Source organism: Poecilia mexicana, unplaced genomic scaffold, assembly GCF_051168715.1.
Source record: "Poecilia mexicana isolate PSO_F unplaced genomic scaffold, ASM5116871v1 scaffold_17, whole genome shotgun sequence".
Lineage (NCBI taxonomy): Eukaryota > Metazoa > Chordata > Actinopteri > Cyprinodontiformes > Poeciliidae > Poecilia > Poecilia mexicana.
In genome coordinates, this window is record NW_028263386.1 from 12020758 (window position 1) to 12281908 (window position 261151).

The 261151-nt window shown below is 36.8% G+C and overlaps 11 protein-coding genes and 1 long non-coding RNA gene across 15 annotated transcripts; 7 read left to right on the forward strand and 5 right to left on the reverse strand.

Moving 5' to 3' along the window:
• Window positions 1-24747: 24747 nt before the first annotated feature.
• crhr2 (corticotropin releasing hormone receptor 2) lies at window positions 24748-41103 on the forward strand. The gene is made up of 9 exons (XM_088014715.1): window positions 24748-25844; window positions 28050-28167; window positions 28316-28469; window positions 31651-31711; window positions 31851-31923; window positions 33769-33854; window positions 36642-36777; window positions 37199-37240; window positions 39770-41103. The coding sequence occupies exons 1-9, from the start codon at window positions 25717-25719 to the stop codon at window positions 39908-39910; spliced, it is 939 nt and encodes a 312-aa protein (XP_087870841.1). The 5' UTR covers window positions 24748-25716; the 3' UTR covers window positions 39911-41103.
• Window positions 41104-43958: 2855 nt separating this feature from the next.
• Window positions 43959-50612, reverse strand: myl13 (myosin, light chain 13). Its single transcript, XM_014980922.2, has 5 exons — window positions 50434-50612; window positions 48663-48690; window positions 48113-48262; window positions 46980-47153; window positions 43959-46894 (listed from the first exon to the last, which is right to left on the reverse strand). The coding sequence occupies exons 1-5, from the start codon at window positions 50539-50541 to the stop codon at window positions 46788-46790; spliced, it is 567 nt and encodes a 188-aa protein (XP_014836408.2). The 5' UTR covers window positions 50542-50612; the 3' UTR covers window positions 43959-46787.
• A 7944-nt stretch (window positions 50613-58556) lies between these two features.
• On the forward strand, window positions 58557-123635 carry pth1r (parathyroid hormone 1 receptor). Its single transcript, XM_088014479.1, has 13 exons — window positions 58557-59967; window positions 96541-96643; window positions 104237-104347; window positions 105078-105199; window positions 109525-109619; window positions 112500-112686; window positions 115518-115671; window positions 116486-116546; window positions 118382-118448; window positions 118606-118700; window positions 119286-119427; window positions 119795-119836; window positions 119925-123635. Exons 1-13 carry the CDS (start codon window positions 59863-59865, stop codon window positions 120276-120278), a joined length of 1638 nt encoding a protein of 545 aa, XP_087870605.1. The 5' UTR covers window positions 58557-59862; the 3' UTR covers window positions 120279-123635.
• Window positions 61666-66708, forward strand: LOC148154753 (uncharacterized). 2 transcript variants are annotated; one of them, XR_015765856.1, is made up of 5 exons: window positions 61666-63426; window positions 63585-63628; window positions 64416-64509; window positions 65074-65229; window positions 66011-66708. It is a non-coding gene; the product is annotated as an uncharacterized LOC148154753 (long non-coding RNA). The 2 variants fall into 2 exon arrangements; XR_015765857.1 differs by lacking the exon at window positions 63585-63628 and having other exon boundaries at window positions 61669-63426.
• A 118-nt stretch (window positions 123636-123753) lies between the features above and the next one.
• Window positions 123754-134269, reverse strand: tmie (transmembrane inner ear). The gene is made up of 4 exons (XM_014980926.2): window positions 132882-134269; window positions 130689-130806; window positions 129115-129264; window positions 123754-124116 (listed from the first exon to the last, which is right to left on the reverse strand). The coding sequence occupies exons 1-4, from the start codon at window positions 132990-132992 to the stop codon at window positions 123815-123817; spliced, it is 681 nt and encodes a 226-aa protein (XP_014836412.2). The 5' UTR covers window positions 132993-134269; the 3' UTR covers window positions 123754-123814.
• An 11018-nt stretch (window positions 134270-145287) lies between these two features.
• On the reverse strand, window positions 145288-153124 carry ccdc13 (coiled-coil domain containing 13). The gene is made up of 13 exons (XM_088014536.1): window positions 151488-153124; window positions 151214-151362; window positions 150991-151133; window positions 150826-150909; window positions 150617-150730; window positions 149853-149957; window positions 149289-149450; window positions 149019-149195; window positions 148756-148929; window positions 148554-148660; window positions 148230-148292; window positions 147984-148109; window positions 145288-147470 (listed from the first exon to the last, which is right to left on the reverse strand). Exons 1-13 carry the CDS (start codon window positions 151667-151669, stop codon window positions 147371-147373), a joined length of 1686 nt encoding a protein of 561 aa, XP_087870662.1. The 5' UTR covers window positions 151670-153124; the 3' UTR covers window positions 145288-147370.
• Window positions 153125-154583: 1459 nt separating this feature from the next.
• Window positions 154584-157797, reverse strand: higd1a (HIG1 hypoxia inducible domain family, member 1A). Its single transcript, XM_014980931.2, has 4 exons — window positions 157642-157797; window positions 157104-157181; window positions 156844-156978; window positions 154584-155895 (listed from the first exon to the last, which is right to left on the reverse strand). The coding sequence occupies exons 2-4, from the start codon at window positions 157174-157176 to the stop codon at window positions 155822-155824; spliced, it is 282 nt and encodes a 93-aa protein (XP_014836417.2). The 5' UTR covers window positions 157177-157181; window positions 157642-157797; the 3' UTR covers window positions 154584-155821.
• Window positions 157798-163254: 5457 nt separating this feature from the next.
• On the forward strand, window positions 163255-165634 carry LOC106914255 (7-alpha-hydroxycholest-4-en-3-one 12-alpha-hydroxylase). The gene has a single exon (XM_014980930.2). The coding sequence runs from the start codon at window positions 163291-163293 to the stop codon at window positions 164824-164826; it is 1536 nt and encodes a 511-aa protein (XP_014836416.1). The 5' UTR covers window positions 163255-163290; the 3' UTR covers window positions 164827-165634.
• A 14969-nt stretch (window positions 165635-180603) lies between these two features.
• Window positions 180604-183399, forward strand: gjc2 (gap junction protein gamma 2). Its single transcript, XM_088014784.1, has one exon. The coding sequence runs from the start codon at window positions 180628-180630 to the stop codon at window positions 181885-181887; it is 1260 nt and encodes a 419-aa protein (XP_087870910.1). The 5' UTR covers window positions 180604-180627; the 3' UTR covers window positions 181888-183399.
• Window positions 183400-187156: 3757 nt separating this feature from the next.
• iba57 (iron-sulfur cluster assembly factor IBA57) lies at window positions 187157-189943 on the forward strand. The gene is made up of 3 exons (XM_014980937.2): window positions 187157-187657; window positions 188844-189193; window positions 189307-189943. Exons 1-3 carry the CDS (start codon window positions 187299-187301, stop codon window positions 189696-189698), a joined length of 1101 nt encoding a protein of 366 aa, XP_014836423.2. The 5' UTR covers window positions 187157-187298; the 3' UTR covers window positions 189699-189943.
• Window positions 189942-194001, reverse strand: jmjd4 (jumonji domain containing 4). The gene is made up of 6 exons (XM_014980936.2): window positions 193292-194001; window positions 193033-193198; window positions 192453-192578; window positions 192084-192351; window positions 190505-190651; window positions 189942-190414 (listed from the first exon to the last, which is right to left on the reverse strand). The coding sequence occupies exons 1-6, from the start codon at window positions 193542-193544 to the stop codon at window positions 190079-190081; spliced, it is 1296 nt and encodes a 431-aa protein (XP_014836422.2). The 5' UTR covers window positions 193545-194001; the 3' UTR covers window positions 189942-190078.
• An 884-nt stretch (window positions 194002-194885) lies between these two features.
• Window positions 194886-203672, forward strand: snap47 (synaptosome associated protein 47). Of its 3 annotated transcripts, none has more exons than XM_088014509.1 (5): window positions 194886-194956; window positions 195260-195781; window positions 196901-197400; window positions 197694-197818; window positions 202404-203672. In XM_088014509.1, the coding sequence occupies exons 2-5, from the start codon at window positions 195285-195287 to the stop codon at window positions 202551-202553; spliced, it is 1272 nt and encodes a 423-aa protein (XP_087870635.1). In that variant the 5' UTR covers window positions 194886-194956; window positions 195260-195284; the 3' UTR covers window positions 202554-203672. The 3 variants fall into 3 exon arrangements, with proteins under 3 accessions (XP_087870635.1, XP_014836429.2, XP_087870636.1); XM_014980943.2 differs by lacking the exon at window positions 194886-194956 and adding an exon at window positions 194963-195136; XM_088014510.1 differs by lacking the exon at window positions 194886-194956 and adding an exon at window positions 194963-195136 and having other exon boundaries at window positions 202407-203672.
• The last annotated feature ends 57479 nt before the right edge of the window (window positions 203673-261151 follow it).

The window sequence follows — 261151 nt, forward strand, 5'->3', positions numbered from 1 at the left end:
AAAGTAAATATATGTTAATGAACAGGTCAGTGCCATTGGAATGACAAGTCCTTGTTACATTGCGTACAGTTAAGACAGTTAACTGTATTGTCAATATAACATTTCACAGTAGAATGATATGTTGATGCAAACTATGGCTTAGGTTTTGATGACACTTGTACATTCTAATTCTGGGAGACTAATTTGCAAGATTCATATTTATACTTTTACTATTTGTACTATAATTTGTTCACAGACTATGCCAGGGAATGTATAGAAATATTCCTCACATATTATGACAACTTCTTCTGCCATTTTATATGTAAAGGCTTATTTTGTGAACTTATGTTGTAGAGGTTGAGACGATTCAACACAGACCCATATAATACATTTTGATCAACATGACATAAGTAATTGAAAATATCGGAAAGAGCAGACAATTGGATGTAATCACTTGCATGGATGTACAAAAGCATTTGCAGATTGTTCAAAGAAATGGAAAACAGCTTTTTTGATGCTCACAAGTGACGCAAACTAACTGCAAAGATTAAAACGGGACATTTAGTAAATGTAAAGACATCTTTGTGTGTGTGCAAACAGCCATTATTACTAGACAGTCTCTCTCTGCAGCGAACAATGGGAACTCTTTTCAGGAGTGCTCCTTTCCCATGAAAACACCTCTTTTTCAACCGCCTGCAGTATTTATGCTGTCTCTGACCCCTGGCCTCAGTAAACATAGGTGCTCTCTCTTGACACGACCCATTTCTGGTCGTCATCTGTAACTTACTTTCGTAACAGTTTCATTTTTATGTGAGGCTTGACTGTTTGGCACACACACAAGCATGCATGCAGTCTGTGCTAAACAGGCAAATGAGGCAGGCACCCTACTGGAATTATAAATTCACAGTAAACTGCAGGTATCCCTGCGGTGTTTCACTGTTCAAATTGGGTTTAATTGATGGGCTCGGAACAGCTTCAACAATAAAAGATGAAATAACATTTTTTGGCACAAATTAAGCAGCGTTCTATTGCTAGAGAGGGGCTTCAAGGGTGAAGTTTTGCTCCTGACAGGTGGCATGAGTGCAGCTGTGGTTCGAATCGCCTCTTCACAGCCAGACAGTTCTCGTATTGACCCTGCTGGTTGGATTTGCCCTTTCTGTGTGCCGTTTGCATCACCAGAGTGTAATCCCCCCACAAGCTGAATGTCAATTTGGACAACATCCAGCCCTCTGGGACCCTCCACAGTGTACAGCTGTGGTATATAGAGCTTTATCTAAAAAAAAAAGAAAAAGAAAAACATCTTCACATTTTACAAATCATTTATTTGTAAAAAAAATTGCTTCCTATTGATTTGGGTTTGACATGTAGTTGGAAAAGTGAGTTTTGAACACATTAATGTTTTTATCCATACGTATATTTTTAATATGGATGCTGATGTGAAATTCACACCAGATGTTGGTAACAACCCAGGTAATCCACCCATGCAAAAAAAAAAAACCCAAAACAACAAAAGCAAATTAGTCCATTAATATTGCATAAGGTAGAATGGCACTAGGAGCTGGCATTAAACATTCTTCTGGAAAGGCTGTGATGGCACCATCAAGGCGACTCCTTTACGGGGAATCTAGTCACATTACACTCAAGTGTAATTTCTGCAAAAATTTTGAAGTTTCTGGTGCCCCCTTCCTTGCACTCTCAAGATTTTTTTTTTTTTTTTTTTTTTTTTTTTTAGATTTTCAGTTTGTTTCAAGATTGACTGGAGCATAGCAGTGTTATTGTTTTTTATTCACATAACCAGTATATGGATTCTGTCATTGTCTAGCATCCATTTTGCTCTCTACTGTTGTAGGTCGTTTATCTGCTCAAATAAACTGTGCTCTATAATAGGCACATTTCACAGCAGCTGATCTTCTTTCTACATATTTGAATAGTTTCATCAATATAAACACGCATCCATTTTTACCATCAAGATAGTCCAGATGGAGTTTACCAGGAGATTTTCTATTTCCTTTAAACTGCAGTTGCTCAGTCAAAAATCCACATTAATGCTCAAAAACCTAAAAACCTGTAAAGGATTGTTGGACAGACAGTTCAAAGCTTTAGATTTTCTGTACATTTTGTTCCATTTGCCGTCCATACATAACAACCACAGAAAAAAAAATCAGATCATAAAGCTTCCTGGGGCTAGCCCGATAGTTTTAAAGGCTGGAGATTGATCCTTCTGCTAACATCCTTTTGTGTAAAGCAAGCTCTGGGAGACAAGTACAAATTTCAAGAAAAGCGAGATGCATAGGCTTAAATTTCAACAGTTTTTGTGAATCTGAATATTTTTCTATGGTTGTATATTGTACGCCAATGCTGTCAGACATGGAGCAGAGTGACACCAAGTTAGACATGAACAACCATGAATAAATATATGCAGATGAACACAACTTCTTGTGTTTGTGGTTAACTGAATAAATTAAGGTTTTAATAGATGCTCACTTACTGTTAATGCACTACAATACAAGAGAAAGTGCCAGTTAAAAGATAACTTGATGTTGTGTAAACTCAAACTGAGTGCTTTTCTTTTCTCCTAGTTCATCTCTTTACAAACAATGTTGTTCAGATTAACATTCTCTTATGAACTTGCACAGATTGAAAGCAGAGCTGCTTTTTAATACTGGCATTTTTTGCCATTTTGTTAGGCTTTTTTTGTGCCTTTTACATCTTATCTGAAGCAATGACTCCATGGGTCATTCCACTCTATCACACATGTTTTTTTGTATCTTAGGTTGACTTGGGTTGTTATGACATTTGGTAAAATTATCTTGTCAATAGCTCCATTAAAATATTAATGAAGAAAATTATTCAAAAGTTCAGTGCTTCTTTTCCACTGTGGATGTTTAAGAAATGTAAAAACATAAAAATTATTTTAGCTCAGCTATGATTCGAGATCCAGAAAGAAAGCCCAGACATCCCTTTCCCCAGTGACTCTCTCCAGTTCCTTCTGGAGGATCCCAAGATCTTCCCAGGCCTGAAGGGATTTATAGTCCATCCAGCAAGTTCAAATGGAGGTGCCTAGGAGATATTCTGATCAGATGCTGAAACATCCACTAGCTCCATGCAATGTGGAAGAGCAGCGATTCTTCTGGATGATGGAGATCCTCATCCCATCTCTGAGAGTGAGCCCAGCCACTCTATGGAGGAAGCTCCTTCTTGCTGATTCTACACAGAATGTATTTTTTTTATTTTTTATTTTTCCCAATTTTGGGTCCTGGGGCTGCATAGTCCCCAGTTCAAAAAGGCCCCTTTCACATGGGGCCACCACCTGTAGGAAGGGACATTCAGGTCAGGTGCGATGGGTGTCGAGTAGAAGGCAAGGGCGGAGATCTGGGTGTGCAAATTGCCTCACAGTCTCACTCTTGTGAGATAAATTTTCAACTCGGTCTCAAAATCATTTTTGCTGCATTACAGTTCCTGACATGAAATATTCAGTGAATCATTATGAAGATTTCAGAAGTGAGAGAAATTAGGCAGATTTTAAATTTTTATGGACGAGGAAAAGGAAAATGAATCTTGGTGTTACTGTTGGAAATGCAAGTAGTGCAAAGCACTTGATTAATGGGAATTTGTTTGTGCCCAGCAGCAAAAACCTTTATAGAACTCCTAATTGCACAGCTGATGCCAATCTGCAGGGTGCTTCTAGGTTCTACAACAAAGTGACAGGACTCCAGAAACATTTAGATCCTGCTGGGTTGCAGTGAATCTCATTTGCTGCCAGAGAGAATGCAAAATGACAAAATAGGTCAGACTAAGAATAGAATTGGGACCTGACATCCCAAGAGCAGGTGTTAATTAACACAATGCTTTAAAACGTACCACATGCAAGCAAAGTCATTCTTATCAGACAGTTGAGTACATTGTTTTGCACAGTCCAAGGTTTGATGCATTTTGTTGTGTAGAGCTAGAATGGAACCAAGAACATATTCTCCTTCATTTACCTCCTGAGTCTCATAGGTGAACATTTAAGGTAAACGTTTGCGTGCACAAGAAAGTTGACCTACTCTCACATTTTCAGTACAATCCCTTGTGCTTTGCACTCCCAGTTGTTGAATTTTCAAATTATTCAGTGCAAAACCGTGGTGCTTCTGAATATAAGCAAAATGCATCAGTTCCTTCAGAAAAATTAGTGAGCTTACATATCTAACAGGCCTGTTCAGGTATGTGGTTATGAATTCTTTACCATTTCTGCAAGTTCATATTAATATTAATGTCAATGCAGAGTGTCTTAAGAGCTTTATGCATTTTTAAACCTCGGCGCTCTTGTTTTTTTGGAGGGTTGCATTTATGTAATTCTCTGGTCTACATAAAATGAACATTAGAGTGGGACTGGATTTTCACATGCGATTTCAGAACATTTGTTGTCTCTGCATTGCCACATTAATGTAATTTGCCTTCTGTCAAGCCCCAGGATAGATTACATGCTCAGAAGGCTGAAAATTATATCTATTTCAAAGCTTTAGTTTGGAAAATTAAAGCAATATTTTTGTGGACCGTCTGGCTTTTTTGTGCTTACTCAAACTGGCAAAAATACATTTTACTTAGGGAATTCACTTCTTTTAGGTCTATCACTTAAAAAAAAAATAAAAAAATACATGACACGTGTTGCATCTTGTCCACACATTATGTCCCATCCTTGTCAACATAACTCAGAGCTCAGATTGCTTTTTCTGCAATAGAAATGTATTGATTCTCTTATCAGGATTAATAAAGTCTGAGGCTTTTCAGGGCCGCTGTGCATCTCCGACTCCGAGAGGACAGTGAACCTTTATCTTTAATCGGAGAAGATGAGTGCATGCAACCCTGCTTCACTGTCAGGGGTAAAGATGGCACGGAAATGAGAGATGATTTAACTGAGATATCCATGATCGTTAAACCTAAAGGTAACAAAAAAACAAAAAATAGCACTGGCTTGAGAACATATGCAGAGCCTCGAAAAGGTATTTATGTAACACTTTAACATTTTCCAGTTTTATAGCTACATACTTTGATGGACATTTAATGTGGCACACTAACACAAAGCAGCACATAATTTTAAAGTGAAAAGACAATATTACATAGCTTTTGTGAACAAAAATATGTAAAATTTGCAAGCAAATCTATTCAATTCAAAGCCAAAAAACATGTGTAAGAAGCTTCTTTGAGCAGATAAGATCCAAATGGAGCTCTTATTTTGATTCAGAAGGACTGAATATAATGCACAATTGTTTGAAAGAAACTTTTTAAGGCCTGTATAATTTTCCTAGCATTTTACATTTATTTATTTCTTGTTTTGATAGCTCTAATTGTTTCCCATTAAAATGTGTTGAAGTTTTTGGTTAACATGTGATGAGATGTAAAAATAACAGTTCTAGGGGTAACTATACTTTTCTGAGATGCATAACTGGTGGTCTAAAGTCACCAGGATGTTCTGCTAAAAGAAATGAGCCAGTATTTTGACTAACATTTTGTGTCTTGAATAGAAAATTTGGCTTTTATTTCCATGGATCAACAGTTATGCCAAGGTTTTGTGACAGATCTGTCTGCCTATGTCTGCACTGCTGAATTATCCAGTCATGTCTGGCTGCCAGGGTTTGGTTCACACTGCTGTGTTGATATTGTGGGCCAGTTCAAGATGTAACACAAGACCATGCCCAAAAGATTGCTTCATCCTGATGTATTCCTTGAACAGCAGAGAAATTAAGAATGATACAATAAATCAAGGATATTTCCATTAGGTACATTGTTTAGACTGTTTGGTGCATGTGCTGATGTGAACTGTGACACTGGGTATTCTCTCATATGGAAACAACTCCCATCAAATGTATTTTGATGTGTAAACACACATCCCAAAGAAAAATGAGTGGAAATCTGAGCTTGTCATTATTCTCTCTGAAATTACCTTCAAAGACTTCTAGTCAGAAAAAAAGACTCTTTCTGTACTGTAACTGTAATTTTCTTGTTAAAATACATGGAGTTTTTGCCTTCAATAACCTTGTTCTGTTAATTCATGTGCCATATGGTCACCTCCCTAAGATAATAGTCCAAGTAATTTTTTGACAAAAGTGATTTTGGCAATAAAATCCTCATCTCTTTATTTCCAAAAGGTGCTTTAGACAAAAAAATAAATAAATAAAAAATAAAACAAACAAACAAACAAACAAAAAAAAACACTTGTGGCAAAAAATAACTGAAACTGTTATTTTAGGAAGGTGATGATGTACAACTTATTATTTTCCCTGAATACCATACAATAGCTACAAAATATGTGTCAATACATTTGGTTCCTTTTAACTTTTTCTTGTCATGTTGCAAAGCCCATTTTAATGTATTTAAATATATGTGTAAAGTATTTATGTCCAATCATGTGTAGTGTATTATCTCATATTTGACAGGGTGCACCCTGCAATTTTCATAAAGCAAGTCCATAGATGTGGGCCAAAACCTTCACCTTTGGACCAGGGAGCATTGTCACTTTTGAAGCAAAATGGGGGAGATTTGGAAACCTGAGAACCTGTCAAGGGTGACAAATTGATGTTTAGCTGCTCTGTGGGTACTTAGCTGGACTGCGTGACACCCGTGGGTAATTCTGCACGATAGAAGACCTTACCAATGGAAGAATTAGAAAAGAAATTCAAACTATTCAGACCTGATGTACTGATGCGCTCTGCCGCTGTAACCGACAGAGGAGAGTGACTGTCCCTTCAGGCACTGGCTCCTAACCCCTTTGCAAAGCCCCCCAAGCGCAGAGGAGGCACATTTTAATACAGGTCACATCTGTGTGCGCTCAACTGGGGAGCGAGTCATTTGCCTCCTAAAGTGAGGTACTTTGCATTGACCACTTAGGGTTGAATGTGGGTATGGCTAGGGCAGAACTGGAGGCAGAATCTGTATGCAAACCTTGAGGTGCAGCTGTAATTTATGGTGTGCGATGTTGTGTAAATCTGGATTTTTTTCGAGGGCGTACCTCATTTTCGGCTTTTGGACGTATGTGCAGTATTTTTATAGATCCTATGCAATGTTGTCTAAATAAGACCAATTCCTCTGCAGAGCTCAGTGACATGAGGGAATTTTACTATACAAATTTTTGGTCTCGGAGAAAACATACATCCAAATGATGCAGGATAACAGCTCGAGAAGACTGAAAGTAGGGACCCCCGGTGCTGGACTAACATTAGTTTTTCCCTGTGTATTTTAATAGGATTCAATGATAACTCTTAACTTGTTATCATTTGCCACTATATTTGGTCATGTGTGAGCAAAACCTACAGATTATTTAGGGGAATTGCATTTTTTCCGCTGAAAGATTAGGGAAAAATCTTTTAGGGGAATACTTGGCTTTGAACATTGTAATTATTAACTAGTGTTACAGAAACGCACATCTCTATTTTTCTCTCCAAGTTTCTTTGATTGGTTTAATTAACATAAGTTTAAATACCTGCACCCTTCGGAATGTGCTTACGTAATCTTAAATTTATAACCATTCAGTACACAATATAAGTTACTTTCGTCACACTCGAGCAATTTGCTGTTTGCAAAACAATGGGTCATTGGTATAAACATTTCCAAATGTTATATATTTGCACCTACACAGGCAGGCCTTCTGTTTGGGTTTCATGAAGAGATCAGTGGACCCATCTTTTCTGTGACTGCTCAGAATGAAGTAGCTGCGCCACAGCTGTGTGTGAAATACCTTTCCTGCTGTGAATTTACCCACTTGGAAACCTTTGATACACCCTTTCATGGATAGGCATGGCAAGAGGTTGGTCCTTCAGCAAATTCAGGTCAAACATGTAACAAAAATTTCACTAGTCACTGCACACAAAGTCCCCTATGGGGCCCAATCAGCACCAGCCTCCTCTGGCTCTGCTTACAACTGCCACAGCAGGCGGACATGACACAGTGCTCTACAGAGCGTGACATAAATTTCTAAATCATACAGACATTTAAGTAGACAGTTTTACCAAAAATAAAGTGTTCCCTTAGCCTTTGGTTTTTGTGTTGTCCTGTGAAATGCGATTGATAGATGTTGAAAGAAAGGTCTTGTCTACCTTCCTGAATCTGTTCATATGCAATATGGCCAAAGTGTTAATATCTTGTTGACTTTTTTCTTTACATTTTATCATGTTACAATATCAAATATCATTGTATTTTTTTTCTTCTTAAAAACCAACGTAGGGTAGCCCATGATTGTAAAGTGGAATGAAAAGGATATACATTTGTAAATTTTGTTAAGCATTTGCTGCTCCACTCTGTCAACACCAGAGTCATTTTAATGTGCATTTACACTCTTTTAGAGTACATCTCTTCCAGCTTTGCATGCCTAATAACAATGTTTGCCCATTCGTCCTTGTAAAATGGCTCAGGCTCTGTCAAATTTGGTAGAAAACATATAGCCATAAATGCTATAGCCTTCCTACAAATTATCAATTTGCTTTTTATCTTAACTGTCACTGGTTAATTATAATAAAATGCTTTCATTAGTGGTGGGACTCGACTAATTTCTTTTTATCGAGTTAATTGCAGGGTCTGTAATGAATTAATCATTAGTTGTCTACATGTCGTCAGAAAAAAGTATTTGCTGCTGCTTACATATACTCCAGTCAAAACTCAGGAAAGGGAATAAATGCGTCCAGAGGTATGTAGTAATATTTACTCAATTTCCATTTAACTCGGCAATGTTTTGAACAAAATGTACTTCTACAAGTATTTTTCCTCGACCATGCAGTCACTATCTCATTGATTCTGCTACGCATATAAAGGTGAAGTGAAAATAAAGTAAACAATGTTTTTTTCCGGAAGTGCTTTGCTTTACTCTGACATATATACACTACTTAATGATTTCAAAAGCTTTATATTGTTAAAAATAGATAAATAAATTAGTTTCTTCTGCCTACATTTTTTTTTTCACAATGCCACAATTTACACATTATTTTGTATTTTACCTCCATGATTATTTAGTTTTTTATAAATTAAATCAGATGTTATGGTCAAACACTTACTCAGTACATGTGTTTAAAAAAATCTTCTCTTACTGGAGTCACTATTTGCAAGACTGATTTTTGCTTCTGCTTCGTTAAAATTATGTCGAAGTGCTTGAGTTAAATTTTAGGTTACTCTGCTGAAATCTGTATATATATAAATGATGGTCATTGGCACTTGCATAATAGAAAAACAGTGTAGTATTCTGACTGTGATTTGGGAATGCAATCAAACAAACCTCAGAAATGTTTCACACAAATTCCACCCACAATCTCACATCCCAGCGAATGGAAGAAATACCAAAGGCAATGTTCTGCGATACCCTCCCACATCCCCTTTTAGGACCATCTGACCACATCGCTCTCTGCTTATACTGTCAGTTTATTTCCAGCTGTTGAAAAATGGATCACCACATTCTGATGAGATCCTTTTAGAACCCTATCCCCAGGCACATCAAACTAAACGCTCAGACCAGCCTCCATCCTGACCTGTTTGCATTCGAAGCCAACAAACCTACAGGGAGTTTCATATCCCCTGCCCTATATCCCATCATCACAAATCCTGGAAATAATGATTTTGACACAGGTTTTTAATATCTACCTCACGAAAGTCGTAGGACTATCTGTGCTGGATATTGAGCTTCCTCACAGAGAGATTGTAGGCTTGATGAGCAGAGACACTTCTCTCTGGTGTTCAGCACAGATCCGCCTGGCTATATTCCCCAGGGTTGTTTGCTCAGTCGCCCTCTGTTTAAAGTTTAATAAATGACACGTAGACAACTCAGTAATAAAATCTATCAACTCAGAAAGGGCACTGAGTATTCACACGGGGGGAAAGTAGTTAATTGAGCCCAATGCTCAAAGTCAACAAAACCAAGGATTTGATTGATGAGCTTTAGAAAATAAAAGACCAAAATACACAAGTGCGTCTACACAAATAGAGTAGAGGTGTAACTAGGTAACATATCGAGGTCTATGGGAACCTGTGAAAATTAGCACACACCTAATCTTTCATGTAGAAAACCTGGAAAGAACTTCACTTCTCAATTATTTCTTTGCCATCCACAGAGGAGCCATAGTAACATCACTTTTATGCTCCAAACCACCAGAGAGATAGAAAAGGGGAATCTGAAAGGCCATTCAAGGACTTGGACACCTGCAGTGTCTGATAGCACACAGTGGAGCTTCTTGCATGAATGGAGTCCAGAATAAGCCTGCTTCAAATTAATCAGTTATCTGATATTCTGGGGAGTCGATAGGCAAAATGCAGTGCAGTCCTTGAGAAACCTCCCTATTCTTAGCAGCAACCAGAGTCTTTGCAACTATGTGCAAGTGCCCCAAATGACTCATCTCAAAAACTGCAGCTGCAGGGTCCACCATTGATGACCAAGTATTTATGCAATGAATTTCAAGTAGTTTTGCATAGTGGTGGTTTGTTTTACTGAAAGTTATTTACAAAGGTTTTTCAGACTACAGAAATATGTTTCAGACAGATTGAATAGCAGAACTGCTGAGAGTACTGTAAATGTTCACTAATATCTCTCTGTTTTGTAAAAGTCCATACATTCTGCCCATTGCCAGTCAGTGTCTGTTATTAACAAGCATGAAATTAACAACATAAGGGACAGAAATTGAGCAGGAGTTGAGGACAATTTTGCATCTCGGGTTTCAGTCGCACTCGGTGTAAGAATTAGAGAAAGGCTGTGAAATAAGGGAGAACAAGAGTCCAACTTCAGAGTATAAAAAAGGGTATTTTACTGTATAATAAGGTGTGTTTTTTTTTTCTTTTTTGAGAGCTATGCTGAAAATGTGTTATGAAATTCTTAACGTGCTATATTTACTTTGCTCTGTTTAGAAAACTGTCCATAACAATAGTTTTAGATTTAAAGCAGTGTTTGCCATTTAGATGTGAAAGTATTAAATATTTTTTAACATCACTCAAAAACCTATAGTTTTTAAAAATAATTATAGCTAACATAGGTTAACATGTATTATATTTAGATTACAGAGAAAAAGAAATGTTTCTTTTATGTGAACACAAATTAATTTTTGCTTTATTTTAATCTAAACAATGGTCAGATGAAAAAATAAAAAAAAAAAGCTGTTGTATACTTTTAGGTTGGGTGAAGGTTTATGAAACGTGATGACATGCTGTTTTATTGTAGTCTCATCATCCAGACACGCAGTGTTCCACGATTAGCTTGCTAGTTTCACTGAAGGCCATACTTAGCACAAAGCCCGTTGCTCATATGTTCTCGTCAACTGTCTTCAGAATTGCTACAAGGGGCAAGTTTTTGACAGCAAGCAGGGAAGTAAGTGTTTGCCCTTGCAGTTTTACCTAACATGTCATGAGGCCATGCTGAGAAACAAGAAGCCTAAAGAGACACAGCTGTGACTAAAACATCTCTGCCTTAGGCTCCATTACTGCTTCAGTGGAGATAATGCAGCCCTTCTCAAGAGCAAATTAGTATTCTTTGCTAAATAGATGAAGCAGACTGAAAACTGTCCAATCTTTTCACACTAATTCATATGACGTGTGGAGATGGACATAGTTATCTGATTACTTGTTTTTTTTGACACTTGATACAGGCCAAATGTTTTTGTTACTTAGTCATTTAAAATTCCATTTTCTCAAACAATGGAAAAATAAAGGCAAAGTTACTCCATAGATGAAATAATTGTTGGTTAAAAACAATTGGATTCAAATGACACCTTTTCAAATATGCCCAAAAGGCTTTGTTATCAAAGTTATTTCTTATAGATAATCTAAAAGAAAAAGATAAGTTAGCAGTAACACATTTTAATTTTCCCTTCTGGAATTTGCATCTTAGTGAGAAAGTTTTATAAAATACTTTTTAGTAAGTTTACTGTTACTCAAACACATATAAAGCAAATTTGTTTCCATGAAATCCTTCCGATAATGTTGTTATGCTACTTAAGTTGATACGTTCTTCATATTGGTTTTATATGTTAGTACGTGATGGATATTTTTATTGCTTTTGTACATATTATAAAACCAACAACCATGTATGCATTTTTGTTTCTCTCTTTATCAACCATCTTGGACATCTCTAAATAGGCTTACTCAAAATCCATTCTTGTGTAATATAACAGTTGTGATTTTTGATAAATATACAAAAATTACAGTTTAAAAGCGAAGAAGAACATTTGTTGTTTACAGTAAAACAAACATAGTCCAATAAAATGTTTAAAAATAACATATAAGGATATTAGGTTTCAGTTTTATTACCCATCTTTTAGAGACAGCTTTTCCAATCATGTTCATTTATTTTAGTTTTCCAATTAAGCAGCACCAGTTCTATGTGCATATCAATATTTGAAGCACTATGAGCTTTGCACTTGTCTTGCTTGACATTTAATTTGAATTCAAGAATTTATTCTGCGTACCACATAAAAATAAAATCACAGCTGATTCATAATTCTCAGATGTTTACTTTTGTTTCAACGTTAAACCAATAGATATGTCTGTCATGAAGATAATCTTATGCTGTGCGAGATAAAATTTAAATTCTGGTTTTAAAACCATTTCAATTGGTTCACTTGGAATTAAAAAAAAAATGTAGTTTGAATGCACTGCCATCCCACACACGTGTCTCTAGTGTTTCCAGCCAATTGCCTCTGAAACCTGTGCAAACTGTTCCCTTTGACTGAGTTTATCTGGAATATCTACCTTCTTTTACTTTGGATTTTCATCTTTATGCATCTCCCTGCCAGACATTTACTAAGCTAATCTGGGAGAGCAGACCCACTGCAGGTACATAAATGTTTCACTAAAGGGTTATTGAGGTATACACATGTTTAGAAGATCTGTGGGGTGTGAAAATGCAAGAGAATTTTTGGCTTGCATGTTGTGCTCGTGGGTATTTTTTCCACCGATTACTTGAAGCTTCTGAAGTGGAATGAATAAAAGTGCCAATCATAGATCTTTCCTCCTTCTCTTCAGGGGTGTATGAAAGTTCTCACTCCTCTTGGACTGACAAAAAGAGAGGGACCTGGTATATACTGAAATATACCCTGAATGCACTGAAATTTGTGATTATGAATATGTTTACAGTTAAAACAAAACAATCCTTGTTTTCTTTTGCCTTTAAATTGTTGTTCAACATGTACCGTGGAAGTGGGTGAAGGCAGCACGTCTAAGTTAACTTACAAAAAATAGAGAAGAAAAACTGCAAACTCACACCATCTTGCTTTTATCTTTAATGAGAAAGGCATTAATGCACTCCTCAAATGATTTTACAGAGGTCATGGGTGTTTTGCAGCTTCAGCTTTGATCATCAGTAATGGTTGCGTGGTGCTACAATCAAACATATCCGTCATGGAGGCAATGAAGCCTAACCACCTCATCAGTAACTTCTGCAGCTCTGACACAAACAGCAACAAATCTGATCTCACAAATCTGATCTTCTTTGTGATCTTGATAATATTTCTATGCAAATAATTTTGCAAACACCAAAAGTTTTGATGGACAACAGATGACTGCATTCTATTTAGAATATGACAAGACTGTGTCTAAAATCATTTCCGGAGAGGATGGGCATAAAACCAAATCTCTAGATCTGCAAAACATAAAGGACACTCGTTCCAAAGGGCGATTTACAAAGGTTTAAAGATCACTTATAGTCTGAAGAACTTCCCTACTGTTAATTTAATGTCCTTTTCCTGAGACAAAAAGGAACATTACCTGAAAACTTTACTAAATAAATGAAAAGAACCAAGCATAGCCAAAAACCTGCTATTCCTCGCACTGTTAATTCACAATCCAGTAATATTATTGCACTACCAATTTTAATGAGGGTGTATTTGTATTATTTAAATTTGCCGTACATATACGGGTTCCTTGTTTCCATGAAAGTAACTGTTTGCAGAATAGCATCTATGGACACACCAAAAACACTTTCAGCGAAAAATGTTCCTGACCTGCATGTAAAATAAAGAGATCATATTGATCTCGCTGCTGCTTGGTTGAGCAACTTGCTGTCAGAGCCTTTACAATAACCCCATAGGACCAGACTCGAAATGCTCAGCAGAGGTTAGCCGGGGCTTTTGTTAGCAGACAGCCCCCTACCCGCCCAGCTGCTCTGGGTAGCAGCATCTCCAACTGAAATAATTGCCAGATGTAGGAGGAGGAGCATGTCACTGAGGCATACAATAGATCTATAAAAAATAAAGCTAAAATCAGGCTTCTTTCTTGATTTTGTCAAAACAGCAATCATGTTAAAGTGCCAGTTCCAAATCCTGTATGTCCCTTAAGTTAAAGCATATTTGAAAGTATCACAAGCGTCTACTGTAGAGGTGGATGACTAATTTTGGCAGCAGAAATATGCCAGCAACATTCCTGCACAGCCCTGTCTGCCTGTGTGTGGATGACACAGAAAAGGATGTGTCTTTCTTTAGAGTTGCTCCTTCCCTGGGGCTGTGCTCTTTATAGAAGCAATGAGTGTGCATTGATTTCACAGAGGAGTCTGATTACAGAACATCTGATTCGGTTTGGTAAATATCCGTCTGATTTTCACACTTCTAAACCTTAAAAAAATGTCAGAGATAAAAAGAAAAAAAAAATTCCAAATGCAATTTAAGGGAAGATGTATTGTTACACCTGAAATTATGTTTTACGCGTTATTTTTTATTTTATTTTTTTTTTTACAGAGACTTCGGTGATAATGATATTGTAAGAGGTTTTAAGGAAGGATAATACATTAGAAACTGTAAAAAAAACAAAAAAAACCCTCAGCATTAGAACAACAAGAAAGCTTTTCATTCAGTGATATTAAATAATTATTTTTGCATAAGTAATAATCCACAGAAACATAGCTTTCAATACAATTTTGAAATGTTTAATTTCTTGTAGGTGATCTAGTCAAAATCTGTGTTGATAATACCAAAGAGTCAAAGATCATCCCATCTGACACAGGGTCTTGTACAGCAAAGTGAATGTGACAAGAACGAGGTTGTGTTTTTCTTTTTTGTTAAGTTGTGTAGCTGCCAAGTTTTATCCGATCAAACGTGGGTTACTTGAGGACTTTAAAGGAGTTTTATGTCACATTGGAGTCATGTTGACATGTTCAGGTTATTTTATTAAAGATTAATATGTGAAAAAAAACAACCTTAATTTAAACAAAACAAAATTTAATCTTTTCTTTTTTAGGCAGCTTAGTGGAAATTCTTCTTTTGTCATATGCAGCATGAAAGTGTTTGGCCTTTGAGGAAAGCAAAGGAAATCACATCTTAAAGGAGCAGACGAGATGTGCTAGTCCAAAAATGGAACCATCATGACAGCGTGAAGTCAATGTAACACAATAACATGGTATTATAAAACGGCTTCATGCTGCTGTATAACCTATGACTAAAAATGATTTGCATTTTTTGAACTACAGTCATAAACATAACTTTCTGTTACATTTGCAACACCTAAAGTCACACCTGAAGTAACTATATGTTTAACAAATACCTAATTTATTATGCTAGGGTATAATTTTCCATTAAAGTGTTTCTTTAATTGGATTTAAATGTACTTATATGTACTTATATATCAGCTTTATTTAGGTTGTTCTTTCAAAGATAAACACACTTTATTTATCGTTGATAGTTATAGAGAAAAGCGACCCTGCTTTGTAATAAAATCAAAAGTTTGCATGTTCTCTCTGTGCATTTGTGGATTCTCTCTAGATCTCCCACAGCTTAAAGATATAACCGTCAGGGTAGATGGTCTCTGAACTGTCCTTAGGTGTGAGTGTGTGCTTGCATGGTTGTTTGTCCTGTGTCTCTGTGTTGCCCTGTGACGGACTGGTGACCTGTACAGGGTGTACCCAGTCTCTTGCCCAGTTTCTGTTGGAGATTCACACCAGCAACCCAAAGACAAGTGGGTAAAGACAATGGTTGGATGATTTAAGTGTAAGTGTAAAGAGGTTTTTTGGTCCCTGAGCAATTTCAGGGAAGTGGTTAGCTGACTAATTTGACTTTAATCTGAGGGTGAAAATAAGAGGATAAATTCAAAGTCAATGAATAGGGGTCGCACTTAATTGCAATCAATTGGTCCAGGAACATTCTGGGAACCAGCTTGCATTCCTGATATGGAGGCTCTAACACCTCCATCTCTCTGTCTTGTTTTCATGTCATGTCCCACTATAAGGCTGTATGTTCTGGTGTAGGTTATCGGTCGGTCATTCCGCATTTACAGACCTTTACTCGACACAGACAAATGTAACACAGCCTAAAATGAAAGCAACATTTATCTCAATTAAATCAGATGAGGGTGATTAGTGCAGGCTTTGATTCAACCAGGTAAGGCTTCTTTATGGCTTTTAATCTCTGGTTCTGCCTTTCTTTGCCTGAGTTGGTACTTTGGTTCTTTACTATGTGCGTTTCTGGAGCCAGGCATCATCATGGCTCAATGAGGCTGTTCTCGCATTCAAAGTTTAAAACATTCAATCCTTCTGCTAAGAAAAAAGACAGCTTCGTGGTCTAACAAATTTATTAAGGTTTGAACTTGTGACCACTCAAGGACCATTTTAAAACATTGTGAATTTCTAACTGAGCAAAATAAGATTATTCATTTGTAAAAGAAAGTTGGACATAGATTATTCATGCAAAGTGTTAAAACTTTAAGGTCACAAAAGGAATAATTTTGAATTCTGGACAGCACCTGTGTGGGATACAAGTTACTTACGAGTCTTACAGTGTAGCACTGGCATTTTCAAAGCAGCTGGAGAAAAATTGTGTGTATAGGTGAAAGGTGAAATCTGATGTTTGTGTACACTACATTAATTTTATTGCTGTTACTTTCTTTAGGTACCAGTCTCTACCATTTCTAGGCACTATTTCTTTAGTGTACCATTGTCCAATCACAACTGTTTTCGAATTCATCTTAACTTAATGCCATAGTATAGGAAACTTCCCCGAGTTCATCCACTTCTTAAACACATTTTAAATTTAATTAGCATGATTTTATTGACAATACATTACTGATGAAGCTGTGACCCAAACATGAAAAGAGGTTAATGTCACTCATGGTCTATTGACTAATAAAACGAGACTTTTAGGTTTTTTGTCTATGTTTTGCATGTATATTGCTTCTTGTTTTGCTTTCTATTATATTAGGTGATAACATTCTTCTTGTAGCTTTGTGCTGCTTTAGGTACATTTTACACCCTGAGTCTGAGTCTTATGTCTCTCATGTCAAGATTTATATGCGTTTCCTTCCTTTTCTGGACATTTTGTTTGTGACTTCTTGCCTAGCAGCGCCTTTTGTTTTGTTTAAGTAAATAAATTTATTTCTCTCTCTGCCAGCCTACATTTATGTCCTCCTCTACTGCACCTCATGACACTGTTCCAATTCATCCCAACATCCCTGCAGTTTAACAATATTAGTCATACGAGAAGCAGTTAAACAAAAAACATTGAATTCATGCACAGCCATCTTTCCTACACACTCTTCACCATTTTCAAACAAAGCACAAAAGACATGACTTCTCATTTTGTGATTTTTTTCTTTTAAATAGAGATGAAGAGTCATCTATATCAACCGTTTTCTTTGCAGCGTGACTCACTGGATGTCTTCTACTGTTTTAATAGCAGTAGGTCAGATTTTTCCTTCTTTCTTTACAATATGCTTTGTTGCCATTTAAAAGTCTCCAGAATGAATAAACTTTTTTTTTAATAGCAACCTGCTAATTTAAAATGATCTTTGTTAGTGATTTGAAGAATATTCAAAATATAATTGCAGCATTTGCATTTATATAATGTGTGAAAATCTTTTAACATTTTGCTCAAGCCATTGCATCATAGAAATCTGCTGTCTAAGACATGCCTGAGCCAGAGTTGTTTTTGTTTGCTTTTTTTGTTTTTTTGTTTTTTGTTTTACCTCGCATACTTGAAGTGATGACACTGGCAGTCAGATTATTCTGACACTAGTACTGGAAAAGCAATGCGGAAATTAGTCTTACCTTTTCAGATGAACTTTTTCAAACTCCCAATTCACATTTAGTTTTACTTAGTCAGTTTTTGATTTTATAACAAAGGATGATATTACCACAACTGCTTTACACCACAATAAATTGCAAGAGTAAGTCAAGCTTTTAACATTGACAATGATAATTACCAAAATGAATAAAAACAAAACTGTTTAAGTACAGCACTGCATAAAACTAAGGGCTAAAGGGCTAGCTAAGGGCTGCCAAACTTCACATTAATGAAAGTCTGGGGCATCTGCTGAAAGTATTTCACACCAAATTTGGCAGTGTGTTTAGAGTCAAACATGAATTAGTTCATGTTTAACTAAGTGTCTGAGTGAATGCTAACCTTTTATAAGTTGAAATAAATGGCATTGGCAAGATGTTTCTGTTTTTACAAGATGAAGTTAGCATATGATTTGTAGCTTCTGATCAACATGTTTCACTGTTTTTTTTCACGGGAAACAGCAGTGATCTGCATGGGAAGCCAATTCCTTGTGCTTTTTCAATTTTTTTTCCATTTTAATTTATTGTTTTTCATTTATCCTTTTATTTTCTTATGTATTTAATTTTGGCTGAAATGTCTGCCTCTAAAAATGGAAACACTGAATACTTGTTTTAAATTACTAGAAAGGATTATCCATTCAAAAATAACATTTTTATGTTCTCTCTTATCTGTTGTTAGTTTAAATATATTTTACAAAATAATTTGAGTGAATGATACATTCTTAGTGTAAAACATTTTTGCTGCTAGTCTCTGTTCAGAAAGTGGTTAAAAATTAAATTACTGGAGCAAACATGTTTTTATTGCTGGTGAAAAACAGAACTGCTGTTGGAACATCTCTGCTTTACATAATGCAGCTCAATCTTTGTTTCATGATGAGGATTTCACAAGATGTCTTGATTTTTTAAATTTTTTAAATCTTTTTTTTATTTTTTTGAAGTTTCGTATCCAAACATACTCATCTCTGGGAAACCAAACCTGTCTCCTTGTTCAATGGTATCATGGTTAGTCATTACTATGGCATTTATACTTGCATATAATTTTTTTGACAGTTGAATGGAGCTCCTTGAGGCATCTAGAAATTGTATCCAAAGATAAATCAGACTTGTGGAGGTTCACAATTCTCTTCCTGTTATCTTCCCTGGCATGTATTGATTTTCATGCAATTTCAAACTACTTCTGCACAGGTTGACTTTCTTTGCCAGTGGGTTCCTGATCCTGTGATCTCTGCCTTAATCACTTGAAATGCTTAAAAAAAAATCTAAATCAAGTCGGTGATTTGACCGACTAGGCAAAAGAAGAATAGAGGAAAATAAATAATGTTGTGAAAGTTACTATTCAAGCCCACTTTGTTGGCATTGATGCTGATATGCAATAGGCATCAGTAGCAAAAGGTTAATGAACAGTATTTTTCTACAATTTGCAGGCCTTTATAGTTTCTTACGAAAGATACGATTCAAGAAATAAAACCTGTGGACCCACTTCGAGATGTGAATGGGGATTAATCATTCTTAGTATAACTAGATGAACTGGATTTAGATTGCTGCCCCATGGCAGTTGAGTGGATATAGCACAGGAGATAGTTTAATAAAATGGGTGAATGTTTGTTAATATCCTCCCTATTAATATTTTAGTTTCTTGATATATTTTTTTTTTCTGTCTCTGTGTAGCCTGTGACATAGGTGTGTATCATACAGCAGATTTGCTCCACTTCCTGCTGTCTTAATAAAATGTCAAGCTGCAGTGAGCTGTGTGATTCCGATGCTTTTGCTATTCCCCAGTTTATTCAGTACCTAGCCTATGAAATTCAATTTCATTTGGCTTGAGAATATCACAGCAGTAACTGGCTCAGGTGTGGGCCGGTTACTGGGGCTTTCAGTCCTCAGTTTTGAGTTGATGATCTGTACTGCCACTTTAACCTCATCCAGTTTAAAGCTCCAATTTTACAGACTGTTCAGCAAACTCCAGAGAAGGAGTGTGTAATTTGTTGTGAGACAAGAGTGGTAGTTTGTGTTTTGAGGGAAAAATGTCACTATTCATTTCTCTTTTTTTTTATTATTTACTGCCTTAACATGTATAAACTTGCAATAATAATTAGTGATGAAAAATGAACAATAAAAACTGGGCAGACAAATTCAATGCATTATAAAATAGCCCATGCTCTGCTCTACTTAAGTGGATAAGTAAAATCCATCCAACATTAGATTGTTCCTCATTTCTGCAGCAGTTTGTAAATTCATTTCACATTTTGTAAATTATTCTGTAAGGTTTCAGATTCTCTAATTATTGCTCACGTTTTACGCATGAGCAAACAATCAAGTCCAAATCCACTTAACTGAAAATTCCTTTTGCTTTTGTTTGGATACTCAAATGTAGCTTGTTAGTGACAGCATATTTGTTCATGTATAAAAAGTGAGGCAGCTTGGCTTTCTTGGCAGATTCTGCATCAGCTGATGGTCACAAAGCTCTTCCTGCTATGCACTTTTGCACAATTAACATGTTGTTCTTTCTGGATTCTTAACTTAGATTAAAAAGAGAAAAACGGCCTCATCATAATTTATATCCACATTTTTATGTGGACATAAAAAAATGCAAATTGCATTTTTTATGTCCACGAGTAAATGAGTAAGTTGTCATCATTGATTCTTTATTTGTAAGAAATAAAACAAACAAACAAAAAACATCATTGCACAAATTTTGATTGAAATGGTTAGTGTTGGAGTTAATAATCAGACACAAAAATGTTTTGGAGGATTTTTTTGGTTTCTGACACTATTGCATGATTAAACACTCCACGGGTCAAACTGACCCAAGAACATTATTGGTGTATGTCAGAAATGAATATAACAGAAGGGTTAATGCACAATACACAGATGGTTTGTCAGAAGTGCATTGTTCCTGCACTCATGCTTTGAATTAGTCTTGCCTCAGTGGAATACACGCAAAAGCGAACATCACAACCTGCTTCTTAAACCCAGTGTGTGCACCATCGCTGCTTGTTTCACAAGAATGGCGTGATATTTCCTTTAAGTGCCAGAGAACTTATAGCTCACATGACATGGAGGTGCAAATCCCTTTTAACTTTGCAGATACCTACTAGCTACAAAATATGTGAGGGTCTGGAAAGAATGTTTTGATAAGTAAAAGGAGATTAAATCCTAGCATTGGCAGAGAACACCTGCTGTGTGACTTGCTGGGTTTTACCTTCGATGTTGCAGATGTTGATTATTATATGCCATGCAGGAATTAGGCTGTTTCTTACATTTACTTCCCCAAATGGCTGCAATGTTCTTTTTCATGACTGCAAAAAAACACAGGAGGATAGAGGATAGAGGATTGGATTATACCAACGTGATACTAAAAATGGAACAAAAATTTGGAAAAATTTGAGTACAACTCTTTTCAAGATGGATTATTTCAGTCACACTGAAATGGAACACTAAATAAAACAGCTGTGTTCCATGTCCCATCTTATTTATGTTGTCTTTTTTGAGGAACTAGTTACTTATACCACTTAATATTATTCACAAACATTTGAAATTTCAAAATTAATTGAGCAATTGTTGTAAAACTGGAGTTCTAAAGCACAAAATTTAAACTCTGATGCCATCTCTTTAGAAGTATTTTTGACTAATCAGGAACCAATTAAATGGGATTGTTAGGGCTTTAATTTTTTTTTTTTAAACAAAATGTAACAATGGTGGCTTAATCAATTTCTTCTAGTGCAAACCAAATGTGGCATCATCATCCACTTCCAGCACACTGCTCTGTGTATTGCTTATATTCTAAGACTATTCCTTATCCATTCAACATTGTGATTTAAAGTCCCAGCACTGAAAAGACTATCTTACCTCACTGTTTAGCTAACACATTTCTAACTGCTGTATTCACACTGTGCAAGAGCAGTTATGTTAGTAGTGTGTTTGTTTAGTGCAAATATAACAGGATTTAGATGCACATATTCAGGTTCTTGCAGAAATGTAATCGTTCCAAAACTTCTGCTTGTCCTATTTGACACGTGGATTGAAAACCACTTTCCTCTCTGAATTATCACCGGGGAGAGCCAGGGGAGGCATGCGCCCACGTGTTATTAGTGCTTCTGGCTGGAAACAGGAGCTCTGTGTGTGTGCAGAACAGGGACGTTTGACATGCCAGTTCCAGGCCCGTCTGTTGAATAAGTGTGTGGCTGAAAAGAGACTACAATTTGGGCACAAATGATTGAAGGATACATGGCACAAATGTATATATTAAAATGTTTTGGAAAAAGAAAATTCCAAATTGTTGTTTAGATGGGTAGAATCAAAAAGTTGCATGACAGTCAGTTTCACATCAGCTTCAGACAATGACAATTTGATGCAGGAAAAGAGTGCAGTCGACTTTATCTGAGAGACTGAAACATTATTTGTCTCGACTACGAATTGATTCCACCTCATGTTGCACTTCATCAGAAACATGTTTTCATACTTATTGTGTATTTAATCTGCCTCTTGGATTGTATCATTCCTTCAAGTTCCCTTGCCTGTCTCCTGTCTTTGACTTACCTTCATAACAGAGACACAAAATGGAGTGTGATCAAGGCAATATACTTTAAAAATAATTTGTTATTTTGTGAGATGGCTTCAAGTAGCCATCTCACCACTGCCCAATGACAAAATGTCACATAATGTAACACTAATTTCAATACAAAGGGTAATCCTCTGTTGCTGTTACTGCTTCAAAAGCTCCTAAAGGTGCTTGTGGTGGATCCTTCCTCCTGTTCCAGCATACCGCTTTGGTGTTAACAAGTCTCTGTAATTCAGGATAAGACTGTCTACACCTGGGTCAGATTTGTCTAAACTGAACTTATCCCACAGTGGGAAACACATGTAGAAAAGAGATTAAATTATTTATTCATCCCTTTATGTATTTTGCAGCAGTAATTCAGGAATTAATTTGCTCAAAGACATCATAAAATTTGTGATTTGCTTATATAAAAGTGTGATTCCTTTTAGTACTGACGGCATTAATCTTAAAATCACATATCAAAAAAGCTTCAGTGGGAAAGTAGACCATGTATCTTCAGTGGAAATATTGAAATACTCACTTGAGCTATCTAATGAGAATAAAAAGGGAGAAAATCACCTTTACATGCGTATTGCCGCTGTGTTTCAGAGCAACTCTGTTATTTAGTGTAAAGCAGATAAGAGGCTCACTGAATGTGCTCTGAGGAATTTCAAAATGAAATATTCAGTTCAAAGTTGATTACGAAAAGCAGGTTTTAAAAGATATGCAAGCAACTGACGGTAAGAAGCTTTGCATATCCTTGCCATGAATAAAAATTGTGCTGCTCAATTGGCATTCAGTGCCAGCATCACACAGATAGTATAACTCAACTTTGAACTGAGCTTTGAAGAAATTACTAAGATGTTTAGTGTACCTGTGAAGCACTTTTATAAACACTCCACGTGGAATAAGTATTTCATACCAGTTTGGCTCACTGTAGTGTTAAATGCCATGTTTACTGCTGATTATCTGTCATATTTATATACAAATGTAATGTACTGTGCTGTTTTTTTGGGTAATCTGAACTGAATGAGTCATTTTAAATTGTTGTCCAAACTGTAAATATTACCATTATTGCCATGCATCTGTAGTCAAAAATAAAGGTATTGTTAGTATTACCTGGTCTACATTGTATAGCTTTTTTTGAATGAAAGGGAGATGCGCTGTTTGAAAAAAGTATCCAACTCAACACTTGCAAACCTACTTTAATGCTCTTTAGATATGCACATCTGCATTCATATCAACATTTCATAGTAATACGGACAAACATGCATACGGCAGGATTAGGGGAGATGGGGAGTTTGATGCAGGAATGCAGTACATTCCTCTTTAGATCTTAACCCTGTAAACAAATTGGTTCATTGGGGGGGAGGCAGAGTTTTACCTATGGAATATGATGTATAGCCATGCATGTCATTTGCAGTGCTCATAGATTGTGTTATATAATCATAATGTTCTGTTGTCCTGCTTCGTAAACTTAACACATTGCTTTGACTGTTGTCAATTTTAAAGACCATTGACACAACTGCTCTTTTTGCAGCTCTACTGGGAGAACTGCAAATCACGCACCAGGAGGTCACATGATACAGACGGGAGACTTAAAAGAGTCTGTCTTGCTCTGTTGCCCTATTAAGTGTTATCCTCAATGATAACCGAGAGAGGGAAAAACATTAGTGATAGGATTGTTAAAGCCATTCAGGATGATATTGCCCCAGCAATAACCCTGATAACCCACAACCTACATTGCAATTTTAAATATGGGTCTTGCATAAAATGTCAACCCAGTTCCATTTCAGCTAACTGAGCTCACACACTGCTCAATTTGAGAATTCCAAAACAGCAATTTTATTCTAAAAAATTTCCCTTGTTTAAAGCCCATTTGTGACGGGCCCATTTGCTGAGGTCTGGAAAATGTAAACCAAAGATAGGAGTAATTGCTCGACAGCAAGTCAAGGATCAGTTGAAATCCTACCAAAGGTCTATTTTTTAAAAAAATAGACTGATTAAACATCCACTATTGCTGTTTCATCGTGTTTAAATGAGCAGTTTGCTAGGTTTTTCAGCAACAAATTAAAGTTGCTGATTCGATTTTTAGGATTTAGGCAATATTCTCCAGTTTATATTTTTTCAATAAAACAATTCAATATCACCTGGGGATTTCTCATTGAATGAATATTAGATAAAGCCAAAGTAAGGCTTATTATGAGTAAGATTTTCTTTCTTCAATAAATAAAGACGCACTGCAAAAAGGGCAAATTTGAAAGAGCTTCAGCTTTCTCCTTCCAAGATAAAGTAAATGAAGCATGAACTGGAACTTGGGTGATGTATGATAAAGCAGACATGCGGATGGAGATAGGAAGGGTCCAACCTTATATCAGCAGCATTTTCTTGGCAGTGATGGTGGTTGTGCTTTCAAGCACAGAAAAAGTGCTTGTGAGGGAGAATGCCATTTTTTTTTTTTTTTTTAATTCCTTCCCTCCAGGTAATTTCCATTCTACATTTAATGTCTCTTTAGATGTAAGCCACCATTTTTTTGGGGGAAAAAAAAAAAAATCACAAATTGTTCTTGTATGTAATGCATTTTTATTGACTCCCATTACTCTTGTTTTGCAGGAAGTGCTTACAGAGAATGCCTGGATAATGGTACATGGGCATTGAAGATCAATTACTCCAACTGCGAGCCCATTTTGGAGGAGAAGGTTAGTGTGGTGACATCAAAACAATTCCTCATTTTCTTATAAAAACACAGATTGCTATCACAGATGAATACTCAAAAATATTGTTGCCACTTATTAATGCTCATTGAAATGTGTTATTTTAATGATGCAGATGCCTCCCCGCCATCAGCCCTCAAAAAACAAACACAAATGCTGTCCTGCCTGTTTAAAAGATGGAGGATAAAGAGTGCTGTTCATTTGTGTTGTGCCTTGCTTGACCTGGTTACCTCTAATTTTCTCTCTAGACTCAGTATTTCTGGGTCTTGCTCTATTTCCTTTAATAATTTTAAGCCAAGACATCTGAAGTGTGTCATTGACATTTGCTTTTCAATTCACGTTATCTAGATCTAAGTGTATTATGTATTTCTTGCTGTTATTCATACGGCAAAGAAACGATCTGCAGTTGTAATCCTTAGTAATTGTTAATGATCTAACAAGGTCTGCATTTGAAAAACTTATTTATTTATTTATTTATTTTACATCTCGCTATATAATAACTAATGTGTGTGTTTCCTTTTCAGAGAAAATATCCTATGCATTACAAGATAGCTCTGATCATCAACTACCTAGGCCACTGTATTTCTGTGGGAGCTCTAATTGTGGCCTTTATTCTCTTCTTATGCTTAAGGCAAGTATAGAAATAATCTGAAATGGGGCTCCTGTGTGCAACAGCCCAGATAGAAGATAATCAGTGAAACTGATGTTGCATCCTAATGCTGCTTGTCATTAGCTTGCTCATGTCAGATAAACAAATCTCTGCAGCTCGACTCGGTAGCTGACTCTAGTCCCAGACCTGATGCATATTTTCTAACACATCTGTCCTGAAGGCAGCTGTGAGTGCTAGCTTAAATGCAAGCAGCCTCAGAAGCCTTTTTCTCACTGTTAAAGTTTAATTATTATGTAACTGCAGGAAAATTCTTATCTCTTGCTGAGCCAGTCTACTGTAACGCTTAATTAATGTTGATTGTATCATTCTATATAGGCTGTACTACTCTTTGACCTTTTTTCTTGAACACTGTGCTATATATAGCATGAAGGGGTTATGTGTTAAATCTTAAGTAGCTTTCAAGATAGAGTGACCTATATTTTAAGACCTAAAATCTAAGTTTGAATGAATATGCTTTTATCTCTGGAGGCATGACTGAGTGCAATCAAACACAAGGGCTTTGACTACATTTTAACAATAGATTGCATGTCAACACTTTGGGATGTCAAGTTTTAAAGTATAATTGCATGATGATGGTGTGGTGAAAAAATTAAACCTGCTATGCTCTCTGCTGCCTGCCAAATTCATGATTAATTTCTCTAACATGCATTCATTAAGTTCAGCCAGACTATAGCCCTCAGGCCCTCATATTTTCTGTCTCTTCAACTGTTTTAGCAACTGATTTGAGGGGCATAGAAAGACAATGGACTTCCACAGGGTATTTTGTGCAGATTTATACTATAGAAGGGACAGAGTACCGCAACTTTACTTTATATCAACACTCAAAATCAATTCAGCTCATACACAGCTGTGACTAGCACTTGGCAGACTATAAACTCTTCTTAGATACATGCATTTATTTAATTCCCTTGAGCCACAGATAGTGTGTAAAAACCTCTGTGAGAGAACTGCAGCATAAACTCTTGGTAATGCGACTGCAAGCCAAGCATCTGTTACTCTAGTCCCACTCACACCGTAATCCCTTCATCACATACCAGCTCCAGGCATGCCAGGCGTCATGTTGGTACTTTATGCTAAAGCAGGGGGTGGGCAATTATTTCTTCCAAAAAAACACACAAGTAGCAATGATTGTTGGAGAGTGGCTGATTATTGGCTAAATAATTTTTTTTTTCCATATATAAATGTGATAAACACATAGTCACATGACCAGACCTCTTTACGTCCTGCCTGTAGTGCTGGAGGTAAATGTCTGACACAAACCTGTACAAGAGGGAGTCAGTAAAATATTTAAATAAACAAATATAAATAAAATATGTTCTTTCAAGTGTCTTAAATTATTGTCAGACTAAACAAAACAATGAAACATGTTTCACTGTTTTGTTTAGTCTGACAATTATTTAAGAAGCAATCCCTGACAGCATTATTCTCCACAAACAGAGCTCCCTAAACCTTAAATTCAGTAAATAAGTTATGACATTATTCCCACCAACGTGTGGCTTACGGCATCTGTTACACGATCCCCTGAGAGAAATGTTGGGATCTACTTCAATGAGACTGCATCCAACCAGCTCAATATCTTATTTCCCTCAAAACATGTACTCATTGCAATCAGAAACAATTTCAATTCCAGTTTCAAAATTATTTCTGTGTCCACTGACATTGCAATGATGATATGTTGGTTAGGCATTATTAAATGGTGGCTGCTAATGTAGCTGCCCAAACATGAACTGAGTTTAATTTGTCTTGGAAGTCAGACCTTTGTGCTGGAGTTCATGTCATACCAAAGTTGTTAGCGTTTTAGTTTCAAGCCATTTCAGTAATATTAGTGTATTTTTTAAAGCCATTTTTATTTTGCATTAGTTTCAGTTCCCCCATTTTCTAAGAAGCACATAAAATAAATCTTGTTGAATTTGTCATATGTTGCTTTTTAAAAAGCAACAACTTCATGTTACACAAGGAAAAACAATCTGCCCGGGCTCCTGGCTAATTGAGATGAATGCCAAAGCAAAAAACAAAAAACAAAAAAAACAAAAAAAAAAAACAATTAAAATCTCAAAAGGGCCGTACACTGATAAATTTATACAAATTTCAAAGCCCATGCATGTTTTTGTAAGTTAGCTCTTCTGAGAAATAACAGTGAAAATCACCATGCTGCTTATGTTGTAGGAGCATACGGTGTCTTCGAAACATTATCCACTGGAATTTGATCACCACCTTCATATTGAGGAACGTTATGTGGTTCTTGCTTCAGTTGATTGACCACAATATCCATGACAAAAATGAGGTATAAACATTTTTTTTTACTAATAGTAATTACAATAGGAGAGAGAAATTACAAATGTTTATTGATGGCAGTAGTCTGTACAACATTAAATGGTTTCATAGTTATAATTTGATTACTTTTGGATAACTCTGTCTCTTTCTCTTTTCAGCCTTGGTGTCGATTAAGTACGACAATATACAACTACTTTGTTGTGACCAACTTCTTCTGGATGTTTGTTGAAGGATGCTATCTTCACACTGCTATTGTTATGACCTATTCCACTGATAAACTGAGAAAGTGGGTTTTTCTTTTCATTGGTTGGTGTAAGTATGCTCCTGGTTTTATGCCATAAAGCTGAGCAAGTTGGCTTTCAAATTATATTAGTGTACAATGTTCATTAAAAAAAATACAGGTTTAGAACGGAGACATGTCGAGACAATTGTTTAAAGATGAATTTTGGTATCAACATCTCCTCCATCCCACCAAACATCAAAAGCCATTTGTTCATAATACAGGGGACTTATTTTTAGTTATGAATACAGGAAACATCCTTTTTGTCTGAAATGTAAACTTGATTTGTGGACTATTCTATTCTATTCTATTCTATTCTATTATATTCTGGCGTGGAACTGCTGTAGTAGGACTTTCCAGAAGTTCTGTTCTTGAGGCTCCTGTGAAGTATTTTATACTGGCTAGAAAAAAACAACAACTTTGTTTTTGTTCTTTACCTCAAGTAAAAATAGACTTCTTTGATTGTGGAGCATGTATAGCTTTATATAAGCAATAAGTTCAATCTTGTTCTTCTTTAAAATCAGTTTAACTTTAAGCAATGTCGTCATTAGATGTTCTGGTGTCTGAAGCTAAAAGCAGTTGACATCAAAAGTCTACAGACACTTTTGTACATTTTTGGAAAACAGTCACAATTATCACAATTGCCAAAATAATAACTAGCCAACAAAAAGAGCTAGGAAAGTAAGTCAGCCAGTCAGTCTGAACTTGGGTTTTCATCATGTAGTAGACATGTCATCAAAGCTTATTTGCAACTACACAAAGTTGATGGATCTAACCATCCACAACCTGACAGAAATGCATAAATTAATGTAGTTTGAGTTAATGCAGCTGAAGCACACCTCCTGGTTTGACTGCTCAAGTGTAGGGAGCCGACTCTTATTTCTGCCTCAACACTCAAGCGAGTAGAGTTGTTCACACTTCAACTGCCTTAATTTACTCATTCTACCCTACATCTTACATGTCAAAAGGGAAATTTGGGAACCAAGACGGAAATACTCGTTTAGCCGTACTTGGCGGAAGGAGGGTAGATCTTAAGTTTCCAGATAATTTTTGATTTAATCTATTTCTACTTTTGAAACAGTTAATGTTCAACACAGATTAGATTATTAGAGTGCCTTACAGGAGCACTTAAATTCTTGGAATTATTTCACAGTTTGTCACATGCAACTACATATCTTGACAAAACTTTTAACAGTGAAGCAGATGATTTGTGTTTTTCAACATTTATAAAAAACAAAACAAAACAAAACAAAAAAACCACAATTGTGGTAATTAACTGTTCTCAACATACTAATAAACAATATCCAAGTCATCCAAATAAATTCTGGAGCTACCAACTGACTCAATTAGTAACTGAATAGAGATCCACATGTAAACTATAAATCAATCACTCCACAGATCTCACCTTTAAGGGATCACAAGCCATGTAAGGAACAAAGCAAAGAGTGGCAGTATAATGCTATAGGGATGCTTTCCAGGAACAGCACAGCTAATCAGAACTTTTGGGGAAAAAAATGTGTCAATACTTGAAGAAAACCTTTTAGCGTCCTCTGAAGACGCTTGAGATTTGAGCAAAGGTTCACCTTCCAGCAGGATACATGTACCCCAAGCGGGTACATCAACAGACATGCAAGAATGTCTCAAAGTCCTGACTCACACAATAGAGAATCTGTGGTAAGAGTCAACAGCTCATCTTCGCATGTTCTCCAATCACTCTGACTTAATTTGAGCTCTTTTCAAAGGAGAATGGGGAAACATGTAAAGCTGGTAGAGCCATTTCAATATTTTTTTCTCCATATCTCATCTATGTACAACTTTTTTATTCCGTAAAATCCCAATTATTACGACACTTTTTGAATTTGACACTTTTGAATCGAAACATATTGTCTAGTAAACAATAAATAAATCATTCAAACCAAATCCATGATTTATTTGAGTCCATTGTTAAATAAACAACTTTGTTGTAATGAAAAAAAACAAACTTTTTCATTACTTTTTCAAGAGGAAAAAAAATATAAATAACTGTTCAAGTTTAAGCTCAGTTGGAGAAACTTTGATGTGCCTGGCATAGAATAGTTGATGAACATTCAAAGTTTAATTCATGTGACACTTGACAGATTTGTTTAAATGTTTTATTTGTTTACCATTTCAAACGGATAGGAGTCAAACTTAATATTAGAAAGTTTAAAGCATATGACAGAAATCTTTCTTAGATATTTACTATGTCAAAGCATCCTCAGTGTTTTCCTTACACTTTGGATCCATCATCAGTTTGAGAAAATTAGTTTTGGTTCCCATGATGTGGTTTATGTCTGTCGAGTGTCTTTATCTGTAAAGTGCAGTTTTGGTGAAACCCTTTCAGAGAAGGACAACAGGTAGATGTTTTCGTCATGCTGGCTTTTCGTTAATATCACTGTGATGGAGACCAGGGGTTCCATCCCATGTTGATTATTGATATTATGTTGTTTTCAGTTCAAATGTGTTTTGTATTAGTTCTTTATTTCAGTTACATGGTGACATTTGGTGAACATTCTTTTTGGGTAGGGAGACTGGCCATCTTTCCTGTTCAATGTGGGGGAAAATGTCAGTTTGTTTTGATTTAGATTAGTTCAATTTGAGTTAATTGAGTATTTGCCTTTCTGGGTGTGTCTCAGCAAGGTGGAGCAGAGAGGGAGACGAATGCTCCTGGAGCATACCAGCTTCCATTAGCAGGGGGAATACTCTGAGGATTTATATTTAGTTATATTTACTTTTGATTGACTTTAGGTTAGTTTAATTTTAATAATTTGCATGCATGTAAATATTTGTTGGATCATTTATTGTTTGTTAGTTTTGTGTAAGTAGTGTTTGTCTTTTCTTTTTGATCACCCCTTTACCTGGTGTCAGTGTTGGAACTTGCCTCAGGTATAAATGTCAGCTTCTTTGTTTCACTAAAAAACAGGTGTTGGTGTAATGAAGACTTGGAGCTCCCAAATAAATCCACCTCAAAGACATTTGTTGCCTCATTTCCTTCTTTAACGCAGAGCCTCCGCCGGTCAAAGTGACAATCACCATTAACTGATTATTCTGACCTAGTTTTTTCACTGCTGCTGTTTGAGATTAATGGAGATCATTACTTCAAAAGTCAGAAGAGGACTTTTAAAATGAACAAGTGCAAACATACTGTTAAAACAAAATATGTAACTTAGATCACCTTTTCTGTCTGTATTCCAGGCATTCCATGTCCAATAATTGTGGCTTGGGCTATCGGAAAATTGTATTATGAAAATGAAAAGTAAGTATTTTTTGTTTGCATTAACATGACAAAAGAAAGGAAAGATTGATGCATTGTTTTCATCTAGATTTGTTTAAGATTGTTTAAATGTACATTTCTTCATTTCTTTTTGTATTTTTTATTTTTTTTCTTTCAACAGATGCTGGTTTGGTAAAGAGCCTGGGAAATATATGGACTACATTTATCAGGGACCAATTATTCTTGTGCTTCTGGTCAGTAGCTGCAAGAATCTTCAACATGTTGAAGATTTACGTTTTGCACTAGAAAAAAAAATTCAATACCATCAGCACTTTTTTTTTACACCTTCTTACTGTGAGTTTTGTTTGGGATGACTTACCAGAGTTTTACTTATTTTTTACACTGAAAGTTGCAAATTGTGTGGAGAAACAAACCCAAATCACTCGAGAACACAGCAGAAAATGTTGCAGTAGACTGATGACCTATGTTTGCAACATCAAACTCAGGCATCACTTCATATAATGCAATGTCCAACCAAAGAAGATAGTAATGAAAGAAGCTCTAACTAGAGTTCAAGTGATGATATATCAAAATAGGACAGCAACTCTGAAAAAATGTAAGTGATTATTATGGCACGTAGGATCTAACAAACAGGTGATTATTAAAGTGCTCTTTGAAGAGCAATGTCAACCTATATTCACCACAGTGACAAATGATTATTTGCGACAAAGTAATTATATGTGGTCAATCTAAAAGTGTGGAAATATTTCCACAGATACAATTTCTGCTGCAGTTCTGAACAGCTCTGTTATTCTAACATGCATAGACATTCATCTGTTATCCTACAAACGACTGTCACAAGAATATTTTATACTGAGCAGCAATGCTGTGATTTTTGTAAGCCTGCCTTTCTCCTCATATCAGTCAGCGTTTTACTCATGACAGTTTAATTGCACTAAGTAGTTGGTGACATGTTATTTTGAGGACACTGTTTTGCCACTTAAAATTTACAATTTGATCTGAAGTCAGGTTTCTCGTAGGATGTTGTTTGACCCTAAAAAGTCACATTAAGCCAACCGCACTCATGTGGTAGAAGGCTAAAATCCTCAGACAGGATCTGTGCTCAATCGTTTCCTTTCTTCACCGAGCTTATTTGGCTGCCACATGGAGAAAAACATTTTGCCCACAGCTAATTTATGCTAAATATTTAGGAGGAAAGTAGACAGAAGTCGTATCAAAAGTATTAACATAACAAAATAACAACAAACACCCAACCCAACAAACATTATGCTCACAAACAATGGTCTGACTGTATACTCACTTCATTTGTATGTGTCGTGTTGTTGCATAAACTGTGTTGTAGTCTTCTCACTCAGCTCCAGTTTGTTTATTGCTTGCATATACAGCAATTTTATAAATTCCTCTTAGAAAATTAATTTTGGTCAGAAAACAAACTGCTTTCTGTAGTCATAGAAAGCACAGACATGGTTCAGGACCATGCTCTTCAACACACTAAATCATATTCTTCTATGTGTGGTAGAGCCTTTTTATAGTAGAAGCCATGGCCCAAAAGTTTTTTTTTTTCTTTTTTTCTAAACCTGATAAGCACATCATACAATGTCTGCATTGAAAAACAACATTGTGACTTCTGTTTTATGGCTCATCCTTTTTTTTTTTTTTTTTGCCACTTGTTTAAACACAAATGTGAGATGCTTCAAAAATAGACCCATGAATAAAATTGTGAAACAAAAGCTATTCCTTTATGGCATCCAGATTTCGGATCTATAAAGTGAATCTTACTATTTCCGAAAAAAAGAAAAAAAAATACTTTTTGTTGGACAGTTTTATACCACCCCTTACAATCATGAATTATTATTGTAACTACCTTGGATGCTCTGATATATCGTGTTCCTCCCTGCTTTGCTTTGAGTTGTGCTTTGACTCGGGCTGCTCTGTGCTCTCACAGCTTACAGACAGCGCAGTAAGCTTACCGACAGCTCACTGAGCTGTCTGTTCTCACCAGATAATTGTCCTCTGTGTTCTTCACGCCAGGTCATTACCACTGAGCTCAACTATGTTTTGTTCTCCCTTTTTGCTAGATAAACTTTGTTTTCCTCTTCAACATAGTACGAATTCTCATGACCAAACTGAGAGCTTCAACCACATCAGAAACAATTCAGTACAGGTAAGGAGTTTTTATGTATGCTTGTGTCGATTGTCACGCTTTCTACTTCTTCAGCTTTATGTGAAATAAAAAAACAAACAAAAAACTGTTCATTTTGGTTCTGAAATACACTTTGTGGTATACATCATAAACATGCTTATGCTCAGACTGTACACTAAAACACATTATGGATTATTTATTTATAAACTGCAAGTGTTGACACCTGGGATTAAAACTCCAAATCATCAGATCCTAGTTATCTTCTCTACTTGCAAATTAATACATAAACACATCATAAACAGTGATAGCTGCACTGCAAATTTGCCTTCAGGTCTGCTGATGTTTCTGAAAAATCTGATGCCTATTCACATTGATCAGTAAGACAAATACACAAGAGAAAAGTCCTTAGTCAAACTGATTTGCTTTGGATTTATGTTTCATTTTGCCCCTAGCAAGTGTCACCCTGCCCATGTCAAAACCCTTCACTGTGTCCGATAATCAAAGGCCAAGGGATGCAGCCCAAAATTTTCCCCATACGCTTTCTTTGAAAATAAAAAAATATATATATTGTTATCTTACCATTTAAAAATTGCTGCAAGAAATTCTGTCACCAAATTAATCTGCCATAGTAATTGTTCCCACTTCATCTTCTTGCCTTCTGTGTTTGCAGCTGTGTTTTCATGGTTCAGTCACCTTACAAAGAACCAATGGCAGGCATCAGGTTTGGATTTAATGCTGTGAACACAGTAGAAAGGTTTTGGATTAGATGTGTCTGTCATGCTTAAGTCCCATATCAGAGTGAGGTTGGGGTAATTACAGTGCTTTTTGCAAAAAGGCTCTTTTATTTAGTCCCACCATTAACCACTAGAAAAAAGTGGAAAATCTCTCATGTGCCTGATTGCTAAAACAGCAAAGCTTGTTCTCAACAGCTGCTATCAGCGTACATTTTTTTTTTGACTTCCCATGGGAACATGTTGAAGAAAACAAAGTGTTCGTGGCATCACAGCTCAGACTATTTATATTCAAATTCAAGGTTTTGAGGCTGGCTGTGACAGGAGTTTGTTTTTGTGGGTTTTGAAGAGATAAGCAGATGGTATAGCAATATGTAAAGCATAATCTGCATAGCATGTTTTCTTTTAAATGTCATCTCCTAATTGTTTCCAATCTGAATTTACATTTGTTTCTAGTGTTTATCAGAAATAAACATTAGGATTGATATAAATGTCAATCCCCTGTTACTGACATTCATATCACTACATTTTTATTTTGTTTTGTTTAAAAAAGCTTACTTAAAAGCCCTCCTACAGTGGAGCGTTGTTCGTTTGGTGCTGAATGAGAGTTATATAATTGTGATATACCCTAAATTAATTTGCATTTTTAACTGCTGACCTTATTGATTTGTTTTCTACTAATAAGGAAAGAAATGCAGGACCATTTGTTCATTTTGTCTTGGTGCAATCACAACCTTCAATGTATTTTAAATGGATTTCATGTAATGGGTCAACACTAAGTAAGTCATGATTGTGAAGTGTAAGAAAAAGCACAAGTGGTTTTCAGAATTTAAAAATAAAACAAAACATAACTGAGGCAGAACACAGATAAACAACTGATCAAAATTCAACTACTAAAAAAGTCAAACAACCCAGGAGAGAGAAGCAGATGGTACAAGCAACATGAAGAGCCAGAATCAGGAGAGCTGACTCAAGTGAAAACTGACTCCCCTCTTTATTGCCTTTATCTGCTCAGCTCTCCCTCTCAGTGGTTCTGCTCTGCTTACAGCAGAACTCTGTTTTAATTGGTAACACGGTGGCCTTGTGGCCAATCATATGTGAGGATATAGGATCATACCATTATGTGAAAACAGGGAGGTGGACAGACGTGGGAGTCAAGTGGAGAATTTTTCTGTCACCTCAGTCAGTAGACAGTGGTGAGGAGGAAAGCTCATCAAAAAAAACCTCTTAAATATAACTGACACCCATAAACGAAGCAACATCTGGCACCAGTTTAATATAAATAAAATAGAAATTAATGATTATTAAGGTTCTGTTTGATAAGTTTGCCTGCAAAGTTAAACAACACAGGCTTGTTAATTTATTTTTGTGTTTGATGGCAATTAAACGTTTTATTAAAATGTTACACAAAAGTAATAATTGCTGCTTTAACATTTCAACAGAATAAATACATAAAGTTAGGCAAGTATGAGGCATCTCACAAAAACACTGAGTGCAACAAGATTTATTCAATTAAAAGAGCTGAACTTCTAATCACTGCATCCAATCTGTCTGTGTCTGAGGTATTATTATTAAAGGTACTTGGATACAAGTTTCAGTTTCCAGATTTGCAAAGCTGGTAGAGTTGTACCACAGAAACATTCTGGTGTAACACCAGCAAAAGGTGATATGGACTCGTGGGCAATGAATACAAATGGACTGCATACCTTTCAAATTTGTATTTGAAAAAACAAACAAACAAACAAAAAAAAAAACATTGTTCACCTTTAACTTTATTTTGCACTGGTGTCTCACCAAAACACTAATAAAATGCAATAAAGTTTGCCCTCATAACAAAATAAGGAATATTCAAAGAATCGCATAGTTTTGGAAGGAGCTGTTTAAAAGTCACTTATTGAAAAGTTGTTATTGGCTTTCAACAAAAACACAGACTCTGACTATCTTGTGAGTTGGTACTGTGATTTCTTTTTCTTTTCTGCACAATGTCTTATGATTCCCAGAGTAAGATATTTCTGTAAGTGGAAAAAAAAAGAAAGGAAAAAAAGCTGCTGTTCATGTTAATTCCTTGTCTTTGCAGAAAAGCTGTGAAAGCTACACTCGTCTTGTTACCTCTGCTGGGGATCACCTACATGCTGTTTTTTGTCAATCCGGGGGAGGACGACATCTCTCAAATTGTTTTCATCTATTTTAACTCCTTTTTACAGGCTTTCCAGGTGAGAATCATTTTCTTTCACACAGTACAACAGTGGGCAACCGCCGGTGTTTTTTTCTTTTTTTTGCCAGGGTTGCATCATTTATTTGAGCCGCTTTTGAGTTTTCTGGTGGGAAAATAATTTGAGCTAGCATTCTGGCTGTGCTTACACAGTCTACTTCCCTCCTGCCTTATGTTCTGTACTCTCACATGTCAAGATTAGCCAGCACATGTGGGCTAGTTTTCTACTCTGTAGCTATTCCTTTTATTGGTGTATTTTTATTTTTTTTTAATCTATGGATAAATGGAAGGAGGGCTGGTGACTCATATTTTTTCCGCAGTATAATGGTAATAACTTTTTTTTTTTTTACTTGTGTTTTATAGCATTTGAAAAGATATGGTCTTATATTTTACTTACGCTGATAATGTGTCTTATTCTACAGGGATTCTTTGTGTCAGTCTTTTACTGCTTTCTAAATGGAGAGGTAAGTCACTGATGTTCGACATTTAAAATAACATTAATCACTGTGGGTTTTGATTCATGGTCCTAATAAGTCCCATATACATCTCCTCAAATATTTTAATGTCTTTTTTTATCTAAATGTGCTAAAACTTAATCTGACGGAAGCAGCTTTAACCAAAATGTATGTTATGAAATAGTCTTCACATACATTGAAATTTTCACTCTGTAATGTTTCTCCTTTGACATGATAGAAAATTGCTTCAAGTGCTGCAATTATCATCTGATTAAAAATAAAGGCAAATTCACAGAATGCCAATAGCTGTCTGACAGTAATCAAAACCAGTTTTAATATAGAAAATTTGAGGATAATTAAAAAAAAAAAAATCCCTTCTCACCCTCCGCGGGTGGTCTTTCATCCTCTGAGTTACCTGAAACTAAAAGTTGATTATATTTATGACTTGCACATTGAAAAGCTTAGAAATATTAACATCTAATTTTGTACAACGTGAGAGTTCAAAGTCAGCTTGCTATTTTATTAATTTCTACCAAATTGTGGAGACTGAAATGAATCAGTTCTTCACTTTTAAAAAAGGTCTGGTCGTTTCCTTTTTCGTAAACAATAGCAATGTCACACTGTGAGGAAAATAACTATTTGATCCCCTGCTGTGTCTTTGCTCACAAACAAATGGACTGACTCTAAATTATAAGGTGGTTTCATTTTGGTGTCAAGCAGTATATATATATATATATATATATATATATATATATATATATATATATAATCAGCATTGTGTGAAATTAAAAAAAATGGTTTCTATGACATTGTGTGTTATTTAATTGCCTACAACACAACTAGTATGCTGACTCTCATGAGCAGTTATGAGTAGACATAAATATGTCTATTTATTGTTTACAGAAGTCCTTATCTCCACTTTTTACATGAATAAATCACACCTGTTCACAGAATTTATATCTGAATTTGCTGCAGAGCTGGATAGATCGCACTGTGAAAGAATGCCAGAGACAAGCCAGTAACTCTCAACAAGTCTGGAACGGGCTCCACGAAAATTAAGAAAACACGTGTAGTTTGGTCTTTTGGAGTGACTATTGAGAAATGAGAAAACTATTTAATAACCATGATTCTCCCTTGATCTGGAGTTCCATGCAAGGACTTGACTTGAGCAAAGTTTATAATTATAAAAGTGAAGGGTCAGTTCTGAGATACACACGAGGAACATTTCAATGATTTAAAGGCAGATGGGACCACAGGCACCAATGATGCTGCTGGGAACATACTTTGCTATGTCATGCATTGATATCTTAAATCCCATAAAGAAAGACCATTTACATCATGGTCTAAGGTTTTTCTGTTAAGATTAAAATTACTCAGGATAAGCTGGCGAGACATTATTGTGGGTCAGGCTTTGTCTATCACCGCGTGCATGCCTGCATCCTTTCTTTTGGAGTGGTATGGCTAGACTTCTCCTCTAGTGATGTAGATCATTCTCCCCACACGTCTAAACAATGCATGGAAGGATGAATCAATGAACAAAGAGCATAGTCTGACAAAAACTACTGTTTGGAGGCGTTATCGTAATTTAATCAAAAACTTGTTCAGACACCAGTTTGTTCTTTAAAAGTAAACCTTGTCTGATCCAGAAGTAAAATCAGACTTCAGTAAAGTTTATTAAATTTAAAGCCATGGGAGTTCATTAAACTTCCGACATCTAATGAAAGTTTGTTCTTCTGGTGCAGAAAGTCTTTTTTAATGTTAGAAAACTTAAGGACAAATATTCTACCAGAACTCTGAGAGCTGTGGATATGAAAGTTCAGCATAGCAGGTCACATGAAACAGACAAAGAGCAAAACAGTCGCTCCTCAAATGTAAAACTAATTGTAAATAGTGAGAAGGCTTAAGCTCAAAGCAAAAACCACAGATACAGTTTTTGAAAATGGAAAAATGGAAAAAGCTGAAAAATACAGCCTTTATTGTATTATATAAAACCATAGCATATTGTTTGTAATTTGGTATATCCAAAGAGTAGAAAAATGGCCTTGAATTTAGACTTCATATGTTTATTTACTTATTTAAAGATGTTTCATCCTATATCTGTAATGTCGGTAAGAATGTCGATAAACAGGCTAGCATGATGCCTCGGCTTTAGTTGTCTGCTTTTTTAAAACCTTCAACTTCAATCTTCACTTTTTACTTGTTTGTTCTACTTGAAAAGGAAATTGCTGCTTATGTAAATTCACAGCACATCTCATGTAAAGGCACTTTGCAATACAACAAGATGCAATTTTCATAGAAAAAAAAAAAAAAAAAAAAATATATATATATATATATAATCAATCCAATCCAATCCAATCTTACAGACAAATTCAATTTCACTTACAAATTCAACCTGAATTGCACATTCCAATTAGACCCTCATTGACAATGCAGTGAAGTTCAGTTGTGTTTCAGGTTCATAAGCCAGCGTTTTACATTTTATGCAAGGAAGATGTATATTCTATCCTTACAACCTGCTGTTTTTGCTCAACATTTCAGGTCCGTTCTGCAGTGAGGAAACGGTGGCACCGCTGGCAGGACAACCACGCTCTTCGAGTGCGAGTGGCACGAGCCATGTCCATCCCCACATCGCCGACCAGGATTAGTTTTCACAGCATCAAGCAGACCACAGCTTTGTGAGCGTGGGAATAAACTTTATCCCTTCTGACATGCTCATCCAGAGAACATCCTTCATGATTTTGGTCCAGCATTCTAAATTAGGCTGAGTACTTCACAGTAAACTGCTTAGTGTTGTGTGTCCAAATCAACAAGACACTCCTTTTTACTGCTGAAGTTTCAAATACTCATGAATTAGTTTGCTAGACGATGCATTGTTTTACGGAAATGTACAGTGTGTAAAGTACAAGATTTGAAATTCTTTGAAGAATGTTTTACAGCAAAGATTAATCACCATTCACCAACAAAGCAGGTCTTGCTTTGCTTTTTATTTCTGTCAAATAGCTGCTTAGTGGTTATTTATGGGAAGACAAGAATTTAGCAGGATCTGCAACTCATCCACTCATAGACATGATGCTGAAAGAGTGCAATCGATAAAACTTGAATTGTAATTGACCACAATGCAGCCACTTGTCTGCCAAAACAACCATTTGTCTTGAAAATGATCAGTAACTAAGAAAATCTAACTTTCTTAATAAAAACTGGAAACGGTTATTTTGGATGGAGGTGGTAAAAGGGAAAAGTTTTGTCTTATTCTGTCCTGCTTTACATGTTGTCGGGGCATTTCTTCACACAATTTTACTTTCACCTCTCCTCTGGCCATTTGTTCCCAGCACTGTTATTTCTCCCAAGTGCAAAAACAAAGAGGGAACTGATTGAAAGAAAAGTCTACTTCAGGACATGTTTGATGCCACTGGTTCCCCAATCCCAAGTTAAATCTCGAGTCCAGACAAGCAAATCTAAGATTATAGTTATTATTTTAAGAAGTGAAAATGATTCTTAGCCATTTATGCAATATTTGCATATAGAGCACAAAGTGTTGTGCACGAGTATATCGTGCATGTGAAGTGAAAGCAGATTAAATTCTTTTTGGCTTTATGAAATCCTCGTGGCTTTCTCATAATCAGTGTCACAACTAAGCTTTTGCTGCTGAAGAAGGGAAGCCTGATGGAGTGGGAACCAGTCACATCCCTAAAGACGCGCTTCGGTCAGGTCAGCGTATTCTCTCAATGTAATGCCAGCTTTTACGTCTCACAAGGCTTATCCCACAAAGTCATGGAAACAGCCATGTGTCTGCTTTGGTATTTGCCCAAAAAAACTTTTTGCTGAGGGATTAAAAGAGGATGAGAATTATTGATTTTTTTTTTTTTTTTTTTTTGGAAGAGATTACAAAAATAAAAAAGCATATTTATTGATGATCTAAAATGCTGCTGATGTTTAAGCCTGAGTCATCAGATCATCTGCATAATTATCTAGAGTTGTTGAAAATGTAGAAAATAGATTTTCAAAAATAAGTGTTTTAATTTTTGAATTTCTGTTAATACTCCAAGTAAACTCTTACTAGTTTTCTGTCATTTTGATTCCACACAGTGCGTCAGTTAAATAACTAAATGTATACATGTGTATCTCAGTACATTAGAATACCACACTTTTTCTTTCCAATAAACTTTCCATTAAAATACTTGAATAAATCACTTTGTGAAGAGCCTGTCTATTTAGCAAAGATCTTTTTTGCCCTCATTGAGGAAGATGTTAGTGACCCGTTACTGGACAACTGTCTTGTCAGCAGTCCTGACAATAACTATGAAGGCTTTAAGATGAATTCATATGAGCCATAAGATAATACTATATAATAACATGCTCTCAAATTATTTTTAATTAGCGGCGTCTAATACAATTTTTGGAGAAACTGGGCTTTCATTACCTATAAGGGATAAGTAAAAATTAACACTTGAAGTACATCTAAAGTGTGATCAAGCTGCATAGTTTTACCATTTTTTTTGTTAAATAAAATAACTTTTTGATAATGTTCTAATTTATTGAGAGATACCATACTTGCTGGAGTATACATTGTAGGCTTTGGTAAAAGTTTGACCAAAATTCTTTTTTCAAAAACTGTGTTTAAATGGCTTGTATAAAACATAAAATATGTAACCATCTGTTTATGTAAAAATGTGCTTTTCATTGCTGTCTTTGTAAACTTGTGTTAAACTAAAGAGATTTGTTATTGCTGTTCTGTTCTTACTACACTCATGGTGGTTAGTGTAGAAACTATCTACCCCAGACTGATTTGTTGTAAATATTATATCTGCTTCACTTCAGAGTCAAGGCATGAAGCTGTACTACAGCACATCTTTCCAGGATCTCTACAGGTTACATAAAGTTAAAAGGACTACATGATGCTACTATTGTAAAAATGTGAAATAATCTTATAAAAAACAACATTTATTTAAACTCACCAAAGAGACAACCTTTGTTTACTAACTTACAGTTTTTATTGTCTACATATTTATATTGTCGTCAGTGGACTATAGTTAATGAATCTGTTTTTAACATGATTTTTTACATCAATTTCTGAACATGAAGTGTAATCAACAAAGTCAGATGTCAGATCTGTAGATTTTAAGGAAGCCACCCATACTGCCTTACAAAACAACAAGAAATGTATTTTTGTGAAAAGGAAGCTGTCTCTATTGGTTAAAATAAAATTTTCTGTTATTGTGCCTTTTGATTTTTACTCATTTCTGAACAACATACACATTTAAACTGATTCATACCTTTCACAAAAAGCAACAGAAGACTATTTTTTGATATTACAACAAATCACTAGCTTTAAAGAGGGGGTTTCTGTGACATGTTACACACACATTCACACACACACACACCCCCACACACACACACACACACACACACACACACATATATATATATATATATATATAGCATGGTTACTTGATTGTACGAGTAATTTAGGACTTAAATCTATTTTATTTAATGGATCTTGGATTTTTAAAATTTCTTTGGAATTAATAATGTATTTTTAATTTAACTGAAATGAACCAAAATCCATGTAAATATATGTTTTAGATAATGTGATTTTGATATTTTAACACTAGTTGGAATAATTGTATCTTTTCTGATATGCAAAACCTCTTGGCTCATGTTATCCCTTTTTTGTTTTAAAAAATTGTGTAAAAATTGAAATACTGAAGCACCATGGGAATAATGTTATTCTTACACAAGGATACAGCTGAGCATCTCAGACAGCCCTATGCCCAATAATGCTAAGTAATCTGACATTTCCACAAATTGCACTGATATTTTTCATTTGCTTTTCCACAGGAATGAATTCAGTTATTTTTTTTATTTTTTTTCCCCACTGCTCATATACCAATTGTTCCTCTTCTGGCAGAGAGGAAAAATTCAACTTTGCATGTTGTATGATATGTAATCACTGTAAATAATTAGTCATTGAAATGTAATCATTTCAAACCAGTGATGGAATAAAGACGGTGTAGGAGAGAGCTCTTGCTTGGTGTAGTTTTATACATTTTAGTCTCGAGTGAAATGGAGCAGAAACTACAGCCTTTGCCAGCAACCCTCAGGACTCATCTAGCCATACATCCTCAGACAAAGAGATAAGACTCTAATATGCTGTAATGAATGCTTGTTGAATCAACTAATACTCTTGATAGTTGTCAGCATAATGAAAGAGGAACATTCGATGTCAGGCTTTCCTTTACAGTTAACTAACTAACCTAAATTACATCACATTTATGAAAATTGCATTTTAACAGTTATGACCTTATCCAATCATATTGCAGTTTGGGCTCTAAAATAGCAACCAAACTGAGGAGTGTGCATCGGATGAGGTTCAAAACTGACCAAAATTAATCAAAAGAAATCGTTGCTGTGTTTGTTTATTTACTGGGTGATAAACATAAATATAACATACATTTTTACTGGTTGGATCAGATTTCTCTTGAAAACTGATCTGACAGATAAGTGCATGTACTGAGTTTGAAGAAATGGTGGTAGGCTGTAAGTCACAGGCTACATTTTGACCACTGCATATTCTGAAATAATGAACGAGAGCGAAAGTCTAAATGAAAATTGGTTTTGGCACTCTTCCAGAATCTACATACACAGGATTTAGATTGGGGAGAATGAGTCTGTTTCCCTGGGGGAATCTAAAGACACTAAGGTCAGATATTGCTGCTGAAAACACCAGTCCACATCTTTCATGCCTTTTATTGTCCATCACAGTTTCATTTATGAGCCTTATGAGATATCTACACAGTATGTCTATCACAAAACAGTACAAAAATTCGATAACCAAGAAAAAAAAATCAAGTTCTGAGCTTTTTAGTTCAGAGTACAGAACTAAATCTGAGAGAGAATCTATGCGGTGACATCAAGACTACTGTGGAGAAGAGATGTCCTAACAATCTGTACTCTGACGACTAAGTGGACTAAAACTAGCAGTTGAGGTGATTGTGTTGGGAACATAACATGAAAGAAAGCTGAATACTAACATCTAAAAAAGCTGAATGCTAAAATTAAATCAAAAGGTAGTTTATGAAAGTGTCAGTTTAAGGTGTTTTGCAGTTATCTGTAAAATCTTAAATTGGTGTAAAAAATGTAACATCTTTTGTGTAAAATCTTAAATTTTACACATAAAATTTTTTATATTTTTAAAAAATGATTCAAGCCATTTTGTGTGAGATTTTGTGTGTTATGTCACACAAAATCTCACCTTTCAGCTAGGGACTGGCTGAAAGGTGGATTGTGGTGGTTAAAAACAACTTCTTTTAGTTTGTGTCTTTTTTCAGACTTTTATATCCACTATGTCATTCAAAAGAATCCAAAACTGTCTTTAAATAATAAAATAATTGAAACTGGCTGCAAGTTTGCAGCATCATAGCTGAAGAAAATTTTACTTTCCTCCTCTAGCAGTAGGTGGTCTTTCCTGTCTTGTTTCTTTTTCCGCTTTCCGTATTTGTTTATGACAGTGTCCCCTGGTCACCACTTCCTCTCTCTGTAGGTGGAGCTCTGGATTCGTGGGAGACTGACTCCACACAGCTGTGGATCATCTATGTACTCATCACCATGCAAGTCCATCTTCTCTGAACGTCCCTCCGCCTCATCAGTTCGTTGTCCCTCGCAGTCTGATTAGACCCTCAGTGTTCCGTTTTGGCTTTTACTTTGTCCTCTCACCTGCTTGTTAACATCATATACATATATATTTTTTTCCTGTTCTGTGTTTTTCTCTAGAATCTTGTTTCGGAATATTTCCCTTGTTTCACAGAGAAGACAGCTTATGCACAAGGAAAAGTGTGAAATGGGGTGAGAAATAGCAGATCAAAATAGGAGGCATGTAAAAAACACAACACTTTGCCGGTACAGGTGGAGTTTGGTGGTAAAAATAGTAACTAGTTTATGTATCTTTTTTTGCTTTGAACAATGTTAAGGAATCAGTCTGCTTTACTTAATATTATCTTGACAAAAAAGTGGGCAGAGAATTCAAGTCAGGAATCAAACACCAGCCAGAAACATTGAGGATTGCCAGCCTCAGTGTGACATGAGCCTGAGTGTTTGCAGTGATTTAATGGGAGCTAGCAGGTAGAAGTCAGCTGAAACATCTACATTTAGTCAAAATAAAAATATATATATATTTTTTTTTTCATTGTATTAATATTTAATGAATATGTCACAGTAAATTATCAAATATAACTGGTCTGTAATGGCAGACTACAAATTGTTTTTAAATGGAAAATGGATCATTTGCTTGACTAAAGGAAATACATCTGACAGCTGTCAGAGGTATTTCCTTTAGTCATTCCTAGGAATAAGAGTGTGTGTTTGCTTATTGGCAGTGCAGACAGAGGCTTCCCCAAAAATCCTATTGATAATTCTATAGACAAAAAACAGATGTACTGAAGTTAAACCCTCATGAATAAAACACAAACTAATTATCTTAGAAAAGCAAGACTTCATCTGTGCCCATTCACTGTTTCTACATTTTATACAACCACTGCTCAAGAAGAAAAACGTTGGAAGAAAGCTAAACGTTGGAAGATGCCTGTAAAGATGAATTGATCCAGTTTTTCTTGTCAAATTGGTGTATTAAAAATTCAGCAACTTTAGGTTTTAAATATGAATTGCTGATCATTTCTGCAAGTGAAAGGGATGTGAAACTAAACAAAGCTAGAATTTTGAAGGAGTTTAAGAAAAAGATTACACTATTATGTGAGAAGCTGTTAATGCTAAGCAACCTTAAAAAAAAGAAAAAAATCTTTAAAACTCTCTTAAGTTAAATAAAAAATTTGTACTAACCACATAGCCTCATTTTGATCTTCGATCAGGATAATTTTTTAAAAAATAGTTTTAAAAATATTTCTTCAAAATATATCAAAGTAATTGTGCTCCCTTATAAATAAATGTTGATCAACACCCCCCTCTGCTGGCTATAAATGGGAGTTCTCTACCTATTCTTTGGATAATTAATAAAACGTGGTGATGAAGATGATAATTTTTTATGTAACACCAGATTTTCTAAGAACATTTCTATTTGTAATTTTTAATTTGTTTACAGTCATTCATTAATTCACTAATTTTAGGATAATTAATTTCCCTGTGACACTTAAAAAATCCTAACATAATAGCTAATTTTTGGGTAATCTCTTAATATTTCTCATTTTTAAAAAAACAAAAACAAAAGACTGTCCTCTGACGAAACACTGCAAAAAGTTGCAATAGATTCCTCTGAAACACATAACACACGGAAACAAATGTATTTATGTACCATAATCTGAAAAATGTACAGAGAGGCATCAGCTTGAAGAGACTTAGAAAATGAGATGAAACATTTATGAATTTGCCTTTCATGACACATGCAAATGAAAACTGATAAAGGTGGATTTGACAGACATGTAGATTCCTTCTGTTTAATAGCTGACAAAATCCTTGCTTAACAGTGAAGAAAATGACTTTTTTTTCTAACTCCAATTGGCTTTTTGTGTCTCAGCACCAAAATCACATTAAGGCTCAAATGGCTATTTTATGATGCCATGATGTACTTTACGAAAGCTTCATAATTTATACAGCCATTAGCGTCTTCTTGGTTTTGCATCAGCTGCTCCACTTCATCCTCCCTCAACTTCTCACCTGAAAGCACCGACACTGTCAGCTCAGTGTGCATCATTATTACCACCGCCTTATGAAATCTGCTAACTGAGACAAATCCACTCACCAAGGGTTGCCAGAACGTGTCTGAGCTCTGCGCCCATCACTGTACCATTCCCCTCCTTGTCAAACACCCTCAAACCCTCAACAAAGTCTTCAAACGTTCCACGGTTCTTGGCTTTGCAGATGTGTTGGTAAATTGGGAGGAACTGTTCAAAGTCAAGCATCTTGGTCTGCATATCTGTTGAAAGTATTAAGAAAGAAAGTTACTTTTGATTGATGTTCTATGGTGATCTAACCTTTAATTTGAATCTTTCATGTACAGAGGTTTTCCTGCTAACTTTACAGTAGATGACCAGTTGAACCCAACAGTTGTTGCAATAAATGTTTGTTTTGCATTATATGCTGCTTTATTTTCCTGCACATCTGACATGTTCATCATCAGCTGGTAACTTTCTTTAACAGGTCACTGAGTTCTGAATCCAAAGTTAAAGATCCTAGATACCCTAAAAGCCGGTACCAGGAGAAGATGATCCCTCATCCCCTTTTTGCTGTTTTTATTTGAATTATGTAAAGCACTTTGAAATGCCTTGCTGTTGAAATGTGCTATACAAATTGATTTGATTGATTGATTGATTTTAGGAATGACCTCCAGGCAGACAGAACAACTGCTGGAGCATAAGAGACTCATTGTGTAGCCAGGAGAAACACTAAGGTGGGTAAGTGAGGGCTTCTCATGAAGTAAACAACTTAATTTCTCAGGAAGTAAACAACTTAATTTCACCCAGAATAGACAATATTTTATGATGTTTTATGGCCAATATTCTGGCACTTACAGATACTTGGTAATTGTAAGGGCTCAGGCCAGTTTAATTCTCATAGGAAAGAGCTCCCGATGAATTGTAACTCTCAATCAACAAGCATGATATACAGTACTATGAACTGTTTTCCTCAGTGTATTTTTTTAATTAGTTAACATCTAACTCTACAAATTTGACAGTAGAGTTAGATGTTGACTCTTTATTTCCATTTTTATCAACAAAATTGCAATCATTTTATTCAGTGGGAGGGTGTAATTAAAGCATTAAAGATTTAGAAAGTAGTTAATAGATGTAAGAAAAAAAATAGATGGCTGCCCTCAATGTGATGAAAAAACTGAAGAAAAAAAAAAAGAATGACTTAAATTGTCATACAACCAACCTTCGGCTTTAGGCTTCCCAAGGACATACATGATCTCTGCATTGGTGGGATTCTGGCCCAAAGCCCTGATCAGGTCACCGCACTGGGCGTAAGTTATTTTCATCTCACTGGTTGGTGTTCGGTCAAACAGCTGGAAAGCATCTTTGAAGTCTGTCAACAAAAAGAATAGCTAACATTCCTTCTGAATTTTTTTTTTTTTTTTTTTTTTTTGCTCATTTCTGTGTCATCTGAGAGCATGTGCAGATCTTTCTGAAGTAATTATCTATAATGGCATGCCTCAGATAAAAGGAAGCGCTGCAGCTTCCCTGAAGGGTTCCACTCTGCTTTGGCTGGCATGCACTTCACATGTTTCTGAGGACACAGACTTGAATAGGAAATAATTCTTTAAAAATAAAAATAGCATATGTTTGATCTGGCGAAACACCAGCTGTTGCAAAATGTTTCTCACTCACTGAGAACTATGCTGCGAGTGCAACCATTTATTCTCTCTATAAATAACCCCAAGCCCATGCAACACAAAGGAAAAAGCAGCAGCTCTCTAAAGCCTCACCCTCAAGTTGTTCTGGTGTAAATTCCAGCTGGGGAAAAGACAAACCAAACAGAACAATTAGAAGACCCTAATCATTCAGAGCGGCAAATAAAAAGTTCATTGAAAATAAAAAATACACAACCTTGGGGACAATTAAGCAGTCTGTTTTCTTTCTTCTATTTTGAAAAGCAGTTGAGGTCACCTTTCTTATAATCCAGTGGTTTTATGTGACCTTGGAACTACTTCCTCCATCCTTAACAAATTAACTCTGCACTATATACTGCTGGATTCATCACAGCTTATTTTAGATGCATTTGGTGAGTGTTTTCAATTGACTAAAATGTAAAAGAGATAAAATGACATAGCTAAAAAAGGAACACTTATTTCTGCTCAATGTTCCACATTTGTTTCCCCCCACATATTTTATTTCATAATTATTAATTATTTATTATTATTATTATTATTATTATTATTATTATTATTATTATTATTATTATTATTATTATTATTATTATTATTATTATTATTAATCTCTCTATATAATAGAGACAATTCAAATATAAGATCATGACAGCATAATAATTTGAAAAAAAAAGACCTTCCTGATATAAAACAATTAAATCAAATAAAAATAACATTAGAATATCAGACTTTATTAAAAAAACGGTTCTACATTTTTAATCTACATTAACCTTTAAGTGTCTAAACTAAATTGTTGTTTCTCAAAGTGTAAAAATCAATAGAGATATACAATAAAATTAAACTCTGTGGTTCAAAATGCAGAACGAGACAAACTTAAACGTTACCATCCTGTGAGACAGGAGGCATCCATTGTTTCAGCAGTTCATAGTTTACAAGTGACCTTGGATCAGCCCATTGTTACCACTTGGACTCTATACGCTACTGTGGACTTTGTTGAAGTTTATTTTTAGGTGCACTTTATTTTAATGAAGGAAAAGCGTTATATTTAAAATGCCAAAGTGAAAAAGAAATAACATGTTTTAGAAAAAGAAATAATTGAAACTATTCATTTTTTTTGTCTTTTTGTTATTTTCAGCTTGAGAATGGATTACAATTTCAATTAGATATTCATTTCTAAAAAGAGTGTTTGTACATGTTGATTCATCAAGCCTATGTTTAACGTCTGGATTTCTACAAAACCTCAAACCACAAAGTCTCTGAGAAGCTAAGAGAAAAAAAAAACATCCAAACCTTATCTAAGCATGTTTTAAGATAGATCAAGATGGCTATAATTATCTATATTTTTCTTTCTTACCAGTTTTCCACCCTTGTTTCCCTGTAACAAATAGTGTGGGTGGTCTACTATTCGCAGAAATAAGAAAAAAAAGTCATATTTTGTGGCTTTAACCGCACTCTATTGTAACATGGCGGCTCGCTCGACCTAAACCAACATTCGTTCTCTCAGAAAGGGGCCAAGTCAGCATAAAGTATATTTTCCATGATGTTTAAAGCACCAGTTAGTTTGCATCTGTACCTAATACTGAGACAGGCTTACAGCTTCCTTCAATAAAATATCCCATTTGGTTTTGTGTGCTTGTAATTTAGAAGACATTCTACAAAGCTGGGGAATGAGAGAACTAAGGATAATTAGCTGCAGTAAAATGTTGGGCTTGCAGTGCCAAGTTTAGATCACTTGGGGTCTCTGATGTTCGTCAAAAAAAATAAAATAAAAATTAAGTCAACCGAAAACATTATTATGTCTAAATAGAATAATGTGATTCTATGCTAAATCATCAAATCATTTTTGCATTTCCAATTTAAAATGTTTTACCGTTACTGTTGCTGGGTCAAATTCAGGAGTCTTTGGGCGCTCCGGTTCTGGGGGCTTAGGAGCCGCCGGTGCAGCAGGCTTTGGCTCTTCCTTCTTCTTGGGGGCCATTTCTAGAAGCACTTAGGACTGACTGTGCAACAAAATGCTGGACACTGCAGGCAGAGGTGGGTGATTAGGGCCTCCCTTTATGTTCTGGCCACAGGTGTCACCTCCACCACCCCCTCCGTGCCCAACCAGGCAGCGAACAACAGGCAGAGGACTATAAAAGGATATGGCTTTGTGCTTCTATTTAAGACAAACGTTTGTTGTTCTCCTAGTGTGTCTGTCTCTGTATGTGGGTGTGTGTGCATGTGTGTGTGTGTGTGAATGGAAAACTGCATTAGCTAAAATCCCAGGACAACAACCTTCTATTAAACAGGCTATTTTAATCAGCAGAAGTGAGACCTCATGCATATTCACCAATCTTCAACCGCTGACCTTGTTCAGTGAAGTGTGGCAGTTATTAGCGAGGAGGGGATGAAGAAAACGATAATTGTTGAACACAAGCGGAAGGTTTTTTTTTTTTTAAAGTTCCTTCACCCACAATGAAGCACGACGAATGGCAATTATTCTTGATTACCATTAAAACGTTCAAGTGAGAGAGGGTTATTCACAAGCCTTTATGATAATAGTCGTTTATCTCATATGATCAGAGGGATTTACAGGGCTCAGATTTAAATCCACCTCAAAATAGGGGTCAGAGAATGTTGTTTCTGTCTGATCTTGGCCTTTAGACTGTTAAATAAGTCACATTAGAGCTCAGTGTCAAAATAATTGAAGTTTACATTGTTGTTCTTGTGAAATTGTCATTACCACTCAAATAAAGATGAAGTGTCTGATGTTTCTGTGGTTCACACACATACAAGTAAAAGTAATTCAAGCAAGCATTTAATTAAAATGCTAATTTACTGGAGTGTTGAGTCATAAGGGTCAAGCTTCTTCTCCATGTTGTCTTCGTAGCTCTTGCGATTTCCAGACTTGACAAGTTCGGGTTAAGATGTTATTTTATGACGGCTACCAGCAACACTTGAAACTGTTCAGATGGACAAGAGCTGAATGCAGGACAGTCTTGGTAGAAAAACTTGCAAGGAGCTCCAAAAGTCCTGTGACTTGGACACAGGTTCACCTTTCAGCAGACCTGCAAACCTTAACCAGGCAACGATGCATTGGAAAGGTTCAGATCAAATTATTCTTGCGATGCAACTGCAAATGTCCACATGCAATTTGAGCTGAGGCCCTGTGACAAAACCTGAAACTGCTTTAGTCACAGAGGCTCTTCATTAAAGCTGATATCAGATAGAGCCATATAATTTTTTTTTTAATATAAATTCCTGAAGTATTCACAAACACGTTCATTTTCATTTTGATAACAGCAACTCATATATAGTTTGATCAGCATTAAATTACATGCTGTTTTTTACCAAGCGGAAAATCTGAAACTTTGTAAAACTCTTCAGCAAGCAAAAGTGTATATGTAGTGATTCATGTACTTTTGTCATATACATATCATCTGTAGGAATTAATCTCAATTTACATTCCCAACAACAGGTAAGGTAAACGTTCAAGATAATATGCTTATGGATCAAACCCTTCAGCAGGTGACTTCACAGTCGGAATCAGAATGAGAAAGGTTTATTAAATATAAAAATATATAAATATATTTGCACAGCATGCCGCGGTAGCCCTCCTTCTTCTAGGTTGGACATGTTATGTGTTCAGAAGTGGTGTTGTGCTTAATTTGGTTGCAACACATGATCATCTCATCTACTTTTGCCTTTTTATTATATTGAAGACATTTCTGTGTGCACAGTTGCTGCTCACCAAGAACTTTCTTGTGTAACTGACACTCAGACACAGATGGAAACCTTTCATGAGAATCTGAGCATAAAAAGGGGTTAAGCTTGCGTAGGTCACTATTAACTCCCTTTTACTGTAGAGAGGATCCACCACTGACAAGCAGAAGGAGGAATTTACAACACGACCAGCCGCATAATATCAAGATCCTAAAACATCTAAGACCTGTGCAGTTTGCTATTTTAGAGTTGGTCTGTTGTCTAGCTGGTATGTAGCTTGGAGGGCCTCCAACCTGTGGACAAAGCCAATTGTTACTCCGACACATTAGATGACCTTGAGTGCAGATGAAAGAAGAGTGGATAAATACATTGCTGTTAAATGACAACCTCAAAATAGCATAGGGGTTCTTCTAAAGTCTCTTCTGAAATGTAATAGTGTTGTCTTTGAGAGAAAATCTCAGTGTGAATATATATGACTTTTGAACAATAGCATCTGTAAATGTCTGAATCTGCTATAGGAGCAGCCGTGGGAAGAAAAACAATGGGCAGAGAAGAGGGGAGAAACTTCAGGCAGAAAAATTCAGTTGGAAAGTTTTAATGCAGGTTATGAATATTGATTCAAAACGTCAACATTCTCTCATATAAAAAAAAAAAAAAAAAAATGATCATGTGGATCCAGAGTGATACAGTTCCATAGAAACCCTTCACAAAAACTGAGGTTACAGGGTACCCATATCAGCCTTAACATTTGTGCAGTAGTTGAGGCACCTGATGAATTCCTGTTTGATGTGTTTAGCGTGTCGTCAGCTGCACAAGTTAGTAAGTGCGCCGTAGTGAGAGAGCATGTAATTAAACTGTCACCTATCCAACTTAGACTTATTGTAGGACGCAGTTTGCAAAGCTTAGGCAGAACCCATGCCAGTTTGAAAGGGCTTAAGTTTAACACAGACTTTGACGCAGTGTTTCTTGGCAGGAATTAATTTTGTAGAATTGATGTGCTTAAACAAATTTGGGGGTGGGCGGTGGGGGTGTGGGATGGCGGATAATATGAGCCTTGGAAGAAGATACTGTTGAAAGAAATTACAGATGGATGATCCTGAAGTCAGTGCTTATATTTCTGCAACGTTCGACTGTGCCCCTGCTTCAACACACCTGACCCTAAATATTAGGAAATTAGCAGAGCTACACAGATTACATACTGAGGAGGAAATTTACCTATTTGAGTCAGGTTTGTGGGACCAAGGACACATCCAAAAGTTGCAGGACACCAGCCCTTGATGAGTGGACTTCAAGACTTTTCCACTGAAAAGAATCTAAAGTATAGAACTATAAGCATTTCATCAACCATCAATAATTTACCTTGAGGCCCCTGATGACTGGAGTTTGAGTTCCTAGTTGAGAGTCTGATCTTTATTTGGTCATTTGTAGTTCCAAATCTTGCATATTAACATTGAACATGCCTCAAATTAAGTATTACTAATCAGGGATTCTCTATTTATGATTTATGAAATCATTTATCTATTTGTTCAAACACACACACACAAAAAAACTGCATTCTCTGTCTATCACAATTTATTATTATTTTTCCTGCAGAATGCCATCATTGGGGAAAGAGATGCCTGTTTGGATGTGGGGTGTCAGAAGGAGATGCTGACCATTCATGTAAGACCCGCCTCTGATGGTGAATGCAGTACCAGAAACATTTGCATGTTCTAGATACGGTTGTTCTGAGCAGCCTTCCGCAAACTTCCATCAAAAAGTGTATCTCCTGCGTTATTAAAACCTACACAGTTTTCCAGAGTCAAATATAGCATTCTAAGAAATAAAATGAAACAGGCTACATCAATACTTACTCAGGATACCAGCCTTCTGATCCTTGTTAAACCTTGTAAGCATCTGTGCTGTCTAGCAGCCGAAACAACAGCTGAGTCATGCTGCCCTCCCTTGGTCACAAATTAACTATGAACCCTGAGAACTGTCGTTCTGCCCAAGAGATCTAATTTAAGGTTGTTGTTTTTTTTCTCCCTAAATGTGAATACTGATTCAGCTTTGGACAAATTAATATGATTGGAAACCCTGTTGAATCACAATTTTTATAACATCTTCAAGACTGTACTAATGTTTAATATCAATCTAGTTTTCTTTTGTCCATAGGCCAACACTTGTTCTGATTTCTTTAAATTGACTGCAAGACAGAAGTGCAAATACAACACCTCGCAGTGACAGATCCTAGCTTATTTCAAATGTTGTTCAGTGCTAAGGCTAACACTGTGCAAAAGTAACATGGAAATAAGGGTAATGAAAACTTGGAAAAACCGATGTTTTCCTCTGTTGAGCAGTATTTCATAATGGATAGGTACTATCTAGGAAAGTTTCCTGAATAAAAAAATAAAAAAATAAATAAACTACTTGGAGCTTTCTGTGAACATCGCTCTCTGTTGTACTCTCAGCTCTGTCATATTTCAGTGCACAGTGCCTGGTGAATAAATGACATAACTTTGCAGATTGCTCAAAGTTGCTCCGTAGCTCTGTAGCTCATAGTGTTTGGAGAACACTAACAGTGTTTTATCATAACCGTATGTCTGCACACAGATGAGTTTGTTAAACGCTAAACAAATAATAATTAGACAAACCTTCAGGTTCATTCACTGTCTTTAAACAAAGAGATGGACCTTTGTTTAATTTTCAGCTATTGTTTGTCGATCTTCTCAGAAAATGTTATTCCATGCAACGTATAAAATGTTTGTCAATATTCCGGCACAAGCAACGAGAATGACCAAATTATCTCCAAGTTATTACTCAGCAGACGACTTAGGCAATCAAAAACGACCACTCCCGTTAATTATGAAAAAAGAATGGAGAAAATATTCACTTGCTACTTGAGGGAAATTCAAATAAAAGAATTCCCAAAATTTATTTTTGAGACATTCTAATGATTTAATTAAATAATAGCAATGGCATTAATGGTTGCATAGCATATGTACTAGAAAGCCACAGTTGAAGTTAGTTGATGATCTTTGTTCCTTTATTCTATTTCTGAAGCATCTGAGGTGATATGTCTAAACAACACAAGGTTTTTAAGAAGAATATGCGAGTTGACCTGAATCCAGCTGAAAATAGCTCCCCAGGAGGTTTAATTTGGAACTTGCTCTGAGACAAAGGACAGACATTGACCATAACGTTCATGACATTTCCACACTATAAATCAGAAAGAGAGTAAATGGAAAAGAAAAATGAGGAAGGAAGAAAAAAAATCATCTTAAATGAAATGACCTCATTTTGGCAGAGGGTAAAAGTTAGGACAGGCTAATCTGATGAGACAATGTCTCTAATAACACTGTAATTCATTTAGTTGTTTGGATTATAAGAAATATAAACCTGCTCAGATAAATAAAATGCAAATGTGAAAAATAAGCAAATTTTTAATAATTATATATATATAGATGCTGCCAAAATACAGGACAGTGAAAGTCATCTCAAAGTAGCAGAAATGGCAGCAGATGAAGAAGAGAAAAAAAATTCTCCAGTGTGTTCTAGCTGTCTTCACATGAACCTGGGTCGAACCTCCTGGAACATTGCCAATTATGCACATCCGGGGAATTGGTCCCAAATACACTGACAGCTGAATCGTATTATTCAGGTGAAATAAAAAAAAAATCTGCATGAAATTTAGTTTATGATAACAGCTTTTCAGACAATTTCTAGGAAAACCATCCTTACCTGATACAAATGGGTCAGGTAATAATCCCCTCGTTCACTAGTACATGTGTTTAAATGTGTCTCTTCGTAATAAGCTCTGATCTGGTTTGTTGCCTGTCACAGATATAAACTGCCAACCAGCTGAAACAGAACAATGATAAATGATATAAGAAAGATGACAAATAATAGTGTATAGGGGATGAGACAGATAGAGATATATAGACTGCTGTCAGTGCAGTGCATGGTTCCTTACAGTGAAGACAGTTTGGGGGGATGGATATTAATCATGCCAGATGGATGTCAAAGATCAGAAGCGTTTTGACTGTAAAAAAAAAAAAAACTGAGCTGCATGGAGCTGCAGTAATTAGCTTAAAGGCACATTTAACCATTTAGGAAAACCTTTCAAAAGCAAGACAAAAAAGAAGGCAGACCCCAATCCAAAAATAAATTAATAAATAGGTGATGTCATGAACACAGTTTCTCTCTGTTAATTATTTGAGTGCTATTTCAACTTTTTAACAGAGGAATTTTGGATCATGCATCTTCTGCATGGAACAGTCAATCACATCTTTGAACTATTTGCACAACATGCCAAGTACCTTATGAATAAAGCTCTCCAAATAAAATACCTGAGAATCAGTTCACACCCCTGAATGAGAAAAAGGTGATGAAACTGTCCACAGATGATATGAGGACATTGAACACACGAAACGCATGCAAAGATGTTGGACCCAAAGATATTTTGGGTCATACATTGAAATCTTCTTCTGCCGAGTAAGCAAAAGCTGCAAATATCTTTGCCATCTCTCACCAGCACAGTTTGTCCTGCTTTTTATAAGAAAGTGAGCTTAACAACTTGTCATGAGCCACATTAAGCTTGCCTAACACCTTCTCTGACCTTCTACTTTTGCATATCAGCACACAGTGTACTAAAACCGAGACACACAGCAACACAGTCAATCAAATTAAAACAGGCATCCCTCAGGGGTACTTAGTCTGTGCTCTCCAAATATGTTACTAAACTCAATGATTCAGTACAAAACATCTTTTAAAGTTTCTATTGACACAGTTGGGGCTCAGCTATAAACACTAAAACACATTTTAGAGGCTGGCAATTGGATTAAAGAGCCAAGAAAAGAAAAAGCATCTTGGGCACTTCAGGCAAAAAAAAAAAATATAAATCATCCTCACAATTTTCTTGTTGGACTGAGATTTCTGAGCTATTTAAGCCCCTCCAGAATAGTACTGTTTTTTTTTTCAGTCAGATTTCTCAGCTCCTCCTTGACATTAGTAAAATATTATGTGCATTTCTCATGAAACAATTCATACAAACAGTAAATCACAATGCATGACCTACAGAATCCTCAGTTCATCTCTCCAGAGTGAATACCTGTGTCAACGAACATGTCAGTGTCATTTGAACGACAAATCATTGTGTCATTGTGAACAGATAAGAGAGTCAATTTGCTTAGTCATGTTCTTAATATAACAGCGTACTCTGCAGGGATATTTTGATTAAATCTATGGCTAAAGTTTTGATGACAATCATGGCAAGTTGTGAGAGATTATGTAAAGGCAAGATTTATATTTACCCTTTTAACGTGTGCATTGTACTGTAAAAGACAGCAATGTAGAGCAATAAAGAATAAATAAATAATATGAATACAAGCGATTGGAAAATATGCCATTTATTGTTACTTTTTTTATTCAGTTATTTTCTGAACATAAAATCATTCTATTGTGGCTCTGTATGTCAAGTCGTCATCTGCCTCAGCTATATCTTTTACAGCTTTTGACTAATTTTTGATTTGATTTTTTGATTATTCATTTTTACCTCCATTTATCTTTCCATGACCTCTGACTGGTCTTCATTACAGAAAAGAATGCCCCCAGGATGATGCTGCCACTGCCATTGTGGGAATGGTGACAAGCGCACAGCATTAGTTCTCTTCTGACCAGAGCACCTCTATATAATCCTTTTTAAAAGCACACTCTGGTTTTTCAAATTATAATTTCTAGCCCAGAATCAAGCAGTTTACGAACCCATCAGTTTACGGCACTTTTGGTTCTACATGATGGAGGGCAGATCTAACAGCCATGTTCTCTCTCTGTTTTTGGACAATGGATCAAACAGTTCACGAACGTTCTCTGTCGCTCTTCTGTGGAGCATTTATACCCTTCCTATATTTGCTAAGAGTTTAAATACTACTGGCATTTAATAATTTGGTGTATTATAAATGAAGTAGGCTGTACTGGATTTTATTAAAGGGTATAAGAATGAAAGAAGGTGATTACATATTCCTAATACACTTTTTTTAGAATTGTATTTAACTTATGAAACAGACTTAATTAAGGTTAAGTTTGGGCAACTGAACTTTCCACAATTCCATTGTACTGTAACAAGCGATGAGTGACTTTAAAATATTAAAAGTAAATTAGTATTTTTTTTTTTATTTACTTCATAAACTTAAAATGTTGTTACAGTCCTTACACCCATTAGAATTCACCATCATATGGCGCTTCATCCGCTGCATTATGTTACTGTAACCCAATCCAACTGGATGCAACTTTTGAGAGACTGCAGGGGGAAAAAGCGGTTTGGCAACGGCCCTGCGATCTGTTGAATGTGGAGTTTGTTTTAGGAGTGAGAAAATATGTCATTTGGGGAGTCGTGGTTTATTCCAACGTAAGAGCGAGCGCACCAATAAGCGGCTTTCACGCTCCACCCTACCTGCCTCCTTCCAGCCCCCACCCTGCTTCCCCTTTTCCATCCACATACTCACTACTGAGCACGACCTGCCGCTTTGCCACATCTGGACTGGAGACGCTTCCCAACACGAGAAACTTCAACTTTTTTTTTTTTTTCTTTTGCTTTGACTCTGCGCAAAAAACCCCCCCCCCCCAAAAAAAAAAAAAACATAACAATCACTCAGGCGTTTTTGCGAATTATCAGTCCGTTAAGGTGATTTCTCTCTCGATAGTAAGTAAAGATTGTTGAGTCTAAGCTGGCGTTTCTGTCTCGTCTTAGGTAAACAGAGTCTCGTTTGGGAGTTTCATACATTCAGTTTTCTGTTAGATTGCCACGCTTTTATTTAGTGCGCTGCACGTTTTCAGCGAGTGACACATGATCTGCAGCGTTTTGGTGGGGAAGAAATGAAGGATAGCGAAACTCTGTCTATGAAGTCTAAACACGCAGATTAAACACATTTATATTAGCAGTTGTAAATTTCACTCTCCGCTCTTGTCATAATATTGTTAATGTTTACTTTTAAATGTGAAAAGTGGAGCCTGTCTGTGATCAGTGCGCTGAATGAATGCGTTGATGGTGACATGAGTCAAACGGAGTGAAGTTGTGAAATTCAGCAGACTCTGGTGATGGAGTGAGACAGTTTGAGGTTTTATCTTATTTTATTTTTTTTAAAGAATCATATTTATTTATTTATATTTGTGTCTGATCCGGGAAGGGAAACTGGAAGAAACCAGTAGGCACAGAGCTCCATACTGAAGTGTTTAAGTTAGTCTGCGGGGAAATTTAAAAAGACCTAAAAATACAGCGTTGGTTTCTTCCCTACAAAGAATCATTTGAACTTCCCACCGCAGAGAGAGAGAGCGACATAAATAGTTCTGACATGTGGATGTAATTTCAGAAGTAAAAAAATAAAAGAAAAGAAAAAAAAAGACAGATGCGCAGAAATAAAGCGAGCGGGCTGAACCGGACCGTATAGTAGATTATAGGAAATTAAATCGAGGGCAGAGCGGGCGATTAGAGTTATGATTTCACAAGCCGCCAGGAGCGTCGAAGGGCCAGATGGAGTGAAAAGACGCATCACGCTCCACTTTGAAGAGAGTTAAGTCGATTAAATAATTGCTTTCTGAGCTCCATCAGCTGTGTGTTTGAATGACTCTTGGAGGTAGAGTTGCCTCAGGGTCAGGGATGGGATCTTCTCTGCAACTCCATAATCTGGACTTTCTTCTCATCTCACTCCTCAGCAGCCTTTGCCTGGTAAGTCATTCATTTACTGTCTGCAGCGCAATTAGCGTCATTTCGCTGTGATCCCAGCCAGCATTCATAGGTGGGCCCCACTTGGGTTTGATGTGGGCTACATGGGTTATGAGTGGGCATGGGTTTTATCTGGGCTAACTGTATGGGACCGATATGGTAACCTAAAATGGGACCCACTTGGGCTGGCCCATTAGGGCTAAACATATGGGCCCCATTCAGCATTAATGTGGGCTAACTGTGAATGGGGCAGAAGTGGGCAACACTATGTGGGGCCCATGTAGTTTCAGTATCATGGGCCCAACATGGGAAGCCCATGTGGGCTGACCACATTGAACCCACATGAGATAAGTATGGGCTGACCGTACATGGGTTGGACCTGGGCATGCGTATGTAGGCCCCATACCTTTTTTATGTGGGCTAACTGGGGATGGGGCAGAAGTGGGCAACACTATGTGGGGCCCATGTAGTTTCAGTATCATGGGCCCAACATGGGAAACCCATGTGGGCTGACCATATTGAACCCACATGAGATAAGTATGGGCTGACCGTACATGGGTTGGACCTGGGCATGCGTATGTAGGCCCCATACCATTTTTATGTGGGCTAACTGGGGATGGGGCAGAAGTGGGCAACACTATGTGGGGCCCATGTAGTTCCAGTATCACGGGCCCAACATGGGAAGCCCATGTGGGCTGACCACATTGAACCCACATGAGATAAGTATGAGCTGACCGTACATGGGTTGGACCTGGGCATGCGTATGTAGGCCCCATTGCTTTTTTATGTGGGCTAACTGGGGATGGGGCAGAAGTGGGCAACACTATGTGGGGCCCATGTAGTTCCAGTATCATGGGCCCAACATGGGAAACCCATGTGGGCTGACCACATTGAACCCACATGAGATAAGTATGGGCTGACCGTACATGGGTTGGACCTGGGCATGCGTATGTAGGCCCCATTCCTTTTTCATGTGGGCTAAGTGGGGATGGGGCAGAAGTGGGCAACAATATGTGGGGCCCATGTAGTTTCAGTATCACGGGCCCAACATGGGAAGCCCATGTGGGCTGACCACATTGAACCCACATGAGATAAGTATGGGCTGACCGTACATGGGTTGGACCTGGGCATGCGTATGTAGGCCCCATTCCTTTTTTATGTGGGCTAACTGGGGATGGGGCAGAAGTGGGCAACAATATGTGGGGCCCATGTAGTTCCAGTATCATGGGCCCAACATGGGAAACCCATGTGGGCTGACCACATTGAACCCACATGTGATAAGTATGGGCTGACCGTACATGGGTTGGACCTGGGCATGCGTATGTAGGCCCCATTCCTTTTTTATGTGGGCTAACTGGGGATGGGGCAGAAGTGGGCAACACTATGTGGGGCCCATGTAGTTCCAGTATCATGGGCCCAACATGGGAAACCCATGTGGGCTGACCACATTGAACCCACATGTGATAAGTATGGGCTGACCGTACATGGGTTGGACCTGGGCATGCGTATGTAGGCCCCATTCCTTTTTTATGTGGGCTATCTGGGAATGGGGCAGAAGTGGGCAACACTATGTGGGGCCCATGTAGTTTCCGTATCATGGGCCCAACATGGGAAGTCTATGTTGGTTGACCGCATAGAACCCAGATAAGCATGGGCTGACCGTACATGGGTTGGACCTGGGCAGGAAAATGTAGACCCTAATCCTTTTTTTATGTGGGCTAACTGGGGATTGGGCAGAAATGGGCAACACTATGTGGGACCCACATGGGCTGACTGCATTGAACCCACATGACATAAGCACGGGCTGACTGTACATGGGTTGGGCCTGGGCATACATATGTAGGCCCCATTCCATTTTTATGTGGGCTAACTGGGGATGGGGCAAAAATGGGCAACACTATGTGGGGCCCATGTAGTTTCAGTATCATGGGCCCAACATGGGAAGCCCATGTGGGCTGACCACATTGAACCCACATGAGATAAGTATGGGCTGACCGTACATGGGTTGGACCTGGGCATGCGTATGTAGGCCCCATTGCTTTTTTATGTGGGCTAACTAGGGATGGGGCAGAAGTGGGCAACACTATGTGGGGCCCATGTAGTTCCAGTATCATGGGCCCAACATGGGAAACCCATGTGGGCTGACCACATTGAACCCACATGACACAAGCATGGGCTGACCATACATGGGTTAGACCTGGGTAGGAAAATGTAGACCTTAATCCTTTTTCATGTGGGGTAATGGGATTTTTTTTTTTTTATCTGATTAGACAATGTGGTTACCCTGTCACTTTTAAACTTTTCACTATATGTCAAAAGCAAAAGCTGCAAGAGCAAGATTATAAAAACTTTTAAAAAAATTATGAGATGTCAGATTGATGGCCTTTAGCTAAGGAAATTGTTACTCAGTTGGCCTGTATTGGAGCTGATAAAAGGTAAATTGTTGAAGCAATTGTATAAGCTTTCTACAAAATTAAAAGCTCTCCTTGGATGGTTACCTCATCTTGGAGGTCATAAAGAGGTATTGTATTTGAACCATGCTCACTACATGATTTCTTTGTCTGGCTCATTTACTAACACCGACATTACACTAGGCTTCCAGAAGACCAAAATATGTTTCAATGCTTTATTTTTTAAACCAGTTCAGTATTGTCCAAGCTACACTTTGAAGTCCTAGCATTTTTTTCTTTTTATTATTTTACACTAGAACAGTCCAGATGTCCTAACATTTTTGTGACATTATCTGTTTTAAATATGCATAATCTTCTGCTGCTCAGAGTGGTTCAGAGTGGACTTTTGTCCTTGCTTCTTTTTTTAAATGTAATTTAATTTTATTTTATTATCAATTGGATGTTCAGACCTCCAAGTGTTCATTGCAGCTTTTTCAAAGAAGGACTTAATTCTTATTTGGAGAAATAGTTCAGATCAGATCATCGTGAAAAATATTACAAAATGTTTAGAAAATGAATTCAAACAAAACTCAAGTGAGAAAGACAAGAGTAAAATTTTTAGCATCTGTTTTTTCATCTGTAAACATTTTCCAAGTTGTCAGCATAAATAAAATAAAAAAACTAAACATTTCTATTTATGATTATTTTTATATCTTTTAATCTTTTTTCAATAATCTTTTTAACCTTTTTGTTCATTTTTTCTCTGGCACCGTTGCCAATAAAGGTTGGTGAATTGAAGTAGACACTTTACACATCCACTAAAGAAAGTAGTTCCAAAACACATTTGAATAAGGACGACTATATTTATTTATTTTTATTGAGAAAATTTGTGAGTGCTACATCGGTTTTACATTTGTTAAACCGATGTATTACTCTCAAAATTAATCTCGTGTTTCTTGGAGAACGTACAATTGTTAACGGCGGATGGATATGCGGTTTCAAAATCAAACGTAGTCCCATCAGTCCGTTGGCGTGGAGTCTGCAGGTTCGCTGGCCTTCTACTAAAGAATCTGTAAGTACACTTCTGTCTGTTTTGTCTGTGTCAAATTTTAGGGAGAGATTTTAAATCGTTAGTTAAAACATTTGTTGCTCGTAATGGTTCGGATGACCGGAGTACCCCGAAAGACCTTATTAGTTGTTTCTTCTTTTTTTTGTTTGTTTTTCTTTTAGGTGATTTTTTTAACACACACAATAAGTCATCTGCCATTATTGAGGTAAGAATATTTGGATGCAGAGCGATTTCAAACTGTTCTGGGCCAGATCATTTTCAAATACGCTGCGGCGCCATTCACCGGTAAATTTGAGCGCCAACGCGGCAGAATAAAATCGGTTCACTAATGAATCTACGTTGCTAGCGGAGGTTGCTTTTAAAGTACCTTGACACGATAAAACCACTTACATTATTTATAAAGAGTAACTACTTCGCTTTCATTCTGTGTACATGGGTTTTTAACAATCTTTCTCGCAGCCAATTAAGCCAGCATGCATAGCTGGGATCCATTAATTGTGCATTTTTAATTATTATTATTTTTTTTTTTCATGAAACTGCATTGAATCGTGTCGTTGTGGACTAGATAGGTAATGATGAATGGGCATGGGTTTTGTCTGGGCTAACTACACGAGGCCCATATGTTTAACCTAAAATGGGACCCATATTGTCAGCCCATTTGGGCTAAATGTAGACTGTATTCAGCATTATTGTGGGCTAACTGAGAATGGGACAGAAATGGGCAACACGAAATGGGGCCCATGTGGTTTCAGTATATTTGGCATAAAAGCTTTTTTGTAAATAGAATGAAGGCATAGTAGTAAATATTTTAAAATCATGTTTGTTTTATTGTGTAAGTGACATTTTAAAGCGTTTTATTCTGTCATCGTTTGACTGCAAAAAACATGACAAGTGGGTGTTTAGGTCTCAACTAGCCATTTGTTTGGTCAATGCAAATGGGAGCTTTAGATTTACCAATGTTTTAATACTTTTTAAAAATTTATTTTCTACAGACTACTATGGAGAAGCGTGAAGAAGGCTTGCAAGGGCAGAAGTGACATCAGATCTTCAAACAGATAATGATATTCCAGAAAAGCGACGTAGAAGGTAACGTGGAACAGGGACTTCTGTAACACACAACTCTAGATCAGTGGTTCTTAACCTGGGTTCGATCGAACCCCAGGGGTTCGGCGGAGCCTCTGCCGCGGAGGGAAAAAACTTGTGTAAAGTCGTGATGCGCCGCTTTGCCATCATTTGCTGCGGAGGATCACGTTACATTGCTTAGCCAATCAGTGCTGCGGAGGAGCGCAGGGATGGGGCAAGGAGGGGGGAAGCGGGGTTCGGTGAATGCGCATATGAAACTGGGGGGTTCGGTACCTCAAAAAAGGTTAAGAACCACTGCTCTAGATCTTCTGTCTCCCTGGTTGTCATTTGAGCTGCTCTCAGTTCTTTTACCCATTTGGTTCTCCTTGCTTTACTTTTTCCTTCTAATCCTTCAAAATTTATTGACTTAAATTGATACAGACATTAACAATTGGCATTTTGTCCATGTATAAAAGTAAGCTTATAAGCTATATATGTGTGAAACAATAACAAATCAATTAATAAAAACTAAATGTATCATGCGTCCTGATTTTAAAATGTTGTCCTGTAATTGTCATTATACTTAAGGTTGTCATGGTTGCAGAAATTGGAGGAGGGTCCTTAGATGATGCAGTACAACAAGCTGTGCGATTCCTCATGTCCCCTGAATTGGCCCTCCAGTTCAACCTGTTTGGCCGACATAGGAAACAAGTTCCGGGACCTGCGTCTCTGATGTTTTGTATGGTAAAGATCAGTTTTTATATTCACTTTTTTTCTTGAACATTTGTTAATTTTGGTTGTCTTATGCCTTTTGTTCATTTTTAGTAATCTTTTTTTTTTTTTTAGATTAAAAACTGAGACTTCAATTTTTGGTTTAATTCACATAGTATTCTTTCACTGTGCTCTCAAGAACTTAAAGATTTGATTGCTGACAAAATTTGAAGGTAATATTGTTTGCATTTCAAACAGTATTAACAAAATATACAAGACCATGATAGAACCTTTATGTCAGTAGTTGATTTATATACATTAATATATTTTAAATTTACAATAAGAATATAGTGTGTGTACTAGGGATGCTCCGATCAGGTTTTTTGCTTCCAATTCTGATACCGATCACCCATGGGGCCCATCGCTGCCGATCGTCTGGATTGGCTGTTATTTTTTCACTTTAGGTATAAATGATAACATGTTATCTGGCAAAATTAAAAAGTGCGCAGTGTGACGGAAAGAGTAGATCAGCTGCACATGCAGGCTGCGAATGAGATACAGGTGATCTGCAACAAGAGGCCGTGATCAGCGATCACCAATCAAACACATTTTCACGGAAATTAACCGCTTATGATTGCTGATCGATCTGCACACCTCTATCTACATAATAATAATGACTCGAGAGTGCTTTGATTTTGGCAGATCCCTGCAAGCATTTCTGCCCCTTGAAGGGGAAGAGATGCACATTTCATTAATGTTACATTGTACTAAAAGTAAAACACTAATGCAATTTCTACCTTTGCTTGTTTTTTAGGTGCACTTAAAAGAAATGGATCCATCCACGGAATCACACAAAGATACGGAAAAGGCACTCGAAGTGGGTTACTGGAGCCCCGGACAGAGGTGGAAATAGAAAAGTTAGAGCGACTAGGGAGGCAGCCAGCTCAGACTCAGGTGGGCAGGTTCCAAGATGGACAGTTACAATGATGTATGAGAGCTTTCAAGTGTGGCATATAGGTTATTAAAAATATTTGACAAAAATGTAGTGTGAAAGAGCTATGTAAGTGTGTGTGTGTTGATATATATTTATATGTATTTATATATAGATGTACAGATCTATATAGTTGCATATCTAGATATAGATCTATATACATGTATGTATCTATACATATTTACATAACTAGATGCATAGTTATCTAGATAACGAGATGTAGACATATAACTATCTAGATATATAGATCTATATATATAGAGATAAATATATATTTACATAGCTAGAAATCTAGTTACATAGATAATTATATATCTACATATAGATCTATGTTTATACATTTGTTATATTAAACTAGTTTCTGTTATTTTCAAATCTGCAATATGAATAATTTTGTAGATTTCTTTTACCAGTGCATTTCTTGTGGCATCATTTGCTCTGTGTTAATAAAGCTCTTATAATTGACGAGTTAAAAAAAACTGACAATATTTAAAATTACCAAATAAAAACCTTGACCAAAAGACATTTTTCATCTCTTTTTTTAATGCAGGTTTTGTGCTAAAGCATTTTAATACTTTGGTTTGTTGATTAAGATTGTATATCTATTAATGTAATTCACTTTCAGGTTAGGTGAGACAGACCCCATTGTTCCTACAGGAATGAGGCATCTGGGCCCCACTGAAAACCCAGTCAGCACCCATTTAAATCTACCTGGGCAAAACCATATGGGGCCACCATGGAACCCGTGGACAAACCCACTTGGTACCCATATTCTAGCCCAGTTTAGCCCCAGTTGGGGCCCAGGTAAAAAATGAAAGCTCCCAAGTGGGGCCAAGATGGGCCTCATGTAAGGTACCCATCTGGGCCCCACTGAAAACCCAGTCAGCACCCATTTAAATCTACCTGGGTAAACCCATATGGGGCCACCATGGAACCCGTGGACAAACCCACTTGGTACCCATATTCTAGCCCAGTTTAGCCCCAGTTGGGGCCCAGGTAAAAATGAAAGCTGCCAAGTGGGGCCAAGATGGGCCTCATGTAAGGTACCCATCTGGGCCCCACTGAAAACCCAGTCAGCACCCATTTAAATCTACCTGGGCAAACCCATATGGGGCCACCATGGAACCCGTGGACAAACCCACTTGGTGCCCATATTCTAGCCCAGTTTAGCCCCAGTTGGGGCCCAGGTAAAAATGAAAGCTGCCAAGTGGGGCCAAGATGGGCCTCATGTAAGGTACCCATCTGGGCCCCACTGAAAACCCAGTCAGCACCCATTTAAATCTACCTGGGCAAACCCATATGGGGCCACCATGGAACCCGTGGACAAACCCACTTGGTGCCCATATTCTAGCCCAGTTTAGCCCCAGTTGGGGCCCAGGTAAAAATGAAAGCTGCCAAGTGGGGCCAAGATGGGCCTCATGTAAGGTACCCATCTGGGCCCCACTGAAAACCCAGTCAGCACCCATTTAAATCTACCTGGGCAAACCCATATGGGGCCACCATGGAACCCGTGGACAAACCCACTTGGTGCCCATATTCTAGCCCAGTTTAGACCCAGTTGGGGCCCAGGTAAAAATTCATGAAAGCTCCCAAGTGGGGCCCAGATGGGCCTCATGCAAGTTACCCATCTGGGCCCCACTCAAAACCCAGTCAGCAACCAATTAAATTACTTGGGCAAACCGTGTGGGGCCACCATGGAACACGCGGACAAACCCACTTGGTACCCATATTCTAGCCCAGTTTAGACCCAGTTGGGGCCCAGGTAAAAATTCATGAAAGCTCCCAAGTGGGGCCCAGATGGGCCTCATGTAAGTTACCCATGTGGGCCCCACTGAAAACCCAGTCAGCACCCATTTAAATCTACCTGGGCAAACCCATATGGGGCCACCATGGAACCCGTGGACAAACCCACTTGGTGCCCATATTCTAGCCCAGTTTAGACCCAGTTGGGGCCCAGGTAAAAATTCATGAAAGCTCCCAAGTGGGGCCCAGATGGGGCTCATGTAAGTTACCCATCTGGGTCCCACTGAAAACCCAGTCAGCACCCATTTAAATCTACCTGGGCAAACCCATGTGGGGCCACCATGGAACCCGCGGACAAACCCATTTGGGGCCCATATTGGCAGCCCTCTTTTTTCCCATATGGGGCCCACATGGGTATGCTGGCTGGGATGTTGCACATGTGAAGCGTGGAGGTCCAGATGTGCTTCCTCTGCGCAGTGACAGCTTGTCAAACACAGAGAAGGCAAAGTATCAGCAATTGCGATTCTCTCCGCATGTGTTTTGCATTGGGGATATTGAGGAGCATTTAACTAGATTTTAGGGAAGGGTTAATTAGGCAACCCCAAGCACTGCTGGTGTTGTCATTGGTCTTAATTTCTAATAAATCTTCCCATTATGAATAGGAGTCTAGTAAAAGTTTTTCCTCCAAAATTAGAAAAAAAGGAAATTGACTTTTTGCTCAAATGACTGCAGTGTCATTTACCAAGTCTGTGCTGCATGCCATTGTTGTTGACATATAAAAATATTCCTTCCAAACAATGGACATTTATTTCACATTTATATACATTTTTTTTACCAGTCTCCAGGTGTGGGTTTTAGTGACTGGGGACTTCTGAACTAAAACTGTATTATACAAATTTCTCTCACACATGCAAATTGCAGTAGAATAATAGGTTAGGGTGTATAGACCTTCTGCTTGTGAAAAACTATTTTTCCAGAGCACCTTTGAATTTGTATAAAGCATCACTTCGAAAAATATAGTCACCCATACAAAGCAACACACAAAATGTAAAGGTGTGCCAGCTATGGATGTCGCGATGTAACACAGACTGATAACTAAAGAAAGCACGGAGGAAATGGTTAAAACATGCTGTTGTTACGCTGTTTTATTTATTGTTTTTAGATAGATGCCTGTTGGTAATTTATATGAAAATCAAATACATTAAAACACAGTCCAATATGCAATAATGTGTTTTCTTTTCAAATAAAATGCAGAATGAAAATTTTTAATTATTGCACTTGCAAAGGTCCAGCCAAGCCACGTATGAGCTTATCTTCATTTTTTTTTTTAATACATTGTGGCAGTACTTGTTTGGGATATTCTGAAATTTCATGTGTAATTTAATTCAGTTGCATGTTTTGTTTTTGTTTTATTTTTTACTGAAAACTTACTACTACTCAACTCAACTTTTATTTTGTTTAAGCATTTTTCAAGCTCATGGCAACCCAAAAGGTTTTAATAGACGTGCAGTAAAACTGGACCGTTTTACACTTGCCAACTTTTTCTTGCTCTTCAACTTTGAGCACAAAATGTTCACTTACTGACTAATATTTCCCACCTACTAACAGTTGGGATGATGAGTAGATAATCCGAATTAGCCTCTTAACCCACACTGCTTTAAAACCACTGTGGGGAAGCTGCAAGCAGCATGTCTGTTAAGCAACTGGCTGCAGGCTAGCTATCTGACTAGATAGCCTGACTAATTAAACCAGCTAAGATTGTGGTATTTTGTGCTATTAGCACTACATCCACATTTAGGTTTAGTGGCTGTTTACATGCTTTGTTTTTGATGAAGCATTAGATTCAAAACAACATAAAGAAAAGAAAATATGGGTAAGGTTTTCTCATTTTTATGAGTATAATAAACACGTTGCATTATTTTAACAGGAGTTGGAAAAACATGATTTTTTGATTTGATTAAAGCAATTATATAATGTCATGTTCTTTTTTTTTCTTTAAAATTCTTTTTAAGGACAATGATGGAGTGAAACTGTAGTATATTTACTCAAGATTAATAGGCAGTACTTGCCTGTTACTGGTGATCACAGTCTTGTTCTACTTTGTGTGGTTTCTTCCTCTAGCAATAAGTGAAGGAGTCTCAAGCTCCTATTATTGGCACAAAATCGTTTTGAAGCTCTCACCTGCCTGAATTGGGATTGTCAAAGTGCTTCATTTCTGCAGTCTAAGTTCCCATTTGTGTAGCTTACTTTAACACAGGATACCGTGACTTATAAATGCCTTTTTAAATATTGTCATAGCTGTATCTATAAAGTCTGCTGCATGCACACGCACATGCACACGCACACGCACGCACGCACACACACACACACACACACACACACAGGCACACACACAGCGTAGGCAGAGCAACACACTGTGTTGGTTTTGTGTGTTTTGGCTAAAGCTGTTGTGCATTCAACAGGCAGTTTGCCCAGGCTCTGAGGTACAGTGCATTTTCCCAGTGATGTGGTTCATCACTGCGCCACAGTGGACCTCTGAGCTCAGTGGCATAGATGGCACAAGAAAACAATTAAAATGAAACTGTATTTATAGCTGGTTCAACATTTAGCTGCTAAAAGGCTCTGTTTGTGAATGATGTTTACCCATTTTTATGTTAGGTGTTTGCTCAGTCTTTCCCTCCACCCTAAAAAAAATAAGTTGCGGGCATCTAAACTTAGAGTGGAAAGTCTGGCTTTTGAAAGCTGAAATGAGACTTTTTTGAGCTGAAACATCCACTTGTCGAATCGCAGGATTTATGCCTTGCAGGGGCTCTGTATCGAAGTGAGAAAAATCTGGAGATTACAAGCTGAAACCTAAACGTTGGAAAGCACTTTGACATTGCCGTCTTCACAGCATATTTATCTAAATTAACCGACACAAGTCGTGCAGTAACCATTATTGTGTTTTACATCTCAGCAGTCAAGCGGCAGTGACAGCCAACAGATGAAGCGTTAGCTCACAGCACCTTTGTTCGCTGTGACAGGCTGCCTCACTCTATTATTACATTTATTAGGAGGAAGCAGGGCTTTCTGGAAACCTTAGTGGGGATTTAATTTCTACCTCATGACTGTGTTTTCCTCCGTGATGACTTGCATGTGTCTGGATACTCGGAGTGGATTTGAATCTGCTTGCTGCAAGTTTTGTGTAAGGGCTAGATGGACAATATGCAATAGCAAAGAATGTCAGCTTTTGCTGGGCAAAAGTAATCTTCTTTATTCATTATTCATAAAAAACAGGCTTAGGAACCATGATAAAGAAGTTAATTGGAATCATATTGTTAAACTCCTACAATAGTTATTATACTAATACTTCAAATGATTATTAAATCAAATAATAGTTAAAGGAAAATATTTATTTTCCCAGTTAAAAGCAGAGTAGATGCTGGATGATATGTTTTACTCCTTGGGATCATATTTGAATTTTGCACCTTTGTGAAAATGAATCCAACAGACCAATGGTACACATATAACTTTTTTTTTGTTCTAAAGCAGTCATGTAAAAGCTGCTAAAATGCATACTTCTATGCCCAGCATAATAACATTTCCTTAAGCTTTATTCATCTCTGTCAAATTTTCCCCAACATAATTTTAGAATGCAGATTACAGTGCTGTATAATCTCTTTTCAATCTGTCTCTGGTAATTAGACTCAGCAGATATTTTCTCACTAATTTGAAATGAACTGGGGGTGTATTTGTAAAATGGGCTTTCATATTAAAATTCCTTTTTGCATGCCTTTTGACTGATATCCAATATGACTTATGCTAATTTTTTCCCCACTTGTGTGTGTTTGTATGCAATGCGCGAGTGTGTCTGAAAGAGTAAGGCATGAAATATCCTCATTAATGTATTCCCCAAGTCTGTTTTTCACTCAGTGATGTTGATGAAACAGCTGAGACTGCAGTCTGTTTGATTGCTTCTTTTGATTGGTCCTGGTTGTTAGCTTTCAGTAGAATTACTCAACAGGAAGGAAAAAAAAAAAAGCAAAAAGTCTGAATGCTTTTTATAGTCCATGTCATTTATTCTTAATTCAAATTATATTAATTGTAATTTATTAATTTGCATGCAGTTATAAAATCTTCAGACAGATTTCTTTCCATTAAATGTTAACTTACTTATAATTTTGAAGTGATGATGTAGTTTTACAACTTAGAATTAAATGGTAGACACAGTAATATTGACAAATCAGGACACCTGTCAGCAGCCTTTTCTTTTTAACATGCTTAGTTATATCAATCCAGTCACATTCAATATTTTAGGAAATACATCCTAATGAGTCCTGTTTGTCAGGTTAAAAGTATGTTTTGAAAATAACAACCAATAAGCAGACATTAATGATACTTTTAGCCAAGCCTGCACTTTTATTTTTAAAAATTGTTTTTATGGTCTGATGTAATACTCTTATTTTAAGTCATGTTTTCATTAGTTGTTAGTAGTTGTAGAAAATATTAATAATTAACAGATATGAAAGCTTTCAAACATCCATCTGCGTGTAATTAATCCTTAAAATGTGTTTTACTTAGTGATGAGTTCCTAAAATAAATTAAATATTCTAATTTACTGAATGCCAAGTATCAAAATATGAAATTTACAGAAAAATGTAATGCAACTAATTTTTTCTGGCGAGGAACAAATTAGGATGAGCCATTTTAAAGTTACCCCCATTGAAATGAATAATATTAATTACAGAAATACCACGAAGGGTTATTAGGACATCATCATTTTGATATTTTGAGGAAGGTTTGTCAAGTGTAAACCTCAGATATATAGTTTGATATGCTGAAGTTAAAACCATAGTAAAAATAATAAATAACAATAATAATAAAAAACCTGCCTGAGTCCTTCAGAAAGAACATTGTAGCAATCCTTTGATCTCGTAAGAGAGATCTCAGAAAGTTTTGAAAATGATTCACAAGTGGAAGTCTGAACATCTAAGCAAGCTCATCCTGAGAGCAGGCCGCAAGATGCTCAAAGTAGTCTCCAAACACTCTAAAGTATCCACAGGAGACCTACTGAAGGCTCTTGTAAATATTATTAGGAAATGACATGTCTTCAAAAATCATAGAGATTTCACAAGTTTAACACTCATGGGAGGTGGGTACAGAAGAAGTGTAGTGGTTTTAGTGGGATCCTAAACCACAACACTACACCAAGACACAAGTATTAGAGAGTACTTGAGGAAAATGTGAGACAGCCCTTAAAAAAACTGAGGCTGAGGCAGGACTGGATCCTGCAACATGACAATGACCTAAACCATAGCTGAGAATTAAGAAATGGAAAGTCCTGGGCTGAGTCAAAGTCAATACCTTCATCCCACTGAGAGGCTGTGAGGTGACTTGGAATAAGGCGATGCATGTAAGAAACTGTTGCAAAATCTCACAGCTGAAAGTCAAGAAGCAGGCTAACTTTCCTCAGACTGATGTCAGAGTAGTAAATCTTTATAAGTGTGTCACTAAAAGTATATAAGCCAAAAGTAGTTATATGAGCTATAGGGTGTCCAAACTTGTTCCTTAATCAAAACATTTTTCTGTATCTTTTGTTTAATGAGGAAATAAGATGTTTTGTCATTTAAATGTAAGTAAATAACTCTATTTTCAAGAAATAAGAGATGATTAGACATTAATTTGTGATAATTTCTTAATAAAAGACAGAATACACATTTTATATGGTGGAGGTAAAGCAAAGCCAAAGCTGCTGAATTTAATTATTTTACCCACTATAATATTATTGCACGATAAATGCAGTGATAATTTCTTATAAGTAATTTTGTTTCTAAGCCTATTGCATCAAACCCCTGACTAGCGTGAAGTTTTTCTTCATCACTGGTTCAGCCCCTTTAAATCTGATTTCAGCCATTACCGTGTAGTTTTTTCAAATTAAATTGGTGACAGCAGTTGACATCTTGCTTAGGATACGTTTTACCATTTGGCAATATAAATTACAATTTGACAGCATTGCATTATTGACAGGAAAAAAACGTACAATGTGTGTAATTAATTTCAGACTGTCAATTTGATTGCATTTGTTGTTGATTTAACAGTTTTTTTTTATTATTATTATTTCTGGATATAAATTTGACTTGTGAATTAAGGACAAAAATCAATTTCTTATTTAATTTCTAAATACTGATCATGGTATATGCCTAAGGGGGCTTGTGGATTACTGACCCCTTGAAAGCTAACTTTTTATATGCACATGTGCACACACATCCAGACATAACATAATCTGACCAAGACTAAGCCACAGGCCCACATCATGACATTACATTGGGCCAAAATTATCTGTTATTCCTTAGACTCCACTCCAGCAATTGTGAACATGCAATGTTTATTTGCTGTTACACTAAACAATTCATTGACCCTCTTATTACAATCAAGCCAGTGCAGACAGGGTTTGTCATGAGGCTTGTTTGGCCTTTAAGCTGTTTTTGCACAGTCGAAAACCAACAGTAGTGGTCAAAAAGGGCCCAAAAAATGGAAGGTGCTGTATTCATACATTTCATTCATTGGACATTTCCAATAACCCTACAGTAAAAAAAAAATCAAAAATAAATTCCCGCTGTCCATATATATAATTTTGGTCGTGAGGAAGTAAAGATGCAAGTCACATCTTTCTCCACTAGTTACAAAAACTTAGTATAGCTTAGATAAATGGTTCTAGACAATGGTTTACTTTTTAAAGTTGTTTCAAAACAAACGTCTGTCGGAAAATGTAAACAATGGATGCTCTTTGGCCATGATAATAATAACGTGCCCCAAACTCAATGGCAAAACACTTCTCTGTGGTCCACGCTTGACGAGATCATGATTGGGCAACTTCTGACTGCTGGTTTGTGCTGAGTCAGTGCCAAGAAGTATGTGAGGGTGTTTACACAAGAGGCAATTACGACATGGCACCAGTATCATCAAAACAAAGAGTCCCAATTTTAACAATGGACAAGTCTGATCTTAATTTTTACTTTTTACCTCATGTAACAATGACAAGATTGCCTTTAATTTTAGTCAGTATATCAACATATATGTGTTTTATGTATTAACAGATTCTAATATAGATGGATGGTAACTCAAGAAGAAATGTTCCCATTTTCTAAAATCAGTGTTGATGTTTTTTTCTATGCAGCATCCAGCTCCATAACAAGGAGCTGCTGTGTATTAAACTACACCACCCACAAGAAATGATGGATGGACAAAAAGGTTCCCTGTTCTGCAAGGATCACATGCCTCTGCTTAGAGCAGGAGATTATAGATTCAGGCCATTAAAATGGTGTGCTGGGGTTCTAGTGGTCCTAAAGACATGGGAGGACCACTGAGAGTAAATGATTACATAAGTCCCAGTATTTGTGTCACTGCCTTTTCACTGAGAATCTCAATGGGATTTGTTTATATTGGCCTTTGTGGCTGCAGGGTTGTGGTATTTCTCTCAGCTACAATGACCTAATTTATGAATGCAATTAAGTAGGAGTCAAAGCCCCCTGGGTTTTTATTGTAATCGATACCATTCACTGTCCCAGAGCCAGTTAGTTATTAGCTTGCTTAAAACTTAAAGTAGCCTTTCTTGCCCTATAAACCCCCCCTCCCCCCCAAAAAACAGGTTTGTAACCAACATTTTAGGTTCAAATAATTTACACACAGATTAAAAGATTGATTGCTGATGTTGGACTTTCCACTCCTTCAAGTGCACCTTAATGAATTAGAATATTATCAAAAAGTCAGTTTACTATTGCAGTTAAATAAAAATAAATAAAGCTGCTGTAGAGTGCATTTATCTTAAAGGACTGCTATGCTTTTTTTTTTGTATTTTTCTTTTTTAGTTCATATCATGTTACAATGTTACTCGCTCATCAAACCGTACCTGGTGTGTTACTTTGATTCTTCTAAGCATGTTTGAGACACAAAGTGCTGCCCATTTCCACAGAGTTCCTCCTCAGAACTGCAGGCTCCAGCTGAGCTTCCCCGTCTGACAACGGACTTTCCCCACTCAGCTCCCCCAGACTAGCGGCAGGAGCCATTAGTAAACACCCGGTGGAACTGCGAGTCTGGTCAACTCATTACCCAAGCCTCTTCTCAGTCCAATGCTCCTAACAATGTCGGACTGAGAATGGCTGTAAACATTGATGTGATGACATAGTGAAAGTGGAGTATTGGGAAGAGCAGGAGTTTCCTAAAGGGACAAATTCCAGTTTCTTTTCAGTTATGTTTGATAAATGCAGCATTTTTATAACAACTGAAAGTAACATAGTTACCTGATTATGCAATATAGGTAGTGTCTGAAAAGTACATAATACCACCCCTTTCATATTGATGTTGATGGTTTACAATTAATGAGAAGCTATAATGCAGTTTTTCAGAAAATTAGAAATAGACTACAATTCAAAGAAGTCGTTATGTAGAAAACATGTAAATAAAAAAACAAGAACAAAAAAAAAACGGAATTATGCACTTAGGTTTTTCTACTTCTGACCTACCATTGCTCAAAGAAATATGAAGTAAGTCATCATGTGAAGTATGATGACTTATAAGTATAACCTTTGCCTTCAGAGGTTGAACTATACATCAACCTCTGAAGGCAGTTTCTTTCAAGTTGTCCAGATGTCCAATGTGAACTGTATGCTGCTCCTCTAGTTGTTTATTTCCGTCTGGATGCTTGTTCATTAAAGTTGCAGTTCATTTAGCCCACACAGCGAGGGACCATTTCAGACACCTGCAAAGTCTTCATGCAAATTAATCTGCTCACCAAGAAAGCTATACAAACATGTATGCATATTAATTTGACACAAGCTTTACTTCAATCCAAGCAGGAGAAGATCCATTTTAGGGTGTAGGAGGTGTGTTAGTAGAAGTGCAACGGTTTCAGCTAAGGCTTACCAGAACTAATCACCTGCATTCACAGCTCATCAAAATGTTTTAAAAATGTGCAGTGTTGTCTTGCTGCTTTAAGAACATGTTCTCTGTGTTCTAATTTCATTTGGAAATGTTGCTCTTCAGTCTACCGTGCAATGTTCATTAAACAGCAAAAACAAAAACACTCAGGCAGGATGTAAGACCAGCCTGTAGTGTTTGCATAATATATCCTGCTTGATAATTTTCATTAGTCTTTCATTAGTCTCCTTGAGCTAAGGAGCTATGGTGCAGACTGTTAATTATTATAAAGGTTTACAAAATCACATCAAGAGAAACTGAAGACCAGACCATCTGGCTATATCCATCTTATCTGAAAGAATCTATTTATTGGATGATTGAGCATTTGGCCTCAGACTACTCGGCTTTGGGAGTTAAACTGAACTGAACTGAAAACCAGTTGTGCCATTCTTGGGGAATTTTGAATGTAGATGGGATGAAAACAGACACATTGACAACACATCATGAATGTACAGTAACATTCTTAGTGATAAACTCTTCCTGTCAACAGTGTTACTAGAAGACTGATATTTTTAATAATACAATACAGTGTCACAATTACATAACTGCTAATAAATATATTTTTTTAAATTATTTTTTTAGCAACCAGAAAGAGATCAGTTATTTTGAACTTTTACCTGATGTCAGTTCACTCAACCTTCTGGAGGAACCAGTCTGGCACTTATTTGACTTTCGCAGTGTGCTCATTTTGTCTGTCTGCTATCAAAGGTCACCTGCAGAGGTCTCATAGAGTCCATGTATGTGTGGGTCAGAGCCATTTAAAAAGCAGAAGAAGGCCAGAACATATTAAGCTTTAAATGTTAATGCTGGGCCAGTATTACAGTCAAGATCATATGTTTTGATCCCCAAAAGGAGCTTCTAGCAATCATTCAATAAATATATTAGGTTATAAAATCACCAACCATATAGCTCAGCGATGTGAGCCAACATTTCACTTTACTTTTGTACATGATTGCTACTTACACACACAATACTCTGCTGCCATTATCTCAGTTATGTTAAACCACTGTTATATATTTAAGACTCTACAAAGTGTGTAGGGAAAGTACAAGATTTTATTTTGTTATTTGTGAATAGCTGAATTTGGTTATTGATTCTTTACAATGCACCTTGCTTTTCATACTGTAACTTAAACATATTTATAGAATCATGTTCCACATGCATACAGGTTTGAGCTAGCTGGTTAGAGTGGACCCATCTGGCCATTCTGCTTGCTGGTAACTTAGCACTTGTGTTAGATGATGGGGTTGTTTTGCAGCTCCCAGTCAGATTTATTGTTGGTACTTGAAAATCAAATCTGCCCATTTAAGTCCACCCTGGGTCTCTTTGTGAACTGCTTCCATTCGTTATTTGTAACCAGATTACCAGGAACTCTATGCAATATTCTCAACATATGGTTCAGAGGCTGTCCTGCTGCTGTACAGAATAGAAGTAAAGTAACTAAAGATCAAATGTAAATTAAAAACAGTAATTAACTTCCAAAAACACATTAGTCGTACTTGACAGTACTCCTTTCAGTATACTGACCTTCTATGACAGATAAGTCCCATAAACGAAAAGTTAGTTTTGTTGCGAGGTTAAATTTTACAAATGAATAGCAACAAACACAAACCAGAATGTTTGCAAAAATACGTTGGACATTACTGACATATTTTATTATCTGATGAAAAACTTAAAATTGATGCGCTCCTCCTTTAATTCCGAAAGTAAATTTGCTGAATTAACTTGATTTTATCTCAATTGCAAGTAAATAAGGAAAAAGTACTTTGAACTTAAAAAAAAAACAAACAACAAAAAAAACAAAAAAAAAAACAATTGAACATAAAAACAAGATGTATGGTGAAAAAAATATTTTTCTTAAGTCAGCCATGCACAGGGTGCTCAAGTTTTGATGGGCCGATTTGTCACATTTTGCTGGCGTCTTCCTCTTTTCCTTCTCAGACTCATCTGACTCAGTTGGCATTAGACAGCACTATTGGCAGCTTCTGAAAGAGAAGTCCATGCCATCAGGCCAAATTACTTTATTTTAGATTTTTAGGAGACTTGACATGCATTGAGATCTGACATGCATCTAAATAAACAGTTTCTTGGTTGTATAACTGAAGGGTCATGATCATTGTATGATTTTACACTCCCAGGAATATCTTCTATAAGACAATAGGTTATTTGAATACCAGCTAAAGTCATGATAAAGGTCTTTTTCAAATATATTGGTCAGATTAATGAAATATATGTCAAAAGTTAGACTCCTTTAACATTCATGTGCCTAAATGGCCTTGACATTTTAAAATATCAGTCAATATCAAAGTGGAGGATGTCATTTACTTGTCAGACATGGGTACCACTGTGTTTCAGTTCATTACAAAGTTTTTTTATCTTGGCTGAGATTTCACTTTAAACAGAAGAAAATCTGTTCATGAAATTGTCTAGTTGAGACCCTATTGAGGTTAGAAAGCTGTTGACCTTTTAGTGTTTTTACCGTCTTCATCATCAATAATGTAAAATATCGGTGTTATGTAATGTAAAAGTCGGCGCTATGTCTGTAAACGTATGGCTCGCGAGGCATGAGACTGTTTTATACATAGGAATGGATCACTGTATGTGTTGGAAGTTATAGAGATTGATGGGGCCTGGAGCAGCATTGCTGTCTTTAGGCGTTTCTGACTGGACACCTGTCAGTGGACCTGCACCAATTATGCCATTTCTTGAATTCTCAGTTCTGCTACCGATACTGCTGCCCCTTTTCTGTCCTCTTCCAGCTACCATCATGGACCTGATGTTGGCTTGAGGAGATTTTTTTTTCTCCTTCCATTCTCATGTCAAACCTTTTCCGTTTCATATTAGTCAGTGAACTTTCAAATGTTGATGGCATTTGCAGCATTACAAGTGATTTGCCATAGCTGTGACACGAGCACTGTAGTTTAGCTCGTATGTTCCAGTACTCCAGGCCAAATTTATTTTAGGTTAACCTAAATGTTTGCCAGTTTCAATAATAGTCACCCAGTAGGCATACAGTTCATTTAGAAATTTGGGCCAATGCCAGTCTTCATATAGTGCTTAGAGGTCCTTCCCTATGCTAATAACAAGGGGTGTAACAATATGATGCACAATATTAGGATCAAACAAAAAACTGGATTTCATAAACAGATGTAAATAAAATTAGCTTAGTGGAGAATTGACCAGTTAAAGTTTGATTAGTAGCTACATGCATTTTATGTGTTTTAACTGTGTTTTAAAAAGCACAGTAAACTTTGAAATAGCCCCTTTAACTTAATCAGCTAAGCAGCTCAAAAACAGATACCAACTTTAGCATTGCTACTGGCTGGTAGCCAGCCAAAGTACTCACTGTGATTTATGTGCTTGTATCTTGTGTATCTGTGATGGACTGAGCAATAAAAGACAATTTTTGGTTTAAAGCCAAAAAATATTGTTTTTTTTTAACCCAAAAGACAAACTTGAGTAAATGATGAAAAAAAAAATTTTTTTTTTGAATATTGGGCCCATAAAAGAGGTCCAGGTAACTGAACTCAACTCAAACAAACAGACTTACCCAAATGAGACAAAACACAACAAGGGGAGAATATACAAAAATCTAACTGAAACTAACATAGGAAAATCCCATTTCCTCCCCCATGACCCCATGTTGTGGTATGAACCAATCTGGAGGTCTTTATATGCTTGCTCCACCCCCTTTCCACCTCTTTGATTCCCTCTGAAGAACTGGAGCAGCTGGCACTGAGGTAACCCCCCCACCCCCCAAAAAGAGATTAACACTTGACTTAGTGTAAACTAAAATGTATGTATGTGTGCACTTCTTTAAGAATAGATTGCTTTGATTGTTTAAAACTCTAAACAAACATTAATTGTTACTCTGCGAATTAAATCCTATATTTAAAGAAACAAAACAAAAAAAATGTGTGTTGAGATTTACTATGATTGATTGTAGCAGTGAGCATTACCAAGTTTGTGTGACTGTAACTGCAACCATCACACTGTCACTTGGTCAGTTTCCTTATTTTAAACTTATGCCAAGTTAAAAGGTTATTTACATTACATCAGTGCCTATAATCAAGTGCTGCCAGGTACAGTTAGCCATGTTAGCATCTGCCAGAGGCCTTCCAACCAGGGCTAAACTAAACAGCTGGTTAACGGATTTTTAATGACTTTGGAGTATATTTATCACCGCTGTTTGAAAATATGTCCAAGTAAAAAATATGAAATACTGAGATTGATAAAATTGGAGCTGAATTACATTGCAATGTAGAGAAACTCTTTTGAACGTATTGTGATTTATTTGCTTCATTTACATCAAGCACTCAAGTCACATTTTTTTTTTTTTTAAAGCTGATACTCTTGGACACTTGAGGTGAAAAATTAAATAATCATTTTATATTTTGAGACGTTATGTATGTTGTATGTGCTGAATGCAAGATTTTTTTCTTGTAATACACTTGTCTTCCTGGAGAAAAAGCTATTTTTGTGAGATACAATAAACCTTACATTTTTTAGTCTGTAAGAGTGATTCAAATTTATTCTTCTACAACAATTTAGTACCAGAAGCTATTTTTCCTCATTTTTGTTGTTTTTGTTTGGTCACCCATTAGCTAAGCAAAGACTGACTCTTAAACCAATAATAGTCACCTTTTTGTGACAGGGCTGATGCATAATTCTCTCACATGTCATTAACCTCAAAGAAAATTATGATTTTATCCCCATCATTTGCAAGAAGTGTATCTAAATAGAGGAGAATGCTGTTTGAGATATTGATAGTGTTTATAAAGTTAGAGGAAGCTCACTGCAAATATTTTTTCCGCAGTCTGTGCTGAGGTGAAAGGTCACGTCTGGAAGTCATCGAAAAACAACTGGAATTATATGTTTGCAGTCTACGGCTTTGAGAGCTTTGTGTGATTGAGCAGGATAGTTTGAGAGAAAGTGGAAATCAATTGAGGCAAAGAGAGTGGAGAGATTTAAAAGGGTCAGCTTTTCTGCACAGATGGTAATAATACTTATCACAATACAAGTATGTGGCTTTTGTGGTTCGCTGCAGTATGTTGTAGATTTTCAGATGTGAACAGTCATGTTCCTGCGTGAACACTCATGTCGCTGTGGACTGTGAGTTACTTGCTGTCGTCACAGGTCACTTTACATGTTTGCTTGAATTTTCCCCAGATAAGCACAGGATTCAGCTCACAGATGCAACCTGTGGGAAAACGCCTTTTATACACACTGCAGAGCTTTACAGTGGCTGAAAGTCTACCTGAGATTATCACTGGTTTCTCATTTTTTATTCATGCAAACACACATTTCTCTGCTCATTTTTGTAGTGAGTGACATGGCGCTCGGTTTTCATAGGACCTGTGTGTCCAACTTGTAGTTACTTGTGTTGGTAAAGGGAGGCTCCAGTTTCACTTGCATGCTAAGGTTATACCTTTGCTGTGTTTGACTCAGGAAGAATTTGTTTTCTTAACTTACCATGACCTCTGCTGCTTTTTTCCCTTAACTTTTCCACTAAAAGAATGTGTAACTCAACGCCACTGGACCTCACTTAAAAAAAAAAAACGGATGATAGCCCTGTACCTCTACAACATCAACAGTTAATATGCTGGCTGGCTGCGTTTCAAGCATTTTTTTTTTGTCTTTTGTCATTCATGCTTTTGATTTTTTTGACCTTGATACTTCTATTTTGCATAAAAATAGTTTACATTGACTCAGTGATCCCTTTTAATTCTTCATCATCAAACATGACAAAGGATCCGGGTTTTACTAAATCCCATTTCAATCATAAACCTCATCTAAAGCTTTTCATTTTCTTCATAATAATCAGGACATATTTTAATTGAGTGGCACTGGCTAATCTATTCAATTCACAATAATAATAATAATAATAAAAAGCTCCTTTCTTCCACAGTGAGTCTTTAATAGTCTGAAATTGTGCCTTTTGATGTATTTAGTTTTATAAATTTGTGGGGTAATAAAGTGTTTTAGTGTGTGGAACAAGTGGATTACATTAACAAAAGCCTTGAGTCTTTTGTGGGATCAATATTGTGCTGAGACCTTCATTTTGGGCAATATGTTTGGAATTCCAGACTGGCTCTGTTCAAGTTGCCATGTGAAAATTCTCTGCAATGCAAAGGTTTTTCCCATAGACGGACAGTCCAGCTCAGGCCCAACCCCCAGCCCCACTGTAAAAGGATAGATTATATTTCAAGTATTCATACCATAATCTTTCAGTTTGCCTTTAGTTTTTTTTTTTTTTTTTTTTTTAATACAATAGGAAGACAATTTTAGACAGCATTCTGAATGAATCCTTTAATTATCACAGCCAGAAAGAGTAGTATTTCACACATGTGACCCAGTTGTTTACATTATTTGGACCCAGCTCAAACTCTGACCAGGACTGCTCCCCAGTCGCATTGCTTATGCCGGAGAGGAAGCTGGATTTCTTAATAAGACCCTTCTTAGTTTCACTGCAAAACTCCGAGGCTTATGGGGTTTAAAGATGAATTTCACAAACTCCCAAGTAATACAGGAGAAATATTTAGTCCAGTGGAAATCTCTGCCAGTTTTCATTCAAATTATGGTGCAAATGTTAACGTGACTACATTTAAACCTCAAACCAGTGAGCATAAAATCTTAATATGTTGATTGTTCCAACTGAGGGGAGATTACAGATGTGCGTTTCAGACATAGTATTGATTCAGACTGACAGAAATACAATTTGGATTTATTTGAAATGTTTTGCAGGTTGTGCATAAGACAATTGCTGATTTCAATTTCTTTTTACCGTTACCTTGAGTGTGTTGCTTCAGTCTTCAGTTACAGCTGTTAGATACATGGAAAGACTGCCTTAAATAGTTTAATTACTAAAACACATAAAAAAATGTGTCGATATGTTGACTGAGCTGGTTCAGTCTAGTGTATTCTTAATATTTAGAAATCAAAACGTTACCATCTTACAGAGACGTTTTATTTAAGTGGTGCATTGGTTCAGTTACGGAGTTTCAGATCATCAGATTGTATAATGATTGTTTAATGTGTGCAACAAGGCAAACTAAACAAAGTCAGAGTCAGAGATATATGTCATATTTAAATGTAACGCATCATTATATGGTTCTAAGAAGGTTTTGAATGTAGGTTTTTAATAAATAATACATTTATCCCATTGTTACAATCTTTAATGTGATGTTGCTCTCCAATTGAAGCATGCATGCAAAACAAAAAAACCAAAAAACTGCTGCCTATTTTCGGATTGTTCCTAATTAAAGAGAGACCATTCACGGTTCTATTTTCTACATTGTAATTAAGAGCTAGTGGTTAATTTGCTACATTTAAATTGAAATTTCACTTCCGAGAATGTAACAGATTAGATACAAGAGACAGATTTTATTTGAGCGATATCTAAAAACAGTCATTACACAAAGGATAGTAAAGATCACCAATATCAGATTTCTATCTAATATACATGTTTTATGACAGCATGTTACAAAAACTACAAAAATCTTATAGTCCTGGTAAGATGTGCACTAAAAATATTTTGTTTTCAAAACCTAGAATTAAATTATTATGCAGAAATGTTAGCCTATGTCTGTATTATTATTGGGGTTCATGAAGTTTATTTTGCTCTTGTTTTGATTTAATCCCGTTTTGGTGTTAATCCTGTTTAAACATGCAGCACCCACTGTCCTGCATATTTTAGGTGTTTCCCTGACTCCACTCGCCTGACTTAAAAAGGTGATTAAACACAAACATGAAAGACAGTGGGCTCTGAGGGCCAACATTGAAAACCTGTGCTATGAAAGTATTGAAAAATATTCATAATAAGTTACTCTTTTGCTACAATTTAAGAGGTAATATTTATATGTTGTGCACATAATTTTCTTCCATTTACCTGAGATTTGAAGCAATTTTCAGTCAAACAGAAACGTGGTGTAAGCACAGACGCACCGGTGACCTTGTTGCATGAGAAATTGACAGCTGGTGCTGACAGACCAACCGCAGTCTTCTCAATTGAAGCGCACTGTGTTCAGTACATCTTATGTCTGTTTGTGTTTCCTTAACACAAAAAAATGCCTGAGCATCTTTATCCTTGTCTATTTACATCAACATTTATCTAATTAAATCTTAAAATGCACTTAATGATCTATCATACATTTTGCCTGGGCTATGATCCAGAAATATCTTAGCATATCATTTTGGAGCATTTCATACTGCATGCTTTGACAGAGAAATGTTCTTGTATTTTAAGGAGGTCTGCAAGCTTTGTTGGAGAATTATTTTCATTTTATTTTATTTTATTTTCCATTAATTTAATTGAGACAAAAAGGTCTGAAGATTAAGCCAAAATCTCTTGTTTTGGTGAAACAAAAGATTTCATCCCCAGGACTCCAAAGGGAAATAACTGTACAGAAACCTTGTACATGTTGTTATTCATAAGACAGAAAATGCTTATACAAGAGAATTAGTAAAATAAATGCAAACTTGGTATGTCTGTAGTGCAAAAAACATGTTTATTATTCTAAGAAATTATTATGTAAAGCAGTTCTGCAGACGTGTTTCCAAGGTAAAGGTATTGAGCAGTTCAGTCCATTGGGAGCAATAAAAGAGAAAATGCTTATTCGAGCTCTGAGTGCACCCCGGAGATGTTTAACATTCATATGTTACCACTGTTGTTGTGATAGGATACAATGCAAGAGGTATAGTCTGTGTTGGTTGGTTACCTAGGTAATAAAGTCATTAAGTTATTTTCTGTGATATAGAAGCAAACTGATTCTGAAAATTGCCACCTGTGACCCTGGATTGGCTAAAAATCACAATGTGACTTAGTTTACAGATTTTCCCCACTGTTTTTGTAGATATGCAGGAAAATGCATCTTAGATGCATCACCTAAATATATACACAGATCCATATAGACTTATCCGATTTCAAGTTTTCAATAAACAACCAAGTTTATACAGACTAAAAGTGCATAAGACTCTGTGTGACTCGGCTCAAAACACATTCAAGTTGATAATGCAGGCAAGGGTTATTTACTGATGTCAGGAAACCTTAAAACCTAACATAAAACTGTTCATGTGGTTTAAAAGCCTTTTAATGGGATACCCAAGAAAGTGCCAGATTGAACACAGTTGTTCTGTCCCTTGTCAACATGTTGCTTTGCAAAGCTGACTGGTGAAATAGAAATGCACTTTTTATTTGCAAAAAAAATAAAAAAATAAAAAATTATATGGAGTTATTTCCATCTAAAAAATCTGATTCTTTTTCTGGAATCTATGTGAGTATAATTCTCCACACTTATTACGTTTATTTATTTATTTATTATTTATTTTTTCATTTTACTGGCAAGTCTTTTTGGCAATTGACATCAGTCCAGACACCGGGGCAGATAGTCTGAATAAATACCCAGTGAATATAAGCTTGTTGTACTCGTGTTGCTTTATGTTGTAAGTAGCAGAAAATAATAAAAGTGATTAAAATCTACTTCAAAAACTCTTAGAAAAGTTTTTTTTTATCTTGCATTTGTGGTTTTTATGTATCTATTCTGATCAGATATATTAACATCATTAACATCCTTCTTTGACAGTGCCTCAGTCCATCCTCTCTGTCATGGTTAACATTTACTTTGTATTTGTTTTGCTTGCCTCCTGCCTATATCATCTAGCAAATCCTTTGGTAGAGTTACATATCATTCTTTAAAGATTGAAATATAGCCACTAAATGCTGATCCATAACTGATCAGCAGTTATGGATCAGCATAACTGATTTCTCCTCACAGAGGAGAAATGGTTGATTGGAGTGGTGCCCTCTACATGTTTCACCTCTTAATGTTTAAACGTTTTCTGAATGAACTATGGATTCATTCAGTTATGAATCCATAGTTGATGTTCATAGAGTTTTTTTTATCCTGGTCAGATTTTACTGCAGTTTTTTAGCACCGGAATAACATTGCAAACAAAAAAAGTAAAAGAAAAGTTACCAAGCAATTTGTTGAACTCCTTAACTTTCATGATGACACTGGTGTTCTCATGGACACATTGACTTAAATGTCAGCATTTTGATGGTGACAGTTAAGGAGTTGATTAAAAAAAAGTAATAATTAAAATGAAACTCAAAACAATAAAGCATAATGGGCACAAGTGCCATCCACACATCAACAGCTTTCTTTAACTCATCATTTGTAAAATAATTTGTAAAATTATTTTACAAACACTATTCAAGAAAACAGTGTTACATATATCTTTTCAAATTCTGAGTTGTCCAGTTTTCTTATCCTTTCTGTGTAGCACTAGTTGGTGTCTGAAGCTCAGTGGAGGACCTTAGTACCCTTTTGATCTTCTCACTATGCTTAAATGCTCTTTTGTTGTTCAGTGTATTACCATCTTAAGTGTCAATTATTAATCTTCCCCGTCTTGGTTTAGAAAACATTTTCATCACAGTCTACTTGTTCATAACATTACCTGTCATGAGGACACTGGAGTCCTCATGGACCCATTGACGTACATGTGTGGGTTTTAAGGGTGACGGTTAAGGGGTTCACTAAATTCGTCATGAGGACACTGAAATGTCTTTTCTCACAAGTGCTACAGTCAAGGTGACCATCTGGACAACACTGGGCTTAAACATGAAAAACAGAGGGGTGCAGTATTATCAACGAGTAAGAGACACCTTGAATAATTATGTGGTGCCTAATTAGTCTAGAATGGAGTTGCTTTATTTAGTAGGCAGTCACAATCAGGGGGTGTTGTAGAAAGAGTGTCCTTGTCCTAGTTTTAACAGACTGAGGGATAATTGATTCCTTTGCCTCACAGAGGAGAAATGGTTGATTGGAGTGGTGCCCTCTACATGTTTCACCTCTTAATGTTTAAACGTTTTCATCGCTGATTGCAATGTGGAGCTCAACTCTCATCATTTACAGCTGATGGTGCAATAGTTGAGTTTTATCACTTTTGAAAGAGTTCCTCTAAGTTTGTTGCTATGGCATCAAATTACATTTGGTAAAATACTTTGTTTTAGTTTTTCTCAGTCAGTTACACTTTGTTACATTAGGGTTAATTAACACAGTGCAACACAATTCAGAACAAGGGCTGAATAGGCCAAAAGATTTGTATGCAGAATGGACTCGATATCGGTTCGCATTCAATTATCATCAGTACCCCTTCTTTTTTTCATGTCAAAATAAAATATGAAGCTGATACAGTCTATGCAGGGAAGGAGTTGCTTTGCTGACTGTGTGTCAGGATTACAAATCAGATGGCTTTGCCTTTAGAAGAGCTTAATAAAGATTTTCAGTGACAGTAGTGAGTTGATAAAAGTGAATGTAAAAATCATAAAGTTCACTTTCATCAAAACAGTTTATATTTTATGCAATGGATCAAACAAAAAATAAAAGAAAATAAATAATGAAAAATTATATGTGGTTTGCATGTGTTTACTAAAATAAATCTCAAAAGCGTGGCATGCATTTCACCTCTCCTGAGCCAACACTTTGTAGAGCCGTTCACAGATATTCCAGCTGCCCTAATGTTCAGGATATATTCTGCCTGTTTTGCAAATCTAAAGTGAATTTTTTGTCCATTCGTCTTTGGAAAATAATTCAAACTTTGGCAGATTAGATGGAAAACGTCTGTAAAGAGAAATATTTCTTGTCTTATTACAGATGGTGTATTGGATTTATGCGTGAACTTCGAATGGGACATTTTAACAAATGAATATGTTTTACATTACCATGGTCCTCTTGTTCTCCTTTCCTGGCAGTTTAGTTGGGCAGTCATATTTTGGTTGGCAGACAATTTCAGGGCAACATGTAATTGCAAACATGGCAATATTTATTACAGTTAATCCTGAATTTTCTTATTCTCTTGTTTCTTTTGCCTCGTCATATGTTTCCCACCAATCTTGTTGAAGATTGCCATCTTGACCAATACAAAATAGACATCAAGTCAGTGAAAGTCTGTTATGTGCAAATAATGTTATTGACATAAGTAATTTACCTGCAAGGCACTCAAAGCACCATAGGCACTTAGTAGTATTTGGTAATATCTTACCATACTACTACTTTTCATTTCTGAGATTGTCTTACAAAATTTATGTTACAGCAACGATTGTCATGCAGTCCAGCTCTGGTTGGAACTTGTGCCATAATTTTCTATTTTTGAATTAGGAAATGGATTCAAAGATGTTCAAAGGTTAGGGATTCTCAGAGCTAATCGGATGTTTAAAGTTTGGCAAGACTGTTTTATGAGCTATTGTTTTCTCCACAGCTTTACCTCTGACCAGTGTGTTGTGTTTCTTGGTCTTTATGGTGCTGTTTGTTCACTAATTCTCTCTATCAAATCTTTGAAACCTTCACTGAATAACTGTTTATACTGAGAATAAATTGCAGACAGACGGAATCTATTTACTAATTGGGTGAATTCTGCAGGCGGTTGGTGGTGGTGACTTTATTTACAGTATCAGAGTAATAGAGGACTAAACATTAATGCGTGCCACATTTTTCTGGGATTTATCTGTTAAGAAATTTAAAAACATGTATCCTTTCATCTAAAATGTAAAGTTCAAGTAAAAGACATTGACGTTTTTGGTTGTGATGTGATAAAATGTGAAAATATTCAAGGGGTGTGAGTACTTTTGCAAGGCACTGTATTTCACATAAGCACTGGCATTTATTGAAACTAGTGGTCCTAACATTGGAACCACCTAACCCCCAACTACTATCTGTATTTTTAGTTGTCTTAGTATAGTCATTAATATTTTTTTAAAAATGTCCAAAGCATCTGAATGTTGCATAACATGTTGTAGTTTTAAGCTTTTGATGGAAATTGAAATGTTGCATTTGATCTGCTGCACAGGAGCGACAGCCCTTACTTGCTTACATAATGCAAAAATTATCCTCTTATAATTTTAGAGAACAGTGCAGTCGAAGCTATGTGCTTTGTCTGTTTAAACACACACACTCAGACACGCACACTAATGCACACATCTTTGAACTTCTGTACAAACTGAGGACCTTGTATTGACTTCCATTCATTTTAGCAACTGCATTTATGCCTAATCCAAGCATTTTTCCCAACCCTAATCATTACTAGTCTATTCCTAATCCTAACCAAAACTTAATTCACACCATACCTTTAAGTCTAACTGATTGAGCAGAGTAGAAGTGCAAAAAAAAAAAAAGTAGTGAGGATTAGGTCATTTACTTTCCACAGATCACCTCCCTTTGTTGGTAAATACTGTGAAAGTGGACCTCTATAAGTCGCATATACAAGTACACGCAAACACATGCACCCACACACACGCACACAATGTTTCCATCTGGGACAAAAGTGCTGTTCTTTAGGCTTACGACCAAAGCAGGGTATAATTAGGAGCTAAATGCTGCTTCAAGTCAGAATGTGGTTTGGAGGCATTTCCAAAGGACAACCAGTCTTGTGGTTTGTGGTTTTTATCATCAAATGTAAATTGCACAGTTGAAGAGGAGTGGCACTGACTCATAGAGTTTAGAATATCCAGGGACCTCATCCGCTAAAACATTCATGTGGTACAATATGTCAGAAGTAACATATTCATGTTTTTTTCCAGATAGTGGGACAGACGGGTAAAAAGTAGTTTCAGCACAGTTGTAATTTACTAGTCCCAACAATTTTCTGAAGAAAAAATAAAACGTAGTTCTAGGTGGAAAGTCCAATACCCCTTGGGACAGGACTTTGGATGCATGCCAACAACAAGGAAGTGAATGTTAGCCTATGGTGTAAAGAATGGCAGATGACCAAAACAAGTACATAAAACAAACATTCAGCTGTATTTGCATAAAAGAAGCTCTTCATGGCAACCAGAGTAAATATTATTAGAGCATTATTTATCATCCATGTGATGAGGTGTGATCTGGAAAATAAAATTTCAACCTTATAGCTAAGTTTTCCCTAATAACTTATTCCCACTGGACAATCAGTGAACAGAGAGGTTTCTTATTCGAAGGCTTTTTTGAAATATAGACATTAGTATGAGCTGTGTTTCTAGTCACACTGTTGTGATCTAAGAGTTTATGCTTTCAGAACAAGAAAGCAATGCAGTACAGCAATGTGTGTGTTAATTCTTTGTCTTAATAATCATTGCATACCAAGACAATTCATGAATTGCTTAATTACAGAGTGATGTTTGTCTTGAAATGAAAACCAGTCATTAGAAATCCACAGCAATATTCCCCTCATAAACACAGCCATTCAGAACAAGAAAAAAAGAAAAAAAAGAAAAGCCTTATCTTTTACAGTTTGAAACAAAGTTATTACTTTGAAATTACTGATTCCTTAGGGTGCCTTCACCAGCCTTGAGCCACATTGCAATTGCTCCCTCTGGGTCAGAGTGGGGTCTCAAGTACAGGAGTTCAAGTATATCAATTACTTGTTCATGAGTAGTGATAGGATAGCATAATAGATAGATAGACATCCTTGCCTCTAGTAAACTCTGCTCTAATCTCCTTAGTAAAGAAAGATTAGTCTGTTTACTGGCCAGTGGGATTAGCTAGAAAGAACAGAAAATGTTAGAAGCAAGACTGATGTCTATGTTTATGCTTAATCTTATGTTGAATAAATGGATGGATGGATGGATGGATGGATGGATGCCTTCACATTGGAGGAAATCCTTGCTACAGAATCTAGTTGCTCTTTGCAGCTTCGAAACCTTTTTGTCACTATTGAGCGTTGAGATGACTTTGTGCATTGACAAAACCTCCATTATGCACATAACAAGAAATGTGTCCCAAATATGTTCAAACACAGCCATATTCTGACAGCTACTGTAAGTCATTTAATAGTGGGGTCGTCATGCTGTATAAAATCCTCCTTAAGACAGGATTTAGGAAGACTGACCTACATCAAAGTCTTGTTTTCAGTCAGAACGGGTAATGATGGGTTCCTCAAGACTGCTGTGCCTTTTGTTCCACATTAAGAGGAACCAAGAGTTGACTGTTGACTGTAGATAATTATTTCAGAACTGTGTGGTTTTTGTGGTCTGTTTTAACTTCCTGCCTTATCTAGATTTTGTTTTGTGCTCTCTACAAAAAAATCTACCTCACAAAGCATTTAACTCTCTGATTCACTGCTCAGCATTTCAGGAAATGACTCTGGTTAACCAGGACTTTTTATTAAAAAAAAAAAAAGAAAGAAAAGAAGAAGAAGAAGAAAAGAAAAGCAAAAGTCAATCCACAATGAGGGTTTGCTAGCAATGTAGCAGAAACCCAACGTCTGCTCTGCGTTTGAATGGCGCCTATCCATATGACTTCATTTTTGGTGTTCAACAAGTTAAAAGAAAATCTTCTTTCATCCTTTTTTTCCCCAACTTCTTCTGAAATTAACACACGCAGAGTGAAGCTGTTCACTTTACATTCACTCTACAAACCACCCAAAGTGACCAAATGCCCAAGGAAACTGAAATCCAAATGTAGCTTCATTTATTTTTTAAATTAGTTATTAAACTTAAGTGGCACGACACTGACAGAGCCGCCGGGATACATTTCTGCCGTCTGCCTCATTTTCTTGCAGAGCATTGCAGCTGAAGTCGTCATGCTGCAGTTTGCATAGAGAAACAAACTTGTGGTTTATATTCGAGACTGGTGATGGAAAACACACAGATATATGATGTATATTTTTTCAGTTTTTTTTTTTTATACTGGCACAGACCCAAAAGTGGTCAACAAAAAGAGACTGTGTTTTGAATCAAATACAGTAAATAAGAATGTTCATGTTTCTCCCAGTGAAAGTTGTTTGCCTTGGAGGTTTGGACTCTGGCCAGCGCAGGAGGAATAGTTTTCAGAAATAATCTGAGGGCATACTTATTACCCAGGATTCTCCTCCTGAATTTGCAAATGATACTCTACTTCCTCATGGTTGAGGATAAATTATAAAAAAAAAAAAATCTATTTTTGTTGTTTTTACCAAAAAAAAGAAAAAAAGAAAATGTACTTTTGTTCACAGTTTCTGATTGTACTTTCAGCTTAATTCCCAACAAGAGTTCCATCTGATGGTCGTAAAATACTTATTACAAATAGTGAAATCATTCTTGCTGTGTGAATCATTTCACTATCTGTAGCTGGTCATTAATTGACTGAACTTTCACCTAAAGCACCATTGGGAAGTTACTGAGGTGAAAATTGAGGTAATGTCTCAGGAGCTGTCAGTGGAATATTCTATATTGGCATAGTTATTCCAGTAAACAGGTTGTATCTATCCTTGTTCGCCTGTGGTCAGATGTTGTTCCATCTGTGGTTGTTTACCATGCAAAGCCATAAACGTCTTCATTCTGTAGCCTTATTCAGTTCCCAGACTGGACATCCTTATTTCTGCACAGAAAGCAAATGAAAATATTGATGGATTGAGGTATTGTGGGTTTGTATGGAGAAAACCCACAAGAGCTTGGTATTTTTGTAGTTTATGTAAAGATTGCAAAAATCTGAGACTCGCTTTAAGAGCAATTCATGCCAGTCCTTGTTCCCAAATTGTCAAATATTTTATTTTTGCAGAATATAGATAGATATTCCAGAATTCTTGCATTTTACATCCAAATCAGGATATTATTTGGATATGAAGGGTGAGAGTGATGTTCAATTTATGTACTTAGGGTTCCACCGCATTTAATGTATTTATTTTGGCAATCTGAAGGACAGAAAACAAACAGAAATTTACCAATGCCAACTTTTTTTAAATATCTTCTACACATACAGTGTCTTCTAATTCTACCACTTCAACTTATCCACCTTTTATTCTGTTGCCCAGAACTTTCTGTGTATTTTATTTGTAATGCGTGTTCGGGAGTAAGAAAAAGTAGCACATAGTTGCAGGTATCAAGGAACACCAAGGCTTTAAAGCTTTCTGGTTTCAAAAACCACTAAAATTTTCAATCATTATTTTCTTGGCTTATGGTTTAAAAACCTCTTTGTGAGTTTCCTGAGAAAATGTTGGAACGACTGGAGGATTTTTCTTTAATTTTCTGTTGATGCAAACAATCACATTGGTGTAAAGCTATATTTCTATCATAAAATAGAAGCAATTTATTGTGCTTTTAGTGAAATGTTATTGTCATTCTGGCCTAGACCTAATAAAGACAAAACAAAACCACACTAGTTAGGAAAATTGCAAAGTGAAAAGCTTACTTAGGTTATAAAACAATCACATAGTGCATGGAGCACTATTCAATTAACCAGCCAAAAACTGAAAGTCTTGGCCCAACTGAAAACCCTCCAATGCATGGCTATCGGTGTAAAGTGATAGACTGGCCAAGGGGATCAGTTATGTAAGGAGTAGCTTAGAGGTCTATGGCAACTCTGGAGGAGCTCTGTAGCTCCATAGCTGAGTTGGGAGAGAATCAATTCACAGGGCAGCTATTAGTAAATGCACTTCAAATTTGTCCCCAGTAGCAAGAAGAAAGACATCCTTGAAAGAAAGCCGTAAGATATTTCTATAACGCATGTGAGGAACACTGCAAACATGTAGAAGATGAAAACCAGAAACTTGTATTAGAGCCATTTATGTAAGCATTTGTTTCCAGTAGCTTTGGTCAAACTAGATTAAAAGTTTACATTTTGGTCCACAAATCTCTATGTAGTGGCAAACTAGTACTGCCAATTACCTGGACACACAATTCTCACTCCAGAACGGGTTGGTGGGAGCATCGTGCTGTGGGGAGGTTTTGTTCGAAAATTGGTCAGAGTTGATGGTGAAATACCTGAAGCTTATTCCGGGTTAATGTTTACAGCTGCCCACCATCCTGTATGGGTTTGAGCTATTATGCATAATAGAAAGGACCAAAAGTTCAGTCTCAGACTCTAGATCATCAATGCTGGTAAAGGTTGTCAAGGTAGACCCCTAAAGACTTCCGGCTCAAATTCAAAGAAGAGATGGTTTTAGAATGTATTGGTTCAGGATTGATGAGTGTTAATGTATTTTTATTTGTAAAACATTTTGAAAGCTAAGAGTAATTATCCTTCCACTTACTTAAGCTGTACTACTTTGTGCTGCTCTATCAGTTTAACTGGTAATCATGCTTTTGAATGACACTCTAAGGCTTCAGTGTGTTTAGTTTAACCTACACAATTTTAAACTAATTGACTTTAATGCATCTCCAATATACATTTTATCCCTGTTCATTTTCCTAAATAAATTATTTTCCTATTCTTGTTTTAGCTATGTCTTAAATACAAATTCTCTTTATCTTTTTAAGGATGAATTTTCTCTAAACTATTTTCAACAATTTCCCCAGACTTTGGATGCAACACAGAGGTTCTTATTTCCATTGCTCTGTGTGGAAACGTTACCTTTGCCCTCCAAACAAAATGAAAAAAAGTCTTGAAACAGCAATATTAAAAAGTATACTCATTTGTTCTTATCTGTCCTTTAATCTTCAGCACCCGGTGATCATATTTATGTTTTTATTTCAACCTTTCTTGTCACGCTCTGTTAGAAATGAATGTTGCTGCCTACAAAGCAGTCACATTTGTCACTGCCTACAAGTGATCCGCGAGCAAACAGCAAGTCAGTCAGTGTAACCCATTAGAATGAAAAATGTTTCCTTGACTGGAAAACCGCACCTGAGGCTCCACGTCAATCGCCATTACATAGCTCAAAAGCTCAAAATGCATAACTGTGAAAAAGCTTTTAGGAATACATGTTGTCAGTTTTGACTTTCATCATGCACACACAGAAACAGCGGACACAGCAACCACAACACAAGCTGCAGCAATAAACAACATGTGAACACTGTTTATCCAAGAGGAAGAGTCTGTCTGATAGGGCATTTCCATATTTATTCTTTATGGCATCAAAGACAGAAATAAATACAGCACTGGACTCCCTTTGATTTGTCCTTCTATGTGGTCACTGTAATCTGGCCTTCAGGAGACTGAGGAGGCTGTCAAACATCCGGTCGCCACGTGTTAATATGAAGTATATTGACATTTAATTTAAACTCCTTATGGAACAAATCGTAGGGAAAAAAACCGTAAAAATAACAATTCCAACAATCCCCATCTTACTTTGTTTGGGTTAGTAAATATCAGTCAGTTTACTGTTAGAAAGGTAACTCATATTTCTTATTCCAATAGCACGTTTTCTGATTAATGATAAACTATATTGCCCATCCCTACTATAGATCCTTACTTAGCAGGACGGACTGTCAGCCTAATGCTTCAGCAGTGATTCTGTCTTCCTGTTTTGGTCACTTAAATTCAAAGGTTCTTGGTTTTGATTTGGTTTGTAGCAAGGGTGGTTGTGATTTGGTCTGACTTGCTGCAGAGCCAAGAAAGAGCAGATAAAAGAAACGCATAAATAACTGACTGCAGATAAAAATTTGCACCTGCTCCCATTCAAGGTTCCTTGCAATTATCAGTTTTAATAAAATGCCTCACTCACTTTAACATTAGTTGGTTTTCTAAGGTAATTCAACATGGATTATTTAGAAACATTTGGTGAATTTGTAAAATATAAATATCAACGGTTTAAATGTACAGATTTTTGGTCTCCTGTTAACTTTGTGTTTTTTTTTTTTTAATATTTCAAAATAATCTTTATGTTTCTTGTAGAAGCTATTTTCCACAAGATTTTCCACACCGGTAGTACTTAGTGTTAGAGTTCTTCCTTTACTAAGTCCTCTTCATTGCTCTCTTTTGCAGGTTTATGCAGATGATGTGCTGACAAAAGAGGAGCAGATTGACCTGTTGGTCGAAGCTAAGAAAAAATGTGAAGATAACATCAAGTCAAGGGGTAAGATACCCGGTGAGTAGAGTCTGGCTCTTTGCTTTTGGGTTTCTGATCCTTCTGTGAGTATCTTCATTTTATCAAACCTCTATATGCTTTTGGGTTCAGATCCATTTTTCTACATTTAAATATCTCCTGATGCTAATATTTTCCTATCCAAAAATGAAATGCAAAGCGTTGCTCTTTTTCTTATGTTGCTGTAGAAGCCATTATGAATACGCTACGTAGGCACTGTTAGCTGTGCTGTTGCACATTATGACAATATGTTCATTTGTATGTATAGTTACAAGACGGATGATTATCTGCAATTACTAAGAATTATAATTTCATGTCATTCATCTCCATGCCAACTCCAGAGCAGGAAAAATCTCCTGTAATGTTCCGTATTACAACAAATTTGAAGAAGCTTCCGACAGAAGGAACTCTATCATGAAGAGGATTGTTCATAATTTTCTTGATTTATGTAAAATCCTTTGTTGCCTCTTCATCTGAAGAGGCTCAACAGTAGTCCCGAGAAACAGCAGCCTTCTTTAATTCAGCTAAAATTCAATTCAAAAATACATCATTGATCTGGATAGAGCACTGACTCTCTTTCTGGGAGAAGTGGAACAAGTGACAGGCTTTTGTGCGAACCTAAACTCTTTTCAACAGCCACCTTGGCATTTTTCAATTTTTTGGCTGACAAATATTTTTGGAATAAGTTAAACAACATTTTCCAATATGTACCAATATCCAAATCCAAAAGTCATCTTAGAACTTGCCCAGCAGTTATATGGTTTATAAATGATATCCCCTTGTTTGCATTTCCCCCCCTCTGCCTTTCCTGAAACTGAAATTGAAGTCGATCCTCTAGTGTATTTGTGCTTATGGCCATCCAGAGAAGAACATTTTCCACCAGACCTCATCTTCTGCTGCATCGGTGGTTGCTGCATTATTATCATCTGATTGTTCAGCAAAGACTAAGGGTTTTACAACCAAGTCATTTGTAATACTATATTTGAAACCTCAGAATAATGAGGTCGGCATTAAATTCTTTGACCCTCAAAACGATATTCTTTGTAAATGAAACATATAATTAAAAACATACCATTCTCCAAAAAAAAAAAAAAAAAAAGCTATTGTTGACTCTCCCCTGTGGTCACATTCCTTCCGGGGTATTACCCAACATTTCATGGTTTTCATAAAACCCCATGAATCTTATATTAGATTTAAAAAGTCATGCTTACACTGAGAACTTTAGCAACTGAACAACATCTTTTTGAGCTGATGTGTATATATAGTCTTAAAACCAATAAATCTTGTATTAGTTACATAAACTTGGAAAAAAATAAAAATAAAGTTAACCTCAAATCCATTTCTAACCTATAGAATAAAGTGTATATAAACTGTATTGGTAGTCTTGTGTTTTAATAGGCATTTTATCATTTATTATTTTATCATCTGTTGGTTTTGATGTTTTTTTTCTTTTAGAAAAAATGACATTTCTTTCTAAAAATGTAATGATGTAATGAAATTGATGTAAAATGTTCATTAATTTTGAACATTACTTTCAAAATTGATGAAAGTAATGTTTACTCTTAATTATTATGAGATTTTACCCACTTCTGATCCCAGTGGAGCCAGTAGACATATAAAATTCAACATTAAAATTTACCAATATTTTAGACAAAGTTGGAACATGTCATAAAAAATAAAAGAAATATGTGACAATGCATCAATTTTCAAAATTGTCAAGAAAATAAAAAGAAAGAAAAAACTCTTACTGGCCTCACATTGGTTGCTTAGCTGCAGTCAATTATCTATATTTTTTGTAGTAGTCTATGACTAGTGTATGAAAGTTAACTTAAGTTATTTGACGTGAAATGTATATATGTATGTTGAATATTTAAACATCATATTCATCATAAACTGTTAATATGATAAACTGTTTTGCACTGACCTTTACTAGTAAAGCCGAAAGTTGTGGAGAGCTTGTTCCAAGTGTTCAAAGATCCACACATAGTCTGTCAAATGTAAAGATTCTTTGATCAATCTGTTTATCATATGAACGCCAATGTTCTTAATCTATTTTGGCATTTCAAGTGATGTTCGTCTGTTATCAGCCTCCAGCATATACCATTTTAAAAACAAGCTTCCGGGTACCATTACATTTTGTACAATCTTGACAAAGATTGCATATGTCAGTTTATTTAACCAGTCAGGTACAGATAATTTTTTAGTTTTCTTCTAAATAATTTGCAAGAGAATACCTGCGTGCTAAACAGAGACCTGCATTAAAAAATGCAAAAAAAAAAAAAAATCTGTCTGGTGTCTTTCTGCAAGAAGTTTGCATATGTGGCGTCTCTCTGGGTATTTACTGCCTGAATCACAAGGCTAAATTTTAAAATTGTCTGCAATCGACTGATTGCAGGAGCAACACATTCCACTTAAACCGATTTCACTCACCAACATTCAGATATCAGATGGGAATTCTCGCAAAACCTCTTGAGGTCAAACATAAATTCAGAGTTAACAAACATGACTGACAGGAAAGAAGCAATGGTAATAAGTTTGTGACATAAAGAGAAAAAATAGAAAGAGACTATACTGTCTGTTGTGCGATAGTAATTACTTATTTTCTCTGTGTCTCTGTCACCTCGCTTTCTCATTGGTTACACATCACATTCAACAGGCTGCATTCTTGTTTGTCGACAGGGGGACACTCCACACACTGCAATATTGGGCCAGGACAATCGAGCATGTCAAATTTCCCCAATTTTAGATCGGAGCCGTCGCGGATCAGATCACTCTTAGCACACAGCAGGAATATGTTGAGATATTCCAACAGATAATCGTCTAAGATTATTTTAAGAGCCATTCTGACAATTAGGGCATTTTTAAGATTGTTGAAAATCTTGCTGTGTGAGCCAGGCATAAGCTTGTTCCCAGTCCAAGGACCTGAATGTTATTAGTTCAATTTATCTCTCAAAATTTCCAAAGGGAAATTTATCCTCTGTAAACCTTCAAGCATAAGCTGGTAGACCATGGTTGGCTAGATGGATTATTTTTACATACCAGGCTTGGCGTACCATCGCTCTCTAAATAGATGTGTTTATTGGAGTACAAAAGAAAATCTAGTTTAAAAGACATATAAGTGCAATCCATTATGCTACTTAGTGTCATAGGTGAAGCAGTTTACTGCACAGCAATGACTCCTGGCTGGTAGATTATATCAAAGCTTTAACCATATCTCCATTTGTCGGGAAAAATAGTTCTGAATCTAACGACTTCAAATCTGACCATAACAGAAGAAAAATGCTTAAAATCTAAATGAACCAGATTTTAATCCATACTGACGTGACAGCATCACACAGCACTTTCTGCAGATTTGTCGATTGCACATCAATGATGCAAATCTTCTGTTCTATAAAGTCCTGGAAGTGCTTTATTGGATTGAGCTACGTGACATGATATCCTGCTGGAGGCAGACAATATAGGATGCGGACACTGTGGTCATAAAGAGAGGAACATGGTCAGCAGCAGTACTCTGGCAGGCTGCAGCATTTGAACAATGCTCAATTTGTTCTAAGCAGCTAAAAGTGTTCAAAGTAAAAATTGCACCACATGCTATTAAAGCATTACTAACAGCCTGAACCGTAGATACGAAGCACAATATTTTAATGAAGTTTACATCAAATTCTTGGTATCTGAAATGTACAGCTAAAATTGAAATTTCTGTAATATTAGGAATGTTTGTTGGACCTGTGTGAGCTGTGTACTCTTAGTTTCCTGCTCGTACCGGAGTATGAACTTTTGCTTCTGTAGCCCTTTTGCTTTAGGTTTTGACATGTTGGGCTTTTATGCCTCGGTTATTATAACTGGTTTTCTGAGCTGCTGTGGTGTTTCTATCATCTCCAACCTGCATGCTCATTCTTCTCTGACTTCTGACACCAACAAAGCATTTTTGCCCCCATTTTTTCCTTCCTGAACCATTTTCTGTAAACCTGCGAGTTGCATGTGAAAATCCCAGATCAGGCCCTTGGATGATGCCATTTGACAGGCATCTCGGTAACAGCCTTTGAGCACTAGTTTTCGGCTTCCAATAACATGGCATATTTTAAAGAAAATTGGAAATAATTGTTAGTGGCATGGGTTGTGGTGGAAGAAACAAAAGCAGGCAGGAAGAAGGTTCAGCACTAAATAAATGGACAGGGAACCTATAGTGTCTGTTATAAATTAGAATAGGTGTTCTGATTAGGCTTTTTTTTTGGTCATATTAAACATATATTTTAAAAATAACAACCTTTTAGAAACTATTATTACATTTAGATGACACTGCTGTGTCATAAACAGTTTATTTAGGTGGCCGATATAATCTTCTAAACTTCTAGGAAATTAGATATCATGTTTCCATTAACTCAAAGCCTAAAAGCATAATTAATAGAAAGGAATGTTTGAGTATGATTAATACACATAAAACACACAAAGCATAAAACATAATACATAATACACTCCTTTCACATAGTGAAATAAGTAGACGTTGCAGTAATATCCTGACAGAAGCTCTGTTTAATGCTGGAGGCTCTGGTTTCAGGGTACATCAGAGCATCGGTATACGAGAGCTGACCCTGCATACCCAATGATTCTGTGCTACACTGTTTGTGATTCATCTGGCATGTATGTGTCTGCTTTCTGACCTCTTTTGGAAGGTTGAACATGTCAGTTTAAAAACAAAACAGAAATTAGACTAAGCATGTTTCCTTAATGACCAGAAAAACATTTCTCTGACGAGCTTGTGGCATATGCCTGGATGAACACAAACTACATGCTTGCTTAAAGTACGTGATTACATTTTTTATTTTTTATTTTGTTTTGTTTTTCTCCCAAGATAATGGTTTATGAATTGCTCTGACTTTGCTTCATTTGATTTTAAAAGCCACATCTGGCATTTTCTAGTTACTTAAAGTGGAAGGCAGGAAAAAAACTTCTGCTCTAATTTTATAGTACAAAGTTATGTAGACTTGTAAGATCTTCTGATAAATTCCTGTAAAAACATTGCTTTTGCTTTCTGATGACCTGGCTAAGTCCTAGCACTCGACATTTGGAAATTATTTCCTCTCTTGAACCTCAGGGTTCTCTACCAGATCACTGGGAAACTTGAGGGCTATGTTCGTCATCCAAAGGTTTTTCCCTATGAGCAGAGATCTCTAAAAATGTTCTTGGGTTCTGCACATTTATGTACCAAGGTCATTGCCTCCATCGCGTCTATTAGTACAACTTTTCCAATCCACTTTAAGGATTTCTTGATATCAGCCAGTTCTTTAATCTGTTGGTGGTACGAGAAGTGCAGAGGCTTATTTAGTCATGTTTCTTTGTGGCCCTTCTGCTCCCTGTGGCTTTCACATAGGATGCATCTGCCTGGATTTTTCATCTTTAATCCCTGATAGAGATTATCGCTAGTTTCTGATATTTCAACTTATGTTTATTGCCTTGCAAAAGGGTTTTATACTGTTAGAAATTTTTCACATATGACCACAAACTTTAATGTATTTTATTAACATTGTATAGAATTACAGACGTGAAATGAGACGGAAAGAAAACAGCACATGGCTTTTAAAATGTTCCAGCTATGAAAATCCAAAACCTGTGGCATACAGCTGTGGTCAAAATCTTTTGCATTCATACCTCTACATAAAATTGAGTACAACCAATTGCCTTCCAGTCATCTAATTATTCCACTTGTGTAATCTGTTCTCTATGTAAATCCAGCTGTTTTATGAAGACCTGAAAGATTTGTTACAGAATGTCTCACGCAAACTGGTTAAAGTGGTTCCACTTCTAATAGGACAACGTCAAACACACAACCTAAGCAACAGTGGATGAAAGGGTATCCATGTGGGTTTGATGGTAGTTTAATTAGAATAAATGAATAAGTAAATACAAATTGTTCAGTACCATGTTTATTTTAATTTCTTATCACTGTTTTGTTTTAATTTTGTCGCATGAAATTCCGGTTTGTGGATGCAATGTGAAAATAACTGAAAAGGTTTACAGAGTAGGAGTGCTTTCACAAAGCAATGCATATTATATATACATTTGACCTTTTTCTTCATTTTTCTGCAATGGTTTGATAGTTTCATTTGATTTGGATTCTTTAAATAGACAAAAGTCATCATTACATTGCTGAGACAATGTTTTCCTTGAGGGGGAGCACTGAGGTTTGCCTGGAGAGGACAGTGGAGGGATGTGGGATCAAATCCCCAGACCTTGCCAGTGTGAAAATAGCTCAGCCCTGAAGCTTGTGGTTTTGGGTGTAGAACAACACCGGGGATCATTATAAAAGACCGTATGTATGAGGAGAAAATGCAAAATGTGTTTTGACATCTGCAGCTTGGAATCAAATGGGTGAGGGGGGGGGGGGAAAGAAAACTTTCTAAAACCCCCAGTGACATCACTAATACCCAAACTCCTTCGTAGTCACGTTTATATTTAAATCGTGGTCAAGAAATTTACGGGAAATTGCACACTTGTGTGTGTGTGTTTTTGGTGTTTAATTTAAGCCTGTAAGTAGGTGGTCTTTATGGTAATAACATCTATGGCAAAAGGAAAGCAGCTTTTCTACTTTTACTTCCAGGATGTGTGGTCAGCGTGATTTTTGAAACTAAACTATGTTTTTCTCCCACCAAAGATCTACAGGAATCAGTCAGCTCCACCAAGTCTGCCCTTTAATTTCATGCTCTCAGTGACAAACGAATAAAATGCAAGTCGCTGTAGCGTCACATGGTTCTTTGCAACTCACTCAAGGAATGAGAAAATAATGGATCTGCTGCAAAGACGGGATCATTTAAGTTTTATGTACAGCTACTTATTAGTGGTCAGAGTGGTCAGATGTTTTCAATAAGACAACATAAATGCCAAGCCTTGAGAGGGAATTTTGCCATGATTTTGTGGAGAAAAGAATGTTACTCCCACTATTACATCCTGGGATCAACAGGCTTTCTATTTATCAGACTATCTCTCAATAGTTGGATAAATGGATAGACCTAAAAGTAACCTATGTCACACAGTAATTTAATTTATCCATAATAGTCCACTTAGAGTGCTATTATGCAGCCAGTTTTGCAGAAAAAAGTTTATAAATGAGATCCATGCTGAAATCATTTCTATACAATAGAAAACTTGTTTGATTCTCAAAACAATAAAGCACTCATGGAAACTTGGCGCAACTGATAAACCCTTAACAAACACACTCGATTCAATTGGCACCTTGTTGTCAACATACTGGGAACACGTTGATTATGTTGCAACAAATGGGAAGTAGTGTGAGAGTGTGTGTTTCAATGAATGACCCCTACTTTCCTTTGACTAGACAAAAAAAAAAAAAAAAAGTCTTATTTACTGTCAGGCGCACCGCAAATTACACGGTTGCTTCTAATTTACATAAACACACAAGTCGAGCGACTGGCCTACATTTTAAAATGAAAACACAACCCTTAAAAAAAACAAAACAGAGCTGCTGCTCTTCTGTGTGTTAGTTGAGATTTGTTATAATACTGCCATCATAAGAGAGCAGAGCTTTGTGGTCTTTTTTTTGTTTTGTTTTTTTAAAGTCAATGTTGTTTTTGTCCTCAGATGGCTTTTGTTCACCAGAGTGGGATGGCATTGTGTGCTGGCCTGAAGGACATCCTGGAGACCTTGTGTCCACATTGTGTCCAGACTACATTCATGACTTCAATCACAAAGGTAGGACTTGGGCTGCAGAGTTGTGACTTTTTTCATTCGATAGGAAACCCTTTTCTTAATTTACATGTAAATTGGACCTTTCATATATTGAACTTGGTCTCCATTTACCAATTCAGTCTAATTAGCTCCTCATTATTCATTGGGGATTCTGGATTTAAATTTGCACTGTCTCTGATTTTACGTTTATGAGAATTAATGTGAACAAATTCAAGGTTTTTTGGAGTCTTTAAATCTTTTTACCAGATTCATGAGCTCATTTTAAGCCAGCAGGATACCAAATTAAATGTAAGTGATTTAAAATTGGCATGCCTCTTTCAGAATGCTTTTTCCTCATTAAAAAAAAGGCATTTTTGCCCTTTACAAAAATAACTGAAAATGATGTTTTCATAGTTCATTTATAGTACTTGAATTTTTCAATGTCGGTACATTTTATATAAGATATCTATATGTCTAACAATGTTAGAAAAACCTACAGACAATCATAATGCCCCGTTTTTCACATGACTGTACATAATTTTCTGCAGGTTTTATTTTATGTATCCACTGTCCTAAACACAAATAATAATACAAAACGCTTGCTTGTAAAACATGCTGTACTTTAATTGTGATTTTTAGGATAGTGTACTGATGTTTCACATATTTCTCCTGTGAGACTTGGTTGATTATGCAGCTTGAATCTATAATTAAAACCTAATGTTTTTTTTTTTTTTTTTATCCTTCTGGTATGTAGGACTGGCATACCGTCGCTGTGACAGCAATGGAACGTGGAAGCTCGTCTCAGTCAACAAAACATGGGCCAATTATAGTGAATGTTCTAAATTCCTCCATATTAACGACTATATCCATGAAAAGGTAGGACCCCTCTCTTTTCTGCTTAGATGTCCAAGTTGCACAGCATCCCTAATTTTAATTATGAGCACCAGCCATGCACCAGCAGGCCAAACTCAAGACATTACAGCCATTCTCAGTTACACAACGAAAACATGTAATTAGAATTCCTGTGAAATGAGTAAGACATTACAGTATGCCTTTTCATTAATGTGCAGTGTTAATAAACTATTATGTTATGAGCTTAATGTCTGGAGATAATAAGAGGGTGGCAGTGTGGTTACTCTTTGAAAATGCATCTAATTAGCTAAATTCCTGCTCAAATATGCAGCATTGTCTTTATTCTTTGTTTTTATGATATGATATACGACTTAAACTGCTCAAATAGAAGTTGGTGTTGAAACTTTATATCTCCTCTCTTTACACCAGTTTTGGGGTTTGGGAGAGAGAGAGAGAGAGAGAGAGATGGCATCAGAGAGAGAGAACAGTCTTTAGGCTAAAAAAGTCTTACTGATGTTTACCCCAAATGATTGGTAAGACCACATGGCTGCAGCTCATTCTATGTGTCCTGAAGGTGTTTGATGGAGTTTCTGTCAGGGCTCTGCACAGGCTTGGTCAAAGTCCTGTTCACACTTTTGTTAATACTGAGATTTTCTGAGCCGTTTGCACCTTTCGTCCACACTCAAAAGATTCGGCTTCTTTCAATCACAGTTTATTTTGCACATAACTGAATACACAGAGACCTTTAAAAAGAAATTTCATTTTGGTTTGTAACTTTTATTTATTTAGGTCTCATTTAGATGAAAAATAACTTATTATAGGGTTTCCCTGGTTAAAAACAGCACCAATATAGAAGCCAAGTTTGCACATGATCGCATTTCCTTTCGATGCTAGAAATCACAACCACAACGGAACAGGATTTTATATAGGTTTATTCCTCTTCTATATCACTTTCTCCTGCCTGTGTTTCCAATAAGCTACAAATGTAACCTGAACAAGTTAATGCCTGAGAGGAAAGGTGATCAGTATCAGAAAAACACAAGCTACAATTACAATTTTTGGGAGTCATTAGCCTAGCACTGCTTTAGACATGCTGTTAATCTTTTAAATTTTGATGTAGCTAATGTTAATATGTATGACATCATTTTAATTGGAATCCCAGTGTAGATGACTATGTTTAAATGACAAAAACTGTCAGTTTAATATAGTATGAAAATCTGGGAAGCTAGATCTGAAAGTCCTGTGGCTCTTACTTTGGCCATGGAGATATTGGCTAAATCTTTAAAATTCTACCTATATTATTGTTATTGTTATGTCATTACTAATCTTCTTCCAATGCAGCTAGATAAGAGTATTAGCAGAGTAAGTCCACAGATGTAGTTTTGTCCATGTTGAACTGTGTTTTCCCCTAATGAAAATTTGAGACCTCATGTGTTCTTGACATGTTTTTTTTTTTTTTTTTTTTTTAGCTTTTTCTATCTTAATGGTTGGAGTAAAAACCAATAATTACACAATTTGGGCCAATGTTGAGATAATGTTTAACACTAGCTGCTGAAATGACTATTTTTAATGCATCATACAATTATATTGTAGTCCTCATGTAATGAGGACATGGAGCAATAAATATGAAATAGCATATATTTGGCACAATAAAACTTGCAAAAAAAAAGAGAATAACACATTATTATTGTAAATTCCGTGTTCTTACTTTTCCATTAGTCTCATTTTTCCCACTTAGATGCTATTGTATCTTTATTGAAGATGCATTGAGTATTAGTTGTGTTTCTATTCATGACTCATTTAAAGTACAACCTTCAAACCTTTAAATCAAAGGCACTTTTCAAATGGCATTAAGCTGTCCTAAACTTTGATTCTCACTCCTTTTTGCTTTGAAACAGCGCTGTACAGCTGTCCCCTTAATGTCTTCAGGAGTTGACTTTTTCCCCAAGGAGCACTTCCAGTAGTTAATCAGAAATAAATATGCACAGAGTGAAGCATGCACAGAAAACGCTGCCATACCGCAGACCCTTGCCACAACTGAGAGACACGTTTTTCCTGGCTCGAGATCCTGACGCTAAATGATAACAGCAGCACAGCTTTCAAGAGGTTCATTGGCTTCTGAGCATATTGACGTAGAGAGGTTTTGGTAGAGGATCAGTTTACCAGCTCCTACCTACCAAGCAACTGCTGCATGATCAAGCTGTTAAATTGTGTTGCTGTCTTTCACATTTCAAAACTTGACATTTTTCTTTGACTGGGTAGAAGTAAATTGATTGAGGTTTTAAGAACAAACTTTGATTACAATGATACAAATGCTTGTTATACAACATGTATTAATTAAATTTGACTGTGGTTCTCAAACTGATAAATACAAGTGTGGAACTCATGTTTTTTATTATATTTTCGTAGGAAAAATGTATGTAGTGGATATTTGGGTTCGTTAAGTTCTGGTAGATGCCACGCAGGTTTACCTATGTTGAGTAAATCCTTACTCGTCCAGTTACCATACACTCATTTAAAGTAACATAATTAACTCCAGACAACCAGTTAACTGAATAGTTTCTTTTAATAAGAACTTGGAAAAATAAACCGTTTTTATGAAAAAAACTTTTCTTTTGAACTGTTGTTTCAATATAACCAGAATTCAACTTTTGTCACCATCATAACTCCATACATTTGCCGGAATTTACAGTTTTAAGCACAATATCACACATGGGCCCATACTCTCACTCACACACACACTGTCCGGTACCGGTTAAAGTTTTCGTTGCAGGCCTGATGAAGCTCGGGTGCGATGTCGCTACGACAATCCTCTTCTCCCCGTTTAAGGAATAAAACTGACTCAGACCTGCTCGCTCAGCCGACGTCCTCTCCGTCAAGGTTGCTTTGCGAGTCCAATTTCTGTTAGAACTCCGCCACACGAGTTGCAGGACTCCTCCTCAATCACGCTAAAGCTAGCGTCGCCATGTTGACACGTTCCTCTAGCCACCTCGGATCAGCCGCAGTTCTCCTCCGCAGTTCTCCACTACAAAACACTTCTCCAGGTTTCCTACCCACCGGGTGCAAGTTTACTTGTGCAGAACGTGCATAAAATAGTCCAGTTCTTGCTCCCACCTCGACCTCTGCCCGAATTAGCAGCGGCTCCCGCGTTCTTCTCCCTTCTTCCCATCATCCCATTGTTCCGTTCTTTTTTTTTATGTTGAGTTCACTTGTCCCTCGTTAACCTAAGCTACTTCATAGATGAGATAATTGATCAAACAAGAATACATGTATGTAAGAACACAAGTCCCGTCCAGAAAAGCTTCGTCTTTCTGTTCTCATTTTTTCTCACGCTACTCACAACAGTAACCGCTCCCCGCATGTATAATAACTCGGATCAACAATTTACAAAAACAATAATACAAGTTTCTCACTTATATTTTCTATGTACATACAACCAACCTTGTAAATATTTTGTAAATATTAAAGGGCCTTAAGAGCATGTTTTTTAACCAGGGGCTACGTTTACAAGTTGAATAATGTTATTTCATAAAAGTGAGGATTTTTTTCTCTTTATGTGATTATATTTCATGTTTTTTATGCAATGCTTCGTTCGTGCTTTTTATGCATTTGTTGTATTCATCTATGCTCCTTTATTTATTTCTATAAAGCACTTTGATCTACCCTGTGTATAAAAGGTGCTTTACAAATAAATCTGCCAAGTCATACAGTGTGTTGATTCTGGAGCTGTAGCACACATTTGTTTTGGTCTCTGGCATGTTAAAGATGTGATGTTTATGCTTCATTGATTCTCTACAGATCAAAAATAATCTGTGGCAGTCAGAGTCTTATGGTGATCCAACTGTTAAAAGAAACAAAAAAACCACAACATTCTAAAAAAAAGGAAAATCTGGGTTTCTTTTACTGCTACTTAAAAATTATATCAGGATTTATGGTACAGCATAAAACGTTTGAGTTCCTTATCATTATGCATTTACTAAATGACAGAGAGTTTTTACACAATTATAAAATGACAAAAAAAAACTTTCATAACAAGAAAAAATATTTCATTCCCCTAATTAATATTGGGAATATGCAAATGTTATTTAGATTTAGAGATCCTAAAATGAACTCGGTTGTACTTTTGTTATGAATGATGTGTCAACTTCTTATATTTACCTCACAGAATGGGTTGTCCTATTATTTCTGAATAGAAAATACTTTTGTTTTATCTTCCTAATAGAAAATGAGGGATTGGGGTCACAACCTGCAATAAATCAACATTTTAAAAGTAACAAACATACCTCTCAAATAGTGTGCTTTACCCATTTGGTGCTATGCTGAAACTTTTGCATATTTGTCTTTCACAGGAGGTTTTCCACCGTTTGTACATCATCTATACCGTTGGATACTCCATCTCTTTGGGCTCAATTATGGTGGCTGTTGTCATCCTGGGATATTTTCGGTGAGTCTACTCAGTCGCCGTATTTTATCCTTCTAACCTCAGATGCTCCCAAGGGGACAGATTTTGACACCAGGTGAGAAGCTAAGGCTGGATCATCAGGAAGTCTTGATGTTTAATAATAGTGAGTGGATTTTTTTTAGTCATGCAAGGAGCACATAAATGTCAAGATGATTGTTAAACCGAGCTGTATCATTAAAAAAACACTATTTTCCATTTATAGGAATTAACGTAATACTGCATATGTTGCATCATAATGACAGCGTCACATATGCAGACTGTATTAAACACTGGGTTTGATTTTCACTTTGACTTTAAGCAGAATGTGATCTGACTACCTCTGAAGCACTGACTGCCTCCTGGCTTGCATTAATGCAGACCTCATTGCCTGACATTTACAGCCTGTTTTATGTGCTGGGCTCTGATGTTTAGACTTTGTATGTGTGCTAAGAAAAAAAGTCATCATTGCATAGAAACAATTGAGAATAAAATGTTGCTTCTAAAAGTTTGCTTTTGGAATAAAAAAAACCTTTCAAACTGGTGCCGACAGTGCGGTGCAAGAGTACTCACAGCCCTCAAATTTTATTACATTTTGTCCCATTCCGTGGGATAAAATGTCATGTTTTATGTTAATTTTCTGTGATAATATAACTTAGAATTGCACAAAATGTATCCATTTCAGGTGTTTCCTTTTACAAATAAAAATCCCAAGATGATTCCATGCAGTTTCAAAGTCCACCTGAATCAATACTTTGCACAGTCATCTTTCAATGTAATGACAGACATAATTGCATCTTAAGTTTGAAATTTGTTACCAATTCTTGTTCTGAACCTACTTTCTTGTTCTGAAATTTCACACAATTACTCTTATGTGAAAGAGTAATTGCCCCCTAAACCTAATAACTGGTTGGGCCACCCTCATCAGCAAAGACTGCAATCAAACATTTTTGATAACTTGCAATGAATCTTTTACTGTGCTGTGGGAGACTTCTGACCCTCTCATCTTTGCAGAATTGTTGTAATTCAGTGACATGGGAGGGCTTTTGAGGTCATGACACAGCATCTTAATAGGATTTGCGGTGGTGGTGGAAGGGCGTGGCATGTAGGTTTGGATTTTTTTATCCCTTAATAATAAACGCCTTCCTTTAAGTTGTGCATTTTGTGTTTACTTGTGGTGCCTTTAACTAATATTTAAAGTGCTTTGATGTTCTGAAACACTTTAGACAAATACATGAAAAAAAAAAGGAAATCGGGAAGAGGGCAAACACTTCTTCACACCAGAGTTAACGAGGGCTGGCCATGTCCAATCCTCGAGAGCTATCCTCCAACTGTGAGATTCATCCCTGCTCCAACACACCCGACTTACATCTCAGAATTACCTCCTTGACATCTCATCCAGCTCTGCAGAGGCCTGGTAATGAGCCCTTGATTAGATTCAGGTGTTAAACACAAGGAATTCATTTAAGTAGCTAAGTAGCTACTCCTACTATTAGGAGTAGTATAGTAGCTCTCAAAGACTGGACTTGGTCAGCCTCCATCTAAGCCATTCCATTGTATCTCTGGCAGAAGGCTTTGAGTTGTTGTCCTGTTAGAAAGTGAACCTCCACTTAACTGGCAATTGGTTACACTGGACTTAATTTAGGAGTATCATAGTAAAGTGGCCTATTAGAGATTTTTTTTGTTTTGTTTTTGCAAACTAACCAAAAAAAAAAAAAATCTTCCAGTTAAAATTTGGTTTCCCAATAAAAAAGCCTGTAATGAAAAAGTTTAAGGGGTGTAAATACTTTTGCTAGGCTGTATAGTTTTTTTTTTTTACTCATTTTGCCTAAAATCTTACTTCTGAAATGGAGGGAAAAAAAAGAAAATCTGTAACAAGGTTGAATTTAGACCATTTTGTTTCACGCTGAGCAGATTGGTTAGTATTTGCTTATTTTGCGGGGCACGGGAAGTATCAAGAATCGATGTAAAGGCCCTGTTTACTAATGTTCCAACTAACGTAACTTACAGTACACACAGTCAGTCAGAAAGGTTTTAGGAATGCTTCCAACTGGCACCAGGAAATATACGTGCCAAATGAGTTTAATAAGTTATCCCAGGGGCCCATCTGACATTCTGGCACCAGACTGCAAAGTGCAACAGCCATGTCCCCCCTTCAACACATCAGCTTTTAGAAAGGAGAGCTCATAAACGTTTTCCAGAGGGAGCAAAGGGATATTTTACATTAGCACTTGCTTTCAGGACTTTTTTTTTTTTTTTCCACCTGGGATGTGTGCTAGATTGGTTTTTCCTGAATCAATAGTTCTCTGAGGGCACCTTGTCAGTTCATTAATGAGATTTAGTGAAAGAAATTGTGGACAGAGCTGATGGTGGATACAGCAGTTTCATTTCTGTCTCTGGTAGATGTGAAGTCTTAAAATTTTTGGCACCAATAAATAGTCAGCAAATATTTCCTTTGCCATTTTTTTTTTTACTGTAATAACTTAACCTTTAAGTCTATTGACCCAGCAAATTGAGCCCAGCGGATCGTGACGCCAAAGGTCAAGCTGCAGGGAATGTTTAGGATTTTCTGGAAGTGTTTGGGACTGATAAAATTTGCATACTTCTCCAACTGCTGCACACATGCTTGCAGTTTGTTTTACACTTTAATTTGAGCATGGCGATCTGATAACCGTGTTTTTCCTAAAACTGAAGAATGTGTTATAGTCAGCTTAGAATTCAGCTGACTCTAATTAGAATCAGCATAGTTCATATGCAATGTGGTTTTGGCCGTTCAGACACTATTGCACACTTTTATAAAACTTTTCAAACTGTTTGAAAACATTGTTTTAGTGAATGACTTTGCTGATGTTTTTTTTTTTTTCTTTTTTCTTTTTTTATTCCCAGACGGTTGCACTGCACCAGAAACTACATCCACATGCACTTGTTTGTGTCCTACATGCTACGAGCTGTAAGCATATTTGTGAAAGATATAGTTCTCTACCCTGGATCTGCTTTGGAGAACATGGAGAGAGTCACAGTGGAGGACTTCAGGTCCATTACTGAAGCCCCACCTGCCAGCAAAACACAGTTTGTAAGTTAATCCCAGGACTCCTCGCTCGGCCTTTAGTAAATGCAGGAACATACAAACCTTTTTCATGTGTGGTCAAAGGCATGTCATTTCATACACAATCAACTGTGAGATCTATTTGCGCACACAGATTATTTGAGTATCAATGTTCACTACAGTATAGCATTTTGCTTCCAAGGTGGAAGTGATGCATGTGCTGAAACTCACCAACTTTTCCTGCATTGGAGGAAATGAACTGCCCTGCCTTTCACCCTGCCAGGTTTTCACTAAGCCAGCACTTGGCTTCCCCTTTCAGAGTAGAGCTAGAAAATGGGAAATGACTGTTTACCTTTCACAGTTGCTTTAAAATACAAACATTTGTGTAATATATATTCTTACAGGTCACAACTTTTCCTGTGTTTAACTAAATCAACCAAAAACAAACTACAGAAGCTTTTCAAGTAGTTTTTTTTTTTTTTTTTTTTTTTTTTATGCATGTCTTTTGGCTTGCTGAATTAATTAATTCAAACCGTCATTCAAGTTAATGGAAAAAAAGTAAATATCCAAATTAACTGGTCTTTTCCACATCATATGTTTCTAAATCACAAAAACTAAAAGATAAACAAATTTTGTAATATATGTAAAAAAAACTATATTTTGAACTATATTATAAACTATATCCTTTAAAAAGCATATCAATGATACATCACAAAGGGATGTGCTAAACAAAAAAGGTACCAATGACACGATGGCAGCAGGGAAAGATAACATTGAATTCACAGCTATTAATGACGACACACCAGCGCAGCAGCAACAGCTGCAGCCATGTGGAGGTTTGACCTCACTTTGAGTCAAATCAATCGATGGCTAAATCAGTCTTGTCATCTGTGACGTGTCCACATGATGTCAGTACACCGCAATGTGTCTGTGTTGTCATAAAACAAGTTTAATTTATTATCAGAAGTGTTCAAAGTATTTGTGGATTTTTACTTTAGACTGAGAAAGATATTTATCTTTTCAGCAATATATTTATTGCTAGATTAATGTTCATTCTTTTTTTTTTTTTTAAATTATGTAGGATCCCTTATTCTTGCTACAAGGCATCTATGTAAAAGCATTAAAACCAAAATATCAGCTTTCCTACCAAATACAGGCCCATCATTTGTTAGATACATTATTTGCTGTTTTTCCTTTTTTAGTTACAAGTAAAACCTGCAGACATGCATATCTCTAACTATACGTTTCTCTGTGATAATTTGCTTAAATCTTTCATGTAAATGTAAAATAATAGAAATTGGCCAATAAAGCTGACGTAGAAAAAGCTTTGTCTTTTATAATTAACTGAGGCTCTGGATTGGAGAAAGAGAGGCAAAAGGCTGTGTCAAAACAACATTCCTTTAAAATGTATGCATTTCATGATGGAGCTTTGAAGAAACTGGGGTGGCTGTATCAAGAGAAAGATTTTAAAACATTAAAATGATTAAAAGTAAAAACACATTGTTTAAAGTTGCTTTTAAATGAAGGGCTTGCTAGTTCATTTTTTATTTTTTGCAGTATGACACATCCACAACACAAATTATTTCCATGACAAAGATCTGAACTCAGAAAATAATCCCTTATTATACAATTTTGAGAGCAAGAACTACAATTGAAAAAAGCAGTCAGATCATGTTTGGGATGAGTGAACAATATCCTAATGAAATAATGACCATAATGACTGATCACTACAATGAATAATTTAGGGTTAGAGCAGGCTGGGTAGAAAACATCCATCCATATTATAAAATGTTTATCCTTTCCAGGTCACCAAGGGGGCTGGAGCCTATCTCCAGTAGTCAAAGGGCGAGAAGCGGGGTACATCCTAGACAGGCTGCCAGTCTGTCGCCGGGCAACACAGAGACATCAGGACAAACAACCATATAGACACACATTCACACCTAAGAAAAATTTTAGTGAGACCAATGAACCTAACAGTAGTATTTACTTTTTTACTGTGAGAAGAAGCCAGAGTAGGGTAAAAATAAACATGCATTTTAAAATCAAATACACCTTATAGACTTAATAAGGCTGCTTTGATTTTATTTGTAATACCAAAGTCTAAGCAGGGTACGAAGACATGAATTAAAAATACTTAAACAAGTTGAGTATGTTGGAAGAACATCCCATTTGTTTGGTTAATTAGTGCAAAAATAATTGTAGTCTGGATCAAATAACATGACTGATGAGCGCTAATTGAAAGCACGCACCGATAAATATGTATATATTCAGACAAGATGTTAATAATGCACGAGGTTAGGGAAACAATGATAAATAAAGCATGTAAAGAAAAAAGGAAGCAAAGAGAAAAGACATTCTAGGAGTTTAAATGAGGAAAACAAAACAAGTCTGGCAATAAAAACATTTTTAATTTTGTAGTCTCTGCAACATCTCATGGAACTAAGAGTTTCTTAATTAGAAATAATGCTACAGTGTGACATGTTTGTCTTTAACCGTGAGGAAATCTGACAGAAATTCTGAGAAATCTTGACTGTTCCTAAGCATTAGGCATTAGGCAAAAAATTAATTCTGATAATTATTCAGTGCATTTTAAGTTGGTTATGGTTGTGTTTTAATTTAATTCATTTCAACTGATTCATGTTTCATGTTGCTAAGATGCAACACTCAAGAATCATGACGGTTACTTGTAGTTGCATAATTAACACTGTTATTGCATTTCAAGTTCTTAGTAGACTTAGAGAAGATTACAATTGGTAAACATAATAGCAAACCAAGGACATGAAAACAATTCACATGGGTGGTTTTTTATTATGAGTGTTGATTAATTTGCTCTGCTGTGTCTGCTTTTTTTTATATAGATTACCTGCAAGGTCGTGGTGACCTTGTTCATGTACTTTCTGGCGACCAATTACTACTGGATTCTTGTGGAGGGTCTTTACCTGCACAGTCTCATTTTTATGACTTTTTTCTCAGACAAAAAGTATCTTTGGGGATTTACACTGATTGGATGGGGTGAGTTCTGATTATTTTATATTGCACTTATGGGACTGGCCAACACTAAGTAGTGAATAATTGTGAAGTGAAAAAGGAAAAAGAAATGACTTTCAAGATATTTTACAAATAAACAAATCTAAGAAATAAAAAGCATGGTATGCATTTGTATTCATATACTTTGTAGATTGTTCTTGCAGAACAGCTGGGAGAAAAAAAAATCTCATGCAGGAAGGATTGCAAAAGATTTTATTTTGATGTAAAAGAGTAAAGCGAACTGGACAGAAATGTTTGCCAGACTGCTTAGATTTTTTCATGATAAAAATTTTGGAATCCATGTAAATCAATGAGAAGAGTAAGTGCCCACATAATTGGTGCCTATGCCTTGAAAATTGTTGTAACATGAAAAAAAAAGTAAAAGTTTTTTGCAAGATACTGCATGGACATTGTTACTAGTTCTAGACGGTAGACTTTTGATCAAAAAAACTTTATTAGGTACAAAATGTCTGAGTTTGTTTTTGTTTTTGTTAGTTTTTTTTCACATTTATGAAAAAAAAAAGTTAAAAGCTGTAGGAAGCATTGTTGCACCGATTGATGATGATGATTTATGAAGAAAAGTAAAAGCAGTGAGTAATAGCTCTGTCTGAACGTGGGTTTTACAGTCCCTGCATTGTACACACTGTGCGTATAGATCACAAAAGCACAGCGCATACAATGTGGATGCTGTCCTATCCAATTTCCACTCATACAGGATTGTCAAACATAGCAATTTGGACACTTTTCAGAATATGCTTACATGAAAGCAAATTTGAATTGTTTGTAATTAATTTCCTAGGAGTACCAGCTGTGATTGTGGCCATCTGGGCCACTGTGAGAGCCACGCTTGCTGACACAGAGTAAGTGATCTGCATAATTAATATCACTATTATTCTTGTCAAATTTTCATACGGTAAGGCTGATGTCCATGATTAATGATGTTGAATCAAGCCTCTGTTTATAGTTTAAGTATTTTGAAGTTTCTACGTGTTCTATAGTCTGGTCAGCACTTTGGAGGCCAATGTTTATCTTGAACCTTATTTAATAGGGTAAATCTTAATAGGTAAAAAAAATTATTCACTTTTCACTAAAGATACAGTACAACATACAATTAGAAAATTGCTTATGATTTACATTAATTGTGCATCGCACGTACCTTTTACATTGATTTACCCATTATCATGAGCATTTGCAATATTTACTGAAAAGTGATGTCGTTGGTATTCCTAGCTATTCCTTTTGTATGCCAAGGTCCAAAAGCTTGGGGTATTAATTAAGAAATCTTTGGCTGAATACCATATCCATTTGCTAAAAGAGTTTCATGTTCCAACCCCCCACTTTTTGTTAAATGAATGAATGATTCTCAAACCCACTGATTAGTTGGTGCAGGAAAACGTTTGTTTTTTGTTCATATTGCCTTGTTTAGACAGTATCTTAAAAAGGTTTGAGATTGACATCGAAAAAATTATTGGAAAAAAAAATAAATGAAACTGATTAATGTATCTCTAAATTACAAACTGTTCTGGAGAACAAAGATTGTTTCGTTGATACTCTTCACTGGTGTCAAGGTACATTAAGATTTTAAATAAAGGTTACTGTTTGAGTGTCTGACATTTTCCATCATTTAATATCTATTATTAAAAGCCTTTTAAAAGCAACTCCAGCTAACATTGTGGACAAGAAAGTAATGTATTACTACCCACTGTTCAACTGTCTGAGAGAAGGTTATAACATTTTTCTTTCTTATATTTCCAAAACAAACAAAAAAAACAAAAAAAAAGGAAAAGAAAAAAGAATTGGTCATTGACTAAAATTCACTTATTTTGGTCTCGACCCCTGCTGGCCCTACCTGAATATGAAAAGTGAAATTTAAAGTCAAGCTTCGAAGCTGACATGAAATAAATGGAGAGAAGCTGTGATTCACTCTTAAAAAGTTCAACTCATCAGGCAAAAAATGACAATGGTAAGGAAACACATCAAACCCTTCCGATAATTACCACCACCTTCAGTGTCTGCTTTGAGCTGCGTTAGGACCGACTGACACTGTGTTCAGCACCTGTTGAGTGGAACTAGACCACATTTTTTTTTTTCTAAGTGGGTTGGAGTCTGAAAAACCATTTCTGTTTTACATTCCAGGTACTTCTGGGCAGGAAAAAAAAAAAAAAATCACCCCAGCATGACATTTATAACTTAAGCATTGCCCTGAAGCTGTAAAACAGCACAGAGACAACATTGTGCCTAGATCTAGACGCACCAGTATCAAGCTGAAAGGAGCGGATTCAGAATCAATAAATGAAATATTCAGAGATTGTAATTCCCAGTATGGGCAAACTAACAATTTCCTTAGCCCTTTGAATGACACAGAACAGGTTAGAGAGATGTACCTGAATCTCAGGAGGAATAAATCAGTTCAAGGGGGATTAAAGTCAGAACTCTAATATGAGTGCTTTGAAAAATATAATTAGTTTTCATATAACACTTGTGTCTAGAGGCGTTATAAATCTAGAGAGGATGGGGAACAAAAACAATGTCCTGTCGAATCTCTATCTCATTCCTATTATGTTGTGAAACAATGTCGGATATCATTTATGACACTAAAGTGGAGCAGAGAGATTCTGAATCTGCTTACCCACTTAACCCTTTTTTAGCTTATTCCTGAACCCTTACCTACTCATCTTGTTGTTTATTTCTGCAGGTGTTGGGACTTAAGTGCAGGCAATTTGAAATGGATATATCAAGTGCCTATTTTGGTGGCGGTGGTGGTAAGTACATGCTTCCAGTTTGTGCTTCGTCCCCATGGTGTGCAGAGAATTACACCACTTGACTGCATCTGTGGCCTAACAACTGTTGAATAAGAAAGAGCTTATTATGTTTCCACTTATACCTAATCCTAACATTATGTTTCTACTGTCTCTTCAGATTAATTTTATTTTATTTTTGAACATCATCAGAGTCTTGGCAACTAAATTACTAGAAACCAATGCTGGGAGATGTGACACCAGACAACAGTACAGGTATGAACAAGTCTTAGAAACATTTGATTCAGAATTCCTGAAGCTGCCCTTCTCGACTGGTTTATCATGACTTGTTTGCCAACATCAAGCCTTCTTCAGTGGGAGTAGATGGGATTTCATGCATTATGTACTTTATTACACCTAAAATAAAATCAAATGCAATTTTAATGCTATTTTCCTTTTAGAATATGTTGGCAATTGCAAATATCACATCAGGATTACACATCAGGATTACTTTAAAAATGCAAAGAGGAGGATGCCCACGGTGAACTTATGGTGACAGTAAAACATTTTGCTTCAAATAGTTGGAATATCTGGCCAATATTTTGGTCATTTTATAGACCTATTTCATCTATTTCCACGAGATGATCTGGTCATCTTCACGTTTCAACCCACTTATGTTTCGTGCTCAGATATGACAACAAATGTAGTGGGGTAAACAAAAGTGTGTCAGTAGCTATAATTACAAAGTTTGCATTGTTTTGTTTTGTTGGTTTTTTTTAGCCTTCACTTGTTTGTGAAATTTTTAATGTTGTTGCTTTTATTTTTAAAATAATCTTCAAAATGTGAAATGTTCTGTTGCAGAAAGCTCTTGAAGTCTACGCTGGTGCTGATGCCACTGTTCGGCGTCCACTACATTATATTCCATGCCATGCCATACACAGAGGTCTCTGGAATACCATGGTTGATACAGATGCATTACGAGATGCTTTTCAACTCCTTCCAGGTAAAAAAAAAAAAAAAAAAAAAAAAGTCATTGGTGTAGAAATTCTGGAAATGCCATTTCATCACTCAGGGAGCCTTTATTTGTCTTTTCATGCTAAAGAAATCAATTTGACCTGACTGGGATTTGTCCGCAAGGTTTATGTTATCACCATTCAACAGCTACAAATTGTCAAACTGTTATTCATTGTTTGGTTACTGATTTCTTAGAAGATCCTCATTAAGATAAAGAAAATGGAAGGGATAACTGATGACTGTGAATATCAAAGAAAATGTCAAATTACACAGCTTAAATGCCATATTAAGTGTGTGCTCATTGCTTGATTTTGAATAGTGTCCCTAAAACCAGTTTTTTTTTTTTCCTCTTTTAGGGTTTCTTAGTTGCAATCATATACTGTTTTTGCAATGGGGAGGTAAGAACTCCAATAATTGTGCTTTGAAACATTCTTTTCAGTGTCAATGACTGTAAAACTTATATAAATAAATAAATTATCCTTTAAGGTGCAAGCAGAGATCAAAAAGTCATGGAGCAGAAGAACTTTGGCCCTTGACTTCAAGAGAAAAGCTAGAAGCGGGAGTAATACTTACAGCTATGGACCAATGGTATCACACACCAGCGTAACCAATGTCACTGCCAGAGGACCCCTGGCCGTCCATCTCACCACAAGGCTAGGGCCAGTGCCTGTAAACGGCCACAGGAACCTTCCTGGGTATGTCAAGAACGGCTCAGTCTCAGAGAACTCTGTGCCTTCCTCAGGACACATACCTGAAGAGGAGCAGTCCGCACAAACACGGCCTATCGTGGAAGAGAAACCCACTCCTGTTGTAGAGGAGGAGAGGGAGACGGTCATGTGACCTCTAGAGGACAGCATATATTGCGATGAGAAGAGGAAAGACAAATTGTGAACACTCTGTGGATGATGTGAAGGAGGAAACTGCGTGAACCAAAAATATTGGCTCTTTTCCTCCTGTAAACTGAGCCAGCACACTGCAAACTGAGGAGGCTCAAGGGAACAAAAGAGTGTCTTGATTTTTCAAGCGTGGCTGAGAGATGAAGACGGCAAGTTTGTCAAGGCAGATAGTTTTTGTCCTTCCATCTACCATCTGCCAACGAGAATGTGTGAAAGCCTAAATCAGGGTGAAGTTTCTGACTTTGACTTCACTTCCATGACTGTTTATGTAGTTTTCTGTTCGCTTACAAGGAAAATGTGTATAAATTAAGCATAAGGTTGACAAGACATCAGCCTTACTCATTTACTGTACATTAAAGGTGGGAAACTTTTCTCGGCAAGGTTTAATATGAATAGAAAAAGTCATAAATGCTACAATTTGTAAAGCATCAGTTCTACTTTGTGGCATGGTCACATTTGTTGTCCATTGACTCACATCTGTGTCAGTGTAAAAGGGAAGCTACTCAGGTAATTGGAGTCCTTTGTTGTCACACACTTTTTTTCATACTTTTCATGTGGTGTTTCAGCAAATTCTGTATCTCCAGAATCTTCAATTCTCATGAAGTTTTGTCAGTTTTGTTTTCTGTCTTTTCGGGGTTTTTTTGTTTTTTTTTACAGCTTCAGGTTTTTTCATCAATATAAATTTCAGTCTAATTATGAAGGATTGAAGTGAATCTACAAATTCCCTAATTTTCTGTTCAAAAACTATGGTCGCACTAGATCATGGAGCCAGTACTATCTAGGAACTTTCATTAAAATTTCTTGGTACTTTCCTTGAACTGACATTTTCAGGCATTATTCTGCCGGGTAGTTTCTGGAATCAAGCTTTAATACAAGTTTGACTAATCTTGGGTGCTTTCTGGGGACCTGCCAAGAACCTCCATGGACCTTACATATAGTGTTTTTCTTTTAAATCTCCTAGAACTTTACTTGTAAGTAAATATAAACAATATGTAACTTTCATAGTAGTTACCACCTACTTTCCACTACTTATAACAACTGTGCCGTGTTATAAATTGATGTACAATTTAATAACATTTTAAATGAAATTATTGAGTATTTTTAGGAGCTTGACTGTATTGTGAGTTGACTCATAATGAGTACTTTCCTGACTTCAATGAATTTTCACAAACTGTAGCAGTGTATGTATATATTTTGGCATTATGGAAGAATGTTACTTGTCACAAATATGTTTCTTGAAAATTCAATGAAAGTTTTATAAAATCTCCATAAGAGTTTCAGAAAACCATCTGATAAGTTCCATGAAATTTATATTAAATTCACCTGTAACCTCAATAAGAGCACAGTTTACATTGGGAACATTTTACAAATGAACATCAAAGTGAGAATATTTCAAGTGGATTTTGGAGTAAAAGTAGGACATGGACAGTAATGGTTTGATTTGTTATCATAAGGTCTTTATAATATTAGACCCACAGATGGATTCAGAAAACCTTAATTTCCAGTGGAGTGAAAATTAAATCCATGAGATTGCATTCCCGCAGAAGTCAAAGAGTGGCATTTACGCTGGATACAAAAGATTTTCACAAAAGGCCCATTAATGTGCTGCTTCATTTCGTTCACATTCAAGTCGCAGTGTTTACAGATCAGAAGTACATTCTAATTAAGAGCTAAATGTTGTTGCAAACATACAGTATATGTTTTGTAGCTGTTGTCGTATTTTCACTAAACTGTTAGTTAAATGAATGTCAGAACTATACGTAGACTCTAAACAGAGGTGGTAAATTTATTAACATGCGACAGATATTCATGGAGCCATTTACTGACACGTGCCACAATACATTAAACTCGGTAATTAACTTGCATGGCTGACAGTGTAGTGCATATGATTTATTATTTTATCAAAGAGAAAAGGCATTAAAAAATGTAAAACTTTCAGCATATCTTTGTATTTGTGCCCAATATTTATTTCAATTTGCCAAATCCTCCCAGAAATAGTGAAATGATGAAACACACATGTGCCATCGATGTTAAAGATATTGTTTTGAACTTAGAATCTGAAATCCATGACTATTAGGTCAGATTTTACCTCTCAAATAAACTCTTGTGATGAGGGTTTATTTATACATGTTCAGGATACACCATCATTACATCCATATTTTAAACTGCAAACTCAAATTAGAACCTAATTTTATATTTTAATTTCTTATTTTTTCAGTACTTTTGTTGGTAAATCTATGATAATAATTGCTAAAAGAGGTTAATGTATTCCAGTTCCTTTTGTCCATCTATTAAGAGACTTCTGTACTTCAGTTGTCGTTTTAGAAGGAAACAAAAACTGCAAAGTCTTACAACGGGAATTTACTTTTTTTTTTTTTAAATAAAGCCTTAATCTTAAAATAATGTTAATGCACAATGGTAGCCAATTTAAAAATAATTCAAAAGGACAAAATAAAAAAGAAACATTGAAAAAAGTGTACTTTTTGCAGTATTTTTTTTTTAGATGCACATTGTTTTTGGGGCGAAGGGGAGTCAAAACGTATGTATTTTTTTTTACACCAAATCTGTTAAACTGTCTTATGATAAAATGTCTTATCATATTGAGAGAAACACAATTTTCTTGGATTTTACAGAAGTATACACACCACCACTGGCATTGCAGAAATTTAGAAATTACTCCACGACACTTCCTTAATCCAGACATCTTCCACCTGTCTACTTACTTTCTGTCACAACTACAACACAAGATTTAGGGAATCCAATACGCCTGATGCAATGGGACAAAAAATATAGGCTCCTATGTTAGTGAATATATCTTGCAGAAAATATGTTCAGTATAAACTATTTGAATATTGTTTAGATGCCTTATGTAATAAGGTCAGCCAGAATCTGAGTTCTTTTACAAAGAAATGCTTGCAATTTTTATTTTAGCACTTTATTCTCCCTTTTATTTTTTTACAATTCTGTTCTGATTTTTTCCCATGCAAAGATTGTGTTTCAGAATTTTGAGGCCAATTTTCATAGAGCTAATGTTGTAAGTGTTTATATACCTCTTCTGGAAGTAAGTGTTTTATGTCATTTATTTATGTTGAAATGTACTCAGTGGAAGTGGTATTTAGTCTCAAGGCCTTGTGTAAAACTGTTGTGTATTGGCAGTATTTGGTTGAATACATCTTTCCCTCTCTTCAGTTCTCTGTCATTAAGGCATTTGTAGATGTCAGTGTAAATATTCTAAAAGATGGTTTCTAATCTCTTATGTTCATCAATCAGTAAATTGTAAGACAATAAATCTGTAATTTCATTTTTTTTTCTTTTTTTTGCTGCTTTTCCTTGATTTCCACTCAAAAAAATAAGACAGTGTCTGGCACGGATTTACGTTTACTTTTAATAGAATGTACAAACTTTATTTTAGAAAAGTATTGTTTTTTTTGCTGAGTGAAATATAAAACAGTTATCTTTTTCTTTAAGAGGGATCACAGTTCACTTTTGTGATTTTCTGCCTCCCCCTTTAGCACCTCCTTTGCCTCCTTTTTCATCCTTCTCTCCTTTGTCGCTCTTCTTGCCTTTTCCTTCACCACCTTCTTTCTTGGATGCTGCTTTTTCCCCCTTCTCCCCCTTCTCTCCCTTTTCACCCTTCTTTTTTGTAGAAGCCTCATTGTCATCCCCTTTCCCTTCTTTGGCACTCTTGTCTTTCTTTCCTTCCTTGCTCTTCTTTTCTCCTTTTTCACCATCCACTTTCCCGGACACTGTTGGAACCTCAGTTTTTTCTTCTGGTTTTGCAGCTGCAAAAAGTAAGAAAAAAGGGTCAGGACTTCTAAGCAGCAATCAGCTCTTCCTGGATATTTCTAGAAACAGTTGTATTGACACCTTTCTTGAAGAACAGACACAAAATGCCTTATATGGCTCTATAAGAACCCAATAATGCATCAAAAAAAAAAAAAAAATCAGCTGTCCATATCACATCACAGAAGACTTCTCTTGGAGTAATAACACTAATAACACAGCATTTCTGTGTTTTTTTTGTCAATTTAATAGAATTATTAAAAGAGGAATCTGCCTCCTGAAAGAGCTGACTCTGTTCAGGCGTTTTGCGTGATATTAGGGAATTTCATTTGTATTTTAGCTACAAGAGGTAGCTAAAATAAATGTCTGTCTTTAAAGTCTAATCTCCTTTTGTTTCCCTGACTTAGGTGTTATAGTGCTGCAAATATATCTGCATAAACAAGATGTTAAGTGCTATGTACAAATCAACATAAAAAGAAAATCCAATCAGATGTCCAGATCCGATTTAGCGAGGAAATATTAGTAGTATACGTATATAGCTTAAAGGAAGGAGCTTTACTCATGCAGCTATGGTGATAAATTTCACTTGATCAGTCCAAAGGTTCACAGGAAACAATTTTGTTACTCAGCAACAGCTTTTAAAAACTTTGACTGCTACTCTAATTGGGGGCTATGTTAAGCCTGACATGTTTTCTCTTTCTTTTGTAAACTGTCAGTCTATTTTCTTGGCATCTCATTGGTTACATACCTCGTTGACTTTGTGTTAAATTGAAGCAGAAATTAAACCTTGATTTTTTTTTCTTTTTTTCTACTAATTCGCCGTTACAAAATGACATTTATGTCTGGAATAATTTATCACATAAAATACAGTGATGTCTCCAGATTTATATGGAATTACACACCTTCTACTTGGAAATAAGCAGGTATAAGTGGAGGTGAAAGTAGAGAAATGAAGAACACACACATAAAACTCTATATAGTTCTTCTTTATTCAGTGGGGAACATTTTGGATAAGGAGGGAAGATGGAAGGTAGTTAAAGACTAAGCCTTGTGACTTCCAGCATTTTTTTTTCCCTACTCACTGACTGTAAGATATAATGTCTCTGAAAGAGGAGAAGCTCATTATTTTTCTTACTTGACTCTACTGTCCCAGATATGTTTCTCCTCTTGGCACGTTTGAATATATGGCAGTATAGAGACCTTCAATCTTGTAGAAAGTTTTGAGATCAATGTCGCAGGCCAGTTTATACTCTTCACGACATCTAGGCCCAGTATTCATACAAACATGCATTCCTCTTAACTTTTTCTCCTTAGAAAAGGAGTCAGGAGGTCCATGGTAAAATCATAGGTAAAGATGAATCATTTCAAGGCTTTAGAGAAATGCCAACTCCTCGGTTTTCAACACCAACAAGAACTCTTAAGGTTCTTCAGTCTGAAAATTAAAAATGAAACGCTCTCAAAAAGCCAATAGAACTCTAGGATTACATCAAGCTATTTTGAAATTCTTTATAGGTGTTGGTATACTTCCCAAAAAGAGACTGACATAGTTCTTTGTCATTCTCAAAAAATGACCAGAAGAAAAACATATATACAGTTTTTTTTATTTTTCATTAAAGAATCCATGGCATGGCCAAAAGTTTGGCATCCTGTGTTTATTTATTTAAAAAAAAGTCTGTGAAACATAATCAGGAATTTCTTCTCACTGTGAGACAGATACTGCTTCACATTCAGTGACGCCATTTTCAGCATGTATTACGAGTTCTTCCGGGATGTCAGAAGCTGTTACCGATTTAATGTCAGACACACCATCATCTTGACATAATCCGGAAGGAGATGCATAAATTTACATATTTATTTAGATTTTTTTGCTGCCTTCCTGCTTAAGTCATTCAGAGGCAAACATTGGAGCAAAGTTTATCAGACAGAACAAGTGATAACTCCGTGCTCATTTTCAGCATTTCATTATGGTTACTGTCCCCCCTCTTATCCCAGTGACATGGTTAATTAGCTGCATAGTGCCACGGATGAATATCCACATGCTGACATCAGAAACTAAAGCAATGTGGAGCAACAGCAACTTCATCATGTTCTTTTTATTCTCTGATGCCAATATTATTTCAGACATGCATCATGGGAAAAACACTTAAGCGTGTAATTGCTCTATATCAATTACACATTACTCAATGAACGCATTTCCGTGACCACAAAGAAGATGGAGCAGAATCAGCAGAGAGGATAAGATTCTTCTGACACATTAAAAGAAATGGCACCTGAACTAAATAAAACAGATGTAAAAGAACAGTCATTATAACAGCAGAGTCCAAACTATTTACTTTATTCAAATCTAATCCCACAGTTAGGAATACTGATGGGGGAGATACAAACAAACAGGAGGAGGAACAAACACCATCCTATGCAACATTTAACACAAGGCATGCTGCATACATGGCAAATCAATCAGGTTCTTTTCATTGCAGTTTTGCTATTCCAGCTGTTTCAAAATTCGTGTACAAAAATATCATGCAAACATTCAAAAATTTCACAACTCAACCTAGAGGTGCTTTTTGAGATGCTCTACAGGGTGGCAAAAATTGGGGTATTTTGTCCCCCAGGTTCTTGGGGATTTAGACATGCTTAGATGTGTAAATCAAGTGGGATACTTTACTTGCTGTTGCTGCTGAAGTTGGAATTTCATTAGCAACTTCAGGTATGCTGCTAATTTAAATGGCTTTTTTGTGTTCTTTTGGAAACCGTTGACACATTTGATCATATTTCATTCAAAATCTGAAATACAGTAATTATAAATTCATTTGATCTTTCAACATTGAATACAATGAACAGAGATAATTTTAAAACACACTTTGAGAATATGCAACCTTTATAACAATAAAAAAAACCCACTAAAGAAGCATTTTGAATACTTTTTTGGCATTGAGAAAAAATATCAATAGCACAATTTTGACCAGTCAGACCTGGACCTAATTATTCTACACTAATTACAGATTGAAACACAGCTTGTAATATTTAATGTTTTATCCATAAGTTGGAGAAGAATGGACTTTTACATTTCTAAAAAATTCTGCTGAAATATCTGTCAATATTCAGTGCTGTGGAAATGGATTTACCACTTTTCAAATGTATTCTGTTTTTGCTTTTTTTGTCAATATATTTTCATTAAAGCAAGTTTTATTATTACAAGAACCAGTATTTGAATGATTTTCGTTGTAATTAAAGAACAAAGACTATTCAAATCAATGTATTCTTGTGCAAGAAAGTTACAACCCTCTTTCTTAAATTACAACTACATGAGCTCTAATTACTGCCACACCTTCAGAAACCAGAAATCGCCTAAATGGATCTTATCTGACAAGTTGAAGACCTCCAACATCAATACAACATTTAACAAGTTTAGGAAGATGTGAAAAAATAAGCCAATGGTAGCGATTGCTTTGGAAAGGATTACAAATAATGTTTTGAGACTTTGATGTCTTAAATAAAAGCCAAAACAAAGGTTTCAGAATTACCTAATCAAAGTCTAAAATTCAATCCAAATGGAATGCTGTAACTAATCAGAATCGGTTGCTTATGCTTGAAAAAAAACTGTGACTTGATTAAAACCAATTTGACAAAAAAGAGTTGGCAAAAATGTTTCTACAGCAATGTAAACAACTTTGTTATCTCAAACACCTTATGGCAGTTGTTACCACAGAGAATGGCAGGAATTATTATTAGATGTTATAAGGGTTATTACTTTTTACATAGGGTCATATTGGCTTATATAGCTTCTTCCTTTAATGAATTAAACCATTTCCAAGCCGTAATTTGTCTGTACCAGAGTCAAATTCGCCTTAGGTTAAAGAGTGGTAGGAGGGGTATTTTTTTTTTTCTTTTACCACCTTGTACATAAATATCATACACACTCCCAAATACACACCAAGTATGGTGAAATCCACAACTGCCAAGCTGTTCTAACCAAATCTTATTGTTAAAACCAGCACCATGTGTACTTGGTAGTTTCATTAAAGTTTCATTAAAGAGGACATCACTACTGAGCAAAGCCTGAAAAGTTTCAGCAAAGCCTGAAGATTTTGTGCTTTCTTTTCTGGCAGCATTTTGGAAGTGCTACTTTAGTCAAGCTAAACAAGGGATTGATTTAGCTTTTGCCACCAGCAGTTTTTAACGAAGATTCAGCAAGGGCTGAATAGAGAGCGGAATAAAAGCATTTTGGATAAATGAATGAAGGGTGCTTTTAGAGTGGCTCCTACTGTAAACACTACACTTTGCAAAGCAATTGAGCCAAAGAGGAATGGCTGAAGGAAGATAAGAGCAGAAGAACAGGAGAAAAAAAAAAAAAAAAGCATTATCCCAGCTCTGGCAAAGACAGAGTGCTAGGGTGGTCCTCGTTGACAATAACCCCAGAGAGGGGGCTGCTGTTAGGGTTTTGAGTCTGGACCTGCTCAGACACTGTCTGCAATGCAGAGGCATCTGGGGTCGCTGGAAGAAAAGGAGGAAGAGAAGACAAGAGAAAAGGAGAGGAAAAGTGGAGATTATAGGAACAGAACTTTACGAGACAAGTATAAAAATGAAGAAAAATTTAAGAAAGATTTAAGAGGACAGTGTGAAATAAAATAGTTGTTAATCAGAAAGTGTGTTTGAGACAATAATGAGTTTTCTGTATTTTATTTTAAATTTAGTGTTCACTGCTATTCTCTGCAAATTGCAGATACACAGAAATAAATCAATTTCAATCGTGAACTGTGGCATTGAATAAAAAGCACTGCGGATACAGATGTACAAACAGCCTCTGAGAAAGGCTGTTTCCCCCATCCGTTTTTCTCCCATGTCAGAAAGAGCTGAGTTTTTAGCTTAAGAAGTATGGCACAGAAGGGAAATTAAACTGCTAATGTCAACTTCAGAGTTAAAGCCTGCTGTTGCTTTTATTACCCAAGGACTTCTGTCATGTGAAAATTCAAATGGTATTACAGAGAGGTACTTACATCCTGGGATCTCAGTCAGCTCATTCAGTGGTGGCACTGTCTCTAACGTGTTGGCATATTTTTTGGCAGCTTGTCTTTGTGCATGCCGTGCCTCAATTTCCTTTTTTGTCCGTGGGATACGGCATTTGAAAATACAGCACAGAGTAATAACTGAAAGAAAGACAAAAAAAAAAAAAGAAAAAAGAAAAGGACATAGTGAGTTTAAATGATTAAAACCTCTTATTCATCAGGAAAGTGCAACACGTTGCATTTAGGAGTAAGTTAGCAATTACACATCCTGGAGAGATGTGAGTTATGACTTCTTCATTTAGAACAGCCCAAAGAGAACCTGTGCTTTCTACTGAAGCTGAACTACAATGAGCAACGGGAGCAAATGCACAGCAAAGAGCAAGATGCACCGCAAAATGAATGATGCTAACTCCAAAACACACATAAAGCAACAAATGTGGCAATCACAGAACACAGAAGCAAAAACCTAACACCAGCAAAATAAATGCAAAAGAAAACTGCTACAATCACAATTCACTCCACAAAGTAGAACAGCTTCAGACCACCAGGAGGAGTCTGTAGTAAGTAATATTATTAAATATGTTGCTGTTGTAGTATTGCAAAAGACAGCACAGCAAAAGACATAAAGTATAATGCAGCTTTTCTACTTTCTTCCAACTTTCTTCTGGACATCCCATTAAATCATGACATCTTTTCTTTACTGAGAGTCCAGTCGCATATGACTTGGTGGTGAACTCTCATTAAGTGGTCTGGAACACTTGGAGCAACTTTGCATCCTTTGTTTTTTTCTATTTGCAGCATTTTTCCTTTTGCTTCTATTTCTTGTGGTTGCAGAAATGTGTCTATTTTTTTCTTTTCCATTTGATTTAGTGGTTTTAGACTTTTGCTTCTCTTTTCTGTGTTTGTAGCATCTTTGCTGCATTTGTTTTTTGTGTTTGTGTGTTTTGGGGTTTGCAATATTTATGTGTTTGCAGAAGGTTTTGCCATTTGCCATCCGTTTGCACGGAAGATAACTATAAATACCAATTATCTTCCCGGTCTTCTTCAGTCAGACTGCCTCCTCAAGAATTTGATTTCAGCTGCTAACAGTTTCCTCTATTTGTTTTGACCTTTAAACCTGGAAACTATGCTTCTGATCAGCTCTCCAAGACCGTGTCTTTTTTTGTTCTCGTTTTTGCATGCTTTTTCCTGTTTGTGCAAATCAATAATCTGTTCTCTGAACTCTCACATAGTTCTTGTGTGATTAGGGGAATCTTTCTATCTCAACCACACAAATGAAACTCTTACTTGGTCACATCAGGTGAACTTGAGACCTTACAACCTTCTCAAACACTTTGCTTTTATAAAGAATTGCATTGTATAGGTTTCAGACTGTAGTCACTGAAAGTTGAATTTGGATAAAATCCTTGCATTTTTCTTGTGCTTTACTATTAAAACAATTTTTTAGTCAACCTCTGAACATTTCTGAGTTTCCCTAATAAATCAAAGTTGCAGAAGGGGTTACATAACGGTAGATTTCTTGTAGTCATACCAGTAAGAAACTGAACTGACAAAGGCATACTTACCAACAGCCAACACAAACACTGAAAAGATTCCAATGACCTGCCATAATCTCAGCCCCCAGAAAACGACAGTCTCTGAGGTGACAGGGTCCGGCTTCTTCGGGGGAGGTGTGGGTAAAAGCTATAAGCAAATGACAAAACAAACAAACTTTTCACACAAACCAGAATTTTGCCAATATAAAGTGCAGTACTATATATGTCTCTAATAAAGATCTCTGATAATAGTACTTTGCTGCTAGGCAATTTGCTACAGATGTGTGTAGAAGGCATTTTGAAACATTTATTTCACCACTGACCTCTATAACTGGAGCTTGGGAAAGGACAATTATACGTTCTCCCAAAAGGATTTTGTTGTCGGTGCTACCACAGAGCATCGCCCCCCTCTGATAAAACCATCAAGAGAAGGTTTCCCTGGCTGCTGTTTATTGATCACTTGACTGGATGTGGAAACTCTACACTTAAATCTATGAAGCACCAAGTAATTGATCTAAAAATAGGCCATTGTTCTGTCTGCTACAATTACTGAAAACACTGCAAGGCGATAAAAAACGAAGAAAAGAGAAGCTGGATGTGGATACAGAATTAAAACAACACATTAGAGCTTTTTTCTTGTTAAAACCAAATTATTTCAGATCTTTATCTTTATCTAGGTTTAATGCAAATTCCAAATTAGAGCTAATAAGTTCACTGATCTATGTTGTTCCTATCAGTACTATCTGTAGGAACACCAGGTTTTGGTGTGTTGTCACAAAGTCAGACAGAGTTACACATTTTCACAGGTTTTAAATATCTCATATCTGCAAAGCTGCTTGTTGCTTTAAATTGCGATTGCTGTAACTCAGTCAGTGGGAACACTTCAATGCGGAGCCGTTTGTTTCTCTACATTGCAGATGCAGATGTGACACACACATCACATTTAAAACCCCAGTCCCAGGTCAGACTTTAAGATGTTTTCTTCACCCGGTGCTCAGCTTCGTTTATCTTTCCATCAACACCCCCGCCCGATTGTTGCCTATCCCTGCTCAGCATCAACCCAGAGCATGATGCTGTCACTACCATGTTCCAGTGGAACATAGAATGTATGCTATGCAATGATAGTTTTCCTTACCACAGAAGGCTTTCTATGTTGACCAAAAAATAACATTTTGGGTATCAACCTGGTTGGCAAATCTTCAGAACAAGTCTTATGAAGAAGCTTACTTCAAACTTCTTATGACTTCCTTTCAATGATGACATTCCTTATGTCATAAGTGGTGTGTATGACGCGAGACAACTGGGTATGCATTTGAAAACTCTGCCAGTTTTCATTCCTCTTCTTCATGTATATTATAGGCTACTGTGCAACAAGCTAAGTAAGATTTTACACCAGATATTTATTAAGCATTTCAAGTATTTTACCACAAGCCTGAACTTCAGTCATTTTGCTTTCAAAGCTCAAAAGGCAGCATGTGAGCAGCCACAGGGACTCCCTCTAGAGGTTTCTGGCATTTGCTCTTATCTTTAATGAAAAACCTGTTCGCGTCACATTAAACTTGAACTGTTATGCATAGCATAACAGTTCAAGGCATAGCCTTTTGATAAATGAAAATATGTTATATGCGGCATTTTTTGTACATGAAAAAAGAGTGCGTTCCTCCAACAGAAAAGGCAAGAATACTTTGTGTATGTGAACATATAAACCTTACCTTTAAATCTAGTTTCTAATACTTGAGTCCTAGTTGTTTTTATTTCCCATGGGGAACCGTTTTGGTAATTACAACATCTGACTTGTCTTAGATGCTGTAATGTTGCTTTTGTCTGTGAAGTCGCTCATTCCCCTTATATGTTTGTGCAGATTTTACACAAACTGCTCAGTTTCTAAATCATTTCTTATCACCTTTTAGCTTTTTTTTTCTTTTTATGTCAGACCAGAATGAAAATCAACTTATCTCTCTTCTGTTCAACCCAAACACCAAAGTAACAGTTAAAACCAATACTTGTCACAACAACTCTGCTTAGCTTTTCACACCGGCTCACGCAGTCATGTTTTTCTATTTTCCCGCAAAACCACTCAATCCCAGTAAGAAGACAAACAAGCCGGGCACCCAATCAAGTGACATAAATTACGTTTATGGATGCTATGTTACGCAACTAAACACCTGCGCCTATATCTGTGAAGACTATGTTGGAGGACATGGCGTGCCTTCAGGCTCTTACCTCAGGATCCGGGACCTGGGAGAGCACAGAGGACAGGCACTGAGACAGCAGCAGAGTTCTCCATCCCCACAGGAGGAGCTGAGGTGGGCATCCAGACTGTTCCCCGACCATTCTCTCCCCCTGGTTCTCCCTGCAGCCACCCTGCCCCCTCTTCCCCCTTCTTCCTTCTGCTCTCTCTTCTTCTTTCTCTGTCTGCCTGCCTGCTTACACTGGCGCCGTTTACAGGACGGGACCACAATGGCCCTTTAGTGATTGATAGCGAGAATGATACTGATGGCCATCCACTGCTGTTTCTTTTGGCTTTCCACCACAACACAATCCGAACCAAAAAACACAGAGTGGTCCCCTCTGCACCCAGCTGGAAACTACTCCAGTACAATGGAGGGAGCCAGTCTTGCAGTTGGGGGACATTAATTAATTAGCAGAGCTGGTGTAGTTTACAGCCGGCTCACCCAACTGAGGACAGGCAGTTAACTAAGAGAGGGGGATGGGCTGTGCAGTTGGCCACGATGAGATCAACCTATTCAGGTACAGCGAAGCGAATGGCTGTGAGTCATTGCTTTTACAGCCTCTAAGGTTGTAGATTGAAAATCCTCACAGCCTCATCCTTTCAGAGTGGCAAAGTGTGATAAGCTGAGCTGCTGCTGACTCCAATGTTTTCAACAGGCGCTTGTCCAAGGAAAGTAAAAAGAAATGAAGAGTAACTGCTACAACAATGGCATAGACTGCAGTGAATTGTTTTTTTTTTTTGTTGTTTTTTGTTTTTTTTCAGTTTAGTGAAAATATTTTTGCCTGGCTGACTCTTATGGGTTTTTTTTTTTTATTACAAGTACAAGAATCAATTTTATTAATGAAAAAATCCTCAAATGAAGTGAATTTAATGTTTTTGACAACATTTTCAGCTTTTGTTTGAAAATATGTTGAAAATACATTGGTGATTTAATGATATTGGCAATTTTTATTATTATTATTATTATTATTTATTTATTTATTTTTTTTTACTATTATTATTATATAGCATACAGGACAACAATTCCAATGACAATATATCTAAAATTGAACTTTTTGTCTTGCAGTTAACAATATATCAACCATGCAATGTAACGTGGTGGTAGCAGCATAATGCTTGGGGATCTTTTTCAGCACAGGCTGGGCAGTTGATCATAGCTGTTGTGAAAATGGTTGCACTGACGTTCAGAATAATCTTGGAAGAAAACCTGTTCAGGTTTCAGTCTCAATCTCAAACTTTACTAACAATTTTTTTACTAGCCAAAAAGTCTTTTTTTATAATATTTGTTTTTATAACATTATATTTTCTCTAATTTAAAGAATCCACGAAACTTGAGATTGGGACAGAACTTCACTTTCAAGTCGGACAACGACCGTAAAAAATCCTTCAGAGCCAAAATAAAATTGTTGAGATCAGAGCTGGTCAGAGATAAATTAGAGAAAATATGATCTTATAAAAAACAAATATCATAAGAAGATTTTTTGGCCAATAAGAAAATTGTCTGTAAAGTTTGGAACTGACTCCCGATACCTGAATGGAGTACTGCAAGATTAAAGGACCTCATTGCCACAAATTAAGAAGTTGTTAGAGTTTAAGGTGGCGTTCTTTATGAAACTATTTCTTAATCCAGTGACATAAATATGGTCATGTAAGCCTGAATCAAAGTGTGCACCCGAGTTTAGGTCTGGTGACAGCAATGATCACAGCCCACGATTGACGTCCTTTTCATGTTCATCAAAAGAATCCTTGACCTTTTAATTCCAAAGGATGAAGGTATTGCCGTCCTGAAAGAGGCCATATCCATCAAGGGAAAAATGGTTTATAACAGGATAACAGTAGTGATTCAAATTGTCAGTGACTTTTTCCGCTGAGGGGATAAGCGGATCAAAACCAGTTCTGCAAAACAGAGTTATCCTCAGAGCCACCAGCTCCTTTTTTGCTTCTGATATTTTATTAAAACTGACACATCCTCTATATTATATTCAGAAGAGCGGTGGGTTTCACTCATGGCCACACTGTACATTTAAAAGGGCTAGTTATAACATTATAAAATGTGGTTCAAGTAAAATAAAACTCTCTATAATGATCATGTGACTGAAGTCATATGATCATTATGTACATGTTGTTAGGGGACATTAAGTTATTCCTTAAACACTTTAAAGTGTTTCATCAGTGTTGTACAATGAGTGCTAAACATTAGATTGTGCATCAATGCACTGGAGAGATATTTAGTTGTTATATTTATGTCACTTAGTTTGAACATCATCGTATGAATGTGTCCTCTGTGGCAGCCATCTTGTAATGCCAACAGCTCTTTTACTGGAATTGAGCTGGCACAAGTAGGAGTTTGACTGGTTGATCATTTGTGGAAATTTTGTAGAAATGTAAAGCAATTAAGAGAAGCATGAAGTGAAATATAAACTGGATATGTTTTTGTAGATAAATAAATAATAAAGTTCTGATTATTTATGTGAAACGTAATCTTTTCCTTCTTATAAATAACTTTCACAGCAGGTCAAAATCTACAAAGCCAAGATACCTGTCTCATAGGACATAATAGTAATAATAATAATAATAATAATAATAATAATAATAATAATAATAATAATAATAATAATAATAATAATAATAATAATAATAATAATTACTGTGTAGTGAACATAAGCTCCCAGATTTGACCTTTCACAAACATTTAATTGTCTTCTACCAAAACACTGAATAATTTTGTGTAGTGTGGCGTGGATTGTGATGTGTCTTCCTCTGCTGAAAGAATGTTTTGCACAATTTATTTTTGACCAAATCAGTCGAAAATTTTTAATTGCAATAAGTGATTTTGTGTGTTATACAATTTCTATTACCAAATCAAATTTCTGTTAGTTTGTCCTCTGCTTCTTCATGGACTCAGTCACTCTGTGACTTTCTACACAGTCAGAGCGTTTTCCTGAACTCACCAACATCCAGAGAAAGCCTCCGCATTACTGATACTATCAGATCACAAGAAATATTTTGTGCAATATTTATTGAGATATCCACCACATGTAAGATTTTACTAGTTCATTATCTTTCTAGAGAGCACCAGTTTATAGATCCCGAACCATCACTTTTGAGTGCAGTGTTACGCTTTTTTTGTCACTGCTATTTTGGCCCACCAAATCTTGAGAACAAAATGAGTCCACAGTTGTTGCTCTGTTTTCAGTGACTGTATGTGCAGAAGGTCTCAAACTGTGTCGGTGGGAAATTTGCTGCTGAACCCACAGTGTGAGGTTGATTTGTTGCTTTCACTGCAAGCAGGTTCCTCCTGAGTGTTGACATTAGACACAGAGAGGAGATGAGAAAATAAAGACGGTAAAAGCCCCTGCAGGACACAGCCAGAAGCAATGTAAAAATACTGATTAAAAGTGTCTGAGCCACAAATATCATTATTCTAAAATATAATATATTCTGTCATAGTTTAAACACACATTCTCTCATGTATTTTCTTTTTTTTTAAAGGAATGTTATACAGTGTTGTACAATCAATTACAACACAGGAGGACATTTTACTTGCAGATCCCTGAGATTGCTTACTCAGAATACATAACTCATTTTCCAAAGGTTATCCTGTCAAAAGCAATGCAAAATAGATTCAAGATGACAACACAAACATCTTAAAGATGCACAGTTAATACTCAAAAAACCTCTGAGTAAGTGCTTTATCTCAGCCCGTGAATGCTTACTGTAGCCGGTTGAGTTACTTTTTTTCATGATGTGTGACTTTTTATGTTGCAGATTATGGGTATTTTTTGTTTTTTGGTATACTGTTTTTCTTTCCTGAATTTCTTTTTTTCTATTTTACGATCTTGTAACATTATTGTCTTTGTTTCACACCATCATTTTATTTTCATATTTTGTTCCTCCTGCTTTCTGTTGTCACAGATATAAAACAAACTCTGGCTCTCTTTTCTTAGGCCCCTCTTGTTAGTGTTTATTTCCATGTAGAATTTTGTTCGTGTTTCTGTCAGTTCGCATTATTCTGTCTTACTCTTTTATTTTTATTTGTGTAAAGAAAAGTTTATTTGCTCCACATTCTTGCCAAACTCTGTCATCCTACTTGGAGGTTTGTATACCCACCTTCTGAGATGTTCAAAGTAAATGAATGTATTCTTGGCTTTCTAGCATGTGTTACCTTCTCAGTATTCCTCCTCACATTTTCCTATAATATCTTGGTTGGGAAGTGGCAAAGCTAGTGCAAAACTTCTGTACTTTTATGTTATTTTTATTGTTCACTGTGGAGTTCCACATGTGTTCAAGGTTTTTACTACATTTTTAGAATTTAATTTTATTCATTTGATGTAATAAAATGGAATAAAATACAAATAAAGTAAAGTGCTGCCAGCATATATTTTCTTTATTAATTTATAGATTCAAGGAATTTTTTTATTGTCATACCACTTTGCTTGTTTGTGGTACAAAATCCTGAGTCATGTTCCAGATTAAGAAATTTAATCAGTTTCATCACACAGCATTTAACATGTACAGTTGCTCTAGTGCTTAGAATTTCTGAATTTTCATAAAATGCTTTGTGTTAGTTTTTTGAGAATGATTTGATTGGATGCTGATTTTAAAATTTAAAATTTAGATTTAGGATTTCAAAGAATTGGCAAGTTTACTCCGTAAAGGTGAGATGTTTTTCTTTATTGCCTAACGTTTTAGTTCCAGCCAGCTTTGCTTGCTATGCTTTTGTGTACCCGCATCAAAAATAATCCTATGCATCTATGAAAATTACTGTATTGAAAGGCTGGTGATTCAGTTCAGAGGGAGCTTTTACCTTCCTGGAACGACAACGTTCAAACGTGCAAATATTCATCTTCCTCTGAGCTGAGTGATGCAAAGTTCAGAACTGCAGATCCTGACACCTAGTTTAGTTCATTTAGTCTAGTTCAACACAATGAGTCTGAGCAGTTTCTTTAAGAGCGTTCTCTGGCGTCAAAACCTGTTTGACCTCAAAGGCTTTTCCTTCTTTAAAGTTACCTTTCTGTACTACGCACTCCCTCAGATTTGAGTATTTAGGCTCCAAAACAGAGAGAGAGAGAGAGAGAGAGAGAGAGAGAGAGAGAGAGAGAGAGAGAGAGAAAGAGACACTGATAGATACTTTTGACTCTTGATTAGCAAATATTGCTATTAAGGTTCAATCTCAATTCCGTGCAGAAAAGTTACTACTTTATGTTTACCTATTAAAATTAAGTTCTTGTGTTAACATTGTAAAACTAAGAATAAATATATTTTTGTTATATAATCATATCCTTCTCTAAAAATATACACATTGAGTGACAGCTAGTTGTTTTTTAGAACTGATTTGAGACTAATTAAAAATATTATTGCTTATTAATGAGAATTCTGACTTTTAGTACATGGATATAATTAACTAGCTTATTAGTTGCTGCATTTAATGAGCTTTTATTATAGTTAATAATAAATGTTCCTTGAATTTGTACTTTGAAAGAGTCTTTCATTAATGCATTTCTAAAGAAGTACAATACATTGATCTTCCTTTTCTCCTACTTTGGCTGGTTCTTGGAAAAATCAGCACTGCAGCTGACCATCATCCCATCACTTTTATCATTCTCTCTCAAACCAAACCTCTACACATCTTTTCCGTGGTCTCCGAGTGAGAAAGGTGTGAGAAAAGGTTATTCTGTTAGGCAGAGCTGGGTGGCTACATGGGCAATTCAAGTTTTTCTCTAATATGCATTAACAAATCAAAACAAAACTGTATGTTTTGTGATGAGAGAAAGGCGTTATAAAATGACATAAAGCTCAAAAAAGTTTAAATAACATCCCCTCCCTCCCGTTAAGCTCACTTCAACAGTTATTTCTTATATCTTCATTGGATGGCTCTTCGGCTTTATCTCTTTATTTTTATTCCTCAAGCATCATCTCACTCCCAAAGAATATTTTACAACCCAACGGAACCTGATCATTCCTGTTTCTGCTTATTAAAACATGTAATGTGTATCAGGGACCAAAGCCGAAGGGATTTTGGGAATAATTATTAAACTCTTGTCTCAGACTGACAGAAACGGCTCCTGGCTATGTAGTTGTGATTCTTGTGTCCAATTAAAATTATATTTTTGAAATAAATGAGATTCTGCTGTAAGCTTCTTCATATTCTTCGTAATGCAACAGCAATTTTAAAAAGTCTGTAAATGTGTGTGTTACATTTATTTATAAGTAACAGAGAAATCTTTGTAATGTTTTAAAAGACAAGTCAGACATATAAAATACATGACCAGTGCTGCTCCTCTTGTTCTCACTAAAACTAGAAAAGAGAACATCGCTCTGATTCTAAAGTCCTTACACTGGCTCCCAATAGCTCAGCACACAGAATATATACACAGAATATAAAACATTTTTGTTAGTTTAAAAGCCACTAAATTGTAAGCATCAAATACATGAAAGCTTGCACTTTATTTCCCCAGAATCAGAACTAAACATGGGAAGCAGCGTTCAGTTGTGATTCTCCTCTTAACTTCTAGAAAACTGCAAAAATCCTGAAACACTGAGTTCTTTTAAAGTTAGACTTTTATCAGTTAGTCTAGAGCTGCCTTTGATTAGCAATAACAAGAACATCATTAATTGTAGTCTGCATTCCAACTTGTCCTTATGTTCCTTTAGTTTGCCACTGCTATGTAATGTTTCTTGCTGGTTTGATGTTTTGGGTTTTCATCATGTAAAGCACTTTTGAATTCTCTTCTTCTTCTTATACAAACACACATGCACTGCCTTATACTGGAAACTTTTTAAACTACAATGAAGTAGTTTAGTCATAAAAGAAAAATACTAAACCAGCTTGGATAAGTATGGATCTACATTAATAACACATGAACTAATTTGAGATGTTGAAAAATCTTGCAAAAGAAAGAAGAGTGAACTAAGCCACTGCCCAGGGTCAGCATTCGACACAAACGCCTGAATTATACAGGATATACATTATAACCTTTTGTAGTAAAGGAGTTGATAAAGAATTAGCTTGCTTCTAAACTTGCCCATACTGTTTCTGAATACTGAATTCAATAGAATTTCTAATTATTTCCATTTTACAACTGCAGTAAAATTCAAAAGAACAGATGAAAGTCGCCACTAAAACAGATTTACTTCTTGAGGTGATGGAAATTTTAAGGTGTCTAGTAATTTGGTACCGATCCTGTAATTCTGTCTCTTCACATCTTTTTGTTGGAGCAACAGCATCAGGGGTAGTGATTCAAAGAAACTGTCTCTGTAGGGAGCCCCCTGGGAACCTCTTGAGTTGATTGTGATGGGAAAATTGTTCTGCAAGTTTCTCTACATGATTGTCTCCTTTTTCTCTCTCTGCCTAAAGGCCAGCAACATTCTCTGTCTGTGCAATTTGAGCATTGATTTAAGTGTAAGATGTGTCCACTCCAAATAAAAAACAAATAGTCTTTGTACCAAGTGCCTATTTAATAGATTCACTTGTGTGGTTGCAAAGGGTTTCTCCCAACGTTCTTTGTTAGAGGTCTCTCTTTAAGTGATTTTTTTTTTTTTTCAAAATTACATTGAAATGACTGTTTCATCTCTGAGGTTACAATTCAGAAAGTAAACCTGCATGTCCATTTTCTAATATAAAGGTAGAAGTCGTCTGTGTGTATGACAGTTCCGGTCTACATGTCAGTCTGCTGAGCTAGATTCTCTACACCAAATACTACTGGGAATCAGCAAGGAGGGGACGAGGACGGAAGCAAAATTTCCACTAATAGCCCGGAAAGCAGACAGGGAGAGACTTCCAAAATTAGATATCATCCTACACCATACATTCACTGTGGAGCCATATATCGGTAGTTTTAAAGTTATGCTACACTGTTTCCTTTTTTAAATGTTAGCTTGAACAATTAAATGATCACAACTTAATAATATTCCAACTTTTCCACCGATGTTCCTGATGTGTTTCTAGATTTTTTAATGTTCATTGTTTATGTTTTTTAAAAAAAAAAACTCTTAGGCTTTCAAACTCTGAAACAAATTTTGCCCTTCCAAGATACAATTACACATAGGTAGCTTGTGTTGGTGTGCCTAAAATCCTAATAAATTGAATTTAACTATATGAAATGTGGGGGGGGGGGGGGTCCAACTGGCTGCAAATGCTTTTGCAAGTCACTTTACTCTTTCGTTTATGTTGCATTTATAATTTTTGCATTTGTATTGACTTACACGCAATAGATAAGTGTCAGGATTCAGGTTGATACGAGGTACTTTAGTGTCACATCTTGAGTTTAATGATCCTTTACTGGATTTTAAACTTTTGAATTGGGTTGGACATTATCTTTGGCTGGACTCCACCTTTACTTTGCAGTTAAAGGATGAACTCGCCGGGACACATTGTGGACCAGTTCACTACAATTAGTGGATCCATCTGTTGTGCTATAACAAACATTCGTACATTGACATTCATGTAATGTACAAGGACATTATTTCTGTGAACAATATAAGCAGTCTCTTGGGGTTTCGTGGTGAAGCAGCTTGTGTCTCTCCTAATTAATTTCTGCCTTTCTCCATGGCAAACTGTCAAATGACAGAAAAACTAGAGCCAAACCAGCAGTCTGTGTTATCAGTGGTGCTGATGCAAATATTTCCAGAATGTGGACCTCATTGCATTCATGAGTAAAATGTCATTGCAATTTTGCCAGGACACGCTGAGGGACTTATTAAACAACTGCAATAATGAAAAAGCATACCTTCATGGAAACAATCCTCTTTTCTTTGTAGATTCATTCCTGTTCATCCAGTGAATAAAAACTAATTACTTTCTCTTAAATGCAAAAACAGAGCATTTTTATTTTCCAAAAGTTTAAAAGCATATTAAAAGGCAACTCCACAAACCCAATTATGGAGCTTAAAAAAACCCTAACAGGACCATAACTTCAGCACAAATGTTGGAGATGTTCCTATAGAAATTGATTATTTGACAGAAGGTGTGAGCAGTTCAATCTACAGTGGCAAAAGTCTTTAAGGGATGAAACAAGTGAGAGCCATGTGTTAAAAGTAGCAATCACGTTACAAAAATGACAAGCAGAGAATAGCAGCTTTTAGTGATAGGGGAGCTGCACATTGTTGATTGCAGCTTTACAAAAAAAATTCTGTTTTCCTTGCCGAATCACCGAATCACTTTGTTTTATCATCACCTTTTGCTCTGTGCTCCTGCAGTGCTGCTCTGCAAAGTGTCTTGAAAGCAAAAATGCAGCTGATATGCTGAGCAGTACTGCATTCTCCTGTTCTGGTGCTTTAGGAATGATGCATTTCTATGTCAATCTGTTAAAGAAAAAAATACATTTATTCAACCCAGAAGCAAAAAAAAAAAAAAAAAAAAGCCCCTGAACTGCATTTAGTATATTTTCACTTACTCAAAAAAGAACCCTACATGCAGTTTTTCATCTTATTTTGGTTATCTGGTTCAAGAGCAACACAAATGTTTATTCAATGTCAAATGAAACTGTGGATAGGAAATTTATGAAAGACAAACCTTTTCATATGTTTAACAAAAGCAGGCCCAATGCCAAATTGAAACCCTTCTCTTCTGGCATGTGGTTCAGACTTGAGAGAGGCTGATTGCTTTGTCCCAAGCTAGTATGACTGCCACAGAGAGGCCAGCATGTTCAGCTGCTGTCAGACTGATGAAAACGACTGCATGCCCAGAAGGTTTTTTTTTTTGTCTCTACATCCTTAGTGGTGTTTGCCTCAGATAATTTAGTACCATTTTTGTAGACCTTCTTTTTTTAACCTGTGTTTGTTGAGGCTCTTGTAATCTGCTTCCACCGTACCTAATGAACATAATCTATTTCAATAATTTTAAAGGGTTTCTCCAAGTCAGTGCAGTTTTTCAGCATCACATAAGATCTTAAACACAGCTTTAAAATTAATTTTGATTTGGACTCCTTTCATAAGAGGCCTTTCCATTGTGCTTGAATACAAAACGTATAACTTGCCATAATTTTTCCAGAAAAAACATCTGACTCGTTGAATAGTCTTAGGATAATGCATCTGCTATGTCAGCCATGTTTGATGATTTATTATTAGATATTAGAGTTTAATGTAGTGTATGTTAGAATGCCTTGCAAAATTTTTCAGACCACTTAGACTTTTCTAAATACATAACTACAAATTAAAGGGATTTTATTTGGATTTAAACCAACATTAAGGTTTCAAGAAAAACAAAAATAAATTGTACATTTAGGCAGCTGGTTCCCTTCAGAAGTCACCTAATAAATAAACAAAGTTTATACATGTGTAATTTAATCTAAGAATGAGTACAGCTGTTCTGTGAAGGCCTCAGAGGTTTGTTAGAGAACATTAGTGAACAAAAAAACATCATGGAATCCAGGAACGACAGAAGTTGTGGAGAGGTTTATTGCAGTGTTAGGTTGTAAAACGTTATTCCAAGATGTTCAAACAAACCCAAGTGGAAAAAGTACGATACAGCTGCAAACCTACCGAAAGAGGAGCTGCCCACCTAAAGAATGACATTAAGAGAAGTAAAGAAGTCTGTGGTAAATCGGGAGGAGCTGTAGTGATAGAAGCAAATCAAGTCTTTGAATGGCCTACTCAAAGTCTAGACCTCATCCCAATTTAGAATCTTTGCTAAGATTGACAAGTTCACAGGCACTCTGACGTGTCGAGGTGATTGAATTTTGTCGAAAAAAAGAAAAAAAAAGGTATCAAATTTCAGTGTCTACACATGCAAAGCTATCAGACACATCAAAATACTTGTGGCTGTAAGTGGGGATTTCCCTCTAGTTCCCCATGCACACAGCACTTTGAGATTTTTATAGTTAAAAAAAAAAAAAAACGCCTCTGGTTGTAATGTGACAAATTGCTGAAAAAAGTTCATGGGGTCTGAAGATTTTTGCAAGGCATGGTACTTATTGTAGAAGTAGTGATTTTTTTTTCTCCACTTCTTTTCAATATGTAACATTTTAAAATAATAATAATAATTTAAAAAAAAAACATATTTTCTTGAAATTGTGAGTCACTGTGTTTTTCCTACAAGAACTTATATATTGTGGAAACAGTTTTAGAACACTTATGGCTGTAAATCACGTGGTACCACTCAATGTCAAAACAGTTTCTTAATCATCTTAGGTACATCCCAGCACATGAGCAACTGTACTGCCATCTAGTGATACCACGCCTAATTAGACCCTGCAAAGAACTTAAAGTGATGATCCAGTGAACATTAATGTGACCAATAAGAGTCTAATCATTACTTCACTTGTGTACAAGTTAAGTTGATACTTAAGTTCTAATTACTGTAAATGAGCACATTAGAACTGTTCTGTTTATTTTCTTTCCATTACATGTAAATGAGAGCCGCGGGGCGATGAATAAACTCACAGAGGAGTAAACCGTTTTTCTGGCCTGAGGAAAGTTCACAGATCCCTCGTACACTGATTGCTAACTTTAACCTCTGCGTTCACAGCTGCACTGTTTACTTTAGTTTCTGGATGCAGTCAATGGTCTGCAGGAAGCATTGGTCCAGAACGAGGGAATACCTCTGAGGAGAAAGACGGAGAAAGGAGTCATTCAAAGCTGGAATGACAAATAGCCGAGGCTGTTTACGTACGCTGTGTTTACATAAGTTTGTGTTTGGTTTGGTGGCTTATTGGGCATTTTGGAATAAATCTACACCTTTCTGCGTAATACAGCTACATAAAACAAGAATAAAATTGTTTGCCAAAGTGTAATTTATTTGAAGGTGATGACACTCCGAAATAACTGAAGTCAACAAGAGCAGATGCATTAAGCTGTGAAATTAGCTTACCTGAAATTACACTATAACCTCAGTAGGAAACAGTAGGAAGCTTTATAAAAAGAAAAGAGCTTACTGAAATATTAGAAGTGCTTAACTTGTTCCTATCAGTTAGTATTTACACATACACATGGTGTGCTCGAAAACATTTAGCATCTTCCAGGAATCACATGGAACAATCAATCAATCAATCAATCAATCAATCAGCAAGGGACAAAAAAAAAACACAAAAAAAACACAATTTGCTCCATGGTATGCATCGTCTTGTGTAATTTACGCCAAATCAATTCAGATCCCATTGTATCTAACCTGCTCATGCACTGCCACCAACTCACTGTCACCTAAAAAGGTTCCTCACCCTTCATCCAGGAGGTGCTCAACACAAGATGTTTTATGTTACTGTGAGCATAAGGGCTGTCTTCATCATGTCCAAACTCTGATATTTTTGTCTTGTGGCTCTTTCTCACCAGGTCCAAATGGGACCTGCCAATCTCCCACAGGGTGCTGGAAGACATAGTGCGGTATTTGAATCAGCACACTAAGCCAGCCATGGTTTTAAATTAAGCGTGATGTGGAGAGGGCAGAGACGACAGGCGGGGCAGGTTTTATTTTTTATTTGTTTTTCGCTGAAACACCTTCAGATACATTAAAATAACTCAGATGTACGCATGTATGTAAATGTTACACCCATCAGCAGAACTGAGACAACGTTTGGATTGAAAGTCTAAGAGGCTTTCTAAAGATTTTATTCCAGACATAATTAGCAGAGTTTTCCGTTAACGTTTTTGCTCATTTCTAAAGTACATCTGCTCAATGCAGATAGGAAGAAAGAACGGACAAAAGCAAAGCAAGAAAGTATGAAAAATAAGGAAATGGAGGAAATGATGGAGAATGAAAAAAAAGAAATAAGGATATGTGGAGGGAAGGAGAATAGGGAAGAAGGAATGACAAACGTAGAAGGAAAACGGAAAGAGGAGTAGCAGGATGAAGGAAGGACAAATACAAAGAATGAAGAAAGGAAAGAAAGACTGAATAAAAGAAATAAGGAAGAAAAAACTGTTAACTGCATTAAACAATGTTGCTGAGAATAAAGCCTGAAAACAAACAAATTTTACTTATATTACCCAATGAATGAATTTTTTTTTTCAAATTCATTCAAACCCAGTAAATTCATAAAATAAATTCCCTACTTTTTCCAAACGCTTCCCAGGACATCTTGGATCGCTGATCACAGACTTTATTCTGTAAATGCATGATATGCTCTGGGAAATGAATTACAGTCCGTTTGTGTAGCTTTAGTTTGCATTCACTTCTAACCACTATTCCCACACATCTGGTTTCAAGTCAGAAATGATTAGTGTGGATATTTAACAGGAATATCAACTTTAGGAGGAACCTAACAGAGGTTAGTTTAATGCAATCTTGACAGCAATTTTGCACTATTATTCGCAACCATTCACAGCCAAAATGACTAAAAACAGGAAGAAAATACAGATAAGCCATAAAAAAAAAAATAATAATTTAACAAAAAATTAAATTGATTTGCCTGACACAAATAGAAAACTTACAAGCATATATATATATATACTTTTTTTTTTTTTTTTTTTTTTACAAAATAAAAGTGTCAATTTACATTTATGAAATGACTATCAGAGCCAACATGACACCGGGGGGGGGAAACAGATTAAGGTCAAGCCATTCCCTAATCAGTAGGAACAACTGTCTGCTACTATCAAGGTTAAGCAGGAAGCTGTTCCACAAAAGTTCCTCCATAGTCCTTAACCTTACGTCACCTGGTCTGCATTACAAATCATTCCAAACTGAAGTGAGAGTAAGATATCCGCACGATTTGTGTGTGCGTGCGAATGCACACGTGTGTGTGTGTGTGTGCGTGTGTGTGTGTGTGTGTGTGTGTGTGTGTGCGTGTGTGTGCGTGTGTGTGTGTGTGTGGCTAAGGAGGAGAACTTGTTTCCTGCAGGCTGCGGTTTGTCACATGTGACAAGAGAAGGTAGGGCTGAGCAGCAAGAGAGCTTGAGCAGGGAGCAGCCAGTTCTCCTGGTTAGTGTCTTGTCAGTGCTGTCACAGAGCCTCCAGGAAAAAAAAAAACATGCTCGACTTGTCTCATCACGTCACCATAAAGCTGTACGCCGTGATGGAGAGTGCTCTTTTGGGATGCCCTCAGAGACTGTGTTTCCTCCAGCTGAATGACCAGACAGGAGACAGCGAACAAGAGCAACATAAACAACCAAAAGATGATGGGCAGAAGCTAACCCTGTGCATGGGAGCTGAGACTGTTGCCACACATCATTAAGTTTGCTGTGTGGTTAAATTTCCATGGGATGAAGAGAAAAAAACACTGTCATGTTTAAAATCAGGAGCAGCTCACAACACCATAAGATTGTTGCAAGGTAAAATTTATTCACATTCCAGAGATTGATCTGTTTGTCTGTTTTGTTTTATTTCTTTCTGCCTTGTAGCTCCTGCCCTATTTCTCCTGAGGAACAGTCATGGCAGCCATGAGTGAGACAGACAAGGTTGAGCTGAACAAGGGTATGCTAGAAAACCCTGGGAACCCTTGGAGTTGAACCCTTGGAAAACAGTTTTATTAGCAGAACGGCCACCTGGTCACACTGGTCCTTATCCTTCCCGTGCTCGATGCAGAGTCCTTTACTTTGAATCTGCTCATGCCCTTTGTAACTGCTGCTCCAATATCAAGGTTTTACGGCGCTCCTCTTGATACTTCTTCTCTGCCTCCAAACACACTTGTTTCATTTCTTTCTCTCTGGAAGATACACATTTTCTTTTTGTCTTAGATAACATAATTAAGTAACTTCTTAATACACACACTTCATTGCTTTCTCTTTGGACATCTAAGGCAACAATAAAATTATTGTCTATGGGAATCATCTGAAGCACTTCAATCCAATGTAATAGATAGTGATTCTATCATTTACACTATTAAACCTTGGACCATAGATGTACTATTACAACCTGAAAGATGTGAAAATGACCCATAGCATTCTTGTGAATGTTTGAATAGATCGCAGCCAAGATTTGGATTAAAATCAATAAAAAAAAAAATCAAGAGTCGAGTCCACATTCATTTGGTTTGTTCCTTGTAGAAGCACGTTCTATCCATGTCAACGATGAAGGGGAGCCGGGAGTATTTCACTGGAAATCAGTAAAGTTAACTTTACTGAGTTCCAGGATATTTAACTGAAATCAGTTAAATGTTCTGATTTCAGTATATTTAAAGTTTTCTGGCAAACAGAAAGATTTGTAGAGTGTGCATTACTTGATCTGTAGAAGCTTAACCAGCTCCAGGAGGCGGTTCTTCTCCACGCTGAGGACTTTATACGCACTGCTCTGGGCGATCAGTGCACTCACATCAGCAGAACAACCCGGACACTTTGAATGACTTCTGAGAACATCAGACACAATCAAACAGTTCATAGTTTGGATTAATTTACATTGATGCGATAATAACTGACATTTAAAAATAAGATGAATCATGTAAACATATATGATACAGCTCACTTACTTTAATTCCATCTCACCTCCCACAGTTGCAATTACCAATTTATGGCCTAATTTAGAGACTGAACTGAAACAGATAAAAATATGAGAAATCATAAAATGCTTTACTCTTCTTGCTTCTTCAGTCATTGACCTCTTTCAGTCAGTTATTTGTTATCCTTTGTAAAACAAGTGATCTTAGTTCCTAGGAGAGTTTACCAAAACATGCACTTTATACCACAAAACAAAATCCATTATGTTTCAGAGGGTAGTTTTTATGATCCTCTTAATAAATGAATAAAATAACAATATAAAGAATCAAATAATTCAGATATGTCCGAAAACATACTCGGGTGTAATTCTTGTGTCACTGTCTCCATCTTCTGGGTAGAATCCTGAACTGCAACTTTTTATTTTAGGGCTTAATTGTCTGTCCACACTCTGTTCCTTCAGTTTCTGTGAAAACAGATTTTTTATTTCCAGCAGGCAGATTTGCTTTATAGTGGTGCTACAGCACTAAATATTTCTGCTTTTTTTTTTTTTTTTTTTACCTTATTGGAAAACTGTTGCCTTTCCTGGAGCTCTTTTATCATGGCGTCTTTCTCTGCTACCATGAGCTTCAGTTTCTGGATAAGACAGTTGTTCTCTGGGGACCCACTCTTGATCTGTGCGCTCTGCTGTTGGCCGAGTTGCTTTAGCATCGTCTGCATCTGGCTCTGTTGTTTCTGGCAGGGGTTAACCAAACAAGGTTGTGGGAAAGGAAGGGCCTAGAATATTTCTCTCTTTCCCACTTTTATCTTATCTAAGGGCTTACCAGCAGGGTATCCACAAGCCCGGTGTCATGTTTCCCCTTCTCTAATAAGGAGGAAATCTGCATTTTCAGAGTTTTGATTTCCTCGGACTGAGTTCTGCTCCTGGCTTTGGAGGCTTCCAGCTTTTTCTTCACATCCTCGTGTTCTTTCAAGAGGCCTTCATGATCAGCTGAGATCCTCTATAGATTTACCAAAAGCAACAAGCAAAAAAAGTAAAAAAATTGTACCGTAATATTTCATTTTGTTTTTAAACTGAGTTATTGTTTAAGTACCTCAAATGCCTCCCTCTTTTCCTTCTCTATGGTACGGATGTAGTTGAGGTTTCTATTTTGGGCAGGGGGTTTATGATGGGCTGCAGTGCCAGAAAAATCCTGCTCCACACTCTGGACATCTGCCTGTCTTTGCTGACACAGCTGCTGCTCTAGCTCCCGTACCTGTTGTATGAATTCAGCATTTTCTGTGACATAACTTTCAGGTGCATCAAACTGAAATTGGAATATCATCAACATCAAATTCAGTTAGTTTCAGGAATTCAGATCAAAAACCCAGAAACCCAGATATAGACTGATGACACGCAGAGTATTATATCTCGACTGTTTATTTCTATTGATCATAGTAGTTATAGCTTTCGCACAACCAACCTACAACTGTCATATTTCTTTTTTTAAGACACTCCTGAACCAGAAACTTCTCAGTGATGTTCTTTTTTTTTTTGATAGAGAGGCACCTGCACAATCATAATCCTGAAAACCAACCAACTTCTTGAAATAAGTTTTCATAATGAATGATGGACAATACAAAGGACATTCAGTCACCATCTAAGTTTTCCAGCTTACCCTTGTTTGAAGAGCAAGAATCTGCTGCGACCGGCCTCTAAAGCTCCCAGGGTTGTTGAGCATCTGCTGAAGGTTGACCTCCTCTCCAACTTCACTCAATAAAACCTGCAATCGTTCATAATTTTAAGAGTAGACATAGACATACTCTATTATCATTAAAATTTTAATGAGAAAAATTTTGTTGCCTCCAATAATTAAATAAATAAATAATAATAAAAAGTACCATCATAAATATATAGAATAAAAACAGATCAATCAACATGTCATTAAAAATACATAATGTTGATGAGGTATGAAGTAAATAAAGTGTACATTATGGACATTATGGTTTACCTTTTTGTTTTGTTTTTAAACTGTGCGTTATTTCTGTAGGGCAGTAAGAAGGATGTGTATTTAACAAGGAAACTAAGTAAGAAAACCAAACTATGCTTCTGGAATCAAATAATCTATATACCACTAATGACAGTAAATATGGAGGTTGCTGTATCAGTCTTGGCCAGGATATCCTTATAAAATTAAAGACTTCATCTCAAAAATATAATTTCCAGGTTATGTGTAAATGGCCTTCAAGGTTATTTTTATTCGTCTCACTTTTCAAACTTATCTTCGAAATGCAGCTTGTGTGGTAAGAAAATACACACAGTCCCATTTCTGATAGCCAGAGAATACCGGGCCTTCAGCTGAAAGGCCCTAAAATCCAATTAAGAAGTCATAAATAAGCATAATTAGAGCTCTGTCAGGTGGAAAAGAAATAATGAGATTACCTTCTGAGCAACCTTCAGCTCCTGTTTTGCAGACTGAACCTGGTTTCGATATTCTGTCACTTTGAGCTGGGTAGCTGCTAGTTTTTCTTGCAGAGACTTGACCAGCGGGTTTTCCTGTTGCTCAGTAGAAAAATGTATGTGATTTAAAATGAAATGCTATCATGTCAGGTTTCAAATCAAGAGAATGGCATTACTCAGTTTCTGTTTACCTCATGGTCTTCAGACGAGCTTTTATCCAGGGTTTTTTGTGTGGTTTTCTGTCCAGGTGCAACATTCTCCAAAGCACACTGCAGCTAAACAAAATGTTGCTTTCTGTGGGTTTTGACCTGTAACTTCAACTTTCCATCCAATAAATCAAACAAACAGTGCTTTACCTCTTTCTCGAGCTCTCTGATCCTATTGCTGCTTTGCTTAGATCTAATCTTCTCTTTCTCAATTTCTGCATTTAGCTCTCTATTCTTCTTGGAAAGCTCAACAATCTTGGTGGCAGCTACAGCTCCGGCTAAACCTGATGAACCTAAAGGGATAATTCACAAGACGACAGTGAAGCCCCATTGACTCTTGTATGTAAAATACATCCAAGTTGTCTGCTTGTACCTGTTAAGGCCAGTCTTTCTTCTTCTCTTTTCTTCTTCAGATGTTTGATCTCAAAGTCCTTTTCACTCAGAAGTTTGAAGAGCCTCCCATTTTCATCTCTGAGCTCTCGAATTTGGTCTAACAGAATTTCATCCTGCTCCTTTAACAGACTTCGAATGACAGACGACACAGCATCATCATGTTATGACTATTTATTTATGTATTTATATATTACTTAAGCTTTGAGTTAAACAATACAGTTTTATTTAAACCGAGACCAAGTGAAACCACTTACCTTTCTTCAGGACTGTCTTCCTGAACGACTTGTTTCGACAGATTCAAATCATCCTGAGTGCCTGTCACACTTAAATCACTGGGTTCTTTCTTCTTCTTCCCTTCCAGTTTTCTTTTTTCCTGCTGTTTTTGCAACGTTTGGAACTGAAGCCGCAAGGCATTCAAATGTTCATCACTCTCCATGATAAACAAGGTAGTGGAAATAAAGAAACTACTGAAAGAAGACAAAATGATTGTGTTAGCTTTGATTACTTGATCAAAGCTTGATTGTGTTGATTGTGTTTACATTTGTACACTTTACTCATTTTCACTCCAGTAACTGACCATTATAGCTTAAATTTGACCTACAACTACAAGGCACAGCATGGGTATGGCCTCTGACATGGACAGTATCAACAGCAGATTCTTCAAGTCCTGGAAGTTGTGAGGTAGGCCCTGCTTGTCAGATCTGCTTGTCAAGCACGTCTCACACATGTTCAATTTGTCTTAGATCTTTGCAGGTCCAGTCAAACTGGTTTATGTGGTCCCCAAGTCATTCATAATCCATTTTAGCACAACACTGCCCAAATAGCCACACTGCTGATTGAGATTTGTACACATAAAACAGAATCACCAATGTGATTTTTTAAGTTTCTAACTGAAAACTAAATGAAATGGGTTATCACCAGAATGCTGCATTTGTCAGGTGCTGTCAATGCTGAAATTATGTTAAAGAATTTAAGATGCCGGTAACACCGGTCTTCAACAAGAACTGACATAGTAATCAGGTACCTATTCATAAATGTATCTTTAAAATTCGAACAGAAATCTTTAAAGGTCACAGGACATCTAAAACTGTAAAAGCGAGGTTATAACCTACCTGTAATATATGCAAGAGTTAAGATATTTGACTATTTAACTGCATGTTTTGCTTTGAAAATGAAAACGTAGTTTCCTGAAGGGGACACTACTGTCGCTATGACAACGCAAATTCTGTGACTTTCAACGCGATCTCGCGTGAACAGGGAAGGCACATGCTCTTGTTAAAATGCACCATGACAGCGGCCATATTGCTCAGGGTTTCTGACGTCTGTTACTGTTTAGTGACAGGAGAGAGCTCAGCTTGATTAATGAAAACTACCGGGACACAATAATTCACAACATATAAACCTGCTAGTTAGGCACTAGGAATATTATTTACTAGGTAAATAATATTCCAATTATTGTTTTAGGCTGTAAGACTTATTTTAACCACATGGTGGTGCTGTAGATCACTGAAGATAAGAATGCCCTTTATACTGCACGTTCATACTACGTGCATATCTGTAAACATTTTGGACCGAGATTTCATCTTAATTAAGTATTAAAACAAATAGTAAAAAAGAAAAGAAAATTAAATTAAACCTTAAGTTAACGAGAGGACGAGTCCCTAAATGTGCGCAGTCATGCTGACTCTGCTTCTCCAGTAGTATTGTTATGCATACAAGAGGAACGTGACATCCGTGCTGGAAATGGTGAAACTTGATATGCAGCAGCTGTACACGTTGATCTGTTTTCTTTACTAAAAAAGAGTAACCTTCATAACGTGCTGTCAAAGACACAGTGGCACAATGTGTCTTTGACAATGTGTCAAAGACACAATGTGTCAAAGACACATTGTGTCAGATTATAGATTATATAGATTATATAATCTATAATCTTAGATTATAGATTACGGTTCTATAATCTAAAAGCATCCAGTGCCTGCAGAGTAGCAAGCCATAGAGCAGAATAGAGCAGAGCAGAGGCTGGATTGGAAAGGTAAAGGTAAACGTAAGACTTTATTTATTTATTTATTTATTTAACCACAAATGACTAACAGAAAGATGACTAAAGCACCAAAACAACAGAGGTAAATACAGTATCCAATAAAATAATTTTGCTATAATTGTTTTCTTTAAATAGAACGTTCAATCCATATACAAAGTTGAATAAAAATATATATATATTTTTTTAAACCTTTTTTCAAATATATGGAGTATGATGTTTGAATGGAAAGTAAAACAGAGGTTTAATCAACAAGTTGCAACAAGCAACTGAGTGTCACAATGACTATCAAATTCTGAATGAATGCACGTGACGGGGGGCGGGGCATTAGAGGCTCTTCAGCAGATTAGCTACACCTTTTTATTGCATTGATGGGAGTGTTTCCCATGTTTCGAATTGGAGTAAAACCAAGGTATTATTTTACAGTGTTGTTTATGGGGAGGAGGGATGCAACTACTCTAGCCAGCCTTTATCATGCTGTGTTTGAGCAGTTATTGTCATGGCTAAACACATGAAATACCACATACCAGAATGAGGAAGAACAAAGAACATCCAGTAAATATAGTTTTATGAAATGTTTGTTTAAAGTTAATGGTTGCAGTCAAAATGACACGTTCAGTTGTTTCTGAAGACGACAATACAAATACAAATAATATTTGTTAATGAAATGCTACATTGACATCACACAGTGTGTTCAAAAAGTGTGTGTAGGAATTCTGTTGAATTAGCAGTCAGTATCATCACTGATGGCTCACAAAATAGTTCAAGAGTTAATTTTGGTAGATTTAAGTTGTAATAGCCTACAGTTAAACAAATTCTAGCTTGAATAATATTACATGAAGAAAATTATTACAAAAACTTTATTGCCCACACTGCTAGACTGATGACTTGTCTGTTGTCCAGCAGACAGTAGTTGACACCCTCCAGAAAAAACATAAAGAGGGCTTTTCACATAGTCCTGAATGGAAAGTTGAGTGGAAAAATTAAAAAGTGCAATCTATACATACACCACTGTGCAGTATGTCACAAAAATAAATGGGATGAAATACTGATTCACCAACCGCAATAAAATCCTTAGCATGTCTAATTTGCCTTCTGTTGTCCACAATGAAAAAAATTACCTACATTTGATTGAGCCACTTATTACATAGTACAAACATAATGTGTTGTATTAAGAGGACCAGCAATTTACTTTAATTTGGGGAAAAAAAAAAAAAAAAAAGTTAAAATGCTCAAATTTAAGAGAGCCACATATTTCACTGGATTCTTCATCATATCAGTTGGTTTGAATATAAGCTCATATTGAAACTGGTTTTAGAGCTACTGCTTGTTTATTCAACATAGTCTTTAGAAAGTTAGATTTGCCGAGTCATGCTGACAAATCCACCCCAGAGGTATTTTCACGTTGGAATGCCATCCAGGCTCTGTGATGCTGACAGTACTTGCACAGCCCTTCCCACATGTCAGGTAGACAGTTCATGTTGCCAAATAAAAACTAATCTTTATAGCAGACCTTAACACACTGCCTTCATCAAAGGCATACTGCAATGTCAGTGAAGTAATTCACTATATGCTACATGTGTTTCAAAGAGTACAAAACATTGTTTAAGTTACAGTAAGTAGGAGATTATTTAATGAATGAAGAAAGGAAACAATTTTGAAAACAGTAGCTACCAAAAGCGAGTTGGACTTGCTGTGCATATTATCATATAAAATATGAAACTAAGAACTGTTCCAGGTAAAGCACACAATATAAGTGTACACACAGCAGAGATTCAAAACTATTTCAGGAAATGAAAGTGACTATCTCAAATAGCCTGGTACATACAATAATAATCAGCCCTGGAGATACCTTAGGAACCAATTAACGTTTGCCACTAAAACAGGCTGCATTGTGTTTGACAAGTTACACCACAGTTTATGCATATAAACTTCACATGATTTTTTTGTGTCATTAATATCTCATTGCAAAAAATATATGAAGAAAATACTGAGAAATTTAAAAAAATGGTTACAGTACAATACAGAGAATCTCAATGAATAAAAATCAGCAATTTAGTAGAAGTATTTATAACAAAAAAAACCATTAATTTTTCTTGCAACAGTGTGCAAACATCTGTTAAAGCTTTTGTCGGGAGAGGTGAACATTTTACAGAAGAAAAAAAAAACGATTAATATGGAAATGCTTTTAATTTGGCTAATACCCAAATTACCACATAAAAGCATAGCTGACTTTCAACAGGACAATGATAAATGAATATGAAAGCCAGAACCTTCTGTCTAGAGTCAGATTTATCCTCCTGGTCATAAATATTGTCAAATTTATCTGCAACTAATTTTGTTTTATATAATACACTAAAACATTAGACAAAAATACATCTGTGTTGCCATCCTTATCACAAGCATCCACCCCAGTTAAGTTTGCAGTGGCAAACATTTTCTGTCGAAGGGTACACCATCAGTTGGTTTTTAGTCATCTGTTAGCCTCTGAATGTACATCTATAAATGTGAGAGTATTAAAGACACAAAAATCTAATTGTAAGTCTCTGTTCAACTGTGTTTTCCAGCATTCTGCTCTTCTTTGGGGTGCCTAATGTACTCGTTGTACATTGAATACAGGACCCCTAAGAAAGAAAAAAAAATAAGAAAAAGGCGAGTTAGAGAATGGAAACTTAAAGACAGAATCAAATCAAAAAAGTTGCAGCTCAGAGTTGTGATAAATGAAATTCAAAGTTATCACTGTTTGATAAAGCAAGAAACACAATAAGGCAAACATAGTTCTCCTCTATAGATAACTAAAGAGAACAATGGAGTTTCATAATAAATCAAGCCTAATCCTTACCACAATAGGAATTGTGCAGTACAAGCTATAGTGAAATACTCAGATGGAATATTTAGAAATTATATTCAGAGAGTATTAAAATTATATGTGCTAATATTCTAACAGATTAACAGACTGATCTAGGCTATATATCACTTTTCCTGTAAAAGCACAGGAAAAGTGATGGGAACACTTGATGTAAAAAAAAAAATGCAATTTCCCTCAAGTTTCATAGCATCAAACTGGCACATTACACACACCACAGCCAAATGTTATCAATTGGGTAAAATTTCAAATTTCAAGAGTAAACACATATAGCAAGCAATAATTTCTCAATAGCCAAGGGTCCAGGCCCTCTGTATGAAGCAAAGCATAGAACAAAGGACTATTCTTTTTTTTTTTTTTTTTTACCAGGGTAGAAATATTGTGGCAAGCATCCAAGTCTGGTAAAAGCCTTAAAATAGACATAAATTCTACTGAAGATCTGCTATCCGCAAATTTCAACTTTACATGTATGTCAAAGCTGAGGTTAGAAGAATCCTAACCTACTTTCATCCTGCCTGTCACCAGTGTAACATCTCCCAGGGAGACAAATAAGATCAAACTGGGAATGTTGATATCGTCTTTCTCACAACCGTGAATGTTTTTTATCTCGTACAGACATGTAAATACATTCTAATGTAAATGAAATGAAAGATATTGCTAATATAAAACCAACCTACATAGAAACAAGATAATAAATGATACATACCTATTGTCATGGCTCCAACCACAAAGCCTTGTGCAGCTACACGCATATGAATCAAGTGCACCGACATTTTTGTGTCCCCTCGATTTTTCATTTTGTACAGCTGGTGTCCAACGATGCCAACAAATCCAGCCAATCCTGCAAAACAACTAGGGATTATATACAGCTCAATTTCAAAACTGCATACTGCAACTACGAATATGAGACTTCTTAATTCGACTTGGACTTTTTCACTCCATTACCATGGAACAAAACGTACTCACCCAATGGAACAAATGGATTCTCCTTCACTTTCCGCATTAACTTTGAATCATTTCCTTCTTCGTAAGAGGACATCTTGACTATGGCGCACACAAAACAGCAGATTTTTAAAACATTTTTACAGTAATTTTCAGAACTTTGACAGTTCAGTCAGTCCAGAAAAAAAAAGCTTATTATAAAGTTGGTTTACTGAATCTTATCTCTAGATATATTTAAACACATTCTAAAGTTGCAGCCTTACTGGTTTCAATTTAGTTGGCCTCATCATGACCTGTTAGAAGGTGACATGAAGGGCAAGGAAGATACATTTTTAATTTAGGGAACAATTTACTCATTTATAGACAGCTATAGCAGGCAAATTTTTTTGTTTTGTTTTTCTGTTTAAAAAAGAACGTTGTTTAAATCTTTTCAAACAGGTTGAACGTCAATTCAGGGCCTAAGCAGCCAGGGAAACATGAGACAGTAAAAACAAAACGCTCATTATCGGCTGTTTACTAACTAACGTCGCAGTTTTAATGTATAGAGTGGAAAAGATTTTACCTGCGTTGCTTTGGAGAAGCTTTGCAAAGAGACAGTCAGATGAGCTTCGTGAGCACCTCTTCCAAACACAGTTTTCACGGAAGTAATATTTGTAACACCGCACCCGCAAGACTCTGATATAACTGTCTCTGACGCCGGGCTGACGTCACACTACCACGTGGTTAGTTCAATGTTAGAAAGAAAAAAAATGGAGATACAACCATCGCAGTTCGAGATGATAGCAGTTTTATGATATAGCAAGTTCCGCTTATGCTAAATGTAAGTAGAAAATTTAAAATAAAAAAAACTAGTAGCGCTACCGTCTTATAAAAAGGTTTAAAAGTCTTGTTAATTTAATCGTACTATATTTTAATTTGTAATGTAATCTGTAATTTAAATTAAAATAATAGTATGCACTGATGTTTTTCCGAATGTGACAAAAATCACATTTATTTGATTGCAGCAGACAGCTATAGACATATACATAATACAGAGTGAAAATGCGCCAAGAGTACAGATAATTCCGTGATGTGTTGAAAGCAACACTAGCTTGCGTGCTAGGACAACGAATGGCTCCACCCCCAGCCAGAATTTTAGTAAAGTCATCCCTGTAGGTGTGGCCTCCCTTTCAGGACATAATTTGAAATAGTGAAGTCAAATTATCTTTTTGTTTTTGTTTTTGTTTTTTCTCATGACCTAAATTAGCTGACATTGTAAAAATATAATGTGACGTGCTATTTCAAAACAATCAATGGCAAATAGTTGCAAGAAATGTATATTCCACTGCAGCAACAATGATATTTTCATGAGTATGCTAAACAAACAAATTTCACCAAAATATTTGTTCCTAGACTTCTTGTCTTATCGTCTGCATTTTAAAAGAGACTAGAGTCTTGTCCAAAATCCTAAACTTTGAATTTTGAGTTCTAAGTTGATTGAATACCTTTTATGCATTCGCGGGCCACTTTATACTTGGTAGTACATGGCTTAATTACCTTTTTCTTTTAGAACTGCTTTAATTCTTTATGGCGTATTAAACAAGGTATCCTAGACTTTGGTCCTTACTGAGATGATAGCATTCCGAAAATGGAAAGAAAAAAGCAAGACTGCAAACTTACTTCGATTTGGGTGTCCATGTACAGTAAAGACGCATAGCCACTCTGGAGGAGCTGCCAATGTTCGCAGGTATAGATAAAATGATATGTTGATAGAAGAACTGTTGGTCAATCATTTTACTTCAAAAAGTAGGGCTAACCAGCACTCAAAATAATACATAGCTTTTAAGAAGGGAAAATATAAAATGTGTTTGGCTACATGTCATCAACCCATTGAACCATTTACCTCAGTCATTTTTTCGCCGATAATTGTTCACATAACATAGTCAAACACAGAAGCAGCATATAATAACGCTCTTTCATAATTCAACAACATTTAATTTCCTTTTGGGATTAATAAAGCATTAACTTATATATTTTTTCTTGCATAAAAAATACACTTAAAGCAACTAAGCAGTTTATGTTTTTTCCTAGAGGTTTATAATTATTTTATGATATGTTCTGCGTTGTGTTCATCTTTGTTGAGAGAAGACATCAAAAAAAACAGATCTGAACCCTAATGAGCCTGTGGCATTTCCTTTATGTAATTACAAGCTCAGATCTGAGTGATCAAGAACCAGATGTACACTGTAGAATGTAAATTAAAGCTGAGAGGTGAGAGAGAAGTTTCCAAATCTTCCTAACCTTCACAAAGAACAGTTAAATAGATATTTCCCTTTGTTACAACTTTTTTTTTTTTTTTTTTTTGTAAAATGCTGTTCTGCCATTTATGCATTTATCTCACATCATTAACATTACATTCATATTTTTATGACCTGAAATTATAAATATCAAGTACAAAAAGTTGTCCTATCACACTTAGAATTTCACATAGCCTTCTTAAAAGAGACAAATATCTCAGAGCATAACCTTGTTCAAAATAAAGTCCAAACTGTAGTCAAACGGTTTAAAAGATTGAGGTGACAAAAAGGAGCACAGCTCCACTTAGTGGTCTATTGTTGAAAGTGCACTAAAATGAATGTAGTGCGAGTTCAAATGAAATACAGTCCTCTGAATCCTTTGTTTGTATTATCGTTAGAACCTCAAACATCCATGTATTTTATTGGGATTTTATGTAGACCAGAACAACAGTAGAGAATAAATATGAAATAAAAAGGCAATAATATAATTTTGGGCTGTACAGTGGCACAATTGGTAGCACTGTTACCTTGCAGCAAGAAGGTCCTGGGTTCAATTCTGGGCCTGGGGTCTTTCTGCATTGAGTTAGCATGTTCTCCCTGTGCATGCATGAGTTCTCTCAGGGTACTCCAGCTTCCTCTCACAGTCCAAAAACACAACTGTTGGGTAAATCGGCCTCTCTAAATTCTCCATAGGTGTGTGTGTGCATGGTTGTTTGTCCTGTGTTGTCTCTTGCCTGAAATGTTTGCTGGAGATAGGCACCACTAGGGACAAGGGTGTACAGAAAATGGATGCATAGGTAATACATGGTTTTTAACATTTTCAGCTAATATAAATGTTTGAGGACAGGTTTTTAAAAATTATATATGTATAGCATATTAGTTGTGTAGATTTCCCGGTAACACTTTATTTGAAGGGGGATGAATAAGACTGTCATGACACTTTCATTAACATGACATAACACCTGTCATAAACATGAATAAGCCTTCATGAATATTTATGACTGTTGTCATAAAGCGTCATTCGGTAAATTATGACACTTTTAATACAAAGTTGACATTATTCAAAATGTCTTTGTTATGACAACTTGACATTAACAAAGAAATCATTACTGATATACATTTGTTATAAAAGTATTACTGATTGCACTTTAAAAATTAGGTAACTTTATGTTATTAAAGGTAAAGTTTAAACAGTAATGATTTCTTGGTTAATGTCAAGTTGTAATAACAAAGACATTTTGAATAATGTCAACTTTGTATTAAAAGTGTCATAATTTACCGAATGACGCTTTATGACAACAGTCATAAATATTCATGAAGGCTTATTCATGTTCATGACAGGTGTTACGTCATGTTTATGAAAGTGTCATGTCAGTCTTATTCAACCCCTTTCAAATAAAGTGTTACAGATTTCCCTAACAGCCAATCACATCAGCAAAAATCTTAACAATGCTTTCTGACATAAACCAGTAGATGGCACTATATGTCTGCTGATAAAACACAAGGGCAGCTGGGTCCTTCTTCTTAGTGTAGACTTTGCAGGCGTCATTGGCTTTTATTAACACACCATTTTCTTATTTTTAAAAGATTAAGATAAAATGATGGCGTATTTAGAATATACTGCATTTTCACCAGGTTTCTGTCCAGGCACTAACCCGAGAATGTAAATGGTCTTGATGAAAAACAATCCTACCGTTTGTAACCTCTCTCTACCACATTTCACAACATTCTGCCTGTCATTTTGCATTGTTAACAGACAAACAGAACACAGAAACAGACATGACTCTGCTGCAGTCTAAAGTACATATTGCTCTCTCATGCAATAAAGCTTGCATCATTGTTGCAATTTAGTTCATGGCCATCATGATAGCATAAAATACATTTCCCTCGTGGACCCATTTTTAAGCAAGACCAGTATTACTGTTTGCACGTTCAAGTACATAAAGATTAATCTTGAACAGATGATAGGGTTTGTGAGCGAAATGAAGGTCAGTGGACTGTTTCATCAGTAGTTCAAGGACTGAATTCTTTCAAGGTTTTCTTTTTTTCTGTTGAGCTTACTTTGTAACCAGAACATATAGTGTAATTATAACAGTGTACTAATATAACAATGATGTCACTTGATTGGCTGTTTTTAATCTATGCACTCAATACATGCTAAAAAATGAAATAAAAAAATAAAATAAAATGCAAATATTGAAGAAAAAAAAATGCCCTTTAGGTTTGGTTTGGGAATTCTAACTTTCTGACCAGAACTTTTTGTTTTTTTACTTACATTTTTTGTTCATACTGTAACTAAATTTATTCCTTTCAAGTGTGATTAAAGCTTTTTCCAGTCAATGTCCTAGAAAAAGTTTCACATTTCATCCTGTCTTTTCCAGGCTTCTGTAAATCTTTTGAGTCTTTTCTCTGCAGGGTAAAGCTGTAGTAAGCAATCTTAAAAGTTCAGATGACATGACACAACTCTAATCTCAATATCTTTTGAAATTTTATGTTGGTTTTACGATCAATTGATCTCAAATTCTGTTTCCTATCAATTTCAGTTTAACTTGCAAAGCTCCAGCTGATTGGTGGCACACTCCATCAGCCAGTTTCTCTTTAGATGTTCTTCTTATCCACATTAAGACATGAAGGTAACCTGCTGCAGAAGCATCAAACCCATTGAGAAGCATTCCTCACACTATTACTCAAACAGTTAAAAAAAAAATAATTGCAATCATTTGCATCACTCCATGATATTTGTGCTTTTGTAAATTTTTTCCACTTTATTGCTCCTTTTTCCCCTCATTTGCATGTTCTTGTTCTGTGGGAGAATCCTGGAGAACCTGGATAAAATCCAGGCATAAAATGGGAGAACATGCAAATTCCACGCAGAAAGGCTCCACATGAGAGTTTGTTTTGAAAGTTTTCTGTTAAGTGAACCACCACTTTATTGCTCTGCTTGATTTGTTTTCCATCTGTTTCTCTTTAACTTTTTGCCATATGGTGTTAGTTTAATTTCTTTGAAGCTTAACACTGACATTCCACCCAAAAGGTGAACTTCTCCATTTCAGATTCGAACAACAAAAAAAGAACACTTGTCACATGTTTTAAAGATTTGATTCACTTTCTGCATATTATTTTAGCATTTTTAGTACTTTTTTAATCCATGACTAGATCATAACTCATTCTCTGTCATTTTGATATAACACTTAAAATAGACTTGCACTTTTTAACATCCCAGTTAATCTCTTTAACAGTCTACATAGCCTTAAGATGGCAGAAGTATGTTCTTATCTAGAGTGAAATGACTCATTGAGGTTAGCTGATAGGTCACCAGAGAGGAAGTCGTTTTTCCAGAAGCAGCAGAAAATGCGGATATCAGTCCACAAACATGCTTTGTTGCAGTTTTTCTGTTTAAGTTGCCCTGATGCAACTTAGACAATGTTTGGCTCTTTTCTTACTATTTGGAACAAAAGAGGGACAAGTTACAAGCCTGAAACTATTCAAATTGTTAAGTACTGGGGTGAAAGCCCCCCTCCAACTAATAAAACCATTTTATTTTCAAAATTATTAGAAGTGGTGCTCTTTTGTGTGTTTTTTTAAAATATTTTTTATATAAGAAAAGTAAATCTGTTCTTTCCCAAGACATAAAGGTTTCCTCGAGAGTCATTTCATTCTTTTCACACACTCTCCATGTAAGGATAAAAGCCCCTTACTTTGTTCTGTGACACTGAGTTCCAAATACGATTTCCTTATTAACAGAATAAAAAATAAACTTTAATCTAGCTCAAACTTGAAGTGAATATTTTCACTGCTCCATTTCTGCTGAAGAATTTGATCTCCTTTCCCGGAAATATGTAACCCATTATGAATGGGAGGAGCAACGTGCTGCTTATAACTCTGAACTTGGACTTCATTTCCACACAGCTCTGTGGCTGCCAACAGAAACCGTCATGGCACTGCTTCTGCCTGTCCTCCTCAGCTGCTTGGTTGCTCTGCTTGGAGGGCTGTACCTTCTCGGAGTTTTCCGAAAGAGGCGCCCGGGAGAACCCCCTCTTGACAAAGGTCTCATTCCTTGGCTGGGCCATGTCTTGGAGTTTCGCAGAGACAGTTTTAAGTTTCTGGAGAGAATGAAGAAAAAGCATGGTGATGTTTTTACGGTGCAGCTTGGAGGATATTACTTTACATTTCTGCAGGACCCCCTCTCCTTTGGGGCTTTTGTTAAGGAGAGTAGAGAGAAGCTGGACTTTAATAGTTTCGCTGAGCAGCTTGTTAACAGGGTTTTTGGCTACAAAGCTGTCCAGAACGATCACCATATCCTGCAGAATGCCAGCAATAAGCACTTGAAGGGGGAAGGGCTAGAAGTAATGACACAAGCCATGATGAGTAACTTGCAAAACCTTATGCTGCACAGCGTGGGCTCAGGCACAGGTCAGAACCCTTGGAAGGAAGATGGACTGTTCATCTACAGCTACAACATCGTTTTCCGAGCCGGCTATTTGGCTTTATTTGGAAATGTGCCACACAAGTCTGAAGGAGGTGAGGAGAAAGCCAAAGAGAAGGACAGAACTCATTCAGAAGCTCTGTTTTATGAATTTCGTAAATACGACCAGCTCTTCCCCAACTTGGCATATGGAGTCCTTCCACCAAAGCAGAAGTGGGAAGCTGACAGGCTGCAGTCCTACTTCTGGGATGCTGTCTCTGTGCAGAACATGAAGGCCAAGGACAACATCAGTCGCTGGGTGTGGGACATGCAGCAGTCCAAAGAAGAGGTGGGCATGAACGAGTCAATGATCAACAGGTACATGTTTGTTCTTCTCTGGGCCTCTCAGGGTAACACTGGACCCTCTTCGTTCTGGCTTCTCCTCTTCCTCCTGAAACACCCCGAGGCCATGAAAGCAGTGAGGGAAGAGGTTGATAAAGTTTTGAAGGAGACGGGGCAGGAAGTCAAACGCGGTGGCCCCTTGGTAGACCTGACCCGTGAAATGCTCATGAAAACGCCAGTGCTAGACAGCGCCGTGGAAGAGACCCTCCGGCTCACTGCTGCACCTCTCCTTACCAGGGCTGTGCTCCAGGACATGACTCTCAAGATGGCCGACGGGCGTGAATACTTACTCCGCAAAGGTGACAGGATGTCAATCTTTCCCTACAGCGCGGTCCACCTTGACCCACAGATCCATCCTGACCCGCATGCATTCAAATACGATCGCTTTCTGAACCCAGACGGCAGCAAGAAAACTGACTTTTTCAAAGATGGGAAGAAAGTGAAGTACTACAACATGCCCTGGGGGGCGGGAGTCTCCATGTGTCCTGGGCGATTCTTTGCCACCAATGAGCTGAAACAGTTTGTGTTCCTCATGTTGGTGTATTTTGAGTTTGAGTTGAAGAACCCTGATGAGGAAATTCCTGAAATTGACTTCAGACGTTGGGGCTTCGGATCGATGCAGCCCAACAGAGATGTTCAGTTTAGATACAGACTCAGGTTTTAAAGGCCTCTTACAAAACATGCTATAGTTATTCTGTGAGTATTCTGTGACTATTGATTGATTAAATAGCCTTACACTAATCATATGGGCACCTTGTAAAACCTAAACACGAATAATACAAATATATTGTATATTGCTGTAATACCAATTCTGTTAATGTTATCAAGAATATATTTTTCTGTATGTTTCAATATCTTTTTACATGCCATTTTCTTTTTTCGCCAGAACATAGAAATTTATTCTATTAACACATTTTGTAGACCTCTTTTCTATTCAGAATAAAATGTAAGAATTAAACAAGTTAGGCAGTATTCAACAGTGTTGTAGTTGGTTTACCATTAACACTTTATTTAAAAAAGAAGAAGCTTTAGGAATGTTTTCTTCTTCTAAATTCTTTTTTAAGTATAATTTCCTGGGCTAAGATGTAATTATCCCACTCTAGTAAACTGTTTATTTTTTTTTCTAAACAGTTTTCATACAGTTTTATGTTGTTTTATTGTAAGCTCTAAAACTGTGAACAGATAGAATAAGAGATGAATGCTCTCCTTGGCTTCCTGGGTGCAAATTCTATAAGTAAGCTCCTCCTTCATTAGTTTCCCTATTAAATCCAAATTAATTTTTATGTTGTGTTTCTATTGCATTCTTTTTGTTTGCTTCTTTGTTTCTTTTAACACGCAACTTTAACCCTTCTATGTGTCATAGGTGCTGTGGTTGATGAATCTAATATGTTTTTGTTTGTTAAAAAGAGGATTTCTTGAGAAGAGTTTTGGAAGATGGGTGACATTATTAATAAATGGTTCTGTGACCTAAATATTACCCCTTTTCTTCCTTTCAACTTACCAAAACCATAAGTCCGTTTCTTGTTTATGCATGACAAGCTTATATGAACACTCAAGTTTTTCTGGCATTTTTAACATCACAAAATATAATCAATTGTCATTTTGCTTTAAATTTTGTAATTTAAAGCTTAAAATCACTCACATCAGCTCGTAAATTAGTTTCTTAGTGTATCACTCTGGTTTCTTTTGGATCAGTTCAAAAATTAAAATGTTAATTTATTCAGCCACAAAGTCAAATATAAAAGTTTGTTAAAGTTTTCATTGTCTCATCATCGTTTTACATCCTCAGATAATTAACTAAGACTTTCCTTTCAAAAAGAGTTTAGACAAATACATAAAAATTCCCTTTTTATTATGTTATATAACAAACGTTCTATTACAGGAAGTATCTGATAATTTCCCAATACACATACAAAAGATTGCACTTCTAACCAAATTAAGACTTTGTATTTACTTCCATTTATTTTAGTTAGCCCATTTGTGCCAAAGCTTGACAATTACTCTAACTTTAGCTATCACAAGTGCATTCTTAACCCTACTTAACCTTAACCTTGTCTTTGTTATAGCAGCACAAAACAGGAAAGACATCAGATGTTATCATGCTTGTGAGATAAAAAATAAAAACAGCAAATCCTTCAATTATCTGCGAAAAGATCTAGTAAACATCTGCTTCGGAACGAATGGCACAGCAAGAGAGATTAAATCAAAGACTGCATCACCACATGGCACACATATTTTGTTAGCCTTGGCTTGTCAAGCAACCACAAAAAATTTAAGCATTCCTTGTTTAAAGCATTGTGAAAAGAAAAGGCATTTTTCAGTTCGAAGGATATATCAGTTGATATTTTCTTTGCTTCTCCTTTGTTGCCTTGGTTACACATCTTTTGTTATTGTCATACAAGAAAACACATGCAGTGTTCCGGCTAAGGTTAAGAGGTTCTCTGTTCATCATCCCCCCAAAGTGTTGCAATCTACCGAGAAAAACACTAAAATCATAATTATTCCACTATAGCGTTTTATGGTGTTTGATCCATACTGACCATTTCTCTGCCATTTAAGATTTTTTCATAAATTTATTTGCTTATAGATATTGCCTCTTTAGTTTATTCCTTGTGCTAGTTCACTTATTTTCATTGTTTGTCTTTTGGACTTGTTCCCTAAGCACAAATACTTTCTGTTTATGCTAGCTTCAATTTTTCCTTTCATCAAAGGTTTTTGTGTGTCAGCTTTGTTCTTTCTCCTTTCTTACCAGAATACCTCCCTTTCCAGATCTTCTCCAGCTGCCTCTATTTACCTCTGATTACTCCCTCTGCTTCCTGTAGCAGTCTCTTCTCTCCCTCTGTGTATTTAAGATTTGCATTGTTTTCTGCTGGTTTCTCTGTCCAGCTTTCATAGTTCTCAGTTGTTCCCACTGGGTTCCTTTGTTGTTCATTTTAAGTTTCTTTTTGTTCATTAAGAGTTATCCATAGCTCTCTGCACTTGGGTCCTCCTTAACCCCCAGGGTTTTGCTTACATAACGGTTGTAAATAGGGACAGGAGCTGACCTGTTAAGCTTTAAGCTGTTGGCTTGACAAAGCTCAGGTCAGTTATGAATTTGAAACTTATTCTCTCTTCCAGTATGGTCTGGCAAATTTATTTTTTATTCAAATACTTTCTTATATTGTGGTTACAATGATTTTCTCTGGGTTTTTTTTTTTGTTTGTTTGTTTGTTGTTTTTTTACACAAGCTATACTTTAAAATTGTGGAACCGGTGTATTTAGAGTAAGATGAGTTACCCTCTGTGGTCCCTCTAATTTAACATGTAAAATTTATGTAAAGGTTCAAAAATTGTGAGCCGTATGAACCAAGTCAGTCATTTAAATTTTCTCCCTTCCAGTAGTATGTTTGGATTTGACTTGAAAATAATCTCCATTTGTATTTGTCTTTTAAACCCAGCCAGGTTAATGGACTTTACCCAGCTGAGAGCAGTCCAAAGTATTTCCAGGAACTAACTTGCCAACTAAAGACAGTACAGGAAAGGCCAACAAAAAAAGCTATCAATACAAGTTAAATTACAGAGGGTAAATTGCATTTCAAAAACTTAATTTTAAATATTTTAGAAATTTTACATTTGAAAATATGACTGCAGTGTAAATAAAATTCAATCTTTTGTTTAAGATTTTGTAGTTTAATATTAATGCTTGAATTTTGAAGTAGCAAAAATGAACTGTTTTGCTACTAGCTGGAAGAAAAGGTAAAAGTGTTTTGGCTACCTTGATTTATGTTTGTGGTTAAGTAGTTAGCACTAAACAAACTGGTTAAAATATATAAATATCATATGAAATATGTAATAATATAATTTTATTTAAATGGTTGATTCCACAGTAGTTTTTCCATACAGTAAGTTCTATGCTGTTTTTTTTTTTGCCACATTGAAGAAAATACATTTTATATCAGTAGCTGATGCCTTAAATCTATGACACCTTATTTCTGGGTGAATGGATGTGGTTGTAGTGGTTGTGATGCTGCCATCAATAAATAAACAGTTTGTCAGTCACGGTCATGTAGCCGGATGAGCTGCAGAACAATGGGTCTTTTGGTGGCATGCTGGTCTTCTGAGAGGTCTGCCTGTACTTGGTGGAGAGGGGTTTTGATGAAAAATAACCCATTGTCGTTCTCATCCTGCAACTGAGCCAGTACACTGAAACGATTCCTTTGGATGTCAGCAAGGATATTCCTCCATTAAGTGTAGAAAGAGTTTTTTTTTTTTTTTTTCACATGTGGACAGGTAGGTAACCTCTTGTTGTCCTCCCTCTTACCTCTCCCATACACACCTTCTGTTCCCCCTGCCCCACTTCCCGTCTTAAGATGTAGGTTATTTCACTTGCTCTAATAGTCTAAAACAAAAGGTGGAATTTGAACCAGCACTTGAGTTTCACTGCATACACAAGTTGATGAAATAAGTTTAAATAACAGAAAATCAAGGCAGCAACAACACCTGCAAAGAAACCACAAACAGCAACATGATTTATGCAGCATTATTTTGAGATTGTTGGATAGTGGTTTGAAAGCAATTTGAAATCATTTAAACAATGTGTGTCTAGAACAGATTAACTGTGTGATCCCCACTTCTGTGAGTGCAGCGGAGAATAAAAAAAAAAAGTTTGTTTTGAGTATAAATATGAGTACTTTGTTTGGTTTTTGCATAGTTTCTCGAGATGACTTTGATTGGTAGTTGATGCTGTACTAATGATTGGATTGACCAAAATTATGGCAAACTGGGATGCATCATTTGAATCTGCAGTGCCTTATTTTACTGACCAGATCACCAAATGCTTAGAAATACCTCAGCCTTGAACTCTTATTGTTTGCTGATATTTATTTCGAAGGCCACAGCAACAACGCTGTTATCATTTCACCTTGTCGGTAAACAAAGTCTGGATAGGTCATTCACCTGTTTGTGATAGTGCCTGAGATTATCAATCGTTTCAAAATGGATGTAAAACGAATTGAAAAAAGACATGACTGCCATCTAGTGGGCATTTTTTAGGATCAAACTAATGAATGGATTACTGTATAGAGTTGAGTTTTGTTGTTGTTGTTGTTATAGTTACGGTATTTGTGAATAAGCAAGAGCTTAGAGAGTGTTCCATCTCTGACTCTACTACCAATGATTCTGACCAGGTCTGTTGTTCCTTCAGCTGCTACTTTTTAGAATGACTGAACAGTTAAGAGTTAAGAGGGTGATGTTAAAGTTTTAATTTTTGTAGTTTTGTGACCTAAGGTATCTTATTTTTTTTTATTTGGATCAGTGTTGATTTTTGCTGCCATGCAGTTTGAGTAAATATCTTGGAAAAAACTTGCACATGCAGAATATTTCCCTTTCTTATTTGCAGTAAACATTAAGTTCAGACAGACTAGATGGAGAGAGTATTTATAAACACTAACTTTCAAGTGTTGCCACGGATTAAAAATTGCCTCTTGAGTGTTTCATGATGAGAAAAGCAGGACAAGGCAAAAAAAATTAAAAATAAAATAATAATAATAATAATAAAAAATTCATGGCAGATTTCAGCAACAACACAATTAAAAGTGTCTTGCATGATGAAAACATAAGAAGGTCTACATTACAGTTTCATCATAAAGAAAAGTAAAGAACAGCTGTTAATCAGTTAATATTGTAACTAACAGTCAAAGATAACTCTAATCAAATTAGTTTTGAACCAGAAAACTCTTTGCCTTGTTTGACTTGCTTGAGCTACAGGGTTAAAGTGTTGCCGGCCACATTATCCAGCTGGAAGATGTTAGTGATTATTTAAAGTTCTTAGCCAAACATTTCCAAAAAGTTTACAAAAGTTTACAAAATAGTTATGAGAGAGAGACATACGGACACCCTTATGACAAAATTTAATCTGTGGAGTGATTTATGACCCTAATCATTAATTCCCCACCCCCCACCCCACACTTGTTAATCTAAAAATACATAAGCATTCCTTTCACATCTGTTGGTAACTAAAAATAAACATTTCCATCTTTGGTAAACTTTTTCCCACCGCCTCTATGAATTTGCCAATGGAAACAGAGACAGTTATCAGAAATAAAACATTTCTCTCTGGCAGGTACAATTTTAACCCAGCCAGGACATCTGTTTGTGAATGATTTAAAATACAACACATTCACAAAGGGGAGGCTCGATGGCACTGGTGCTCAGTGTGGGTACTCTTAGGGAATTAAAGTACAACACATTTTAAGTAGCGTTTGTGATTTCCTTCATCACAAACAACAAAAAAACCTGAATCTATAAGAACTAACCTTTAAATGTTCCTCGTTTCTACATGTACTTGTGAAAGACCTAACCCTAAGCTTTACTATTTTGGAGAAAGCATAAAGCACTGAGAAGATTAGTGTTGATTCAACAACAGGAAAAAGACTGAAGCAAAGTTGCATTCACAATGATGCGAGGACAAATGCTGGAAAGGGATCGATGTTAGGGGTTGTCTTTCACTTTAACTGCAGAAAGCTAAAAGTTAAATTTGAGTAGCCTCACATAGGCCTATTTAGTCCCTGTCGCATATTCTTAAGAAATAAATTTACAAATGAGGAACATTTGTTACAGCAAGTGTTACAGAAAAAAAAATCTGAGTTTAAAATTTAAGCTACTGTTTTCGGAACGGATGAAGGAAATGACAAACTCCTAGTCAGCACTGACTAGTCGTGCTACCATAAATAATGCAGTTAAACTGTTGTTTTCCTTCAGAGGTATCTGTCCACGCGTAAGCGTGGACAGGGATGGTAGTTGTGGTGAGCAGGGTCAGGGGTCGCTCCCCTCCACGCTGTGCAGCAGGAAGACAGTTTGTCTCACATAGGCCTGTTTACTGCCAGTCAAATATTCTTAAGAAGTACATGTACAAACAAGGAACATTTAAAGTTTAGTTCTTATAGATTCAGGTTTTTTTTGTTGTTGTTGTTGTTGATTGAATGAAGGAAATCACAAACGCTACTTAAAATGTAATGTACTATAATTCCCTAAGAGTACCCAAACTGAGCACCAGTGCCATCGAGCCTCCCCTTTGTGAATGTGTTGTATTTTAAATCATTCACAAACAGATGTCCTGGCTGGGTTTAAATTGTACCTACCAGAGAGAAATGTTTTATTTCTGATAACTGTCTCTGTTTCTATTGGCTAATTCATAGAGGCGGTGGGAAAAAGTTTACCAAAGATGGAAATGTTTATTTTTAGTTATCAACAGATGTGAAAGGAATGCTTATGTATGCACTTGTGTATTTTTAGATTAACAAGTGTGGGGTGGGGGGTGGGGAATTAATGATTAGGGTCATAAATCACTCCACAGATTAAATTTTGTTATAAGGGTGTCCGTATGTCTCTCTCTCAAAGATGGAAATGTTTATTTTTATATATTAACAGGTGTGAAAGGAATGGTTATGTATGCACTTATGTATTTTTAGATTAACAGTTGTGGGGTGTGTGTGTGTGTGCGTGTGTGTGTGTGTGTGTGTGTGGGGGGGGGGCATTAATGATTAGGGTCATAAATCACTCCACCGATTAAATTTTGTCATAAGGGTATCCGTATGTCTCTCTGTTATGAGTTTGCTGCGGACACCATTGCCATCTGGTGGCTATACATGTTTAGTAGATGTGCAACTCACCTGCAAAATGGTTCGGTTACTGTTGCCTTACATCAAAAAAGGTCCCAGGTTATATTCTTGGGGTTGGTGAGCGTGGTGCCTGTCTGTGTGGAGTTCTCTTCTATGAATGACTGGGTTTTCTCCAGGTACTCTATTTTGCTCCTACCGTCTAAAAACATGCATATTGAGATAATTAGTGGTTTGAAATTGTCCTAAGGTATGAGTGCGTGTGCGCATGTCTGTTTGTCGTGTAATCGGTGGGAGACCTGTCCAGGATGCATACATTGTGTATCAAACACTGATCACTCCTGTTAGTGGGTGGTTTTCATTAATCAGAATGAGGGAGTAAATTTGGACAGATAAAATTATTTCAAGCTTAAAGGTTTTGTGGGATTGTTATGGAATCACACAAAGTATTTAATTTGTTAATGTGCTACACATTTCCTGACCACATCATCTAATGTTATTCACTTTATGGCGATCACAAAGCCTTGACCTTGAAGGTTAATATTTCAAACTGATTGCCTTCTGCTATGTCCTCTTTAATAAAAAGCTAATGCACAAGACATTTCTTAGTGTATGCAGAGTTTGTGGTCCAAGCTTTTTGCATCAGAGTGCATCAAACACAAAGGCTATACTGCTGCAATCTGAGGAAATCCTGTGGCGTTGCTAGCAGTGTTATCAGTGTCTGGAGTTCACTGAGTTATAGAGGAAGGCAACAGCACTGAGGAGGAGCCGCAATAATGCATCACTGATAGTTGGAATGACCCTGACTAGGTCTGCTGTGCCTTTAGTCTTGCCTCAACTCCATCACTGACATGGTCAGTTAAGACAAGATGATGCTAAAGATTAAAGCTCTGCAATTCTGCAAACAACGCTTTGATGTTTTGATCATTACAATTATATTTCATATGTTGGACTCTGATTCCTTAAAGGAAAATCTCTGCAGCATGTGTACAAATTATCTGAAAATGTTTAAATAATATATATTTTTTCCCCTAAAAACATTAAATACTGCTAAAAATGCTGAGTCATATAGTATTTTCTAAATGACATGATTTAGTCATTAGTGTATATATATATATATATATATATATATATATATATATATATATATATATATATATATATATATATATATATATATATATATATATATCTCAACTGCTTTCTGACTGCTTTTTAATTTCCACTCATAGTGAGTTGCTTCATTGAAACGTGGGAGGCCCAGGCTGAGGAAAGTTGTTGACATCCTCCTCAAGGCTTTTCATCTTAGTTGTTTCAGCGTTGTCCAGCCTTAGCAAAACTGGCACGGGACGCACTCGACCCAAGGGTAGGAGATGCTCAGCTGAGAAACCGGGAGAAAAAAAAAAAAAGTGAACAAATGCGATGGGACTGCCACCACTCACAGGCTGCCTGTGGGATAGTCCCTCACAGCCTTGTGAGGGTGCTTTAATGATAGCGTTGGGAGAGGATGAGAGAGGAGGAGTCCAAGCACTAAGCTGAATATTTTGTTTCTTTTTTTTTTTTTTTTTTTTTCACTTTGGTGTCTTGTGTCACTCTTTTCTGTGAGGGGTAGAGGAAGAGGACAATAAAGGGGGGCATCCAAATCCCAGGCTACAGCTTGATTTGTTACATAAACATGGACCTTCACAGCCCCCAGTCTGCTCACATCAAATTTGTTCTGTAAATATATGTGGATGAAACTCTTGGTATGACATTGGTGGTGGCCAAGGAGAGTTGTCGAGATGTTCACTCCCACTTCCCAGTGCTGCATCACTTCACCTCACAGCTCACAGAAACCTCTCAAGGCAAGGCTGTTTGTAAATAAAACCATGACTTTTTTTTTTTCTTAAATTATTTTTATCATCTCTTAAAACAATAAAAAAATATATTTAATATTAAAAATGTGTATATATATATATATATATATATATATATATATATATATATATATATATATATATATATGTTGTTAGTAAATTATTAAAAGCAACTCTAACCTTATGAATATTTACAACATTTTTGGGCTATCACGTAATAAGAGTCCTTGTAACAGGAGCAATGTCAAATAATGTCTTGCAGGGGAACTCTGTTATATTTTCCTGGCTATGGGCTGTCCAATCAATATTTATCAGCACCAACAACCGTTTCCCAAAGCTAAAACAGCCTGACTTGTTCGAGGACAAAGGGACAGATCTTTCTTTTTTTAAGTTAAACAGTTTCTGGGCTGCTGTTGTGCTTTGACGTGTGTTTCAAATATAAGACAGTTCCAGGAAAGCAAAATGCTACTGTTTCCTAATTACCTAATTTCAGATTTCAGATTATTATCACAACATGTAGCTAAAGCTACAGAGAAGATTTTACAGGCTCTCAAAATATAAATAGTTTTGACCTTACAAAAATAAACAAAATAATGCTAAAAAATATGCCCGTGTATATGGACAGCTTGTTTAAATCCCTACTCTGCTTGCTTCAAGGCAATCTGAAGCAGAAAAAAATTGAATTTATCTTATAGGATTTGACAATATTTGGCCTCTCTACTTGCAAAATGCCCCCAACTTTTTATTTTATTTTTTTGTCTTTTATAAATCCACTTTGAATTCTGGCAAGATCTTTCCAAAACCTAATTTTTCTTACGGTGAATTGATGTGCTGATTTTGATGCATGGCTGATCTAACTATGATGATAAAAAAGTAAAAATCTTTCTTTATGTTCTGCTTTCTGACAAAAGCGACTTGTATTTGATTTGTAATTTTTTTTTATTTCATCCACTGTTACAAAAAAAATCTTAGTTACACATGAACAAAATTAAAACCGAGACATGATGCTACCGCCACTCTATTTGATTGTGGATATGCTTGTCTCCTGGTGATATGCAGCAATTTTTGAACTTTACTCATCTTTTGAAAATGTGGCCCCAGCTATAACATATCCTTTGGCAGATTTTAGACATGCCTGGATATTTTCTTTTCACATTGTAAGCACATTTCATGTTATTTAGACAGAAGGAAGCACCAACCTTCCTGTGTCCAGTCATGGAATTTGCTTTAAAGGCAGGCAACATAAGTTGGGTCATTCAGCTTTAGCCTCTATATCAGTGTGCACAAACGTACATCCAATGCATTAAAATTTTATTTTGGCATTTTAATTATGTGGCAACTCAAAAGCAAAATGATCAGCACATGGTTGCGGTCGGATGCAATGTTTGTCCATCACATTTCAGATGCTGTGAAATGGCGCAGAAATTATAACAAAACACGATTTAACTTGACATGTTGATGTGATAACTGAGTGTTATCACATCAACATTAACAACATTAAAAAGAAAAACTAAATTTCCATTTCCTTACCAAATAAACCGTCTGCTTTTTGCCGGTTATTTCTGAAAGATGCCGAATGTGTTGCAACTAAAAAACACGTGCCTGTTGTTCCCTAGGGCTTATCACATGTCAAAAACTCCAAATGGTGCGGTCAATCCAACAGCCTTTCTCTTTCTCATTTTATTGCTGCATCAGTTCTCTTAGATGAAGAGTCTTGCCTCTGAGGTGAGGCCCCAGGTCAAAGAGTTTTTGCAGGCTCAAATGGCTAGCTCTGGGGGTTCTATTTAGACCAAAATTCACTCAAACAAGTGATTTAGTGGGAAATATTTATAATAATACTTGCAAGTGCTGCTTCCTTTCTCTTCTTGTGATAAATGTCTCTGTGATTTGGACGCTATCCAATTTGTCAAGTTGCAACCAATAGGGAAAGGCATCTGCAGTAGCAACCATTCAACCCAAAAGGCCAGCACTGAGACGGTTTGACGTAAAACATTGCAGGATTTGACAAATGTGCATGAAAATGTCAAAAGTTGCACAGTTCATGAAGATAGAACAGAAGCGCCCCATGCTCAACAGAAGCAAATTCATTTGACTTTTAACTTTGTTATCACCATTATGTTCTCCTTTACATTGGAGATTGTGGCTGGATGGGACAAAATGTATAAAGATTCATGACTACTTTTACAAAGCACTGTAACAAAATTTGTTGCTGTTGAAGCTACAATCTTATTAATGTAAGCAAAGTAGAATTGTTGAGCATTACTCTTTGCTTTATAACCATATAAATATCACAGCAAAAGATTACCAATGGCCATGTAAAAGAAACACTGTAAAACAATCACTGTGACAATAACCAGGCTTGTGTCATTAATGCAAACCAGACACCAAGCCATTTATCTGTCCTCTGTTCAAAAATAATTTCTCGTTCCAAATTCTGACAGCAAGTTCTGGCAAACAGAATAAAGTCAGGGAGGAATTACTTTCCAGTTTTAATTTTCCATGAATCACACCCCACTCTCCTCCCCTCTTCCGTTCTTTGTTGTGTCATTGCTGACTAAAAGAAACAACTGACTATGTGTGTGTGACAGCACTTGATAAAGAAACTCCTCCACGCATGTGAGAAAAACTCAAATATATTTAATAATGTTAGCCATTGGGCTGCAGCAGAGCAAGGTGACAGCTAAAAGTTCAAACCCAAAGTTGGAAAGGACATGTTGCGGGAATGCAGAGCGTGATCTGTTCGGTTTTCTGTTATCTGGCTATCTGCCGGGATGAAAGATCTAAATATTATGACACTTGACATGACTGAACGTACCTGCTGGTTACATTTTAGCTGATCTGCACCAAGGCAAGGTGGCTTATGTCTTGGTGACACTTCTGTCCTAAAAGTCCCTGTCTTTGTCTCCCTAAAGTTGTTTCTTCATAACTGTCACCCTGTGTAAACTCTTATGTAATTGACAAACAATAAAGACGTTGCAAATCTGCAACTGTGGTTGCCGACTGTGAACCCTACGTGACTGAATCGGAAAGAAATCAATGTAAACATACCACAGGACCCATTTGTGAAGTCTTAAATTTGCATATCCATTTACTCAGTGAGCTATTGCCATGTATAAATCTTTGGAGGCATGATGACCTAAAAACAAGACACAGATGGAAAAACAGAAGCACAGAGAGCAAGACAAAGTAAGAGAAAAAGCGAGAGAGGGAGACTCATCATCTGTTGCAAATGGGGTGAAGGGGTGGTGGGGGGGTAAGGGGCGTTAGACTGTGTTGCGAATAACACGTTCCCTCAACTGGGTGTTCGTTTCAATCTGCAGTACAATATTCTCAAGTCTGAACCCTTGGATGAGGGTCATTTGCCAGAGGAGGATTTTTTTCCTTTTTTTTTTTTTTTTGCGTCCCTCAGTTTTTTTTTTTTATACTTCCTTCTTGGGCAGAAGACTGGTGTAATAGAAACCAGACACAAGCCAGCATGTGAGGCATCCATCCACTATAGCGAGACCTCACTTCTTTGCAGACTAGGCTAACAGGATAAGAAGGAAATTCTCGACCAGGAAATTAAGCCTCCACTTTAGGTTTTAGTTTATCCGAATGTTAATATGACAGATAAAAACAAGTGCTTAGGGATGGAATTGTCCCATAATGAGTCAGGCTCTGCAGAAATAACTAGGGAGGACAAGTGAGGACTCCAGAATGGGGAAATTCATGTGCAACTCTTTCAGGTGAGTTAATTTTGTTAAATTTTGTTTCCCAAAATGCATTCTGTGAAATTCTACTGCTAACTCTTTGTTTATGCTTATTACTGATAATAATATATGTTTTTTTATGTATGTATTTCTTGAAGGTCCAGATTTAAAAATCTAAATTTGAATACTTGTTGTTTATTTAAATATCATCATTTGATTCAAAACTAATAATAATGCTGATCTTTTTTCCTACGTTTTCAATATATGTTTTTTATTATACACTTTATGTATTGATACACTTTTTGATATAATGTAATGTAATGTTTAGAATAAAAAGAAAAAAAAAGAAAAAGAAAACTATTTTGGTAATGTACAAACAAATAAAACAAACTTTGATCTTAGTTTGAATTTTACGAAAAGCTGAAATCTATATATAGTGAATAAAATTTGTGTATGCATTTTCTGTGTGTCTTTTTCAGTGGATTTTCTTCTTGATAGTTTCAAAGCCATACATTTTTTGCTCAACCATGCAAACTATGTTGACTGAACTTTTGTTTTTCGATTTGATCTAAGAGTGGAAAGAAATAGTGTGCAACAAAAATCCGTCCTATATATAAATGCACTGCAGCTGGTCAAAATGCAATTTTATATCTGTGTTTAATGATTAGTTGCTAAAAAATAATAATCAAAATCAACATAATGGAGGATAATAACAATACAAAAAAATAAAAAAATGAAATTGTAGGAAAAAATGTATACAAAAAAAACATTATTGCCCTCTTAATTTGATAAAAAAAAAGATGTATGTGTGTTAATACTGATGGTAAAGATGAAGTGGGTGGTGGTGTATTATTTATTTACTTTTCTTAGCACGTTGATTATTAATATTTTGAGTTTATTTTTTCTTGACTTTGAATTTTTTTCTTCAATATGAACACATCAATATCGATAGAGCAAGTAAACACAGCTTTCTCTTTGAAGCAATGCCAGTGTTTTTTTTTTGTTTTTTTGTTTTTTAATAATTAGTACAGTTTAAATTTGCAACAAATCATACTTGCAGGCAAATTTTTATTTATATTTTGTCTGCAAAATATAAAATTATTATTATTTTTTTTATTATCCCAAAGTGGGGAAGCTTTGGTCCAACAGCAGCAAAGTGACAGATTATCGAAGCAAGTAGGTTTGTAAATGTAATAAATGAAACAAAAGATATGTGTTTTTTGAAAGAACAAATACACACTGAGAAAGCAGTGGAAAGCTGGCTAGCAACAAGACTTCTCTGTTGTTGTCACTTGTTTATTTTATTTAGGCTAGATGATGCTGTGACAAACACCATAACCGTTCTTGCCCAGGTCTCTCTTGAAAAAGAGATTTTTAATCTCAATGAGACATTAAATAAAGGTAACAAACAAACAATAAGGTACATTTAAATATAAGTAACTGAATTGAACAGGGCTGTTGTAGTGCCATTCTGGAGCAGACATTTTCAACTCGTCATATTTTCAACTCTCTTCTGCACCGGGAGTCCTGGTGGAACAGGGGAGACTTTCTGGTTGGGGCAACAAGCCTCTACTGTTCTCTCAGATGGTTGGGTGGACGGCATATCACACAAGGCAGTACAGTATCACAGTCGTGAGATCAACATACAGACTGTAGTTCTGTAGAGTGAATGAAAGTGCTAAGCTGTCTCCTCTTCACAGCTCTGATTGCCTCACAGTATCTGCAGTGATGTTGCCCGTGAGGAGCGTATGACCCTGTGCAGTCTTATGTCATCCTCTTTTTTTTTTTTTTTTTTTTTTTGCTTTTTGCTCTGGTGCCTAACTATCATCATGTTGTGCTAAAGTACTCTGACAAGATCAAACTTTGAACTGTGAATGGTCTTTTCACCAATCCACATAGTTGCCATTTTATTTCCAGCCTTCTGTCCAGCTGTTGGGGTGTGGTGATCATGGGTCCGATTCATTTCTCCTAATTGTAGTGCCTGATGAAGGACTTTGTCTTTTAATCTGTTCTCCTCTATTTTGTGCAATTTTCTTCAGTTTTAACAGGCATTCACTTGAAAGCAGTCCTATCTAGAACAGAATCCCACTGTGGTGAAAATCTTTGTATCCCATATGTTTGTCATTCTGTTTGGATTGTGATCAAAATAAGATCAAGAAACAATAGAAATTGTTTGTAATGTATTGACTGGTTGGAATTGTGTGTGTGTGTGTGTGTGTGCATGCTCGTGTGTGTGTGTTTTTTTTCTTTTACTGGTGTTTTGTTTGAGCAAAGAAGAGACACTAATGAAAAACTGATTGACACAAAAAAAACTAAAAAAACTAAAAATGAAAGAGATAAATTTGTGTCTGATTTTGTATTTTCCTTCCTATGAAGGGTCTGAAATACAAAATGAATAAATACATAGCTTTCCTTTTCATTTTATGAGATTACCATGTATATTTCATCATTTAGGTGTCAAGAAATGTTTGACTCTAATCCTAAACTTCAAGAGTATAATTAAGGGCTCTGGACTGGTTTGACCCCTTGTCAATTCACACCTATTATTTCATGCCTAAAATTGCCATTTATATCATTCTTACTTCTCTTTTGTACCTACAGATGAACCTTTTCATGGCTTTATGTAAGCCGTTAAATATAACTTTATTTTTCAGTCTAGTTAAGTGATTTAATAAATTAAGGTGATAAATGTTCACATGACTACTCAAATCTCAGTGTTATTTTGGTTCAATAGTAAACTGTAATATATTTTTGTAATATGCTTTTTAAGCCATTTATTTTGGTTAAAATTTCCTTTTGGCCTTTTTTTTTAATCTTTTAAATCAGAAAAGGTTGACACACACTAAATAACTCTGATAGACATTGAATTTATTGGATTCGCTTAACAACATTTCTTTGCAGGAAACTACCAGGATCATTTTGAAAATTAATTGAAATAAATTCAAAGCGGGGATGAAATGTTCCCCTGATGGGTATATATTAATACATGTTTGGTACAAAGTGGTTTGAATGATCGCTTCAGGTCGTTATTCCACTTTAGAATATAATTAAAAGGCCCTGAAACGACATAAATAAAATCAGCCTAATCTTTGATTTGTTGTATTATATGATGGTATGATTTCTTTGTTTGTTTAAAAAAAATTTTCATAGGGTTTTAGTTGAAGAAACAATCACCAAGAGTCACAATAAACATAAGTTTCTGCTCCAGGAATAAAACTGTGGTTTGGGACCAGAAATCATGAGTTCAATGTCTATCAGTATGTCGGTATAATTTCTCATTTTGTCTTTTGTTTTGCAGATTGTAGTTAAAAGCTTGTAGGAGCAACATGAGCTGGAGTTTTCTCACCCGCCTTCTGGAAGAGATTCACAATCACTCCACATTTGTGGGCAAAGTGTGGCTCACTGTGCTCATCATCTTTCGCATCGTACTGACAGCTGTTGGAGGTGAATCCATCTACTCTGATGAACAAGCCAAATTCACCTGCAACACCAAGCAGCCGGGCTGTGACAATGTATGCTACGATGCCTTTGCCCCCCTCTCGCATGTTCGTTTCTGGGTCTTTCAGATAATCATGATTTCCACTCCCTCTATCATGTACATGGGTTATGCCATTCACAAGATAGCTCGATCCTCTGAGGATAATCGCAGGAAGCACCAAAGACTCCGCAAGAGGCCACCTCCTCACACAAGATGGAGAGAAAGTCAGCCTCTTGAGGGCGTCCTGGAAGAGGAGGAAGATGATGACGCTGAACCAATGATCTACGAGGATGCACTTGATGTCCAGGAGGCCAAGGTAGATCCTGTGAGCAGCACTGGCAAGGACCCACCAAAACACGATGGCCGCAGAAAAATCATGCAACAAGGCCTGATGAGAATCTATGTTCTCCAGCTCATGTCACGAGCTGTTTTCGAAATTGCTTTCCTAGCTGGACAATATCTACTGTATGGATTTCGAGTAAGTCCCTCTTATGTGTGCAACAGGGTACCTTGTCCACACAGAGTGGACTGTTTTATCTCCAGACCAACAGAGAAAACAATCTTCCTCCTTATTATGTATGTGGTGAGCTGTCTCTGTCTTGTGCTAAATGTGTGCGAAATGCTTCACTTGGGAATTGGCACGTTTCGGGACACTCTTCACATGAAGAGGAACCGCGGCCGACGTTCCGCATCCTATGGCTACCCGTTTTCACGCAACATCACATCCTCCCCTCCTGGGTACAACCTTGTGATGAAAACAGACAAACCCAGCAGGATCCCCAACAGCCTCATCCCCCACGAGCAGAACATGGCCAACGTAGCCCAGGAGCAGCAGTGTACTAGCCCAGACGAGAACATCCCCTCCGACCTTGCAAGCCTGCATCGACACCTGAGGGTCGCTCAGGAGCAATTGGATATGGCCTTTCAAACCTATCAGACCAAAACCACCCAGCAGACCTCCAGAACAAGCAGTCCTGTTTCTGGGGGCACCGTGGCAGAACAAAATCGATGCAATACAGTCCAAGAGAAGCAAGGAGCGAGGTCAAGATCAGCCACGGACAAGGCAGCAACCATCGTGAAAAATGTAAAGACCTCTGTATGGATATAGAGATTCATCTATTCTAGGAAACTGACATTAAAATGAAAGTATCCAGAGTTTGAGAGCTGTAAAGGATGAAGAGAGTTATGTATGGACAGCAACGACCTAGATTTGAATCATATTAAGAAAAGACATAGGCACAATAATAGTCTAGTTTTGGATATAAATAAAAAAGTAAGAACACATAAAGTTCAAAGTCAATATCATAAATCTTTACTGTAGTAGTAGATGTTGGTTATGGATAATATGTACCTGCTTAGTTTAGCATCTTTAATTCCAGCTACATTTCATTGCAAACTTTTATTCTAACGTATCATCACAGGAAACTGAAAGGTATGCACTTGGAGCAACTGAGTTCTGCAATTTGCAATTGTGGTGGAAAATGGAAGTGAAGCACTTGAATTGCACTAAGATTTTTTTTTTTTTCTACATAGACTATTATTGATAGAAATATGCATGTTTTACATTTAGATAAATATTTTTGGATGAGAAGCAATTTAAATAGAACTATTTTAATAATAGCAGAGAAGAAGTAAGGACATTTCTGGGAAACATTTGCACAGTTTGGTGATCTTCAGACTCAAGAGTGTGCAAAGCCCTGAACTGTGTGTCATAATTTAAAAAAGGCTTTGTTTTGTCATACAAGGTAGTGAATAAATACAAACTGTAACAATTCTCTCTGCTAAGGAGTAATATCTTTTGAGTAGACTATCCACTATTTACAGCTGGAAACTTGAATGAGTACAGACTATAGTAGGAATCCTGTTACCATTTAGCCATTTAGAAAACTCATCCTAAATTCAGATTGATTCAAATGGTAAATTTTTATCTGTTACTAAAATGAATTTATAACAGGGAATACTTCCTTCACTACGTTCAAATCTCAAAGTGCCTCAAACTCCTAAAGACTGTTTTAGCATTCTCTTTATGGTTAAATTAAATCATTTGAAATTTCAGATCTTCTTGTTGTGCAGCAGATCTTTGACTCAGTGACTTATTGCCCAAATGATGGTGTGTCCCTTGGAACAAAAGTTTTCTATGCTAAACTTAGAAACTTTGACAACAGCTATGCAGTGACAATGCTGTTAAAGTAAAAGAAAAAAATCCAAGTTTAGATACCTTAGAATACTTTAATAAAATAATTTATCTGAAAATAATTATATCACTTTTCACTAATCGCATATATTTAAAAACAGTTTTCCATAACTGGCAAAGCATTGGACCCATGTTAATTCAACATAGTAACTCAAATAACTTCAGAGCTTCTCATCGCAAGCAATAAATCCAGCAAGAATGACACTTCATACTGATTACTTCAAATTATGACATCTTATTTCCAGTATAATTACTTTGATTTACTCACATAAGGTTAACAATGTCTGCAGTCCAAAAGACCTCTTTCTGTGTGTGGTCAGTGGGACTTCAAACAGAGGAGGTTTTTGTCCATTCTTCAGAGAATTAAGTAGTGTAAAATTATGATGATTTCCCTTTTTATACAAGATAAATAAAGGGATTGAAATATTGGGTGTGCAGAATTATTTTTTTTTTCCCCTTTGGCTTTAAGCATCTGTGATCTATGAATTATGCGTCTTGGAATTCCATTTGCTCACACGTGTACAAACCTTGAGGATGTTGCACATCAACAACTATGTTAGAAGTACTGAGACTAAAGAATGTCTGTCCTTTCACAAATAAATAAAATAACTTATAACTTATACAAATTACAACAATAACTTTGTTGTAATTTATATTAGTGGGACTATAGGACTCACTACATTTGTAAAAGAAAATGCAGCAATATGTTTTATTTCTAAAGCATGATCTGAGTTTTAAAGGCTTGTTTTAGTGTTGTGTAAAAGTATTCATACCATTTGAACAGTTTCACGTTTTGTCACATTATTCAACCACAAACCTCAGTGTACATGATCAAGATTTATTTTATTTGAACACATGGCTATGCTAAGATTGCTCAATCTCAGTTCTGTCTTGGATTGAGAGTCTGTAGACTAAGTGGGAATTTTTATGTTGTGTTTTCTGCAACAGCTTTCTATAAGCTACTCTTCCAGTTTTGTGGAACAAACAAATAATAGTAAATATGATATATTTTCAGCTGAATGGTAACCTGTGCAACTCTTCCATAATTATGATGGACATCTTGAGTGCCAAGTTTCTATTTAATGCCTGACCTGTCAGTTTAGTTGGACAACTGTGTCTTTAAGAACTGCACTTTTCCCATATTTCTTTCATTTTCAGATGATATATTGAGTTTTGCCTTATGAGATGTTCAAATCTTAACTAAAATCATATTACAAAAAGTTGAACTCTATTAACTAATTAGGCAAATTTTGAGGGCAAAGAGTTGTACTTGATTTTATTTGGTGCTGTTGGATTAAAGTTGGCTGAATCCAAATGCACACTACATTTCTTTTATTATTATTTTGACGAAATGTTCAGAACTATGTATTCTTTTTGCTACACTTGACAGTTACAGGCTTCTTTATGTCTTTAACATAACATCAAATAAATGAAAGACATTGATGATTTGTGATTAATGTGATAAAGTGTGAGACGGTTGAATGGGTGTGACAAATGTTCAAAGGCACTGCATATGAAATCCTGTCAAATGTAAAAGAGAAAACACACTTTAATCAAAATGTAGTGGATGTTAAAGGAGCACAATGGAAATACAATATAAAACGGGTTTGCCAAAACTATTTCTGAGAAGCTATTACTTTGGTAAATGTAACTTACCAAAGTAAGTTACTTTGGTAACTTACTTTGGTAACTTACTTTGGAAGACTGCATGCATTTCTGCATGCAGTCTTCATTTGTTTACATTAAACGAACAATCTAGCAAACCAAAACTGTGCAAAGTTAGGAGGAACTTCAAAAAGCTGCTGTGAACATAATTCTACTCTTGTTCAAACAACAGGTATCCTGACAAATTTCAAATTACACTTATTTTAGAATTAAAACTTAAGAGCCACAGCCAAAGTGCAAAGTTTTTCACAACAAAAAAAAAATGGATCGGCTATGCCCAGTATTGCTAAGGAAAGACTGAGCTCAGTTTTGAGGTTTCTTTGATGAAGTGATATATTGATTTCTAAACTTGGTCCTGGTTTTGCTTTGTTGTAGCTAAAGGCTCGCTGAAAGTACTGATGCCATTAATCTAATCATACACTGACAGGCTAGGACGTCTGGTGGAGTTAAGCAAAAAAACCTAAGATTCCCCTGCTACAATCATGATGATTCATTCCATTGTTAATTTGACATTTATGTTTCACTGTTTAGCAGAAGAAAACTAATCTGTTAGAACAAAAAAAAAAAAAAAAAAAAAAAAGCAAATAAAATATCTTCAATAACCTGATTTGACAGTCTGGAAACCCTTAAGCTAAAAAACTTTTGAAACAACTTTTAATTCAGTTCTAGTCTTCTGTCTGCATGGTTGTACACATACATAAGACAAATCAGATTACTGTGAATTAATCCATAGTTTGCAGACAGAATAAAACAGTCATCAATACTAGAAGACAACATGAATCAACTGTGCTATTACTAAACATGTACGTTTCTCTTTATTTATTTTTTTCAAGACAAGAATGAAACTGATACCAAGAGCTTTTGAGTTTTTACTGTTTGTGGTCTATGAGTGACAACAATCTGTGTTCTCTATATAAGGAGTAAGGTTTCATGATAGAAACAACACATCTCTGAAAGAAAGCTACATACACAGTGAAATGTGGTAGCTACAGCATCATGATCTGGGGTTACTTTTATTCAGATGGAACCAAATTTTTTCTCAAGGTAGAGGGAATTGTGAACACGTTATTATAAATATCAGAGAGTTTTGACAAAAAGCTTTTAAGGGGCAGGGATAAATATTGCCAAGTCGAAATGCGAATTCCTTGCAGTCTAAATCCAAGAAGACTTGACATCAGAGCAGAATCAAAAGCAGGCTCAATAAAGTACAGCAGGTAAAAGAAAGTATTAAATTATTCAACCTATTATCAGTACAAATATTTCTCTTCTTTCCACTGACATGAGATTCACACCTATGAACACTCAAATAAGCCACACATACAGAAACAATTCAAACAATTTAGTCCACAAAGGAATGCTACATGTTTGGCCTATGAAAAGGTATTCATTGCCACAGTATTGGTAGGATTGGTAAAACCAAGGATGCATTCACACAAGTCTCTGTTTAACATCATTATTATTGCATTGATTCTATGCATTTATAAACTTCTGAATGTTCCAGTGATCATCGTTGGTGCCACAATCTGGACATGGAAAGGAAGAAGATGTAATCTGGAAGTGGGAAGGAAGGAACCATAACCTGGAGGTGTGAAAGACATAATTTCACCACAAACGAGCCACAGTCACTCCCACTTTCTGAAAAGTGATGCTTTCAGGTGGGAACATCGTGATGTGGGCTATATTACAGAATATGGACCAGGATATTTTTGGCAAGACTCTGGAGATGTAATGAATAGAATGAATTACCAAGTAGGAAAATATTTCCAAAGACACAGAGAAATAATCTCTTTATTGGTGTGTTAATTATGCTCTGTGTCATTCCAACATTTTTATGGTAACTTTATTTGTGGACAAGTCTGTCTTGATTTCTTTACGTGTATGGATTGCTGGGGTTGTTACTGGTGTGAATTTCACATCAATAGAAATTTTAGAAAAATATTTTCACTAAAATGTTCAATATCTAATTTACCCACTGTCTAAATGTATAATCTCCATACAAATTATGGCTTTTGCTAAGAAAAAAAAAAGTGGAGGGCAAGCAAAGTAATTGTGGAACACAAACATGTTTTTGGAGCCTTTTTTATATTTCACCCATTAACAGATTTGTTTGTTTGTTGAATTGTACAGCATACAATAAAGGTGAAAAGGTTATGAAATTATCATGGTGTCATTTTTGATTCCCAAAAATGTGGCATTTTATGTTTAGTTTATCATCCCCATTCTCTTTTCAGTTGTCTCAAATGTAGTCTCTCTTCGACAGCAGATTGCCTGTCTAGTAAGCAACATTCCACCTTCATCCAGTCTTCCTTGCTCCCCTATTTTGAACAGTATTTAAATTCTCCAAGTTTTCACACACACTGACTAAATATCAGTGTGCGCTTTCATTTAAAAACTATAACTAAGTTATAGTTTTTGTTCAAGAAATAAAAACTGTATTGTTTTTGATATGAGCCAAATAAACTGGATCCCAAAAGAGAACCAAAATTCCCGTCAGTACTGAAAAAAAAAACAAAAACACTGATCTCGTGCTGCGCTATTTTGGAGCAATGCATTTTGGGACACCAAGATGGCGTCTTCTGTGTTGCTGTAAGATGTTGTGTTCTCAGTGATGCAGATTGATTCCGTTATAATTAAAAGAGTTTGATAACTATTACACGTCTATGTCACCATTTAATATGGTCAGTTTTAATTTTATCCGGGGAGCGTTCACTCGTCTCGGAGTTAAAATCGGAAAACACAGCGGTTTGTCCGAGACGCTTCTCTGGGGAGCTGCAACTCCAGTAAGGATCCGGGTCCGAAGTTACACTCAAGAGTCTGGTAAAGATGGCCACGGCCAGTTTATTTGTTACCAGCTTCCGCATAGGACCCTGCTGAAGATTCAAGGACCGGACACAAGCCCGTTTCTCCAGGGGATTATAACCAATGACATGAGGCTACTAGAGGAGCCTGGGTGCACTGCCATGTATTCACACATGCTGAATGTGCAGGGACGAACCCTGTATGACATCTTGTTGTACAGGTGAGAAAGCTTTGCACATATTTGCTCAATATTTCTTATTTGCTCACCTTTAACAAACTATAAAGTGACACATCTTTGCTGACAGTTCTGAAGCTTGTCGTAAATGAGTGAAACAGCCATGTATAGAAAGTCGAAAACATGTAAACAAGGTCCTGCAAAAGTAAACACTCCGGGTAGATGCTGAAATGTTTTACCATTCTTCTTTCCAAAGAAGCTCAAGCTCAGTCATACTTGACGAAGAGCGTCTTAACATCTCATTCTTAACTGAATATAGGTCAGACTGATCTATTTTAACACTTCATATGCTTTCATTTAAACTATTCCACTGCAGCTTTGCCTGTATTTACGTGAACATTTTTCAAAACTGTTAGCCCTTCTATTAACAAATGCTTCACTTTCTGTTCATCTATGGCTAAACGGTTTAAGAAATGTAGATAAATACTTTGGTACAACAAAATACAACACATACGGTCTAAATTTAAAATCAGAATCATTGAGAATTTTCCAATTTTAACTTAGAAGTTATTTAGCATCTTTTCTTGCTATTCTCTATAGATTCAGTCACAAACATACAGGTTGAACCATAGCTGACATTAGATAAGGCACAGGGTGCATGCACCCTGCACAAGTTATCAGTTGGACACAGAAACACAAGACGAAGGGAAAAAAAAAAAAAAAACTTGCACACCAAATTTACATTTCACACAGGCATAGCTAGACTATGCAAAAAGCATTCAACCTATTTGGCCTGGTTGGCTTGTTTCCCCTAATGCCTGCCATGCACACAGCTTATACAGCCAGGTTATCATTCAGTGATCCAAAAATAATCAACATGTGATGTTAAGTTCTCCATCATAGAATATTTTATAGTATATATTAACCAAACGATGGTCCAAACACAGCAGCAAATCTTCATCAGAATGGCTGAACAAGAAAAGAATCAATTCGGGACCTTCAGATAGTTGTATATACGTAGATATGCTTGCAAAGCCAAAACTGGTGAATGGAGTTTAGTGTTGCAGGAAATGAGGGAGACCCGAGGTCCAATTAGAATAAAAATAACTATTTTTTTTAAAGGGAATCTCATAACTGTCACAATTTTCAGATCCTCATGCAGGCCAGTTGGCATATAATTTATGATTGTTGCATTATAGAACCTGCACATACTTGCTGTATTTCCCTCCAGTTTGAAAGAAGCAGAAGGAGGACATGGTGTTTTCTTGGAGTGTGACAGCACAGTTGAGAACTCAATCCTGAAACACTTGAAGGTGTACAAGATCCGTAGGAAAGTGAGCATCAGCCTCTGTCCGGAGCTGTCTGTGTGGGCAGTACTTTCACAGCAAAGCAACCCAGATCAAGAGGCCAGGAAACCTGAGCTGTCTGCCCCTGAAAAAGCTGTGGTATGGGAGGCTGATCCCCGAGCTGCGCAGATGGGATGGAGACTGGTGTTGCAAAATCAGTTTAACCCCTTGGAAATCATTGCGTCTTGTCAAAAAGGAGACACAGCGGATTACCACAAACATCGCTACTCAATAGGTACGATCAACGACTAAGAAGAGAGTTTTTGTCAGATAATAAACAGTTTGAGTGGTCTTAGTTTATGCCCTTGATATTCTGTGACAACTTTTTTTTTCTCTCCTTCCATGCAGGACTTCCTGAGGGAGTAGACGATCTTCCCCCTGGAGTCGCACTCCCACTGGAGTCTAACCTCGTCTACATGCAGGGTATCAGCTTCAGCAAGGGTTGCTACATCGGTCAGGAGCTCACGGCCAGGACTCATCACACTGGGGTGATTCGAAAACGCCTCATGCCAGTGCGCTTCTCGTCTCCGGTCCAACAACTCGAGGAAGGAACCGCACTCCAGACGCAGTCGGGCAAGCCAGCTGGTAAACACCGATCGGGCGTTGGGGAGCTGGGCCTAAGCCTAATCCGCACTGCTCACGCCAAAGAAGTGTTGACGCTGAAGTCTTCCGACGACACCTTAGTGACACTTGAAGTCTCCGTGCCAGACTGGTGGCCTAAAGACGTGAAAATTAACTGAAGAGGAGGTCGTTTTGTTGCTCCTTGAAATGTGACGTGGATCGCGTTTGACAGATTTATGACCGGCAAAACCCTCAAGTAGAGTTTGTTACACTGCCATTGCTTTAAACATGTTTTGTCTGAACCAAAACCTGCTTATTTATCTCAAATGTATTCTTTATCATTTATAGAAAATTGTATATCTAAAAGATGATGCTGTATTGGTGCCTACTAAAAAAACTGAAAATAAAAGCAACACAAACACTATTATTTCTGCTTTTTATATTTCAGTGCAAAAACAAAATTCAGACGGACAAAAGCATGACTTTAGACAGCTTTGAACGTCACTGCTTTATGACATTTTTCATACTTAATGTGGCACTTGTTTAGATGTTGGGCACATTATTCCTGATAAAGGAGATGCTGCCCCCTAGTGGACTGTATAGTGTCTCTGATCTGCTGTAACAAGGTTTCAGGTTGCAAAGTAGAGGTTGAATGATCAAGCCGCTTAAAGTCCTCGTTACACAGTAGGCATTCAATAATGTGGGCCACTCTCTGTAGGTCGAAGGCAGCGTGGTACGGTCCAAGAGCGGTGAGGGTCTCTGAGAGATGCCGGGAGTAATCAGAGGAATCGCCAGAGGAGCAGGCATTCAAAAAGGCCATCCGATTTTCAGCAACAATTTTCAGAAAGGAAGCAAATTCACTGTAGTCAATGCCAGAGCAGGCTTTCATAATGACCTGAAGGAAACATCAAGCAATAATCACTACCACATTTGAAGTATTTTTTGCATACTTCCAAATGATTGAATAACCTCATGCACACAGTACCTGACAATGCTGATGCCATGAATCCATTGTGTTTCTCCACTCCTCTATCTCTTTCTGAACAGAAGACAGCTCATTCTGTAGGAACTGCCACATGATGTCAATATTGCAGCCATTAAGCCAATTATGATTAATGGAGATGGTGTCCTCCTATTAAAGAAAACAACAAATATAAACAAAAACTAAATTGTATACTTTGTTTCATGTTTGATGTAATAAAAAAAATTAATTTATTTTTGTAATTTGGTTCAAGATGTGAAACTAAGATTCTTAGTGAAATATTACCAGTATATTATTCACTTTTTGAAGAAACATGCTCATAAAGTTAAAAATATGAATTTATACCAAAATCTGCAAGGAGTATAAATGATTTTTGGTAAAGAAGAGCATTGCATTTTATCTGGTGTTCAGATAATAATTATATTCATTGTCTGGTGACCCAGAGTCTGGAGGCAGAGTGAAGAATCGCAGAATTCAAGTTGGTTCAGATCCAATGTCACCCTTCTAGAGTCACTGATGATTTGGGGAGCCATGTTGTCTGCTGGTGTCAGTCTACTGGCTTCTGTCAATTCAAATGCCAGCGGGGGAATATACCAGGATATCTTGGAGCACTTAAAGTTCCCCTCTCTTGACAAGCTTTACATACAGTAGGTGCAAATTTCTACAGTCAAGCTTAGCTGGGCACCTGGCCAAAAGTATCAATACCTGGATAATGACACTGTGCTTCACTGGTCAGAGTACTGGTCAGACCTCAACCCCACAAAGAAGCTAAACAGTATTGTCAAGAGGAAGAAAATGATGAAAGGCAGCAGACCAAGCAACTCAGATGAGTCGAAGGAAACTATTAAAGCAAACCATGCTTCATTTAACGCCTCAGTAGAGTCGCATGCTGATCTCCATGCAGAGCTGCATTGGTGCAATTACTCAAAAGGGGCAGAGAAACGTATGACTGTCATGAGCCGATCACTTTCACTTTTGAATGAAATTACTCTTTGAATATATTCTAACTGTATTCTAATTAACTCAGATGCACCTTTATTAGGGGTGTAGCGATACAATAATTTCAATAATTTCCAAAAACACAGGAATCTAATGTTTCGTTTCGTTTTGTACGTTTGGAAGCTCATTCCCTCTCACATAAAAGGAAAAGCCGGGGAATGGCAGCGCTTTTGACATTTCTCTGACATTCAGAAAAATATGGTTTACTAATTTTAGCATAACTCCGGTCATACTTGGCCTATTAACACACAATTCAAAAAGTGGTGTGTAGTTTATAATGTGCAAGTTGAAAGTGAGACTGAGGGAGGTGGAGTCTTGCTGCTACGCTGTAACAAACGAGACGTTAAAAAGACCTATATGACTATGGACCTCTACGGTCCATAGTCATAGTCATATGGACCTCTACGGTCCATAGTCATAGCCATAGCCCATAGTCCATAGCCATTTTTCATCCACGATACTCGCGGGTGAAAAATCGATACTTTCCGAGGGCGGAAAATATTGATATATATCGCCAAATCGATTTATTTATACAGTCCTAACCTTTATACAAATAATGTATATACTTTCTTTCACTTCTCACCAGATTATAAACTTGGTGGTGCCAGCCACTTGGCACAAAAATTATTTCACCAGCCTCTTGAATAATTTCAAGAGGTTGGCAAGCTTCTTCAAACTGTGGGAAAAGGCCTCTGTCTTGCAGTTCAGCTGAAGTAACATCATAAGGGAGGTTTCCATGGGTGTCTCGTAGAAAGTCCTCCTGACCCGGAGGATACAGCAGCCACTTCTTCCTGCCACAGATATTTGCAGACCAGCTGTACGAGCGGAACACATCAGCATGGAACGGGGTCCTGGAGACAACAAGCACAATGGAGTTTTCTCCAAAGAAGAAAAAGGTAACACCTGTGCTATGATGTCAATATATTTGGATCATACATCAAGATTTTTATACCATGAGCCTTTGGGTCCCATGTAGACAAACCGGTAGTCATCCACTTCAAGTGTGTCCCAGTATTCATTAAGCCAATCAGAAGAAAAGAAGACTGGTGTAGTGTAAACATTATGGTCTGGAAAATCCCTGTAGAATAACATAAATATGAAAGTTGTTAGTGAACGAAATTAGCAAGCTAACTTGGAATAGGTGTGGAACAGTATGAGATTTTCAAATTAAGTTAAATAACAGCACAACTTCATTTTATATTTACTCAAAAATATAACAAAACATTGCTATTATTTCAAGTAGAGAAACAAAAACCAGTGCTATTGTAATATATTATTTTCATTTTGATGCACTTGACAGCTAAATTAAGCAGTAACATAGCTACTTGATAGCTTAGCAGTAGCTATAATATTGCAGTTTAAAGAATTTCAGACAAAAAAATTAAAAAATACATAATTTCTATCTCATCACTTTCTTCATTTTTCAAAATGGCAATGACTTATTGTGGAAGTTTTAATCAGATGCAATCTTGTTTCATACCTCATATATGCATATACAAGACAAATTGTATTCTTCTGAATAATCCTTGTACCTTGACATATGCCAGTCTTTAAGATAGAGGCATCCTTTGGGTGATGAGTGCCCATTCTGGATGTACTCCTTCCAGTAATGTATAAATTCCTTCAATGGCATTACTTGTTTGGGGTTCGCATTGTATTCCTTCGCATTGCAGTTTGCAACTGGGACAGGACTCTCATCTATAAAAAGGGCAAGAAAATACAACAATAATAGTCAGTTAATATGACGATATTGGTTGCAGCTGTGAATGAATAAATAGGCTCGTTATTTACCAAACTCTTGCAGCAGTTTCTGAAAATTAGGTTTGCCCTCTTCTGTCACCCACTGTTTTCTACATTTCCAGTTTTCTGTGAATCTTCTTGAGAACATGCACGGGTGATTAGGCAGCAAGTACTTCCTGAAAAACTTAGAGTAGCTCAGCTCTTTGTCAATGTAGTCAACAAAATGCGAAGACCAAAACTGCTCATATGACTGTCGCGGCATTTTGACAAGGCTGCTGCAGTTGTGATACGCGTCTCTGTCCATGGTGGTAAACAAGAACTAGGCTAACAGGCTACCAAGCTTAGCCAACCGCTACACCGAAAAGCGAGTGAACAAATTAGAATACGTCCGCCAACTGCTATATTGGAAATTTAAATACATTTTAACGGGTTTTGTATCTCTTTTTTTTCACTACGACAACAGGTCGCCATATGACTAATATTTCTTAACGACGCAAACATAACACCGACACCTTTTCTGCTTATGTCAGTAACATTGACATTTAGTTTCTTTATCGCTAATGCTGCCGTCACTCCGATGTATCCATTAAAATGACCGTCGTAGTCATTACCCGTTCTTGAACCCCCTACCACAAAAACAGTGACATTTAACTGTATAGTGCGGACCTGGGCATAGAAGAACAAACGCCGCATGTGAGTGCATGACCTCACGTTAACGATACCGCCACGTTTTGGGTGGCATGTCGGTAATTCAGCGTGACTAGCATTTGCGTTCTATTTTATTTAATATTTTATGGAAATTTTGTATTTAATATAAACAAATAACGTCATGCAAACTGCTAATCCCTTTATGGATTTTTTGTTTTTTCTTACCAAACAGCACCCCATATACATATCTACAGTGTGATAAAGGCCTTGCCCTCATATATATACATTTCAGAAAAAAGTAAAATAAATAAATAAATGTGTGGAGGGTGGAGGGAACAAAGAAGATAAAAATATTTAAACTGAAAATAATTTTGCTGGCTTCTCTTCACTAATTACACGGAATTTGCTTTTTTTATTGCGTATCATACTTGTGGAATGTTATTCCTAACATGCAGCTGCAATAGCAATAACATTATGATCATTTTTGTTATTGATTACCACTTGAATACCAGTAAGAATTTTATATCCGCCATTTATTATTATATGGCTAGGGAAAATTTTTTTACTATCCGTTTTTGTAACGGATAGTAAACTATTTAAAATAAATTGTGTACATGATTTAAAATAGTAAACTATTTAAGGTGAATTTATAATTATTGAAAGTGAATTTTCTAAATTATGACTGAATGTTGCAGATTGTTTATAGATGTTTGTCTGTTTTGATTAACATTGTAGATGGTTTAACTTTGTTTTGTTTAGTGGTATTTGTACTTTGTAATGTTTATTTGTTTATTTTGTATTACCTGACACTGTTTTAGTCGTTTAAACTTAAACGAATAATTCAAAATTGGATAACCATAAACTGATGTTTTACTTAGAAAAAAGTTTCCACCTATACTTGTGCTGCTTTACAAGTTTAGCTTGCCACTCGGAATACGGCGGTCACGCTCACGCGTGTTTAGTAGGTGACAAAAATCTGGAAGTGCTTTCAAGTCGGAAAGTTAACGCGTCCGTACCCGGATGTGACATCACTTCCGTGATAAACAACGTTACTAGGAAGAATACGAGGTAACGTCATGCTCAGGCTGGTGTTTTCGCTGTATATGTTACGTTGAAAAGACATTTAGCCAAGAGAAAGCAGGGACATTTAATTACAATGGCATTTTGTATTGCGGATGACAAAACGGAATTTTTCTGATCAGGCGCCTCATCCGAATTCATTGGTTTGCTTGCTTTACTTTGAGAAAAGTATGTTCCTAACCAGGATACACGTAGATCACCCAGCAAAGCAGACTCATGATATAACTGTGTAGATTAACCTAGCAGCAACGTATGTATGTTGGCACTGAAACTTATCTGCCTTTCACCTAGGTGAGCTTGCTTCTCTGCCTTCAAGATGAGCCGGGATGCTCCCATCCACAGCTGGCCTGGCTCTTATTACATCAACAGTGAGAAGAGGTGGGAGAGCGGAACCCTGTCCCTCACCAGAACCATGGTGCGCTTCATCTCAAGCCAGAGCAAGGAGTGTCTCGCCAGCTTCCGCCTGTCCAGTGTCATGGAGATGAAGATGGAGTCATCTAGTTTCATCTTCAGCACCCTCACAGTGTTGGAGGAGGGAAACATCAAGCACTGGTTTGGTTCTCTTAAGCCCAACCGGGTGGTGGTTTTTAACGTGCTTGAGCATTTCTGGAGAGAGCGGCTTCTTTCACCCACCTCAGAGGCTCGGGGGGCCGAGGGCCAACCTTCAAAGGGAAGGGAGCTGATTAGCCTTGTGGCGGGAGCCCAGAGAAGACTGGAGGACACTGGCAAAGTCCTCAGCCACCAGGGAGAGCAGTTTGACAACATGATGCAAGGATTGGAGAAGATTGACTCTGATCTGGGTGTTGCTGATAAGTAATTATCAATTTTCTTAATTGAGCTACTTTTACCACATTGTGTCTATCAAAGTTGAAAAAAGTAACAGTGTAATAGTCACATGCAAATCACTAAAAAATGAGCACAAAGTAGTGCATCTCTATGATGTGGAAGAAAAATGATACATGGTTTCCAAACCTTTTTTTTTTCAGATATAATCTTAGAAGTGTTGGATGCACATGTATTCACCCTGTTCCTGGACCAGTTCGTTAAGTCTTGCCCCCAGAGTCCTAGTTGGTTTTTGGTAGAATCCTGGTTTAGACTTTAACTTTCCAACATATGGATATGCTTTGCTCCTAAACAGTTTTATCTGGCACTGACAATTTAGGTTTGATGTCCTGCTGCATGCATGATTTCTTATGACTTTTTTTTTTCTAACAGTGGCTGTAATCTTGCTACTCGTCTGTTGAGGAAGAGTAGTAATCTTGTTGCCGCTTGTGTTTCAGGAGAGGGCTGGGTTTGGCCATGTGATATTTGTACGGTCACTTAACAGGTGATGGTTATGCCTAATATTTTGCATCCATTGTTATTATGGTTTGTTGAACTTAAGCAGAGAAACAATATGGGTGGTATGGACGGTTTTACATGGTGTCGAAATTGTAGGGAATGATTATTGCCCATATCGGCAGTATTAATATTGGATATCATATCAGTTTATCCTTAGTTTCCAGTTGCCCTTTCTCTTTGAATTTTTGAAGGATGGAGTGAACAGTGTAACCACACAGACTTATCTGGCAAGTTGTTTGGTCTTCATGATGTTGTTTGCTCTCTAATGTCTGGTTCTTGTTTTCAGACTTGGGGACTTCTGAAGGCAATTGGGCAGGCTGGATTTCATTTAGGGTGTCAGAGTAAAAGGGGGCTGAAAAGAAATCAACTTCTTGTAATATTTTTATTTCTAAAAATGTTCATTAATAGAAAACACATTTTCTCCCTTTAACTTCACAGTTATACAATGTTTTGAGTTGATTACCGGTAGTTGTATCAGATCTCAATAAAACATTTAAGTTTGTGACTATAACATAAGAGAGCATGAAAAAGAAAAGCACAAAGATTACAGGTACTTTTACATGGCACTTTACATTATCTGTGTCTCTTCAGACTTCTTTCAGAACTTGAGTCTCCATCCTGGTGGCCTTTCGGTAAACTCCCCTGGAAGACTCAGCAAGAGGCCAAAGCTGAGGACGCCTCCAAGGCTGCAGCTGCCATCTCCGCGGGCAAAGTGTCCAGCAGAAGCAAGGTGATCGCGAGTATCCCCGCAGTGGTGTCCAAAGGCGGAGACTCGGACTTGAAGCCTGGTTGTTTGCTGGTGCTAGTGTCCTCGCTGGAGGTGCGAGACACCAGCTGCCACCTCCTCCACCGATTTGAACGCAACGAAATCGACGAAATTAGGGTGCACAGCCCCTACGAGATCACAGTCAGGCAGCGGTTCATAGGGAAACCAGATATATGTTACAGGTTTCTGTCAGCCAAGATGCCAGAGGCCATGTCTGTGTTAGAGATGCAGTACAAAAAGAAGATGGAGTTTACAAGTGAATACGTAACCTTCAAAGCAACTCCGCTTTCATCTCCTGACAAAGAAGGGACGATCTGGAACGACGGTAAAACAAATGTTTTGTTTTTTTTTGTTCTTTTGCCGTGCTGGATATATATTTGACCACTGAGTGGCAGCAAAGATCCATGTTCTCAGCCTGAAGCGTTCAGAAGTGCATCCACATTCAAAAACATTTCACCACAGCTATTGGTGTTTCTTTGTGACAAAAATATATTCGGATGAGTCAATTCACCCTGATTGCCTCAGTTGCTGCACTCAGAGTTTGCTGTCTGGTTTTCGTATAAACAACATATTGTATTCACTCTGCACTTTTTCTCCACCTCCACCCAATGGAAGCAGGTTTGATGCAGAAGTGCCAAGACACAGAGCTCCCAGTGGAGGTCCCGGCAGGAGAGCTGTCCCAGCTGCAGGTGCAAGCCCTCCAGCCGTCTGTCAGTCAGGCTGAGGCCCAGGAACTCAAGCAGGTGAGAAAGCTGGATTTCCATTCCCTGTATAAAAAAAATATAGCTGCACTATGGAGGTCTTAAACAGTTTCCATATTTGTATAAACAAGACAGGTGGCTGAGCTGAAAAAGCCCACATGTAGTCTGCATAGTGTCTCAAAATGACGTTTGCTGTTATTGTAAATAATCTTACAGTTACAGCAACATGTATTTTCATGTTTCCATTCCAAGCCACAATTTTCTGCTATGATTTTTTATTTTTTATCCCATGTATTTAAATGTTATTTGGTGAGCCCACAAACCAAAAGTCCATCCTGGGTTTAAGAGAGGAAAAGAAGTACGGTCAGTTATTTGGTCAGTGCCTTTTCCATTCAGTACCTCACAGCGCTGAGAGCTGTTACAGACATGGTCTGTGGTGGCAAGAGCTAAACAGTGACGCAAATTCAGGCGCATTACGCTGACATTTTTTTTTTTCTTATGTTTGTGACTCACTGCTTGAGGTTGCTGAGATCTTGAAATTACATGTGAAACTTACAGTAACCCATGTTCGCTTTGTTCCATAAGTTTGAACCATGTAAGACTGAAATAAATGAATAACTGTAAGATTTACCTACTGCATACACTCACTGGCCGCTGCTTTAGGTACACTTGTTCAGCTGCTTGAAGTCAGTCAATTATATGGCAACCATCTGGTGCATCTAGTCATCTACATACAGGGAAGCTTAAAGGAAGCAATAGAATGTGGAAGAAAGTGCATTGCTCTGATGTTGGGGCCAGATAAACTGTACTGAGTATTTAAGAAACATTTGATCTGCAGGGTTATCAGGCACGTTCATCTCTGAGATTTATAGAAAACTGTGTAAAAAAAAAAAAAAAAACTCAAAGTATTCAAGGAGGGCCTTGTGTTTTAGTAAAAACAGCCTTTATGGTAGCTGAGGGGAATGTGCAGATTAGTTTGAGATGATAGAAAGACAACAGCAGTTCAAATTTAACAATTGTTTGGACAAGGTTGTTTAGAACGCCGTCTCTGAACACAACGTGTCCAGCCTTGAAGCTGATGGGGTGTGTTGGCAGGAGAACAGATTAAGTGCCACTCCTGTTATCTAAAAATTGCAAACATGGACCACAGCTCACACCAAACTTGGACTGAGTAATATTGCCTGATCTAATGAGTCTTAATTTCAGCTGTGACCATGATATAGTAGAGACAGAATTCAATTTAAGCATGAAAGCATTGATTCCCTCCTGTCTTTTATTTATAGTTTAGGCTGATCCTGGTGATGTGCTGTGCTGGAGTAGGAAATTCCATTTATCAAGCTTTCTGCCATTAGTACCAACTGAGCATTTTTTTTTTAACTCCACAGTCTACTTATAGTGTTGTTGCGAACCATTTCTGTCCCATTATGACCACAGTGTATCTTCTAATGGCTACTTATAGCAGCATAAAAGTATCAGATTATCTCAAAGGAGTCAGTGAGTTTTGCTCTACTTTAATGGTCTCCTTGGTTACCAGATCTTAATTCTGTAATATAGAACAACTTTGGGATGTTGTGGAATGGCATACTAGCATCATGGATGTGCAGCCAATAAATCCGCAGTGACTGGAGGGTGCTATCATGTCAATATAAATCGCAATCTCTGAGAAATGTTTCTGACACCTTGTTGATTCTATGCCATGAAAACCTAAGGCGGTCCTGAATGCAAAAGTGGAATCAACAATGTACTAGCAAAGTGTACCTAATAAAAAGGCAGATCGGTTAACGACTCTACTACTCAGTCCAAAGTCACATGATAGCTTGTGTGATTCCAGAGCAGCCAGACAGCTGAAGTCCCCAAAGCTCCTTGGGCCACCCATTTCTCAAAGCCTTAGGTTTGACAAGTCTAAAAGAGTTCCTGATGGTGCTACAGTATTCCTTTGAACGCGCTTCATGACTATTCACCTATCCCTGTGATTCACTGTTATGACCCTTCACTATAAATTTAGTTAAATATTACACAGTGCTACGCTGCTGCTTTGGCGTAAAAGCTATGTCTTAAATAAACGTTTGAAAGCATTACCAGCACTGGGCCGGTCGTAAAGCTCAGCTTGGCCATTGTGCTTTCAAATGTTTTATTGTCCTCTCCTGATAAGGGTTCACAGGCTGCCAGCTCTAGGACTCTATGCAGTACTTGTGCACACACCACGCTCCGAACATAATTCAAGATGACAATCTAGTCTTAGATACGCTGTCTTAGACAGTGTATTTAGATTCGCTGTTCCGAGGCCTGAGTTAAGTGCAGATACCTACACTGCATCGCCGTCCACTGCCATGACTAAAATAGTGACCCTGAGTTCATAGCTAGACTTAATACAATGGCTTAGATCATTAAACCATATTTACCAGGCTGAAAGGAAAACACAACGCGAACAAGAAAATACATGAAGGTGGAATTGCAAGGCATTAGTAAAAGTAGAATTAAGAATAAAGAATATATTTGGTCCAACACTAGACTGGAAGAAGATAAGTATTGTTGCCTCTCCGATATGGTAAAACGTAAATCAGAATAGGTTGCATTTGTTTAAATGTTGCTATTGCAAGAAGGACAACACCACTCTCTTCACTTTTTCCCTCACTACTTCTGCACTTCATCTGCAAAAAGTCAGTAAACTAGCAATCGGGTCGTAGATCAGTACAAAACGGAACTTTTGAATCTGAACCATGTCTGAATGTCGAGCATTTACTAAGAAATAAATGTGATGAACCATAAAAACCGTTTACTATTTGAAACACAAAACTCTTTTGTGCCATGCAGACCTATGACGTGTTGAAGTTCTTATTCGTTTTTTTTTTTTTTTTCTGTTTTTCATGTCTAAGCCACCTCATCAATGCACTGCACTGTTTTTTGTAATTTTCGCTCATATTATTCTGTGAGCTGTAGCCTAAATGTTTAATTTTGGAGGTTTTTTTCATCATTTATAATCTTACTATTGTGTAAGCAATGACTGAAAATACTGCAAGGTATGATGCCGTCATGTCATTTTAGTTTAGAGTGTGAAGTCACAGACCTGAGAGAGTGAATGCACATGTTTCTTGGAGTGTATTGACGTTATCTGCTTTCTAATCCATTGCCTGTGGCTGTTTTCATGCCCATGTGAAATGTCCACAGAAAGCAGCTGGTGAGACCTGACATCATGTCAGCTGCTGCATGAGCATGGTTTGTGTGAGTGTGTATAAAATAATACATTCTTAGACACGAGCTTGGTAGAGTTTGAAGTGAGTGTTTATTGGGTTTTGCGTGGCAGAGTGCAGTATATTTAAACCGTCCCATTAATCATCACAAACATGGTTTTTAGACCGTGGACATGTAGTCACAATATCCCCTAAACTCACAGAAAGTCGAACATAAACAACATTGTTTAGCAACGCTCCCCTGAGAGAAGATAGCACTTCTTTCTTGCTGTATTGGCAGGTTGTGGCAGCTGAATGCCCCTTAGATCCTCAGCATTGACTTATTGCATCATAGATCCACAGACATTAAACATCGAAACATATTTCTTGAGAGCAAAAGAAAAAAAAAAAAAGCATGATAGTGCTCTAAATTAAGACTGATGCCCAATGTATTTGCAGGCATTTTAACACCCAAATGAGAATGTTATGCCTATAAAAAAATGTATCCAAACCCATACAAAGTTTTCAAACATTTTTCCCATAATGACCACATATTTCAAATGATTTTATTGGATTTTCATAGACCAACACGAAACACATGAACAATGTAAAACAGAAAGAAATTCTTTTGGGGTCTACTAGGAACTGCAGTTTTAGCCCATTCCTTTTTTAAAAAATAGCCAAAACTCAGTCAGATTGGCCAAAGAATAAGCTATGATTCAAATCAACTCAATCTCTGGCTTAACGTAAATGATTTAGGTAAAATAATTAGGCAGAGCTCGACTTTCTATGCTTGGGGATGTTGTTGTAACCCATATGGGTGTAAGGCAATATCCACACTGGATGACTCTGGTTTATAAAACTGTTATTACCTTGGTTTCTACTTATTTATTCACTTTCCTTTGGAGAACTGTAAGCCGTTTTGCCTCAAATGGCATTTTGTATCTCTTTGCTCCTTATGTCCAAACTGAAATAGATGAAGCTTTCATTTTATCTGTCCCCTGTACATACAAATATGAGCTAAAGTTGTCAAAATGTGCTTGAGTGAAAGCCCTCTGCTCCATCTGAACAAACCAGTAACGGAAATCCTTTAAATTGTACGTTAAATCTAAAATAGATACTGTTGCTAAATTATAAATTGTTTCTATAACAAAAACTGTTTTTTCTTTGTCACATAGCTTGCGTTTTGTATTTGTTATGCTTGTTTTGGACTTAGTCTGTCTTGTCTACTATGACATTTGCTGCTGTCTTTGCCAGGTCAACCTTGTGAAAGAGGGCCTTAATCTTAATGGGTCTTTCACTCTAAAACACCTTAAGACTGCTCTATTGTTTAGTGATTTTGAAATAGTCATCCCGTTATGTTGTTACTTGGTTACCCGTGCTCTCAGGAGGCTGACATGTTGTGAAAATATTGACCCAACTGAATATATCCTCCTGTGCGGTGTTATGTTTGTAAGCAGATGCTGATGCAGCTAAAGAACCTTGCACTGGAGGCGGAGACGGAGCTGGAGCGCCAGGACGAGGTCCTGGACGTCCTGACGAGCTCAACAGACCGAGCCACCATGCACATTGGGAAGCACACATGTCGCATGAAAAGGCTGCTGTAGACGAAAGACTGATGAAGAAAAAACAAAGCACGTCACTCCATGATGTGCCTTAGATGGCCTTTCTGCTCGAAGTAAGCATTAAAAACTGACACATGGTCTTGATAGTTCTTAAGATTTAGTGCTACTTAAAGATGTAACTGGATGGATCTCTAATTTGTAGGGTGGTCCTGAGGTGTTCCCACAAATCTAGCTTAAATATTACTTGCTGTAAAAATAGAACTTTGGTTCTTCAATGCAATTAGGCAACACATACCTTCCAAAGTTTGCAATACTTCTTTAACAGAAAAGACTGTTTTTAAGCTTTATTCATGTATTTTTCTTTTAAGTTTGAGCTTCAGTTTGCCAAATCAGTGTTTAGCATTTTTAAAAACATCATTTCAAGCCTTGTAATCTCTTTTTTGTTCATGATTTAGAAGGATACAGTTAATTTCTCTCTTCCCAGTGATGCATTTGTCCTAGATAATGTATTGTAACAATTCATTTTTATGTTTCTCAGGTTATATGTTTCACTTATCCTTTTTGAAAAGGAGTCTGTCTCTTTCTTATGCATGTGTCAGTATGACTTATTTTACAGAAATAAGGGAAAATGTTATTTGAAAATAAAAATCAATATATAGTTGAACACTAATAAAACTTTGGACATTCTATGAAAACGGAGAAAATACACATTTATCTTTAGGATTAATTTATCTAGTGTGCATTACAAGCACATATGTTAACATTATACATCCTTTGTTATTTAAACTGAACTTTTTTGTTTAAAATTTTTATTTGCTCTGACTGTTTTTTGTTGTTGTTATTGTTGTTTTTGTCAAAGAAAATGCAAGAGAGGTACATGTTATGTGTGTCATGAGATAAAGATTTGACCTAGAGATGATTTGCGACTAAACTGGAGCATGTCAAAGTAACTAGGTGTATTACTGTACATTTGATGCATCTATACCAACTTCTGAAATGATCTACATCTATTTCTACCGTTAACTTAATTTGTCATTGGATGTAAGTAAGTAATTAGCTTCGAGTATCAGTATGATTCACCTCATTTTTCCTTCTATTGTATGCACTGACTGAGTCTGTGTAGCATAATATGTGCAATAAAATTGAAATAAGCTCAACAAATATACATATTTTTAACTTTTAACTTTTTGTGGAACCTCTAATTAGCATATTGAATGGTTTGTTAAAATAACTGTCGGTTACTTTATTACTCATTGCAGTTGCTGTCTGCAGAACTTTCTTTTTTTTTCCCTTCTTTTACTGCTCATTGTTTTTCTTCACTCCTCTTGCCTTCTTCCATTGAGTGAAGTAGGAAATCAATATGAGCCAATAATTTCTTTTGACATAAAACTGCTTAATGTCATTTCAATTATTTTATTATGTAATAGCCCTGACATGTTTTACTTTAAGCTGGTCTTAAAGTAAAGTAAAGTAAAGTGCAATTGCTTTTCATTTTTAGCAATCAATTGCACTAAAAGAGCAACTTAAACAACAAAAAATATATTGTCAAGCCATAAGAAAAACATTTATTTCGGATCAATCTTGTTTTGATAGAGTCAAAATATGCAGTTTTTTCATGCACATATTATATATTTTATACTGAAATTGATTTTGAATTCAAACCCCATGATTCATTGCTTGGACTAGAGAGCAGCAGAAATAATAAGAAAACAAATTTTTTTAGTATCATGATTAATGACTGTGAGCCTGATGATTAGCAACAAAGTTGCCATTTACCGCTGTGTTGAATAACAGGCAGATGGATCTTCCAAAAAGTGCTTTAAAATATGAGGGTAGTTGCTGGTTTATAAGGTTACTAGAGTTCTCTTTGCTTACATGGGTAAATTGCCTTGTAAGTTTTCACTTTATGAACTCGCATTCAATCTTAAATGCCTTGGGTCACCATTTTCTTCAGCGCCGATGCCCAAAAGAAACATTTGATGTCATTGCCATTCCTCTGCAAGTTTCCACTGCCTAGTCAATAAAAATAGTTATTTGTGTTTTTCCAAAGATAATAATAAAAATAACTATTGTGAGCCACAAATCGGAACAAAATTAAAAAGAAAAAAGTCATCAAATTGATATATTCCCACCAAATTAGTGTAGCCAATACCCTAATGCCAAAGTGTTCTACAAGTTTATATTTCTTTCACAATGTTTTACATTTATAAATCACAGTATGAAGTATGTATATTTTGTATGTAAACATGTATTTTCCATGAGCAGTGAGGTCTGAAAACTAACCCAGATGGTCTGTGCTTGCTATTGCTACCAGCTGCAGGAATACTAATGGTAAAGTCTCAAACTTGTTAGTAAAAACGTCCTATTTACAAAGAGGAAATTACCATAATCGCGCTTTTAACTTCTTTGGAAGATGTTTACATTACTCTGTGAACAGATTTTGTCAACAAGTTAACATGCTAATTACAAAACATTTAGTGGAAGTTGACATCATATAAAAGGTATGATTTGATTTGTGTAAATCGTGGTCTCAGGGATCTTCCATTATGCGGCTGTTGTTTAGTTTTTAAGTGATGAAAAACTATTAAAGCAGTTTAATTTTTGTAGTGACATTTTGACCTAAACATGATCAACATTTTGTGCCGTAGAACTTGGTATTAAAAAGAGGGGCATTGAAAATAAGGCAGACAGCCTCATTCCAGTCTGGTCCCAGTGAGCGCAAACGTATCACTGCCATGAAAAATTGGATCATGAAAACACTTAGCACAACACAGAGCTCTTACTCTTGTGTGACACTATAAATATTCTTGCCCAGATGAGAGTGATTTAATTGTGGGCCATTTATTTTGTTGATTCCACTGATAAACAGTGAAATGTTTGGAAGTTCTGAACTTCAGAAGCACGGCACATGGTTTCTTGAATTCCAACCCTTTAAAAAAAAAAAAAGCTTAGGGAAACAGACTACACGCTGGCGTGGTTTTGAAGCAGCACTCGCAATACGAGGAAGTGGCGGCGGTCTCGTCTGACCACAGATACATGAGATCCAGCTTTGCCTTCTAAACGGATGGTATGGAGACACAAGGGATTTTGTTGGCCTTGACTTCCAAGCCTGTTTACATGATAGTCCTGTGGTAAGAGCTTTCATTCAAAGAGGCATGTCTCTGCTGAAGGCACATCACTCAGTGCTTACAAGGAAGAAAAAAAAAAAACAGCTCGAGACTGTGGGCAACAAGGGCACGAGGGTTGCGCTGCACTCCAAATGATGAAGTCATATTTCTCTTCAATGGGGTTTTCAGTCTTTATAAAAAATAAAAATAAAAATCTGCTCTTTTGCTCAATTTCCATTTAGCATTGTAGAGTCACTTCAGTTTTAATACATAAATTATGACAGTTAATATTACACATCTGAAAGTATGAATGATGTGTTAATTAAGCCAGACCCAGACACATCAGTGAATTACTACAGAAAATCTCGGTTTTAGTCTGTTTGGCTTTATCCGAGTATAACATCCTGATTCTTGACTCACATCCTGGACAGACCCCTCACCATTGCAGGTGTTGCTACGTTTTCTTTTGCTGTGGGAGTTTCTGGTTTCAGGAAACAAGGTCCTGTGCTTAACATTAGAACTGGGAGAATACATTCCTGGAAAGAAGGTGCCTGAGCAATACCAGGGGGTCAATGTGCTCTCTCAAATAGAAAGTGGTATGACTCTTTACATCGACACTTTCTGTATTCCTCTTACTATATGACGATGTTTTTTTCTTATTTTTTTTAGGCAAAGTTATACATCATATAGAGATTAGCATGTGGATTTATATTTAACCTTGACTTCATTTATTATCCATCCGTGCAAATATGTTGTTTGGATTTGATTCTATCTATGGTTTCTATCTACTCGTGAATTTGCTCAGCATGGCTGTTACGGTACTTTCCCAGATGCTGAGCTGCATGCTGAAATCATGTGCTGTTGCTCGTTGTAATGTTTTTGTTGATCTTTCAGTGGCTTGATTCTTGGTTTTCTGGCCTTTCCCATTTCTGCGCAACATGGATAACATTGACAGGGCCAAACCAAACTTGGCCGCTGTTTTGTACAGCAGTGTCAGTCTCAAATTCACTCCAGGTGAAATCTGACATTACAGCTCACCTAATGTCCGTTTAGCGACTTAAATGTGAACAATGTATTGTTTGCTGATTTTACTACTGTTGCTTTGGGTGTTTTGCCTCCACCACAGACATTGGTACTCGTATAGTGTTATATTGCACAACTCTTGGAGGAAAAAGTTAGAAGAAATATTGTACTAGAACAGTAGCTTGGAGACCTACCAAACTGGTACCCATGCAGGTTTTTTAAAGGAGCTTACTTTGCCTATAACTGACTACAGTGATGATTTTACAAATTGCATTTTTCTCTACATACTCAGATTCAGTCTTACTTGTGAAGGTAAAATTGCATTATAGCAACGCAGAAATCAGAATATTACTTAGAGGACCTTTTGAAAAAAAAATGACTTTTTCTTCAAATTTGATCAAGATTCATACACATGTGCACAGACATATCTTAGATTTCTTTGCAGTACTTCTATTCGGTGCTTATGCAAGCCTTCATTTTCTCCAAGTACTCATCTTGCGTCTTACTTGTGATGGTAAATGTGCACTACAGCAACACAGCTATCAACATGTCATTTAGAGTACAGTGTCTGTCATTCCACCCAAACTCTGTAAGTCCATCTGTAGTTAGTTCATCTACAAAATGTCAATTCAATTTGATGCTATGTGGTGGATGGATGCAAATTAAAATACTGAAATACAATCACACTGCCACTGTATTCAAACTCAATTAATTTGGCTCAGATGAGAAAAAAATCTGAAACTGATTTTTGTGGCTAAACATGTAGAAGGAACATATAGAGAGAGCTGTCCTTGATTTACTGCAATCTGTAGACATAAGCAGACACTTTGTACTCAGAGAAGTAAAAAAAAAAAAGTATAAAATGGACAAACAACAGCTACTGTTACCCAGGTGGCCTGGGTGATAACTCTAATCAAGTTTGTCAAAGCTACAGTATGAAGTGTGTTGTGCACTCTTCCCTCATGACATGGGTTCTTGCTTACCTTAAACCAAAGATTTAAAGTAGACAATCCTGAGTGATAGCCGTTCCTTTTCACCTTTATCTGCATCAATTAACGATGTAGGAACATGGTGTTTCCAGCCTTTTTCACAACTTATCCAAAACAGCAGTCCGTGAGGAAACTCTCGTTCCAGGTGACATGACACATTTTAAGAAAGGTATAAAGAAAAATTTAAAGTTTAAAATTAATTTTCAGCCCAGGAAACAATAGAGACTCCTCTTGATTTATTTGTATTTCAGTGTTAATAGGAAATACACTAACCTGGCCACCAAAATCTGGAGAGATTTACAGTTTTTGATGATTCAGCAAAAATGCTGCAAAAAGTCTTTCATTTTTTTTCCATATAAAAACATTGATGGTAATGCCTAAAACACACTCCAAGCTTTTTCAGGTGGTAACACTATTGTGCTTGAAATAAGTGTTTTCAGCAGGCAAACTATTATGTCTTCACTTTATCCATTTCACGTGAGTCAAAACAGGCAAATGTGGCTTCTTAGAGTGAAAGGTAATGGGTGTTTTGCTTTTTTTCCTCTAAAAAACATGTTGAATCCTTCTGTTTTGTTTAGTTCCAGTTCTGAACCCCAGTTGAGCTTTATCGAATTTGCCTCCCTTTTTGATGACAAGATTGTGAACTCATCTAAAGCCCATCTATGTGCACCTCCCCCAAGCAGGTTGTCAGGGCATCGGCCAGTTCACACAGCATTGGTACTTTTACAAGTCGGCCCCCCAGAAACCCTTAGCGAGTGTATTTTTAGTGGCTCTTACTGCAAATGGAAACACTTAACTCCCACAATAAATTACCCACCAGACTGTTGCCACACTGCAGAACCCCAGCGTTTGGAGCTATGGATTTATATTTCATTAGAGTGTATTTAAATCTGCTATGTTGTAATGACTTTGGTTGAAATGAACTGATAAAAGGGCTGGAAATAAATGAGTCAAGTAAAGGTTGTTGCACCAGCCAGCAGGGCTGGATGTCTGATTAAAGCTAAGGATGTGTTCCCCAGTCACCTCATTGTTGCCTGACACTGGGGTCATTTTAGGATAAAAATACACTTTCTTGGTTACTTATTTTCTGTAGTAAGTAAACAGTCATTAGTATGGCAGGCCATTGATCTCAAGGACAACACTGGCATTAAGTCTAAGCTATTGTTTATGCTGTGGCAGGGTAATTAAAAGGGACAATCATACAGCCTGTGCTGTTTAAAAGTGGATCCATAACAAAAACAGTAATAACAGCACAACTCCTTGGGGTCAATGTCTGGACACCACTTAAACATGCAGAAAAGCATAGTTTGTCTTGAATCGCTGTACTTGATGTCAACGTTTGTTAGGAAATAAGGACCTCGTCTAGGTGCCTTGCTAACTGGGAACCTGTTAAAAAATCCTAATTATCATTCCAGCAAACACATGTATTTGACCACCGAGTGATGTCATCACAGCTGACCAAACAGATTGTTGTTGAAATATTGCCCTGCTGTTATAGGTACGATGTGACGGCGTTGTGTGTTCACCAAGAGCTGCCGCAAGAATAACAAACACAGCTGAATTTGGGGTTTGCGTTTCAGCAGGATGGCGGCACATGCAGCGTCTGGGTGGGACAAAGGATAGTAGCCATGCACAGCATGTGTTGGCTCTTTGCTTTTGTGGTAAAACTTGTCAGTATGATTTGGGAGGTTAATGTAAACATCCACCAATTTCTGAGTACACACGTTTGTGAAAACCCCTTGAAACGTTTGTGTCCATTTTTTGTGGCAAAGATTGGCGAAAGAAAAAAAAATAAATAAGTTAAAACCGAAGAAAAAGCATTTTTGTGAAGGTATGTGCTTTGGTAAGCTAAGCAAAAGCAAAAGGTAACAGTTTATTTGAAGGGGGTGAATAAGACTGTCATGACACTGTCATAAACATGACATAACACCTGTCATGAACATGAATAAGTCTTCATGAATATTTATGACTGTTGTCATAAAGCGTCATTCAGTAAATTATGACACTTTTAATACAAAGTTGACATTATTCAAAATGTCTTTGTTATGACAACTTGACATTAACCAAGAAATAACATAAAGTTACCTCATTTTTAAAGTGCAATCATTAATACTTTTATAACAAATTTATATCAGAATGCTTTTTATTAAAGCATATATGTGGAATGGTCCAATCAAAGAGCAGACCTAAATCGTGGCTGAGAATCTCTGGACGCATTCAGGTACTTCCCCTAGAATCTGACTGAGATTGATCTATTTTGCAAAGAATAATTATGAAACTTATCAGTTTCCAGATGTGGTTTAAACTGGTAGAGATACACTTCAAAGTTGGTAAAGGCAGTAAAGCTATTTCCCAAAACACAACTATAATTTGAATGAAAGGATGTTGTAAGAAATGATTCACTTGTTTTAGCTGAATGCAAAGACATTTCCCTATTTGTATAAAGGATCAAACTCAATCCATTATTTTCTTTCCTACTCACAGGTATGAACTACTTTGAGTTGGACTATCACCAAAGAAAAAAAAATATTTAGGTTTGTGGCTGTAGCACAACAACATTTGAAAAAGTTCAAAGAGTACTTTTGCAAGACTTTTTTACATGTTTTGAATGATCTCTCCAAAAAGTGGTTCAAAAGTTATGCTGGGACAATAGACTGCATCTCTAATGAGGGTGTGGACCATCAGCTTCAGGCTGAAATCATTTTCTTTTAATAACTTCCAAAGTGAAGCCGGCAGCTTAATGTCATGGGCTGGAACTTTTGAAGTCAGTGAAACCACAAATCAAGAGAATAATTGTAATCATTTTTGGTTTGGGAGTGGGTTTAAAGGAAAAACAAAGTAAAAGTTCTGGTGTGATCTTGGATCAGAAATCTGTCCTCGAGTTTCAGAGCAACTAAAAACATATTTTTTCAGGTTGTCTTCATATTTTTTTAAAAAGGAAATTAGCAACAAAAGAAAAACATATTTCTCTATATATGAGGCGTCATGTTCTTGAGCCTATTTCATTTTTTTTTTCATTCTTACAGCTCTTTTTATATTTTCTCTTTTAGTTACTCTTGTTTCCGTAACTGCACAGATTTTTTGAACAACACCTATTTTGTAAAGGCCCTCTGCAATCCCAAATGGTTTGTTCTTGTAACCTCAGTTGAGCAGCCAGCAACTATGTAATTGGAGAAGATTGAGTACACACAGCAAAACCATAGCCTGGTGAGCTCCTGAGAAACTGAAACAAAGATTACCAGATGTTTACCCTGCCCTTCCATATGTGAAGGGAAAGATGAACTTACCCACCGACTGCAAGAGGCAGACTGAATGAGTGACTACTACTGGTAAGAGGAGCTACGATACAGCTTGAGCATGAAACCAGTGCAAAACAATGACGTGTTACGTTGTTTGGTTTTCCTGTAAAAGGAAATCTAGTGTTCCTCAGGATATTACTCAGGAATCCCCTTCGACTGATGGAAACCATGGAGCCGTCCAAAAAAAAAAAAAAAAAAAAAAAAAGCACCATAATTCAGCTGTCTGGTTTCAATTAAAGGATATTAAATATCAAAGACAATCACTCCCATTTTTAAGAGCAATTTTTATGGGTTCCTGGTTTATTTTGATTGGAAATTTGTGGGTGGAGCACATGCTAATAGATATGGAAAACTTGCACCTGTGGTATAGCAATGTTTTGAGTGTCAGATACACTGACTGTTTGCATACTTTTCTTCTGAGAGGGAGCCTGGGTTTATCCAAGGAACAATTCCAGACTGGGCCTGACCTGTGGGATTGTCTGGAATAAAAGTCTGCACAGTATTTGTAAGATTGTAAGCTTTGACTTGCCGTGTGTAATTTATGTCATCAATCATTGTTATTGACTAGCCTTGTCAATAACAAAGCAGCAGATTCTTTGGTAAAAATAGTACCCATGCATGGAATTAGAATTTTTTTTTTTTTCCTGACGTGAAACATTAAAATCGTGTCAGACATCACACTTTAAAAATTGAGTTTCACAACAATGACCAGACAGCAGTCCAACTTTACAGATATTTTCAGTATCGTATATCCAAAGTAAAACCTATGGAGAGGTTCAAAATATGTCAAATACAATTAAGTAAGATTGATTTTTCCCACATTGTTCACTATCATATAGAATAAATGCACCTGCTCCTGGTTATTAGCCAAAACTATCCATCCATCCATCCATCCATCCATCCATCCATCCATCCATCCATCCATCCATCCATCCATCCATCCATCCATCCATCCATCCATCCATCCATCCATCCATCCATCCATCCATCCATCCATCCATCCATTTTCTTTACACCCTTGTCCCTTAGTGGGGTCAGGAGGGTTGCTGGTGCCGATCTCCAGCTAACGTTCCGGGCAAGAGGTGGGGTACACCCTGGACAGGTCGCCAGTCTGTCGCAGGGCAACACAGGACAAACAACCATGCACACACACACACTAATGTCATTAGCTAAAACTAATGACTTTTATTTTTTCATGGGTTTAAAACAGGACGGAATAACACAACATCTTTGTGTTATTCCGTCCTGTTTTAAACACATTCTTGTTTGAATATAATCAGTTCAGGCTACAAAAAACAAGAACTATAAAATCAAGTTTAATCTGTTGGTACTTTAAAATTGCTACTATGAATTGTATTATTGTTTTATTTTTTCTTCATAAATTTATGAATAACTAATGCTAACTTTAAAAAAAAAACTTGTGATTTGTGACTTTAATTAGCATAGGAATAGCAACTGAAAACTCCCTGTCTCATTATGTCCGTGTTGTTTCTTTGTGCGTATCCATGTGTGTCTGGCGGATCTTTTACATCCCATCCATTCTGGTGATTGAGAGGTGGAATCACCATGTCTATATATAAACACAAAGAAATTGAGTTTTTCTCCACCCTCCTCTGTGGTTTTCAGGATTTGCAGAGGATCTGCATTATGTGTAGTCTTCTTTCATTAGTGGCAAGCTTTGATCTTGAGATTAGAGAGTGCGTAATTGAATATTGGTTGTGTATGAAAACAGGAAGACATATAATGACATATTCCCTTTTATTAAAAAAGTTGCCTGTGTTGTGACAAAAGAATGCACGCATACCCTAGAATTACCTGGTTTTCAGCAATAACTGGTAAAAGAAATATCTTCAACAAGCAATTATAATCTACTCATTCATTCCTTATATACTTGTAAATTTATTACCTTGTCAAATTTTCTCTTCAAGTCCCTACTTTAAAGGAGCATGACACATAGATTTCTTCTTAATTTCAGAATTACTTGACGGTGCACTGAGCTGTAACTTTAATACTTGTTTATGAGGATTAATCATGTTGTAACTATACCACGCAGCAGTGTCTTTAAGGACATGAACTTTGCATCTGGTCATAAAAATTAGAGTTAAAAAAATTGATTCTTGGTATAAAATGCCTGAAAGCAGAGGAATCCAGAGAAAAACATGTCAAAGGAAGCAGGAAACTGCAAAACAGTAGTTAATAATATGCTTGCAAATATGTTGAGTTACTTATTTTTACTAGAATTATTAACAGAGGAGGCAGATGATGATAACTGTCAGAAAAAAATATATCTAATTTGTGGTGCCTGGAGATGAGATGTACAGCATCTAACAGCTGAATTAGAATTGCAGGTATGTGTTCAGATGTTTCTCTGGCCAGAGTGAGGGTCGCATAAATTCAAAAACGGAACACAGATTTTAGCATGCAAACACAGTCTCAGCCTGATGCTAACCTTGTATTTTCAAACATGAAGTAAGAGATCACAGTCATACTTCCTAGGCTTATAAATTTGTTTTATTTGCGGACATCTGCTGTATCTGTGCAACTGTTTCCAGCGACTGGATTTATGGTTTCTACAGCAAATAACTCACTCCATTTGATGGTAGTTTGGTGTAAAACACAAACTTTCAAATCCCTGCGCTCTATTCAAAACGTCCTTTAATGTCCAGATGAGAGACACACCTGGATCATCCCGCCGACATCTATTGAAATTTTGAATTTAAATGTAAAATTGTACGATTTTTTTTCACTTTGAAATAAGCTAATTTCAGACAAGGATTTCAGTTTTTGTTCACAATCCATATTTCTGAATCATAGATGAGGCTCTGTACATAAACAATGCAGTAGATCAAGACTTTTTATTTTGGCTTTGTTCTTTCTTCCCTGTAAGCGACCAGAAGCCCCGTGATATTACAGATGAGGCCCAAGTCCATCTACTCATCTCCTTCTCCATCCACTTTGTGTGACCTGCAAATAAGGCATTCCATTAGAAAAGGAGTCAGATGACAGTTAAACCATTTTGGACTCCAAAAAACGTTTTTCTTTATGTCTATAGGTCACATTAGCCTCCTTGTATGATTCTTTTAGTTTTATAGGTCCACTGTGCAATATTATTACATTTTTTCCAGGTGTTATTTGAAGTGATTTCATATAAAAAGTCATTTGCTGTGAAATTGTTATGGTTTTTATACACGCACACCTGCAGTTGATATGTTCTCCTTCAGGTCTGTGGGGAGGTAATAACCACCATCGATTTAATGAATTCTTAGGACACATCCTGCATTTTTACAGTCCACTGAAAAGGTTCTGAGAGTCTGTTACCCTCCTGACGCAGTAAATGATCTTATAACAATGTCACCATGACAATTTGTGTTATTTTCTTCATGTCTCAGTTTGCCTTTTTAGAACCGTTTGAGGCCAAGAGCCCCTTTTTTTCCTCTTGCACATTTTGTAAGTAACTGTGACCATCAGATTTTATGCTTTGAGTAGATTTTCCTACTTGGATGCAACCCATCTCCTTTTTTCCCTCTTGTTGATCCAGGGATTCACTCCACCATGTGCTTTTAAAGAAGCACAGAAGACTGCCTCTTTTGAAGAGTTCGAATGATGAAGTCCCTTTTCATTAAACTGCAGCTACATCTGGGATCATTTCTCAACAGTTATCAAGGTATGACTTGCAAATTACACGTGAAACTTGGCTCTTTTTGCTAGGGTTTTTATTTTTGCTGTTTATGCAAAGCTGACATGACATAGTTTGGAAGTACCTTTTCAGGTGGGTGTACTAGACCCAGCAGCAAAATAAGTACAAGTGTTTCTTCTCCACCAACCAAAATAGACATGGTATATCCAGAAACTTCCAAAAGGAACAGACTATTTTAAAAAGTGAAGTGTTTGAAAAAAAAACTTTTTTTTTTTCTTTTTCATACAACAATGGACAAGCCCTTACAGTAGACATGTTTCATGTGGACCATGTTTACTCAGTTATCATGAGGACACTGGTGTCTTCATGGACCCCATTATTTGACATATAAGTGTCAGATAATGGTGCTTATCTGAGGTGACAGTTAAGGGGTTAAACAGTCTCTCCCAACCTCAACTGATTCTTAATTTTGCTCTTTGTTTACTCCTAAATTCTCATTCAACTTGTGTGGTTCTTTTTCCTTCAGACATGACAAGAAACTTTATCATGAGTATGAAAAATCAGAAAAGCACCTTGGATGGCTGAGCTGAAGTGACATCACCATTAACACACCAAGACTCCCGGTTGTGGATGACTATCAACATAGCTTCCACTGTGCAAACATTCTCGGTGTGTATCTGCTTTGACATATCTCCATTCTTCATCATACTGAAAGAAAAAAAAACTGTTTTAAATAATATTTGTCTTGTAATGAGATTCTCTGCAGGGACCGGGGGGGTTACAGAACACACTTACAGACGAGTCATGACATGACTCACCCCACCAAACAGCATCAACAAATATGTGCCTAATGTTAATGACACAATGTCTCGAACATTAAAAGTGCAGACATCCGTGAGAAAATATCAGGCACTGATTAAGCATTTCCTCTGAGATATGGAAATTCTGAAAAGGTATTTTGAGATAAACCAGCAGTTACTGAGAGATTTTAAAACGATAGACAGCAAACCTTATCACTTTTTGTATCTATGAAAGCTACACAAATTCAAAGTATGAAAAATAGCCTCAACACTAAATAGGTTATTTCAAAGTACTTTTGACAACAAAAGTGTTTGTTGCCATGCCATGGATGATGAAATGCCATCTGGATCTAACCGTCTAATATGCTGTTTTAACTAGAATAATGTCAAATTGATGTACAGCGCTTAAATAAAAGGCAACTGGGCCTCTTTTGTTTCTTGAAGGTGTTTCGTTCCCCTGGCCCCAAAAGGCTACTTATAAGTGGCAATGTTCGTCATTTATCTGGAAATGGCAATGTCAGACACCAGGCATGATTGTTTGGTTGATGAAAAAATGTTTGTTAATGGCAGAACATTTATTCCACTGTGGAGGACCCGCAGGAGGATGTGCTGGAACAATTCAGCCAAAGCGCCTGGCTGAGATTCAACAGAGCTGTGTGTAGATAATTGGTCGAGCAGCAGAGGAATGACCTTAAGTTTAGATTCAGGCAGTTAGGAGACCTTGGAGACTGCCTGTATCCCCAGGCTTTCCCTCACATGGTTCTGCACGAGTTTGTGCATGCAAAGTCTGCCACTGGAGAAGACCACATTGAGCACCAGGATAGCACAAGGTTGCGTATTACATAAGTGTTGCAATATTAACTTTATGCATTCTCTATGGCTTCCCTCTTAAATACATGTAAACATCAACACATAGACAGTATGAGACTCTTACTGATAAACAGTGCAGTTTCATATCTTACTGGTTCCACCCAACAATAAACTTAGAGCCAGTACCAGTCTTACCCTCAAAAACTCTTAACATACAAGTCCAGAGTGACTCTAAGCTCAGGGAGCCCCTCATTGATCAGTAGTACAACAGATTCCAGATCCAGCCAGCTGGGGCAATTAGCTGGGGAAGCCATGTTCTCTGGACTGCAGTGAGGTAATACTTTAGACATCTGCAGGAGGTTCTAATTATGCCAGAACAGCTTGGTGTCTGGCTGCTTTTTTGGCAAGATGAACAGTCAGCACAAGCCCTCATAGTCTTTGGGCATATGACATGCAGGCCAAGGGGATGCCCTCTCTCTGCTTGGTTTATACATGAAGGCTGTTATGTAATTTTGTTACCGTCTTTGTATTTTGAAAGATTAACCAGCTATCTCACAGTCTTTTTGCCTTTTCAGCCTTCCAAACTCAACTTCAGTGTTTACAGTTGCAAAATGGAAATTAATGGATACATACAAAGGTTGCTAGAGCCCATTGGTAGCTCTGAGGAAACTCGGGTAGGAACATCTGTTGACAGAACAACTATTAGTTTGCCACAGGCTATGTAGGAGACAGTTCAAAAATCAAGAGGAAGGCGCTGTGGTCAGATGGTGAAATAAAATTTTTAGTCTACTCGCAAAACACTACGTGTAGCAGAAAACTAATACATCATCTTGAATAGACCGTGAAACCGCTGTTAAAAACAGTGGTTGCATCATGAGGATGCTTTCCTGCAGCTGAGAAAAGAAAGCTTGTCAGGGATGATGGGAACATGGATGGACCTAAATACAGTGAAATTCTGGGGGAAAATCCCTGGACTGGAGTAGAGGTTCAATGAGACAACAACCCCAAACATACAGTTACAATGGAGTAATTCAAATCCAACCATATTCACGTGTCAGAATGATCTGTTTACAGAGTTGCTCCGTCAGTCTGATAGAGCTTGACTTACTTTACAAACAATTGGGAAATCTGGTCAGAATTAGAACTGTAAGTAGGTAAATATAAGTAAGTACATACATTTTCATAGGTATTTGAAAGGTATTTAAGACAAAAACTCTATATATGAGATTTTAACTACATAGTGTTGGTCTGTGACATAAAATGAGAAAAAAAATTATGTTTTAATTTGTGGGTTTAAAGGATACTTAATAGGATTTTCTGCTTCTCTCTAACTGTCTTAGTTGTACTCAAAGTGACAATGTATTTCCTATCTATTAGACTCCAGCCTCTTCCTGACTGTTTAACCTCTGGCTGTGCCATAACACAAGGTGGTGCTACTGTATCTTTCTGCTCTGTTGTTAGGTAGCTGGGTGTTTGCTAACAAGGTAAGAGCCATGTGTTTAAGGCCTTGACTGTTTTGTAGTTTTTACATTCATTTTCATGTTCTCCACATGAGGTTTGAGCCAATGTGTCATGTAAGGGGAAACAGAGCAACTCTTACATTACAGAGCTGTATGATTTTGTTCATTTTGCTCTCATAATTAAATAGCTATTTCCTTCCATGTGACAAAATGATAGGCTTATCAACAGCATCCCAGGCTTAAAATAAGAGGGTAACGAGGGCAAAACAGCACGTTGCACTGAAACCCTTTATTTGGGTAAACTGTAAACACCAAGTTAACAGAGATCAACACAAAAACATTGGTTCCTATAGTAACATGCCTCGTTAAGCAGGCATACCTGATATTTAAGTGTGCGTTGCTTTACTCTGCTTTGTACGGAAGCGCATTGCTATCACGCAGGAAAAAAAAAATTTCGAGCGCTATCACGTTATAACGTGATACGTATCTCGTTAAAACGTGATAGTATGTCGTTAAAACGTGATACGTATGTCGTTAAAACGTGATACGTATGTCGTTAAAACGTGATACGTATCTCGTTAAAACGTGATACGTATGTCGTTAAAACGTGATAGTTATCTCGTTAAAACGTGATATGTATGTCGTTAAAACGTGATAGTATGTCGTTAAAACGTGATACGTATGTCGTTAAAACGTGATACGTATCTCGTTAAAACGTGATACGTATCTCGTTAAAACGTGATACGTATGTCGTTAAAACGTGATACGTATGTCGTTAAAACGTGATAGTTATCTCGTTAAAACGTGATACGTATGTCGTTAAAACGTGATAGTTATCTCGTTAAAACGTGATACGTATGTCGTTAAAACGTGATAGTTATCTCGTTAAAACGTGATATTTATCTTGTTAAAACATGATAATTTTAGGTCCAGGAAGTGGCGGTATTATGCTAGGCTAGTACAGTGGCTAACATGAATTGGTCAGGTTTCCTTTCATGTTTGGTCTACAACATGTAGAGATACGGATGCTGCTTTGCACTGTGGTTAAAGCCATTAATAGCATGCGTACTCTGAGCAGGATCCTAAACAGAACGGGACTGCACCGAAGGAAACGTCAGTCCGGTCCTCTAGCTGTAGCGGCGTTCCTGACTGGATCGAAGCTCAAGTTGGCTTCCGATTGTAGCTTCTGATTTGGGAAATGGCTAAAGGGAGATTATAACGGAGGCTCAGACGTATTTGCTGAACAGTTTCTGTTCAGATTTGTTTTAACAGTACACTTGCTGAACAACGGCAACGGCTGTTCGTAACCAAGCAACCGAAATCAACAGAAGGCTCGATAGTGGCAAAAGACAAAACTAGATCCTGTTAAGCATTCTTCAAAATAAAAGACTTCCTCTCTCCAAAATAAATCATAAATCAGCAAAAGCTGAATGGCCTCCTTTAAACGTCCTGAGAAACAATCACCTAATGATCGTGATTCATAAATCTCTACTCGGCTTGGCTCCAGCATCCTTAAACTTTCTTTTACATAGGTCTGTTAATTCCCATTCTTTACGTTTTAACAATATTTTTCTTTTACATGTTTCACTTTTCTGAACTGAAAAAGGGAAGCAAGCTTTTAGTGTGATGGCTCCTACAGCCTGGAATCAGCTTCAGTCTGAAATAAAGATGTCAAAGCTGGTTTCACTGGACTTATTTCGAGCAATTCTTAAAAACAGACGAGATTCTCTTAAAAGGTGTCACTGTTTTTAAATTCTTTTCTACTGTTTTACACTTCTGCATATGCATTAATTAATTTTATTTTGTAACCAGGTTGCTGTGTGTTGCAGACTTCTACCCAGGTCCCTCTTGAAAATAAGATAAGATGTGTATCTCAACGTGGTTTACCTGATAAAATAAAATAAATAAAATAAAAAAAAATAAAATAATAATATTTGTCAAATATTGGTCAACAATTTTTAATATTTGTCGACAAACAAGGAGCAAAGAAGAGACATCTCTCCTTTACCATATAGGTGACTTAAAATAATGTTTTCTAATGGAGACAAAGAGGGTAGATAAAGATTATTGTGTTGCTTTGATAAAATAAAACTCTGAACTTGAAGATAGTTATAGAAATATTTTGTAGGACTATCATGTTTGTTTTTAATTTCTTCAAGTTACATAAATACCTTCCCTGAAAAAAGATCAGACACTTTAGTTATATTCTTAGCAGTTTAAATCCTGCTCTACATGGATGAACATTACATCGGATAGTTGTTGCATTTCTCCCAAATAATCAAGTGTTTTTTGCCAGATCATCATTGTATTTTTCAGAAATGGGTATTTTGTTTGCTTAATTGACCTTTTCCTGCCTGATGAGTACATGTACAAGTCTATAGCAATAGAGATCCAGTGGGACACAATAGTAACCCATGCTGGGGGCTGTCTGGAAGTAAAGTAAAACATTGCTGCCCTGATCTGGGTTGAAATAACATAATAGGTTTGATAATTGTTAACACCCTCTGTCATATGGCAGATATAAGAGAGACAGTTTCATTCTCGGGCGTTTACCATTTAAGTGAAGTTGGAAAAAGTTATATTTAGCTCCTTAAAGAAGAAGGGGAGTGAGGAAATTGAAACTGATTGGAAAACATATAAGAATTTTGGCAATATTGTAATTTTTATAATATTGATGTGACCAATTAAGGAGATGAGTAGCATCTTTAACTATTAAACTTTTAAAGCTAACATACTTAGACACTTCTGATCTGGAATAGATTATTCATCTCTGATGCTACGTTGCATCACTATAAATCGGAATCTGAAAAGTTGTTGGCATTATTATCCCAGCTGATGGATCCTTGTAAGCCACACAAAAAGGCAGGTGCTCTAGGACAAAAAAGTGAAAGAAAACAGAAGGTTAAAATAATAACAAATATTGTAAATGTGATAGGAGTTTATTTCTAATGCATTCCAGATGCAAACATATTTTTAAATCTCTCATTGCTGAGGTTTCAATTCAGATAAAGATTTCACAAATCACAAACTAGGTTTGAAATATTCTGCCATTAGCGTAGATTAGAATAATCTACTCCAGATTTGAAGTGTCGATGTATGTTAGTTTTTAAAGCAGAACAAATTATTTCTTAACATTTATATGTTAAATATAATTTCCATGATTAGTTACTTATTTACAGTCATATGTCAAGTCATATGTTAAGTATAATTTACATGATTATTATTATTCACCGAATTTAACTTGATTGTACACAATTCCAAAAGGTGACGTGAAAAATAATTAAATTCAAAGCTTTCTGTATGATTTATTTTGGAGAGAGGAAGTCTTTTATTTTGAAGAATGCTTAACAGGATCTAGTTTTGTCTTTTGCCACTATTGAGCCTTCTGTTGATTTCGGTTGCTTGGTTACGAACAGCCGTTGCCGTTGTTCAGCTGGTGTACTGTTAAAACAAATCTGAACAGAAACTGTTCAGCAAATACGTCTGAGCCTCCGTTATAATCTCCCTTTAGCCATTTCCCAAATCAGAAGCTACAATCGGAAGCCAACTTGAGCTTCGATCCAGTCAGGAACGCCGCTACAGCTAGAGGACCGGACTGACGTTTCCTTCGGTGCAGTCCCGTTCTGTTTAGGATCCTGCTCAGAGTACGCATGCTATTAATGGCTTTAACCACAGTGCAAAGCAGCATCCGTATCTCTACATGTTGTAGACCAAACATGAAAGGAAACCTGACCAATTCATGTTAGCCACTGTACTAGCCTAGCATAATACCGCCACTTCCTGGACCTAAAATTATCATGTTTTAACAAGATAAATATCACGTTTTAACGAGATAACTATCACGTTTTAACGACATACGTATCACGTTTTAACGAGATAACTATCACGTTTTAACGACATACGTATCACGTTTTAACGAGATAACTATCACGTTTTAACGACATACGTATCACGTTTTAACGACATACGTATCACGTTTTAACGAGATACGTATCACGTTTTAACGACATACGTATCACGTTTTAACGAGATAACTATCACGTTTTAACGACATACGTATCACGTTTTAACGAGATAACTATCACGTTTTAACGACATACGTATCACGTTTTAACGACATACGTATCACGTTTTAACGAGATACGTATCACGTTTTAACGACATACGTATCACGTTTTAACGAGATACGTATCACGTTTTAACGACATACGTATCACGTTTTAACGACATACGTATCACGTTTTAACGAGATACGTATCACGTTATAACGTGATAGCGCTCGAAATTTTTTTTTTCCTGCGTGATAGCAATGCGCTTCCGTAGCTTTGTGCTGCATTGCAATGACATGCAGCTATAAAACTAACTATTTAGATCTGAGTAGATATTTTGTAAATCGCAAACTAAGTTGAATAAAAACACCGGACATCTTGGGATGTCCGGTGTTTTTATTAACTTTGCTAACTTTGAAACCAGTGAATTGTGTATTTGTTACAGAAAGGTGCGCCTGTGGATTTAGCTTATTACCGGGCAAGACACCTTAATTAAATTAAAATCTGACATTTTTTGGACCTTTTAGCTGATCATAAGCAGTTGTTTTTTGTTTTTTGTTTTACAAATGTCTAAAGTAAAACTTTGTAGGAACACTTTCCTCTGCTATTACAAGTGCAAGTCTTTTGGGGTATGTTTTCACTAGTTTTACGTTTTTCCAGACTTTTACAGGAGTACAAGTCAATGCTTCTCTGATTAGTGCTGCATTTCATCAGTTTAGGGGTGGCGGCCACATTTTTGTATGCTTGCAGCTGTGCCTTATGATTTCCAATGTTAGATTATGGACAGAGTTATGCTTTGTGAAATGTTAAATGATTTTAACCCAAACCTGCTTTATAGTGTTTTAAAACATTGTTCTTGGTCTACATAATACTGCTCGTTTACTGATACTCACATTCCAAAAATGTATTTATACTGAGAGAAAATTGCATAGATTTGAGGTGTGTTGGTTCTGTTAGCATAAAAATGATAACAAATAAATAAAAATCACTGTCAAAAAGGTACTTTGTTGTGTTGCACTATCACTGCATCTTATAGGGCCCAAAGTCCAGGCTCCATAAGAAGAAGAGCTGTTTTTGGGTTATGTATTAGCTTTAGGACTAAGGTGCGGATTGAGTTTCAGGTTGGTTTTAGGGTGAGTCGTGTAATGGTTATGCTATAGTAAATAATGGAAAATAAATGGAAGTTAATGCAAAGTCCTTGAAAAGAAAAAGAGGTACCATGTGTGCATGTGCGTGCATGTTTATCCATAAGCATTCACAGTTATAAATCATGAACCTCTGAGAATTGGAAAATTTTGAGTTTGTTTTTGATGGTAGATAGCTGTAATCGACCTCGGGTCAGCAGACAGCTTGTTCCAGAAAGTTAAACCACAGTTTTGTAAAGTTGCACACCCATCGCACTTGCAATTGCTTGTAGTAACAGCCGAAAGACATCTGATAACCTGAGACCCGATCAGCCCATAGACAGTGAGCAATGTTCAAATGTACTGGGGAGCTGATCCAATAATTTCTTTGTGGTTTATATATTGGGATTTCAAAGGTTTTTCTTATGTGCAGTGGGCAATGCAGATTTATATTTACTGAAGAAGTAATATGTTTACATTTCTTCTGGTTTAAAAAGGTTGGTGTCCTTCTAACTGTTTTGATAAATGTTTAAAAGATACAAAGGTTAACAAGACCTGCAACACAATTCTTAGTTAGAATTCTATCCATAGCATTGTGGCCAACAAGACTCAAATCTCCCAGTTGCTGGAACTACACGGGATGAGAGAAAACATTCTTCAACTCCTCATACAGAAATAGAGTGGTGACAGTTTAATGGTCGCTGAGCTCGGCTCACCAAACCCTTGCCACTCTGCAGTATATAAAAGACCCCAGTACCACTCCAGCTTGTGACGTCAGGTGCTAGAACCTGCTCTGCAGAAGTTGTGGTTAATCAACAGAGGTGTACATTCTCTGAAGTGACGATACTGCAACGTAAGACCACAAGTGGAAAACAATTTTACCTTAGACCAGTTATAGGAGTCCAAATGCTAGCAGTTAATAATTATTTACTTATTCTAATCAATAACAAATGGATTGTTTCTCATTTTTAGATGATTTGCTATATTGATATGGCCAAGTGATGAAAACACTGGAGGGACCAATGGATTTTTTAGTGCTTTGGGAATTCATTCTCTGTTGAGAGAAAAGCTCATTCTATTGAAACAAATTTTCAACGCCTGCCTTCGTCCTTTGTCTACGCTTAATATTAATTAATTTTCCCCCTTCAAGACTTGTTTTTTTCTCAACGTTAACCACACTTTCCTGCAGTTAATGAGCCATTCGTGTGAGGAATAACAACTTATAGACTTTCTGTCTCTCTGAACCCCTACTCCACAACAAGGGGACTTGATTTAGACAACTGCTGAAAGTTAGCTTGGGCCACAAGAGCCTCCCAGGCTTGACAGAAAGTGTTTTTCTGTGAGACTCTCCAGATGGGATCCTACAGTTTGAGCTGTCCTAACAACCAGTGGTACTGCCAGAATCATAACTGAAAACCTCTGATGTGACAGAGAAGGAAGGAGCATCATTAATAAACATAATGAGCCAGATGGGTGCTCTAATGGGTGGCTGGAGTACACACTGAAGAGTCAGTCGGAGGTTACGGCATCGGGTTCCCTTATCGGGAGAGGCTCGGATGTAGAAACCGGATGCTTTGGTGTTTATGACACCGAATGAGCAAAATAAACATGCCAGCCAGCTTTCTCAGAGATCAGCAAGTGAATACGACTTTTATCACCATTTGAGGCCACAAAAAGAGTTTCCCACCTGCAACATGACAAGCAGTGAAAACAAATTAAGAGAGAACAACATTACTTAACTCCGCATTCCTCCAGCAGTCCTGGACTGACAACTGAAACTGAGGCAGGAGAAACAGAGACGTTGTCTTTGTTTTTACACACATTCCTCTCCTTGTCAACACCTTCCACCTACGAGGTTCGCAGAGGAATTTGATTCTGTTTAGTCGTCTCTGCTGATGTGTCTTGTGATCACAATCAGAAAAAGGAAATCTATCGTGTCTTTTCCCAAGCTATACACACACATATATATACGCTTAGAAACTTAGAAAGAAAGCTTAAATTTGTTATCCATATCACAAGATTTGTTCAGTGTTTTGTTTTTTGTTTTGATGTGCTTTCCATTCAATGCTGTTAAAAGTTTTTTAGCTTTTAGTTGATATTTTGTAGTTTGTTTCATTGCCTGGAAGCTGGTTTGATTCCAGCTTCCTCTACCCTCTGAGTGAATGCTTTCCAGCTTACCAGGTCAGGTAAGTGTTTAGGGTGCATTCACATCAGTCCTGTTTAGTCCACTTTAATCAAGCTCTAGTCTGTTTGTCTAAAAACCCCACTTTATATGGGGAGGGGTTAATGTGTAATCAACCTCTTATGTAGACTAAAAAAAAATGCGAACTCTGGTCTGCCTAGGTCTCAGTTTGTTAAAGTGAACTCTGGCGCGGTTCGAATGCATATCAGAGTGTAGCACAAGCAAAATTACCAAAGACAAAAGAGAAATCCTACAACCGGCAAAATTCGAAAGCCATGGGGGAGAGGTGTATTTGGTTGGAGGTGGGAAAAGGTTTTTCAGTTTGTTTGGATTGTTTGACTGTGCAGTGTGAAAGCGAACCACGGCAGCTGAAGATTTAACAAATGTTGCGATTTTGGTCGCTAATTGAATCAAGTCTGCAAGACCGTCTTGTGTGAAAACACCAGAGTTGACAGGAAGGTGGATTGAGCTACGAATGATTGGAGGCTGGGGTGGGGGTCAATTTCCAGCAGGAAAACAAGCCCCAAAATGCAGCCAGGGCTAGACTCAAACTGTTTTGATAATTATGCGTTTGTTACAATGGCCCCGTCAGAGTCCAGAACTAGCTCCAAGATGACTGCAGATTCAATCTGACTGTGCATGAGCAAATATTTCAGTTTCAGCAGGTTTCTGCACAGCTAGCACAAGCTTTTTGGATTTTCATTTGTACCACTTTCCTACCATTTGACAGTTTTATGCACTACTCTGTGTTAGGATTTTTCAGAAAATATTTGGCTATAATTAACAAATATACAAATGTGAATAACCTTAATTGGGTGCAAACATTTTTGCAGGCACTTCATCTCATCAAAAATACTTAATAGAGTCGAACAATATTCATGATAATAAAATGCTGGGTAGTTTAAAGAGAGAAAACGCTGAACAAATGTCCTTCAGAAACATTTCTACCCAGAAAAAAGCTTTTTGGAGACCAATCCTATGTTCTCTGTGTGTAAGAAGTGATAAATTCTCACATGACAAGATCAAAAGCATGGCCTCTGAGAGACTATGAGGACAAACCTTACTGCCTTTGGGCTCTCATCCCAACTGGCCTCAATACAAACTGAACTGGCGTCGCTCCTCATACTTAGCTGATGTATTTGAGTGAAGTCTGTTTATGATAGACAGTAATAGACAGTTTATACTTCCAAGTGTTTTTGAATGTGCCAGTCCTTTTCAGAGTTTCCACTCATGATTTACCAGATGGTTCTGTGTAAGACTTTATCTTTGTTGTTCGGTTTTCATGCTTTAAGAAAAAACACCGGCAGTGTTCTGCAACATCACTTAACCACTTCCCATGATGTAGAAGGTTTGATCCAACATTCTCACCTCCTGACACCTTGTTTTATTTACACTGTGTAAAGTACTATTCTTCTAACATTGTGTTGATGAAAAACTTAAAGAAGCTAACAGCTGATGTATTGCTGTTGGACTCTTAATTGCTGCGAGTCAGGTCAATACAGTTAGATATGCTCTGCTCCAATACCAGTGTTTTTCATGGGTCAGTGATGCAGTGAGTGCACTGAGCTTCGGATTGTCACCCCACTTTCTGCAAAAGTGATTAGTTACTGTCACTCCACTTTCTGCAAAAGTGATTAGTTACTGTAAAATGCTGTGATGGAATCTGCCAAATGTTGTTGCTCATGAGTTTGTGGTTTGGAAGTGTTTTGAAACAGAAACTAAACACATTTTAGTCACTAAAAGCAAATCTCAGGCTGTGGTGAAAGTGCAATATCCCTGAATAAAAGTTCACTCCTAGGTAAAGTTAAACAACATGCCATATAACGGAAACTACAAAGAATATGTACATTTTTGAGGCGACACCTACAAAAACTGCAACACCATCAAAGCCATTGGTCTGTTGGATGATTTTGGTTTGCGTTGGCTTTTGCATCACCTGAAGCACTTGTGCATGCTCACATGTTGACACAAATAAAATATATTTGCCACCTTTTGCGCATCATATTGCATGGTATCTGATCTGACTGCCATTAGGTTTGCTAAACATAAATAGAGTTCATTACTTAATGATCTGACACAACATATAGGTGCTGTATCAACACTCAGTATGTGTAAATTCTCAGACTCAGATTGACATAGGTACAAAAAAAATTATTAGATTTCTAGCTAAAACAAATAGTACATTAAATTACTATTCTAATTATAGAAGATATTTATGTTAAAAAACTTGTTCAACAAGTGAATTCACAATTTTATCCCTAAGGCCAGAAGATAGAGCCCCCTGAGAAGGGAAGCAGCATGTTGATACACCCTGTGGCAGTGGAAAAAAGGGCCTGTGTGAACTGTCAGCACCAGATGGACACAGAAGCAGCTAATCTGCTCCCAGGCCAGCTCTCACTTGCATGTGCCACTTGCACTTTTGCTGACTGACTTCCTCCGTGTGCATGCTGAATGAAGAAGCGAGTCTGGGTGTACCCACAGGTGGAAATCCTGAGAGTAGATAGACATGCATGAGGAGACATTTACCAAACATGAGACACAACAAAATTCTGGGAAACACACATCCCAGCGAGCAACTCCCCCTCAGAGGAGGCACTCTGAAAGCAGACATATGTGTGGGCTGTTCACAGATTCAAGACACAATGACATCTGAACAGAACTGTATTAGCTCATTCTTAAACTGGGGGAGGTGTTGACATGCAGCATATGCTTTAATTAAATCTACTATTTTCCAGACAATGTATAATGGATCATTTAATCAGCCACTCCTTGCTGAATGAGAAGGGCAAATAAAGGATTGTTTGCTCAGTGACTAAAGATCTGGAGAAGTAGAGATGGATACTCACAAAGGAGACCAAACCCCATGATATCATGCCCCTGAATGTAAATCTTCTCCCTGAACCTTGGTTCACGATTCATTTGTGCTGAACAGGGTCTGTCATGTCATTAAGACCATTTAAATCCTTTGATTGCTGTTGAGTGAGAACCAAGAGGTGGTTTGCATGAAAAGAGAGGTTGTCACGACATTGAACATCAGAGGAACCATGTTACTGTAACATGTTTTGGGATAACCTGTGCAGCAAGACTACTCTACACCTGCTGTTATTCCACTGTGTGGAGAACGTGCCTTTATCCAAACAAGTGCTGTCCGAAACTTTGCGGCTGACAGAGTGACCCTGCGACTGAACTGCCTTCAAGGCAGTCCAGGGGCTGCCCTGCAGACAGATCAAAGTAGAAATCATGCCCCACCAATAGAGATAAATGCACACTTCCTCCCGTCCCTTTCACACTGGTTTTTCCCACATTGTGGCACAACGTTGTGCTGAAGCAAGACCAACTCAGGGGAAATGACGGACCACATCAAGAGGCTTGCTGCTGCTCTGGCATGACGTCTAGTACTGGCCTTCAGGACGGAGGGAGATGGTTTGGGGTTTTTTCTTGTGGAATGAAATCTATTATTGCACCTCCAAAAATATAAATTGTAGATTTTTTTCATAAACTGTGAAATATGCAATACTGTGAGAAATTCAGTAAAAAAGGCTATTACAGCAATACAAATTCTTTTCTTATATCGGTATTTGGCAAGACCCAAGTATGTGAGATCTGAACTCAGGTCTCAAGTCTGACAGGAAAAGTTTCAACTCATATTTTAAGGGACAAGTCCAAGAAAAATCTCAAGCTTGTAATTCTCAATCCCTAGCCAAATCTCAAGTTTTTTGTTCTTCTTGTCAAAATGATATGACTTCAAGTCAACTCTTGGGTGTGTAATAAATGAAAATAGCATGCTCTCATTGGTTACCTGTCACTTAACCTTCCTGCATAAATGCTTCATGTTATAAATCCAAATCAACACTTAGTTGATTTGAATTTTAGATAATTTGACATAAAAGAAAAAAAAAATCACAGCTGTTTAAGGGATCAATATTGTCTAAAACTGACTTTTTTGAAGTTTACATTATGTTATAATGTTATTTTCTCTTCAAAAACATACCTGGAATATTGGCTTGATTCTTGTTTTAGAAATCCTTGAATCACCTTTAGTAGCCATTTCAAGCGCCGTCTTCTATGTGCAACTCCTCCTCAGATATGCCATTTCCAAGCAGAGCTTTCACATTACCAAGCACCCTTCCCCCATGATTCGCCCTCTCAGCTCCTACAAACTAGCAGCAGCAATTATCAAACACCTGGTTGAAGTGTGCATCTGCTAATCTCATTATGTTAACTATTTCTCAGTCCAGTCCTCTGGCAAACATTTGTAAACGCTTAATAGAGGACACTTGATGTGATGCAGCGCTGAAAACGGAGTGTCGGAAAGAGACACTGCGGAAAAGACGGAGGCCCGATTTCAAGGTGATAAATATTGAAGTCTATACTAAATTATAATATCCCTGCTGTTTTCACCAAACACAATAAAGTAACCTTTTTTAAATAAACCATTCACTTCCTCCAATATAGTTTTAATGAACGTTTTTAAAAAGATTTTGTCAAAGGTAGGGTAGCCATTGTTATGGTAATAAAGAAAAGTGAAAGGCTGTCCAATTACAAATAAGAGGGGTTTCTTGAACACATGCTTAATGCTAACCGCAACACCGGAAGAAAACTCACTTATCACAAAACATAATATTTTTCTATTGACCTAACTAGCAGGCATTAGTTTAACCAAACAGTGACTGATACAAGCAATTAAAAACAGAAGTAAAAACTTGATAGGAGTTTCCAGTCAACTTAAAATCACAATTTACGGTGTTTTGCAGTAAGCGGTGACGTATCACAGAAAGAAGATGGAGGGTTCACATTTTGGCTGGAGCCTTTCAATGTGGATTTTGAATGTTTTCCTCAGTGTTTTGTTTCTGGTTCCTCCGATTTCCAAAGACAAACATGCATGACAGATTAATTGGTGACAATAAATGACCCTGAGGTGAGAGGGTGTGTCGATAGGCATTGATGGATTGGCAACATGCACATGAATGCAAAGGGTTCATGCCCCCTTGAAACTCTTAGCAAGATTAGGCGAGTTTTGAAAATTATTTTTGTAGGATTTTCTTGCCTTACCTTCTTGCCAACCAGTAAAAGGGCACTGTTCAGTCAGACATATTAAACTGCTAATTCAACCCTACTTTCAAAAACATCTATTAACCACGTCTCCAGAGTAGCTGACGGATGGACATCATCCCACTCAGTGACATATAACAGACAAGTACTCTCTTAAATGCATTTGTGATTAATGGAGATACATTTTACATTCTGTTAGGCTGCTTTTCGTTGCTGAGCGCTGCAGTGTAACACAGCAAAGTCTGTTTATATAACATGTAAATTAGCCATATGATCTCATCTGAACTTTATATCGCAATAGCCCTTAGTGAAAATTTGAAATAAGTCCCAAACAAATACCTTTTTAATTTTTTTAGTGTTCCAGTATCCGTCATCATAAATTAGTGCTCAGAAGATGTATTTTCTTTCCCTGGCACTAGAAAACAGTAGTCAAGAAACAGGTTGGTTTGGGGTTTGGCTATAACGCTTACCTGTTTCCTCGATCTACGGTTCCTAACAAAAAGGCCTCTCATTTTGAAGAGTGCACAGAGTAAATCAACTCTGCCTTTAGCCAGAGCTTCATTAATATGATCCTTCTGAGACATGTACTTGTGATGGCAAAACATGACGGCTGCAAGGAAAATCCTCTCTTAAAGCAATGAATTATGTTTAGGAATTCCCTGAACAGCTGCTGCTTATATTTTCATAGGGGGGATACGCAAGGCCACCCAAAATAAAATTGTGTCATGTTACTACACGAGAAAACACCAGATCCTCGTAACAGGGCTGTGCCATTTTTCCAGCTTTCTTCTGTGTTTTCTGCTCCTCCACAGGAAATACACCCATGCACATAAGTTTCCCCACCTGTTTGGAAACATCTTTTGAATCGTTTCTGGTCGCTGTAACGGATCATAAGCGATGCCTTTAATGAGCAAATAAAGTCTGGCGATGCCTCGCACCCAAAACTGGAGAGAGTGAATCATCCCGCAGATTCATCCTCAGCAACACCTAATATTGTTTGTGATTCATGTAGAAATGTCAGACAAGAACCTGTGGGAGAATTGGAAACTTAAACTAAACGTCCCAGAGCTGGATCCAGCTTTATTAGACCTAATTGAGCTTTTTATATTGAAATGTGCAGTTACATGCTGTTGACAGCTAGGGAATGTTCTTGGTGCTGATAATACTGTTAATATTGGCAATATTCAGAGGAAACCTGTCTAGAATTAATGGACCTATTTCACAGAAGTTATCTTCAGTTACACACACAATTCAAAACACAGAGTTATTATGTTCAATTGACAATACCTCTTGGTTTAAAGTGGGATAAACTGTTTATCAGGTTGTTGTGAGAGTTGAGTTTGTTGCATGGTAGAAGTTTGAATAGAAAATTTAAGGCAATGAATGAATGAAATATGTAAAACTAGACTTTTTAAAACATACCTCCTCTCAAGATAAATTAAAGTTATGGTTAACACCAGGCATGGGCCTGTTACCAGTGTCAAAGTATACCAAGGTTTAAAAAAAGTTATGGTGCCAAAGCCATTAAAATTTTCCATTATATTGTTTTTACAGTTTAAAACAATTTTATGAGATGTCAGAAAAAAGTCCAGGAGCATAAGCTAATGTAGTATTTCCCTCCCTTTGCTGTTGTTGGGCATCGCAGGTCAGTTGGCTCCAAAAAAAGTGCTACACTTTTACAAAAGCAAAAATCTGACTGTTTCATATGTTTCTGGTTATGCAAGAACACAGAGCAGCACCCATCATGCTTATTAAGGTAACCATGAAGCCACATAAAATCTTCCGTATTCCAGGTAAAGTGATTTTTAATTTTGAGCTTCTTTGAAAAAGCTTATTCTAGGGTGTTTGAGAAGAGGTTCTAGGGTGTTTGAGAAGAGGTTTTCGCAGTGGGTGTACAACAGTGGACAAGATCTTTACCCTTGCAGAGTTGCCCAGGGAGCATGTGACGTTTGGTTGTTCAATGCATATGTGGTTTGTGAATCTGGAGAAATCCTAATGATTATCCCTCAAGTAATCTTTTGGCGGGTGTTGCTGGATTATGGGGAGCCAGGGATGCTTTGGATGCCTATTTTGTCTTCGCTTGCCCAAACCAAGTGCATTGTCTGCATTCCTCAGACAAAGTCAAGCTTGTTTATCAAAGCGGCTGGACTTTACCGTATAGCTGCTACTTTTTACTGATCCTGTCAGTGGTGTTCATGTAAAGTGTCTCAAGTTGTCATGGGAAAAACAACTGGCGTTTCAGACGATGTGCTACGTGTGCATACTTGTGATGGTGGTCAGTAGGAGAGCCATCTCTTCTTAGTCTGAGATTACGATTCTCAACCATGAAAAGGTGGACTGTTTTTTTTTTTTTTCTGGGTTTGGGGTCTGTCTCTGACAATTTAAGTGGAATAAATACTTGATATGGAATGGTTTAATGAAGGGTTACCAAACATTGACAAAGACATTCTATATTTACATTCAGCACTGAATGTAACTTTAATAGAGTTTAAAATTCTCCTTCTAACATATGAAGCCCTTAGTCATTAAATTCCATCATACATCAGAGATCTGACTATTCCATATATTCCTAAAAGAGCACTTCACTCTAGGAATGCCGTTTTAATGGTGATCCCTATAGTCTGTAGTTATCAGCAATGCTTTAAGTGGAAAAATAAGGATTACATGTATTCCCCTTAACGTCATAAAATAAAATAGAAACACATATAATGTTTTTATAAATATCTATCAATCGATAGATTAGTATTTTTTTTTTTGCAGAAAAATGACAAAGAACAAAGCCAGTTCTAAGTTACATTCATATGGGGCCAACTCAGTGTCTTGGAACGGAAAGTACTCACTCACATTAGTTTGAGTAACATTTTGGGAAAAAACAAACTTTTAGGAGTAGATTTATAACATACTTTTTACTTTAGTAATGTTACTATGAAGTATCACCACTCTAGCTTGATTGAAACTTTTGGATGGTCTACTAGCTGTACACAAACATCCTTCACAAATTGAAGGACAAAGATGTTTTTACTAAAAATGCACCAGATACAGACACAGTTCCAGTTCATGTCTCGTCATTTGCTGTTCGCACCTGAATTAATTATTCCTCAAAAGGTACTCTCATCCTGGTCTCCTCCTTTGTATTTAGTTGCTAAGCTTATTCTTGCATTTTGTTCTTTATGCATTCTATTTAGTTTTCTTAGCTTACTGTTAGCCTTTCTCTTTAGTTGCTCTCATTTTTCTCCCTCCCATTTTCATTGTACTCATGCTCACCAGTAATCACTTGTGCCATTCACCTGCAATGCATCGTCATCTTCGTGTGGTTCATCTGATCTGCCACTCAAGCTCCTTATTTTTACAGTTCAGCTCTGAATTATCTTTGTTCATGCTCTGGTTCACATCTTTGTTCCGTTATGTGTCCTTAGAACAGGCTCAGACTGAGTATGCACATGTAACCAGCTCCCAGCTTTAGTCTGCGAGGCAAACACCTTGTCTACTTTTAAGACTAGACCATACAAGTTCCTTTTCGATAAAGCTTATAGTTAGGCTGGCTTTGGTTATCTTGAGGTCTTTAAAAGCATTATTTGTTGTCATTTTAACCATTAATTATTATTATTTTTTGTACAATTTTGTCTCTCCATAGAAGCTGCATTTAGTCTGGTCTTCCATTTAGCTATGGTACCTTCTGGGAGGTACATCAGCTGAAATAGTCCTGGTATCACTTAATCGTTCTTCCTCTTCTTCTATTATCAAGTGTTTACATTTCATGATAATCCTACGTCTGTTCAGTTGTTTCCTTTTATTGTCTGCTCTGTCTTCTCAAACCCCCAGTTGGTCGTGGCAGATGGTCACCGGTACTGAGCAAGGTTCTGCTGGAGATTGCTTTCTATTATCTGGGACTTTGTTTCTCTCCACTGTCGCTACATACACGCTGAGGGACTGCTGCAAAGTCAGGAACACAATGCAAGTGATGGCCTACTGTTGTTACATGCTCATCCAGAAGGAATGAATGCTGCAAGTCAATGACTGCTTCAATCTGCTGAGTTTTCTTAGATCGAAACCTTTAAACTAATTTGAATAATTAACCGAGCCTGGTGTACTTGGTGAACTGTTTGATAACTTGGATTATTTTGCGATTAAACTGAAATGACTTTTTCTGTAAATGCCTTGCATTGACTTAGCCAATAGAAAGTAATTGAATTACTTGCTGTGGGAAATACATGATGGCAGGTATTTTAATAAATTGAGTAAATTTACTATTTAATAAATGGTTGTACAAATATCCTAGATCCACATCTTCAGTACATGATCATAGCTTCAGAGCCACAGTGCAAAAGAAAGGATCAGATACAACTGATCCTCACTATTATTCATCACTCCCTGCAATCGCAACTCAGTGACCTAATGGGTCTTACGTTGTGTCACTGTTTTTTATCAAAGGATATCAAGAAAACCAGAGACGATCTTTTCTACTGTAACCGTCAGAGTCAACAAATTGACATAAGGAGAAAAATGAAAGAGCTGAGGCTTTTTAGTAATCTGTTTGTTTATTCTCTTTTAGTTCATTTGTGGCTCTTTTAAAGTCTTTGGCACCAAGGTATTCCGCCTGGCAACCCCTTCCTCTCTACCACACACCTTCCCTCTTGCCATCCGTAATTACCACACTGTTTGAGCCCTCGCCTGTCCAAAAGCCACTGCAGGTTTGATGTTTTTGGCTTGGCTCCTCACTGACATGCCTGGGAAGGGCAAGGAAAGGAAATGGGTGGACCGGCCGCTCTCTGTTCCCCCGAAGTAGGCCTGGGAGAAGCCAGCCCAGTGTTTTTGACTCTGCTGAGCTTGTAAGGCAACACAGCCCATCTGGTTCTAATAAATCCTCTGTGGAGCTTAGCAACTGGAATTGCTTGACCTGTAAGGCGACATGAACATCAACACCATCATTTTGGAAAACAACAAGTTTTAGAGCAAAATATCAGATTTATGATTCATTTTTAATAGACTAAAGCAACTAAGCATAAATTGCTAAAACTTAAAGTAATTGGTGCTAGATGGTTTCTATAATGGTCACCATTCTGTTACAAGGGATTCCTGCCAAAAGTGGGCAGTGTATTACCATTGGTTCAGATGTGACTGTTTATCAAACTCAGAAGTATTCAATTCACCAGTTTGTAGAGGTATCACTGCCAAGAATGTTTTAGCTTGAGTGCAAAGACTTGAAATATTTATTTTCTAAGAAACAAAGTATATCTTTCTGCTCTCTTATTAACGTCCTTTGGTGAAAATTTTACAAAACATTAAAAGCAATATTTTCAATTCAGCTGGAAATGACCATGCCCTTTTTTATTGGTATCACATTTCTTCTATTGCACTAAAACACTAAATCTATTTTGCATGAAGAAACTGTAATATGGGCACACCGAGACAGCACGCTACACCACTTAAAGCCTGCCAGATCATTAGGTCATGCACTGCTATGTTGGTAATGTCTGCCTCCAGATCCCAGGCACATATTTATGACCCGTTGGCTGCAGAAGCCCTGCTGACTTGTGTGAATGAAGTCAAAGCCATCACAGTGACCTCACTAGCAGACAAGCAGAACATCTGTCCTCCTCTTTTGACACCTTCAGTGGTGGGGTTTCCTCAGACCTCCCTGCTCCTCCCTGTGCTTACTGACTTCTGACTGAAAACACTTTTAATTCAATACTGGGATCAAAGAAGACAGAATTTCCGGCCAAATGAAGTGGAACAGGGAAGAATTTGGAATAGTGTGCGTAAACTCACTATACAGTGGTTCATTTTTTTTCCCGGTATTAAATTCACACTGACAATACAAAAAAACTTGATTGGATAATGGGATGTAAATTTTACATCCATGATTTTTTTTTTTTTTTAAAGATACAATTTTTAAAGAGCACACAGAAGAAAGAAACTGCTCTTTCTGTATTGCCCATGCTGGTATTGGTAACATCACAAGCACAAGTTCAACACAGACTCTGATGTATTTAAGTTGCAAAGAATTTACCATTACATGTTTGAGCCAGAGTTTTACTGCCAACTGATGGGGAAGCTGAAGCAACAATGACATTGTCTTCAGAATGTTAAGTGGTATAAACAATTGCATATGGCTGCACAGTGGCAGTAGGAACTTTGTAGCAAGAGGTTCCAGTGTTAAAATCCTGGCCTGAGGTGTTTTCGCGTGGCGTTTCCATGTTCTTCCTGGGTTTGTATGGGTTCTCTGTGGGAACTCTGGCTTCCTCTCACATCCGAAAAACATGAATTTTGGGTTAATTGGACTAGGGCTAGGCAACAAAGCAATAACAACATATTTGGAATGGTGGAACTGAAACTTGCATGGTGGAGTTTGCTGGTAGGATTCAATTAACACGTTTGTTTATCTGGCAATTTTCAGAGAAAGTAGCCGGTGATGCATCTGAGCTGCAGGAAGCATTGCAACAATAATGACAATGATCAAATGCATCATCAGGATGATTTGGTTTTAATAACACCTCAGCTAATTGTCATGGATGAGGATATTTAAAAAGGAAATGCAGCTATTAGTATCTCTTTGTGCTCTTAGCAAACTGCTTCCATGTGTTTCGTTATTGCCAAAATGACCTGGAAACTAAATCAATTTCTTCCCTAAAAGGTCTTGCTGCAGTTTTACAGAACTGAATAGAGAGCTTTGACTGAGGCATTTGATTTAAATAAAAATAACATTACAATATTTATGTATTTAGTAGAGCTCATATCAGCTGCTTTATGTGATATCACCAGAGGCATTTTGAAGCCTGTTTCTCAGATGGTAATTTTTTTTCTTGTTTAAAAAAAGGATTTTGAAGAAAAAAAAAGGCAAAACAAATACAAAAACTGATCATGACATGTTGTACAGGTGGAAGATTATATCTCAAGTGAGTTTGACAGATTTTTTATTGTATTTTATTTATTTATTTATTTTAAGTCCAGCACATAACTACAATGGATCAGCAGCTCTAATTTAGCATCTACTTTCTTAAGAAACTTCATTGGGTGAATAGCAGATATATTTTATATATATTTGGTGAAAAGGCATCACAAAAGAAAAGCATGTGACTGTAATGTAAATCATTTGCTTATTAATGATATTAGAAACAATAATGATCCAATATCCCACAGGTATTATCCTGTAATTAAAATGGGTAATAATAGGATTTAGGCGGGGTTTTGCAGCAGGAGACCACACATGGGGTATGCTTGTATTGTACATGCTTAATCTGATTAAAACTTTAAATGTGATTATGAAAAAGAGTGACACATACTTCACAGGAATGCTGACATAAACCGGGTTTGCTAGTACAGTCACTTTTAACAAGACGGGACATTTTGTTTGACTAAAACTCTCCTATCAGACATTTCTGGGAGGATTTAAACTCCAGTGCGCCAAGACAAACCAAAAGTGTTGCTCATACAAAGCTGCACATTTGGTACAAAATGAGAGAGACAAAATTATGGTAAACGATTCCGTATTACATTTATTTTCTTAAAATAATGTTTGTTTTCTTTAAAAAATGTGTTTAAATAAATTTCTAGATTCACTTTCCTTTGATTAATATGTACTATTTTACAATAATGTTTAAGCTTGAACTTTCAAATAGCTGATATGAATGATTATGACCGTCTCATCATATAACGTCCATCTCTGGTCTTTTTGAGTAACTGTACATCTATAGTTTACAAAGTATCTTTGTTGCACAACAGCTTCTCTTCTTTCTTTCTTTCTTTCTTTCTTTCTTTCTTTCTTTCTTTCTTTCTTTCTTTCTTTCTTTCTTTCTTTCTTTCTTTCTTTCTTTCTTTCTTTCTTTTTTTTCTATTTGATCTTCTACACAATGTGTCTTCTTTTGTTTTTTTTACTGTCTTTACATTTGCTGGCATTTGTTTGCAAAATTAAGAAAAATTAGGAAACCAAGAACCGCCCTGAGTGGATTGTAAAGTTTTGCTGCAGACATGAGCATAATCCTGATCAGCTCATGCTGGAGCATTTTAAAACTACAAAGAAAATCCACATTTGTTCTTCAGTTAACATCAAAACCCATCACTGTGACAGTGTTAAATACACTGCCATGACGAATTCAAAACAGAGACCAGCAGAACAATGACCCTCATTTTCCATGCATTTTTGTCAAGTGATGCTGCCCAACTCTGTGGTTCTAAGAGAGACACCATCAGTTCTACCTGGCAGGGAGTGAAAACATCCATTCACTCCTCCCATCTTATCTGCTCACCATACTATGTGACGTACAGAGAGAAAATACTTTGCCTTTTTGCCTCATTTTGTCAAACGCTCAGTATGCCTGTCCAGCATGTTACAGAATATGAAGCAGGCCGATTCATGATGCTATTTTTCCTCTCTTGTTGTCCTGGAACTCCATCATAATAAATTTTCTGTGATAATAACAGAAACATCTGATGACCTCATGGGAAGCAACAGACTTCTTCACCTCTGAGACAAAGAAATGAACATTTATTTTTGCCAAAGGATAGTCTCTTGTGTAGTATGGCAATATGCATTTTTTTTTCCTTTTCTCCCTGGAATGAACTCATTATCTTCTAAAGGCAATGTGAAAATAATACCACCTGGCATGGATCAGTAAATTGAAGGGACGAAAGGGAAAGCCATATGTCCACCTTCAGTTTTCAAAGCAGCTTCCATGTGTATCCAAGTGCATTTAAAGACGAAAGCAATCCAAAAGGGAAATTTATCATTGAACTTAAATTTCTGGGGTTTTAAGGATTTACTTTCATAAACATTGCTTGTTAATGTTTTATAGTTCAAGCTTATGCCATTTGAGCTCAGGCTTATAGAACTCACAGGATATCTTGAGTGCATTTGCCAAGACCATTCATGTGTGTCGGCACTGATTTCGGCCAGGCCATATTTACCATATCTGTCTTTAATTGCACCAAAATGATCTGGATATCCCATTGTGCAGACTGTAACCCACAGGCATTCATTTATTTCTCCTCAAGAGTACATCCAAACCATTAAGAATGGTTTGACATTTTGGGAAATAGTTTTTTATTTTAATCATTTGCCGTTTTATGGGTGATAGCCTGTTAAAAAGCCTGGGAAAAATCAGCAAAAATAATATTTACAGTTAAAGAAAAAATTGTTTTTTTTATTTAACCGCTTACAAATGTGGTGGAGGAATCAGAGTCCAGACATTAAGTTGTGAATCCGAGTTTTAAAATACTAATTTGTTAATGACACAATCAGTGGAACAAAACAAACAAAAAAGGAACAACAACAAGATGAAAAGTCAACAACATTCCAAATAAAACCAAAAGTAAAACAGAATCAAAAATCTATGATGAAAAACTTTGAAGAACTCTTGTACGAACTTTCTGCAAAGACTGGATGTTTGAAATATATATATATATATATATATATATATATATATATATATATATATATATATATATATATATATATATATATATATATATATATTCAACCATGCATGGAGGGTTCCACCCCAAATCCAGCACCCTGAGACTGTACACGAGCCGTAAGGAAGGAGGCAGAGGACTAGTGAGTGTGAGAGCCACTGTCCAGGATGAAACATCCAAGATCCATAAATACATCAAGGACAAAGCCTCAACGGACGATGTGCTCAGCGAATGTCTCAGGCAATGGGGAACAGAGGACGAGGTGCTGGAGGAACCATCATGGGAGGACAGGCCCCTACATGGGATGTACCACCGACAAATAACTGAAGTGGCTGATATCAGGAAATCCTACCAATGGCTGGAGAAAGCTGGACTCAAGGACAGCACAGAGGCCCTCATCCTGGCCGCCCAGGAACAGGCCCTAAACACCAGAGCAATAGAGGCTCAGATCTACCACACCAGACAAGACCCAAGGTGTAGGTTGTGCAAGGAGGCCTCTGAGACAGTCCAGCACATAACAGCAGGGTGCAAGATGCTGGCAGGGAAAGCGTACATGGAACGACATAACCAAGTGGCGGCCATAGTGTACAGGAACATCTGTGCAGAATATGGACTGGAAGCCCCGAGGTCAAAGTGGGGAACACCCCCAAAGGTGGTGGAGAATGACCGAGCTAAGATCCTGTGGGACTTCCAGATCCAGACAGACAAGATGGTAATGGCGAACCAACCGGACATTGTGGTGGTGGATAAAGAACAGAGGAAAGCCGTTGTGGTGGATGTAGCAATACCAAGTGACCACAACATCAGGAAAAAGGAGCATGAGAAACTGGAGAAATACCAGTTTCTTCTCCAGTTCCTCAGAGAGGAACTGAAGAAGGCCTGGAAGGTGAAGACCACAGTGGTGCCTGTGGTCATCGGGGCCCTCGGGGCAGTCACCCCCAAACTGGAGCAGTGGCTCAAACAGATCCCAGGAACAACATCAGACATCTCAGTCCAGAAATGTGCAGTTCTAGGCACAGCCAAGATACTGCGCAGAACCCTCAAGCTCCCAGGCCTCTGGTAGAGGACCCGAGCTCAGAGGATGAAAGAGACCACCCGCGAAGGGTGAGAAGGGAATTTTTTTCAACAATATAATATATATATTATATTGTTGAAAGTATTTGTTCACCACTTCAAATTATTGATTTTAGGTGTCTTTGTCATTTCTGCGCCTTAAAACCTCTCAATGTATTGAATGTCTAAAAGTCAAAGAGGATGTAGCGCTGTGTTTAAGCAGCAGGGAGGAGTTTAAGAGAGAATGAGTACTGATATCTTGGACACTGGCATGTTTCGGCAACATGGTGTGAAGACCTAACAGTGATGGCAAAGATGCATATCTTGTTTTTCTGCTGTTAAATTAATCTATAAGAAAGACTTCATACAAATTTAACATCTGCTGTCCATCGAGATTCAATTTCTTAACACGTAGATGTTGAGAATCTCTTTAACTCATTATTTTAAACTCAGAAGCAGCATTGCATAAATTATTTAAATAGCTATAATTATATATATATATATATATATATATATATATATATATATATATATATATATATATATATATATATATATATATATATATATATATATATATATATATGTATTGTACAATTTTAATTTATGTTATCATTTTGACATGTCCAATGGAACTTTGGCTTATAAATAATATGAAATTGCTCAGTTTGCTCAGTTTTATATACATCACCTGAAGTTCCATGTTGCGCTATGTCACTGCTGCATACATGACTGAAAGAGACTAGTGGAACACTGCACTTAATTCAACATGTGTAGATACTGCCACACTGACAGATTGATGTGGCTGTTTTATATCTGCAAATATTTCCATTGAGCTTTGGGGGTTTATTGAGCAGATTCTGAGATTTATTAGGTTTCTAGTTCTTTCTGTTCCCTGTCTTCATGCTGAGCTGACTTTTCTCGGTGACTCTTTAGTTTCCATCTGTTTGTGCACCAAATGCGATACGATGTTGATAGCAGTTTTAATGGTTTTCCTGTGTCTCAGGGTCTGTTGCCATGAATCATGCCCACCGCAGCATGCTCTCTAGACACTGAGGTGTCATTTCATAATAAATAACATGTGCTCGAGTTGGGGAGGAGGATGATAAGTGAGCATAGAGAATCATCATTTACTCTGCTGGGGAAAACAAATACATATGGTGGTTAGATAAACTTCAAACAGGGACAGACATCCTCTGAGTAGAGCTGTTTAGCATGTCTCTTTGGACTCTAGAGGAAAGAGAGATTTGGCTGTGTTTAGAAATCAGAAGGCCCTCCCGATAAGATAAATGTGAGATGTCTAAACAGAGATAAGCATATTTGTTGTTTTTTGCAACTGTGGAAGACGCACTTCTTCTCCATCTTTTGAAAATCACTGTTGCAATTTAAATATTTACCATGGTGCATTTGCAGTCATTTTCAGGTTTATTTATACACTTTCAAAGACTTGGTTGTTTTTTTTCAAGTTTCAAAATGTGTGCCAAGATATGGTGTTGCCACCAACAATTTTATAACGTTTTTTTTTTTTTTTTTTCTAAATTCATGAAACTATTTCATGTGGAATTGTATGCTTTTTAAGGAGTGTATAAACAAAAGTACAGAAAAGAAACAACAATTCAAAACAATCTTCATGTAGTCACTCAGAGAGGAAAAGGATTACAAAAAAACAACCAGATTACAATTTGAAAACGCACCCAGGGACCAACTCCATATTTCTGTATACATGTAAATTCTCAAAGGGGAAGTGTAATATAAAATCGACATTTTTGAACTTTATATCATGCTATAATATTATTCTTCCATCAAAAACATACTTGAAGTGAATCTCCTGTGGCAGCCTTTGGGGGGTGCATAAATGTTTTGCTCTCACAAAGCAATACAGTATGTGGTTTCAACTGGTAACCATATGCAATTTGTTAGATAAAAGAACACAATAATTTTTTTCTCATGAAAACATTTTATACTGAATTGATGAATAAGTCCAAGTGAATAGACTCGCATTGTTTCGGTACCATTTGAAGTCAAGATTGGATGCAAAGGAAAGCATTTCATGCCTAGCAGAGTACAGCTTTAGCTAACTAAAGATTCAGCAGCTTCAGTACAGGATTGCATTCATGAAAATAGTGCCTGAATTTCAAAGTGTCTGGCTTTCTTTTGAGACGACACACACAGAGCTACATGTACTTCACAAGTTCAAACAAAACCTGAGAATCCATGTTTCCCCAGCATTATCCAACATTGTTCCAAGGTTCCTCTTTTGATATCAGGAATGTTTTGTTTTCGCAGTCAAAGTTCTCTGTTCGGTACAGTTCAGGTCAGATCTCTGCAAATGGAACTATTTTGGAGTCAGATCAACAAATGTTTCCTTCAAATCTTAGGCATCTTTTTAACCTGGAAAGAAAAAAAAAAAAAAAAAAAAGCAAAAAGTTGTGGTATTGGGGATCCCGTGAACTCTACTTGGTTATAGTAGAGTTCTGAAAATGTAGGGGGGCCAACACTGGCCAAGGACATTATTAAAGTTTTGATTTGTCCAACCTTTGGTGTTCAATTCTGAACAAATAGTTTCAGCACCTTTTATAGAAGTATTTGTACTAACAGTGTCCCATCTGAGGTCACCCAAACTGCTGTCTCCACCTGATAAGATACTGACAGATCATAACTCCTTAGCCTCCAACAAAAGAAAAAAAATCTATACTTTTACCTTATGGAAACTTACTAAGCACAGTAAACATTACCCTACATCAAAAAATGCAAATACTAAACACAAAATAAATGAATTTATTTAGAAGGTTACAGACAATAAATTGCATCAGCTTTGTAGGTGAATTCATCTTTAAGTTTCATATTACTGGTTGTAGTTCAGGCAGCACAAAAAAGACACCAAAGGCTGTTTGTTTAAAGCAAACAAACAGCTAATAGTTGGGGCCCATAAACTCCTCATTCAGTGGTTTGTATTTTCATTTTGAGTCATATTTTACCTCCTGCAGCACAATTTGTGCAACTGCCTCCAAATGTGGTTCTCCACACTAATAGGGACCTGCAGTCTACAAAAGTGGCACCTGTCAAGTTTACACCAGCAGATAGCATCATTTAACCCTGAAAAGATGCCTCATAAGAATGCTATTTATCCCGTATTACTTTGCAGCAGCAGAGAACTTGAGAGCCCAGCAGACAGAGGGACTTTCCCTGGTGTTTTCACTAGAGAGCAGCATGTTTGTCTGGTACCTACACAATGAAAACAAACCAGAAACACACAGTAGCTTTACAAATGGAAAAAAAAAAAAAAATGGTGGAAAGTTAACGGAACATAGGATCGCTGCAAGGTCGTCATGGTAACATGATAAACATCATCAACGTCAGAATAAAGCAAATAAAATGAGTCACTGATCCTCGTTTTTCATCCCTCAATCCACCTTGCATCAGCAACATATATGCTAAAGAAAACAAGTGGGCCTGAGAGCACTGGGTGGGTTTCTTCTTCAGTTTCAACTTTGGCTTTGAGGTTGTGAAAAAGCCGGTTGGGGGAAAATGTGAGCTGAGGAGGCACCAGCCAGCATCAGGTGAGTCATTTCGTGTGTCACTTCAGGTTGCAGTAGGTCTGAACCACCCGCGTCTTTTCGTGGTCAGTATAGGTTAAACGTTGTTGAGAGGGAGAAGGAAAAAATCCCGGTGCAAATAAACTTCTCCTTGTCTGTTGCAGGTATGTTTTTTTGTTTTTATTTGTTTAGTTTACACAAACTCCTTCTTTTGCAGGACAGGAGGCCTGCAGTACCACTGCCAAATGACTGCATGTGCCACTTAGGTGCTTTCCAGGCCTTTTTACCCTGTGACACAGGCCAGACCAAAGTCTAGACTCAGATCCACATATGAACCAAACGGCAGGTCAATCACACTTCACACCTTTGTAGGGCATGTTCTGATGTAGCTCAAACGACAATCATATGGGAGAGACCTAATCACAGCTTAACTTGCAAAAGGGTGACTAGCACACCATAAGGAAGGTTGTAATAATATTATGCTAGATCAGTTTATCTTTGATTTGTTTGTGAATTTACACCACATGGTTGCTTCATAAATGCTTCATAAACACTGAATGCAGTATTATTTTTTTCTGTTCTATTTTTTAAATTGCCATTTATTTTTTTATTTATTTAAGTTTTTTTTTCATTTTGTAGGCTTTTTATATTACTGTTGCTGTAATAGGCTATCTGGTTTGTTGTTTTGCCCAACACTTTTGTGCTATGCTTCTCGGAGCACTGCAGTAAAGTAAAGGAAATCAACAATTTGGTGACATAATCCTCTGGGTACTGGAAATGTTTACATAAATTTGGGGAAATCCATTTGCTTGTGGGGACTGTCGTTCTCTCAAGCTCAGAAGTGGATAATGCAAAAACCAACAAACTTTTGACATTATTGTCGTCGCTGCACTGTAAATAAGATTAAAATTGTAAATTATCACTAACAACACATCTGCAAACAAGTGATCTCAGCATAACAGCATTCCTGTATTGCCACAATTGATTTCCCACAGTTGCAGGAAATATGCACGAAGGAGTCCGAGAAATGACTTGAGGTTATTGAGAGCTGTTACTGGAAACCAAATGGCAGCCATCTTTGAAGAAGCAGAGAGAAGACATCCAAAGGAGGAGGTGATTTTCCATCCAGATGTTTTTATTTTTAGACAATTGTATTTAGAATCCAGTGGTTGACCTTTTCTGCGCCTGCCCCCTTTCCCTGCCTCTCCAATATTGTTTAAGCCTTTAATCAAAAGGGCATCTGGATTGCATTGAGCGTTGCAGAAAAAAAGGCTTGATTGCTGTTTAGCAGACCACGCGATGATGTCACTTTTCATTAATAAAGACGCTGCCCACAGCCGAAGCATTTATCTTCTGTGTCACAAGATTCAGAAACCTCCAGCTGTGGGACATGACAGCGCCTCTTCGACCACTTTAGTCAACAACCGAGAAAACATGCAGATGCTTCAAAACAGCTCCGTGCTCTGATTTATGACAGAACCCTACCAATAAGAAGAATGTTTAAAACAAAGAACGGTTAAATAAACAGGTTAAAAATGTATTGATGAGTAACCCCAACATGTTTAAACAGTCTAATTTTGTCACAGCTTGTTTTGTCCTGATCTTACAGTCTATGGAGCAGTTTCATCTTTAAAACCTTTCTGAATTGTTTCAAGATTTCCACTTACACACACACACACACAAAAAAGAAATACTGCAGTACTTAACTGCTTTGTTGTACTTACAAGCAATAAATTACAAGATGTTTTTATGTCTTTATTTCCATGCCATAATAATGGAAAACTACTCGTGCCTGTTTTCTGCCTAGAAGGGTTGACATCTGTACATCCAAACAAACCTGACGACCCAACAAAGCTGTCCTTGATGAAGAGCTCCTCAATGAACTTGTCAAGCCTTTTCTCTCTGTGCATTCACAACTCATCCAGTTCTGACTATGAGGGGAGGGCTTGGTTTAAGACCATTATTTCCACGAATCTAATCTGTTACTGTTGAGTCTACCCTTTTCCCAGACTGTGTCATGACTGACTTGTATTCTGCATAACAGTGTCAAAGCAGATAAAAATCTAATTAGATGATAGAAAAAGTTTTTTTTTTTTTTTTTTCCCCCATATTAGGAAGCACGGCTTCTTCAGTTTTCCTCAAGCTTTTGTCTCTGCCTGCAGGTTTTAGTCAAAGAGCTGATTAGAAAATCTTGTAGGTTTCTCATAATAATTATTAATGCCTTTTTAAAATGTAGACAACTTGTGTAGCATTAATGGTGAACTTTACGAGCTTATGGGCCCAGTCTAGCTCCTTTTGGCCAATTAAACTGCAGTCTCACTTGTCATGTACTGGTTTAAGTTTATTTAATAGCTCTAGCTTAAAACAGAAAACAACTTTTATTTTTCCCATACTGCATTAAAATGATATATTTTTGTATTCGTAACACTGTGCAATAATTAGTTAGATAATTATAGCCTTTGCTGTTCTGTGCTTTTTAAAGGTGCACAACTGTAACAAGATGACATTAGCTCGCCTGCTGTCAGCTGCTTCACAGCGTGGACAAACTTAGAATGTGTTACTTCAATTAACAGTGATCAATGTCTCTCTTTTAGGTTCCACAATTTGACCACCCTCAGTTTTGCTGACTGGAAATGTTGTACAACACCTGAACTTGTCTCTCTTGCCAAAAAGGAAAACATTGTGGGATTTTCAGCCTGATGTCCAGCAGTGTGCAGCAACAGACCATCCCAAGTCTTACTTCCAGACAAAGAAAACACTGGCCTTTTCTTTCACATCTTTTTTAAAATGACTAGCTTACGATATGACTGAAAATGGTAATGATTTTGAATCTATAACTTTTTAGATTTGTGACATACCTTAATACGGGAAGATGGTTTAAGTCTAGCTTGGACTTCATGAATTTTCCTCCCATTTTTGCTAGTTGACCCCTATAGTAAGAGAAAAATCTTTGGCTTTCTGGCTTATATTGAGTGTGATCCCATTACCAGAGTTATGTTCAATCGAAGGAAAACAGACACTAAAAAATTCTGTTGATTCACCCTTGTTTGCTTGAATTTAAAATAGAAGCTTTCAAAATATTATATGGTTAGAAGTGGTCTGCTTGAATCTGCCACCAGTTTCTCTTTTACAACATTTAGAGAACCTTGGCCACTTATTTGTTGTTCTAAGTGCACTGTCAGAAAAGGAACTTCAATAATATTACCCAGGAGCAAATATTCTCAACATTTTCACAGAAGACAAATCTTTTGCAAAGTTGTCTTTATGATAAATCAAAGGAGTTTAAAATGTTCATTGTTTGAGGGAAATAAAACTGCAGCTTTCTGTAACATGTCAGTCATGAACTATGTTTTACACTAAAATTGGATCTAGAGTGCATTTTCTAGCCAACTACCAATTTGTTATGTCAGACAAAATCTTAGATTTTAAATATGCTGCATTCGGGTTATAAAATGCAAAATGAAAAGAAAAGTTTTTCTAATTCAGTGCACAGATAAGCAAGTTCTGCATTTAGTTGGGTTGACTTAACCCTTGTATCTAGAAATGGGGTCCAACTGACCCCACATAAGTAAAAATTGTATCATTTGCCACAGTCCTCTATGTTTGCCTCAGTTCTCGCACACACAAGGGTTAAACAACAGGGGTCCTCATGTTAAGTGCTATACATTTTACACTAGCTGATGATTTCTAATGATAAAAATGTTAATCTCTTTAAAAATTAAGTTTTCTGGGTGTTTTCCACACCTAATTGGAGCGAGACAGTAAAGAAAAACGAGATGCATCAATGTAGGTACAAAACCAAAAACCTTCATGAATTTAAAATACTTGGAAACAAATCAGTATTTAAAGATTCCCATCAGTGAAAGAGGAGCTGAGGTCTCCAAATTTGGTCACTCGCTCAGTGTTTTAAGACATTCCTTTGCCATCTGCTTTTAATAGTCATCAAACTCTGCTTTCAATCAACGTTACGTCTTGTTGCTTTGGATTATCTGTTGTGGGACTTAAAAAAAATTACAATTTAAAAAGATTATTTTCTTAATTCAAAAAATATGACATATTGTGACTAAGACGAAAAACATGTGGCTTCGACACAATGTATTTTTTTCTTACTTTTTTGTCAATTGTGGCCACTCAAAAACAACTGTTAAGATGACAGATATCTCCAAGCCCTTTTTCTTCTGAACTGTAATGCGTCTTGCTTGAAAGTCCTGTTGGAGCATGGACTATGTCCAAATTAACCTGGGTGCAAACAAGAGTGTACTGCTTCAATGTTCGAGAGTCCATTAATGAAAGCACAGCGCTTGAAAGAGTTTCACTGATTGCGTCTCTTATCCCAGTGAGGAGTGGGACCTTTCAAAAGAGGAAACCATTTATCTGCGGAGGGACTGCAGAGCTTGCCTGGAGAGCCTCACTGTGATGCTCTTATCATGAAAAACTTGAGGAGATTCAGTTTGTAACGGCACTCATTTGATCTCAATGGGTTGTTGGACTGTCTACTGTCAGCTGCTGACCTTATCAGTTTTATATATCCAGGGTATTTCACCATCTCCCCAGTAAGATTAACTGGGCCATTATTATTTTGCAACATGCATGCTCAGCCATGACAACAGCATGCAGATTTAAGGTTGAGGACTCACTTGGCTTGCTATAAAGAATCTGTATTTGTGTGAAAGGTTTTCACCCAGTAAATATTTCCATGAAAGCCTCTCCAGATTTGGCTAATACTGTTGCTTGAGAAGCAACAGCGCACTGTGATCATACACAGGTTTCTTTCTGTGGAGACTTATTCCCACAACTAGACTTGTGAAAAAAATAAAAATAAAAAAAATAGAAGACCACATCTGGACTGGCAAGGTGGCCCTTTCGCAGGTCCGCTGCACCATTGCGTGCTATCTGCTCGATCTTCTGAAAGCTCAAGGTGAAGGGGATGAACAAAAACACATGCAACTTGCTAGCAATTTCACACTGCAGAGGCAGGTCAGGTCAGGCTCCTTCCCTGTTTGTTTCAGGATATTTCTTTGAACCTTGAGGCCAGAAGTCTGCTAAGTCCATCATAAACACAACATGAATCTTTCTGCCTTCTCCGGTATGTGACCACAACTAACACTCTGAGATTTATGGTTCTCAAAGATGTTAATACAGCATGTAAAAATAGCTAAAGTTTTAGCAGTTTATACACAATAATCAGAGCGGATGTGAAAAGTCTTAAAACCCATTAAAGATTTTTTGTGATGTAAGAAACATACCGTCATAAATCTTTCATATTTTTTTTTATTTCATCTTTAATGTGATGTACTTAGTGTACAGTTTTACTGGAAAACAAATACATTTGATGGAGGGAAAAAACAAAAAATGAAAGAGCTGCTACTTGGTTGCCTAAGTGTCCAAACTTTTAAACCACTTTGCTTAAACCACATTCTGATTCTGTTTCAGCTTAACTTGTTAAATTGTTTTGTAAGGTTTAGTTTCATCTCACCAAATACATAATTCCACGTGGTTTTGGAAGTTTTTAGCCAGACCTTGGTGTTTTCTTTAAAGGAAAAGGTGTCTGTCTTTGAAAAGTACTCTGGAGTACAAAGAAATAGGAAATACAAAAGACTGTTGTCCTAAGTAGAAAACCACCAACACTAAAAATAAATTCCTGCAACTCTCCAGTGTTCTCTTTAGGATCTGTGCAATCTCCCTGGCTAGTTTTGGTTTTATATTTTAAACCATAAAATGCTTTGGAGGATGTTTTTGTGCCCTACTGCTGGCAGATACGCTTGTTCGACAAGATCATGTTGACCCTTTGTGACCTCCTTGTGAGCATTAACTCTAGCTAAGGGTCCTCTATAAAGGGTCCTCTGTAATGTTCAGCCTGTTTAATATAATTAGTACTGAATATCAAACAACATAAACAAATATATGTTCAGGCACATAAGAACTGAATTTCTGTTTATTACAAGTCATTTTTTTTTTTATACATCATAAAAGTAACAATATCATAAAAATAAACATTGTAAGTCCAAACACCGGACAAGTGCACAGTTTGAAATTTTCCTTTCATAAATTACTCCAGTGATTAACAACCAACTGTAATGTGTTTAGGAAAATGGTGATTTGAGACTCAGTTGGCTCTGTCCGTTCATATCTCTATTGCTGGCCTCCAGCATCTCAGATATTACTTGCTTTCGCCCACTGTATGTAATCGTGTTATCTGTGTGGAGCCCTTCCCCTCCCAGCTGGTTGGCAGAAGCCAACTTCTAACTATTGGATGAAAGGCATCCAATTAGGAGGAGACATGTAGGTCCTAATGTGAAGATTTTTCCTGACAACGCTGGTGGTCATCAAGGACGTTTATACAGTAAACGTTCACACTGTGGGAAGTGTTCATGCCCTCCTTTGAGATGAGGACTTGACTCCGAATTGATTCCAGTTTAATAGCATTTTACACCAAGCCTTTCGTATATTATTTTAATAGGGGAGCAGAGCTGACGTAAGGAGGGAGCACTGTTCTGATGGCTCTAAAGGGAGGGGAAACCAAAAGGTTTTCCATTGTCTCAAATTAAGTTGGCAGTAAAAGTGGTTTACTTAGATTCTCACTGCATGCTGTAATTTGTGAGCATTACATTGATAACCTGCATTCAGCCTCACTCGTGTGTTTTGTCTGTTCTCCGCTGTAATAAGAAATGATGGCATAACTGAGTGAAGCCAAAGGGAATACGATTTCAGCCAGACGCTTAAGTGAATCGCCAACTGCGTTGCATGTGAAGTGTACATTTGCGTGACTTGCTGTTTATTGCCCACATTCAACTTCGTGACTATCCTCAATATCTGTGCCAAGACTGAGGCCACGTTCCTAAATCTCTTCCCTTTGTTGGTTGGGAAAGTGGCTTGTGTTCCTTCCCTGGCCCTTTCTGTTCTGCTTCACAGTCACTTCATGTCGTGGGATGTAACATGTGGATGCACTGTATTCACTTATCTTCTGTCATTTTTTATTTTATTTTTTTTTTAAATATCTGCACAATATATTCATGAAGCTTTACAATAAAAGCTCTGAAATTATCCGTTGGAGCCTTTGTGCTCGTTCATCTTTGTTAGAAGTTGTATTTTTTTTCTTCTTCATTGTTTTTGCTGCTCGTTCTCAAAACCCAGAAATGACAAGATGTCAGAGTTTGTCTGAGACATGTCACAGATGAATACCAGACAGGCTCTGTTCCCTCTTTGCTCCAAAACAGTGGGTTCATCCCAGTAAGCTCCAAGTTATCTCTCAGCTCTGTGAGAAACATGCAAAACAATCTGGAAAACAGACCTTCTTTTTCTTTTTTTTTTTTTTAAATTAAATGAGACAGGAAATTATTGAGTCTATTGTAAAAATATGGAGCAAAGGTGTCAGTCACGCAGCAAAAACTAACACAAAGCAACAAGAAATTTGTTATAAAAACAAGTAGCACTTATCTTGGAGTGCCTTTCATGTTCTATTTCATGGTATTGAATAAGTTGGACATGGCAACTTTTTGGCTGTGTCACAACATCGAATGGGTTTGATGTTTTCTGTGGAAAAAAATATTTTTATGTGAGCTTTCTCATCACACAACATACACAGAGCAAGACATACAGAATAAGATATGGGATTTTCCAGGACTTTCTATATTTTTCCTGGGATTGCAATGCTTTTTTCCCCTTTTTTTCCTCCTGCATTGTAAAAGCACTTGATAAAATATTTATTGTGCTGTACACTTTGTACAAGAGTCAGTGTACATTGTGGTCTCTCCCTTTATTTATGAATTTGTCCTGTAATTGAAGGCAGCACCTCCTATCTGCCTTCCTCTTTTTCTTTTCTTTTTTTTTTTTACATCTCCTTATGCAAATTGTAATACACTTATTTAATACTCACCCTTAATTGTCTATTGCTTCATCTTCTCTGTATTTTTAAAAGTTTATTTTTTTTTATGATCAGAGCCAGATGCTTTGATTTTCACTCTCTTGTTTAGTAATTATACATTCTTGCATGCTTGGGCAAGCAAACCTCAGCGGCTGGCACTGAGTACATGAGGTCAAACAAAGTTCAGTAATATTTTTAATAATGCTTCCAGGAATTGAAGGCTGTTTCCAGGATCATTCTTCAACAGACCCATCGCTAGATGTTTGGAAACTCAAAGATTCAACCTGTAGATGCAAAATACTGCATTATATTCAGGAGGGTTTCTAAAACTACAGCCAGAAAAGATACAATGCTGTAAAATGCTTTGTAAAAGGGACCTATTCTCTGACATGCAAAGAAATGTCTTCGAATCATTTAGGTTGTTAAAGAGTCAGAGAGAAGGCAAGACTTTCAGGAGACAACAAGAAGGCTAAATCGAGTATAGTCAAATTGCTTTGTTTTATTTTTTTGAGCTTTCAACATTTATAAGTCATAGAACAGCTGGACTTGGAAAGCTTGACAGGTCTTAGAAAATAGAAGAGTTAAGGATTTACATTTGCATGGGAAACCAGCCCCCTGGTTTACGCTTTACTTTGTACAGAGGTTTGGGCTCTCAGCTATTGAAAAACAATTTCTTACTGATAGGTTGGACTCTGCAGAAGATTTAAATTTTACCCAGTTGCTAATGTTTAGCTGTGACGTATATAATGTATCAGTTCAACACTTATGAAGCTTACCGGGAATTGTGTGAGATCTAAACAACCATCCTCCACTACGGAGAGAAATGTTGAGCCGAACAACCTGGATGTTAATGTCAGTTATTATGAGGTGATGGTGGCAAAAGTGGAAGGCGTTTGTCCCGTAATTGGTGGGTTGCTGGTTCAAGTTGTGTTTCTATCATTGTGTCCTTAGTCAATAAAATTCATCCACCTTGTCTGATGGTGGTGGTCAAAGGGCCTGGTGGTGACAGTCTTGCTTCTGTCAGATTGCTCCAGGACAGCTTTGGCTACAATCCAGTAGCTTGCCAACAGGGTGTGAATGTGTGCATTGATGAATGAATGACTAGATCTAATGTGAAGCACTGGGGCGTTGATAAAGTGCTACATTTGATCTATAATCTTCTTTTTTTAAACTATAAACAATAAATAAAAGTGATATAAGATAAAATGGAATACTTCAAATTTGGCATTCCAGTGGCTATTGTAACATAAAAAATATGTTGTCTGAGAAAATATTTGCACTTATTAGGAGATTTGCAAGCGCAGCTCCTACCCCTTTGTTTCCTTGTGTTCCTCTGAAAAGTCCCTTTCACTACAAGGCCATTCCACAATCTCCTAAGAAACAACTGGGACACCCTAACCTTTAGAATTGAAGAGTTGAGGGCAAAGCATGAGGATTTAACCAGTGATTGGATGACCTACATTTTATTTTTTATTTTTTTTTATTTTAATTGATTCATTATTAAAATGGGTACAGAATGTCACGCTTGCAGTGATGAATTCAAGCATAGTCGCTGCATAACATCCTTCGGGCTTTTGTACCTAGAAAATATACACTCAAAAAAATAGAAAGTGAAAGTGAACAATGAAGCTGATGAATAAGAAAAGAGGTCTTCCTTCAAAATGTTTGTGCAAATATGTGTGCATTTTTGTTTGAAAGAAGTAACATGTGGAGCAGAGAAACTACTCCAAGAACTACCTTTTAATTCATTATGAGCTATACTGTTACTGAGTAAATGTCACTACTAGTTCCTACCCATCTTTGACCAAAACAAAAATGCTGGAATGATTAATTCATTCATTTCATTTTGAAATGAATGTTCCTTCATTTCAAAATTTGACTATGAACCTTGTTCTATTTTTTTAGTAATCAAGTTAATAAAATAGGGTGACATTGATTCAGGCTGCAAGTTGCGTCCTTTGGCAGGACACTTCACTTGCCTGCTAGTGGTGCATTGAGTGGCAGCCTGACAGGCTGCCATAGGGCAGCTCTGGCTACAATGTAACTTACCAGCATACGTGTGTAAATGGGTGTGAATGACTGGTTGTAGTGTAAAAGCACTTTTGAGTCTTCAGGCTTGATAAAGTCCAACACAAATGAGAGGCTTCTTACCATTTTTGAAATCCTTTCATCTAATTCTCTGCTCCTGAACTGGTTCACTTTTATCTGTCTGGATCTGATGTACTTGAGGGCTCTTGGTAATTTCTCTTTCAGAACAAAGGCCCTATTGCACTTCATGACCCTAATCACGTCTATGACGTACGGGTGATACTCTGCAGTCTGTCAGCTTTCTAATATATGGAGTCGACACAGCACATCAGCAGACTGCTACTAGCGTCAGGAGGTTTCAGCCGACAGCGTCTGTAAAACTGGGAGGAGGTGTTCAGACAGCAACAATTAAGAGTCCCATCTGAAGTGGGATCATCATTTCAGTGCCACTTTTATATACTTTCCCACAGCCTGTCCCAAGTCCACAGGGACGGCTGATCTTATCGACATCCAAATGTGTTTACCTAACATGTTAAAAGCAAAACATCTTGAAGAAAATAAAGTGATGTTAACCACATGAAACAGAAACCATCAACTATGCCACCATTGTCATGTTATTTGGAAAATATCAGTTGTATTTTTGGGTTTTCCAAAGTCACGGGAGACAGCAAATCCCCCTCAAAAGTTCATATTATCTAAAACTGATACAAGTGGAGCTAATCCAAACACTGGCCCACCCTGTGATTGAATTTAATTACATGTGGCCTTCCTGACATCTTATTCACTCAAGAAGGTTTTGCATCACTTTTTACAACCAAAAAGTGTAAAGCAGCATCTGTGCGTGTCTTCTAAACCCCATGACTTTAGCTCTAATTTATAAACTCCCTTTATAGTCATTACAGTATTGTTTGTCAATCCGGCTTGACCACGGTTATGAGGTGAGGCTGGGTTCAGCACAGATCAAGGGGTCATATCCTTCAGTATTTGTCAAGTTGAAATATTGCTGGCAGGATAATTGAAAGGCACGGGGTTGTCAAACTGGCGGCACAGGCACTTTAGAGAACGTTGTTTTCCTTGGGAGCACAGTGGATCTCAGACTGCTGCTTTCTCTTTTTCCTGTATGGATTTCACATTTGCATGGAAAAATCTTTCTTGTGTGTTTGGATTTCCATTGTGTGGACAATATAAAGGGCGCTGGGATGGGATGTGGGAAAAGGGAGTGTGCAGTTTTCTTAAGTGCATGTTTTGATGTCTGCATGACAGCCTTGGTCAGTGGCTGATGTCAGTGCATGCACAAAGTTAACTCAATCTTCTTTCCTGCTCTAAAATCCACCAAGGAAAACCAATGAAAGTCTGCTCCGGCAGATATCCCACAAAGCATAAAAAAAATGCTAAACACTTTCATTTTTTATAATAATTGCTCATTATGCAAAACCTGGAGCAGTTTAAGCAGATGTAAAATCAAACATTTGTGGTTGCAAAATATCTAAAATTGATGGAAAGCTACAAATTGATCAGGAATTTTTGTTATGTGAACTGTAAACGGACCTACCCTTTCATTTAAAAATAAGGGCTGATTTTTATATGCCCGTGGTTCCTTAAACACTGTTTTGAAAGGAAGTATCTCAGTCTGATGATTTGTCCTGACAAATTGTGGTCCCTGACCAATTGGGGGGAAACTATCCACGAGCATTTTTTTTTTACCAAAGTATTTACCAAACCTGGAAATAGATTTTTCCTTGAGAACTATTCAGTTTTTTGTTTTCCCCCTAGGCTAATTATTATTTGCAAGATAATGAAAAATAAAACAATTAAAAAAAACTTCTCATCTCTGCTATAAAATCCAAAAGAAGCAGCTTTAGAAATAAAACTGTTTCTATAAAATGGCTTTCCTGTGGGCTAGACTTAGACCCAGAACAGATTTTGTGAAAAAAGGTAAACGACATGTTGACAAAATAAGTGAAGGACCTATTAATGAAAATAAATCAGAATATGTACATTAATTTGAGGGGATGTTTGTGACGTGGCTCTGAAGCTTTGATAAAAATTTGTTATGACTAAATTTGAATCAAAAACAGATTTGATGCTTCATTGCCTGAGCATTTCATCATTTCTGCTCCATGGCCTTGTATGAAGTCTTTGACCTACAGCAGGTGTTTTCTCCAGATAAAACTTCCGTAAAACCCAGCACCCTTGCTTTCCCTATTCTTCTCTGGGTTCCCATTTTCATTCCTTTTCCGTCTTTTTTTCCCCCTGGTGGTCCAAGTGCCTCTATGACCACGAGGTTTTTAACAAGTGTAGACATTTCCTTTGTTAGAGGAAACAATAAATCGCAGTTCATTATTTTAATAAACAAAATGTACTACAATCTTTAAACAGCTAATGACAGAAAAGTGTGTTTGGCACATGCATGTAACAATGAAACACTAGGCACTGACATCCTGTGAAAAACATGGGAACCATAATTTTAACTGAATATTTGCAGGGCAACGTTTGATTTTTTATTAGATTTGGTTATAAAAGGACCTGACCTGATAGTCATCACTCAAAAGCTTGAACATGAAATAAACATCCGTAGCTAAAAATAAAAACACACATAAATAATACCAAGTCCCATGTAGTCAGCTCTGCAGGTCTGACAATGTCAAAGGTATATGAAGCCCTTTTGGCATCGGGGACTGGAATACCTTTCACTTTGCCCCTGACTGATGTCACCTCCGCAGGCTAAATAAAACCGCCCTGGATCTGGTTACACGTGCAAGTGATCGCAAAGATTAAACTGTCAACTGCTCCCTAAAGTGAGACAAACACCACAGGGCAGCTTCAAGTATTCAAAGTACATCAAAAGGTGCAAAGCATTGCACCTCTTGTAAAATTTGAGCCCTTCTCCCAAATGAATTATGAAGTCAAAAATGTTCAGAACTAGGCCAGTCCTGAGTGAAACCAATATGATTACCAGCTACGATACAGAGATCTAGCAAAAGGGACAATAACGAACGTCAAGTGAAAGTGCTTGATTATGCAGTTGATGAAAATACAACTCTTGGAGCAGAAGCATAGTTGTTTGCTTATGTCCTTTCATTGTAAAGCAGAGTTCACAAATCTTTGAATTGTTCCCTTGCTAATAGGAACAGGAGATGGGACAGGTTACTTTTACACTGCTGATGATGTATGGCTGCAATGGTCCAGAACAAGAGTTTCACTATACAGCCCCTAGAATCTATAGGGCAAAGAGTGTGGTTATAAACTGCAATACTTGAGATTAAACATCCAATGAAATAGGACACGCCAAACCTGAGGAAATCTGCAACACGGTATATGGAAAAGGAACAATTTAAGAATTTTTGTGACCCTGTAACAAGATTACATTTTGCTTGTTTAATATAAAACTAGTTCCACTTTAGGTTAATACTGAAACCTGCTAAACAAGATTTTTTTTTTTTTTTTTGATTAAGTACAAGATGTAAGTAGATGGCTCGCATGGAAGAGCAACAACTTTGTAATTATGTGTAGTTTTAAAACTTGATATTAGACCAGATCTAAACATTTTACTTCTTGATAACTGTCACAGAAAAGAGACAGAGTCCAGCAATTATAAAAAAAAAACAGTTTTAAAGTACAATTAAAGATAAACATTTAAATCCTATGAAATCACTCCAATACACAATAGCTTTAAACACAAAGCAATTTAAAACTTGATCGTGAGCCAGTGCCAGAGCTTAAGGCTGGATTTTCCAGTTGAAAGACAGCTATCCCATCACTTGTTGTGTAAGCCATCTGACCACAGCAACTCTGGCAGCATGAGTGCCAACACGGGATGGAAAGATAATCCAAGATCAAAATACAAAAGAAAATGAAAAATATGACATGGAAATATCTCAACTGTCTGGTTTTCCATCTCTGCACACTAAAGCCAAACCAGCAAGGCGGACCCTTGAACCCAGGGGTTTTCTCTTTGTTGAGGGAACTGCCACTCATTCTTTTTTTTCCCATTTGCGTGATCAGGGTGACCACGGTTAGGATTCCCCTCTATTCTTCAAAGTGGAAAATTACAGTTTGTCTCGACAACAACTTCCAGCCTCACAGAATACCCTGAAACTTAGAGGAGAAAAAAGGAGTTTCCATAAGGCTTGATAAAAACATAATTGTTTAGCTCAAAACCAATGATGGCTAGATGTGATCATGTTAGATCAGTGGTAAAAAACAAAAGAGCAGCCAAAACATTTGAAAACAGCGCAATGTAAAAGCACAATTACCCTCAGACAGTTTTCTTCTGGTTTTGTGTTTCTCTCACTTTGAAAATTTTAAAGTTGCCAAACAAAGCTTAGCGGAGTAAATACAAAACTCTGTTGTCAGATTATAATTTCCTGTATTGGTGGGGAGAAAAAAAAGTACAACAAGCAGACCCACAGCTTCCACTGTGTAACTCAGAAGCTTCCAATTTTGCGTTATTTACCTTTGCAAAAGAAAAAAAAAAAAAAGACTGGCATTTTTTTTTTCTCCCAGCTTGGACCTGATTTGTAGAACATGGGTCCAGTTCAAGTAGCTTAGGCCACTGGTGGCACATGTCTCCTCGTCAGCGCCAGGCTGGGGAGACTGCCTTGCTACTCTTGATCCCTCCATTAATTATTTCCAAAGCAGTGGGGATTTGTATCATTCTCATGCAGGCGCCTGTGGTGCAGCAGCTTCCTTAGGAAGCTGATTGGCTTTTTTCCCCCTCGTGCCTTGTGGAAAGAGAGTGCTACTGTTGAGGAGAGCAACGCAGCACCAGAAACCCAAACAGATGCACTGACCTGCAGTTTTAGTAATTGATGGTGTCACAAACAAGTTTGCTGTTAGAGACTACTTAGCTCAGCTCTTTCTTGGAAAAAAAAAAAAAAAATGTTCTTAACATTTTTGTGATATCAACTGACCTGAAGAGTTTATATCAATGCACTTATCACTTGATTAGGTCTCCTGATGGGAGGACAGATGGCGTCATGCAGAGCGACACTAGAATTAAAACTGATGTTAACAGACACCTTCCATCCAGTCTGATTGAGTTTGATCTGTTTTGCATTGTATGTTTGTTGACAGAGATAACTGCACAATAAAAAGTAATACTAAAAAGTTGCAAAGAGTCTCAATAATTTTTCATTCAATTTACATGATTTTCTATTCAAGAAGTCTTAAAGAGTTTAAAAAAAACATATGATAGAAGTCACAAATTGCTGGTTTTCTGAAGATAGATCACTTCAGAAAAACACATCAGCCATTTAAAATGCTTTCTAAATACATTTGACTGAATTTTGATTTTGGTCATTTTTTATATTTTTATGTAGTTATTTTTAATAACTACAAGGAATTACATTGTAAAGGTCGTTAAGATAACGTAAACACTTTTAATGTTGCTTAAATAAACTTCAGTGAATATTAAAAAGTTAGCCCATAATAAAACAACTTTTTCCCCTGTCTCCACAGAAACATATCAGAAGAAGAGATTTAAAGTAGCAGGACAAAATGGATTTCAAGTCTTTTAATAATTAACTTGGTAAGCCAATATAAAATCAAAGTCATCTCTGTTCTTTTGACTCTTGCCCAGATTCCTATGAATCCATCTTCGTCCAGGACGTAAAAACCTATCCGCTTTGAAATAGGTGAAATGTTATGGTTCAGCAGACCATAAAACACACAGGAACTTGAACTGCGACCTTTTCCATACAGTGGCCTATTTTCTGTGTTCTTTGTTTTACATAGAAGTCAATCCAGATCATTAATTTTAATGGCCATGGACTTCTTTCTTCTTTTCTGATACAAAGCACTTAACATTCCACGAGTATTTTTTTTTTAGTCCTAAACCTGAAATGTCTGACAAATAAGTTGTCGCACTTATTGGATTGTTATCAAGATGCAAGAAGGCATCATTATTGGTCTGTATTTGTTCTGTATTTTGTAATGTCACTGATAATATAGTTCCAAGTTAGCTTATCCACTTGCAGCCAGACCAGCAAAATGTTGTAGATGTTTGAGAAAAGATTTAAATTCTAATGTCTAATTGAGTAAGTCACTCATTTAGACTACATTGAGTAACTTAAGATTATTTCTTATGATCTTCAAGCTCCTCCCGTAGGGTTTCTAGTTTTTTGAGTTTGTCACTTTATGCTAATGTTAGACTTTTTTGTGTGAATCTATGTCCATCTTTTTTTAGTGTTTCTAGTTAGGTTATTTCTTTGTTTAGTCCTAGTTACTCTCTGTGTTCTTTAATTCTTATCTTTAGATCAGCCTTATTTCTATTTTGGTTTCCTCATAGCTTCCCCTCATGTCCTTTTCACTTCCTAGTTATCTTATTATCTCCATCTTAGTGTCCCTCAGTATTAGAAATATTCCTAGATCCCGTATGTTACCTCCCTCGCTCTTTTGTGTTCCCCTGTAGATCCTTGCAGTTTCCCTGTGCCATTTCCTCCCAGCGCCTCAGCTGGCTCCTGCTCCAACTGCTCCCACCTGCAGTCAGTTATCTCATTAAGCCAGCTCCTTTGTGTCCACTCTCAACTTCACAGTGTTTAACCTTCTCATTTTCACCCACAACTCGCCGGATCCTCATCTTATGTTGTCATTATTTCTCACCGGCGCTACCAGTGTTCGAGTCTTGTGGACTTTGTATTTTCTATTTATTCATTAAATCTACAAACTTAGCTTCTGCCTCTGCCTCTCTGCAACTGGGGCCACACCTCAACCACCAATCATGACACTAACGTTAACAAAAGTTTAAAATCTGAAAATATCTTGGCCCTCCTGGATCTCTGTACCTTTTTTGTATTTTGGGACATGGGGAGGAGAATTTGCCAGGAGAGTCATAATTGCTAGGCCCAGAACCCGTTGATAATTTTGGCTGTTTGTCAAAATTTTATGAAATTAGACTACATTGAGTGTTTTGTCAGAGGATGCCTATTTGTCTTTTTTTTTCTTTTTTTTTTACTCGTTTTCCTTGGCTCTGCCTCTCTCATCCCTCATTTTAAGGGGCAGGGTTATGTTGAGGTTGCTTTCTCTGTAGTCACAAATATATTGGCCTAGGCTTCCAAAGGACAAACTGAGAGATTTTTCCTCATTCGCTGATCTCAGATTTGCATTATTTGCTAGTTTTTCAACTGTTAACTTTATGTGCACTCTTCGTCTTTTCCTTTTCAATTTAAAGGCATCGAAATAAATTTAAATGTCCTTGAAGGAACATACAAACCTT

Excerpts from the sequence above, each read along its gene's own strand:
- LOC106914255 (XM_014980930.2), top strand. The coding sequence starts at position 163,291 with ATGGCACTGCTTCTGCCTGTCCTCCTCAGCTGCTTGGTTGCTCTGCTT.
- jmjd4 (XM_014980936.2), bottom strand. The coding sequence starts at position 193,544 with ATGGACAGAGACGCGTATCACAACTGCAGCAGCCTTGTCAAAATGCCG. Across the intron at positions 192,352-192,452 it reads ATGGGACCCAAAGGCTCATG|GACCCCGTTCCATGCTGATG; the intron begins GTATAAAAATCT and ends TGTTGTCTCCAG. Across the intron at positions 190,415-190,504 it reads CATGGCATCAGCATTGTCAG|GTCATTATGAAAGCCTGCTC; the intron begins GTACTGTGTGCA and ends TGTTTCCTTCAG.
- gjc2 (XM_088014784.1), top strand. The coding sequence starts at position 180,628 with ATGAGCTGGAGTTTTCTCACCCGCCTTCTGGAAGAGATTCACAATCAC.
- crhr2 (XM_088014715.1), top strand. The coding sequence starts at position 25,717 with ATGTGTGTGTTTCCTTTTCAGAGAAAATATCCTATGCATTACAAGATA. Across the intron at positions 31,924-33,768 it reads CAATTATTCTTGTGCTTCTG|ATAAACTTTGTTTTCCTCTT; the intron begins GTCAGTAGCTGC and ends CCTTTTTGCTAG. Across the intron at positions 36,778-37,198 it reads CCTTTTTACAGGCTTTCCAG|GGATTCTTTGTGTCAGTCTT; the intron begins GTGAGAATCATT and ends CTTATTCTACAG.
- higd1a (XM_014980931.2), bottom strand. The coding sequence starts at position 157,176 with ATGTCCTCTTACGAAGAAGGAAATGATTCAAAGTTAATGCGGAAAGTG. Across the intron at positions 156,979-157,103 it reads GAATCCATTTGTTCCATTGG|GATTGGCTGGATTTGTTGGC; the intron begins GTGAGTACGTTT and ends GTTGTTTTGCAG. Across the intron at positions 155,896-156,843 it reads GGTTGGAGCCATGACAATAG|GGGTCCTGTATTCAATGTAC; the intron begins GTATGTATCATT and ends TTTCTTTCTTAG.
- tmie (XM_014980926.2), bottom strand. The coding sequence starts at position 132,992 with ATGGTCGGGGAACAGTCTGGATGCCCACCTCAGCTCCTCCTGTGGGGA. Across the intron at positions 130,807-132,881 it reads CCCAGGTCCCGGATCCTGAG|CTTTTACCCACACCTCCCCC; the intron begins GTAAGAGCCTGA and ends ATTTGCTTATAG. Across the intron at positions 129,265-130,688 it reads AGTGTTTGTGTTGGCTGTTG|TTATTACTCTGTGCTGTATT; the intron begins GTAAGTATGCCT and ends TCTTTCTTTCAG.
- snap47 (XM_088014509.1), top strand. The coding sequence starts at position 195,285 with ATGAGCCGGGATGCTCCCATCCACAGCTGGCCTGGCTCTTATTACATC. Across the intron at positions 197,401-197,693 it reads AGGGACGATCTGGAACGACG|GTTTGATGCAGAAGTGCCAA; the intron begins GTAAAACAAATG and ends CAATGGAAGCAG. Across the intron at positions 197,819-202,403 it reads AGGCCCAGGAACTCAAGCAG|CAGATGCTGATGCAGCTAAA; the intron begins GTGAGAAAGCTG and ends TATGTTTGTAAG.
- pth1r (XM_088014479.1), top strand. The coding sequence starts at position 59,863 with ATGACTCTTGGAGGTAGAGTTGCCTCAGGGTCAGGGATGGGATCTTCT. Across the intron at positions 59,968-96,540 it reads TCCTCAGCAGCCTTTGCCTG|GTTTATGCAGATGATGTGCT; the intron begins GTAAGTCATTCA and ends TCTCTTTTGCAG. Across the intron at positions 116,547-118,381 it reads GCCACGCTTGCTGACACAGA|GTGTTGGGACTTAAGTGCAG; the intron begins GTAAGTGATCTG and ends TTATTTCTGCAG.
- iba57 (XM_014980937.2), top strand. The coding sequence starts at position 187,299 with ATGTCACCATTTAATATGGTCAGTTTTAATTTTATCCGGGGAGCGTTC. Across the intron at positions 187,658-188,843 it reads TATGACATCTTGTTGTACAG|TTTGAAAGAAGCAGAAGGAG; the intron begins GTGAGAAAGCTT and ends ATTTCCCTCCAG. Across the intron at positions 189,194-189,306 it reads CAAACATCGCTACTCAATAG|GACTTCCTGAGGGAGTAGAC; the intron begins GTACGATCAACG and ends CCTTCCATGCAG.
- ccdc13 (XM_088014536.1), bottom strand. The coding sequence starts at position 151,669 with ATGGAGAGTGATGAACATTTGAATGCCTTGCGGCTTCAGTTCCAAACG. Across the intron at positions 151,134-151,213 it reads AGAAAGACTGGCCTTAACAG|GTTCATCAGGTTTAGCCGGA; the intron begins GTACAAGCAGAC and ends TTATCCCTTTAG. Across the intron at positions 148,110-148,229 it reads GGAGGTGAGATGGAATTAAA|AAGTCATTCAAAGTGTCCGG; the intron begins GTAAGTGAGCTG and ends TGATGTTCTCAG.
- myl13 (XM_014980922.2), bottom strand. The coding sequence starts at position 50,541 with ATGGCCCCCAAGAAGAAGGAAGAGCCAAAGCCTGCTGCACCGGCGGCT. Across the intron at positions 48,263-48,662 it reads TACACCAGAACAACTTGAGG|ACTTCAAAGATGCTTTCCAG; the intron begins GTGAGGCTTTAG and ends TTTTGTTGACAG. Across the intron at positions 47,154-48,112 it reads TGGGAAGCCTAAAGCCGAAG|ATATGCAGACCAAGATGCTT; the intron begins GTTGGTTGTATG and ends TACTTTCAACAG.